This window comes from Ovis canadensis, chromosome 1 (assembly GCF_042477335.2).
Source record: "Ovis canadensis isolate MfBH-ARS-UI-01 breed Bighorn chromosome 1, ARS-UI_OviCan_v2, whole genome shotgun sequence".
Classification (NCBI taxonomy): domain Eukaryota; kingdom Metazoa; phylum Chordata; class Mammalia; order Artiodactyla; family Bovidae; genus Ovis; species Ovis canadensis.
Window position 1 is genome coordinate 132,576,778 of NC_091245.1, and position 243,793 is coordinate 132,820,570.

Genomic DNA, 243,793 nt, shown 5'->3' on the forward strand with positions numbered 1-243,793 from the left:
GTATCTTGGATGAGGGATGAAACAGTGAGTGTAGATAAGAGAGGATTTCTCTGGTGGTGGGAGGGTTGGATGGAGTCATGGCTAAGATGACAGGGGACTGGAGGAGGGGAAGGGACAGGGCTATCTCCTTTGCCTTCTGGTCTGTGGCATTGTTATATAGGTTGGCATGAGACTTCCCTTTTGATGTCCCCTACAGTGGAGGATAGTGGCTTTGTTTGGTAAGAGTGCTTCCTCTAGAAGTTTGTGGATCAGGTCTGAATTAATAATGGGGGATCCCTTTTGGGTTAGGAAACCTCTTTCTCTCCATATTAGGATGTTTGAGTGAAGTATGTTATAGGCATATTTGGAGTCTGTGTGGATATTAACCCTTAGATTTTTAGCTAGAGTCAAAACTCTAGTGAGAGCTATCAGTTCTGCCTGTTGGGGGGTGGTATAAGGTGATAGAGGTGAAGCTTCAATTGTCTGGTTTCCATGACTGTGACAAAGGTCCCCCTGGATGATGGCATATCTTGCCATAAAGGGTGGGGATTTTTGAGAGCTGCCATCAATGAACCAATGTGGGGTGTCTGGGTCTAGAATGGGCTGATCTGTTCAATGTCGGAAGGGGTTTTGGGTAAGATCTACTTACCAGGCTGCAGCTATGGAGGAGGGAGTCGGTCGTAGAGGACGTGAGTAACAAGCTGGCCGGGTTAAGGGGGGAGCAGGGGGAGAATGAGAGCTGAGGGTCGAGGAGAAAGGCATGCAGGACCTGTACCCTGAAAGGGGGAAGGGAGAGGAAAGCCCGATGTGATAGTGAGTCTCGGAAGGGATGTGGAGAAGAGACTGGTAAAGGGGCATGTCTGGAGAGTTTATTTGCTTTGGGTATGAGTGCTGCGATAGCAGCCATGGCCTGTAAACAGGGAGGCCACCCCTTGCTCACCATGTCCAGCTGTTTCGACAGATAGGCTGTGGGAGCCCAGATGTCCCTGGCCCGCTGACATAGAAGTCCCAGGGCCTGTCCTTGGTTGGAATGGGCAAAGAGAAAGAATGGTCTGGTGTGATCTGGCAGGTGGAGTGTTGGCACTCGGAGGAGGCTCTGGGTGAGCTGGCGAAGAGGATTGGCCAGTGAGGAGGGTTTAAAGAGGGGCTCATCCAGACATCTTTTAGTTGCCTCATAGAGCGGCTTTGCATCAGGGAAAAGTTAGGAATCCAGATACAGAAAAAGTTGAGGAGGCCAAAGATAGACAGGAGCTCCCTTTTCGTTTTGGAAGTGGACAGTTAATTAAGGCCTGAATTCTATCTGGGGCATGAGTTCTTTGTTGGTGGGATATGGAGAGCCCCAGGCAGGTGACATTTGTCTGGGCTACTTGGGCCTTAGTTTGGGATACCCGATAACCCCAGGATCCCAGGGTCCCGGGGAGTTTGGCAGTATGTTGGAGGCAGAATTTTCGGGTTGGGCTACAAAAGAGGAGGTCATCTACGTATTGGAGGAGATGACTCGGGGCTAGGTCGAGTGTCTGTAGGTCCTTTTGTAAAGCCTGTCCAAAAATGTGGGGGCTGTCTCTAAACCTCTGGGGGAGAACTGTCCATGTTAGAGTTGGCAAACACAAGTCTCAGGGTCTTGCCAAGTGAAGGTGAAAAGGAGTTGGGAGAGGCGGTCGAGGGGGATGGTGAAAAAGGCATCTTGGAGATCTAATACGGTGAAGCGGGTTGCAGTCAGGGGTATGGCGGACAGAAGGGTGTAAGGGTTAGGGACTGCTGGGAATGTCGGTGTGATGGCCTCATTGGTTTTTCACAGATCCTGGACCAATCTCCAAGAGTTTGGTCCCCTCCTTACTGCCAGAATAGGGGTGTTGTGTAGTGAACAGGTAGGAATTAAGATGGAGGCTTGAAGAAGATGGTCTACGATAGGCTTAAGTCCCATGTGGGTCTCCGGGGTGAGAGAGTACTGGTGTTGGGTGATTATAGTTGAGGGGTCTTTTAGGGTAATGTGGACTGGGGGATGATGTTTGGCTACGGATGGGTGATCAGTGTCCCAGACTTGGGAGTCTAAGGCAAGTAGATACAAGGGAAGGTCAGGGGTGAGGGAGAGGAACAGTCCAGGAGCCATCTGCATGCAGAATAGAGAGTGTATCGAGGGAAGGTATGGTAATAAAGACCCCCAATTTGGATAACAAATCTCTCCCTAGGTGTGCCATTGGGCACTGAGGCATTATGAGGAATGAGTGTATGAGGGTTGATTTTCCAAATTGACAGAGTAATGGAGGACTGAATTTTGACCTTAAGGGAACTCTAGAGACCCCCTTTGATTGTGAGTTCTGACTCTTGAGTTGGGCCAGAGCAGGAAGTTAAGAGAGAGAAAACGGCTCTAGTGTCCACTATAAAGGAGGTCTTTTTCCCGGTCACTACCCTGTCTACCCCTAAGTTCTGAGCTCGTGTCCAGGACACGGACTGGGAGGCTGGAACCCAGGTGACATCATTGGAACAACTCTTGTAGGGTTGGGCTGGGGTTCTGGGGAGAAGTGAGGATCTCTCCAGAGGTGCCAGGGCATCCCTGTGAACATTCCACTCTCCAGGTCTGGAAGGTGGGGACCTCCCCAGGGATGCCCTGGCACCCCTGGGGACAGTCCATCTTCCAGTTTCCCCACTGACCACAGATTGGGCACGCTTTTGTAGCGGGCTGTGGGATCAGGCATGCCTTTGCCCAGTGTCCTGTTTGGTTGCATCAGAAGCAGGGTGAGGGGGTGGGGGAGCAGTCTTAAGCCCTGGTCTGGGATGACTTGGACCAGGCTGATCTCTTCCCTTAATCACTGCCACCAAAAAGGCATATTTAGCTTTCCTCTCACAGTCTTTTTCTCTCTTAGCCTCCTCCTCTCTACTATTGAACACTTTGAAGTCTACTTCTAGAAGGTCTCTTTGGGGGGTCTCAGGGCCTTTCTCTAGTTGTTGAAGCTTGCGTCTAATATCAGGGGTGGCCTAGCTGATGAACATGAAGGTAGAGTAATCCAGCAGGGGTGGTGATATCTAGGTTGGTCTACTTCTGGACTGCCTCTATGGGGTGTGCCAAGAATGAGGCTGGATTTCTGTCTGCCCCTTGGGTGATTTCCCTGACTTTATCATAATTGACATGGATATGAGTATTTTTTCTGCATTCCTTCTAGAAGGCAGGTAATCATATGATTGAGTCTCCTCATACCTGGGTCACCAGGGTGGTATGTCCAGTGGCGATCTAATTGAGACACCGCCTCATCAGCAACTGGACTGTCCTGCTCATGGTTATGTAAGTGATTGGCGTGCGCTTTTGCTGCTTGCCAGATATGGTCTTTTTCATTTGGGGTGAGAGTGGCATTTAAGATAAAATATACTTCACTCTATGTGAGGTTACAGGCCTGGGAGAGTCTCAGGGATTCTCTTCTGTATCTGGTAGGATTTTCAGAAAATGATCCTAACTTTTCTTCTATCTGGCTCATGTCTGACAATGAAAATGGCACGTGGACTCAGGTGGGGCCCTCTGGTCCTGCCACCTCTCTCAGGGGAAACATGTGTTGGGTAGGTGACCGTGTGGCAGGGGGCAGGGGAAAGGGCAGGGGGAGTCCGGGAGATGAGGTAGTGGGGTGGAAGGGGAGTTAGGAGAGGTTTTGGGGCCAGGAGGCGAGTTCGATGAGGGGGAAGGAGAGGGTTGGCGGTGTGGCTGGTAGGGTCGAACTCCAGGGAAGCGGAAGGTCATGATTGGTGGTTAGTTGAAGAAGAGCCTTTTTGCTTGGGAGGCAAGGTGCATAGAAGGATCTCATGGGTGGACAGGCCTTGCACAGAGAGGGCCTGCTCCAAAGGGCCCAAAAGGCTTGGGCATATGGGACCTCCGACCACTTGCCATTCCACTTAAGGAAGTAGGTAAGATTTTGAAGAATGTTCAAGTCAAATGTGCCGAACTCAGGCCAGTGGTCTTGATTGTCCAATTGGTATTGAGGCCAGATCTGTATACACAGTTGTTTTAAGCAGCTAGCTTTGAGTTCAGTGAGTAAGAGTGGGTTGAGATTTTTAAGAACACAGGCCACAGGTGGCAGGACCAGAGGACCCCACCTTTGGCACATATTGGCCAAACCCCATAATCAAAAGGCAAGCAGAGGCTCCTATTGGGAGTTCAATTCATCACCCGTAGTCACAATAGGAGTTATGAGAAGAGAGCTCTGTGTCGAGGTGGAGTGTCCCCCACCATCGCTTACAGGGTGGCCTTAGGCTGGGGGTCCCCGGGATCTGGAGAGGACTGTTCTAGGGCACCTCTAGAACACCATCCGGATCTTACCTTAATCTAGGGGCTGGCTTGAGTGGAGTGTAGCACATAGAGCGGTCAAATGGCAAGAGTTCCCTATTCAGGAGGTCATCAGAGAGAGGGAAAGGGGGTAGAGCCAGAGGCCTGGGGGTTCGCAAAGCATCAATAAAGCCTTAGCACAAGGCTTGCACCGCTCACGAAGGCACTAGGCATCCCAGATTCCAGGCAAAGGGAAAATAATGAGAGGGAGAGAGAGCGAGAGTGAGAGCGAGTGTCTCGCCCTCTCCCGGGTTTTGGCACCAAGAAGGAAAGGTATAATTCATGCCGAGGCAGAAAAGCAGGAGAGACGACCTCAACGGAGGTAGGTCACCTTTATTTAGGCAAGGAGGGGCGACAGTCAGCCTAACGACCAGGCTGAGCTCTAGAGAAGGCTTCATATTGAAAGGGAGGTTTGTGGAAGCGATAAGGGAAACGTTAGTCAGGCGGAACGTTTTGGGTAATCTTTAGTTGAGATGGCATTTGTAGTTGAACTGGGGGTGATAAGTCCCCTGGTCAGGGGGCGATAAGTGATGGACAGATGTAGGGGGTGAGAGGTTTCTGGGCAGAGGGTGATAAGTCCCAGGTAGATGTAACCGGCCCGGAGCATCAGGGCAGGACTTAAAGCTCGGTTTTATTTTCCCCAAGGTTAGATGATTCAGCAAGGGCCTTTGAGACCATTGTTTTCTTTTCTAGGCCCAAGAACTCCTTCACAGAGGAGCCTGGAGTGCTGCAGTCTGTGGGGTTGCAAAGACTCGGAAATGACTTAGTGATTGAAAAACAGCAACATAACTTTAAAAGCAGAGAAGGCAGTGGCACCCCAACTCCAGTGCTTCTGCCTGGAAAATCCCATGGACGGAGGAGCCTGGTAGGCTACAGTCCATGGGGTCGAGAAGAGTCGGACACGACTGAGCGACTTCACTTTCACTTTTCACTTTTATGCATTGGAGAAGGAAATGGCAACCCGCTCCAGTGTTGTTGCCTGGAGAATCCCAGGGATGGGGGAGCTTAGTGGGCTGCCGTCTATGGGGTCGCACAGAGTTAGACACGACTGAAGCGCCTTAGCAGCAGCAGCGGCAGCAACTTTAAAAGATCTCATATACTATACACAAAGACTTTTAATTGAAAAAACAAAACCACCAAAATCCTACAGATTTGAACACATAGTTCACAGAAAGATGAAAAATTATAGCTTATGAGTAGATGTTCAATTTCATGATAAGAGAAATGCAAGAGATACTTCCTGTCCCATCAAATTGACAGGGCTTCCCTCCTAGCTCAGTTGGTAAAAAATCTGCCTGCAATTATGCAAGAGACCCAGGTTCAATCCCTGGGTTGGGACTATCCCACAGAGAAGGAAATGGCAACCCATCCCAGTATTCTTGTCCGAGAACCCCATGGACAGAGGAGCCTGGCAGGCTACAGTCCATGAGGTCTCAAGAGCTGACTCTCATGACTTAGTAACTAAACTACCACCATCAAATTGACAAAACAGATAAAAATAATACTTGACAATATGTTTTGTTGGTAGAGATGTGGGAAACAGGCATTAATGCACTTCTGGTGGGAGTCCAAAGTGGTTATTCCTTTTATAAGAGAATTTGACAGTATTTAACAACCTAGCAATTTCACTTCTTCTAATTTACCCTGAAAATACAGTGCCAGCAATACATATTCTCAGTCTATCACCCCAGATTTCTCCCTTTCCATTTCCAATCCAACAGTCCTATAATACATCTAAAATTTCTTTGCCCACTACAAAAAAGAAACTGCTCCTCTTTGCAAACAAAAGGAAACACTCAAGAGACAAACTAGGGAAAAATGAAGCTGGCTCCATTCAAGGCATGGGGAGACTGGGATGAAAGGCATGTGGGAAGGATCAACCTTCTCTGAATATGTCTTTCTATTTGTTTTTGACTTCGAGAAGCTCTACATATTCAAAAATCAAAATTAAATCAACAAAGATGGGGGTGCAAAACAACAGGGACAACAGTAACAACCTCAAAAAACTAACACTGGAAATAAGTGATAATAAATGAATCCAACTACACAATTAAAGTTGGGGCTGGAGAGGGAAAGTTTGACTAATTCAAGTATATTACGTGCAAAGTCGCTTCAGTTGTGTCTGATTCTGCTGAAAAGCAGGATGTTTGTAAGATTTAATGTATTCCCACAGATTGCATATTTCTAGGGAAGGAAAAAGCAGCAACTGTACAGTAGAACTTTCCAATAAATGGACCTACACAATGAAGTATTTAGGGAGAGAGAGAGATGGTGTGTGCAAATTTCAATGGTTCAGAAAAACAGTAACGCACACACATATATAGGAAAAGAGCAAATGATAAATCGGGCAAAATGTTAACAATTGGTGAATCTGGGTAAAGGGTACATGGATGTTTTTGTGCTACTCTTGCAAATTTTCTGTTTGACATTATTTCCAAATAGAAAACAAAACAAAAAATAAACTGTACACAAATGTCACTTTTCCACCATCCTCTGAGTAAATGCAAGTGCCACACATGATAAACAAAAAAAATATCCAAACAGCGATGTTTCCATCTCTCTTTGAATTGGGAGCAGATTGTTGGGTATTTTACACAAACTTAAAGAAACAATGAAACATCTGATTTAAATAGTTAAATAAAAATAGGTACATTATGTACTTAGTAGCAATATTAGTATATTTCCTCTAAAATGTGAATTTTTTACACTGCAGTCTTTTAAGAACCAAGCATTTAATGCCACACAAGATAGATTACAAGGATAAAATTACTTCCCAATGGATATACTTTAAAGACTAAATTGATATTTCAAAGCATATGGCTATTACATGAATTTCTCCCAAATTTCTTTTGAAAAGCTGGTATGGTCATATTGAGAGGGGAAAAATTCATCAAACTCAAATCTCACTTTTAATCAGAAATTCTTGTGCAGCAAGAAAATGAGACTGTTTAAAAGGTGATTTGTAGGGCTGCTAATAGTCAATCATGGTGAAAAGGAGAGGATGAGAAAGAGTAGTATCTTAAAATGGGCATGAGAGCTAGAAAACAGAAACCTGGATTTAAAGCCTGCTTCTTCCTCTTAGAAGTCACTTAAGGCAAGGGGCGAAATTCTCTAAGTTAGGATTTTCTAAACCAGTGGTTTGGTTCTCACTGTGGTACCTGACCAACACCATCCTCAGTAACCAGGAACTTGTTATAAATACAAATATTCAGGTACCACCCGTCACCTATGGAGTTGAGGCAGATCTACTGACCTGTGTTTTTAAAAGGCCCTGCAAGTTTTTCTGATACTAAACTTTCGGAACCATAAGTCTAAACTACAATAAAATCATACTAATAAAAAAAAACAATAGTAATAGAGTCCATCCTAGGATTATGACGGAGATGTATTACCCGTGAGGAAGTGATTTCTAAACTGTTACAAAAACTCTCATCATTAATGGCAGATTATTACTGTGTGACATAAAATTGTGGGAGAAAAATCTTAAAGCCAATAGTACTTTGGGCTATTATCAAACTGCCCTCTTGCAAAGCTTCAAAAAAGCTTAATTCCTTAAAACTTCCTACACTTGGTGCTAAGTCTTGCACAGAGGATTGCTCATTAAGCTTTGTTGATGCTAACTGAAATAAGTCCACTTGAAAAAGGTCATTGGCAAGTATTTTATCTCTTGTTTTTGATACAGTCAAACTGGGAATTTTAAACTTCACCAAATCAACCAAGTGATTAATTCTGAAAGACAATTTAGCTTCTGTGTTTAGAGTTATGCTTTGGAGTTATGCTGTTGGGTACCACTCACTGCTGTGTGACTTTGGCAAAGCTATTTACTCACACTGGGCCTCCTGACTTTGCCCACAGGACAAGAGTGATAATAATAATATTCACCTCATTGGGACTTTGAGAGTATTAATTAAAATTTTAAAGAACTCAGAAATGGCCTCGTACACAACATTAAAGATTCTTCCTGTACTCTGAATGCCACACTTACTTCATTCCCTTTTTACTTCATTTTTTTCCCATTCGCTTTCTTCGGAGTTTTATGCCCCTCTCCCTGAACACTTTCATTTCTTGGTTTCTGCACATTTTCTAATGAAGATGAAGACAGGCACTAATATCAATAGACACCTTAAATGTTTTTTATTTATGAATGAGTAACTATTTGAGATACATTATACTGTTCTGCCTGACCATATAGTGAAATAAATTATTTGAAGAAAGTGTGGATCAGAAGAACTCCAAGGTAATCATCCTCAAATTCAGGCCTACTGTACCATATCAGGGCTTCCCTGGTGCCTCAGACAGTAAACAATCCGCCTGCAATGCAGGAGACCCAGGTTCAATCCCTGGGTTAGGAAGATACCCTGGAGAAGGGAACAGCTACCCATTCCAGAATTCCATGAACAGAGAAGCCTAGTGGGCTACATACCATCCATGGAGTTGCAAAGAGTGGGACATGACTGAGAGAGTAACACTTTCATTTTTTTTCTACCATATCAGAGCAAAATCTAACATGTGATCTTTCAGCATGGGAACCTACCTTGCCTCTAGCTGACTTGATAATTTGGCCTTAGCTTTCTCAGCTGTGAAACTGGGAAGTTGATCTAGACAATCCATGAAGTCCTGTCCTATGCTAACCCTTTGGTCCTAAATAAAACTAAAAGGTAAAATTACTCAACTGTCATGTATTAACCATTGCTTTTATTTTTTTTAATCATTTTCAGGCATTTAAAATGTAGGTGTAGGGACTTCCTTGGTGGCCCAGTGGTTAAGAATCTGCCTTCCAATGTAGAGGATTCCTGGTCTGGGAACTAAATTCCATCCCAGCAGGTCAGCTAAGCCCATGGCCCCAATGAAAGATCCTGCATGCATCAGGATTATAACTAAAACTTGATGCAGCCAAGTAAATAAATGTTTTAAAAATAAAATGTAGATGTATACATGAACCTAAGTAGAACTATAAATACACACAACACCAAATTATACACAATGTACTCATTAATGCCCATTGATGAACATGCATCTTCAAATTTCAGAACTTAGGCTGAATTAATATACCTCCAAAAGAGAAACCATTCAATTTCAAAATGCAATAGTATTTAAAAACTTTCATATTAATTGTTGGCAAATGTCCACTTTAATTGGCATGATCAGACCAAAAGATTAAAAAAACTCATTATTCTAATTATAAAGCAATATGGCTTTTCTGTAAAATATCTGAAAAATGTATAAACAAGCATAAAGAAATACTGTGTATTTACTAAATTAGGATCTTAAATACAGTTTTACTTCCTCTTAGAGAGAACAAGAGCATTTTCCTGTATTTTAAAATATTTTCCAGACATGAGTTAATGACAGAATGATACTGCAAATGATGGACTTACTGTTGCTTTAAAACTAGGATTTATCATATTTTTAGAGCTATGTAGAGCAATATGTGAATATTTGGGGTAATTATGAAATAATCAGTAGTTAAATTTCAGTAGTCAAAAGCAGGTTTTTAAAAAGCATGTATATGCTCTTATCCCCCATTATGAAGTAGCAAAGCTTTTGAAAAACCAACTTCTCTGAGGTAAAATTTACACACTAAAACACACACATTTTAAGTGTACCACTAAGTGTGCAGTTCCATGACTTCTGCACATGTGTACACCTGTAGAAGCGCAACCATTATCAAGATACAGAAGATGTCCATCACCCCCGAAAAGTTCCCTCTTAACCTTCTGCCATCAATTTCCTCTTCCTACCCCCAGGCAATCTTTCTGTCACTAGGGTTAATCATGCTTTTCTAGAACTTCATATAAACAAAATAAAACTGATTTATTTGTGCCTGGCTTCTTTGCTCAGCATATTCTTAACAGACATTTATCCATGTTGTTGCATATACGTCAAACTTTCCTTTGTTGCTGAGGAATATTTCATTGTATGGATGGATACAGTACAATTTGTTTATCCATGGATTACTTCCAGTTATCCTTTTAACTATAAATCTTATGGATTTTTCCCATCATTTTAAAGTTTGGCTATAACATGCACATATCCCAATTTATTTAAATGTTTTACCTCTGTTGGACAGGCAAGCATTTTACCATGTTTTAAAATAATAACAAACACTGTTATAACTATCTTCATAAACTCAAATATTAACAGAATCTGATCTGGGAATTAGATTCTTTTAATCTTTTAATGGTTTGGAAATATTTTCACTTTTTTTTTAGATTTCAAGGGTACAAATAAGAAGTTTGACGTCTGCCTGCTTCTTTTTCTTTTAAAAAATCTTTTAAAAGTATGATCTTTTAAAAATATATATAAAAATTTATATGATTTTAAATTTATGCAAGTTCAAATATGTCTCTGGGATATGTATGGGACATGATTCTTTTTTTAAAAAAAAAGGTTCTTGGAACCTGCTTACCATTGAAAACTTTTTTTATTGGAGTATAATTGCTTTATAATGTTGTGTTACTTTTTGCTGTACAATGAAGTGAATCAGCTCTATGTAAACATGTAGCCCCTCCTCTTGAACGTCCCTCCTTCCCCACCCTACTCTTCTAGTCATCACAGAGCTCACAGCTGAGCTCCCTGTTGTAGAGCAGGTTCCCACTAGCTACCTATTTTACACAGGATGGAAGTTCCTAAAAAAACTAAAAATAGAACTACCGTATGACCCAGTAAACCCACTCTTGGGCATATAGCATGAGAAAATCATAATTTAGAAAGACATGTACCCCAATGTTCATTGCAGCATTATCTACAATAGCCAGGACATAACAGCTACTTAAATGCCCACTGAGAGATGAATGGTTAAAGAAGATGTACATATACATAAGGGAATATTACTCAGCCATGAAACAGAACAAAATTGAGTCATTTGTAGAGATGTGAATGGGTGTAAAATCTGTCTTACAGTCAGAAAGAGAAAGAGAAAAACAGTGTACATTAACACACATCTCAAATATAGAAAAATGGTGTAGATGAACCAATTCGCAGGGCAGAAATAGAGATGCAGACAGAGAACAGATATGCGGACATGGGGTCAGGGAAGGGGAGCATGAGATGAACTGGGAGACTCAGTTCAGTTCAGTTCAGTCGCTCAGTCGTGTCCGACTCTTTGCGACCCCAGGAATCGCAGCACGCCAGGCCTCCCCGTCCATCACCAACTACCGGAGTTCACTCAGATTCACGTCCATAGAGTCAGTGATGCCATCCAGCCATCTCATCCTTGGTCGTCCCCTTCTCCTCCTGCCCCCAATCCCTCCCAGCATCAGAGTCTTTTCCAATGAGTCAACTCTTCACATGAGGTGGCCAAAGTACTGGAGTTTCAGTTTTAGCATCATTCCTTCCAAACAAATCCCAGGGCTGATCTCCTTCAGAATGGACTGGTTGGATCTCCTTGCAGTCCAAGAGACTCGCAAGAGTCTTCTCCAACACCACAGTTGAAAAGCATCAATTCTTCAGCGTTCAGCTTTCTTCACAGTCCCACTCACATCCATACATGACTGCTGGAAAAACCATAGCCTTGACTAGATGGACCTTTGCTGGCAAAGTAATATCTCTGCTTTTCAATATGCTATCTACGTTGGTCATAACTTTCCTTCCAAGGGGTAAGCGTCTTTTAATTTCATGGTTGCAGTCACCCTCTGCACTGATTTTGAAGCCCCCCAAATTAAAGTCTGCCACTGTTTCCACTGTTTCCCCATCTATTTCCCATGGGGTGATGGGACCGGATGCCATGATCTAAGTTTTCTGAATGTTGAGCTTTAAGCCAACTTTTTCACTCTCCTCTTTCACTTTCATCAAGAGGCTTTTTAGTTCCTCTTCACTTTCTGCCATAAGGGTGATGTCATCTGCATATCTGAAGTTATTGATATTTCTTCCGGCAGTCTTGATTCCAGCTTGTGTTTCTTCCAGTCCAGCGTTTCTCATGATGTACTCTGCATAGAAGTTAAATAAGCAGGATGACAATATACAGCCTTGACGTACTCCTTTTCCTATTTGGAACCAGTCTGTTGTTCCATGTACTGTTCTAACTGTTGCTTCCTGACCTGCATACAGATTTCTCAAGAGGCAGGTCAGGTGGTCTGGTATTCCCATCCCTTTCAGAATTTTCCACAGTTTATTGTGATCCACACAGTCAAAGGCTTTGGCATAGTCAATAAAGCAGAAATAGATGTTTTTCTGGAACTCTCTTACATATATACACTGTCCATTTTAAATCTGAAAATTCAAATATGATAGATCAGAATTTTTAAAAAAATCTCTTTACTGTTTTTTTCTTCTAAAACTGCTTTGAGCCTGCATATTATTCTCATATTGGACTTCCTCGATGTGCCTTAATATTTTTAAATATTTTTATTCATGATTTCCATACCTTTGTATTCATTCTTTATACTACCAATATGCTCTCTATTGATTGAATGGTCTACACTGTTTTTGAAAGTGAGCATTTTATAATTTTTATGTGGTTTAAAAAAAAAATCTCAAGCCAAATTTCCAGGAACTCTTCTATGCCCTCCAGTGCCATGCTCTTAAGGTTTCTTATTTCATATAAATTTGTGTATCCATATATATATATGTGTGTGTGTGTGTGTATATATATATATATATATATATATATATATATATACATGTATCAACTTTTAAAGTTTTTCCTTCAAATCCTTTTTTAAAGCTACTACATGTCTTTAAATGGCTTGATATCACTCTTTATCTTTGAATGTTAATTGAGTAGGTCCTCCTAAGCACCTGAATATTTTAAGGCAGAATTTCTTTTGCAGTAGTGAACCAGTAGGCAAGCATTATTTGGGCAGTTGGTTGAACTGTATGAGGAGAAAGCTCTTTCTTCTCAAAAGTAAACTGGGAAAGGCTATTCTGACCCTCTGGCTGCAATGCAAAACCAGCCCTTTCCAGAGCTGTATGCAACAACCAGGCAGGAGTAGGTGCCTCGTCCATCACCAGCTGCCCATTCGTATTCCAGAGCTCTGGGTCCAGCCTCATCTGCAGAATTAAGCATCTTTCAATTCCAAGAATCCTTCATACCATCTCCAACTCTGCAAGCACTGACATACACCTGTATCTTGTTTTATTAGAACTCGACACCCTGTCTATCTGGGATTTCCTCTAGACTACAACCATTCACCCAGTTATTTAAACATTGTGCTCTTTGGCAGAATATTGAGACCAGGTAGACCCCTATTGGACCAAGAGATGAAGTTTCTCAAAAACCAGGGATTAAATGTTTGGATTTTAACTTAAGGGCAACAGGAATCCACTGAATTTTAAACAGGTGAATGAATGTGATTAAATCTGTAGTTTAAGAAGAAATAATCTAGCTTCAGTCTGCTCATATCCCTGGGGGCAGGAAGAGTGGCAATGGAGACTATAAGAGCCTAGATTAGGGCAGAAATGGAGGCTTAAATACAAATACAGCTGAGTGGAGATTTAGGTGTACAATCAGTGGTACCTGGTGGTAGACTGGTTATTGGGGCTGACGGAAAAGGAGACGTTGACCAGGTTTTTTGGTGAACCTGGTGGATGATTAACTCTGCAATGATGCATAAAACACAGTGGAACATATTTATTTTGGAAATGATGTATCCTTGCATCATCTAATACCCATGTAGCAGTATATTTATAAATTCCTAGAGAAGGACTGACTAAAGAGTGTGAGCAATTGAATTTTGATACATATGGCTACAGTGTTCTTTAAAACTGATTTGGGGGTGGGGGTTAACTAACACATGAAAAATGTCTTGCTGTCGGTTTGATTTTTACTTTTTAAAAAAATGTTTGAGAGTAAGAATGAACCTCTTCTAAATGTTTGGAAGACTAGAAGACAGTTATCTATTAATCTCCCTGCTCAGTTTTCTATTGGTGATTTTCTTTTCCTTATAATTTTTAAAAGCTTTTTATCTAGTGAGGAGATCAGGTCTCTGTGGCCAAACCATTGCAAATATTTTTATCAGTTATCTACAGAATGTTTTGTTATCTACAGAATGTTTTAATTCTTATGTAATCAAATTGCTCAATTTTTTCTTCTATGATTTCCTAGTTTTCAAATAATGCTTAGGAAATCTTTCTCTATTCCATAGTTATTTAAATGTCATCCTCTCATTCTTTTACCTAGTATTTTCATAGTTGTATCTTTAAACTTATTTAATTCTTATATAACTGATTTTGATGAAAGGAGATAAGACTTCACAGATGCCTACTCATGACCCTAAAACATTCACTGAATAACCCATAAGTTCCTCCTTTATTATTTTAAAATAATACTTTTTTAAAGCCATGAATTACATTTCTGCATGTATATCTCTATTTTTGAAATCTCCATTCTGATCCATTGAACCTATCTATTTTGGTGTTGATCAAAACTGTTTCAGTTACTGTGATGTTATATTTATTATCCATTGAGGCTTATTCTATTCACCACTCTTGAGAAACCTATATGCAGGTCAGGAAGCAACAGTTAGAACAGTACATGGAACAACAGACTGGTGCCAAATAGGAAAAGGAATACGTCAAGGCTGTATATTATCACCCTGCTTATTTAACTTATATGCAGAATACATCATGAGAAACACTGGGCTGGAAGAACCACAAGCTGGAATCAAGATTGCCGGGAGAAATATCAATAACTTCAGATATGCAAATGCCACCACCCTTATGGCAGAAAGTGAAGAGGAACTAAAAAGCCTCTTGATGAAAGTGAAAGAGGAGAGTGAGAAAGTTGGCTTAAAGCTCAACATTCAAAAACTAAGATCATGGCATCTGGTCCCATCACTTCCTGCCAGATAGATGGGGAAACAGTGGAAACAGTGGAAATAGTGTCAGACTTTATTTTTTTGGGCTCCAAAATCAGTGCAGATGATGACTGTAGCCATGAAATTAAAAGATGCTTACTCCTTGGAAGGAAAGTTATGACCAACGTAGATAGCACATTGAAAAGCAGAGATATTACTTTGCCAACAAAGGTCCGTTTAGTCAAGGCTATGGTATTTCCAGTAGTCATGTATGGATGTGAGAGTTGGACTGTGAAAAAAGCTGAGTGCTGAAGAATGGATGCTTTTGAGCTGTGGTGTTGGAGAAGACCCTTGCGAGTCTCTTGGACTGCAAGGAGATCCAACCAGTCCATCCTAAAGGAGATTAGTCCTGGGTGTTCATTGGAAGGACTGATGCTGAAGCTGAAACTCCAATACTTTGGCCACCTCATGTGAAGAGTTGACTCATTGGAAAAGACTCTGATGCTGGGAGGAATTTGGGGGCACAAGAAGAAAGGGACGACAGAGGATGAGATGGCTGGATGGCATCACTGACTGGATGGATGTGAGTCTGAGTGAACTCTGGGAGTTGGTGATGGACAGGGAGGCCTGGTGTGTTGTGATTCATGGGGTTGCAGAGAGTCAGACACGACTGAGCGACTGAACTGACTGAACTCTTTTTTTTTTAACTGATAGTCTTACTTGGTTATTTTCTAAATAGACTATAACTAGACTGTTTTGAAAAAAAAATTGATGTTTATATTAAGTTAAAGTGAAAGTTGCTCAGTCCTGTCCAGCTCCTTGGGACCCTATGGACTATATAGTCCATGGAATTTTCCAGGCCAGAATACTGGAGTGGGTAGCCAGTTTCCTTCTCCAGGGGATCTTCCCAACCCAGGGATCTGATCCAGATCTCCCACATTGTAAGCAGATTCTTTACCACCTGAACCACCAGTTTAATTTCCAGATTAATAGATTAATTTGGGGGGAAATTCTAACCTTTATTATGTTTAATTTTCTTAGTCAAGAGAATCTCTATTCACTTATTTGTGTCTTTTCTTCTCCTTTGTGTATAAAATTGATAACGTTCTGATTTTTATTTGCATGAGAAAAAACTATTGATTGTTTAGTCACCTCTAGTTAAGAGCTTTATAGGTGACTGTCTTTGACTTTCCACATATAAAAGCATATCATTTGCAAATGATAATTTTCTTTCCAATTTTTAGGATTTTTTTCCTCTTTCTCTTATCTAATTGCATAGGCCAGTAACTCCAGAACAGTATCAAATAATAGTGATGACAGTATGCAGTCTTGTTTTGTTTTCTGTGACTTTACTGGAAATGTTTTAGGTGTTTAACAAATAAAGCTTTACCAGCTTTCGGAAGAAAAAAACCATACACTGTTTCTGTACTTTCCAGTTGTCCTAGGTTTTCCCCGTTAGCTTTCGTCTAAAATCTTCAAAGTTGGAAACTCCGTCCATTCGTGTAAAGATAAATTACAAAGTTTGGGCAGTATCCATTACTCCAAAGGAAAAACTGTGGAGTGCAGACAGTCAGAGCAAAAGGTTAGAAGTTCCTTTAGGACAGGGCCAAGCTCTGAGAGTCACTCTATAGAAGGAAGAACCGGAGCGTGGGGAGGAGTCGGGGCCACCCCCGCCCCCAGCCTCGCGTAGGTGCCACCCGCGGAGATGAAATGTGAGCCCGGGTGGCCGAAGACGCTGGATCCGCTGCTCAGCCTGCCGCCAGACCGCCCCAGGGACAGACAAAGAGACCTCGGCCACAACGCTGCCCCGCGCGGCCGCCCGGGCTCCCCGCGAAAGCTCCCAGCGCGATGGCCGGGTCACCGCGCCACTCCGCTTTCCAGAGCGCCACCCGCTCCATCTGAGCGCCCTCCGGCGCCCCCATCCTCTCCCGGTGCTGGGCTCGCCCTTGGCTCCCAGCCTTCTCTACAGACCGGTTCTGCTTGTCCTGTCCTGGCGCGCCACCTCCGGCCACCGGTTTGGATGGACGCGCGGAGGGTGCCCGGGTGTCCAGGGGTCTTGCTTCCGAAGTTGGTCCTACTCTTTGTCTGCGCAGGTCGGTGACCTAGGGCGGCGGGAGCGGGGGGACTGGGGCTCCGGGCGGCGCTGGGGTCACTGTCCCGGCAGCGCGGGTTGAGCGGGACGCGGTGGGAGGTCAGAGGCTGGGTGGTCCCTGCCGGCGGGAGAGAACCCCGCGCGCGCCCGCCCGGGGCTCGACCTCCACGCGGTTCTGTTTTGTCCCTTTCCTTCCACGCGTCCTTTTCTCTCTCTCTCTCTCTCTCTCTCTCTCTCTCTCTCTCTCTCTCTCTCTCTCTCTCTCTTTTCCTTTCTCTCCGTGGAACAACTATTAATAACCTCAACCCCACATTTAAGCGATTTTCTTTTTATTTTCTGGATAGGGTGAGCGGTGGAAGGAAAGCTTTTTTTTTTTCTTTAAGCACCTGAAGTTCAGAGATATCACTAAGATTTTCAGATAAACTGAAGACTTTTCAGTAAAGGCTACCGCTGCCTTATTCCACCTTCACATGCTGAATAGTCCAGATTTTTCTTTTCAGAAACCAACCCCAAAAAGCCATAGACTGGTGTTTTCATTCTTTAGAGGATGATTATCAAGTGTGGTGAACAGGGCAACTGGAAGCTTTGAGTTGAAATATACGGTTTTCAAGAGGCATAAATTTACCCAGCGTCTAATTTGTTTTTGCTGAGCTTGTTAAGCCCTTGTTTATAGATGAAGAGTATCTCATTTCCTTCATCCTAATTTTTCTTGGCTAGAATTGCTAGCTAATATTTGATGTACCGAAGCGGTTTTCTTTTTTTTTTGCGACTGATGTGAAGCCTAAAATGGTCTTTCCTTAGTTATTAACTTAGTATAAAGTTAATTGCACATGCAGTTTTCCATCTGCTTCATATTTTTATATGAACAGGATAAAACAGGATAAAAGCAGAGTTTTTGTAAAATTTTTCATGTCTCTGACTTCCTATAATAAAAGCCACAGACTTACCTATGACCTTGCAATACTAAATTTATATATAGTACTGTGATTTACCTTTTGATATTTGCAAAAATAATGGCACCCGAAATGAAGAGGGTCTTCAGTATTCTTACCTGAACATCAACAGAATTGAATTTCTCATTCAGCCTTGGGAAAAATGAGTCACAATGGTAACTCCTATAGAAATTTACACTCTATTTTTAAAAATGTAAAGTAGTGGCCATCTGTGAGTTGTTTCAAAGATATTTTATTATAAGGAAAATGCTGACCTTCAAATACAAAATGCATAAAATAGGGAAAGTACTTTCTATTTAGTGAGAGTCCACATCGTAATGTGTTTCCAGCACTTACTTCTTTTACTTAAGTCCTATAAAGTCTGCAGAATTTGAGAGTCTAACAGAATCAATTGCATCAATATCCATTTTATATTAAAATCTTTTCATTAAGTGCTTCGGAGCAGTGACAATTCTTTTCACTTCCACTGTTTACCAAAAGAAAACAAAAATGAGAAAATGGAATACAGCTAAGTGAAATTTTAATACCTTCACTCATCTTCAACCACATCATTGAACAATTTTTTCTTGTTCTTTTGTCTATTTCATTCTCTTTGGTGAGCTGAAGCTTCTGATTTTCCTTCCCTTCTTCCTGTTGCCCCAGTGTTAAGTGCACACCCCACCCCACCCCCAAACCCCAGGATTCAGGGAACCCAAGCACCCGGCCAGCAGGGAGCTTGATCAGTGTAGAAGTTTTTACTCCATTCATTCCTTCTCTCCATCTGCATCCCTCCTCAGTACATTACAAAGTCATAACTCACCAGTGCTAGGTCAGCTTATCACCTTTGATAAGAAATGATTAGCTAATGCATTTTTGATATTAATTCCTGAGCTCTTTACTTCAGAGGCTTCTTTATGCTTGCAGCATTTACTCAGCTACTGTTTATTGAGTGAAGTATGCTGAGTGATGCCTAGGACAGAGGTCATACTTTGAGTCTTGTCTAGAAGATAAACTGTGCCCGTTACGCGACATTATAGAAAGCTGTATGATGGAAGAGAGACAGTGGTATACTTTAGGTATTCAAAGGAGGAGACTTTACTGCTGACTTAAGAGTATATGCTCCGTAAAAATGATGTCTGTTTCACTTAGCATAATATTCTCAGAGACTAACAAAATGCCTGGCCCATAAGAGGAGTGCAATAAATATTTGCTCAGAGAATTTAAATTGAGGAGGCTTTGGGGTTTTTAGGCCTAAACCTTTGCAGAATAGGGAAGCTTTGGACATAAGAAGATGAAGTAGGATAATGTGTCAACAAAGGCAGAAATCATGAGAAGTGTAAAAACAGACAATACAGTTGGATTGGAACTAAGAGATAAGGCTGGAAGTGAGGATTGGGATGAGATGGGGGAACACTACAGAAATAGAATTAATCCAGAAGTAAAGTGAAGTCAAGTCGCTCAGTCGTGTCTGACTCTGGGACCCCATAGACTGTAACCTACCAAGCTCCTCTGTCCATGGCATTTTCCAGGCAAGAATACTGGAGTGGGTTGCTATTTCCTTCTCCAGGGGATCTTCCCGACACAGGGACTGAACCCCGGTCTCCCGTATTGTAGGCAGACACTTTACTGTCTGAGCCACCAGGGAAGTCCAGAATTAATCCAGACACCCCGTTAAATGGGTTGTCAGCTTTAATGGGACAAAAACCTGTCGATGCATTGTCCGTGTGTGTGTGTGTGTGTGTGTGTGCGCGCGCACGCGTGCACACATACTCAGTCATGTCTACCTCTTTGCGACTCCATGGACTGTGTAGCCCGCCAGGCTCCACTGTCCATAGAGTTTTCCAGATAAGAAAACTGGAACAGGTTGCCGTTTCCTTCTCCAGGGGATCTTCCCGGCCCAGGAATCAGACCCACGTCTCTTAAGTCTCTGACATTGGCACGGGGATTCTTTATTGCTGAGCCACCTGGGAAGCAGTCGGTAACCTGAATTATTTTCCCCAAAGAAAATATATTAATACGGGATCCATTTGTTAGCAAAATAAAAGCAAGGTTTCTATACCTGAAGCATTGTGTTTGACTTTGGAGTCACTTTTGGAAAGAAATCCAACGGAGTGTTTATATTATTATCTAACTCCCACTGCAGGCTACAAAGACAGGATTTGGCCAAGGTTTTAACCTTCCTGGCCTGTGCCAGTGATTTCTGTCCCCTCCCTTTCCTTCCTTTCTGATCCTTAGCTGTAGATTACAAGAGCCAATTCTGAGCAAGTGCTTGGAGCCAGATGCTTTCCTGTTCTACACATTCCTTGAGAAGGGAGTTGGGAGGCTTCTTCCAGATCCTGCCTTAAAGTCACTGAAGAAAATTGGAGCTGGCTAATTTTCAGGAATATTAACTTGAATATTAGTAGTAATATTATTCATCTTCTGAGGGCCATTGGGATGTTCCATGCTTTCGCAAGTGAGAAGTTGTCTCCGTTTTGTCCAAACTGTGATCTTTATGGGAGTATTTTCAAATGAACCGGAGAAAGCAACTAACCTCTCAAAAGAAGTTTGAGGTGTGATTGACTTCCAGGTTTGGAAATGTGATTGTGAGTGTATTTGTCATGCTAGTAAAACTTCCATTTTCAGTTATTTCAGATCCCTGGGTCGGGAGGATCCCTGGAGAAGGAAATGGCATCCCATTCCAGTATTCTTGCCTGGAGAATTCCATGGACAGGAGAGCCTGGCGGGCTACAGTCCATGGGGTCGCAAAGAGTCAGACACGACTGAGCAATTAACACACACTTTCAGTTGTTTAATTCTGGGAAGCAGTCAAAAGTGCTGGAAAATGCCATAAAAATAATAAACAGTGTGTGACAGGATCTAAGTATTTGCTGCAGGTATAATCCAGCTTCTTGGCAACAAGACTTGGGGCTTGGTTTCCTGAAACGTTGGCTCAAAATATTTTGATAACACTGTGTCCTTATAATAATAGTAATTAAATCTTTGATAATCATGGAGAGCTTAATAAGATGTCACTGTCTTGGGTGTCGTTCAAAAAGGAAGCTACTGAAACATTACTTGTCCTGCTCCACCAGAGTAAGGTGGTGTGTCAGCTCTCCCACTCTCTGAATGGGTTTTAAGTGCACAAAGCAGAACATCCCAGCTAAGTGCTTGAGATAACTGAGCAGTCTAAATATTTGAATTAAATAATACTAAAAATGAGAGCTATGGAAATTCCCTGGGAAAATGGTAAAATAAATTGTAAAAGCATACACAGCATATTAATGCGAAAAGCATTAATGTCAATAAATCATTAGATCATGTTTCTGTCTTCAAAATTTTAAAGTGGATTTAAGTAGAGTTACTGAATCTTACAAAGGTAATTATTTTCCCCTTTCATGCCTTCTTACCACATCCTTGAAGAAAACATTAAGGTTTTTTCATTTGTGAGGTAGAAATAAAATTGAGGGAAAGAAAACATGAACTTTTCACTTGTTCCACAAAGGTCATACATTATTGATAGAGGTGAATGAACTTTGCTAGTTTTATGATCACATCAATTTGTAGGGAGGTGATTTAAAAGCCAAATCTATATTTTCCTCTCTAGACAAATCAATTACATGGACCTGCAGGCATAAATATAACATTTACACTTTTATATTATGACTTTGACAGGAAAACAAAAGTCTTATATAATTTTGATAAGAATTATTGCCCTCAGAGATTGAGTTGGAAATGACCAATTTTGTGATTCTTCAATGTGTAACTCAAATTATCAGACTATACTTACACGTTTTCTTACATGTACCTGAAACTCACATATCCATTATAATTTATACCACTGATTATAACTGATTGTAACTAAAAGATAGGGCTTCCCAGGTGGTGCTAGTGGTCAAGAACCCACTTGCCAATGCAGGAGACATAAGAGACTCAGTATTGATTCCTGGGTCGGGAAATCCCCTGGAGAAGGAAATGGCAACCCACTCCAGTATTCTTGCCTGGAGAATCCCATGGGCAGAGAAGCCTGGTGGGCTACAGTCCATGGAGTTGCAAAGAGTTGGACATAACTAAAAGATAGCCTTCACTTGTTAAACAAATCATTTAGATGAAATATAGAAATTTTTTGACAGGTAGAGTGACTTTTATTCAACATTTGGTATAATTTTCCTTGCCAAAAACAGAAAAAAAGACAATAATTTGGTTTTGTCAGCTCCAGTATGTCCCTTTTTAATCAGAAAATTCTTTCTCCCGTCACATAGTGCTGTTTCATAGCTTGTTGATGCTTAAATCTGACATTAAATAAACCCTTAATTATTCACCAGTTAATTATCTATAGGAACTTTTTCCCACAGCTGATTCCAAATGGATTGATAGGCTATGCAGACTCATATGTGTTACCTTATGTATGCATGCTGTAATTATGGAGACAAAAATGGTAGAGAAAAGCATATAATGCACTGTCATGAAAAACATTCATTATTTAAAAATGATTTCCAGTTGTTACTATTCATGTCAACATTTTCCGTCAAATATATTTAGGATTAACACTCTGAAGTCAAAAGACTTTATCATTTAAAATTTATCGTAAGAACTCTGTTGACAAATTGAATGTCTGATTGTTTGGATCATTCATTCCTCCCTTCCTTGTCTCTTTCAACCCACTCTGACTACCCATTATGGTGCTTGAGGCAGGAGATTCCAAGAATGGTCTTTGCCTTTTCTATATTTATGTTTGATAAAGAAGAACAGAGCTTCCCAGGTGACTCAGTGGTAAAAAAAAATCTACCCGCCAGTACAGGAGACTTGGGTTTGATCCCTGAGTCAGGAAGATCCTCTGGAGAAGGAAATGGCAACCTCCTCCAGTATTCTTGCCTGGGGAATCCCAGGGACAGAGGAGCCTGGCAGGCTCCAGTCCATGGGGTCACAAAGACTCAGACATGACTTAGCAACTAAAGAACAACAAGGAAGCAAGACTAGTTCAAATGTTTACAAATGTTTTAGAATTCTGAGCACTTTGAAAATCTAAATGTACCAAAGAGTGGTCATCGATCAATTAAGATGTAAAATAAAGTAATTTTTTTGTAAAGCTGCGATTTTAGAATAGTAACTATGTGGATGTGGTTTTTATTTTGTAGAGGATTGCCTTGCTCAATGTGGCAAAGACTGCAAATCTTACTGCTGTGATGGAACCACACCTTACTGTTGCTCCTACTATGCCTATATTGGGAATATTCTTTCGTGAGTATTAATCACATTTGGCAATATTGATACTCTTTCCTTTGCCCAGTTATGTCTTCAAAAAGTGCTAAGTTATAGTTTTGAGTAGGAAATTTTAAGATTGGTTGTTGATATAAAATCCTTACCAGAGATTCTAAACACGCATGACAGTCTAATGTGTCATTTTTTTTCATTAAATGTGTAAATTAATATACAACATAAATTGCTTTTATTAGAAATTTAAAAGATATTCTTTTATTGCTTAGTTTGTATTTATGATAATAGTAATAATAATGTCCTAAGTAGACCATATTCATAATATCGATCCCTTTTTTAATGTTGTAAATGATATATTTTTATCTGCTTTGTTAAAAGATTAGAATTTGTCATTTAATGATAGCCAGTTTATTTTGCCACCCATGTGTTTGTCAGACTCATCCAGTAGACATCAGGGGAAAGAAACTTTATAAATAAAAAACAATTGAGACATGAAAGGTCAGTTTTTACCTAAGCAACTTCAGGCAACAAGATTAGAGCCTAAGAAAAGCTAGGTGGCAACAATGTAACCTGATAACCAACTACAAAATCAGTGAAACATAACACAGAGAATATATTAAGCGTTTGTGTATAACTAAGTAAGAATTTGTTTTAGAGATGCTTCTAGGTAAGGGAAATGGACAAGCAGAAGCTGCCTGCAGGGCTGTATGTCTGAGAACTCTGCAACTCTGTCCTACACACACCTTCAAGTTGAGAAATAGAAGTCAGAGAATTAAGAACATATGAATTTCACCCATGGGTGACCATCACTCAAGGCTTTCAGGAGTCTGCTTCTGTCCTCCTTACTTTGTATTTTTCACGTGACAATCAGGATGATTTGAAACTGTTTTGTTGTGGCTTAGTCTGTGTTCTATGAAGGCTTAAGTAGAGCCAGGAAAGATCCCTCACTGAGTGATACATGCCTAACCATTTTAGGCATCTGTCCATTGAGAAGGTCTGTAAATCATCCTGTTTCCTGAGAACAGAAAACCTGGCGTAGCATACACTTTCTAGACGCAAAGTGGGGTTGATCTTAGAGGTTATGTCTCGCTGAATAAGGCCAGAAAGAATCAGAGTTCAGGATATTTTTGAAGATTGTCATGGTGATGGAAGAAATGTCAGGTTGTCATAAATACTGATGAATAGAATTTTAACATTCTTTGAGATACATATAAATTCTAAATAAAATGGTTTTCCTCATTGAAGACTTGGTAGAAAAACGTTAAGTCCCCTTACATTTAGAGAACGGTAAGAATCAGTTACCTTTGCCAACAAAGGTCCGTCTAGTCAAGGCTATGGTTTTTCCTGTGATCACGTATGGATGTGAGAGTTGGACTGTGAAGAAGGCTGAGCGCTGAAGAATTGATGCTTTTGAACTGTGGTGTTGGAGAAGACTCTTGAGAATCCCTGGGACTGCAAGAAGATCCAACCAGTCCATTCTGAAGGAGATTGGCCCTGGGATTTCTTTGGAAGGAATGATGCTAAAGCTGAAACTCCAGTACTTTGGCCACCTCATGCGAAGAGTTGACTCATTGGAAAAGACTCTGATGGTGGGAGGGATTGGGGGCAGGAGGAGAAGGGGACGACTGAGGATGAGATGGCTGGGTGGCATCACTGACTGGATGGATGTGAGTCTGAGTGAACTCTGGGAGTTGGTGATGGACAGGGAGGCCTGGCGTGCTGCGATTCCTGGGGTCACAAAGAGTCGGACACGACTGAGCGACTGAACTGAACTGAAGAATACCTTAAGCAAAAAGACAAATAATGATGTTTCACATTTGTATATCATTTCATGCTTTTTAAATAAAGTACTTGATTACTAAATTCAAATTTTATTTGTGGGTGGTCTTCACACTCCCGAGGCTGCTTGTTCCAGGCAGATGTGTGAGTGGGCCTCATAGGTGGTATAAGTTTGAGCAACCTGGGATCAGAATGCCTCTGCGACTCTTTGGTTCTCTGGCACCTGGCCCAGGTCTCTGCCCACTAACTGCATCATGGCATGCATTGTGCTCCTATTTCTCACCTCTTAGATACCTCCATCCTGATCAATATATATAGAAGACATAAATACTTATAATCAAAGTGCTTAAATATTTTTAAATTTACCATTGGGCTTTACATGTTTTATATCTACAATCAGATTTTTCTTTTCTTTTCTTTTTTGAATGATACCTGTCCTTTGAACTGATTTCATCACTTGGTTAAGAATTCATTGAGTTATATATTTATCTAGGTTTTTAGGGCCATGTACTTGTTATGTTTAAAAAACAGAATTGTGTTCTGTGGATGGCGGAAATAAACACAGATGGCATAATATTTCAGGCAGTTAAACTGAATTTTCTCTTTAAAATAGAAGCCACCAAGTAATTCCCTTGCTAAACAATTCTTAGAGAAAAAAAGAGCTTTAAAGTGTTTTCCCCACTGGATAAAAAATACATTTTCAGGATTTCCAGTTATTGTTTAAGATTTGAAAAAGTTGACTCCACCCAAAGCTTTCCTTTTTTTTTTTTTTTTTTGAATTAGGGTGAGGGGAATAGAAAAAGAGCAAATAATTCCGAGAATGCTTACAGAAGTTCTTTCATGCACATGTTTTCAAATATTACTATTTTGGAACTCATAAACTCTGCTTCCTCTCTTGCAAGCATCTAGGCACACTCTTCTTTTTTTTTAATTTAAATTTATTTATTTTAATTGGAGGCTAATTACTTTACAATATTGTGTTGGTTTTGCCATACATCAATGTGAATCCACCACGTGTTCCCAATCCTGAACCCCCCTCCCATCTCCCTCCCCATACCATCCCTCTGGGTCATCCCAGTAGGCACACTCTTGGTAAAATCATTTTAATCATCCTAACAGAAAATTTAATCTTCATGGTCATCAGTAAGTTAATAGGGAAGAAAGCAGTAAACATACTGGAATGTTATGTATCCTAAATGAATAATTCTACAAATTGGTTTTAATTTGGTTTCTAGTCTTATTTATTTTTAAAATAAAAAATGTCTTGGCTTAGTTTAAAATGAGCTAAAAAGAATATAAACTACAATTTGGGTCATTGCAGACTCTGTATAAATTGGTCAGGTCAGGCACACTTGATCCTTCTTGCTGAGACCTCTCTTCAAAATAATCAGAGTAGAGATATTTAGCCCTTAATTCTGTTTATTTCAGCTACCCTTTCTAAACTTTTAAAAATTAACCATTAAGAATTGGTTTCAAATAGATCCCAAAAGCTAGCATTCAATTTACCTTTTAGTTTGAAAGTATTATTTGACTCAGATCTCTCCCTTTTACATATTTTATATTCTAAATATGAGTTAATTTTGACAAATAAATTCAGATCTACCCCCTTTTTCAGTTAGAAAATTTTAAATTCACATCTTGTGAAAACAATTTAAAAATTAAACTTTAAAAAATACTTTTAACAATCAAGATATAATTGATATGTAACATATTGATTTCAGATGTACAACATAATGATTTAATATTTGTATATACTGCAGAATGATCACTACAATAAGTCTATTTGACGTAAATCTATTTAAAATGGCATGCCTACTTTTGCTCATTATGGTCACAGATATTCACTTCCATATAGAAAAGTAACAATATTAGCTTTTAGAATTTAAGGATAATTTTTCCAAAAGTCAACATTACTATGCAATCAATTATTTACAAATATATATTGTGTCTGTTACCATGGCAGCATAGGATCCAAAGATGAATAAATGATGTTGCCTGACCTTTATGATCTCTCAATCTAATAAGAGAAAAAGATGTAGACAAATAATTCTAATTCAGTGAATTAATCTATGAAGTGTTATTGAAGGGCTGAGAAGAGAGAAAGCAATTAAGTGTGTGTATGTGTGTGTGTCTAGAAAGAGATGAGGCTTTAGAAAAAGCCTCATAAATATGAAATTTGAACAGTTTTAAAGAAAGTAGATTTTTACATAAGTGAACAGTGAAGAAAAGGAAGTGGATTCCAGACAGAGTCTCTGCTATAAACGCAGAGATTTAATGAAGGAAATGATCAGTTTGGGAAAAACCTTGGTCAGTGTTGCTAGAAAAGGAAGGTTAAACTTTAGGTAAGACAAAAGGTAGATACTTACTTTTATAGACTTTTATTGGTAGATTACATAATCTTATTGGTCATGTCTAACAAAACTAAAATAAAATAATTCAATGTTTTTCTGGAAATAAGATAGCTGGTTTCATGTAGAAAGGACACATTCTTAGATCTCACTAAGTGAAAGTGTTAGTTGCTCAGTTGTGTCTGACTCTTTGTGACCCCATGGACTGTAGCCCACAGGGCTCCTCTGTCCACAGAGTTTTCCAGGCAAGAATACCGGAGTGAGTTGCAATTGCCTTCTCCAGGGGATCTTCATGACTCAGGGATTGAACCCGGGTTTCCAGCATTGCAAGAAGATTCTTTACCATCTGAGCCACCAGGGAAGCCCCTTAGATACCAGGAAGATGAGGGACAAAGGTGAGAAGCCGCCAAATGAAGATTATTTTTATTTATTCCATAGAGAAAAGATTTAGAGTGAACACTTTGAGATATTATACTTTTCATTACCATTTATGATGGAATGTATGACTTGGGAACTATTGGTCCATTTTTGACATTTTTTTAAAATTTATTTATTTTTCATTGAAGGATAATTGCTTTATAGAACTTTGTTGTTTCCTGTCAAACCTCAGCATGAATCAGCCATCAGTTCAGCTTGGTCATGTCCAACTCTTTGCGACCTCATGAATTGCAGCACGCCAGGCCTCCCTGTTCATCACCATCTCCCAGAGTTCACTCAGACTCACGTCCGTCAAGTCCGTGATGCCATCCAGCCATCTCATCCTCTGTCGTCCCCTTCTCCTCCTTCTCCCAATCCCTCCCAGCATCAGAGTCTTTTCCAATGAGTCAAGTCTTCGCATGAGGTGGCCAAAGTACTGGAGCTTCAGCTTTAGCATCATTCCTTCCAAAGAAATCCCAGGGACTTCCCTGATGGTCTAGTGGTGAGGGCTCTGTGCTCCCAATGCAGGAGCCCTGGGTTCGATCCCAGGTCAGGGAACTAGAACCCACACACCACAACTAAACATCCCACATACTGCAGCTAGGAGCTGGTGTAGCCAAATGAATTTAAAAAAAAAGAAAAGAAATCCCAGGGCTGATCTCCCTCAGAATGGACTGGTTGGATCTCCTTTCAGTCCAAGGGACTCTCAAGAGTCTTCTCCAACACCACAGTTCAAAAGCATCAATTCTTCGGCGCTCAGCCTTCTTCATAGTTCAACTCTCACATCCATACATGACCACAGGAAAAACCATAGCCTTGACTAGACAGAATCAGCCATAGGTATATAGATATCCCGTCCCTTTTGAACTTCCCTCCCATCTCCCTCCCCACCCCACCCCTCTAGGTTGATACAGAGCCCCTGTTTGAGTTTCCTGAGCCATACAGCAAATTCCCGTTGGCTACCTGTTCTACATATGGTAATGTAAGTTTCTATGTTACTCTTTCCATGCATCTCACCCTCTCCTCCCCTCTCCCCATGTCCATAAGTCTGTACTCTATGTCTATTTCTCCATTGTTGCCCTGCAAATAAATTCTTCAGTACCATTTTTCTAGATTCTGTATATGTGGATTATAATACAATATTTATCTTTCTCTTTCTAATTTACTTCACTCTATATAATAGGTTCTAGGTTCATCCACCTCATTAGAACTGACTCAAATGTGTCCCTTTTTATGACTGAGTAATATTCCATTGTGTATATGTACCACAACTTCTTTATCCTTTCATCTGTTGATGGACATCTAGGTTGCTTCCATGTTCTAGCTATTGTAAATAGTACTGCAATGAACAGTGGGATACATGTGTCCCTTTCAATTTTAGTTTCCTCAGGGGATATGCCTAGGAGTCAGATTGCTGGGTCATATGGTGGTTTTATCCCTAGTTTTTTAAGGAATTGCCATACCATCTTCCATAGTGGCTGTGTCAATTTATATTCCCACAAACAGTGCAAAAGCATTCCCTTTTCTCCACACCCTCTCCAGCATGTATTGTTTGTAGAGTTTTTGATGATGGCCATTCTGATCGGTGTGAGGTGATATCCCATTATAGTTTTGACTTAATTTCTCTAATAATGAGTGATGTTGAGTATCTTTTCATGTGTTTGTTAGCCATCTGTATGTCTTCTTTGGAGAAATGTCTGTTTAGGTCCTTTTCCCACTTTTTGATTGAGGTGTTTGTTTTTCTGGTATTCAGTTGTATGAGCTACTCGTATATTTTGGAAATTAATCTTTTGTCAGTTGATTCATTTGCTATTATTTGCTCCCATTCTGAGGACTGTCTTTTCACCTTGCTTATAGTGTCCTTTGCTGTGCAAAAGCCTTAAAGTTTAATCAGGTTACACTTGTTTACTTTTGTTTTTATTTCCATTACTTTAGGAGGTAGGTCATAGAGGGTCTTTCTTTGATTTACGTCATTGAGTGTTCTGCCTATGCTTTCCTCTAAGAGTTTTATAGTTTCTGGTCTTACATTTAGGTCTTTAATTCATTTTGAGTTTATCTTTGTGTATGGTGTTAGGAAGTGTTCTAATTTCATCCTTTTATGTGTAGCTGTCCAGTTTTCCCAGCACCATTTATTGAAGAGGCTATCTTTGGCCCATTGTATATTCTTTCCTCCTTTGTCAAAAATAAGGTACCTATAGGGGCATGGGTTTATTTCTGGGATTTCTATCTTGTTCCATTGGTCTATATTTCTGTTTTTGTGGCAGTACCATACTGTATTGATGACTGTAGCTTTGTAGTATAGTCTGAAGTCAGAAAGGTTGATTCTTCCAGTTCCATTCTTCTTTCTCAAGACTGCTTTGTCTACTCAGGGTCTTTTTGTGTTTCCATATGAATTGTGAATTTTTTGTTCTGGTTCTGTGAAAAATGCCATTGGTAATTTGATAGGGATCGCATTGAATCTGTAGATTGCCTTTGGTAGTATAGTCATTTTCAAAATATTGATTCTCCCTACCCAGGAACATGGACCATCTCTCCATCTGTTTATGTCATCTTTGATTTCTTTCATTAGTGTCTTATAATTTTCTATGTACAGTTCTTTTGCCTCCATAGGTAAGTTTTTTCCTAGATATTTTTGTTGCGATGGTAAATGGGATTGATTCCTTAATTTCTCTTTCTGATTTTTCATTGTTAGTACATAGAAATGCAAGTGATTTCTGTGTATTGATTTTGTATGCTGCAACTTTGCTAAATTCACTGATTAGCTCTAGTAACTTTCTGATACTATCTTTAGGCTTTTCTATGTACAGTATCATGTCATCTGCAAACTGAGAGCTTTACTTCTTCTTTTCTAATCTGAATTCATTTTATTTCTGTAGCTAGGACTTCCAGAACTATGTTGAACAACAGTGGTAAGAGTGGACACCCTTGTCTTATTCCTAATCTTAGGGGGAATGCTTTCAGTTTTCACCATTGAGAGTAATGTTTGCTCTAGGCCATGTCGAGGCAGGTTCCTTTGATGTCCATTTTTTAAAGTTTTAATCATAAATGGGTGCTGAATTTTGTCAAAGGCTTTTTCTGCATCTATTGAGATTATCATATGGTTTTTATCTTTAAATTTGTTAATACGGTGTATCACATTGATTGATTTGTGTATATTGAAGAATCCTTGCATCCCTGGAATAAACCTAACTTAATCATAGTGTTTGAGCCTTTTGACGTGTTGCTGAATTCTGTTTGCTAAAATTTTGTTGAGGATTTTTGCATCTATGTTCATCAGTGATATTGGCCTGTAGTTTTCTTTTTTTGTGTGTTGTCTTTGTCTGGTTTTGGTATCGGGTTACAGTGGCTTTATAGAATGAGTTTGGAAGTGTTCCTTCCTCTGCAATTTTTTGAAAAAGTTTTAGAAGGATAGGCATTAGCTCTTCTCTAAATGTTCGATTGAATTCTCTTGTGAAGCCATCTGGTCCTGGGTTTTTGTTTTTGGGGACATTTTTGATCACAGCTTCAATTTCAGTGCTTGTAATTGGGTTGTTCATGATTTCTAGTTCTTCCTGGTTCAGTCTTGGAAGAATGAACTTTTCTAAGAATCTGTCCATTTCTTTCAGATTATCTATTTTATTGCCATATAGTCGTTCATAATAGTCTGCTATAATCCTTTGTATTTCTGCATTGTCTATTATAACCTCTCCTTTTTCATTTCTGATTTTGTTGATTTGTTTCTTCTGTCTTTCTTTCTTGATGAGTCTGGCTAAATGTTTGTCAATTTTGTTTGTCTTCTCAAAGAACCAGCTTATAGTTTTATTAATTTTTACTATTGTTTCTTTCATTTCTTTTCCATTTATTTCTGCTCGGATCTTTATAATTTATTTCCTTCTACTAATTTTGTGGGTTTTTTTTTTCCTTTTTCCAGTTGTTTTAGGTATAAAGTTAGGTTGTCTATTTGATGTTTTTCTTGTTTCTTGATATATGATTGTATTGCTATAAACTTCCCTCTTAGGAGTCCTTTTGCTGTATCCCATAAGTTCTGAGTTATTGTGTTTCATTGTTATTTGTTTCTAGAATTTTTTTAATTTTTCTTTTGATTTCTTCAGTGACCTGTTGGCTCTTTGGAAAGGTGTTGTTTGATCTCCATGTGTTTGTGTTTCTTACAGTTTTTTTTCTTGTAATTGATATCTAGTCTCATAACATTGTGATTGGAGAGGATGCTTGAAACAATTTCAATTTTCTTAAATTTACTGAGGTTTGATTTGTGACCCAAGATGTGGTTTGTCCTGGAGAATGTTCCATGTGCACTCTAGAAGAAGGTGTATTATTCTTCATCTGGATGGAGTGTCCTGAAGATATCAATGAGATCCATCTCATCTAATGTATCATTTAAGACTTGTGTTTCCTTATTAATTTTCTGTTTTGATGATCTGTCCATTGGTGTGTGTGGGGTGTTAAAGTCTCCTACTATTACTGTGCTGCTGTCAATTTCTCCTTTTATGTCTGTTAGTGTTTGTCTTATGTATTGAAGTGCTCCTATGTTGGGTGTCTAGATATTTACAATTGTTATGTCTTCCTCTTGGTAATCCATTGCTCATTATGTAGTGTGCTTCTTTATCTCATGTAATCTTCTTTATTTTAACATCTGTTTTGTCTGATACTAGGATTGCTACTACGGTTTTCTTTTGCTTCCCATTTGCATGGAATGTATTTTTCCATCCTCTCACTTTCAGTCTATATGTGTCTTTAGGTCTGAAGTGGGTTTCTTGTAGACAACATATATATGGCTCTTCTTTTTGTATCCATTCAGCCAATCTGTGTCTTTTGGTTGGAGCATTTAATCCATTTACATTTAAAGTAATTATCAATATATATATATATATGTTCCCTTTGCCATTTTCTTAATTGTTTGGGGTTGATTTTGTAGATCCTTCTTCTCTTGTATTTCTTGACTATATAAGTCCCTTTAACATTTGTTGTAAAGCTGGTTTTGTGGTACTGAATTCTCTTAAATTTTGTTTGTCTGAAAAGCTGTTTATTTCTCCATCAGTTTTGAATGAGATCCTTGCTGGGTACAGTAATCTTGGTTGTAGATTTTTCCCTTTCAGTACTTTAAATATATCCTGCCATTCCCTTCTGGCCTGCAGAGTTTCTGCTAAAAGATCAGCTGTTAAGCATATGGGGTTTCTCTTGTATCTGTGTTTAGTCTTTGTTTGTTCAGTATATGTCTTGGCATGTTTCTCCTTGAGTTTATCCTGTATGGGACTCTCTGTGCCTCTTGGACTTGATTGACTATTTCTTTTTCCATATTGGGGAAATTTTCAACTATAATCTCTTCAAAAATTTTCTCATACCCTTTATTTTTCTCTTCTTCTTCTGAGACCCCTATAATTCAAATATTGGTGTGTCTGATATTGTCCCAGCGGTCTCTGAGCCTGTCCTCAGTTCTTTTCATTCTTTTTACTTTATTCTGCTCTTCAGAAGTTATTTCCACCATTTTATCTTCCAGCCCACTGATTCGTTCTTCTGCTTCAGATATTCTGCTATTGATTCCTTCTAGAGTATTTTTAATCTCAGTAATTATGTTGTTTGTCTCTGTATGTTTATTCTTTCATTCTTCTAAGTCTTTGTTAATTGAGTCTTGCATTTTCTCCATTTTGTTTTCAAGGTTTTTGATCATCGTTACTATCATTATTCTGAATTCTGTTTTAAATAGTTTGCCTATTTCCTCTTCATTTATTTGGACTTCTGTGTTTCTAGTTTGTTCCTTCATTTGTGTAATATTTTTCTGCTTTTTCATTTTTTTTTCTTTTTTTTACTTATTGTGTTTGAGGTCTCCTTTTCCCAGGCTTCAGGGAAAGTTGAATTCTTTCCTTGAAGAAGGTTGATTTCTTTCTTCCTTTTGGTTTCTGCCCTTATTAGGTTGGTCCAGTGGTTTGTGTAAGCTTCACACAAGGGTGAGATTTATGCTGAGTTTGTGTTTGTTTGTTTTTCCTCTGATGGGCAAGGCCAAGTGAGGTGGTAATCCTGTCTGCTGATGATTGAGTTTGTATTTTTGCTCTGTTTGTTGTTTAGATGAGGCACCTACACAGGGTACTACTGGTGGTTGGGTGATGCCAGGTCTTGTATTCAGGTGGTGTCCTTTGTGTGAGTTCTCACCATTTGATACTCCCTAGGCTTAGTTCTCTGGTAGTCTAGGGTCTTGGAGTCAGTGCTCTCACTCCAAAGGAGCAGGGCTTGATCTCCTGGACAGGAATGCTGGTCCACTGGAAGGTGCAGTGGCTGGGAGCTGGAGTTTAGCAATTGTGGAGCAATCCCAGGGCAAGCACTGCTGTTGACGATTTTTGCATGGTTCTATATATTCTTTTCCATTAGTCAGGTCCTCCTGTCCACTCTCAGCTGGTGTTCTGCATGGACTTCTGTACCTGAGGTGTATTCCTGATGTCTCCATGGAGAGAGATGGACTCCACATTCACCTACTCCTCCACCATCTTGTTCTCTCATTCCTACCTCCATTTTTGATCAGGGAGTTAAGTACTTGACAATTAAAAAGCTCACTTTGTTTCAAAAGGAGAACTGGCCCAATCTGCAAAGTAAACGATTTCTCATCATACTTGACTCTCAAACATTTCATCCAGCCACTTTTCTCCATGGAAAATAAACATTCTGTGATGAATATGGAAAGCAGTGTTTCAGTTTTGCTGCTGATGAAATTGGACTGACATTTCCTGCAGATAGAATCCAACATAAAGATGTTGTTTATTGAGTGTTCCTTAGAATTAGTAGAATTTGTAGGATCAGAGGATGCAAGTGAGTACCTAATTACTGTTAATAATGAGGCCGACTAAAAGCAGGACTGTATTGAAAATAAAGGAAAACTGCTATGTAAGTAAGATGATAACTGTATGATATTGAACATAAACCAAACGACTGGGTTAGACAATGGTTTGGACATAGTGAGCCAGGTGATAAAAGATGGAGGAAGAACTAATAATGGAGATCCTGGTGGGATTCAGTTTCTTTTCTTCTCGAAATGTGAAAGATATATTGCCCCAAGTTTTGCAAAGACAGCTAATAAATATCAAAGCTGTGGTGTTAGAGCCATGTTATGCATGAAAGCAAAACTGAGTTAAAAGATAGAGGTTTCACATTTCCAAACGGCATTTGAGGTCCTGTACTCATGAAGTAGCTGAGCATCCTGAAAAAAAAAAAAAAAAAGTGAGGCTGTTCAAATAAGGACAGAAACATAATACAGCTTGAAACCCCTTTGTCATTGGCAAGAACATCATTTGAATTAAATGAATTCAAATGTTCTGAGCACTTAGATATGAAAAAAAAAACCACCTATGAAAGGTACATACTGATCACAAAGTCCGTAGGAGTCTTGTTTTTGTTTTAATAATGATAGAAAGCTAAATAACTAATATAATGTTAAAATAAATATAAACTTGATTTTAATGTTAACGAGGTGACTTTTGGAAAACACTTGAAGGTGGGGGCTGGTTGTCAGGGAAACCAACCCTCTGATTAGGGAGTTGGAACTTTGAGTCCCAAACTCTGAACTTGTGAGGAAGGACGAGGGAATGGAGACTGAGCTCAGTATCAATGACCAGTGATTTAATCAATCATGCCTTTCTAATGAAACTTCCATGAGAATGCAAAAGAACAGGCTTTGGAGAGCTGCCAGGTCAGTGAACACGTGGAGATTTGCAGAGAATGTCATGTTAAAAAACCAGGTTTTTTTTTGTTTGTTTGTTTGTTTAGTTTAAGTAATTGGATTTTTTTTAATGTAGTAACAAATTATGTTTGGCTTTCCCAGGTGACACAGTAGTAAAGAATCTGCCTGCCAATGCAGGAAAACCAGGTTCAATCCCTTGGTCAGGAAGATCCCCTGGGGGAGGAAATGGCAACCCACTCCAGTATTCTTGCCTGGAAAACCCCTTGGATAGAGGAGCCTGGCGAGCTACAGTCCACAGGATCTCAAAGAATCAGACAAGACTGAGTACACACACAGGAAATAATGTTTGCTATAAGAAGGTAGCCATTGTTTCTCAGAAGGCATGTGTTATATGTTTTACGTAAGCATATTTTATGTATTATTAAGAGCAAATATAAATATGTAGATATCTAAAACTTTTTTGAGTCAACTCTATTCAATCATAATTGCCTATGTAAATTAAGCTTCATTGTGAAAAACATTGTTCTTATGAAGGGCTACATGAAGTTTCTAGAACATGTTCCCAGCAATTTATTTTTATAATATGTACAGAGATATTCTGTCTTCTATACCAGGTACTAGAGGACATAGGTGTGAATCAAACACAGTTCCTGCTCCTGAATGGCTTATAAGCTACTGGGAAACGTACTTTTTACGTGTGTGCATGCTCATGTCTGACTCTTTGCGACCCCATGGACTATAGTCCATCAGGCTCCTCTGTGCATAGGATTCTCCAGGCAAGAATACTGGAGTGGGTTGCCATTTCCTCCTCCAGGGGATCTTCCCAATCCAGAGATCAAACCCATGTCTTCTGGGGCTCCTGCATTGGCAGGCAATTCTTTACGACTGTGCCACCTGGGAAGACGCTTGGAGAACATAGTTTTCAATTTAATAGGCTGTGGAAAGGACTCAACACAGTTAAATCAGAGAGGAGGAGTTTTTCGTCCAAATTTAGGGTGCTAAGAAGACTTCTTGAAGGAGAGTAATTATAAGATGATCTTTGAAGGAAACAGCAATCAATGAAATACATCACTCAGAGTTAAAAAAAACTTCAACTACAAATAGAGAGGAAAATTTCCTAACCGAATAAAGATCTTGGGAAAAAAACAAACCAACGTAAAACCCTACCTCAGACATCATACTCGATTCTATAATGTTATAACCCTTCCCTTTAAAGGCAACTGTAAGACAAGCTAACTGCAATCCCGTGGACTATAGCCTGCCAGGTTCCTCTGTCCATGGGATTCTCCAGGCAAGAATACTGGAGTGGGTTGCCATTTCCTCCTCCAGGGGATCTTCCCGACTGATGGATCAAACTCCTGTCTCCTGCAGCTCCTGCACTGGCAGACAGATTCTTTATCTCTGAGCTACTGGGAAAGCCCAAGGTAGCATCTAACACCTCTATTCAGCATTCTGCTGTCTTGGTCAACAAGATGAACGAAAAAGAGATGATACAAATTGGGAAGGAAGGACCTAAACTGTTATTATTTACAAGTGATGTGATTACCTATATTCCTCAGACCATAAAAGTGAATGAGAAAATTCATTAAGATGGCAGGATATAAGATCAATGTATAAAAATTAGTGCATCCCTGTACATCAACAACACTCAGAAAATGTGATGTGTGTGTGTGTACACAAATCTCATTTACAACACCAAAGATTGAGTATCTACTAAGAAATCCACTAATTTATGCATGGCACTTATGGAGTAACATAAATATATAAAAGTTTCAAGAGATGAAAGGGAGACCTATAGAAATTGAGATATACCAAATTGCAGATGGGAGTATAAAGATGTCAATATTCGGATATGTCAGTTCTTCATGAACTATGTATAAATTTGGTGAAATTCTAATCAAAACCCACAAAACCATGTTTTTATTGTTGTTGAGTTTGACAGATCACAGATAAACTGATAGGATATAGAGCTTAGAAATTGACTCATGTATCTGTGGGACTTGTTAGGTGACAGAGATGGCATTACAAACCAGTAGAGGTGGATGTATTATTTAATAAATAATGCTGAGAAAGTAACTATGTGGATAAACATCAAACTAGCCCATCACACTTCACCCAAAATGGACTAATTACAGAAAGACAAGAAGCAAACATTAACAACATTTAAAAAAGAGGTAGAATGTCACGATCATATCAGGACAAGAAAGATTTCTAAAGTAAAAGATGAAATGCACAAATAGTGAAAGAAGAGATATACTAAATCACTGAACTCTGTACTTTAAAATGATGAATTTTATGGTATATGAATTATATTTCAGTCTTTAAAAATGTCCTTTAGAATATGTGCATACACGCTCAGTTGTTCAGTCATGTCCGACTCTTCGAACCCCATGAACAGTAGTCCACCAGATTCCTCTGCCTAAGGAATTTTCCCAGTAAGAATACTGGAGTAGGTTACCATTTCCTACTCCAGGAGATCTTCCTGACCCAGGGATCGAACCTGCATCCCTTGTGTCTTCTGCATTAGCAGATGGAGTCTTTACCACTAGTGCCACCTGGGAAGCTGTTTTTTAATTATGCAAGGCAATAATTCCATAGGCCAATTTCCCACTTGTAGAATTGCAATTCATATGATTCACAAAAGATTAGTGTCCAGAATGCCTCACAAGGAAAATGGACGTGTCACTCAAAAGGAATAATAGAGCAGAAAACCTGAAGGGCAATACACATATGGGAGATGCTGCCCCTAGCTAGCCAAAACAGGGAAATGCAGTTTAAAACAGCGCAAGATGGTCCAGAGCTGTCAGGCTGTCAACACTCTGTAATTCTGATAGCACCGAGCATTGTGGACAGCGTGAAAGGGAACTCACACTGCTGGTGGGGAAACACAAACCACTATCAACACTTGAGGAAGAATCTGACCACATGCAGAAAAGATGAAGGTGGGCATCCTTTATGATGCAGCAATACCCCTCCTACCTATCTCCCCTGGAAAACTCCCAAATACACCCAAATACATACCAGGAGACATTTTAACACTGGTTGACACATTAATTAAAATAATAAAACATTGGGAGCAACATAAATTCCTTTCAGAGGAGAATGGATAAGTAAACTGGAGTATATTCATACAGTAGAATGGTATATAGCAATTAAATCCATGCATGTTAGTGTATCATTATAGTAAATCTCAAAATGGTAATGCTGTGTGAAAAACAGTGAACAGAAAAAGAATGTGCCAGATGTGGTACTGTTTGTGTAAAGTTAAATGCAGAGAATACTTCTGTTTAAAAGAAACATGCATATGTGGTAAATGTGTAAATATGGGGGAAGCCCAACAATACTGGAGTAGGTAGCCTATCCCTTCTACAGGGGATCTTCCCTATCCAGGAATTGAACTGGGGTCTCCTGCATTGCAGGCAGATTCCTTACCAACTGAGCTGTCAGCGAAGCCCCTGCAGAGGGGTGTTGAGAAAAGTATTAGAAGATGCTTGCTCTTGCTCCTTGGAAGAAAAGTTATGACCAACCTAGACAGCATATTAAAAAACAGAGACATTATTACTTTGCTGACAAAGGTCTGTCTAGTCAGAGCTATGGTTTTTCCAGTAGTCATGTATGGATGTGAGAGTTGGACTAGAAAGAAAGTTGAGCACCAAAGAATTGATGCTTTTGAACTGTGATGTTGGTGAAGACTCCTGAGAGTCCCTTGGACTGCAAGATCAAACCAGTCAGTCCTAAAAGAAATGTCCTGAATGTTCAATGGAAGGACTGATCCTGAGGCTGAAGCTCCAATCCTTTGGCCACCTGATAAGAACTGACTCATTTGAAAAGACCCTGATGCTGGGAAAGATTGAGGGCAGAAGGAAAAGGGAACAACAGAGGATGAGATGGTTGAATGGCATCATTGACTTGATGGACATGAGTTTGAGCAAGCTCTGGGATTTGGTGATGAACCATGCTGCAGTCCGTGGAGTCACAAAGAGTCAAACATGACTGAACAACTGAGCTGAATGGAACTGAGACAAGTACAGATGATTTTTGAGATTGCCCAGAACAGAGGGGTTTCCTGGGTATGAGACTTTCAGTGCTACAGTTGGGAAAGTCCTGGGACAAGTCAGTCACCTTAGGCAGAAGAGTAGGATGGCCTTCAACTCTAATATTTTCTCACTCTAATAAAGTATGCAATTTATTAAAAATTACAAATCTGAAATATATTATAAATTATTAACATGTAATAAGTGTATATAGTGAGTATGTAGGTTTTTTATATTAGTGTCTGTAATTCTTTTATTTTTAAAAATCTTTATGATAGGACTAAGTTTGATGAAAACAGTAAAGGATTACCTGTGCTTAGTCACTCAGTTGTGTCCAACTCTTTGCAATCCCATGGACTAGCACACCAGGCTCCTCTGTCCATGGGGATTCTCCAGAATCCTGGAAGAAAACTGAGGGGGTTGCTATGCCTTCCTCCAGAGGATCATCCCAACCCAGAAATCAAACCCAGTCTCCGACATTGCAGGTAGATTCTTTACCACCTGAGCCACCAGGAAAGCCCAAGAATTCTGGAGTAAGTAGCTGCCTGCAATTTCAAGACCATTTCCATGGTGTGGGTTTTCCAACACTACAAGCAGTTAACTCAGTTCTGACACTGTGGACCTTGGGACAGCATCAGATCCACAGGTTAAGTGTCCAGTCCTACATGACTGTTCCCCCATTCCCTAATTTTAGCCACCAACTGCAAGTCAGGGTTATCACCTGAGGTTCTGAACTGTAGATTAGAGGTTCCAATGACTCTTGGGTTTGATTAGTTTTCTGCAGTACTCAGAGAACTCAGAGAAACATTTTACCTACTGGAATTAAACAGTGTAACTCAGAAGTGGGCTTCCCAGGTGGCTTAGTAGTAAAGAATCTGCTGCAATGCAGGAGACTCTGGTTCGATCCCTGTGTTAGAAAGATCCCTTGGAGAAGGAAATGGCGACCCAACCCTCTCCAGTATTCTTGCCCGGAAAATCTCATGGGCAGAGGAAGCCTGGGGGCTATAGTTCATGGAGTTGCAAAGAGTCGAACATGACAACACAACTGGGATGATTGAACTCAACCTCCAGCTCCTCTCCCCTCCCATGAGAAAGAGAACAGTAAACCAACCCATGAAAATTCAGGAATACACTGTATTTCTCCCCTTTTACATTCCATTAGCCTCCTGAAAAGCATTCTACATCTATTTCAGGTTCCCTAAAAGTGTTCTTCATCCCTTCAAAACTCCTTCACTACCAGAATTGATCTGTCCTTCATTAACCTGAATTCACCTTCCATGGTGGTGGGACAGTGAATACCTTAATTTTCTTTTATGTTCTTTTTGTGTTTTATATTATGTAAAAGATAGGATCTGTGATATCTCAGTTCATCCCGAATTGAATATATTGCCATAACAAAGCAGTTTATGTGAGGATGCATCTTTATTTTTTCATCCATGGGAATGTGCCGAAAATAAATCACAGCTGGTCATATATTCCAAGTAGGGGCCACTTTCACTAGATAGAAATCACAGTTGTATTTTATAAGAGAGTGTTTTGTGGTGGGAGAAATTACTAGAGTGAAAGGAACTGTCATTTATTTAATGCAATCTCTGTCCCAGAAGCTTAAAATATATTAGTTTATTAGTCTTCAGAATAGCCCTCATGACCTGGGTTCCTGTCTATACAGATGAAGGTGTTGAGGCTCGGAGTTAAGTAATTTATCTAATTTCACACAGCTAGCTGGCATTTAAAACTACCTGTGAGAGCATTTAAGTCTTTAATCCATTTTGAGTTTATTTTTGTGTATGGTGTTAGGAAGTGTTCTAGTTTCCTTCTTTTACATGTAGTTGTCCAGTTGAAGAGTCTCTCTTTTCTTCATTGTATATTCTTGCCTCCTCTAAGTTCCTATAGGTGTGTGTTTATCATTGGACTGTCTATCTTGTTCCATTGGTCTATATTTATGTTTTTGTACCAGTACCATCTTGTCTTGATGACTGTAGCTTTGTAGTATAGTCTGAAGTCAGGAAGGTTGATTCCTCCAGCTCCAATGATATATTAATATGTATATATGAAATCTAGAAAAATGGTACTGATGAACCTATTTGAAGGGAAGGAAGGGAGAAGAAAATGTAGAGAACAGACTTGGGGATACAGTAGGGGAAAGAGGGTGCAATGAATGGAGGAAGTAGCATTGACATATATATACTACCATGTGCAAAATAGATAGTAGATGGGAAGTTGCTGCATAACGCAAGGAACCCAACCTGGCAATCTGTGATGACCTAGAGGGGTGAAATGGGGAGAGGAAAAGGAGGCTCAAGAGGGAGGGCATTTGTATGTATGAATATGACTGATTCACAAATCCCTTACGATTATGCAGTGGAAGTGACAAATAGATTCAAGGGATTAGATCTGACAGAGTGCCTGAAGAACTATGGACAGAGGTTCGTGACATTCTACAGGAGGCAGTTATTGAGACCATTCTCAAGAAAAAGAAATGCAAAAAGACAGAATGGTTGTCTGAGGAGGCCTTACAAATAGCTGAGTAAAGAAGAGAAGCTAAAGGCAAAGGAGGAAAGGAAAGATATACCCATCTGAGTGCACAGTTCCAAAGAAGAGCAAGGAGAGCTAAGAATGCCTTCCTCAGATCAATGCAAAGAAATAGAGAAAAACAATAGAATGGGAAGGACTAGAAATCTCTTCAAGAAAATTAGAGATACCAAGGGAACATTTCATGCAAAGATGACCACAATAAAGGACAGAAATGGTATAGACCTAACAGAAGCAGAAGATACTAAGAAGAGGTGGCAAGAACACACAGAAGAACTGTACAATAAAGATCTTCATGAGCCAGATAACCACGATGGTGTGATCACTCACCTAGAGGCAGACATCTTGGAATGTGAAGTCACATGGGCCTTAGGAAGCATCACTGTGAACAAAGCTAGTGGAGGTGATGGAATTCCAGATGAGCTATTTCAAGTAATAAAAGATGATGCTGTGGAAATGCTGCACTTAATATGCCAGCAAATTTGGAAAACTCAGCAGTGGCCACAGGACTGGAAAGGGTCAGTTTTCATTCCAACCCCAAAGAAAGGCAATGCTAAAGAATGTTCAAACTACCACACAATTGACTCATCTCACGTGCTAGCAAAGTAATGCTCAAAATTCTCCAAGCCAGGCTTAAAAAGTATGTGAACTGAGAACTTCCTGATGTTCAAACTGGATTTAGAAAAGACAGAGGAACCAACCAGAGATCAAATTGCCAACATCCATTGGATCATAGAAAAAGCAAGAGAGTTCCAGAAAAACATCTATTTCTGCTTTATTGACTATGCCAAAGCCTTTGACTTTGGGGATCACAACAGACTGGAAAATTTCTTCAAGAGATAGGAATACCAGACCACCTGACCTTCCTCCTGAGAAATCTGTGTGCAGGTCAAGAAGCAACAGTTAGAACCGGACATGGAACAATGGACTGGTTCCAAATTGGGAAAGGAGCACTTCAAGGCTGTATATGGTCACCCTGCTTGTTTAACTTATATGCAGAGTACATTATGCAAAATGCCGGGCTGGATGAAACACAAGCTGGAACCAAAATTGCCGGGAGAAATATCAATAACCTTGGATACACAGATGAGACCACCTTCATGGCAGAAAGCGAAGAGAAATTGAAGAGCTTCTTGATGAAGGTGAAAGAGGAGAGTGAAAAAGCTGGCTTAAAACTCAACATTCAAAGAAACGAAGATCATGGCATCCGGTCCCATCACTTCATGGCAAATAGATGGGGAAACAATGGATACAGTGAGAGATTTTATTTCCTTGGGCTCCAAAACCACTACAGATGGTGACTGCAGCCATGAAATTAAAAGATGCTTGCTCCTTGGAAGAAAAGCTATGACAAACCTCGAGAGCATACAGACAAAGTTCCATCTAGTTAAAGCTATGGTTTTTCCAGTAGTCATGTATGGATGTGAAAGTTGGACCATAAAGAAGTTGAGCACTGAAGAATTGATGCTTTTGAACTGTGGTGTTGGAGAAGACTCTTGAAAGTCCCTTGGACTGCAAGGACATCAAACCAATCAAAGCTGAAGGAAATCAATCCTTAATATTCATTGGAAGGACTGAATTTCAGCTGAAGCTGAAACTCCAATACTTTGGCCACCTGATGTGAAGAACTGACTTGTTGGAAAATACCCTGATGCTGGGAAAGATTGAAGGCGTGAGGAGAAGGGGACAACAGAGGATGAGATGGCTGGACAGCATCACCGACTCGATGGACATGAGTTTGAGTAAGCTCCCGGAGTTGGTGATGGACAGGGAGGCCTGGCGTGCTGCAGTCCATGGGGTTGCAAATAGTCAGACTCGACTGAGTGACTGAACTGAACTGATGGAAGAAACCATCACAGCATTGTAAAGCAATTTTCCTCCAATTAAAATATATGAAAAGAACTACCTATACCTGACATTGTTCAACTACTTCCCATTGGTTGGTGCAGAATTGAGGATTTCAAAATGAAATAAATGAAAATTTCTTATTACTATGAGATCTAATGAAAATCTAAATATCATATCTTGGTGGGAGCCTTTTCCTACCCTCAATCTGGTTTAAATTCTCTCCTATATGATGGCATCATTGTATCCTTTCTTTACCCTGCTATTATTTATCACTGAATTGAAGTTCCTAAAAGAACAGTTTGCTCTTCCACACTCTAGAGTCCAAGAGGACAGGAAGTTGGCCAATTAACCACTGAAGGTACAGGGCCTTACCAACTGAATGATCTGGAGTGGATCATGAGGACACAAGTAATCCTCCACTGAAGCATGAAGAAGCTGATATTATGTGAATTCTAAATAAATATGTTTAGATAAATATTTTCTTAGAACAATCAGATCATAATTCAAATATGTTATTGATTTCAGAGAATTTCTTTCATGGAGAACAAATCAGCTGTCATTACAAAATGAAAGGAGTGATTTCTAGGGAGTTGGCCATCACTCTCTTATCACCCTGTTTATGATAAATTATTATCAGATGATAGGAATTAGAACTCAAAAGCCAATTCGATTAGAGTGATTTAACTTTTTGTCATGTTTCATTGTTCAGTTCAGTCAGTTCAGTTCAGTCACTCAGTTGTGTCTGACTCTTTGCGACCCCAGGCCTCCCTGTCCATCACCAATTCCCAGAGTTTACCCAAACCCATGTCCATCGAGTCAGTGATGCCATCCAACCATCTCATCCTCTGTCATCCCCTTCTCCTCCTGCCCTCAATCTTTCCCAGCATCAGAGTCTTTTCAAATGAGTCAGCTCTTTGCATCAGGTGGCCAAGGTCAATTGGAGTTTCAGCTTCAACATCAGTCCTTCCAATGAACACCCAGGACTGATCTCCTTTAGGATGGACTGGTTGGATCTCCTTGCAGTGCAAGGGACTCTCAAGAGTTCTCCAACACCACAGTTCAAAAGCATCAATTCTTCGGCACTCAGCTTTCTTTATAGTCCAACTCTCACATCCATACATGACTACTGGGTTTCATTGTGGAGCACACATTTTAACGTGCTCTATCAACATTCTGTGCTTCGGTGGAAAAAATTGAAAAATGGCTCCACTGCAGAATGTCTGGAACCCAAAGGTAGAAGGTGCTTTGCTCTAAATGCTGCCCAAGCATATAGTAGGAGGTCTAGCTTTGGTCCTACCTACTGCCCATCCAGATCTGCTTTGGCGCAATTCGCGTATTTGGATGTGTTCTATCTATCCATGAGACAGTATGATCTGTCAGTCTGTGACTTTAAAGGCAACAGGATCCTGTACAACTCATCACTTGCATAATTGTTGGAGACAGAATGTTTAATGATAAAATTGAGGAGGCAAGAATTATGCATACACAGTGATTTTTATTCCCTTATATTGAGAGAATTCCGGCTGGCAGCTGCTGGCCTGAGCACACTATCTTTCAGCTGGCTCTCCATTGCCAAATGTTAGGATGAACACACCCATAAGTAATGAAAATTTCAGAGACAGATGATAACCTCATAAAGTGTAATAGGATTCCAGCAGAAAGTGCCATGGGTGAAAGCCTTGGCTATTTAACCCCCAGTAACTCAGGGATAAATAGAATTTGTAGTTTAGATATTCATTCTTAAGGAAAGAGAAAAAAGAAAGTCTTACAGGTAACAAGAAGAATGCTTTTCTATGCCTTTGCACAAATCTGACCGAAATAGAGAAAAACATGACAAATTACTTCAAACATACTCGGTAGGAATTCACACCATCAAAAAGGTAAACAGACTATCTTTTTGTGCTTCATTTTGCAAAAAGTAATTGCTACCCATGGTTGCAAAGGACCAACCATACATGTTATACAACACTTTTCCTTTAAAAACACCAGAAATAATACAAGGTCAACTTCCAACATATTGCATGTAGGGAAATATTTGAATTTATATTATCAAATACATGGTGAAGACTCTTCTTTCCAGTTTCAATCTCAAGCTGTACCCAGCCTATATTAAGTAAAGTGACTTTCTTGCCCTCTGTCAGGTGAAATTAAACAGGAAATAACTCTCTATGATTCTGTTCTTAATTAATAGTAGTTTTAAAAATAAGAGATGTAGAACAGCTGAGAAAGTTTGGATTCACCAAATTGGGTTTGAGCTCCTCTTCTTTCATGCTGTATAAATTTTATTCTTCTAATATCATTGAACCTCTGTTCATTTGTAAAGAGGGAATAATAGTAACAACTTGCCTATCTCACAGAATTAGATGGAAGGATATATTTGCGCATAAAAGTACTTAGAAGAGCTTTGAATTATGCTCCTGTCATTAATGAAAACATTGTGCTTTGAAAACACTTGGTGTGTGGGAAAAGAGGGAGAAGATGGGAAACAAAATGACTTCTCCATGGTCGTTCAGTAAGCCCGTGGCTGAGTTGCAGAGGAACCCTTCAGGTGTGAGGCTATCTTCCTGGTCCTCTCGGCTAAAACATGGGTGTCTCTCCTCAGGAGAGCTTTGTCAGCTTTGAGTGAAATAAACAGCCTTCTTAATCAAATGTGATTGCAGTCTGATAACTGCAAAGGCAGCTAATTAAGTACTCTCTCCTGCTGCCCAGCAGTTGCTGTAAACAACAGACAGCCCCAAAGTCATGTGCCTTAAGTAGCGAATCTGCCACATTACCCCAGGCTGACCTGAGAATTAGAGAAGCTGACCCAAAACAGGGTGATCAGGTTTAAATAAAAATATATAAATCAGGTTTATGAAAATGCCATATATGTAATGTCAAAATCAGAGGACAATGATTTTGCTCTACAAAAGGATTCATTACAGAGTTCCAGTTAATTTCCTTTGCATAATTTATTTTATTGGGATGGGTGAAAAGTGTTAGTTGCTCAGTCCTGTCCGACTCGTCACGAACAACCCCATGGACTGTAGCACACCAGACTCCTTTGCCCATGGGATTTCTCAGGTAAGACTACTAGAGTGGGTAGCCATTTCCTTCTCCAAGGGATCTTCCTGACCCAGGGATCGAACCTGAGTCTCCTGCATTGCAGGCAGATTCTTTATTATCTGAACCACCAGGAAAGCCCCATTTTATTCATAACTTTTCAGAAATATATATTGCACATGTGGCTGTCTCATCTCTATTGTTGTTGTTGTTCAGTCTAAGTCACCTTCAACTCTGCAATCCCATGCACTGCAGCACGCCAAGATTCCCTGTCTTTCACTGTCTCCCTGAGTTTGCGCAAACTCTTGTCCATTGAGTCAGTGATGCCACCCAACCATCTCATCGTCTGTCATCCCCTTCTCTTTCCCTCAATCTTTCTCAGCATCAGGGTCTTTCCCCATCATCTCTATTGATAACATGTCAATAGTTAATGCACAAAACAGCCATTTCAGTGGACTGATCAGTGGTCTCTAGATTTGAGAATACCTTTGCATGTAAAACGGAGAAGGAAATGGCAGCCTGCTCCAGTAATCTTGCCTGGGAAATTTCATAGAGGAGCCTGGTGGGCTACAGTCCCTAGTTTCACAAAGAGTCGGACATGACTGAGCGACCAACAACAATATCACTTGCAAAAGTTTACCCTTGCCCTGATTAGACTTTTTTTTAAATTGTTAATCAGCAAGTCTGTCAACATGTCAATGCTTATGAAACATATAAGAATGAAAAGGGCAATAACTTATCTCTAATGGTATTGTACATAACCTACATTTTGTAACAATTGCCAGACTGAAAGTATTTTCAGTGCTAGCAAATAAATGCCAGATGGCATGCTGAATACAAAGTCATTGATCATAGCAAGGATCAGCTGAGGTCTATCAGTTCTAAAATGAGTTTCCTTTTATTCAGCTTGTTGGCTTTAAACAACTTAAGCTTATTATACATTTGCTCTGTGTTCATGGTAAAATTGTTTTTGTCTCATTACCTTTCACTGGGAACAATGGTTCCAGTTCTGGTCCACACAGAGAGCACACTCCACTCTCTGCCTCCCACTGAATGCAGCTCTAGAACTTATATATAATATATGGAAAAGGTATTTCAGGAAGATGAAGAATAGCATACAAAGTTTAAGGAACAAAACCAAAATTCAAAGTGATACCAAATTAGCTAAGAGTTTACCAGGTTGTTCCCCCGCTCCCCCTCATGTAGTCTGGCTTCCCTGGTGGCTCAGCAGTAAAGAACCCACCTGCCAATGCAGGGGACACAGGTTCGTCCCCTGGGTCAGGAAGATCCCCTGGAGAAGGAAATGGTAACCCACTCCAATATTCTTCCCTGGGAAATCCCATAGACAGAGGGGCCTGGAGGGCTACAGTCTGTGGGGTTGCAAAGAGTCAGACACGACTGAACAACTAAAGAACAGCAGCAAACATAGCCCAGAGTACATAGGTAGGCTTCAAGACATGGACAGAGAGAGATACAAGGAATCTCTCTAGTTCTAGCAAAAGAAGCTAGGTCTCTGTGGTCACAGATGGTGGCGGAAATCTCTCAGTGCTTTTCTTTGTTCTCTTGAGCAGTTTCTAAGTGATCTGGTTGCTGCAACAATGGCAGCAATAGGACCTGACAGGAGCCTGCAACTCTAAGAATAGAAGGCTTCCTTCCTGATCAGAATGAAGTAACACCAGGAGGATAGGGTGAATCCCCATTGCTTTTTTTTTCTTTCCCTTCCTACTGTTCAACCCTGGAAATGAGCCCATTTGTGTCAGTATGCAAAAAAGCAAAGTAAATAAAGTCCATCTTTCGGACCAGAGGACTGCAAAATATGGCCCCAGGGAACCAGATAGTACTAGGGAGATCATCAAGATAGAAGAACTCAAGGACATGACCCCTAAAGTTGCTTGTGAACTCCTGGGCTCATCTCAGATTGCACATGAATGGAGCTGATCCTAAACAGTACACCACTGACCTTAAGAATCGAATACAGGATATACAGCCACCCAAGACCTAGATTGACAGTCAAGGGGTGTACACGTGGAACAGGTCCAGACATGCCCACAGAGGCTTTGGAAATGAAATTTGCATTGAAACCACAGCCCACAGAAGGCATAAAAATCAAAAGGAGAGATTAAAAAGTTTGATACTTGTTTTTTCTAAGTAGCAATTAAAAAAAAAAAAAACTAATTTTCTTTGTTGAAACTAACCTCCAAAAGGGAAAAATAACAATATGTGTACAATTGATTTACATGGATGGTTAAGTGAAATTATTTACATTTTCTTTTTGTTCATTTTTCATTATGAGTCATGTCAGTGAATTACAGACAATAGCTTGGAAGCTTATATTTACTCTATTCTAATTTTAGACCAATCTGGAACTTGACAGTCCGTGGCACTTTTATGTGTAAACACCTCAGCTAGGAAATGAGATCTTTAAGGAAATGGCCCACACAAATGGCACCAAAAAGCCACTGCGGGGATGGTAGAAATATTCATTTAACTTGCAGGAAGGAGAATGTGCCCTGTAGGTGACAGAGAATAAAGACAAAGTCAGGAGCAACAGAAAATTTGTAGAGAATTAAATTTTGTGATGAAAATTACTAAAATAATTAATCTCGACTTAGATTTATTAAGACAAATACATTGTCTTATGAAATGGGGAAGAGAATTTGGAAAGGGAAAGGAATGTAATATTAAACTTGAGACCTTTTCATCACTGGCAGGCTTTCTCAACTGTGTTCATACATTTAAAAAAATTCATTAAGGTTTTTAAAAGAATGATCCTGGCTTTTTTCTTCTAATCTAAATATTTATAAGAAGGGAGCACTTATTCAGAATGCAAGACCCTAAAATTCGCTCCTTTCTGGGTGCAGATAGGAAGGGAACTAGCAGGAGATGCTAGAACAAACTAGTATTTTGTTCACAAGGGAAAAGAGCTTATCCTGAAATGATTAATCCAAAGCCAGTAAAATCTGTTCTGCTTTTCAGATTATGTTTTTAAGAAGACTAACCTCCCAGGTGTTTCAATTAATCGATGATCTGATTTAAAGATCTGCTAAATCTTGCAGTTTTTTTTTCTCCCTGTACTGCATCACTTCTTTCAAATACCACTTTTAAGCCTACATTAGCATACAAGAAACAAAAACATATTTATTCATTTCTTAAATCACATTCAAACTTTTAAATATCTTGTAACTATAAATATCAGACATTAGTTATGTCTGTTCACTGGAAAGTAGAGATTTCACAGCATTTCAATTACTTTAAATTGGGGTTTCCAAACTTTATATGCATTATAATCACCCAGGAGTGCTTGCCAAAAATCCATTTTCTCAGAATGTAATCTACAAATTCAAGTACAGTTGTTCCAAATAGGTAAACATTTTTTTAACCACCTCCCACTAGGAAGTTCTAGAATAAATGGCCCTTGGACCACACTAGTCTAAATAAACCATGCCCCCAAAAAAATCCATTTCATTTTTGAACTCTTATTATTCTATTTTCGCGTGTGCTAAGTTGCTTCAGTCATGTCCAACACTTTGCAGCCCTATGGACTGTAGCCCGCCAGGCTCCTCTGTCCATGAGATTCTCCAGGCAAGAATACTGGAGTGGGTTGCCATGACTTCCTCCAGGGAATTTTTCTGACCCATGGATCGAACCTGCCTCTGTTATGTCTCCTGCATTAGCAGGCGGGTTCTTTACTGCTAGTGCCACCTGGAAAGCCTCACCTATTATCCTGTTTAGTAATCAAATTAAGGGATATAACTGTAATTTCATAAAGTATAAATTTTTCACACATGCATAGACATATAAAGGGTTATTTCAAATGACTGGTGAATATATTCAGGAGTCTTAAAGTCCTATAAAATTTACGTTTGATCAAAGTAATTGAATATGGGGGGAGATCAATGAGTTCCCAGTGAGCCATAGACGGTCAAATTTACAAAGCTTTTAGCACAACCAAAATAGAGTGGTAAAAGGATGAGACCGTTAGAATCTGTCCCATAAGTAGTTACAGAAAATAAATTAGTTAATATTAGGAACCACTTTAGAACAATAGCTGGTGCTCAGTAGTTACTGCATGTGTGCATGCGAGCTCAGTCACTAAATTGTGTCTGACTCTTTGTGACCCTATGTAACCCACCAGGCTCCTCTGGCCATGGGATTTTCCGGGCAAGAATACTGGAGTGGTTTGCCATGCCCTTCTCCAGCGGATCTTCTCCACCCAGGGATCAAACTGGCATCTCCTGCTAGGCAAGCAGATTCTTTTCCACTGAGCCACCAGGGAAGCAAACCCCCAGTAGTTACTGGCTACCATCTACCCTTCTCCAGTGTGTGCTTCCATTACATCAATTATCTCATATGTTTTAGGCAAATCAGGCATGGTATTAGTGCAACAGGGAAGCTATGTTGGTTGACACATGATTTTTTCATTGGCAGAGGGAGTCCAAAAAAAGTCAGAATAGAATTACAGTCTTCAACCGGAAAGGATAAGACCCTTAGTTTAAATGCTGCACAGGCTGGATCCTTTCTTGTGCTATTTTAAGAAAAATAAAAAAGAGTGCTCACATTTGAGGCTCCTTAACCCCCAAAATTGCACCCTCAGCCCTACTCAGCTTTTGACGCCTGACAGATTACCCTACTGTCTGCCTTGTCTCCACGCTGGGAAGCTGGCATTTCCACTAGATTGTGTTTGTGGCTTTTTAATATCCTCTGAGACAGCCTCAGGCCACAATGAGCTTCCTCCTGGAGCTGAACAAGTTATTTCCTGAGAACTCATCCATAATTGTTGCTGGACTACTCTGCACCCAGTAGAATCTATTGTGATGTTAATGAAGCTTTCTCCTCTGGACTCTTATCTTGCAGGGCCCCTACATTGTATCTAAGAGGTACACTCACATGGTCCTGCTCTTTTGTAACACAAAGTATGATATTTTGACTGCCTCTTTTAAAACCACAATCTCTTTCCCCTTCAGTTTCTTCACCATCAGGGGCTTTGAAACAGCTATACCATTTGAGGGGTCCAGATTGGAGAAATGGAACTGAGGATGCGTTTAGTCTAAGTTTAGTATATATTTTAGGTGATTCCTAGTGGTGTCCATGTGTAGCTAAATTATTGCAAGCCAATGTCTTTCTCTCACTTATTTCTCTAAGCAGAATACCCTCTAAGTCCATCCATGCTGTTGCAAATGGCAAAATTCTTTTTTATGGCTGAGTAATATTCCAGGATTTATAGTAGAGAAATTTTGTTATTTAACATGTTCTGGGACATTTAACCTGTTCTGAAATGGTTTTGGTGTTTAAATTATTTTTTATGTTATTTTAAAAGTACAATTTATCTTATTCTCTAAATATTCAAATTCAAAAGCATTCACATCTCTGTAAAATAAAAAAATGTAGATAGAATTTTGTGTTTTAATTATAGAAGTATCCTTTAAATTTATTTACATAAAAAATGCATGTAAATAATGTTAAACAATTTTAATAAAAGTATCTTTCTGATATCATTAATCAGTGTGTCCTAAGCATCACCAGCGTACCTCACAATGTCTACTCACCAAAACTATCATTAGAGAAGGACCACGGGCTTCCCTGGCGGCTCAGATGGCAAAGAATCTGCCTGCAATGTGGGTTCGATGCCCGGCTGGGGACGATTCCCTGGAGAAGGGAATAGCTACCCACTCCAGTATCCTGGCCTCGAGAATTCCGTGGACAGAGGAGCCTGGCAGGCTACAGTCCAGGGAATCACAAAGAGTCAGACATGGCTGAGCAACTTTCACTTTGATGGCAAAAAAAGAGTTTATAAAATTTAGTTTTGTAAGTCAGGAAAGAGATTTATAAACATGGCATTACTACGATAGACGTTTGCTAATAAATCCTAAATAAGTCTTGATTTATAAATTCTTTTATTGCCGTTAGGATTCAAGTGACTGATTTATGAGTCAGTATGCTAAAATCTACTGTTTGATCAGGCACAAATCTTATTTCTGTTTTGACATGTAATTCCTAAATCCTGGTCAGTGTAGGTTTTTAGTTTTCTAAGTGCTCTGCATTTAGCAGTGGGTCTTGTAAGTATATATTTTTGGATGTCAATTAATGATTGATAATTTGTACATAACTTAGTTAAAACCTGCAGCTAAGGAGAACTTTGTCTGAACTCTAGCGGGTGCATTGGTAGACGTGATCTCTACACTTATTTCAAACTTGCTACTGCTGCTGCTGCTAAGTTGCTTCAGTTGTATCCGACTCTGTGCGACCCCATAGACGGCAGCCCACCAGGCTCCCCCGTCCCTGGGATTCTCCAGGCAGGAACACTGGAATGGGTTGCCATTGCCTTCTCCAGTGCGTGAAAGTGAAGTCGCTCAGTCGTGTCCGACTTCGCGACCCCATGGACTGCAGCCCACCAGGCTCCTCCATCCATGGGATTTTCCAGGCAAGAGTACTGGAGTGGGGTGCCGTTGCCTTCTCCGATTTCAAACTTTAAGAACAGTAAAAAGAAGTTTTCCTCTGGTTTCTTGGACTAAAAGCAGCCTCTGAAGGAGGAATCACTCTTTTCTCAATTTGAAGCAACATCAACTGTATAAAAAGTGTACTCCTTGGCCAGATCAAGAGGGCATCTCCCAAGCTGGTTCTGTGAACATCAGGAACTTTCAAACATGATACAGGTACCTCTGCTGGCCGGGAGACTAAGCCAGCTGTGGGAGAACAGAAGCAGTGAACAGCAGCTTGACTAGCTGGGGCCAGTGGTAAGAGGAGGCTTGAGTGGCTGTGCTTTCATCAGGAAAGAGCAGAGGGAACAGAAATAGCTCAGAAGTCGAGCAGAGGGAACTTAATGTGGCCCTTCAGACACCCTGGGTGGGGGGTGGGGGCTTCCCTGGTGGCCCAGTGGTAAAGAATCCACCTGTCAATGCAGGGGACAGAGGTTCAATCCCTGGCTGGGGAAGACCCCCCCCTCCATACCCCCTGCAACTAGTCCAGTGCGCCACAGTTATTGTGCCTGTTTGCTAGAGCCCAGGGAACCCCGGGAACCGCAGCCACTGCCTGCACTCCACGACAAGAGACGTCACCGCAATGGGAAGCCCACGTACCACAGGGAAGGGTAGCCCCCGCTCCCGGCAAGTGGAGAAAGCCAGTGCCCAGCAAGGAAGACCCAGTGCAACCAAATAAATACATAAGTAAACAATTTAAAAAAAAAAAAAGGAAAAAGACATACTGGGAACCAACAAATGAGCTGGTTATAAATCTAATGCAGAGTGAAGCAAGTCAGAATGAGAAAAATGAATATCGTGTGTTAACACATACATGTGGAATCTGAAAAAATTGTCATGGATGATCTTGTTCAGAATGCAGAAACAGAGACACGGACTTAGAGAACAAATGTATGGATACCAGTGTGGAAAGGGGTTGATGATGGGATGAATGGGGAGACTGGGGTGGACATATATATACTACTGATACTGTGTATAAAATAGGTTTCAAATAGATAACTAGTGAGAAGTGACTGTATAGCACAGGGAATTCTATTCAGTGTTCTGTGGTGACCTAAATGGGAAGGCAATCCAAAAAGAGAGAATATATGTATCTGTACAGTCGATTCACTTTGCTGTACAGTAGAAACTAACACAACATTGTAAAGAAACTCTACTCCAATAAAAATTTTAAAAATAATACTAATGCTTCTCTTTTTAATAAAAGTTTAATCTGTCTTGAAAAAAAGAAGAGTGAAATATTGTCATTGCAATGATTATTGACGGTTGCTGCCAGCTTGGGACTGGGTACATCAAAACCCTCTAGCTGTCTTCTAATATCCAATCTGTCTTTTGCTATAATAATAAAAATTATTATTTAATTTTCATGGAGCACCATGTCTGCCCAAGATAAACACTACGTTTGGCAGCCTTCCTTGCAGCTGTGTGACCATGTCACTAACACAGCTCATGGTGTGTGAGCACAGGCTAGAAGCATGACCTCAGTACATAGGCTCTGGCTGCGATGCGTAAGTAGCTTAGTTCCAGCGGGGGAAGAAAGGAGTATGACTTTTGACATGAGGGTACCATCCTTTGATCTCTGATGAACTTATACCATGACAGATAGATTAGGGAGAAAACAACTTCTCATATTTAAGATGTCAGTTTAAATCTCTGTTATAGCAGACAAACGTTCTTTCATTTTTCAACAAATTTTTATTAAATGTGTTCCTTGGCAGGAACTCTGCTAGTTGCTGTGGAAACAGAGGTAAACGTGATTCAGTTCTTGCCTTTGTTAAATGCATTCTTAAGTAGTCGTTTGTTTCTTAACGCTTGAATACATAAGAATTGTTTTTAATTTTGTTTTCTGTTTGCAGCTAGTATATAAATATAATTGGTATTGTGTATAAATCCTTGTGCAATCTTGCTAATTCACTTAGTACTCCTATTAATTATTTCATACATTAGTTAGGATTTTCTGGGTAAAAAATTGTCATCTTCAAATAGAATTATACTTCTTCCTTTCTGATCTGTGTGCCTTTTATTTCTTTTTCTTACCTTATTTCCCTGTAAATATTGAATATGAGTAATTAAAGTAGACATCTTTGCCTCATTCTGAAACTTATGAGTAAAAATATTCCATTAAGCTATCATAAACATGATTTATTTGATTGATACTCTTTGTCAGAATGAGAAAGTTCTGCACTGTTCCTAATGATTGGGGATTGAATGTCATCAAACACCTTTTTTTTAACATCTATTAAAATGATCATATGTTTAATTCTCTTGTAACATGAATTATAGTGACTAATTTTCCCATTTTATGCTACCCTTGAAGTCTTGGAAGAATTCCTACTTAGTAAATGATGTTTTAATTTCTAAAATATATTTCTGAATTTAATTTGGTAAGATTTTATTATGGATTTTTACATTTATGTTCGTGAGGGATCTTGGTCTGTAATTTTACTTCCTTGTAAATGTTTTTAATTTTGTTCTCAGTTACACTAACTTCATACAACAGCCAATGAAGTGCTCTTTTTCCCTCTCTTTTCTGAAAGAAAATGTGAAATTGATTTTTTTCTTCCTTAAATGCTGGTTGAAATTCATCAGTGAAGTCTTCTGGGTTTGGAGTCCTTTTGAGGGAAATATTTTTGATAATGATTTTAATTTTAAATAGGTATGAAACTATTTAGATTTTCTATTCCTACTTCTATATTTTTCAAAAAATTTTTTCATTCCACCTATGTCTTCAAACTTAATTTTCCCAAGTTCACAATATTCCCTTATTATTCTTTAATATCCTAGGATCTATAGTGATAAATCCTCTTTTATTCACAATATTGCTAATTTGTATTCTTGTTCATTCATCCTCCCTTTCTTTTTTAATGTCTACCTTATCTAGAGGTTTCTTGATTTTATTAATAGTTTCAAAGAAGCAACTTTGGGCTTTGTTGATGTTATCTATTGTTTTGTAAGTCACTGATACCTATCTGTTCTTTGTTATTTCCTCCTATTTATTTTATATTTGCACTATTCTTCTTGTCCTCTGCTTAAAATAGAAGCTTAGATCATTCAACGTCAGATCTTCTCGAATATAATCATTTAAAGGTGTAAGTTTTCCTGTAAGCCATGTATAGTTACATCCCACAAATACTGCTATGAACTTTCATAATCATTGACATGAAAATCTATTCTGATTTCTTTATGATTCCTTTTTTGATTCATCATTTCATTTATTTAGAAGTATGTTTCTTAAATTTCAACTATTTGGATATTTGGAGTTTTACTCAGTATCTTAGTATTATTGAGTTCTAATTTAGTTCTGTTTTGGTAGAAGAACATACTCCAGAATATTTCAAATTTTGGACTTTAATGAGATTTGTGTTTGGCCTAACATATGGCCTGTTTGGTGACTATATGGGTACACGTGAAAAGAATGTGCCTTCTGTGTTCCTTAGGTGTAGTGTTTGATATATGTCAGGTACACAAGGTGGTTGACAGTGTTGTTCAAATGGTCTTTATCCTGACTTTATATGTTGCTATATTAATTGCCAAGAGAGGTTGTTAAAATTCCAACCATAACTGCGTATTTGTTACTTCATCTCTATAATTCTACCAATTTTTGTCTCATGGATTTTGAAACTCTTTTTGTTCCTAAGTACAAACGCATTTGTGAATGTTAAGTCTTCCTGTTGAATTGACCTTTAACATTATGGAAATACTTACGTATTTTCTTTACAGCCTTTCAGTGAGTCTTTGAATTCGGAATGAATCTACCTAAATTTTTGTATTTAAAGTATCTCCCATGTAGACAGCATATATTTCATGCTTTTTAGCCTCTTCTGACCATCCCTGCCTTTTTATTGGAGTGTTTACTCTCCATCTGACTTTAAGTATTGATGTAGTTGAATTTAGGTTTATCAGCTTTCTTTCTGTTTTCTATTTGTCCTTCTTTTTTGTGTGTGTTCCTCTATCCTTTTCTCCTGTCATTTTGAGTTAATTGAAATTACTTTTAGAATTTGTTTATATTGTTATCTCTTTTTATTATTATTTTAGTGGTATTCTAAAGATTAAAATATACATCTTTGATTTTCAGTCTGCTGGGAGTTAAATATAATAACTGCAATCTTTTAGGGGTTTTTTTTTAAGTGCAATCTTATGGGTTTTTTACTGTCTATAATTTGTGCTATAGATTTCATGTTTGTTACATAAGATGCAATACATGCATCATTTCACTTTAAAAGATCATGAATAGTTTAGAGAAGTTAAATCTGAATTTTTACTTGGAATCATTTCCCTTTGACAACGAATTTCCTTTAGCTCTTCTTTTAAGGAAGGTCTGCTGGAGAATTATCTTTGTTTTATTCATTTGAAAGTGCCTTTATTTCACCTTTATCCCTCAAAGTTATTTTTGCTACAGAAAGAATTCTGGGTTGACAATTTGTTTTCATTTGGCACTTTAAAGATGCTATATCATTGTATTCTGTCCTCCAACCTTTCTGCTGAGATGTCACGGGTAACTTGTATTTGGTTTCTGTGTATATAGTGTGTTTTTTTCCTCTGGATGCTTTTAAGATTGTTTTTCACAATTCCAAGGTGGATTTTTTTCCCTAGTTATACTATGTAGAATTCCCTGAATTTTTTTAATATGTAAAATTTTGCCCATCCTCTCTTCAGATGTTGGGTCTACTCAGTTCTGTCTCTCATTTTCTTAAACTCTGTGTATATTTGACCTTTTGATATAGCCTTGCATATCACTGAGAATCTATTTTCTCCCTGACTTTCTTTTTCCCCACATTATATAGTTTCGACTGGGTTATCTTCAAGTCACTGATTTTCTTTCACTTGCAATACACTATTAAGCTCATCCAGTGAATTTTTTGTTTTGAATATTGTAGTTTTTTGTTTGTTTGTTTCTAGAATTTCTATTTGGTTCTTTTTTAATTTATTTTTATTTTTTAAATTTTAAAATCTTTAATTCTTACATGTGTTCCCAAACACGACCCCCCCTCCCACCTCCCTCCCCACAACATCTCTCTGGGTCATCCCCATGCACCAGCCCCAAGCATGCTGCACCCTACGTCAGACATGGACTGGCGATTTAATTCTTACATGATAGTATACGTGTTAGAATTCCCATTCTCCCAAATCATCCCACCCTCTCCCTCTCCCTCTGAGTCCAAAAGTCCGTTATACACATCTGTGTCTTTTTTCCTGTCTTGCATACAGGGTCGTCATTGCCATCTTCCTAAATTCCATATATATGTGTTAGTATACTGTATTGGTGTTTTTCTTTCTGGCTTACTTCCCTCTGTATAATTGGCTCCAGTTTCATCCATCTCATCAGAACTGATTCAAATGAATTCTTTTTAATGGCTGAGTAATACTCCATTGTGTATATGTAAAACACATCTCACTCTGCTGAGATTTTCTGTTTATTCATTCATTACAAATATATTTTCCTTTGTATCCTCCTTGGTCATAGTTAACATTAAAATCCTTGTTAGCTGATTCTAGCATTTGGGTCATCTGAGGATTAATGTCTTTAATTGTCTTTCTTCTTAACTTATGTATCTAGTCATCTGAGATGTATCTGGAACATTGTGAAAAATACATGGTGGAAATTGGATTCTGTTATTTCCTTGTGCTGATTTTTGTTTGTTTGTTTTGTTTATTTGTTTTATCAGATAGTTAATATGGCAAGACTTAAGTCTCAGTCTTTGTCACCAATGCACTGGGTAGCTGCTATCATCTCTGCTCAGTTCTTTTAGCTGTGGCTGGACTGCTGTTGGTATGAACCATGCGTGCGTGATTTAGATATGATCCTGAGATTTTCTCACAGCTTATGTGCAAAATTTAATGTCTTTGTTACCCCAATAGTTTCTCCTTTCCCTGATTTCTCCCTCACTTTCCATCTACTTTGATAGTACTAAACTCTGTGTTCTGGTTCTTCAAATCAGTACACTACAAGGGTTTCTATCTAAAAAATAGCTCATTTGCTTAATCTGATTGGGGCATGCCCTTGAACAAAAGGTCTTATCCACAGGAAACACCCAACCCCATTTCCTTCTTGCAAGTTTTGACTGTCTTCCAACTTTTGCCTGTGTTTGGTTTCTCTCTAGTGACTTCAGGAAGTTGCTTTTTGTATTCTGTTAAGAATTCATAGCTGTTATCTGTTGTAAGGTTGGACCCATAGGAAACACTCCACTTGACCGTTCTACTGGAAGCAGAAACTCTCCACTCCCTGGTTGTTGACTTTGAGGAGTTCATATTTCTGCTCTTAGCAGAAAGGCTAAGAGCATCTGGAGAGAGTCTAAGAAAATGTCTTTAAAGAAATGATTTTCTTAAAACACAGAGGAGATATCTTCTTAAAGTGGCATTGCATATCAACCTTGTTTTCTCACTTACTTTTGTATTAAATCGGAAAGAAGGAGATACGCTCTTATGAGAGGGGAAAAAAAAGATGTGGATCCCAGACAAAATAAAATGCCATTTATGAATGCATCAAAGGTTCTGATAATACAGCGTTGAATGCAAATGTCTATTTCCTCCTGAAGCCTCACAAAGCAATGACAGTAAAGAAATTAAGAAGGAAAAAAAAAAACCTCACAAGGACAAAAAGAAGACAGCAGACAACAAAGTAACATTTTTGAAATCTGGGGAATTGTCTAACCACTGATAACTGCTTATACTAGAGAAAGCAATGATCTGAATCTGTTGAGGCAGAAAGCCAAAAGCCAGTCATTTCCACACAAAACTACAGAAATCCTCAGGGATTGGAAACAACTAGTGCTTGTAAGGCAGGTGTGCAAAAAATAGAGAGAGACAGAAAACTGGAGAGTGGAGTGAATATCTTTAAAAGAGAAGATTGATCCTCATATCCCGTCTCCACCCCTGCTTCAACAGGAGGAAACCTGGGGTCAGTTTTTGGAGAGGTTTCATCTGCAGTCACTGGGTTGGGGGAAAACCAGTATAGTTGAGACTGGAGGATGAGTTACTGTGCTGCAACAGAAGGATTATGGGAAAATCTTCCCACTGCAGAGAGATTTGTTCTTCACCTGGCTCCTGAAAAGCATACTACCAGGTCTGCATACTTGATTTATAAACTCTTCTTCTTCAAAACAGTGATACCAAAATAAACACCTCCTGTAAGAATTTTTAACCAGAGGATCTATGAACATGAATGAGAACAGTAATTTATTTTTGCTTTCCCCAACCTCTGAGAGTTAGCATTTCTGTCATTTCTGAGTGTGGCCAAGAAACCCTTGGAGTATTAGCAGCACCTGTGACTTCATCACAAACAGGAATCACAGTTATTTTCTTATCACATAATTCACTGCATATATCTTGAAAGAGTATTTACACCCATCATTATTTCAACAGTTACTAGACATAACTCTAAAGCTTTTTGCATGCTGCATTAATAAAGAAGCACATAGTACTGTATCAAGTACATGCCATTCTATCTGATGAACTCTCCCTAGATCTTTTCCTGTACTCCTCACTTAACTAGTTAACTGTGTTCACCCATCCCAATTCTCTCCAACATCATTTCCCATGAAAACATGTCCAAATCCAGATACTATGTGAGGTCCCCAAGCTTTATGCTCCTACACGTTGTATTTTTCCCTTACAATATTTACAATGAATCTGAGCTTACAGTTACATTTTTTTTTCTTTTTTGTGATTTTGCCACACTGGGTGTTAAGTTGCAGCATGTGGGATCTTCATTGCACCCTGTGGGATATTTGGTTGCATCATGTGAAATCTAGTTCCCTCCCCAGGAGTCGAACACAGGCCCCCTGCCTTGGGAGTGCAGAGTCTTAACCATTGGATCCTCAGGGAAGTCCCTACTGTTACAAATTATTGGCTCTTTTGCTTGACTTCATAAGTGCAGCGTCTTTATCTGGGTCTAGCACATAATAGGTGCTCAGTAGAATGAGGAAGCACATTTAAGTAGCATCCAGAAATCTGGGAATACGTCTGCAGAATACAGAAATTATGTGGTGTGGGGAAAATGCAGAAATAAAGATCAAGGCGCAGATGAAAATAGAACCAGTTCAAGGCCTACAGTTGAGTGGTGCCCTGGTGACATCAAGAAGAAGATCCATTTCCATTCTGGTCTCAGGGCTGCTAGTGTTATAAAAATAGTGGCAAAAAATCAAAGGGAAAAAGTTATCATTTTCTTTCTACCTAAGTACTGAATTTTAAAAGCAAAGCTTCAGGCCCTTTCTAGTCACATTAGAGTGACTCCTGCCATGCTTTTCTGAAATGAAAATCTCTGAAGTATGGAGAAAATGGTGCTTAAAATGTACTAAGGTGACTTACACTTCCCAAAAAAAGTCTTAAGTTCCTGTCATACCCAATTTCAAAATGTTATAATTTGACATTCCCTCCTTTTGATAATGTACATGATTTCTTAATTCACAAAGACTATACATATACCCATTTGTTAGAAGCATAATAGCCAAGCAGGGCTTAATACCCACAGTGCTTTCAAGAATATATCACTTCTGCCTTTTTCTTCATGTTCCTGTGCTAACTGAAGTCTTGTGTGGCAAAAGAGATATACCAACACACCAGTGGTCTACTGGACAAGCAGGTTACAAATATGCTGCTCAGTGAAGGTGCCTCCGTGCTCACTCGACTCTTGAGCCTGATGGAGAAACTGAGGCAGCCCTTGGTGGGCAGGATCTGAGAGTGGCTACTAACTCACCATGGCAGCACACGCAGAGAAAAGAACCCTCGCACCACAGCCACTGTGGACAAAACAAATGAAGTTATGAGCATCTCCTGGATTTTAGAGACAGCTGTAACAAAACCTAGCTGGAAACTCACTGACCTCCCTCCACAGCCATCGAGCGAGGTACTAGTACTAGAAGTTTCACAAGTCTGTCCCCTCTCCATCCAAATGAATAGAAGGAACAAAACCTCCACAGAACTGATCTTTAGCAAAATTACTCTGACCTGAAATACCTCTTTTCCTCTCATAGCTTCCCTCCTCCCTCTTTTTGTCCCCACTCAGCGAAGAGCCCCTTTCAACTGTCTTATTCATTTATCCAGCAGAGACAGCCCCTCTGGGCCAGGCTGTCTCTGGGCTCCCCTGCTGTGACAGGCGCTACACCTCAGCAGTTGCTTTGTCAGCAGATAAACTTCCCATGATTTATTGGGAAACAAAAAAGGAATGGATGAAAGAAATAAAACTTACAGATGGGATGTGTTTCTCTTACAGCTATTTTGTAAAATGGGAATAGTCTCAGTTTCTTTGCAAGTGTGTGGAATAAAATTAATTACTTAAGACTTATATGGTTTTTCCATTAGTCATGTGTGGATGTGAGAGTTGGACTATAAAGAAAGCTGAGCACCGAAGAATTGATGCTTTTGAACTGTGGCATTGGAGAAGACTCTTGAGAGTCCCTTGGACTGCAAGGAGATCCAACCAGTCAGTCCTAAATGAAATCAGTCCTGAATATTCATTGGAAGGACTGATGCTGAAGCTGAAACTCCAATACTTTGGGCCACCTGATGCAAAGAACTGACTCATTGGAAAAGACCCTGATGCTGGGAAAGATTGAAGGCAGGAGGAGAAGGGGACAACAGAGGATGAGATGGTTGGATGGCATCACCAACTCAAAGGACAAGAATTTGAGTAAACTTTGGGAGTTGGTGATGGACAGCGAGGCCTGGCATGCTGCAGTCCATGGGGTGGCAAAGAATTGGACACAACTGAGCAACGGACCTGAACTGAACCGATGCAAGCAGCTGGTACCAGACAAGTTCCCAGAAGAAGACAAATAGCACACGCAAACTGGAAACTGGAGAGAGTTTAATAGAAATATCTTCTGTAAAGGTGCAGGGAAGGACTGGAGAAACCAAGAAAAGTTGGTTCAGGATTCTGGACTGTCAACAGCAGAGAGCCTGTACCATCCCTAAGCAGAAATGGGCAGAGGAGGGAGCAGTTAGCAAAATCCAGAGAGGGTCGCTCCCACCAGAACTATGGCTGTCTATGGAAGGCAACCAACTGGTAACTGACTAGATGAGAAGCCAGAACATCGTGGCTCTTATCCTCACTCTCCTCTTAGCCTCCAGGCTCCTGCATCAGGCTTCCATTGGCCAAACCCAAACAGAAGGCAGAGGGCACATTGGTCGCCTATGCAGTTACTGTGGGCTGCACTGTGGGTCTGCCTTCCTGATTACTGAGCAGGGTGGAAGAGGGTGGCGGGATGGCTCAGAGACACATGAAGATAGTATCTGGCACATTGACACACGGTAAAGACTCAGTGTATGGCCCCTGATGCTGGGGCTGAGAAGTGAGAATCGATTCACGCATATCACATTAACCCTTTATGAAGACCTTATGTAAAGGAAGGCCTCTAATTCCTGTGAATACAAAGAAATAAGATAGCACTTCCACCTTGAAAGAGTGTAATGGACAGATCCGATATGTAAATGGGCAAATGACAGTACATCATGGTGATATTGGTGAAATTATTGGCAAAGTCTTCTTCAAAGGTCATTATTTTGAGATTCTGGTTGCTAGTTGGTTAAACTGATTGGAAATAAACACTGACACAGTGCCAGAAATACTGGTGAAGGGCATGCCGTGTGTGCTTGTATGGCAGTTAGAGGTTGATCCTGAATTGTATATCATTAGAATCGACCTTAAAGCAAATACATCTTAACAAAAGCTTCTAGGCCTTTTGCCATGAAAAAATAAGTGGTCTTGGCTGGCTATGGTATGTATAGCAGGGTTCGCTGACATTCACTTTTACAAATCTTTTCATTCTCAGAACCACAACCAAGCACTGAACACACACACACACACACACGCACCGCACCACCACGAACAGCGACAATGGTAATAGCAACAGCCTAGTCGATAGTGCTGCTGATAGTGTGGCCAAAATAAGAGTCTACTCAACTTTTGTGTGCCCAGTGCGTGCTCAGTCACTCAGTTGTATCTGACTCTTTGTGATCCCATGAACTTCAGTCTGCCAGGAATATAATATTGTATTATTGTATATGTATCATATATATATATATAATATGTATATTATATATCTATTTTGTAGCATTATTTTATGTTTTATTATATATTTATATTACATATTTATTTCTATTATCCATTTTAAGCTATTCTGTAAAATGAGAATAGTCTTATTTTCTTTGTAAGTGTGTGGAATAAAATTAATTATGTAAGATCTATGCAAGCAGCTGGTACCTGATAAGTTCCCAGAAGGAGACAGACACCACTTTCAAACTGGAAATTGGAGAGAGTTTAATAGAAGGACCTTCTTCTGTCCATGGAATTTTCCAGGCTAGAATACTGGAGTAGGTAGCCATTCCATTCTCCAGGGGATCTTCTCAATCCAGGGATCAAACCCATGTTTCTTGCATTGGCGGCTGGATTCTTTACCACTGTGCAACCTGGGAAGCCCACTCAACTTTTAGACACCAGTAAAATTTCTCCATTAAGAAAACATATAATATATTATTGTGAAATAAGCATGCAGGCTGCTTTGACCTGCTGGATTCCAAAAGCAGTTCTCCAGCTTCAGTGACTTCCATAACACACATATAGAGGCAAACTGTCTAACACATCTGAGCGTCACAGCCCATCCCAAATCCTAGAGTTTGGGTTTACTCTAGTCTCTGATGGAAGAACTGATTATTTATTTACCACAGCTATGGCCTTGCTCACTGACATTAACAAGTCAGCATTCCTTTTGATAAATATTAGTGTTGCTTGAAAATGTGGACACGATAATATAAAATTGTTAGCAAGCTTTTAAAGATCCTTTGTTTCCTTTATTTTAATGATCTGCTATTAGCAAATGTCTAACAGCTAACTCCTTAGCTACTCCAGATACAGCTTTGCCCCTCAATCATTCGAGCAACCAAATTAAAATGCTTAGTAAGACAAAATCCAATACTGTTGAACCACAGTGACCTCGATCAAAAACAAGCTACCTACAGCTGAGAATTTTAAATTCAGCGAAATAGAGACTAATGATATTGTCTATGACTGTGCAGCCCACATTCCCCCGTGCCTTCAGGATCTGTGTGTGGATGTGCAGGACTATTGTTCTTTCCATCCTCCAAGTCTGCAGTCCTGTGCCCTTATTCCCAAATCATGCTAACTGCTGCTGTTAGCTCCAGCAAAACCGTGTTTTATATAAATTTAGTCCATTTTAGGCAAAGTCAAGAGGGACTGTTTGTATTTAAAATACATGTTTTGCTGTGATTTTGTTCAGCTACATTCTTGTATCATGTCCATTTGTGATGTAATGGACTGAAGCACGCCAGGCTTCCCTGTCCTTTGCCATCTCTCAGAGCTTGCTCAAACTCATGTCCATTGAGTCAGTGATGCCATACAACCATCTCATCCTCTGTCATCCCCTTCTCCTCCTGTCTTCAATATTTCCCAACATCAGGGTCTTTTCCAATGAGTCAGCTCGTCACAGCAGGTGGCCAAAGGATTGGAGCTTCAGCTTCAGCATCAGTTCTTCCAATGAATATTCAAGGTTGATTTCCTTTAGTTTGATCTCCTTGAAGTCCAAGGGAGTCTCAGGAATCTTCTCCAACACCACAGTTCAAAAGCATCAATTCTTCAGCAGTTAGCTTTCTTTACAGTCCAACTCTTACCTCCATACATGACCACTGGAAAAACCATAGCCTTAACTATAGCCTTAACGGACCTTTGTTGGCAAAGTAACGTCTCTGCTTTTTAATATGCTGTCTAGGTTGGTCATAACTTTCCTTCCAAGGAGTAACTGTCTTTTAATGTCATGGCTGCAGTCACCATCTGCAGTGATTTTGAAGCCCCCCAAAATAAAGTCAGCCACTGTTTCCACTGTTTCCCCATCTATTTGCCATGAAGTGATGGGACCGGATCCCACGATCTTAGTTTTCTGAATATTGAGCTTTAAGCCAACTTTTTCACTCTCCTCTTTCACTTTCATCAAGAGGCTCTTTAGTTCTTCTTCACTTTCTGCCATAAGGGTGGTGTCATCTGCCTATCTGAGGTTATTGACATTTCTCCCGGCAATCTTGATTCCAGCCTGTGCTTCATCCAGCCCAGCATTTTGCATGTTGTATTCTGCATATAAGTTAAATAAGCTGGGTGGCAATATGCCTTGAAGTGCTACTTTCCCAATTTGGAACCAGTCCATTGTTCCATGTCCGGTTCTAACTGTTGCTTCTTGACGTGCAGACAGATTTTTCAGGACGCAGATAAAATGATCTGGTACTCCCATCCTTTGAGGAAATTTTCCACAATTTGTTGTGATCCACACAGTCAAAGGCTTTGGCATAGTCAGTGAGGCAGAAGTAGATGTTTTGTTTGGAATTCTCTTGCTTTTTTCGATGATCCAACAGATGCTGGCAGTTTGATCTCTGCCTTTTCTAAATCCAGATGGAACATCTGGGAGTTCTCAGTTCATGTACTGTTGAAGCCTAGCTTGGAGAATTGTTAAATACATATTTTAAACACAAATAATATTTAACCCATATAAGTTAATATATGGGTTTCCCCAGTGACTCAGCAGGTAAAAAGTCCACCTATAATGTAGAAGACACCGGAGATGCAGGTTCAGCCCTGGGATCAAAAAGATCCCCTGGAGAAGGAAATGGCAACCCTCTCCTGTTTTCTTACCTGGGAAATTCCATAACAGAGGAGCCTGATTGGCCACAGTCCATGGGATCACAAAAGAGTCAGACATGACTGAGCACACATACACACTTTTTATAAAGGTAATTTACATTCAGTTTATTAGAAACTCAATTATTTCATCAAACTCAGTATATCTTGTTAAAAATATGCAAAGATAAACATATGTAAGAAAATCTAATATGATAGACACATGATCAGTTTTGGATTAAGCCAATAGAATTTGAATATTTCCATTCAAATTGGCAAAAAAATTATTGCAACCTCTGCCACTTATTAGCTAGATGACTTTGGGCAAGTTAATAAGTCTCTCTGAGCCTTATTTTGGGGTTGTGATAATTACAATACACATCTATTGGATAGTTGTGAGAAATATGTAATATATGTGAAATTTTGTCTTTGTAAAGTGTCTTTGAGAAAGGCATAATAATTGATAATTTCACCCATGAGCCTGTGCTTGCTCTTAATGACGAACAAGGTGTGTGTGAAATAGATACTAAACCAGTGAAACTCTACAGTGTTATCCTGCCTGCTCCAGAAATCCTTTGTTCAAAAAGCTCATCAGAGACTCATTTGAATGTTCCTTTTTCTCTTGCACATTTCCTCCTCCGATGGCCACATGTAATCAGTAACCGAGCACCTCAATAACTGTAGGTCAAATTGATTTCCGATCAGGAAATTACTTCTCTCTGAGTATATAAATAATGGTACCATCCCAACAGAATGAACTGAATCTTAAGATTTTACTTTCACTTTTTCCTTCGTTTTAAGTTCTTTCCAAAATTGCATCAACAAACTTTTGGAAAATATTATTTAAAAAGAAGGTCTGGAAAAAAAAAAAAAGGTTTTTCAATGTCAACCTTTTACTCTAAAAGCAGAGATTTAGCTATTAATCAAAATGATAGTTTTTTGGCATAAAATATTCCTATTTCTATTATATCAAAATTTTTTTCTGTAATGATATTTATTTCTTTTTGATTGACAGTTGACTGTATTTTTAACACAGCATTTCTAAATTTTTACTCACTTTAAGTGTTGCTGAATTTTTTCCTTTATCCTTTCTTTACAGAATTGCTAGAGTTTATCTCTTGAACATTCTATGTGCTGTTTTTATAAAACAGTTCTCTCTTTAATTTGAGCTTTATTTTTTTTAAAGAAGATAATAATGCCTTAAGCTTCATTACTTCTGATTTAGTTGAGTATCATATTTCTGGAGGCCCAGTAGGTGAACAGAACTTCTGATCACTGGGCTATTATATTATTTGAACAAAATATTCTCCTGGGACCTATAAAGGATTCTGATACCTCAAACCTGAATTTAGCTTTGAAGTTGGCAGCAGAACTCTTTGTAAAATAGCAGTATTCTGAAGGAGCTGAGCTTTCTTTGTATATTATTCATCTGGCCATATTCATGCAAAATAAAAGAAATGTACAGAATCAGTAATCAAACAGAGTGTGCTCATTCCAGCATAGGCCATTTTTACTGGATGATGAAAACAGATCTATTCAACAATCCAGTGATTATTATAGAATGAAAGATTCCTAAATTTAGGGAGAATATTAAAAGCTACTTATTAGATCTTCTTTTGCAGTTGGCTTTCTAAACTTCGAGGTTTATACGCCATTCACTGAGAAAAAGTAGAAGTGATTTGACTTTATGTGGTTGTGTAAGTTGGATTATTTTACATAATTAAAATATGCTGAGGTTACAGAATTTCATGCCTGCAAAATCAAAAAGGGAAAGCCATAATATTTCACAAATTTGGTTAATTCTAAATTCTAAACCCTGGTTTGATGACAGGACTAGTATGGTAGCATTTTGGCCTATGGAGAAGGAAAAGAGAAAAACCAGCAGTGTTTCTGCCCTTTACTCTGGCTCTAATTTGCTCCAAATGTCCATATGTCCTATGATACGTTTCCTGGACAGAAGAGAGTTCAGAGCAGCCATGCGCTGACACTGATCCTTCATGTTATGAACACCCTGGTATATTTACAAGGAAAAAACTAGAAGAGTCCAAAGCCTCTTCACCATTAGGATCAACTTAATTTATTGTCTAATTCATTATGAGTAATTGACCTGAACCCTTGGTTTCTTTTATACAGGGATAAGAATTCTTTATCTCAGGCAGATTTTGAGAATTAGCAAAGCTATAGTGTTTGGAAAACACATGATATATTGTTAAGTGGGGTTCCTGGATTTTAAAATGTGTTCACTTTTCTTGTTTCCTTTAATACCTAGAACTCTGAAGTAAGAACTGGAAGTATTCTACTCCATCAAATATAAAAACAAATAAAAACCAAGAATTTAGGAGGTAAAGAGCCTTACATAGGATTTACATAGTCCCTTAGCTAATAGAAAGTTATGAAAGTGAAAGTTGCTCAGTCATGTCCGACTTTTTGTGACCTCATGGAATATACAGTCCGTGGAATTCTCCAGGTCAAAATACTGGAGTGGGTAGCCATTCTCTTCTCCAGGGGAATCTTCCTGACCCAGGGATTGAATTCAGGTCTCCTGCATTATAGGTGGATTCTTTACCAGCTGAGCCACAAGGGAAGCCCAAGAATACTGGAGTGGGTAGCCTATCCCTTCTCCAGAAGATCTTCCTGACCCAGGAATCAAACTCGGATCTCCTGCATTGCAGGCAGATGCTTTACTAGCTGAGCTACATGAAGCCCAATAGGAGGCTACAGTAGTGTTCAAAAATAAGATAAATATCTCCGTGGACAAAAAAAGGGATACATGTTCATAGGTATTAGTCAGGGCTGAAGCTGCTGGAAAGGGAGCAGGCAAGGATAGCTAGATTGCTGATCTGAGATGGAAACTTAGTTTTCTGAACTTTACACTAGGAATCCAAGGTGGCATATATGTTCATGGAATCCTGAAGTTGGAACTGGAATTTTTTTAAAATTTGAGATATTTGTAAATTATTTCAAATATAATCAGAACTATCATATTCATCAAATAATTTATAAATTAAAAATGACTGTCCTGATATTAACATGGAGGTAGCTTCTACATTACAATAAGAGGTTCAAATGTAACTTTTGTAAAACAGTTTACCAGTTAACTAGCTACTGCCTATACTTAACTTTTAGCAAGCTAAAAAATACCTATAAAGTTAGCAAAGTAAAGTGGTTTTAAAATATAGGCAATGATTATAGAGACTAATGGGGGGTCAGACAGCTTAGAATAGCTTTAATGAATAAGTAGATCTCTTTAAGAAAAAATGTTTCCACCTAATATATTGCTATAAATTCACTCATTAGATGGTTCATATACACATTAGAATAACATTTTTTTAATTTAAATGTTGTTATGGGCTCAGAAACAGAATAAATAGCTCTATGGATAAAAAATTAATAGAAGCACACAGATGTTAGTCAGGGCTGGAAACTTTCAGGAGAGAAGCAGGCAAGGATGTCTGGGAATTTCTTTTACTGAAATTCTGCATGCATTGTGGAGGTTACAGGACTGGAGTCTGAAACCACTCACTGCTTAAACCTGCAGGTGCTGATGGGGTTGAAGTAAGCTTACCCACCTTTCAAAGAGGCTGAAATAGTTGCAATAAAATAACATGACAGAGCCATTGAAAATAGTTCAGAATAAATGTTTCTTAGAGTCTCAATAATATAAAGGAAGAAGGCCATTAAAAATTTTGGAAGAGCAACAAAGAAAAACAAACAAGGAGAAAAAAATGTGAGGAAGGTGAAAAAGGAGGAGAAAGAGGAAGAGACCCTGGTGGGTAGGGGAAAGAAGAAATACTTGAAATCCTGCAAGTTAAAAATGTGGCATTGAGATTAAAGGAAAATTTCACAGAATAAGATCTGTGTATGGTTGAAGAGAGATTTAGTTAAGTGGAAGATTGTTTTGAGAAAGTTATAAGGGACATCAGAAAGGAGATGACAGATGGAATATTCTAAAATGTTCCCATGTCAGTTATCAATTTATTGCCTCTCAGCTCCAGATTTACCCTTCGGCATATTCCCTGAGAAGACAGATGGAATTCCATTAAACTTTGCTCTTATATAATGAGCATGATGCTAAGCTTTCTCAGTAGAGGGCACTGAAGTGTACAAGGAGGTACAAGGAAGTGGGAGAAGGTCAGCAGTGTGGATGTGAAGACACCAGGTGGAGCTCTGCTCCAGCCACCCACCCAGAGCACAAGATCACAGTAACTTTGCAGCTTTGGCCTGACAATCACCTTTCTCTGGGACCCTTTAATCATGGAATCCAGAGCCCTGCGAGCTTTCTGCCTCACCAAGGGGAACCTCAACTAGAAAATGGAGTACAAATGTGTGTGCTTTTACTTATCTTCCTGTCAAATCTGGACCTTAGACCTAAGATCCGAACACACAAAGTTTTTGCCAACATTCACTGCTTTGAGTCCCTGCTAATCAAAACGACAAATGGTAATGAAAACTTTGTGTGTTCGTATCTTAATCAGCTTGAGCTTTGATAACAAAATATCATAGCTCAGTCACTTAAACAACAAACATTATTTCTCACAGTTCTGAAGGTTGGAAATCCAGCGTCAAGGCGCTAAGCAGATCTGGTTCTTGGTGAGGACACTCTTTCTGTTTTGCAGAGGGCTGCCTTCCCATTGTATCCTCACTTGACAGAGAGAGCATCTCTGCTGTCTCTTCCTCTTCTTATAGGGACACTAATTCCATCATGAAGGCCCCACCCTCCTGGCCTCATCTAAACCTAATTACTTCCCAAAGTCCTTCCGCCAAATACCATTGCACTGGAGGTTAGGGTTTCGGCATATAAACTTTGGAACCTGAGCATTCAGTCCCTAATGATTGGATATTTTTGTGTGAAAAGTGATTATACTAGAATCTTAGAGAGTTTTTCTTTTTATTTGAGTAAGATACAGGGTTTTAATTAGTCTTTGTAAAATGAGTGGCCACTTACAATGCAGTCAAGTTGAGGAGGTGGTAGTGCTCTGCATTTCCCATCAAAAGTGTGTTCATTCCACACATATTTACCAGCTCTTTTTGCAATGGCGGAAATGTTCTGTTCTGCTCTGTCCAATATGATAACCACATGTGGCTCTTGAGCACTTGAAATGCTGCTAGTGCAGATGAGGGACCGAACTTTTAATTGTGTCTAATTTTAATTAATTTAAACTCATAGTTGAGTCGCCACAGATAGCTGATGATTGCTGGATTGGACAGCACCGTGCTAGACGTGCGGCAAGAAACAGAGCACGAAACAACTCAGTCAAGATACCCTGCTTGTTATGGAGCATGCATGGGAGGGGGCAACAAGGGGAGAAAGGTAGAGATATCAAACATGCGAACAATATATTGTTGTTGCCTTGTTGCGTGGGTTTGTGTGCTCAGTCCTGTCAGAGTCTTTGCCTACCAGGCGCCTCTGTCCATGGAATTTCCCAGACAACGATCCTGGAGTAGGTTGCCATTTCCTACTCCAGGGTGTCTTCCTGGACCCAGGGATCAAACCTGAATCTCCTGAATTGGCAGGCAGATTCTCTTCCAGTTGCACCACCTGGGAATCCCCCGCACGTGATACACAATACATCTATTAAAGGCGGAATGCAGTGATGAGACTGGCAGCTTCCTTAGAATGAGGAGTCAGCCGGGCTTTTCTGACAAGGGACTGTTTGGTCTGGAACGTGGAAAGTGAGCCATGGGGGAAAGGAGAAGAGCATTTCAGGCAGAGAAGAATGTGGAGTGGTCCTGGAATGGGAAGAACATGGCTGTGGCTGCAGCATCCTTACCCAGTGCAAGGCCTGGGGACTGAGAAGGAGATCCAGAGCCCGTGGACCCAATCACACGGGGCCTGGAAGACCACAGTCAGACGCTTAGATGTGACTCCTCAGCAGAGTGGGCGTTTTCAACACGGGAATTAAATGATTTGATCTGTATTTTATTTTAAAGGTCATTCGCTGCCGTGTGGAGAATTGTGAGGGACAAGAGAGAGCAGAAACATAAACTTGGAGCTATGTCGGGATCAGGAGAGAGAGAACTGGGGCTTCTCCTCAGCTGATGACCTGCGAATAAAGAGAAGGGGGCAGATTCTGAATATGTTTTAGAGGTAGAATCAATGTAATTGAATGGAGGAAGTTAGAAAAACAAAACTTCTAGACCACAGGTTTTTCTGGGCTTCTGAAAAAAAGAGGAACAACTGTATTTTTTTAAATTAATGTAACAAATTATCTTTTATTTCTAGCAGCTTCCTATTTTCTTTTCACTTTTATTTATTAAACTATAATTGACTTACAGTAGTTAGTTTCAGGTCTACAGCTTCAGATTCTTTTCCATTTTAGGTTCTTATAAGATATTAAGAATAGTTCCAAAACCACTACAATACTGTAAAGTAATAGCCTCCAATTAAAATAAATAAGTTAATTAAAAAAAATAGTTCCACGTTATATACTAAATTCTTATTGTTTATCTATTTTATATATAGTGCTGTGTATCTATTCATCTCATATTCCTAATTTAACCCTTTCCCACACTTTTGTTTTCTTTGTCTGTGAGTCTGTTCTAGGGCTGTTTCCCTTTCTTGAAGTAGTTGATTGGTGAGGAAGTACATTGAACCATTGGCTTATGTACTGGTAGGCTAAGCTTTAGGCAGATATCCCTCTGGGAGTGTCATGAAGTATGAAGTTACAAGGAATAAAGTAGTATAATCTCTGCAGAGATGAAAACAGTAGGTTCAAGAAGTTAGTGTCCTGGACAACAGTGTCGGGAGTCTAAGTTTGGATCTCAGGTGGTTGCAGGCACTTAGGTGCTGATTTCTGCTTTCATGACCCAGAGCCTGTCTTGGCATTGTCCTCCCAACATTTGAGGCCAACCCTTCCTTTTTAAGGATCAGTGTCTTCATCATGGCTGTGTAGGTACTGAGACACAAAGATCTGGTGATATTGTTACCCAAAACCTCAAAGCCAAGTGAGAGGAACACTGATGCACCTTCAGGTCATGGTCTGTTCAGGCTGCTATAGCAGCCATAGACTGGGTGGCTAACACAACCATTTATTTCACACATTTCTAGAAACTGGGAAGTCAAAGACAGCATGGTTGGGCACTTAGTGAGGACTCTCTTCCTGGCTTACAGACTGCTGCTTTCTTGCTGGCATGATGAAGGAGGAGGCAGAGAGCAAACCAGCTCTCTGGCCTCTTTTTGAAAAGGGTACTAAACCCATCTTCACCCTCCTGACCTCATCTAAACCTGATTACTTACCAAAGGGCCCAACTGCAAATAGCATCACATTGGGATTAGGGGTTCAACATCTGAAGACTTCCCTGGTGGCTCAGACAGTAAAGCATCTGTCTACAATGTGGGAGACCCGAGTTTGATCCCTGGGTTGGGAAGATCCCCTGGAGAAGGAAATGGCAATCAACTCCAGTACTATTGCCTGGAAAATCCCATGGACAGAGGAGCCTGGTAGGCTACAGTCCATGAGGGTCGCAAAGAGTCGGACACGACTGAGCGACTTCACTCTGAATCTTCAGTTCAGTCACTCAATCATGTCCGACTCTGTGACCCCATGAATCACAGCACGCCAGGCCTCCCTGTCCATCACCAACTCCCGGAGTTCACTCAGACTCACTTCCATCAAGTCAGTGATGCCATCCGGCCATCTCATCCTCTGTCGTCCCCTTCTCCTCCTGCCCCCAATCCCTCCCAGCATCAGAGTCTTTTCCAATGAGTCAACTCTTCACATGAGGTGGCCAGAGTACTGGAGCTTCAGCTTTAGCATCATTCCTTCCAAAGAAATCCCAGGGCTGATCTCCTTCAGAATGGACTGGTTGGATCTCCTTGCAGTCCAAGGGACTCTCAAGAGGCTTCTCCAATACCACAGTTCAAACGCATCAATTTTTCGGCGCTCAGCCTTCTTCACAGTCCGACTCTCACATCCATACATGACCATTGGAAAAACCATAGCCTTGACTAGACAGACCTTAGTCGACAAAGTAATGTCTCTGCTTTTGAATATGCTATCTAGGTTGGTCATAACTTTTCTTCCAAGGAGTAAGTGTTTTTTAATTTCATGGCTGCAATCACCATCTGCAGTGATTTTGGAGCACAAAAAAATAAAGTCTGACACTGTTTCCACTGTTTCCCCATCTATTTGCCATGAAGTGATGGGACCAGATGCCATGATCTTCGTTTTCTGAATGTTGAGCTTTAAGCCAACTTTTTCACTCTTCTCTTTCACTTTCATCAAGAGGTTCTTTAGTTCCTCTTCACTTTCTGCCATAAGGGTAGTGTCATCTGCATATCTGAGGTTATTGATATTTCTCCCACCAATCTTGATTCCAGCTTGTGCTTCCTCCAGCCCAGAGTTTCTCATGATGTACTCTGCATAGAAGTTAAATAAGCAGGGGACAATATACAGCCTTGACGTACTCCTTTTCCTATTTGGAACCAGTCTGTTGTTCCATGTCCAGTTCTACGTGTTGCTTCCTGATCTGCATACAGATTTCTCAAGAGGTAGGTCAGGTGGTCTGTTATTCCCATCTCTCTCAGAATTTTCCTCAGTTTATTGTGACAAACTATGGAATGAGGTTCATGACATTGTACAGGAGACAGGGATCAAGACCATCCCCATGGAAAAGAAATGCAGAAAAGCAAAATGGCTGTCTGGGAAGGCCTTACAAATAGCTGTGAAAAGAAGAGAAGTAAAAAGCAAAGGAGAAAAGGAAAGATATAAGCATCTGAATGCAGAGTTCCAAAGAATACCAAGAAGAGATAAGAAAGCCTTCTTCAGTGATCAATGCAAAGAAATAGAGGAAAAGAACAGATTGGGAAAGACTAGAGATCTCTTCAAGAAAATTAGAGATACCAAGGGAACATTTCATGCAAAGATGGGCTCGATAAAGGACAGAAATGGTATGGGCCTAACAGAAGGAGAAGATATTAAGAAGAGGTGGCAAGAATACACAGAAGAACTGTACCAAAAAGATCTTCATGATCCAGATAATCACGAAGGTTTGATCACTCATCTAGATCCAGACATCCTGGAATGTGAAGTTAAGTGGGCCTTAGGAAGCATCACTACGAACGAAGCTAGTGGAGGTGATGGAATTCCAGTTGAGCTGTTTCAAATCCTGAAAGATGATGCTGTGAAAGTGCTGCACTCAATATGCCAGCAAATTTGGAAAACTCAGCAGTGGCCACAGGACTGGAAAAGGTCAGTTTTCATTCTAATCCCAAAGAAAGGCAATGCCAAAGAATGCTCAAACTACCACACAATTGCACTCATCTCACATGCTAGTAAAGTAATGCTCAAAATTCTCCAAGCCAGGCTTCAGCAATACGTGAACCATGAACTTCCTGATGTTCAAGCTGGTTTTAGAAAAGGCAGAGGAACCAGAGATCAAATTGCCAACATCCACTGGATCATGGAAAAAAAGCAAGAGAGTTTGAGAAAAACATCTATTTCTGCTTTATTGACTATGCCAAAGCCTTTGACTGTGTGGATCACAATAAACTCTGAATCTTAAGGGGGCACAAATATTTGTCCACATGCAGTCCCCAAGAAATACCTGTGTGTACTTGTTTGGAAATATTCTGCGGTCTCCTAGATGTTTAATGAAGAATTGCCTGGACTCCCCTCTCCCCACACCCCCGACCTTCTACCTCTGCCAATATACCCTATTCCTCATCTGAATCTTCTCATTTTAAACAAAAGAATAAAAGGAAAAATATTTTATATAACTAAATATACTTCATGGATGAATACATTTTCTGCTACATTTTTCTTCCAGTTACAAGCCACTTCTTCAAAATAATTAGGTTTATCTGACAGCAGTACTTGGAAGATTAGAACTAATACCGTGTTAAAGCTGCATATAATAACATGATAAGCAAAAAAAAAAAATTCTAGAAGAAATAGGTTCAGATAATCCTAGTACAGGGTATTCTATTTCTTCCTTATAATTCGCTTTATTGATAGGTACATATTTTTAGCCTTGATCATAGTCAAAATTATAATTGGATAGATTATCCTAGTGAGTTCTTAAATCTTGGCTAAACATTTCTTTTATTATTCCCTACAATCCTTTCATTACTTACTTGTTGAATAGTTTTAACAGTAAGTTAAGCAAAAAATTTTGAAGCAAATATTCCCTTGAATATATAACATATTCTAGAGGCCAGTATGTGGCTTTATAGTTAACCATTATCATACATAATATACATAGCTCCTATTGTCTATTTGCATAGATAATTAAAACTAATTATACCTAAGGAAGCCTCTATAAACCTACAAAAGACTAGAGAACTCATTATCCAGCAGTATATTAGTTTGGTATTCTACCAGCAATATTTTTAAGATGCAGTTTTCAGAAGAATGCATTACATACTCTTGGCCTCAGTAATGGTGAATTTTCTTGTAGTCACTGTAAATTCAAGATTATTTCTTCATAATTTAGCACCCTTTGGTTATCCATTAATAAATGCACTGTGTGTGCTTAGTCGCTCAGTCGTCTCTGACTCTTTGCAATCCCTTAGACTATAGCCTGCCAGGCTCCTCTGTCCATGGGATTTTTTTCAGCAAGAATGCTGGAGTGGGTTGCCATTTCATCCTCCAGGGGATCTTCCCAACCCAAGGATCGAAGTCAGAGTCTCTTGCATTGCAGGCAGATTCTTTACCACTGAGTCACTAGGGAAGCCCTAAAATAAATGCCCTAATATTTATCAAATGAGATGAACATGCCCTAAGTATGAGTTTTGCCCTCTAATCCAACTGGCTGTCAAAAGGCCCTTGTGAGCTATCAGTATGTCACAATGATGTAAATTATGTAATAAAAGAAATTATGCAGTTATTTACGTAGAACTTCTTGGAAGAATATGTGATTGTAAGATACAAATCAATCTATTTCATTAAAGACTTTGAAAAACAGATTGTATACCAATAAGCCTGTACATACTATTGGTAGTAGAAAGTATTTTTAGATTCATATCCTCACATTGACTTTGCAAGTGGTATAAAACAAAGTCTACTATAAAGCCATAGTTTACTTTCAATACTAACTTTTATGTCCATTTCATACAACTGCTCATCGTACAGAATTCCAGTGACCAGAAAGATTGTATTAGCTGGAAAGAACCAAGTCAAAAATAAGGGGGCAAAGGAAAGTTCTGAGAGGAATATCGCTGACACAGAGGAGCCTAAGAATGTGAAGTTTCATTTACACATTATTCTTTAGTACTTATATATTTTTAAACACCTCTTTTGTATAACTGACACTATCAGGCAATGTGAGGGATAAAAAGATTTTATCAACTCTGATAAAATCTACTATAAGTTCATAGAATTTATAGTAGGCACACAAGTATTATTTCAAATAAAATTAGAATGATGTAAATGGTATAGATGGAAATGCTTTAAAAGTAGGGGAGAGAGTGTGAGAGACCATTTCTGAATAAAGAGATCAAGGCAGGTTTTATCAGGGAGATAACTTTTAACATAGAGCGCACAAGGTGTGCAATGGTTGATTGGAAGACAGTAGGTAACCCAGGAGGATTGAGCAAAATATAATAATCCTGGAAAGGAAATTTATACTAGTCTGTGAAAGGCCAGAAATCCAGAGCAACCAGAAACCTAGAGCAATCAATATATTCTTAAATTCATTTAAGTGTTCGTTATGGTACGTGGGACACAGAATCCATGAGTTGTGAGTTCAGTGGACTAGCAATAAAAGAGATAAAAGCTGCCTAAACTACCAGGAAAAGAAATAAGAAAAAATGGGGGAAAAGATTAGTACTATCACACTTACTACATTGAATTGTAAAAAAAAAAAAAAAAAGACTGTCCTTTCATAATTTTTCTATCTTCACTGTACATTTAGTAAATATTTATTTGAGAGGCATGATGTAGTGGTGGGGACCAAGGGAAACTGATTTGGTTTCATTTAGACCGGCCTTCAGATCTCAGGAGCACTAATTGCTTATTGTCTTTCTGAACAGTTTCCTCATCTGTAAAATTGGGATAATGCTGCTTCCTTGCAGAGCTCCTGTGTATGCCAAAGGAGGTATTATAAGTAAAAGACTTACTGTCACAGGATCAAGGGTGGACTTACTGCTCAAGAGAAGTTCTCTCCGACTGGGTCTTTTCCAGGGCTCTGATCCTTCTGTTTCGGTGTTTCTTGTCTTCCCCCATAGCTAGGGCCACTTCATCCTTCTGTATAGGCTTTTCTGCTCTCTAAACCTAAGCAAGAATCATGGAAAGTATATTTGGGACTCCTACCATCCTGTTGGTAGGAGTTCAGCTCCGATCTTGAGTGTTTCTATGTCTTTGACCTTTGGCCCAGTCCCCTCTTCAGAACCTCAGTCTTTCTAAGACCCAGTCTATTTTCTTGCCAAATTCCACAGCCTCCACTGTATTCCCTTTTCTGTTGGCTCTCTTGTCTCTTGTTCTGGTTAACTGAATCTTGCTACTTACCACGTTTCCCACCCATGTTTAGGGCCTGACTTGTCTTCAGCTTGAGATCATCTGGTTCTGCGTTGAGTCCTAGGCTTGTGCCCTTCAAAGCACTTGTTTGTTTTTTATGGAACTGAGCCACCCCTCCCCGCAGAAGCTTTATTAGAGAACTGATCTGGGTCTTTTGCCATACCACTGGAATTTCCCTGGCACCCTGCCACCGTGAGGAAGTATGTGATTGCATGTGTGTGGTTCCTGGCACTAGTCCCTCGGTCTACAGGGATCAGTACCAGGCCCGTTAACATCCGCAGTGTTCTTCAGGGTACAAGGATGAGTACAACAAGTCCCATCCTTAAGGATCACATAACAAACTAGAGGAAATGAGGCAAGTGCTTGACTAAGCACATGATACTTAGAACATGGTAAGCGTGTCAGAGAAGCAAGAATTCTTAGAAGAAATCACATTGGGTTGGCCCATTTCTGAACTGCCTTGTTGAAAACGACATTTGAGGTGGGCTCTGAGTGTTGGGCTTCCCAGGTGGATCAGCAGTAAAGAACCTGCCTGCCTATGCAGGGGATGTGGATTTGAAGGCTGGGTCAGGAAGATCCCCTGGAGAAGGAAATGGCAACCTACTCCAATATTCTTGCTTATGGAATCCCATGGACAGAAGAGTCTGGTGGGCTAAAGTCCATGAAGTCACAAAGAGTCAAACAAGACTTAGTGACTGGAAAACAAAACAAAAACATTGAGTGTTAGATATCAGATGACAGATAAAGAGGAACACACAGCTAGAAGCAACATAGACAGAAACAGGGTACCAAGGAAAGAGTAAGTAGTGATGTGAATGTGAGAGAGAACCTGGTTTAGGCTACATTATGGGAACTCTTGAGCGCCTGGTCAGGGAAAAAGCACTTAATATGATGAGTAGTAGAAATCAGGGCTGAAGTACACAGCCATGTCAGCTATTCACTGCTTAGCTCCTCGAGATCCAATTCTTACATGTGGCGAGTTGACAAACATTTTCTATTTTATCTGGCCAGATAGGAGAGTTTATAGGCTTTGCAGGCCATGGAGTCTTTATTGTAACTGCTCAACTCTGCCTTCATTACTCAAGAAGTCACAGATGATATGTAAACAAATGAGCACGGATGTGTTTTTATAAAAGTTCATTTATGGATATTGAAATTTGAATGTCACAAGATTATTCTTTTGAATAAATGTAAAAAAAAATTCTTAGTTAATAGGCTATACAAAAATATACAGCAGACCAGATTTGGCCCTCAGCATATAGTTTGCCAACTCTGAGATTCAATGTGAAGAATACTCCTGGGACAGTAAGACAAATGTTTTTTTTTAGATTCCATGTATATGTTTTAATATACCATATTTATTTTTCTCTGTCTGACTGACTTTGCTCTGTATGACAGGCTCTAGGTCCATCTACATCACTACGGATGATCCAATTTCATTTCTTTTTATGGCTGAGTAATCAATATTCCATTATATATATGTGCATATATATGTATTCACTCACATATTCTCTATCCATTCATTTATTAGCGCACATTTAGCTGCTTCTGTTCACAGACAGTTGTCAATAGTTCTAGAAAAGTGGTACAGAAAACCTATTTGCAGGTCAAGAATAGAGACAGACTTAGAGAACAGACATGTGACCCAGAGGGGAAGAGGGAGTGAGATGAGAGTAGAATTTACATATATACACTGCCATGTGTAAGATAGATAACCGGTGGGAAGCTGCTGTGTAACACAGGGAGCTTAGCTTGGTGCTCTATGACGACGTGGAAGGGTGGAATGTGGAGTGGGCGGGACTCTCTCGGGGGAGGGGATATATGTATACATATGGAAAATGGAAGGAGGAAAGCAATGACATTTTATTTTCTCGGGCTCCAAAATCATTGCAGACAGTGACTGCTGTCATGAAATTAAAAGATGCTTGTTCCTTGGAAGGAAAGCTATGACAAAGCTAGAGAGCATGTTAAAATGAAGAGACATCACTTTGTCAACATAGCTATAGTCAAAGCTATGGTTTTTCCGACAGTAGTGTACAAATGTGAGAATTAGACCATAAAGAAGGCTGAGCACCAAAGAATTGAGGCTTTCCAACTGTGGTGCTGGAGAAGACTCTTGAGAGTCACTTGGACTTCAAGGTGATCAGGCCAGTCACTCCTAAAGGAAATCAACCCTGAATATTCAATGGAAGGACTGATGCTGAAGCTGAAGCCTCAATACTTTGGCCACCTGATGCGAAGAGCCAGCTCATTGGAAAAGACCCTCAGGCTGGGAAAGACTGAAGGCTAGAGGAATAAGGGATGACAGAGGATGAGGTGTTTAGATAGCATTACTGACTCAGTGGACATGAATTTGAGCAAACTCCAGGAGATAGTGGAAGACAGAGGAGCCTTGTGAGCTACAGTCCATGGGGTCTCAGAGTCTGACATGACGTAGTGACAGAACAACAATAGCTAATTCACTTTGTTACAGCAGAAACTAACACAACATGGTAAAGCAATTATCAGTTCAGTTCAGTTCAGTTCAGTTCAGTTCAGTCGCTCAGTCGTGTCAGACTCTTTGCAACTCCGTGAATCACAGCACGCCAGGCCCACCTGTCCATCACCAACTTTTGGAGTTCACCCAAACTCATGTCCATCGAGTCATTGATGCCATCCAGCTATCTCATCCTCTGTTGTCCCCTTCTCCTCCTGCCCCCAATCGCTCCCAGCATCAGGGTCTTTTCCAATGAGTCAACTCTTCCCATGAGGTGGCCAAAGTACTGGAGTTTCAGCTTCATCATCAGTCCTTCCAGTGAACACCCAGGACTGATCTCCTTTAGGATGGACTGGTTGGATCGCCTTGCAGTCCAAGGGACTCTCAAGAGTCTTCTCCAACATCACAGTTCAAAAGCATCAAGTCAATGTATGGCAAAACCAATACAGTATTGTAAAGTAAAATAAAGTAAAAATTAAAATTTAAAAAAAAAAACCAAAACATCAGTTCTTCGGTGCTCAGCCTTCTTCACAGTCCAGCTCTCACATCCATACATGACTACTGGAAAAACCATAGCCTTGACTAGACAGACCTTTGTTGGCAAAATAATGTCTCTGCTTTTGAATGTGCTGTCTAGGTTACTCATAACTTTCCTTCCAAGGAGTAAGCGTCTTTTAATTTCATGGCTGCAGTCACCATCTGCAGTGATTTTGGAGCCCAGAGAAATAAAGTCTGACACTGTTTCCACTGTTTCTCCATCTCTTTCCCATGAAGTGATGGGACCAGATGCCATGATCTTAGTTTTTTGAATGTTGAGCTTTAAGCCAACTTTTTCACTCTCCTCTTTCAGTTTCATCAAGAGGCTTTTTATTTCCTCTTCACTTTCTGCCATAAGGGTGGTGTCATCTGCATATCTGAGGTTAGTGATATTTCTCCCGGCAATCTTAACTCCAGCTTGTGTTTCTTCCAGCCCAGCGTTTCTCATGATGTACTCTGCATATAAGTTAAATAAGCAATTATACTCCACCCCTAAAAAAAGACATGGATGATATTGTCAAAGCTAGGTAAGAAATAGAATCATGGCAAAGAGATGTAAGATAGGAGGCCAATTCTTTCTTTTCTTCTTCCTTTTTTTTTTTTTTTTTTGAGAGGGCCAGTTCTGAGGCTCCTGTCATAATTCCAGCTGTGTGTATGTGTGTATGCACGCACGTGCACTATTTTTGACACGTTTTTGAACTGCCATGTGGAAAGCGACATTTGACCTAGACTTTCTTCTTCTGCACTCTCTATTCCAAAGCGACTCATACAGTGTGTGACCATCAACCTGACACTGTGATGAGCTCCCTGAATGTCTTTTATAAAAGAATAGCAGAAGTGTCTAAAGAGAATAAGAAAAGCGGTCATACTCAAGGCTGTAACAGCAGGGGAGGAGGGCACCCAAACCCTTGATTCAAAGCAGTTGAATAAGCTGACAGCCGGAAGAAACAAAGGAGCATTCAGCTTTAACGATAGCCTGGTTCTGTTTTATCCCGACATCACAAAAACCATGTTACAAAATTCACTGCTTTCTGTTGCTGTCCATTTGAAAAGCAAGCACTTGGTTGCTTTTTTTTTTTTTTCAGAATTCTTGGTTTAGTTACCTTCTGCTTCAGAAAGCTTTATCTCATTGTGGATGTGCTGTCGGCATTCTAGCACGTGGTTATTGATATCTATTTGTGGCCGGCCTTATTGGATCCATCTTCTGTTGGTTATCACAGCAGAGTTATGTGGGCCAGTCACTAGGGCAGGAAAGCTCCATGACGAGGTTCAATTAGGACATTGTCCTAGCGATGGTTTTTAATGTTAATTACAAAAATCACTGCAGATGGTGATTGCAGCCATGAAATTAAAAGATGCTTACTCCTTGGAAGGAAAGTTATGACCAACCTAGATAGCATATTAAAAAGCAGAGACATTACTTTGCCAACAAAGGTCCGTCTAGACAAGACTATGGTTTTTCCAGTAGTCATGTATGGATGTGAGAGTTGAACTATAAAGAAAACTGAGTCTAGAAGAATTGATGCTTTTGAACTGTGGTGTTGGAGAAGACTCTTGAGAGTCCCTTGGACTGCAAGGAGATCCAACCAGTCCATCATAAAGGAGATCAGCCTTGGGTGTTCATTGGAAGGACTGATGTTGAAGCTGAAACTCCAATACTTTGGCCACCTGATGCGACGAGCTGACTCATTTGAAAAGACCCTGATGCTGGGAAAGATTGAGGGCAGGAGAAGAAGAGGACGACAGAGGATGAGATGATTGGATGGCATCACCGACTCAATGGACATAAGTTTGTGTAAACTCTGTGAGTTGGTGATGGACAGGGAGAACTGGTGTGCTGCGGTTCATGGGGTCACAAAGAGTCAGACACAACTGAACGACCGAACTGAACTGAACTGAACCCCAATACTGACTGGTTTATGGTCTTTAATATTTCAGACTAGCAGTCTATGATAATTAAAAAATAGTAAAGATGTTTCTAATGTTTAGTATCTGTGTGTGCAGTCCTGTTACTAACAGCAGTAATGGATGGAGGTCAAACCTAAGCAAATATTTGATTACTATGGGACATACTTTTCTATCAGAGATATATACAAATGGAATGAACCTTCTTGTAGAAAGTAAATAAGATGCTAAGTTAATAAGAAGTTCTCCTTACAGACAATTTGGTAGGATACTGAAATACTTGACTTGGACTCCTCCTATCCTAATGTTGTAGGATTCCACTAAGTTTTCCAGAGAACGCAAAGCATATTTTAATAGTAGAACCCACATCTTTGAGAATTTTGCATTTAATGTGTTTAAAAGATGACAGTTGCTATTTTCAACATTTCTTTGAATATAAGAAATGGACAAATAGAATATCATGATTAACATTATGAACATTTTATCATCAACAACAATCTTGAGGTACTAGCAAAATAATTGTGTATAAATGCAGTATCTTTGAAGTCTGAGAATACATGTACTCATTAAGCACCCAAATCTATAAAAATCTACTAAAAGATTTTGATAAATCCTTAAGTACATTCTAGGGAGATTTTTCAAATAGCTAATAGTTAGTCAGTATTTCACCTTCTCCTAAATATGCATCAACCCTTGGAGCCTAGACTTGATGTTGTCACTCTGTAACTGAACCAAGAGAACACCTTCTGGGAACAGAGCATAAGACACCACACAAGCTGCCAATTTGGATTAATTCACTCTTGATGACACAAAAGTGATAACACAAAGGCATCTTCAGGCTCCACTAACTCATGCTTTTGTAATCTTTAATATTTGATATATATCTGAATTTCTTTGGCATTTTCTGCATACCCCCTCAATGCTAATATACAAACAGCTCCTTACTTCACTGCTGAGATGTCACAGCTGTTAAACCAGAAGGTCTGGAAATGATACCATTCTCTATGGCTTTAACTGTGGGATAACTTTATCAATGTTGATGTGAAATAGCATAATTCATTTTATCTCACCCAGGCAGGTTTTCTGTGTTTCATACTGTATTATTTATGTACACTACTTGCATTTGAATGGTAACCTAAATTTGGCAAGTCTCTTTGCAGACGTTTAAGTTAGTGAGTCACAAACCCCTCTGAAATAAGCAAGATATGTATTATTTACCTTGTTTTGTGGATCTGAAAACAGAGTCCCAGAGATGGCATCTGACTTAGTCCAAATGGTTCAACCGTGGCTTCTGCTCAGCCCTGATGAATCCTACTCCCACATTGTCTCCATCACATCACCCTGCTTCTTAAGCTCATTCCAAAGTCAGCTACTGTGGCAACTCTAAGGAGTGCCCACCAATATCCTGCTTATCTGTCCTCCCAGAGCCCTTAGAAGACGACACTCCCCTGACAGCCCTCTTGTAGTCAGTGAACTTCGGAACGGCTCTGATCACTGGACCGTGAATAGAAATGTGTGTCGCTTTTGTATGGCTTTATTGAAGCTTCGATAGGCCCTTCCAACTGTCTCTCCTCCCCTTTGGCAGCAAGCATGGAGGCCACACATGGGGCCAGTGGTGCCAGAAGATACTGAGAGCCTGAATTACTTAGTCACTCACTGCATGGAGGAGAGCTGTCTTGCTGAGTCATCTGACTTAAGCAGACTTCCACTGAGAAACACATTACCTTTGTCATTTAAGCCACTGAAATTGGGGGCTTGTTTGCCACAATAGCATGAGCTCAGCATATCCTAACATACTCATCTAGATCTTTTCTGCGGCTCATCCCCATATGCCATGATCTCCAATTAAGATGTTTAAAGAAGGTACAAAAACTCCTGTTGGTTGCTATGGAGACAACAAGGCAAGAGAAGGTGACAGGGATTAATTCAGAACCCAGTGCCTTTAGATGTTACATTGAGTTGGTCACGGAAGGACTCACTTAAGAAATAAAATTTGACCAATGATTTGAAGCCGTGTAGAAATCTTCTGAAAATTGCACTCTCAGCAACAAGAGACTATTCAGTCATCTGATGTTTTAAGACAACAGTCCCCAACCTACCTGGCATCAGGGACTGCTTTCATGGACTACAGTTTTAACCTGGGCTGGGCAAAGATGGGGGTTTGCAATGGTGCAGATGGTAATGCAAGCAGTGGAAAGCGATGTGAGGCAGCAGAGAAGCTTCGCTCACTCACCTTCTACTCATCTCCTGCTGATCTGCAGCCCCAGGGGTTGGGGACCCCTGTTTTAGGAGAAGCAAAGAGGCCAATGTAGCTGAAATTCAGTGACCAGAGGAGGAGAGTAATGAGAAATGAAATTAGAGGGGAAAAGAGAGAAAAACACATTATACAGGACATCGTGGGCTGTTATAAAGACTTTGGTTCTTACTCTTAGTGAAACTGGAAGCCATTGGAAACTGTGGTGCAGTGTAGTGACATGATTTGGTTTATATTTATCAAGAATTGTCTTCTAAAAGTGTGTTTATGACACTAAAACGTTATTTACAATGGATGCAGTTATTGCAATATAACCCTGGCTTCACTCGTGGGCCATTATCATCCTGGAATAATTCTCACCAATCCAATAATGATTGTGTTCACATACAGTGCAAACTATATCGATGACGATCAGACTTCCCTCTTAGGTTCCCGATAATACACTAAGCTGCAGCACCCCAATTTGAATCACTGCCATAAAGCTATCAAAGAAATCTTTGCAAGAGTCTGTAATCTCCTGAATCTCCACTGTAAATTGTCAAAAAGAGTTGGATATCATTTCATAACATATGAAACCAGCACTTGGAATATCCTAGATAGTGAATATGTTGACCCCACAAACTATTTTGTCAATTCCAACTGGATCGCCAAAAGAAATCTTTGACTCAAAAACAAACAAACAAACCCAAAAAACAAAAACCTATTGCCACATAGCTCAAGTTAGAAACCTAAAGATTGATAACTCTTTCTAAAACTTCTTTCTCCCATACATGTTTCAAATCCACCCTTTTACCTTTCTTCCTCAGTTCAGTTCAGTTGCTTAGTCATGTCCAACTCTGCAACCTCATGGACTGCAGCACGCCAGGCTTCCCTGTCCATCACCAGCTCCTGGAGCTTGCTCAAACTCATGTCCATCAAGTCAGTGATGCCATTCAACCGTCTCATTCTTTGTTGTCCCCTTCTCCTGCCTTCAATCTTTCCCAGAATCACCGTCTTTTCCAGTGAGTCAATTCTTCGCATCAGATGGCCAAAGTATTCTTCCTTAGACACACCTTCACATCTAGCCCTCAGTCCTTCTCATGTGAACTGCTGAATCAGCTCCTAATGCATCTCTCAGGCTCCATCCTCTCATTGCACATTGCTAAGCATCTTTCTAAAACACAAATCCAGTTGTGGCACCATTCTCCATGTGAAGAATGAACTAAACTGGGATTTTTCCCTGACAGTCCAGTGGTTGGGATTTTACCTTCCAATTCAGGAGGAGCAAGTTCAATCCCTGGTTAGGGAGTTGAGATTCCACATGTCTTGAGGCCAAAAAGCAAAACATAAAATAGAAGCAATATTCTAACAAATTCAATTGAAGACTTAAAATGGTCCACATCAAAAAAAACAAATCTTAAAAAAAATAAAGTAAAGAATGAGCTAAACCCCTTTGGACTTAAAAGATTCCTGGACATCAAGTTTCTGCCTGCATTTTTGGCTACATTTCTTGTCAGATCTAGATTGCAGTTTTTGCAGCAGCCATACAAATCTGCTTGTTGTTTTCCAGTCATCTGTGACTTTGCATATGCCCTCTGCTGGAATATTTCTTCACCTTGTCTAACTGCAGAATTGTTCCTGCTTTCAGCCTCTGCTTATATGCTATACCGTTTGTGAAATCTTTCCTGATCTCCCCTCCAGGGCCTCTCATATGTAACTTTATCTCAATGGTGACTTTGCGCTTACATCTGTCACACCCACAAGACAACTCTGTGCCTGCCAAGCCCCTAAGACAGAGGCAGAGTAGACACATAGTAGGTGCTCAGTCCAAGCTGAGTGAATTAATACTCCAAAATGCCAGTCCAGCTCTACTGCCTGGCATCAACATAATGAAGAGAATGTCATGTCTTTATCCCAATATCCTATGATGTTCAGTGGGTAGAAGGGCTTCCCTGGTGGCTCAGATGGTAAAGAATCCACCTGCAATGCAAGAGACCCAGGTTCTATCCCTGCATCAGGAAGATCCCCTGGAGAAAGAAATGGGCTACCCACTCCAAAATTCTTGCTGGGAGAATTCCATGGACAGTGGAGCCTGGTGGACTGCAGTCCATGGGTCACAGAGTCAGACACTTCAATGGGTAGAAAGTGGCGTTATGTTTTTACATTCTTTGAGGAAAATATGGTAATTTCTTTCAGCAGTTTGTTGGGTAAGTTGCACACAAATGACGTTTTAAAATTGAACCTGTCCTTACTTAAGGTTTTCTTTTTTCCCCTGGCATTTTATTGTTTCAAACTGATTTGTCTTTGTAAATTTCTGGCTTGCAGCCACCGTTATTAAATGATTACCATTCTTCTTGGGGCTGACCTCATTTTCTTGTTCACTGGATACTTTGGCTATGAAAGGGAAACCTGTTGAGAAAAATCAGCCTCTGGTTTCTTGGTTCATATGCAGATCTGAATTCTGAAATTTGTGTAAAAATAGATTTTATTTAAGAGCAACTATTCACCAGACTTCCCTGGTGACTGAGACAGTAAAGCGTCTGCCTACAATGTGGGAGACCTGGGTTCAGTCCCGGGGTTGGGAAGATCCCCTGGAGAAGGAAATGGCAGACCACTCCAGTACTATTGCCTGGAAAATCCCATGGACGGAGGAGCCTGGTAGGCTACAGTCCATGGGGTCGCAAAGAGTCGGACACGACTGAGCGACTTCATTTTCACTTTCATTCTAAAATTAATCAAATAATGGAAAATTTAAAGATGCCTGATTTTTTAAAGAAAGTACATTTCAGTGATACAGCATTGTTTAATATTTGTATTTGGCTCTTATTTTTTCTTATTACAAAGCAGCATATATTCTGAGTTGGGACATTGCTGTTTTTGCCTTACCATCTTGAAACCCCTCTCTCGTCAGCCTAACTCATGTTTGGTTGAATACCGCAATAATATGCCATTATAACTGGTGACTGAATCATTGGTTTTTATAGGATTGCTACTGTAAAGAGCTGAGTCATATGTCTTGTATCAAAATTGATGTGAGTTTTAAAGCTAAAAGTAAAATGAACCCTTGAACATACTCAAGTGAAAAATCACAGCAACCTGTGGGCTGAAGGCTTTCATAGCTACTATTCAATTTTTTTTTCCAAGCTGCATCATTATACTCTGTATTGTCATGCAGCAAGTGGAAAAATCCAAGCTCAGAGCTCACTATTCTTGTTATGAAAAGGATGATACTGGAAATGATGCTAGTTTCTCTGTGATCAGCTCTAAATCTTGACCATCGGCTTATCACGAGCTTCATTTGCTTGAAGTTTCCAGTGGCTAAGTGCTCAAATGAGGAACCAGGGTCATTTTAGCATGTAGGCAACCACTGAGTTAGGGTAGCGAGCCCTAGAGGTCTCAGAACTTTTTTTTTTTTCACATAAATATCCAGAAGTGGAATTGCTGGATCATATGGTACTTCTAGGGCTTCCCAGGTAATCTTGTGATAAAGAATCCACCTGCCAGTGCAGGAGACATAAGAGACATGGATTCAGTCCCTGGGTCGGGAAGATCCCCTGGAGGAGGGCATGGCAACCTACTCCAGTGTTCTTGCCTGGAGAAGCCCATGGACAAAGGAGCCTGGCTATAGTCCATAGGGGTTGCAGAGAGTCGGACATGACTGAAGTGACTTAACACACACACGCACACACATGCACACATAGTAGTTCTATTTTTAATTTTTTAAGATGCCTCATACTGTTTTCCATAGTGGCTGCACCAATTTATAATCTTACCAATCACACACAAGTGTTCCCCTTCCTCTACATTTTCATGAGCTTTTGTTATCTCCTCTTTTTGATGCCAGCCATTCTAACAGACATGAGATGATATGTCATTATAGTTTTGATTTGTGTTTCCTTGATGATTTAGAATGTTGCACATCTTTTCTGTGGTGGTGGTGGGGGTTTAGTCATTAAGTCCTGTTCGACTCTTGTGACTCCATGGACTATAGTCCACCAAGCTCTTGTGTCCATGGGCTTTGGAGAAGCCTATATATATATATATATATATATATATATATATATATATATAGGAGTGGGTTGCCATGCCCTTCTCCAGGGTGTCTTCCCAACCCAGGTATCAAAACCAGGTCTCCCACATTGCAGGTGGATTCTTTGTAAACTGAGCCACCAGGGAAATCCAAGAACACTGGAATGGGTGGCCTATCCCTTCTCCAGGGTATCTTCCCATTCCAGGAATTGAACCGGGTTCTTCTGCTTTGCAGGCAGATTCTTTACCAGCTGAGTTCCCAGGGAAGCCCATATATATGTACATATATATAGCTATTGAGTTATTTGAGTACTTTATATATTTTGGACATTAACCTGTTATCAGATAAATGATTTGCAAATATTTTTGTCTGATTCCATAGGTTTTCTTTTCATTTTGTTGATTTTTTTGTTGATATGGAATTCTTATAGCTGCATTTAGTGTTTCCATTATTGTTAACTTTTTTCACAGTTGTCCTTATGCCATTTCATTGAACTTGCTATTTAAAAGTCCTTTGGGCTAAAGAGAATGTTTGTTTAAAGACAAACAAAGCTTAAAATACAGATATTAGAGCCTTTTAGAATAATTTTGAAAATTAAAATGGGTAAGCAATGATGGGGGAGAGCCTGAAAGGCTCTCTTTTAAAAAAAATTTGAAGATTTACTTTTTTTGTCCCACCTGCCTTTGGCATGGATTTGTAAAATTTAGAATTTTCCCAAGGGTTTTTTTTTTTCCCCTACTTTGCACTCTATACTTTTACTTTTATGACCACATGAATGGGTAATATCCAGACAAATGTTTGTTGTGACCTTAAAAAAAATGTCATTTGATAGGGAGCAAGCTAAAGATTTCTGTCAGCTTCTCATTAGAAGTCTTAAATCTCCAAGAGGCCAGGGCAGTGAATGTTCTTCAAGAGCGGTCTCCAGGCAACAGGATTCCAAGCAGATACTTCAGAGGACACAAAAGTGAACAGAAATAAGATGAGACACTGAGTTTGGAAAAAGGAAGAATTCACAAAAAATGTAGATGCATTTGAGAGATACATGTCAGAACATTCTAATGTCTTGGAGAGAGGAGTTAAAAGGTGGCATTTTAACCCATAATTAATTTCTTAGAATATGGGATTTTAAAATTATTTATTCAGGACTTTAAGAACATTTGAATTTTTGTCAATAGAATGGAAAGCTTATTGCTGTTGTTGTTCAGTTGCTCAATCATGTCTGACTCTTTGTGACCCCATGGACTGCAGCGCACCAGGCTTCCTCATCCTTCACAATCTCTCAGAATTTGCTCAAACTCATGTCCATTGAGTAGGTGATGCCATCCAACCATCTCATCCTCTGTCACCTCCCTCTCCTCCTGCCCTCAATCTTTGCCACCATCAGGGCCTATTCCAAAGTCAGCTCTTTGCATCAGGTGGCCAAAGTGAAAGCTTAACATACTCTTAAATAATTTTCACTCAGTTTTGATCACAGACCTCAAATTACTATTTTCTTTTTTAAAGAATGAAATCAGTGATTAGGAAAGCAGGACTTAAATATTTAAAGTGTATCTCACCACTCAGGAAGATACTCTAAATTATCTCACTAATATCCTAAATAAATGAGGCCCCTGAATATTTTTTTCATTATAATAGTACCTCCCAGTACTTTTAATGGTGATGAAATTACCCTACTGAAATTAGAGTTAATATCATAGAGACTGTTTTGTGGACTCCAGTGCAGCTCTAAAATTGAACTTTGTGATAAAAATAAAAAGCAGAGTCTATTATGTGTTCCACCTACTCTTATTTTCCTTGTCCCACCTGCCTCCAGAATCAAGTATAAAACAGACATTGTTGACTTCAGCATATACACTGAGACCATATCACTAGGGAAGAATATGAACATTTGGGCAAAAATAAACAAGCACCTGGGAATAAGGAATAAAAAGGAAAAAGTCATCATCAAAAATATTCATCTATAGGAACAGAGCACCACCTGTTTCACACATGTTTTTAAAGACAAGAAATTAAATAAAACATCTTAGCTTTAACATTAACAGCTCACTGGTGTATTACAACATAACAATATGAAATAGAAAATATATTTGGAGTGAAATATATTATAAATAGACTTAGACACCTGTTTTATGTATACAAGGAATCAACAGAGCCTTCTAAAAGAAAAAGCAGACACTAATATAATACCTTGTCCTTGTAAATACAAAGACCAAGAGAAAGTGAAAAGGCCAAGATAATGTAACTATTCTCTATATTCTGGAAGGTTTATGGCCTGAAATAATTACTATACAGGAAGGAAACAGTGACTTTAACTTTCTTTTAAAATGTTTAAATTCATAAATAACTTGTTCTCTTATTGCTTTACAAATGTTTCCTACCTTTCTTGTCAAACTTGCTATGCGTTTTCATTGGCTCCCTGAATATCCTCCAAAGCAGGCCACATTCATATATCCTTTTCATCTCTTTTTGCAAGACTGGAAAAAAAAATGCAGTTATCAAATTTATACACAGCAAATGAATTCTGCCCATGCTGCATTTTGAATTGGGGAGGAACGTGTTCTTGATCGCATTGCCTTGGCTTGATTTCTGAACATTTCTGTCCTTTGTCCTTTGACTCTCTATACAGACTAAATTTCCAAGACATGTTGCTTGGTTTCATTATATCCTGGATGCATACATCAGTGCTTTATTTTTAAAATCCAGCTGGATTTCTTAGGATGCAAAGCACATTTTATTGTGAATGGGTTTATGGTCTTGGAATGTCAGGTTTTGTTATTGCTTTTATTTTTCTGCTCAGAAGTTTTGCATATTCCTTTCTACCCTAAGGCATTGAAGTATTAGGGCAGGTAAGCCAAGATCCTTTGATGGGTGTTTTTTTTTTTTTTCACATTCATTAAAATATACTTATCGGTTGACACTTTTAATAGTACTCATCAGCTTTCTCTCAGGATGTGCTGTTCATCTTCAATACATTTTCCCAGCCATCATTAATTCTTAAACACTTCAGAGAGGCACATAGGTGAGCATCACTCGTCGGATTTTCATTCAGTCTAACTGTGGGAAACCTTCCATCAAGATAACAAAATGACATTGGGATCCATTATCTCTACTGTACAGATGAAGAAAATGAGCACAGAAGATGAAGTGGTGGAGCAAGGGAACAGAAAGAGAGGCTGTGTGAACAGAGTGCAAACACTTTTCCAATCCCAGCTCTCAAACCCTGGCTTGTTTCTATTTGATCTTGTTACAGATCTCTCTCGACTGCAGAAAAAGAGACCAAACTGGATGGAATGCTTTAGAAACTTCTGAATAAAACTTTCCCTAAGAATTATTAAGTGATACCATTAAAGAAAGGCTTTCCAGGTGGCGCTAACAGTAAAGAACCCGCCTGCCAATGCAGTTAGACGTAAGAGACACAGGTTCGATCCCTGGGTGGGGAAGATCCCCTGTAAGAGGGCTTGGCAACCCACTCCACTATTCTTCCTGGAGAATCCCTTGGACAAAGGAACCTGGCCGGCTGCAGTCCATAGGGTCACAAAGAGTCAGACACGACTGAAGCGACTTAGCATGCATTCATGCAGCACATAGTTAAAGAAAAACCAATAATCACACCATGGTTTGTGATCCTCAGTTGGGCACTAGGCAATTAGGTAGCATCTGTTCAGAATGGGGCCTTGCCACCTGACTGATTTGGTTCTGAGGGAAAAATCATTTACTAGGATTTCTCTGGGGCTTCCCGGGTGGCTCGGTGGTAAAGGATCCACCTGCCTAGTTAGTAGGAGACTCGGGTTTGATCCCTGGGTCAGAAAGACCCCCTGGAGGAGGGCATGGTGACCCACTCCAGTATTCTTGCCTGGGAAATCCCATGGACAGAGGACTTGGTGGGCTACCGTCCATCGGGTTGCAGAGTCAGACATGATTTAGCGACAACTAGAGGTATAGTCACTAGAGCTTTCTCTCTCTGCCACATGAAAAGGTAGTCATCCGGAAGACAGGAAGAGGGCACCTTGTTCTTGGACTTGCAAGCCTCCAGAGTTGTTTGCTGTGTTGTTTAAGTCACCCAGTCTATGGTATTTCTTATAGCAGCCTGAGCTAAGACACTGCCTTGTGTTTGGCTGGGATATAAGTTCCCCAGACCCATCCCTTTAACTCTCCTTCCCTGTATTGCCATAGACCTCTCCTCTGGCCAGAAAATATTGCTTTCTGTCCATTTTTCCTCCCTTTCCAATTTTCCTTCAAATTACTCAAGACCATAATTCCTCCCCTTCAGCCTCTCTGGTATATTTACTGATACTTGGCATGCCGTGTGCATCCAGACCCAGCAGTTTTTCACTAATACAACCTCCTGACTGTCTGCCCAACTTCATTTCCAGTTTCACTCATGATTGCCCTTAGTTTCTGCTCCCAAGCACCCTGTGTTCTCTCCCTCCTCCTGTATCTGTTTCTTGCTTTGCTATGTTCATTTTTAGTAGCTGCCATAACAAATTACCAAAAACTGTAGTTTAAACAATAGAAATTTGTTCCATACTTCTTTCTGGCAGTCAGAAGTCCCAAATCGAGGTGTCAGCAGGGCTATGTTCCCTCTGGAGGCCCTAGAGAAGAAATTCTTCTCACCTTGTCCAGTGCCCAGTGTTTGCTGACGTTCCTTGGCTTGTGCTCAGACTTCGGCCTCTGTTGCACTGCATTCTGCTCTTCTGTCAAACTCTCCAGTGTGCCCTTCATAAGATACTTGACACTGCAGTTAGAGTCTACCCAGGTAATCTAACCCAGTTAGTGTCCACCAGGGGCTTCCTTGGTGGCCAAGATGGTAACAAGTATGCCTGGAATGCAGAAGACCCAGGCTCGGTCCCTGGAGAAGAGAATGGCAACCCACTCCAATTCTTGCCTGGAGAATCCCCGGACAGACGAAGCTAGTGGGCTACAGTCCATGAGACTGCAAAGATTCAGACATGACTGAGCAGCTAACACTCTCACTTTCACACTTTCCTGGGTAATCTAGGATGATCTCTTGATCTCAGGATCAAAGAGATCTTTTGAGATCATTTCATTTACAAATGAAACATTTTCATTACATTATATCTGCAAAGATCCTTTCCAAATAAGGTAATGTCCACAGGATCGGGGAATTAGAACATGGATATGTCTGTTGGAGAAATGCCATTGAACCCACTATGCTTGGCAGTGCCTTTTCTTACCTCTCAGTCGGTATCCCTGTCTACACTCTTGTCTCAGGCAATCTCTTTTGTCATTATATCCACATCACCCTGAAACACAATTGTCTTCTTGTTACTTACACCCTTACTTTATGCTCTTTTCATTCATTTCAACCTTATTGCTAGTTAGCGCGTCAAGCCCACCTGCAACTATTAGTCAAATACCTTCCTGCCATCAGAGCTGTATACAGCACTTGCTTTACTCATCTTTTTCTTTTAAAATATTCCTTCTCTCATCCGATTTCCCATAGGTTGTTTTCTCTTGCCGAATCCTTTGTTTCCTTCCTTGACTAATTCATCTTCAAATCTCATTTTAATCACAATTTCTTAATATTTCTAAATATTATCTAGTATGCTCTAACTTATTATCTGTCTTTCTTCCATGGTAGAGGTCAAGGCAGATGCTTTCTGGATCACTGTTGTGTCCTCAGCTCCTAAGCAAACACCTGAAGAGGTGTTTCATCACAACTGTTGAGTATATGAAGACATGTGTTCTTCACTCTCTTTTCAACATCTTATCAAGTACAAGAAATGGAAATCTTCTCAAACTGATGCCAAATTTAGCTGCTTGGAGCTTAAAACCAAATGAAAATATATGATATGGATAAAATGGGAGCTCAATTGAGATCCAGTTTTTGTCTGTGTGTGCTTATTTGCTCACTTGTGTCTGACTCTTTGGGGCCCCATGGACTGAAGACCACGAGACTCCTCTGTCCATGGGGATTCTCCAGGCAAGAAAGCTGGAGTGGGTTGCCATGCCCTCCTCCAGGGGATCTTCCCAACCCAGGGATCAAACCCAGGTCTCCCACATTGCAGGTGGATTCTTTACCAATTGAGCTACCAGGGAAGCCCAAGATCCAGTTTAGATATGTTAATTCATGGTGTGTGTGCTCTGTCGCTCAGTCGTGTCTGACTCCTTGTGACCCTTTGAACTGAGCCTGACAGGTCCTTCTGTCCATGGGATTTTTCAGGCAAGAATACTGGAGTGGGTTGCCATTTCCTCCTCCCAGGGATCTTCCTGACCCAAGGATCTAACCCACATCTCTTATATCTCCTGAATTACAGGTGGATTCTTTACCACTAAGCCATCAGAGAAGCCCTTTTAATTCAGTGGACAGCATAAAATCAGTATTTACATATGGGTTTCCTAAAAGACTCATGTTTTGATTGTCTTTCAGTGTAGAAAAAAAAAATGTGTGTTTCTAAGGTATTTTGAAGCATAACATTTAGGAGCCTTGATTTTAAATTGATTTCCCACAAAGCAATTAGTTTCACATTATCCCAGTATTGTCAGAGACAGGATATATGATGTTTTCTGAGGTTGGACACTTCACTGAGTTCATGGCGTTTTAATAACTTGAGCTTAAAATAGTAAAACACCAAATTGTATTTCTTAGCCCCATGTGATGCTAGGACTTCCTTTAGGGAATGTTATAAGAAGCAAATTAGTAGCAGAAGGGAAAAATAAAAGTCAAGATTTATAGAATAGAACCCAAAGGTTCTGTGACCATTTTTCTTTATAGGTATGCTTCTCATAGCCCTCTTGCTAGCTGATTTTCTTTTAAAAAATGACCTTGTCTTTTCTATAAAATCAAATCCAGATTCTTGGTAAAGGGCCTATTTTATGTTCTTTGGCCTGAGTAATACAAGATTGATGAAACAGTCTTTGAACTCATGAACTGCTGAATTGATTGACATAATCCCAAACTGTGTACATAAAATGTTATTGGTGTTGTTCACTGGAATTTTTATGATTTTAGATTTCCTGATATGGGTGGATTGGTGGGAAAGGGCTCATTTACAAAATGTGGTTGATATTGTTCAGTTGCTAAGTCACATTTGACTCTTTTTGATCCCATGAACTGCAGCACACCAGGCTCCCTCGTCCTCCACTGTCTCCCAGATTTATGCTCAAATTCATGTTCCTTGAGTCAGCGATGCTATTTAACCATCTCATCTTCTGCCACCCCCTTCTCCTTTTGCCTTCAATCTTTCATGATTTGCAAATTAAATCTGAGCAAATGTGAGAATGTTTTAAGGACCAGTCAAAATTATTAAGATTGTTGGCTTTGATTTCAAATAAAGAATAACAAAAAATAAACCTTGATGCCAGTGACACTTAGTGAACCTAAATTGAGTACTTTTAGTAACCTTCCTACATCATTAAAACCAAGTAATTAATATGTTAGTGTCCAATAAATGCCTTTCATTACTAGTAGATGCTTTCAAGTTTGTCAAAAACAGCTAAAAGAAATTTGACGAATAGCTAAAAATGACTAAAGGAAATTAACATACACATTTCCATTAAGAGTCCCTCACATCCACTAGGTAATTGATCTTTCTTGCTGAATGTGGGTTAGGTCAGCCATAGAACAGTACATTGGATGAATAAGGATCTGTACAAATTGGCAGTTTCTGAACGAATAGTTGCTGAACTAAATTTCCTTCCTATTTCAGAAACACTGATATGCCTATTTTCATGGAGCCAAACATATCAGTTATTCAGTTTCTTTACGTCTGTAACATTTTGTTAATGTTTGCTAGTTTTTTTATATTACGCCTCAGAAACATTTTTCTATGTTGAATATTCACAGCTGAATAGTCACTGTGTACACCATGGTATCTTCCCATATCTTAAATGCATTTAGTAGTTTAAGAATATGAAATAGAATGAGGACTGAACAGAAAATAACAGTAATATTCATAATAATATTTATCCCTTTCTGTAATTTCTGTAAATAGAAATGTTTTGACTTAAATTGTTATCTTTTTTTTGTTGAGTAATTGTTTCCACATATCTGAGTCCACTTGGTGTTTCTTTCCTGAGCCCCATCCTTCACCTCCTGAACCAATTTCAACTGAGACTGAAAACTTTTAGGCAGCTTTAGATCTCTTTGTCACTCCAACTCATTGATTCCTAACTCTCGCTCTATATTAGCACCATCAGGGTAATTTTAAAAATATAATAACATCTGCATATCATCCCCAGAGGTTCTGGCTTCATTTAGTTGTATTTTGGACCCAGGTATCAATATTTGTAACCACAGTTAGTCCAACTTGAGTGAAATGCCTGTCCTCAGATCCGTTCCACTTAACACACGGGGGAAATATCACCGTTCTTGTTTAGTTGCTTAGTCATGTCCGATTCTTTGCAACCCCATGGACTGTAGCCCGCCAGGCCCCTCTGTCCAGACAAGAATACTGGAATGGGTTGCCTTTTCCCCCTCCAGGGAATGTTCCCAACCCAGGGATCAGCTTGAGTCTCCTGAATTGGCAGGTGGATTCTTTACCATGCCACCCGGGTGTGACTGAATTTAAATCTAACATGAAGACAGATCTGAGGACCAGTCTTCTCTCTGAGGCAAAATGGGATTGGGTCTCATATTCTTTACCAAATCAGGCACCCTATGGGGCCTGATAGAAGTTTCATCTTGGAAGCTTCATCAGGTTTTAGGACGTAATATTTCCAGGGGCACACACCAGCTGGACTTAAATTCTGCTTCCTGAGTTGAAACCACTTATGACATCTCATCCTGATAACAGAATTCTTGCCCCAAACTGAAGCTCAGAGACATGAAGTCACAGAGCTCATTAGTGGTGTAAATCAGATTTACACACTGGTGTGTTGAATCCACATCCTGTGCTCTGAGTCATAGCACTGATGCATTAGACAGGACGGCTAGGCTGTGCTACAGAAACAGATAAACCCTGAAATCTCAGTGTGTCAACCCAATGCCATATTAGTTCTTGATCATATCAGCAGCTCACTTGTGTGGCTCTCCTTGAAGCCATGATCAGGGACCCCACTTCCTTCCATATAGTGGGCTCACCATCCCAGAATCCTTTGCTTCCATCCACCTAGGCTGGGCTAGTGTTAATGAAGTTCATGTTCATGGGCACAAGGAGGCCAAACAAACTAAAATTTCATGGAGTTTGGAGCAAAGGAAGGTTTATGGCAAAGCCTTGCAAGGAAACAATGTGACTTAAGCCCTAAAATGCCTCAAGCTCCCTTAAGTTTCAGCATTTTTAAAATCCAGGTGAGGGAGGGGGATGTCGTAGGGTACCTGGTCAGACCTGCACAATTCTTGTATTGATAGGAGGGAACAGGGTGGTGTCCGAGAGGTTAACATGAACTGTCCTTAGGTTCCCGGATGCGCAGGGCTATGTGCTTATTGCCATCAAGTTACTTATATTGCATTTGGTGGGGGGGGGGTTTCATGTCTGCAAAACAACTCAGGCAATTTCCATCCAATACTGTTATTGGTCCATCTAGTCAAAGCTATGGTTTTTCCAGTAGTCATGTATGGATGTGAGAGTTGTACTGTAAAGAAAGCTGAGTACCGAAGAATTGGTGCTTTTGAACTGTGGTGTTGGAGAAGACTCCTTGGAGAGTAAGGAGAGCCAACCAGCCCATCCTAAAGGAAATCAGTGCTGAATATTCATTGGAAGGACTGATGCTGAAGCTGAAACTCCAATACTTTGGCCACCTGATGTGAAGACCTGACTCATTTGAAAAGACCCTGATGCTGGGAATGACTGAAGGCGGGAGGAGAAGGGGATGACAGAGGATGAGATGGTTGGATGGCATCACCAACTCAATGGACATGAGTTTGAGTAAACTTCGGGAGTTGGTGATAGACAGAGAGGCCTGTTGTGGTCATGGGGTCGCAAAGAGTCAGACACGACTGAGCGACTGAACTGACCAACTGTTATCTAGGTGCTTCAGAGAGAAGCTAAAGCAGATGGATATTGAGGAAGGCCTGACCCCAGAAGGCCCCATAGGATCCAGCTTGGTTACAGTAATAAAAGGTGGTAAGGAAGGAACACCAGCTATCAGCTGATCTTGACAGGAGGCAATGCGTCTTTTCCTTTAATATTCTGTTGGGGAGAATCAGTCACATAGCCCCTCCCTTCCCAGATGCAAGGAAAGCTGGGAAATATAGAGGAGGAGCAGGTAACTCTTACTATCGCCATAGCAACCTGCTGCCAGCACTCATCTGCCCTAGATGGATCTGCAGAACTAAAGATTGGTGTAGTGGGTTAGTCGCTAAGTCCTGTCTGGCTCTTGAGACCCCCATGGACTGTGGCCCTCTAGGCTTCTCTGTCCATGGAATTTTCCAGGCAAGAATTCTGGAGCCGGTTGCTGTTCCCAACCCAGGGATGGAACCAACGCCTCCTGCATTGCAGGCAGCCTCTGCGTTGGCAGGTGGATTCTTTAACTGCTGAGCCACCAGGGGTTCTCTATTGCTGTGTTTCTTCTTGTTGGACCCACCTCTCTGCTCAACCTGCATTGAATTGATCAGAAGAATCTTTGTGTTTTGTTGACTCATTACTTGCTGTTCTTCCCATCCACAGAGGCAATATAAGTTACTTAAATAACCTACTGTTTGCCTCATCTTGCTAGACTAGATAGCTGATGTTGGCTAACTGTTTTTTCCCCAGTAACAGAGCTGTTATTTTGGGGGGGCTACTCTTCCAATTTGATTGTGCTACTAGATAGAAAAGGATGAAATCTGCCTAGTTTAAGAGACATACAAATAAGAGACAAGACTGATGTTATACCACTCTGGTGGTTCAAATCAGGCAAAATGCCCTCCCTGTATGTTGCGTGGTTGTCAGAGTAGAATCCTAGCCCATTGAAATGTCAGAGAATACAGTGAGACATCCAAGCACATTATAATAGCTGCTCCTAAAATTGCACTGAATCCATCTGATTTTTAAATCTTTTATTCTCTCTATTTAAAAAAAATCATGTCAAGTGTCTTCTACACCAACTGTTGTATTATAGTATGGCTATTTTTGACAAGATCTTTGAAGTAAAACTGACTTTCCAAAGTAGAAATAATAAAGAGCTGCCTTGATTCTATGCATGAGTACATACAGTTATAATTACTTATGTAAAATACTGAATACTACCTTGATGATTTTTACATCTTCACAGACTTGAGGCTGTTGCTCATATTGACGATAAATGAGATAAGATTACTGAGAAGAGATAGTCTCTTTCCATCTTAGAAATGGAGATGATGTTTGGAAGAGATTTGTGTGCCTAAATAGAGCTTAAATTACAATGAGCCAATATTCATTTTCTTGGACTGTAATTAATTATCACACTGAAGTTTAACTCTCTTCTAATCTTTCTTCCATGTTCATTAGGTTGCGATTTCCACCTCTGTTCTGGTTTCCTTTCTTGACCTGCAGCAGCTGTATAATTAAAGTGGAATTTCTGCTAATTAGTTGTGGTACTGGGGAGTTAGAGGGGACCTGGGGCATCATCTGATCCAGTTAGATTCTAACTGCACAAAGACTTGGATCAGAAGATCAGACTGCAGAAACAATCTAAGAATAACTCAAAGACTACTATTTTAAATTTATGTTTTACAGAGGTTTAAGAACATTGGTTTCAGAGAAGGGCAATTAAGAGTTCACTGATTATACAAATAAAGGAAACTTCCTATCCATGCATGCTCAGTATGCTAAAAGTTTATATAATACAATATTAAAGGGTACATATGCTTTTGCATAAACATACACGTCTCTGGAAAACACACTTGGTTGAAATGAGACCAGCGGGCAGCAAGGGTGAGCAGTTTATCTCCTGCTCTCTGACATCTGATTCTGACACTTCTCTTCTTTCCTATGAAAACTCCAAGCTTTCTCTCTGCAGAGGTCCCTTCTGTGAGAGAGATAAGAGATCTGGTGAACTAAATCTACTGAAGTGTCACATACTAACAAGGAATTATTCACTAAGGAAAAGGATGCCTCTGGATATTGTGACTTTCAAGAGCTGGGAGCGTCCAAAGGCTTTGGGGGCCTAGGGATAGCACAAAGTTAAACAGTCCTTTAGGAGTTAGAATTAGATGACCTGAAGACGCTGATAACTTCACTTTCTATGTTCTATTGTCTGTGTTTTTGAACTCCCTCCTCCCCACCTCCGCCCCATTTTCATGGTCAAGTTCAGTCTTTCACCATGTTTTGCCCAGAGAATGACAATGGCCTTTCATTAGGACTTCTTGGGTACAGCCTGGTACCCATCAAATCCACTCTTCACATTACTCTTAGATTGATCCATGCTGTAGCTTTTCACTTGTTTTTCCGGTATCCTCAATACAAAAGGTCAAGTTCTTTACAGTGTTATTGAAGACCCTCCTAATATTCCCCCCAAACCCCTGCTTATTCTTCTGTCTTATCTCCCTCTTTTCTGTTTCAGCAGCTCTCAACTTTTCATGGTCCCTTAACCACGTCACAGCATCCTCCATCCCTATGACACTTATATTTTGCTTTTCTGATCTCAGATGTGCTTCTGCTCTAATCCCCTCAATCCTCTTTTATTAATTCCTCATCTTCCTTTAAGATTCAGGAGGGGTTACCTCCTTCGGGAATCTATCCATCCTCAAGAACCGCCCTCCAAAAACATGCATATACACCTCCATCTTCTTTCGGTGATAAACCTTCTCTCACACACCCCGTCTCCACACCCACACACACTCACACATTTGCTGTCCTCTGCTGTTGTAGAACCTTCTCCATGCTTACCCTATTTGCAGTCAGTGCCGTGTGTTGTAATTACATGCATGCGAACGTGTCTTCCTCAGGCTGTCTTCCTTGAAACTCCCAACATATGTTGGGAATGCACAAATATGATTACAGTTATATAATTTAAGATTCTTCAGGGACCTCCCTCATGACCCAGTGGCTAATACTCCATGCTCCCAAGGCAGGAAGCCTGGGTTCAATCCCTGATTGAGGAACTAGTCCCACATGCAACCAAAAAAAAAAAAAAAATCCTATGTGCTGCAACTAAGATCCGATGCAGACAAATAAATAAATAAATAACTCAGAAAATATTCTTTGAAATATGGTCTTTTAAGACAGATGGCCACTAGAAAGCCTTGTAGTCTCACACCTCTGTATTTGTCTGAAGTTATCTTTCTGGTTTTGTGGTACCACATATATATTTAGAGGAAGGATGAACAGAACTGAGATTTGGAGGCATTTGTTTCTGTCTGTCCTTCATTTTTTTTATGATCCTAGCTTACATCCATGAACTTGGGCTTGGAATCCTAATGTCAACTCTACAAAGTTATTGTGTCTGTGAATTGTCTCTGTTATTGTCTGCCAAACTCCTGTCACTGCTTCTGAATTAACCATCTCTGTAAAGAATCTGCCTGCGATGCAGGAGAGGCAGATTCGTTCCCTGGGTCAGGAAGATCCCCTGGAGAAGGAAATGGCAACCCACTCTAGTATTCTTGCCTGGGGAATCCCATGGACAGAGGAGACTGGTGGGGTTGCAAAGAGTTGGACATGACTGACCAACTAAACGAGTACAGCAATGTCTCCCCGGTGTGTTTCTGCATTGGTTACATGGAACAGATCTGAGGACAGGCATTTCACTCAAGCTGGCCTTACTGTGGTATTCCAGGCCTTGGATCACCTGAGCCAGTCACATTCCTCCTCCTCTGGGACCGAATCTCCTGTACAGTAAGTCCCCCACATGTGAATGAGTTCCGTTCTGAGAGTGCATTTTAAGTCCAGATTGTTCATAAGTCCAACAAAGTTAGCCTGGGTACCCAATTAACACAACCGACTATGCAGTACTATACTAAGTTTATAATACTTTTCACGCAAATAATAAATAAAAGCAAACACAAAAAATAGAGAAAACATTATAATCTTGCACTACAGTTCCTTGACAATTACAGTAGAACAGTGTAACAGGGCTTCCGATGCAGGAGACACAGGTTCAATCCCTAGGTCAAGAAGATACCCTGGAGAAGGTAATGGCAACTCACTCCAGTATTCTTGCCTGGAAAGTCATGGGATTGCAGTCTTGCCTGGAAAGTCTTGCCTTGCAGTCCATGGGATTGCAAAGAGTCAGACACAAGTGAGCAACTAACACACAACAGCTCTCATACAGGGACTGGCATCGAATGAAAAGGCAGGAAGAGTTACATGTCTAGGCATCTCATGATCCATCCACATCTTTGAAAGTTCACAACTTGAAGGTTCTTATGTAGTAGATTTACTTTAATGAGACATGGTTGAAATCAGTTTTCCTCTCATGGCATAAGACTCAAACTGTATGGAGCTATGTAGAGGCAGCCATCTACATTGAGAGAGAATACCACTGATGCTGTGATGAGGATGTATTCTTTGTGCATGATCTTAAGAATCATTTAAGTGAGTATGAGGCTAGATCCTTTAAAGAAGCAAATTGGGACAGCTCTGATCTACCACATTAGGCTGGTGCAGGTGAGATTGTGAACAAGATTTCCAGAGAGGTGAGAGCAGGCAGCCCTTGCTGTGGGAGCTGTGTGCAGATAATAAATGTCAGAACTGAGCAAATCGCTGGCAGGCCTAGAATGGAGACCACCCCAGCAGATGGTGCTCAGTCACAGGTTTGTCTCAGCCGAGGATGAGGACTTGCTAGGGTCTGCAAAGAGGACCACAGGTGTTTGGGTGGGCTGGGTGCCTTGTAATGTGTATAGTCTAGCAGTTGGCAGAGCCACCTGTGAAAATACTGCATTTGGTGGCACATGGGCTCATGGCCCAGTGGTCCATTACATCATCAAGCTCTGTTAGGTTTAGAAGGCAGAAGGCAAGGAAACCTGTGTGCAGTGGCTGTCTACTTAAATCTGGTTTATGGCTGCATGTCCTATACATTCTTCACTTCAAGACATCTTTATGAAGTGTATGCGGTACAGCAAGGGGCAGCCATCCGCATGGGAAGTGCTCCACATTCTTGTCCCTCATGTACCACCTGATTCAATCCGTCATCGGGCTTCCCTGGTGGCTCAGACGGTAAAGAATCTGCCTGCAGTGCAGGAGACCCAGGTTCGATCCCCAGGTCAGGAAGATCTCCTGGAAAAGGAAATGGCAACCCACTCCAGTATTCTTGCCTGGGGACGGAGGATCCTGGCGGGTCGCAAAGGGTCACAAAGAGTCGGACATGACTGAGACAATGCTCAATCAATCATCAGGTCTCAGGGCTTCCATTTACCAGATATTCCAGGAATCTCTTCTCCCCTCTTCTTTGCTTCCTAAGGAGACTTTGTTCCTCTTCATCTGTCTATTGTTCATGCGAGTATCTGGCACAGCAGAGAGACTCCATAAACGTGTGGGGAGTGGTTGAAAGAACAAGAGCAAGGCAGTCCGCTGCCATATAAAGAGCTCTGGGATGGAAATTAGGGCTGCTTGGCTTTGTTCCTTACAGCAAAACTAGCTAGAAGGTAGTTACTTTCGACTCTCAAGGATTTGATTTTGTCATCTGAAAAAAAGTGAGTTGGCTTTTATCTCACAAAAGCACCCTCTGGGTCAAAAAAACTGTTACATGCAACTAAGAAGTAGTAAGAAATCATTACTATTCTCTTGAGTTGATTGTATTCATTTTAAAAAAAAGAACAGTTCTCTTTTGCTGAGTATGATCAAATTCTTTGATTATTTTATTGTCTTTAGTCTTCTATGCCTGGAGATAGTTGACCTTCAAAATCTCTCTTTTTTAAATTAATTTTGATTGGAGTACATTGCTTTACAATGTTGTGTGAGTTTCTGCTATATAGCAAAGTGAATCATCCCCTCTTTTTTTGGATTTCCTTCTCATTTAGATCACCACAGAGCACTGAGTAGAGTTACCTTAGCCATACAGTAGGTTTTCATCAAAATATCTCTTTTTGTTTACTATCCCATAGTGCTTCTAAATCCTTGGAGGCAGATACCACGTATCTGCACTCAATTTTGCATCCTGGCACCCATAATAGTGCCCAGCACATGGTGATAACCTATATATATATATATATATTTCCTTTTTTTTGGGGGGGGAACTCTTGCTTTTTTAAAAATAAATTTATTTATTTTAATTGGAGGCTAATTACTTTACAATATTGTATTGGTTTTGCCAAACATCAACATGAATCCACCACAGGTATACACGTGTTCCCCATCCTGAACCCCCCCTTTCTCCTCCCTCCCCGTATATTTCCTCAATAAAGCAATGACTGCTCATTATGTAGCAATTGCACTCAAAATTACATGGGCACTTACCTGGTGCCAGAGTGGATAATAATCACTTGCCAATGCAGGGGATAGGGGCTTGATCCCTGGTCTCGGAAGATTCCCCATGCCAGGGGAGCAACTAAGTCTTTGTGCCACAGCTACTGAGCTCTAGAGCCTGAAAGCCGCAACTATTGGAACCCGCGCACCTAGAGGCTGAGCTCTGCAACAGGAGGAGCCACCGAAATGAGAAACCTGTGCCCTGCCCCCACTCACTGCAACTAGAGACAGCCCAGGCAAACCAATTAAGATCCAGTGCAGGCAAAATAAATAACACTTAAAAGTAATACATTAGTTGATTTGAGAGAATAGCATTGAAACTTGTATATTACCCTATGTGAAACAGATCACCAGTCCAAGTTCGACGCATGAAACAGGGCAGTCAAAGCGGGTGCACTGGGAAACCCTGAGGGATGGGATGGGGAGGGAGGTGGGAGGGGGGTTCAGGATGGGGGACACATGTACACCCATGGCTGATTCATGTCAATGAATAGCAAAAACCACTACAATATTGTAAAGTAATTAGCCTCCAATTAAAATAAATTCATCATTTTTTAAGTAATACATTAAAGAAAACATTTCATATCTATAAATAAAATAAAATTGCAGGCATGACTGAGGAATAAATCAAACATTTCACGACCATGACTGGAAATTTCAACCAACTTGAAATTCTATTTTTTTCAATTCTATTTTTCCAAATATTATTGCTAAATAAACAATGAAATGAATCACACTTGTGAATATTGCACAGACGTGCTCTGGAAACGTCTGTAATTATGAATGACTGTATTTAAATTTTGACTTACAATGTGTTATGCTGTGCTGTCTCAGAGCTAGACTGATCATGGCATTTGGAATGTACATGATATACAGAATATGTCAAGTAATGTAGTTCTTCACTCACATTCCTATTTTTCTAAATTCATGTGTTCATATGCTCAGTCATGTCTGACTCTTTTGTAATCCCATGGACTCTAGCCCACCAGGCTCCTCTGTCCTTGGGATTCTCCTGGCGAGAATACTGGAGTGGGTTGCCATTTCCTCCTCCGGGAATCTTTCCAACCTAGGGGTCAAACCTGAGTCTCCTGCATTGCAGGCGGATTCTTTACCACTAGCGCCACCTGGGAAGCCCAATATGTTCATATACGATCATATATATGTGGTCAAATAATTAATTGATATTATTAATATTATTTTATTATGTGGATTTGGTCTTCACTGGACTCACTTTACAAATCGAACATAGGAATTGGGCACTTGTTCAGAAAATTTGATCAGTGGAGATAAACGCAAACCAAGCAATTCTCAAAGGGTACTGTTTGATCTGAGTTATTCTTGCTTTCCTCATCAATCAAATCAAGAGATCATGCAGGTCACCCTACCATTCACAACACATCCAAGACCATTTTTTATTCTCATTGTGTATATATCTTTGATGTGTAGTCAATGAAGGGATTCTAAAAGTTTAATTCTACATAAGACGGAAGATGAATAATCTCATTTTAGTGGAAGGGAATGCAGGCTCATGCGTTCTTGGTTCTGGTGTGGTTTTATGGAACATTTTCCTAGTGATCTCAGAGTGCCTGTGTGCTCCTAGGAACTGCTATTTATTTGCACATTATGTATTTCTTTTTGTTTACCCGATGAGCTTATTGTGGCAAAGGAGTAGTATTAGGTAAGATTAGGTCAAGTAGTATATCTCTCTCACACACACACACTCTTTAAAATAAGAGAGGTTTTAATAAATGTTTTTAAATAGTTTGCTTCTGTCTCATGTAAGGGAAATCTAGAGATAGGCAATTGGGAGTGATATAACATCTTCGTGTAGTTATTAGAGATGCCTACTTCATCAAGTTCATACCTCCCCTATCTCTAGGTGAACTAGCCTCATGGTCCTACGTGGAGGCTAGAACTCAGCCGTCACACCCACATTACAGAAAACAAGATAAGGAAGAAGGGGCAAAAAAACCAACCTAGCCATCTCTAAGGAGGTTTCTTGTGTGATTTCACAAAATTACAACGTTTTTCCAGAACTTTACCACATAAAAAGAGTATTTTTAAGAGTATCTAGGGAAAAAAAAGTATTTACTTCAGCATGTACCCAGTTAACTTACATCAAGAGTTCTTTTACCAAGGAAAATGTAGAGAATAAATATTGAAGTAGGCAACTGTCTACCACAGGGGCTGAGACACTAAATGAAGTGAATTTAAACATTTAAGGGAAAAAATTAGTTTCTAATTTTATTATTCTGAGGACAACAGAGAAATTACCTGTAAAACCCCAAGAAAGAGGATTAGTTGAATGATGTTATTAGAGAGAGGGATTACAGTGGGGAAAAAAAGGCAACATAAATATCTTTGTCATGTCTGAATTTTACAGGATTTTTTTTTTGCAAGTAATATGGACTTATTGGGAAAATCATATAGATTGATGTTTCTGCTCTTCATAAGCATTTTATACATTGAACTATAACACTATTTAGCAGTAACTTACTGAAATTGTGGTCATCTTATTTTACATATATATGTATATGTAGATAAATAGATACAGATATATTTAGTTCTGGAGTCTTATTGTTTTTAATAAAAGGGACAGAACTAAATACTCTTCATATTGAAAACCATACTCAATTGAGCTTGTTTTTCTATTCTTACTTTTCTATATTATCAAAGCAACGCAACAAGGAAGAAAATGTACATTTTTAAATTAAGCAAGTTTTGCTGAAGTTATATGCCTTACAAACTGCAGATAGGTGTAAAATAAAATATGAGTTTTGAAGATTTTGAGCCTGAAAATGTTGTATTACATATTTTAATGCACTGGCCCAAAGAGTAACTATCAAGCAAATAAATGAGTCAGAAGAAAAGTTTTACCAAGTTTTATCCTTCTCATGCATGCTTTTTACTTTCAGCCCAGGAGTTGGAATGATTTTTTTTTCATAATTTAATTAATCACTTTGTGCATTAGTTCCCTGGTGGCTCAGTGCTAAAGAATCCACCTGCCATTGCAGGAGATACTGGTTTGACCCCTGAGTCAGGAAGATAGCCCAGAGAAAGGAATGGCAACTTGCTCCAATATTCTCGCCTGGGAAATCCCGTGGACAGAGAAGCCTTGTGGGCTATAGCCCATATGGTGGCAAAGAGTCAGACATGACTTAGTAACTAAAAAAACAAAAAGCAAATTAATCACTTATGAAGTATTATAAATAAACAGGATTGTTTAATATTTCCTTCTTTAATAGAAAGATAAAATGCTTTTCCTGCATCTATGACTTATTTTTCATTATAATAGGAAATTCACTCAAGTTTATTCTTTTGAAATTGTAGTTATTCCAGAAAAATCTCTTCTAAAAGTTTTCTCTCTCACTTAACATACTTCTTAAAATCTCTTAGGTTCATTTGAAAAGTTTCTCCTAATAGAAATATTCTATAATCTGCCTGCATCTTTTACAGGCATCAAATATCTCTGTGGCTTTTTTTTTCTTTTTCTTTTTCTTTTTCTATTTAATAGGATGTGACACAAGTTAGTTGGTTTCCCTGGTGGCTCAGACGATAAAGAATCTGCCTGCAATGCAGGAAACCCGGATTTGATCCCTAGTTTGGGAAAACCTGTGGAGATGGGAATGGCAACCCACTCCAGTAATCCTTGCCTGGAGAATTCCGTGGTCAGAGAAGGCTAGCGGGCTGCAGTCAATAGGATCGCAAAGAGTGGACACAATTGAGAGACTGGTCCGCCCAGTCGTGTCCTGTAGCCCGCATTGCATGGAACCCGGGTCTCCCGCACTGCAAGCAGATTCTTTACCATCTGAGCCACCAGGGAAGTGAAAGTGAAGGTGAAAGTTGCTCAGTACTGTCCGACTCTCTGTGACCCCATGGACTACAGTCCATGGAATTCTCCAGGCCAGAATACTGGAGTGGGTAGCCTTTCCCTTCTCCAGGGGATCTGCCCAATCCAGGGATTGAACCCAGGTCTTCTGCACTGAAGGCGGATTCTTTACCAGCTGAGCCACTAGGGAAGCCCAAGAATACTAGAATGGGTAGCCTATCCCTTCTCCAGCAGATCTTCCCGACCCAGGAATTGAACCAGGGTCTCTTGCATCACAGGCCGATTCTTTACCAACTGAGCTATCAGGAAAGCTCCAAGTCACCAGGGAAGCCCCTATTTAATTAAATTATGTAATTAAATTATTGATGTAATTAAATTATTGTGTGGAATATTCATAAGTCTTTTACATTTTGCTATTTTATAAAATGAATTTGTAAATTGGTCATGTCAGAGAAAGAAGAGAAATGATCTAATGGCATTCTTTTCATATTTACTATTTGCCTTAAACATTAATAGTAAAACCACGTCAAGATATATGTATTTTTAAGTTGCTGTGTAGTGGTATTGAGGTTTAAATGTGTTGTAAATATTATTGTAACAATCACAACATTATCAGTATCCTTTTTACTTATGAAAAGCTATCTGTGGAATAAAATATATTAACTCTGAGCCTTGTTATAAACTCCCATCTCCCAGTACTTCAGAGCCACTACAAGTACATTTAATATCTTGATTATAAAGTCTCATTTTGGTACACATTTCAATCAATAATTTTCTTCAAAAATTTTCCATTGTCAGCAAAGGGTCAAAAATTATCCATGGAGCTAAACAATACACACTGATACTTATATGCATCTGCAAAGATTTTTGGAGAACAGAGAAGAAAGCTTGTGGGATGTCTTTCCTCTTGACACCAACTAATACTCATATTAACTTGGGGGGGGGAGTGGTCTTACAATTCTATTTAATTCTGACACACACCACCCAGCAGTCTCATCAGTTTGCCCTCCTTGCAGATGTCAATCGAAAGTGTTGAGTTCCCCAAGTTACTCACACTTCCACCCAACTTGACTACAAAGTCAGGGATCCCCACAGCCCCCTCCTTCAGATTTGACTGTTAGAACAAGTCATAGGACTTAGGAAAATGTGTTACTTGCCTTTTATTACCAGTTGATGATAAAGGATACAACTCATGAACAGTCAAAGGGCAGGATGCATAGAGCAAAGCACTGGGAGAGGGGAAGTAGACTCGCAGAGCTGCTGTGCCCTCTTCAGGCCCACCGCCACCCCAGCACCATGATGTGTTCACCAACCTGGAAGCTCTCTGAACCCCCATGAAAAAGGGGGTTTTAATGGAGGTTTCCTTTGTGGGCATGATTGATGACGTTGTTGTTGTTCAGTCACTCAGTCCTATTAGACTCTTTGCAATCCCATGGACTGCATGCAGCACGCCAGGCTTCCCTGTCCTTCACTATCGCCTGGAGTTTGCTCAGACTCATTTCCATGGAGTCAATGATGCCATCCAACTGTCTCATCCTCTGTCCCCTTCTCCTCTTGCCCTCAGTCTTTCACAGCATCAGGGTCTTTTCGATGTGTTGGCTTTCGAATCAGGTGGCCAGAGTATTGGAGCTTCAGCTTCAGCATCAGTCCTTCCATTGAATATTGAGGGTTGCTTTCCTTTAAGATGGACTGGTTTGATCTCCTTGAAGTCCAAGGACTCTCAAGGGTCTTCTCCAGTCATTTGTAGAGACGTGGATGGACCTAGAGAGTGTCATACAGAGTGAAGTAAGTCAGAAAAACAAATGTTGGGTACTAATGCATATATGTGGAATCTAGAAAATGGTATAGATGATCCTATTTGAAAAAGAGAAATAGAGACACAGACATGGAGAACAAGCATATAGGTACCAAGAGGGAAAGAGAGGGTGGAAGGAATTGAGAGACTGGGATCAACACATATACACTATTGATACTATTTTAAAAATAGATAACTGATGTATAGCACAGGAAACTCGACTTAGTTCACTGTGGTGACCTGGACTGTAAGTCCAAAAGGGAGGGGATACATGTATATGTATAGCTGATTAATTTTGCTTTACAGAAGAAATTAACACAACATTGTAAAGCAGCTATGCTCCAATAAAAATTAATTCAAAAAGAAAAAAACATTATTTACCACTGGTGATTAACTCAATCTCTAACTGTCATCCCTTCTCTGGAGGTCAGAAGTGGGACTGAAAGTTCCAACCCTCTAATTATGCTTTGGTCTTTCTGGAGACCAGACCCCCTGTTTAAGGTTTCTAGGGGCCACCAGGCATCTCTTTAGCACACACAAGACACTTTAGTCACTTCAGAGATTCTAAAGGTTTTAAAAACTGTGTGTCAAGAGCCTGGGACAAAGACCAAATGTTTATTTTTTATTTATTACACCACAGTGTTAGTCGTCACCACTCACGCTCTGTGGTGAAATGAGGCTTCCCTGGTGGCTCAGACAGTAAAGAATCTGCCTGTAATGGGAAAGACTCAGGTTCAATCCCTGGGTTGGGAAGATCCCCTGGAGAAGGGAATGGCAACCCACTCCAGTATTCTTGCCTGGAGAATTCCATGGACAGAGGAGCCTGGCGGGCTACAGTACATGGGGTCGAAAAGAGTCTAACACTTTCACTTTTCAGTACAAATTGTCTTGGCTATGTTGGTGCTTGCTTTGCTACCATTTTGTTACTGGCATATTTCAGAAAACATCATCTAGGGAAAGGCAGCATCAATTTATTCACAAGTGAATTAAATCAGAGCTCAGTACACTTATTCTATAAAGCACAGGATGGTAAATATTTTAGGCTTTGTGCCCATGTGGTCTCTGTCACAACTGCTCTGCTTTGCCATTCTAGCATCAAAACAGTCAAACAACAGGTCAACAAATGATTTGGCTTTGTTTCAATCAAACTTTATTTACTGAAGCAACCAGTGGGCCCCATTTGGTCCATGGCCATAGTTCACCTTCCCATAGACTAAATTGAGTAAAGAAGTCATTTGCTATAATAAATAACTATAATGAATGTTTAAAAGAATTTGTTCGCAAACCTTTCATATTTTGCCTGCTGAACTGAATGCTTTTGTTTAGTACCGAGCTCGTGTGAAATTATGAAAAGCACGAAAGCATAATTACTTGTGAACTTGCAAAATTCATAAAAGGTGTTGCAGTAGTCCCCTGAAAATAGAAATTTCTCTTTGCATATATAAATATTTAGATGAATTATGCTTTATAATCCAAAAAGTCATCAATTAAAAAGAACAACACCAAAAAGAAGTTGTATTTCTTTCTTTTCCCAAGAAAAATGCCCTTTTAGGTCTGATCTGAATAAGGGATTAACAGGTTAGGAAATACTTTCATTACAGAGAAAGGATTTTGTGGATTAGTCCCTAATAGTTTAACAAGTGTGGGTAAGGTTAGGGGCTTCCCTTATGGCTCAGCAGGTAAAGAATCTGCCTGCAATGCAAGAGACACAGGAGACAAGGGTTTGATCCCTGGGTCAGGAAGATCCCCTGGAGGAAGAAATGGCACCCCACTCCAGTATTCTTGCGTGGAGAATCCTATGGACAGAGGAGACTTGGAATGCTGCAGTCAAAGGGTCGAAAAGCGTCAAATGTGACTCAGTGACCAAGCGCAAAAGTTTAGCTTAATTTGTGTATTAAAGATTTCAGACCAGTTTTAATATGTATAGGAAAAGCTCAAAATCATAGGATATAAAATGACACAGTTTTTCCCTAAAAACCCAAGTAATATTGAAAACTATGTTTTTAAGGATATTCATCTAATTTTAATCTCTTCTATAAGGATGTTTTTATATTGTACTTTAAAAATCACTTTACAGTTTTAAACAATACCATATATTGCAATATTTTGTTTTTTTTTTTTTTAAGTAGATGCACATTTCCTTACTCCTCCCTCTGAGTACTTTAAAACCCTTGATGTTACATATAAAACAAACAAGAAAATTCTGAAAGGTGAAGAAAAGAAGGCAGAGCAGCCAGGAACCCCATGGGCTGAAGACCAACACAATAGTGAGCTCCCTGGGTTTTCTTTTTGCCTCATTTCTCCCAGGTTTATAGGTAAAGAACCTGACAGCCCATAGATACCAATGAAAGCAGATAATAAAAACCCCAACAAAAGCCTGATCTCTTCAGTCAGAGGACCCAGAAAGAAACAGTCTAGCAAAACAGGAAATTCTTAGACAGTAACAACTGGACTAATTTAACTATAGCCAAACACCATAAGGGAAAAAAAAAAAAAAACACTCCACCCAAGTGCATATCAGGAAAGGTCAAGTGTGAAGTCTAGACAGAACAGAAAAGCTGCAAAATGTATGGAGCAAAACACATAAAAGAAACACAGAAACCCAAAATTATAGTTGGAAACTTCTACATCCTTCACCAACAATTAGTAGAACTAGACAGAAACAAGGATATAGAATTGATTAACAAGGATATAGAAGAACTGAACAATATCATCAACCAACAAAATCGAATCAACATTTATAAAACACCCAAACACAGCAGCAAGAAAATATACAGAGCCCAAAAACACACCCAAAGAGCGAGGCCAACTGATTTTTGACAAAGGTGCAAAAGCAGTACAATGGAAGAAGAATAGTGTCTTCAATAAATGTGCCAGAGTAGTTGGATATCAATGGGCAAAATAAATGAAGCTCAATCTAAATCTGATACCACATACAAAATTAAGTCAAAATAGATCATAGATTTAAACATCAAACATAAAACTATCATGAAACCTAAGAGAAAATCTTCAGAAACTAGGGCTTGAAGAAGAGTTCTTAGACATGACAATAAAACATAAAACACAGTTCATAAAAGAAAAAAACTTGATAAATTGGACTTCATTCAAATGAAAAACTCTCACTTTTGCCAAAGACTCTATAAAGAGGATGAAAATACAAGCTGCAAGCTGGGAGAAACTACTTACAATTTACTTATCTGAGAAGGGACTCATATCCAGAATATCCAAAGAACTCTCAAAAATTCAACAGTCAAAACATAAACAATCCAATAAGAACATGAACAAAAGATAGGAAACATTTCACTGAAGAAGATATATAAATGGCACAACTGTTCATTAAAAAATGTTCAGCTTCTCTAACTAAAGGGAAATGTAAATTAAGGTCACAATGAGATACCACAGCACACCTGTTAAAATAGCTAAAATAAAAAATAATGGCAATGCCAAATGCTGGCAAGGATGTATAGAAACTGGATCTCTCCTACACTGCTAGTGGGAATGTAAAATAGTACTGTCACTCTGGAAAATAGTTTGGCAGTTTCTTTTAAAATAGAATATATGCTTGTATATCCTAGCAGTCCTACTTGTGAGCATTTATTCTGGAGAAATGAATACTTATGTCCATATAAAAACTAGTACGTAATTGTTCATAGCAGTTTGATAAATGGAAAAGGTAAAACTAGAAATAACCAAACTGTCCTATAATAAGTAATGGTTTAATGAACTGGCTTAAAGGTATACTACAGAATATTACACAGTAATAAAAACGAATGTATTGCTATACATGAAAGTCAAGATGGCTTCCAAGGACATCACGCTCAGTGAAGAAAAGACCATTTAGAAAGTCACATGCTATGTGATTCCATTTGTATAACACTCTTGAAATGGCCAAATTATAGAAACAGAGAACAGATTAGTGGTAGGGGTTATTGATGGTGGTAGGTGTGTGTATGCCTATAAAGAAGGAGCACAAAGAAGTATTTTGCAGTAATGGAAGAGTACCTTACTTACTGAATTGGTTGCATAAATCTATGCATGTATTAAAATGATATAGAACCAACCATGAAAGTGAAAGTCACTCAGTCATGTTCAACTCTTTGTGACCCCATGGATTATACAGTCCATGGAATTCTCCAGGCCAGAATACTGGAGTGGGTAGCTGTTCCCTTCTCTAGGGGATCTTTCCAACCCAGGGATCTAATCCAGGTCTCCCACATTGCAGGCAGATTCTTTACCAGCTGAGCCACCAGGGAAGCCCAAGAATACTGGAGTGGGTAGCCTATCCCTTCTCCAGGGGATCTTCCCAAACCAGGAATTGAACCAGGATCTCCTGTATTGCAGGCAGATTCTTTACCAGCTGAGCTACCAGGAAAGCCCTACCCACACTTTATACCAATTGCAATTTTCTAGTTTTAATGTTGTACTTTGGCTATCTAGGGCTTCCCTGGTGGCTCAGAGGGTAAAGAATCCCCCTGCAATGCCGGAGACTTGAGTTTGATCCCTGGGTTGGGAAGATCCCCTGGAGAAGGGAATGGTGACCCACTCCAGTATTCTGTCCTGGTGAATTCCATGGATAGAAAAGCCTGGTGGGCTACACAACTAAGCGACTTGCACTTTTCACTTTGACTACCTAAGATGTAACCTTTGGGGAAAACTAGGTGAAGGATACACATGACCTCTCTGCATGACTTTTGCAACTTCCTGGGAATCTATAATTATTTCAAATTAGAGGTTTAGAAAAGAAAAAATATGCAAACCCTGTAATGCTTTCTTTCAAAAAAATACATTCCCTAAATTTTTTCAAGGATTTTATGATGTCAAATTTCTCAACTTAATAAACTCTCTTTCCAAAAGATGACTAAACCAAATATTTTATATACTGGAAGGTTACTGTTTATTTTTTTAATTAATAACTGAGTAAATAATGCTATAAATTGTATGCTCACCATGTTTTAAATAACTAATTTATAATTGCTAATGGGTATCAAAGTATCAAGGACATGAAAATCATGATTTAATCAAAAAACCTCTTAACACATTAATTGCAACCTCATTATTGACCTTAAGAGCAGACACTTTTGCTGGAGCTGCTGACAAGAAAATAAAATGTGACTGATTTTCTACTTTTTTTCTATTGAAAGAGGAATTAATGAATATAAATATGCCTTGATTTGATGTCTTAGCTTCCATAGCACACACTTTAGAAACTCTACGCCTAAATAATTGGGCCATTGATTATTTCTAGGACATGAATTAAGCCCTCCAATTTAATCTTATTTAGACCTAAAAATCACAGTGAAAAAGAGGTTTCCAGATCACTTTTGTTAAAATTTCATGTTATCTCCTTTGATAAATCTTTTTCCTTGAAAGGATTTATTTACTGAACTGCTAGACTCTGTCATTCTTTAATTGCTAATAGCCCATCCAAATATCTCATGTTCTACTTTCATAATTTACTAACAAAGTTAAAATTATGTAAGAATACTTTTCAGTTTGTTTTTTTTTAAGTGAGTGGGGGAAAGTCATAAAGAGACGATTTCTACTGCAAAGCATACAGACAGATAGGTCCACAGTTCCTTATCTGCAATTCTGAAATCCTTAAAAGAAAAAAAGAACCTGAAAAGTAAAGGTTTTATACAATGCAACTGGTGTCAAGCCTGGACCTGAATGAACCTGGGATTTTTTTATAGCTTCCATGGAATCCAAGTGTTAATATTCAGAAATGTTCATGTGTTATGCCCCAGATGCTGGCTGTGGGAGTATCATACAATATACAGTATATGTATATTCCCTTTCCAAAATCTGAACATTCCTGGCTTATGAACACATCTAGTCCCAAGGACTTGGGATGGGAGATCATGGACCTGTCTTAGAAAAGTACAGGATAGCTGTTTATATAGCACTTGAGAATAGGACTTTATTGATATGACCAATGAGTCCAGGAGCACAATTATTTCATGACATTGAATTTGAGAGGAGAGTCAGAAAAGCACCAAGCTGACCTTTATTTCATTAATAAGCAAACTGAGGCATTGAGCAGCTTGCCCAAGGTTACCCAAAGCTACAGTTGGAACCATGGCAGTCTGGCTTTAGAAGTCATGCTTTTAAAACACAAGATTTTGTTTCTGAAGATCTATCCTGAAAGCCTTCCCCATCACAGCAGAATGAGACCGAGTCTCTGAGATGAAAGCCTGAGGATTTTTTTAAATTTCATACTCTTATGGATAAAACTCTAGGCTCCAGGAAACTGGCAGCCAGCCCAGTTCATGTTCCCCAAATATGAAACTGGAGGATCCTTTTAAAGAGTAAAATCTACAAACCAGAAGAAAAACAAAACATGAGAACTGACCTCAGTTGATCCCCTACTGTGGGGTTCATCTGTCCAGTACTGACTTTGCACGCTGAACTTCCAACCCACAAATTTTAACATAGGAGTAGATTCAGGAGTCATTGAGCAAGCTCTGGCAGATATTGGAGGACAGAAGAGCCTGGCGTGCTGCAGTCCATGGGGTTCCAAACAGTCAGACACAACTTAGTGACTGAACAACAACCACAGTAGACATTTAAGGAAAATGTCAAACGCAAACAGATCAAAGTGAACAATCAATAAAAAGGAGCCTAGACAGGACAGAGGAAATAGGAAAAAATAGTCTCAAGGAATATATTATCATGAGTACATTAGAGATTAATAGAAGAAATTGCATCCATAAAAGCAAAAAAGGACACTATGTAAAAAAGGAAGTGACGTAGAGGATAAGATAGAGCACCTGGAAAATAAAAATATGATTGCTGAAATTCTAGAATTCAGTAAGATTTTAGAAGATAAAGTCCTGAAATTCCCCACAAAGTAGTTTAAGAAAATAGGGATAAGAAAAATTAGAGAAGTGATCCAGGAGACTAAGAGGCTTATTTCAGAACAGGTTTCCAGAAAGAGAAGCAGAGAAAATGCTAGAAAGGAAATTATTAATTTATGGAATGATTTTAAGAACTGAAAAACTTGAGTTTTTTTTTTTAACATTATTCTTAAGAACGTTTCTAAAAGGGCACTTGTCGTATAGTCATGGAACTGTATTTGAAAGGCTGAGGAATCCTTATAATCCCTATGAGTCTTTTAAAAAAATGTAATTCTGCTTCTCTTTTTTAGGGGCACAGCAATTGCTGGCATAGTATTTGGAATCGTGTTCATCATGGGGGTCATTGCTGGAATTGCCATATGTATCTGCATGTGCATGAAAAACAACCGTGGGACCCGGGTGGGTGTCATCAGGACCACCCACATCAATGCCATCTCCTCTTACCCTGGTAAGCAATACTGCTTACTCATTCTGAAGGAGGAGTCAGATTTGTTAGTTATGCTCTGGTTCTGGGAGAGAAGAATCATTAAAGATTCTCACTGGAATAATCCCCAAGTATGTAGGATGTTTCTTAGTTAATGTAGATCGAAGCTTTAACTTTCCGTGGAGGTCACTTATATCTGCATTATAATATCTACCTCCTATTTGAAATATTCGTATGTTCAATGGTTGCCTTATTGACTACAATTGCCAACCTGCCGTAGTTAAGAGAAATAGACAGTTCACACCTGCTGTGTCTATCTACCAGTGAGTAAGTATTGAAGAAAGTTTTTATGTGTCCTCTTTATGCAAGAAAATGGTTTTAACATAACACTAAAATTATCAACAAAGAGAAAACATAATTTTTAGTAATTTGCAAGTATTTGTTGAGAATCTTCCAGAAATTCCATATATGAATATATTGTACGCATATGAATCCATAAACAAAGTGCTGTGTTTCCCTTTGATTTTTAAGTCAATATAGTATTTTTAAGTCTATATGTAGATAGCTCAGCTGGTAAAGAATCTGCCTGCAATGTAGGAGACCCCAGTTTGATCCCTGAGTTGGGAAGATGCCCTGGACAAGGGATAGGCTACCCGCTCCAGTATTCTTGCCTGGAGAATTCCATGGACAGAGGAGACTGACGGGCCCCAGTCCATAGGGCCCAAAGAGTCAAACATAACTGAGTGACTTTCACTTAAATATATATACATATATATATTTAGACATATATATATATACACACACACACACGCATATAGGGATTCCCTAGTGGCTTAGATGGTAAAGAGTCTGCCCTCAATGTGGGAGACCTGGGTTCAATCCCTGGGTCAGGAAGATCCCCTGGAGAAGGAAATGGCAGACCACTCCAGTACTATTGCCTGGAAAATCCCATGAATGGAGGACCCTGGTGGGCTACAGTCCATGCGGTCTGAGTCTGACATGACTGAGCGACTTCACTTTCACTTTTCATACACTCATGTCCTCTCTCTACCCCTTACAGCAAAGGAAGAAGGTAGTTTCTACGTCTGGTCTGCCCCGTGTATCAATTCCCTGATAATGTCTCTCCTTCCTTAATCTTTTACCTATCACAGTCACCTTGAGGGAGCACATTTCAGATGAACGTCAGCATGATCGTTTCCTCTGTCGTCTTTTGTTGGTTCTCCCCCTTCTCCAATATCTCCGTGTTAGAGTGCCTCGAGTCTCACCCTTGTGTCTTCTGTCCTGTATCCAGACTTACTTCTTAAGTTGTATCAATTGGCCTCATGGTATTAAGGACCATTTATATGTTAAATGCCTCCCAGAGTTATGTATCTCCATTCTAAACCACCTTCCTGAATTTCACACTCATTTGATCCCACTGCCTATTGAACCTATCCACTTGGATGTCTAACAGACAGATCTCAAACGTAACATGTCTGAATCTGTACTTCCGATCATCCCCCCACCAGAGACTCCTCCACTCACCCTTTACCATCTTAACTGATGGCACGGCCAACCGTCAAGCGGTTCAGGCCAAAAACCTTGGCGTCATCCTGGACTTCTCTCTTTCCCTGACATCTGCATGCAGTCTACCAGGAAAACTTCTCAGCTCCACCTTCAGGATGTAAACAGTATATATGACTACTTCTCACCATACCTTCTCTGGTGGGAGCCACCATCAACTCTCGTTTCCATGACTGTGATATCCTAGCTGCTCTCCCAGCAGCCATTCGAGCCCTGTAGGGGTCTATTCTAAACACAGTAGCAGACTGAACCCATTTAAGATGATTAAATGTCAGATCGTATCAGACTTCTTTGCTCAGAATCTTTCAGTGGCTCCCCATGTCCCCAGAGGAAGAGTCAAAGTCAGTGGTTTCTCATTTTATCCAAAAAGTCGATTCGTTACCAGGGCCCTCGAGGCAGTGCCTGAACTGGCTCCTCTCTTATTTCTCTGACTTCACTTCCTTCTCCCTCTCGCCACCTGGCTCCACTCACACTTTTTCTTGCTGTTCTGTGAACACACAGGGCACACTCTTATCTTAGGGTTGAACTTACTTAATTCAGTTCAGTTCCTCAGTCATGTCCAACTCTGTGATCCCGTGGACCATAGCACGCCAGGCCTCCCTGTCCATCACCAACTCCCAGAGTTTACTCAAACTCATGTCTGTTGAGTCGGTGATACCATCTAACTATCTCATCCTCTGTCATCCCCTTCTCCTTCCACCTTCAATCTTTCCTAGCATCAGGTCTTTTCAAATGAGTCAGTTCTTCGCATCAGGTGGCCAAAGTATTGGACCTTCAGCATCAGTCCTTCCAATGAATATTCAGGACTAATTTCCTTTAGAATGGACTGGTTGGATCTCCTTGCTATCCAAGAGACCCTTAAGAGTCTTCTCCAACACCACAGTTCAAAAGCATCAATGCTTTACTTAATTCAAGTCTTTGTTAAAGGTCATTTTATGAATGAGGTCTTCCTCAGTCACCTTCCTTAAGATTGTAAGGTTTCTCACCTCCCACATGAACCCATCCTTTTACTCTACTTGTCCAGAGGGCTTCATTTAACCTTCTAAGATAGCATATGGTTCACCTAATGGTTATGTTTATTTTTTATTGTTCATCCCCTCTTTCTAGAACATTAGCTCCGTGAGGCAGGCCTTGTTGTCGATTTTATTTGCGTCTCAATCCCAAGCATACAAGACCAGAACTGGCATGTAACAGGCACTCAGTAAATATGGCTGAATGAATGAATATCATGACCAAATCTGATTTAATTGTATTAATACCTAAACAGTTAACCTTAAATTCCACCCTGGAATATACTATACCTTTTACTCACTACAAAAGCAATTCACAATTCTGAAACTTTCTAATTTATTGAGATTATGGTTAGGGTTAATATGACAATGTTAAGACTATGGTATAAAAAAAAATAGGGGGGATTTTTTTTTCAAATCTCCCCATTTTTACTGGTCAACCCATAACCCAAGAGAGGAGGAGAGCCTGACAGAGACATTAAACCAAGAGAAGATGAGGAGAAACACCCTGTAGATAATATTCCAGATTTGCTTTCCTTGATACAAAAAAAAGTGTCATTAAAATTAATTTTTAAAATATTTAAAAATATTCTTTATAAAATTAGACTAGAAAAAGTAAAATATTTTAATGTGATGTTTTGCATTCTTGGGTCTGAGATTTCTCTTCTACCCATGGAAATGTGTTTTTAAACACTTTATTCTAGTGGCATTATTTATACTGGTAGATCACAGCACCATGTTGCCTGTTCAGCAAATGGCGTTGTTCTGGGAACTGAATAATGCAGAAAACATAATAAGCCTTATGGTGGACGCATTTTCACTGTTAAAAGACTAGGCCTTCAAAAACATAATTTGCTTGATTACTTCTCATTTCCTTCATAAAGTCACTAATTAAGCTTTCACTTAAAGGATCAGGAAACAACACAGAGTAGTATTGAATGCTTTTCAAAAATCTCTCATTCAGTGGATATATAAAATGATTTCGCCCACAGTAATTAATTAACCCCGTGGTAATTGAATAACCACTCAAGTTATGACATAGTCCTACAGCTGGGAGGCCCCATAAATGAGTAGAAAATAATTTAGCCAAGGTTAGTGTATCTCTTGTTGAAAGTACTTAGTGGGGAACCCTACAGTGAACATTATTACTCTGCACTGGGAGGAGATTACCAAGGAAAGGCGATCTGCCACATCGAACCCTTTGTTGCACAGTGACCTTTTGCAATAGTTTTGTATTCCTGCCACCTTGAGTACCCTGAGCCTTGTTTAATTACAACTATTTTTAAAACCATCATTGTGAAAATAAGAATTATTTATCAAGTCTTAAATTTCCATGACTTTTCTAAACCTCGGTATATATAAAAAAAAAAAAGTGATTATGTTAACCTCCTTTTAAACAGGAGGTTTGGATGATACATATATGAAAAGAAATCATATGGATAAAACACAAGAAAAAGGCTTGTCAAAGATATAAAAATTAAATGCCAATGAAAGAAAAACTAGGGATTATAGTGCTATCAAGAAAATGGAGATTTAGTGTCAATACATTTTAGAGTCCCTAATGGTAGTTAGGTAGGTAGATTATTGATTCACTGATTGATTGATACCTGGTAGATAGACAGATGGATGATGATGCTGATGATGAAGTTAGATAGGTAGATAGATAAACAATTTTTTTCATTGTGACTCATGTATTCAACAAAGGATTTGGTGATATGAGGATGGTCTCTTCCAATTGTATCTATTGTATCTTCCAATTGTATCTATCTAGTGAAATAAGAAGTAAGTTTCATGCTGAGAGTGAATTTGAGGAGTTTGTAATTAAGGAGAAAGAAAAAAAATCATGAAAAAGTAGTCTCGGAGAATGGAGGGGTGGTGAGATGCCTAATGCACAATTTCAGAGCAATGCCAAGGGCCTCCACACTTAAATATAGTCATGCATTTAAAGTGAGATCAGTTGGCACAATTGTGCATTTTTCTCTAAGCATATTAAGCTCCTAGATACAGATCTAGGATAGCCAAAATGTTGGGTTGGAGTTTTATCAGGCAGTGGGGAAAGAAAGAGATAAATTTGATGATAGATGCACAGAGATCATTTTATTGATGGACCATAAATCTAAGCTGAATGAAGAAAGACATGAAGACAGGAAAGCAGTGATGTCAGTTTAAATAAATCTGCTTAAGGCCATCAGTAAATCAGAAATCCAGGTGAAAGTGAAAGTCGCTCAGTCGTGTCTGATTCTTTGCAACCTCATGGACTGTACAGTCCATGGAATTCTCCAGGCCAGAATACTGGAGTGGGTAGCCTTTCCCTTCCCCAAGCGATCTTCCCAACCCAGGATTGAACCCAGGTCTCCCACATTGCAGGCAATTCTTTACCAGCTGAGCCACAAGGGAAGTCCAAGATATATTGGGATGTATATTCTAGAAAGATAAGAAGTGTTGGTTAGATTACAATATGGTACCATCATTAGTTACAATAAAAGTGAGAAAAAGACCTTTGAAGACAAAAGACCCAAAGCACTGAGAAGCAGGATTGTTGTTGTTCAGTGGCCAAGTCATGTCAGACTCTTTACAACCCCATGGACTGCAATACACCAGGCTTCCCTGTTCCTCACCATCTCCCAGAGTTTGCCCGAGTTCGTGTCCATTGAATTGGTGATTCCATCCTTATATTAAAAACTGATTAAAGAAGACAATCTAGGTGATAACTTTATTTAACACTTCATGAATTGGAAGGTTTTCATGGGTAGAACAGTAAAATGGAAGAAAGGTAAGAAGCTTTTGTAGGATGAAGAATAAGAACAAAGAAAAATAGAAACAATCTGATTGGTTGGGGCCACACAGTCAGCCTTGTTTGGGTGAAAAGGAACCAGGAATGTTGAGTATAGAGCCCAGAGTGGGCTTGGTGTTTGGGGATTTTATGACTGGATATACTGAGTTTCTGATATACCGAGGTTTACTAGGACATGGATATAAGTTTCAGTTTGCTGATATGGGAGCTTGAGTAGGAGTGGTTAGAAACCCAGTGGTTTCTGGGGCTAGAAATTTATTTCAACAAAGGGGTGTTGAAATCACCGAGAGAATGATACTATTAATAGAAGCTGTGATGCAAAGAAAGGCAATGAGCCTGATACTAAATCTTCAATAGATGAGATTTTGGAGTAGAGAGGACCACAGACATGGATGACAAGGAGGAGTAGAAAGTAGTATAATCTCTTAGAATGTGCTACAAAAGAGCTCAGGTTCTTAAAGACAGCTGTTTAAAAATGGCTCTGAGAGGAATGGATTGAGATGCAGTGCATATATAAATGAAATAATTGCTCAGCCGTATAAAGGAATGAAATAGTGCCATTTGCAGAGACCTGGATGGACCTAGAGGCTGTCATATGAAGTGAAGTAACCCAGAAAGAGAAGAACAAATGTAATATTGCTTATATGTGGAGTCTAGAAAAATAGTACAGATGAACTTATTTACAAAGCAGAAATAGAGTCCCAGACATAGAGAACAAATGTATGGTTAGCAACGGGTGAAGGTGGGTGGGATGAACTGGGAGGTTGGGATTGACATATATATACTCATGCATACGTGTTCAGTGGCTCAGTTGTGTCCAACTCTGTGATCCCATGGACTGTAGCCCACCAGGCTTCTCTGTTCACAGAATTCTCCAGGCAAGAATACTGTAGTGGGTTGCCACGCCCTCCTCCAGGGGATCTTCCCAAGCCAGGGATTGAACCCAAGTCTTCTGCACTAGCAGGCAGATTCTTTACCACTGAGCCACCAGGGAAGCCCCCATCAATCTTTTTAACAGCCTTCTTTTTAAATTAATTTAGCAGGTGATAATCATGTTGCAATATATAAATTTATCAAATCAACACATTGTATACCTTGAACTTACACAATGTTAAGTCAATTATATCTCAATTGAAAATATTAATTTTTAAAAAATAAGCAACGAAGCTTCATCTATCCTACCAGATATTAATACCATTTAGAATCAATAATAACTAAAATTGGGTATTTGTGATTAAAAAATGATATGCCTTGGTCATTGAGACAGAATAAATAGATTAAGATGTCTATGTGAAATTGCTATTAAAATTTCTACATGCAAGTCTCTCAGTCGTGTCTGACTCTTTGTGACCCCATGGACTGTACAGTCCATGGAATTTTCCAGGCCAGAATACTGGAGTGGGTAGCCTTTCCCTTCTCCAGGGGATCTTCCCAACCCAGGGATCAAACCCAGGTCTTCCACATTGTAGGCAGATTCTTTACCAGCTGAGCCACACAAAGGAAGCACAAGAATACTCGAGTGGGTATTCTATCCCTTCTCCAGCAGTTCTTCCCAACTGAGGAACTAAACCAAGGTATCCTGAATTGCAGGTGGATTCTTTACCTACTGAGCTACCAGGGAAGCCCACAAACTCTATAGAAAAGATAACAAAACAATGTGGAAAGCAGGGATTAAGAAGCCACTTTTCAATGACTTGATTTAATCAAAATTTTAAATAGAAAAAATGAGCACTGATGCACAATACATGAAATAATGGAAGTAAGGAAGCATCAAATATATTAATTAACATGGAAGAATTCAGAAGTAGATTGATTATGAATCAGATATATGAAAAGACAAATTTTTAAGCTTGGAAACAATATAAAAGAAAGATGAAGAACCATATATTTTGTTAGATATGTTTTAAACTTCAGTAAGTCAATAAGTTATGACCAACCTAGATAGCATATTGAAAAGCAGAGACATTACTTTGCCAGCAAAGGTCCGTCTAGTCAAGGCTATGGTTTTTCCTGTGGTCATGTATGGATGTGAGAGTTGGACTGTGAAGAAAGCTGAGTGCCACAGAATTGATGCTTTTGAACTGTGGTGTTGGAGAAGACTCTTGAGAGTCCCTTGGACTGCAAGGAGATCCAACCAGTCCATCCTAAAGGAGATCAGTCCTGGGTGTTCTTTGGAAGGAATGATGCTAAAGCTGAAACTCCAATACTTTGGCCACCTCATGCAAAGAGTTGACTCATTGGAAAAGACTCTGATGCTGGGATGGATTGGGAGCAGGAGGAGAAGGGGATGACAGAGGATGAGATGGATGGATGGCATCACCAACTCGATGGACGTGAGTCTGAGTGAACTCCGGGAGTTGGTGATGGAGAAGGAGGCCTGGCGTGCTGCGATTCATGGAGTCGCAGAGAGTTGGACATGACTGAGCGACTGAACTGAACTGAACTGAAGTCAATAAGGTAAAAATAACATAACTTAACATTTTGACAAACACTTATTTTAAAAAAGGCATGGAAAAAATAAATAACTTTGTACACTTATTTATATCTTGTTATCATTGAGTTGGTGATATTTGGGTGGCATCACCGACTCAATGGACTTGAGTTCAAGCAAACTCTGGGAGATGGTGAAGGACAGGGAAGCCTTCTGTGTGAGAAGATATTTTCACTCCATTATTTATAATAATTAAAAAATTGCTAATAAAAAATAAGTAAATGGTCAGTGGAACAATGTGAAGTGTTAACAATAAAGTTAATGGAAAATATGTAACATAATGAAAAAGACTCGTTTACAATACAAAGTGAAAAGGCCTAACACTATTTTTATATAAATACACAAGTGACTAAAAGAAAGGATATAAAGACACATGCTCTGTTGCTCAGTTCTGTCCAACTCTTTGCAACCCCATGGACTGCAGCCCACCAGGCTCCTCTGTCCATGGGATTTTCCAGGCAAGAATACTGGAGTGGGCTGCCATTTCCTTCTCCAGGGTATCTTCCCAACCCAGGGATCAAACCTGTGTCTCCTACATCTTTTGCATTGGCAGGCAGATTATTTATTAAACTTTGGTGACAAAATCATGGATGATTTTACTCTGTTTCCAATTTTCTAAAGTAATGTACAATTTTGATAACACCTTGCATCTTTCATTACATTTGCTTTAGAGATGTTGTCCTGGGTGGATTTAAAAAAAAAATTAACTTTCTGCTATGAATTTCTTAGCATCCCTGAATTTTGTAAAATTCTAGACAACTATACTGACATACATGATTAGTGGCATATTTTCACTTTTTAGAGAATTGGAATGATTGGTTATGAAGGAATTTCAAAAGTGCATTTCCAGCGACATCCATATATCTTTTAAAGATGATTTGACTTTAAGAGAAAGAAAAAAAAAACCTATTAGAGTTCATCAGGAATTCTAAAATTGATACCCTGAAAAGTTTATTTCCCAGTGAAACCTTTCTATTTGTAAGAAAGAAAGATAGCACAGTTCACAGTTACACCAGTATTATTTCACAATGCCTTCCCATAGGCGGTCCTGTAAAAGATGTTCCATGTTTATTTCATGATGGATATGATCTTCAAAATCCTCAAAATACCGTTCTTCAGCATTATATTATCACTTTATCAAATTCAAAACCTATATGAATGAAAGAACATGGCTTCATATCTTAGATTTTCCTGTTCAACATGAATCTGTATAAACCAGAGGGAATCTCACTGAAATGTTCTCCAGCAGTGTTTTTGCAGATGGCAAAATATAAATGCTTTGTTACCGAAGCATAAAGGCACACCACGGCTTCATGACCAAGAAGGATGCAGAGTCAATCTGTAGATTCACCTGGTGTGTGCCCCTCAGGTGGGCGGCAGGGAAAAGCTTCAGCACATAAACAACTTAGAACCACGTACTTACATGAAACAGTTCAGTGGGAATCCAGCTGCAACTTTCTGTTTTACGTGGAGGGTGCATTGCTTGGCTTGGAGGAATTTTATCATACATCTCTCTGCCTCAGTCCTCCTGGGTATAATGAAGCAAAGGAGTGGTTGTATGCAGAGGGAAGGTGTGTTTAGACTCAATGGGGGTTACTCCATTTTGTTGTAGAAAACACAGCTTGGAACAGCCCCGCCTCTGAGGGCCTAAAGCAGCCTTCTCCACAGAACTGTGTCCTCTGCTGTGAGCCCTGGCCTGCTCGGCCCACAGGAGAGTTTCAGCGTCTTTCCTTACCAGGGTGTCTCGCAGAGGACAGCCCACTCACTTCTGTGTCTCCATCTTTTTCTGTGTTAGGTGACTCAGTTCTTTGCTAAGCACAGGTAGATCAGTAAATGATTAGAATCACCAGGCTCCTGGTAAAGCGAGCCAAGCTAGAGAGATGGAGATGGGAAACGAGTCTTTAAAAGAAGTGAGGATACGAATAACTGGGGCTTACCCAAATGGCTCAGTGGTAAAGAATCTGCCTGCCAACGCAGGAGACGCAAGAGACGCGGGTTCAATCCTTGGATCAGGAAGATCCCCTAGATAAGGAAATGGCAACCCACTCCAGGCTTCTTGCATGGAAAACCTCATGGAGAGAGGAATCTGGGGGGCTAAAGTTCATTCAGAAGCAAAGAATTGGACATGACTGAGCGAGTGAACACAAGATATGTATAACTGATTCACTTTGCTGTACCGCAGAAACCAACACAACACTGTAAATCAACTATACTCCAATAGAAATTAATCTAAAATGTTTCAAATACAAAATAAAGAGATGCTAAAAAACAGTTTGTGTTTGCATATAGGGTAAAGCCCTCTGTTTATATTATTAATTCATGCTTATTGACCAGAATACTATCATAGTCTTATCAGTAAGAGTATAACTGAGAAGACCTGTTGAGGTTTGTTGAAATGTTGCTTGTTCTTCTCTGCCATCTAAAAGTGAAAGCTTGGCTGTTTATTCACATTATTATAGCACTAGTCTGTGGTTTAGGTTGCATTTACAGGAAGCAATTAAGACATATGAATTTCCAACTAGAATCGTGATCTTGATGATAAATCAAAACTACTGGCAAATCACCAGAAGGGTTGCTCAGATGTTTCCAAGGGATTTGGTTCTTGAAGACATGGAGTGCTCAAGGAGTACCTCTTTTCCAACCCTGTAGATGGGGTGGAGAGCACTACAAAATAGATGTCCATACATAATCATAACAAATGTGATTTTGTTATATTAAATGTAATTTTAAAACACACTGACGTATATTACAGTAAGTAAATTAAAGAAACTTTTTCTAATGAGATTTGAAAAAGTTTCTCCATCCTCATTTGCAAACCTGTTTCTCTTCCCTTTTGTTTGTTTCTTGTTTCTATAATGACTCCATGACCCTCCAAGTTACAGGAGCCCAGTACCAGGCACCCAATACTTCCATACCGTCTTGCTCTCTACCTGTTTTCCACACACCCAGTCATCACTGAAGCTCTCAAATGCTCAAGAGCTCCTAATAATCCCCACCACCAACTTCCATGAGTCCGTTATAATCCCTCACATATGCTACTACATCAACTCACCTTTTCTTTGGTCCACCTGAATGCATATTGCTGACAGTCACCTTCCTAAAAGCATACTCCCTAGCATATTCAAAAAATCTCTAAAAGCCGCATATAACACACGCCTTTTGTGATAGTCCAAGCCCACCATAATGGTGATACAATTCGATTCCTCAGTATCCTTTCCCATTTCTCTTTTCTGTGTAGTTTTTGCTTTGAATAAAAGCTTTCTCCTCTTTCAGAACTTTTGTGCATCTTGAATTATCCTTTAGTGCTTTCTCTGTCACTTGAACATCATCTTTCCAAGAAATTTGCCTTAAGCCACCAATTCTAAATACTTTGGTCAGTAGCACCAATTTTTATAGCACTTGACTTTTCATACATGTGTGTCCTCAGCCTGATAAAACTGACTATTGAAGGCAAAAATTATGTCGTTGTTGTTGTTCAGTCCTAAGTTGTGTCCAGCTCTTTGTGACCTCATGGACTGCAGCATGCCAGGCTCCCCTGTCCTTCACTATCTCCCAGAGTTTTCTCAAATTCATGTCTATTGAGTTGGTGATGCTATCTAACCATCATATCCTCTGCCGCCCTCTTCTCCTTTGGCCTTCAGTCTTTCCCAGGATCAGGGTCTTTTCCAGTGAGTCAACTCTTTGAATCAGGCCAAAGTATTGGAACTTCAGCTTCAGCCTCAGTCCTTCCAATGAATATTCAAGGTTGAGTTCCTTTAGAATTGATTGTTTTGATCTCGTTGCTGTCCAAGAGATTCTCAAGAGTCTTCTCTAGCACCACAGTTCAAAAGCATCAATCCTTCGGCGCCCAGCCTTCTTTATGGCCCAACTCTCACCTCCATACATGACTACTGCAAAAACCATAGTTTTGACTTTAGGAAACTTTGTAAAAATTGTGTCCTCCCCCGAAGTACCCAGCTGAGTGTCTCAAGTATAATAGACACTCTATCATTGCTAAATGCCTGATGCCCTTCTCCTTTTGTTTTGTTTTTTTGTTGTTGTTGTTGTTTTTCAGTGGCACCACCCCCCTATAATTATGACCATGAGATGGAATACTGTGCAGACTTGCCTCCTCCATACTCCCCAACCCCAGCCCAGCGTTCTCCACCCCCTCCGTATCCTGGAAATTCGAGGAAGTAATCCTTCTCCTGGAACAGAGTATGTGCCAATCAGCAATCTTGCCTAGAATAAAATGCCTCTACTCAGAAACAGACAGGAAAAGATTGCCCTAAGGAACACCCTTTTGGGTTGGACAATATGTCAAGTGGAATGTCCAGGCTAAGAGAAAAGACACAGGATTTCTGCCCTACTCAGAGCTGATCCCATCTGGGGTATTATTTTGGATTCACGGGAACCACATTTGAAGAGGTCTGCTGATCAACAGAAGCACACTCAGAAAAGAGTAGTTCAGTTCATTCAGTTCAGTCGCTCAGTCTGAATGAATGTCTAACTGACACAAAGTGTCTGACTCTTTGAGACCCCATGAACCTCAGCATGCCAGGCCTCCCTGTCCATCGTCAACTCCCGGAGTCCATCCAAATTCATGTCATTGAGTCGGTGATGCCATCCAACCATCTCATCCTCTGTCATCCCCTTCTCCTCCTGCCCTCAATCTTACCCAGCATCAGGGTCTTTTCAAATGAGTCAGCTCTTCTCATCAGAAAAGAGTAACGTGTAGACAAAACATCAGAAATTCGTGTCGCTTAAGGAACAGATGAAGGAAATTGCAGTGTTCACCCTGAAAAAGAGAAGATTTATGTGAGATAACGAGGCTATCCTGGACTCCATAAGGAAACAACTGTCTTCTGTTGCTTTACGAGTCAGAACTATAACTCTTCAGTCTTTTTGTTCATCCACAAATGCAGATCAAGTGCCTGAAAGCCTACTCTGTGCCTTACACTGTTGGAAACACTGGATGGAATTTGCAGGAAGAGAACTCAGGTTTCAGTGTAAGAAAGGGCAGTTGGGGTTTTCTTATTGACTAGATTGCTTTGTGAAGCTCCCTGTCTCCAAGACTCCCAACAGACCCTGGCTGACTACCCAGTAGAGACATGCTCAAGAAGGGAGAGCTAAGTCAAATGGTAGATGGGTTCAGTGGGGCCCCAAAGCTCTGCTCATGTTTTAGATAGAAGTGAGGTGAATTTCTATATCACCAAGAATGAAAACAACAGGGGTAGTTGAATCTATATAATTTGAGACTTGAAACATTATCCAAAGGACTCAACAGCCGCTTAAAGCCAAGAACTCTTCACTCTAGCTGTCGCCACCTAAAAATCATCTGACTTTACGTAGTATGTGATCATAATGGTAATTCCCACTGTGAAAAAAAATTCGTATCAAGTTCCACAAGCAACAAATACTTCAGATTAAAAGATGAGAAGCCAGAATCCCATGGGATTTTATATCAGGGAGTAAAATTTAGAACTTGACCAGGAAGCTATATAGCAGTTTACAAAAAGAAGAGGGGAAAATGAAGCTTGAATTCTGTTTTGTGTAACTTCACTCACATGCAACTTGGACACATTTCTATGTCTCTCATGATGTTTTAATAATCTAGTCTCTTGAAAAGTTATGCAGTTAACGGAAAAGTAAGATATTGATGTCAAACAGTTGCCTTTTGCCAAAACCCAGATTTTATAAAGTGCCTACCTTTAGGTGTAAAAGTTTGTAATAAATAATTCTAAGGTGCCATATTCATTGCTGCAGATGATCTTAACATTTCTATTGTCATGTATTTAAAGTTGTACATTGAGAAAATATTGAGAATAATGAAATTTGTTTGTCACTTTGCAATTAAATCTAAAATGTTTAAGCCAACATTATCAGCATAATTTAGTGAAATCCCAAAATGATGCTAAGAGTTTTGCTGAATAAAACAATCAAAAGAAATGTCTTAAAGTAAAAATCATAGTTAGGAAACTCAGTAACTCATATAACTAGCATATTTTGCTTTCAAAGACATTGACTGAACTGAAATACAGTCTAACTGCCAGTGAGATCTGAAAGCTAGATTTGTTTTGAATGACTAGCTTAATTTTCAGGCACTGTGACTTTCTTGCTTATGAAGATGGAAACCATTCAAGCATTCCAGCCTGGCCTACCTAGTAACTGAGATTTTAGCACAGTTTTAACAGTACATATGCTTTAATTTCTCTCTCTTCTGCAAGTGTGATCAGACCCAATTACACAGTAGCTACACAATTCAAAGTGTCAGAGCCTCTGGGACATTCAGAGTGATATTTCCCAATGCACCATATATTCCTTAAGAAAAAATGGAGAGGGCAAGTACAGCAGTAATTGAATTCTCATCGTCTTTGCTGTCAATAAATGTTTACTGCATACCACCTATGTTCTGCCAACATTACTCGCATAGGAGCTATTACAATCTACACCATCTCTCTTCTCTGAGTCGTTTTAAGGCCTCCCTTAAGGCATATCACAAACCCATAGACCTCCAATAGATGAGCATTTTTACTATTTGTATTTAGGGTCACAATAGCGTAAATGTGCACAATATCAGTATAGACTTTTGGAGTTCACTGATTATTTTCATAGATGACACATCTTGGGGGGAAATAGCATATGATGTGAAAGCTTTGAATTACAGTTATTTAAAAACTAATGTATTTGCTGTGGCCAAAGTGTTTACAATAAGCAATAAAATGAAATAACCCATTATAACAAGAGTTATATTTTAAATCATCTTGCGTTTATTCTGCTTCATCCTCCATTTCTGCAGATTTAGCCTCATTCATCTATACAGGAGACACAGGACCGGAGCCAGATAAACTTTATTTTGAATTCTGTCTCTTGCCTGAATGATTTGAGGTGTGTGTGTGTGCTAAGTCACTTCAATCACATCCGACTCTTTGCGACCCTATGGACTGTAGCCAGCCAGGCTCTTCTGTCCCTGAGATTCTCCAGGCAAGAATACTGGAGTGGGTTGCCAATCCCTTCTCCAGGGGATCTTCCCAACCCAGGGATCAAACCCATGTCTCTTACGTCTCCTACATTGGCAGGCAGGTTCTTTACCAGTAGCGGCACCTGGGCAGGCCACTTCATCTCTCTAAAATTCCAGTTTCTGCTCTGGAAAATGTATAATAGAATCGACTTCATCAGGTTTTGTGAAAATTGGATGAATGCACACAACATTCTATATATTGTGCCTGGCATGTAGAAAATGGTTTAGAAATATTACCCAAAAATAAATTAACAAAAGGATGACATAAGGACAACAGCTTCTAGCTGTGAGACCAACACAATAGCCACCAGCTACATATGATTATTTCAGTTTAAATGAATGTTTACATTAAACTAAATGGGGGTCTTCCTTGAGCCCCAGTGGTTAGGATTCACCTTCCAATGCAGGGGGTGTAGGTTTGATCCCTTGTTGAGGAGCTAGGACCTCACATGCCTCACAACCAATGAATGAAAATATAAAACAGAAGCAATGTTGGAAGACATTCAGTAAAGACTTAAATCCTAAATGAAAAATGGAATCCCTCAGTCTCACCAGCCACATTTCAAATGCTCCAGAGTCTCATGTGGCCAACAGCTGCCTTATTGGGCAGTGCTGCTCTAGAAAAATCCTTTCTGCAAAATGCAAAGAGGCAGCAGAAAGGAGCTGAAGTAAGAAAAAGCTGCTACAGTCATCTTATCCAGGAGAAACTGTAGGGTTTGTCAGTTAATTGTACTGTCCTTCACAACTATGTCAGGCAGTTGCCATGGACGTAAGGCTGTGATCTACAGGAGACCCATGAACAATGAGAGTCCCAGTGATGCTTTCATCAGGACCAGGGCTGATGGTGGAGGAGAGCCCCTGGACCTGGTCCAGGAGTTGATGACACAGGGCCATGGCCTGTTGGAGTCTAATCCATTCTGCAGCTGCCTTGCTCAGCTCTAGCAGCCATTACAGGGATCTCCAGGGCCACACACATGTAGATAGATACAGTACTGAAGTGGGTTCCTTCATTACTACATCATCTTCTCACCACCGAATAAAAGCTGCACTCGCCACGCATCCCCTTCTTCCCAACTTGTCCTTGTTTAGCCAAACCCATTTTGCCAATTTGGGGCTGTAGGTGAGAGAGGATCTGCCATATCAGACAAGCTTGAGACCATCAAATAATGGAATTCTGGGTGCTGTTCTTTTACTTTTTAACTTAGCTTAAACCATCCAATACCAGCATGCTAAAACCGCGTGATCACTTTACTCATCACTGCAGAGGCACCTAAGGACTACTGGATCTTCAATCAGAACCTACCTGAAATGTACAAGTTTTATTTTCTACTTGTTAGTCCAAGTCACAAAGAATGAGGCTGTACTTGTATAAGTTCAGTGCTCTTATGGTGCAGCCCCGCAGTGTGGTATAGTCTGGCCCAAACTGTGTGGGAAAGGAAAGTAACATAACTAGCTTGAAAAAAAGATCTAGAGGTGATTCTGATTTCCACCCTAATCCCAACCCTACCACTGCCTCTTATGACTGGCTAGTGTGAAAGAACTAAGACTTCAGAGTACGATTTTAGTTTCTCTCATCTCTGTTACCTTCTAAGCCATGTGTCTGAGCCAAACAATTGAGTTTCCATAACCTAAGTTTTGTCCAAGACATGCCCACGCCACCCTTGCCAGGATGTTGTTTTTATATACTATCTACATAAAAACAGTATATAAAATATCTGTCATAAATATTCGATCTGGTTGGTGACTCAGAAAGACACAAATTTATGTACCTACTCCCTTTCCAATCTTTGTTCCTACTTCCAAACCTTACCACTTCTGTGTGTGTGTGTGTGTTAAGTCACTTCAGTTGTGTCGAGCTCTTCGCAGCTCCAAGGACTGTAGCCCGCCAGGCTCCTCTGTCCATGGGATTCTCCAGGCAAGGATACTGGAGCAAGTTGCCATCCCCTCCTCCAGGGGATTTTCCCAAACCAGGGATCAAATGCATATCTCTCATGTCTCCACTTGCAAGCAGGTTCTTTACCACTGGTGCTACCTTCTATAAGCAAGTGAAATAGTTATCCATCTCTGTGTAACAAATTACTTCAAAATTTGGTGCCTTGAAACAGCATCAATTATTATCTCAGTTTCTATAGGTCCAGAATCTGGGTGTAGTTTAGCTGGTCCTCCAGCTTGGGGATTCTCACAGGCTACAGTCATCTTAACGTGCAACAGACCAAAAGATCTGCCTCCAAGCTCAGTCACTCACATGGTCACTGACAGGAGTCTGTTCTTTGCAGGCTTTTGGACTGAGGGCTTCATTCACTCACTCGGTTATCCCACTTCCTTACCATATGGGCCTCTCCATAGGGCAATTCAAAATATGTCAGCTTTGTTCCCCCAGTGCAAGCCAGCAAGAAGAGCCAGGGAGTAAAAGAACCTGCTAGCAAATCATAGTGCTAGCCAGAGGGAAGTCACACACTTAAAACCTAATCTCAGAAGTGATATCCCATCCCTTTTGAAATGTCCTGTTCCTTAGAATCCATTCCCTGGGTCCACTCTGCACAAAAGAGGAGGAGGGGATTACAGGAAGATAAGAGCATTTGGGGCCGTCTCGGCCTACTAGAGCAGGGATATTTCAGCTCATTCCCTTTAAGTTGATTATTTGCAGTTTAGGCAATCTTCCCTCTGACAGGAACATGCCAACTCAACAGGCAAAAGAATACTAGCGCCATGCTTGGCTGTGATCAAGTTGCTCTTAGGGACCCGGCAGGGATAGAATGGAGCCAGCAGCACTCAGAGGCCCAGGCTAACTGGCTAAGTGCTGCATTCCTGAGGAATACTGAAAGGAGACACCGCGTTTGCATTTCCATGAACTTCGTCTGTGAGCTGCGCTAAAGCCCATCACATCTGACAGGAAATGAAGTATAACGCATACCATGTACCTTGTGAACAAGTCTTAACATGGTCCCAGTTCTAACCTGTTTTAACTTTGTTCCAAAATAGTTCACCATCATCAAGAAAACACTTCCAAGACAAGTTTCCAGATGAGTGTACAGTGGATCAAGTTGCTACCTAACCTAATCCTGAGTACCTTCACTAAAAATGGAAAACAAGCCTGAAGAATGTTTGGAACTGCAGAAACATGTGTTCGGAATATTTGCCTTCTCTGGGTACATTCAGGAATCACTGGTTTAAAACAATCAACAATGAAGCACAGACTCTTTTTCAATTCTTATTTCAGCTCTGCACCCTCTCTCTCTCTTTTTTTTTTATTTGGCCACACTGTGCAGCTTGTGGGGTCTTTGTTCCCTGCCCATGCGCACTCAGTCACGTCGGTCGTATCCAACTCTTTGCGACCCCATGGACTGTAGCCCACCAGGCTCCTTTGTCCATGGGATTCTCCAGGCAAGAACACTGGAGTGGGTTGCCATTTCCCCTTCCAGGAGATTTTCCTGACTCAGCGATCAAACCTGCGTCTCCTACATTGCAGGCAGATTCTTTACCCACTGAGCCACCTGGGAAACCTGCTTTGTTCCACTGCCAAGGCTCAACCCAGGACCGTGGCAGTAAAAGTGTGAAGTCCTAAGCACTGAACCACCAGGGAATTCCCTCTGCTCCCCCTCCGCTGCCCAAGTCATGAGCAGCTTTTCAGTATGTACCACCAGCCACTCCTTAGTGAAGAAGAGACAGAGGAGTAACTTCCTGAATGAAATCTGGTAGTAAGTAGTAGGTGAATAGGAGATCTCATACTGTTTCCATGGCGTGAACGATGGATAATTTATTTTTTTTTCTGATTAAAGTCCACAGAGAACCTGAGATCTGATTTTCCTATTTTTACATCTTGTAAGTTAGTGTCTTCATTTTTCACGCATCTTATGTATTATTTTCTCTGTTGACTGGGAACAGCTTGAAAGCAGTTCAGTTGAAACAGTTGAAGTTCAATTCCTTGTGTTTTACATGTGAAAACACATTTGGGGACCCATCACCTGAACATACAAACTCTCTCACGTCGTTGCCTGGTAAAACCCCTGCTCATCTGTCCAGATGTAACCAAGGGCGTATACTTTGAGGTGAGGTCAGCTCTTTTCTCCAAGTCAGAATTAATTGATCCCCACCTCTGCTTCATTTTGTACCTATCTTCATACTCCAAGAACTGTTTCTTGGATATCTGTAATCCCCCGGTGGTGACTATATTTGAAAAAAATGACTAAAGTATTATTAAGTCAGCAAATAACACATGGCAACAAAGAAAGTTCAGATAATGTTAAGAATCAAAGGAAAAGAGTTTATATTGAGCAACATGTTCTAAGGGGCTTCCCAGGTGGCGCTGGTGGCAAAGAACCTGCCTGCTAAGGCAGGAGACATAAGAGATGTGGGTTTGATCCTTGGGTCAGGAAGATCCCCTGGACAAGGAAATGGCAGCCCACTCTAGTATTCCTGCCTGGAGAATCTTATGGACAGAGGAGCCTGGGGAGCTACAGTCACTAAGATTTCAGAGTCGGACACAACTGAAGCAACTTTAGCAGAGCATATTCCAAAAGGGGTCCATAACTCAAGATATGGCTCAGGGAACTGGACAAAAGGCTACAGTTCTGTGGTTTTTAATTGATGGTTCAAGTCAATCCAGAAACAGCTGGATTGTGTTTTTAAGCACAAGTGAACACATGTTGGCTCAAGTAATCGCACAGGCTCATCTTCACTGACTCAAAACAAGACAACACGCCAACACAGGAGAGGCACTTTCATAATTCTTCACACTAAAATTGAGCCTCTCATTTTTTTACATAAAGGAACACCTATCAAATATCAGAAAAGAATGGTCTCATAAATCACATTTTTATAGAATGCATCCTAATATAATGCTGACTTCAGAAGCAGTGTCCCAAGGATTCACTAAAGACAAGATGCCATAGTTTTGACATTACCATTCCTTCAAGGTATGTTGAAAAACCACTGAATAGTCTGAAATGAAATGAAAAGGGCCCAAACTGCTGGAAACGGGTAATACAATGGCTATCAGCTTTTGTGCTATTATTATTTAATATAGATAGAGAACAATAGAGTGTTTATCCAGATAATACCATTATGATAAAAGACTGTTTCTCAAAGGAATCTTTCCTAGAAACACCTTACATTAAATCATAATAATAATGATAGTTTGGGGTGAGTATAGGTGCCAAGCACTGTGGTAAGCACTTTATATTTAATTACATTTAATCTTTCAGTCCCACAATGTAGGTATTATTATTATTATCCCCATTTTGCATAAACTGTAGATAGAGCAATTCATAATATCTTTCAGTGAGGATTAACTTTTAATGCTGCAACAAAATATATCCATATCTATTCTTTGCTTGTAAGAACTACCCACGGCTATCTTGGAGCTGATTGTAGAAACTGCCTTTTCGTGAGTTCCAAGTGGATGTTTGAGCAATTTTGATGACTCATATCCTTCACTTTGTCCTTCTCTTGCAATTCATCACTTAGTGTCCAACAGTTCCAGCCGTTACAGTACACCATGGCTGAGATAGAGAGAGACAGGACTCTTTCGTTTCTGATATGGCACCTGGTCTCAGCAGACATCTTCACTCATTTATCTCTTACGTCATGACTCTCCACCTATACAGAAACCACTATGAATTTTCTGGGGATGCTCTGTATTCTCTTTCAACCAGGACAAAGGAATGAGTCAATGAGGCATTGAGGGAGGTTGTTATTATTGCTGTTGTTTATTCACTAAGTCATGTCCAACTCCTTTGAGACCCCATGGGCTGTGGCCCACCGGGCTCCATTGTTTATGGAACTTCCCAGGCAAAATTACTGGAGTGGGTTGCCATTTCCTTCCCCAGAGGAGATTTCAGACCCAGAGATCAGACTCACACCTACTGCATTGGTTGGTGGGTTTTTACCACTGAAACCCCAGGGAAACCCATTAAGGGAGAGGACACCTGCAAACTGATGTGAACTTCTAATTAATTTTGAAGGGATAGTCATAAATATTGGTAACAATGAATAAAAACTGTAAAAGTGGGTGTCTACATTGTACAGAGATAATATTCCTTTGGAATTGCTTCTTGATTTTCTGTTGCACAGTTTTGTTTTGTTTTGTTTTGTTTTTCAGAAACACAAGATCTCTGTAGAATTTTAAGAGAAAAAATACACTTAAGCAAGAAAATATTGAATGACATTAATAATATGTTAGCATAGTTAGGAAAAGATTTTTTAATGAGAAAAAAGCAATAATAACCTTCCAGATAATTCTGCATAGACAGAGTTCTATATTAATCAAGAAATAAAATAAGTTTTGCCCAGCACACTGCTATCTATGCCTGAATGTCAAAATTAAAATATTTATGAAGTCTGTGTTTCTCCAGGCCACAGTAATCTAATAAACTATATTTTTGCATCTTGGATCTCATTCGCCACTGTAGGACTTTCATACTCTTACAAAGTACAGCCTATAATTATATTTGGGAGTCCCCAGAGGATACGCCTTACTGCCTTTAAGTTACTAAGCTGTATCTTCCAGTTTCTGTTTCTCTAGGTTCCCTTTACTGCTGTTATTAGCTAGACATTTGCCAACCACTAGAGTGCATGAGGTCACGTGGCACTACCATGCTGTTCAAGACCCCTGTTAAGATCTGTGCATTGGTTTGCTGTGCCCAGACCCCAGGATTCCTATTATTTCAGTAGCTGCCAGGTTACAGTGTCACTGCCCACTATTGCAGTGACTGAGCTATCATGAAGAGTAACCCATGGGCTGTATCTGCCTCCAGATGCTGTTGAAGGCTGTTGGCTCCAGGGGCCATTTGAATTTGGACAGACACACACCCTGAGGCCTGGGCCACTGAAAGGACTGACGCTGAAGCTGAAGCTCCAATACTTTGGCCACCTGATGCAAAGGAAAAGACCTTCATGCTAAAAAAGATTGAAGACAGGAGGAGAAGGGGATGATAGAGGATGAGATGGTTGGATGGCTTCACCAACTCGATGGACATGAGTTTGAGCAAGCTCTGGGAGTTGGCGATGAACAGGGAAGCCTGGTGTGTTGCAGTCCATGGGGTCGGATATGACTGAGTGACTGACCTGAACTGAATAAGAGACTAATATGTCTTATAAGGGACTGATAAATTGCTATGTGGCAGCTTTTAAGATGAACAAGTTAATAAAAAGAATTGCATAGACTCAGAACTATAAGGCACCATAAGATTTTTATGTAATATCTTTATTTCTAAAGTGAGGAAATAGACATAGAAAAGAGAAGGGGGAAAAAAAAAGAAAAGAGAAGAGACCTGTTCAAAATCACTGGTGATGAGCCAACTTGGTGGTGGCAACTCATATGATCCCAAAGTCTTTGCCCTTACCCAGTGTACCATGCCACTTCTCTACACAGCAGTTGGTTCTGGTTGTTATTACTGTTCTCTTTCCAACCTCAGGGCCTTTGCACCTGCTGATCCTGTTTTTCTCATTGTTCAGATCTCAGTTTAAATATCAAACCATAATCCAAGGCTTCCCTGACAACTGGATCTGAGTAAGTCTCCAACTATCCCTTACCATTACTCTGAGTCACTATTTCCTATGTGTTACCTTCTCTACTCTCTTTCCATACTCCCTGCCTTCATGGGCATGATCCACAATGAGGGGCAGTGGAAGAGGAAGCAAGAGGCCTGAGGCTTACACCAGTTAACACAGATGAAGTAGATGAGATCTTCATCTACACATATCACAGGATCACGAAAGGGCAAAATATAGCTGTGTTGGCACTTTATCTAAGGTCAGGCTCACAGTTGACATCATTATCACCACCACCCGGACCAGGGGTCTCCAGAACAACATGCAGATGCAGTGCCTACAGAGATGCTACTGGCATTTAGTGTAGCACAGAAGACAATCCTGAAAGGAACTAAATTGGGTCATTTGTAGAGAAGTGGATGGACCTAGAGACTGTCATACAGAGTGAAGTAAGTCAGAAAGACAAATCCTGTATATCAATGCGTGTATGTGGACTTTGAAAAAATTGGTACAGACGATCTTATTTACAAAGCAGAAAAAAAGACACAGACATAGAGAACAAATATATTGATACCAAGGGGGAGAGAGGGATGGGATGAATTGGGAGACTAGAATTGACCTATTTACACTATTGATACTACATATCCCAGAGGAGGACATGGCAACCCACTCCAGTGTTCTTGCCTGGGGAATTCCCTGGATGAGGGAGCCTGGTGGGCTGCAAGTCAGTGGGGTCACAGGGACTCAGACATAACTGAAGCGACTTAGCACCCAGGCACAATACTATGTATAAAATAGATAGGGGGCTTCTCCGGTAGCTCAGCTGTAAAAAGTCTGCCTGCCAATGCAGGAGTCCCAGGTTCAATTCCTTGGATGGGAAGATCCCCTGGAAGAGGGCATGGCAACCCACTCCAGCATTCTTGCTAGGATAAATAATCCCATGGACAGAGCAGCCTAATGGGCTATGGTCCTTGAGGTCGCAGACTCGAAGTGACGGATGTGACTATGCATGCATGCGTAAAATACGTAACTAATGAGGATCTACTGTGTGCCACAAGAAACACTACTAAATGCTCTGTGGTAACCTAAATGGGGAGGAAATCCAAAAAGGGGGATATATGTATACATATAGCTGATTCATTTTGCTGTACACTAGAAACTAACAAACCTCACGTTGGAAAGCAAAACAAAGAATTGACCCACCCCAACAGCAACAGGTGCCAATGTTTTACCCCAGATTTTCTCTCCTCGAGCACTTCAGAGTCAACCCGAAAGGTAAAAATCCACAATTACCTATTGCATCATTAATTTTGAAATGTTTCCAAGAATTAATGACCACAAGACATGCCATTAGCAGTGAATTGCTCCACTGACTGTGCTGGTCTGAGGAACAAGGGAGTATTAATAAATCTTCTACCTCCATTCTCTACTTCAAAGGCATGTGGTAAACACCAAGCATATTTCAAGTAGCTTTCTGGCCTCTCTGAGTGCAGTTTTGTCTTGACAGCTGTGTTTCACTCAGGTCACGGACACATGTTGCTGCCTCTCAGCAATGGATGCAAATATCCACTGTTCAAGGCAGGATATATTTCTACCTGACAGCAAACTGCATTCCATTCAGAGCGAAGCTGCTGTGTTTTATTGTTGAAGAGGCGAGTGGGAACTTGTGGAAGTGTTTAAGTTGGAGTATGAATAATTGATGTTGGAAATAAGTCCTTTTTATGGACTCCATTCATTAGGGGAAATTCAATTAAGAAGCCCTGTTTTTATGATACCAGGCGTAAGGTAATGTCTTTGGATGCAAAAACATTAGCTTATTACATATCCTGGGCTCGGGTTTAAGTAAATCAGGTCCTGTAACCATGAGATATGATGGAAATTAAAATGTTAGAGGCCACTTTTCTACTTATATAAGGAGAACAAAACAAAATTACTAAAATGGGTCCACTGATGTAATGGTATCTCCAGGTCTAGGTTTAAAATAAAACAAAGTTGGTAGATTTCACAAGAAGGAGTGATATTTTTCTAGAAAGTTACCAAAAATCGTGGAACTGTGGTGCTGGAGAAGACTCTTCAGAGTCCCTCAGACAGCAAGGAGATCAAACCAGACAATCCTAAAGGAAATCAACCCTGAATACTCATTGGAACGACTGATGCTGAAGCTCCAGTACTTTGGCCACCTGATGCAAAGAGCCTGGATAAGAGCTTGGAAAAGACCCTGATGCTGGGAAAGATTGAAGACTGGAGGACAAGGGGACGACAGAGGATGAGATGGTTGGATGGCATCACCCACTCAGTGGACATGAATTTGAGCAAACCCGGGGAGATAGCAAAGGACAGGGAAGCCTGGCGTGCTGCAGTCTTTGGGGTGGCAGAGTTGGACACAACTTAGCAACTGAAGAACAGCAGAAGCCTGGAACATTTGTGGACACTTTCTTTAAGAACCACTTTCATTCACTCATTCATTCATGAATTTGGGTGTTTTTCTCTTTCTTTTTTTAATAATCATTTATTTATTGGGCTGGGCTGGGTCTTAGTTGCAGCATGTGTGATCTTTTATTGTGGCAGGTGAACTCCTAGTTGTCACACGTGGGATCTAGTTCCCTGACCAAAGATTGAACCCAGGCTCACTGCATTTGGCAGCATGGAGTCTTAGCCACTGGACTACCAAGGAAGTCCCTTTGGGCATTTTTTTTTCAATCAATAGGATTGTTTTTTTATAGCAAACCTATTTTGTGTCAGGCACTAAATTCTGGGTTGATAGCAGTAAAGACAATGGACAAGGTCTCTTGACTCACAGAGATTACAGCAGTTTCTATTTGCCTTACAGGAAAAATACCAGTCCTGACAAAATCCATTTATCCACTCCAAATATAGGAAGTTCTGTGAAGACAAATCAGTCCAAGATGCAACCTTAGAAGTCATTAACCTTGACTCCATTATCTCAAAGATGGGAAGGATGAAGTGCAAGGGGAAGGGGCTTAGGTGAGCCTAGACAAAGGAAGAGGCCCTCCTGAGGATCACACCAGTTAACACAGAAGTAGAAGTGATTTTCGTCTATGTAGAAGGCTAACACGGAGAAGGCGATGGCACCCCACTCCAGTACTCTTTTGCCTGGAAGATCCCATGGACGGAGGAGCCTGGTGGGCTGCAGTCCAAGGGGTAGTTAAGAGTCGGACACAATTGAGCGACTTCACTTTCACTTTTCACTTTCATGCATTGGAGAAGGAAATGGCAACCCACTCCAGTGTTCTTGCCTGGAGAATCCCAGGGACGGGGGAGCCTGGTGGGCTGCTGTCTATGGAGTCGCACAGAGTCGGACACGACTGAAGCAACTTAGCAGCAGCAGCAGCAGCAGCAGAAGGCTAACAAGACCACCAATAGGCAAAATATAGCTGTGTATGCACTTTAGCTCTAGTCAGGCTCATAACTCTTGCCATCTAAAGTCTTCCTTAAGAACATTCATCTTCTAAACCTAAGAGTTCTTTTTTTTCTTTATTGTTTTAATGTGACCAACACTTACTGCTTTTATTTAGTTTTGCTTACTATACCTACATTTGTTTGTCAGTTGATTGGTTGGTTGGCTAGCTTTAGCAAGGCTTAACTACTTCACAGGTATAATCAGCTTTTTGTATCCTCCTTGGGAGTTTGGGCTTCCCTGGTGGCTCAGCAGTAAAGAATTTGCCTGCCGATGCAGGAGATGTGAGTTTGATCCCCTGGAGAAGGAAATGACAACCTATTCCAGTGTTCTTGCCTGGGAAACCCCATGGACAGAGGAAACTGGCGGGCTACAGTCCATGGAGTCACAAAGACTCAGACATGACTTAATGACTAAACAACAAGATAAATAAAATTTTGAGAATTGGGTCACGGTCACCACTTTGGATCTTGAGGGGGCAGGGAGCAGAGTTGGGTTATTGGGTAGCAGTTGGGAGTAGCTCACAGAGAGATGGTACTGGAATAAAATTAGGATCACTTCAAAGTGGGGAGCAATGGTTCCCTGAAGTTTTTTGGATCCCTAAAATGTCCCCTAATGCTTGGAGAATACTTGTCGAGCTCTACTCAGCCCTTCTTAGCTTGCCCACCAGAGGCACATCCAGAAATAAAACTTTCAAGTACAAGATTCGATGTCAGAGTTTCATTGTCATTTGAAGAAGCCCTGAGGTCTTCAGTCTGAGATGTTCTATCACCCAATTTACAGTTTCCTGGACTGGAAAATCTGGTTGTTTGTGTGGTTCTGTCTATGCTTCTGACTGTTTACTATCTCTATGATACTACACTAAAATACACAGCCAATTTCATTCTTTTTATGGGCCATGAGTATGCACAAGAAAGGTTGTGTTGGGTAATTAGAAATATAAGCAGTAAGCCCCTGATTCTTTATAAAGTCTTATTTATTGATGGGCTGTCCTGGGTCTTTGTAGGCGTTGCTCTAGCCGCAACAAGCGGGGGCTACTGTCTAGTTGTGATGTGTGGGTTTCACATTGTGGTGGCTTCTCTTGTTGCTGACCATTGGGCTCTAGGGCACATGGGCTTCAGTCATTGAGGCATGATGGCTCAACAGTTGTGGCTTTAGAGCACAAGCTCAATAGTTGTGGCACTTGGGCTTAGTTGTTCTGTGGCTTGTGGGATCTTCCCAGACCAAGAATCGAACTTGTGTCTCCTGCATTGGCAGGCAGATTCTTTACCACTGAGCCACCAGGGAAGCCCAGTGCTTGGTTCTTACGAATGTTCTTTTGCTTTACCTTTTTTTTTTGCCAGAACTGCCATGCAACATGGGGTCTTTTACTTCCTAAAGGTATTGTAATTTAAAAAATACATTTAAAATCTTTTGTGCATGTTTTGGGCAGATAGGAAGCAAAAATGAGAAATATGATTTGACCATAAGTTCCCTCTAAAATGAATTTAAGGAAGCTGTACACTTCTGAAAGTAGAAACTTTTAGTTTATTGCTATGAATATTTAATGGTCTTTACATTTTCAATGATGAGTAATTTAGTGTGTGTCCCATGTTCATTTAAGCATTCATAATAGCAGATAGATATGGGGGTGATGGCAGAGAACCCATCATATATTTATGAATATGAATCATTTTTCATCCCCAAATTAGTCCATTACAAAATAAAATTTACAAACCATTTAAATGTTTCCTATATCAATTACCAGATTTTAATCCCTTGCCTACATAAAACATTCAAAGGACGACTTCAAATTTGAAAATAACCACAGTGGTTCTCAATCTAAGATTAGCATTTCCCTTGAGTCAATAATTCATGGCATTTTCCAGTTTTCTCTGAAAGCTATTCTTAGGAGTCAAATGAAAGAACATAAATATGGACACTTAAAGAAAACTGCTGTCTCTGCCATCAAAACTCTTTTTTTCTGAAACAATGATACTGCTTCCTAACTCAGAGCCAAAACATGACGATTTAGGGGTTGAATGGTTATATTCTAATAAAGTAATGCCATTTGATTTCCGACTTGTTTAATTTCCCATTTTATATTTCTGAGTGGGCATGAAGGAATGCACAAGCTCCTCGGTACATACAGAATAAAAATGAATCGACCTGCATATTGAAATTGCCAAAGCACTCAATGTCTTAAGAGGTAGCCGATCAAAAGCAGACTATTCTAATTTCCTTGAAAAGAGGGAAGAAGGTGAGGAATTTATAAAGCTCTAAAATGCTTTAATATGTGTGTGTATGTATCCTTTATGTATGTATATATACCTATATACATATATATATTGGGCTTCCCTGGTGGCTCAGTGGTAAAGAATCCGCCTGCCAATGCAGGAGACATGGGTTCAATCCCTGAGTTGGGAAGACCCCTTGAAGAAGGGAATGACAGCCCACTGCAGTATTCTTGCCTGGGAAGTCCCATGGACAGAGGAGCCTGGAAGGCTACAGGCCATGGTGTCGCAAAAGAATTGGACTCAACTTATTAACTAAACAGCAATAGTGAAATATACATACATATATATCCTATGGTTCTGTTTTCTGGACAACAGGGACCAATATACTACCTCACGGTGTTGTTATAAAGATGCAAGAAATTCCATATGGTGCCAGAATACTGTAGGTGTTTAATAAATCTTGGTTTCTTGCCCCTCTACTCCCCCACCCCTCCCCTCAGAAAGTTACAGCAAGTCCACACATAAGACAAGTTCGAAAACAACTTGGCTTTGTCCTCTGGGCTTTATAGGCCAATTGGGGAAGGGGGCAGAGGCAGAGAAAGTAAAGAAGGATGGTCTCTCCCACAAGGGATGTAACTGCCCAGGACCCAAAAATTCGAGTCCAGTGTGTCATTAGCTGTCTCCTGGTCCAGATCCCAGATCCAGCCCCGGACTGGGTGTCCTTCCACTGGAGGAGAATGTTCTATGCCCAGCTGGAGTCACTTTAAATGAGAGCTGTGGGCCTCATTTCTGGAAATCCTCTCACTTCAAACCCAGAACCAAACTGTGCTTCACCTGGGCTCTGGCATCTCAAAAGCAGATGGAGAAAAAGAATTCAAAAATAACTCCATCAGAAGAAGCACTATGAAATGAGGTTATGTTTTCTCTGTCACTAAATGTGTTAAAAATAATGTAATACCTTAAATACCATCACTGTTCTTTATCAGAATTTCTAAGGCAGAAACTTAAACCAAAGTCAGGTAAGTTATAAAGTTGGTACTAGTCTCATAAAGTAAACTCATAGAGTCATATCTCTCAACAACCACACATATGATTCACTTTCATCTCTCTCTGGACTCCCAGACTAACTTCTACATTGGATTGAACTGATTTCTTCTGGGAAGATGTTGAATTTTATGGCTGTTGTTCAAGTAGACAGAATCACAAACTTTCACAGTCAAGCTAAGCCAGTTCAAGACTTTAAACTTTGGGTGGTCTTCAAAATGCATTGAAAAAAACTGTTTCCAAAGATACATGTCAAACAAAGATGTGGGGTACAGGTAAACTCGTACCCTATTAGAATGTAAATTGGAAAGATCTTCCCAAAAAGCAGTCTGGCAACATACACCAAAAAGCAAAATGTGCTTATGATTTGATTTCATGTTTTCACTCTGAGGAAATAATCTAAAAGAAATAATAAGATAAACATGCAAAGATGTATACATGAAAATTATAATTACAAGGCTGATTATAAAGATAATGTGATATCAATATAATTATGATCCAAGAAGGTTAAATACATAATGATCATTCATATGGAAATATTCCACAACTACCACAAGTGAGTCATGCAGAACTAGTTTACATCTACATTATATTAGGCGGAAAAAGGAAAACTTAGAGTGTGCTGCCATGTTGCTTTTAACAAAATACTATCTGTATATAAAGTCTAAAATATTATATACAAAAAATTAAAAATTGTTGTCTCTGGATTGCTGGGTGAAAGGATAGTAATATTTTTCTTTCTTTCCTTTCACTTACAAGAGAAAAAGCCCAATACGTTTTATAATTTAAAAAAAGATAGTTATTTAAAATTTTAACTATTGAAGGTGGGAGGAGAAGGGGACGAAAGAGGAGGAGATGGTTGGATGGCATCACCAACTCAATGGACATGAGTTTGAGTAAGCTCCGGGAGTTGGGTGATGGACAGGGAGGCCTGGCTTGCTTCAGTCCATCGGGTCGCAAAGAGTCAGACATGACTGAGGCACTGAACTGAACTGAACTGAACTGAACTGAACTGATAGATAGTACAAAATTTTGCTTTCACATATTTTAAGAAAGGTTTTTAATTTTTGAAGTTTCAGAAAACTGGTCAATAATTCTTAATGTAAGGCAGAAGCAGAAGTGAATTTTTTCAGATGCAAACAAAACAATTCTTTGAAAGCCAAGGAAAATACAAGAAAATATTTAAATGCTCAGTAATCCTGCAATTAAGAATGTAGGCTGAGATCCATGGTAATTATTGAAAAAATATGTTTGTCATTGTCTCTAAATCTGTAGAGAAGCAGAGGCAGTTTGTCAATAAATGACTCAGGTATCATGAGGATGAATTCCAAGCACTGTCTGTCATTGATTCTATTATGAGCAAGCTGACAAAGCTTTTGTTACCTTCTCAGTTGGAGTAAGTTTTACATTGTAAGTTTACATGGCAATTTCTCTCTGGGTATCTCTCCACTGATTCTCAAAACAAGCTCATCTTAAAACAAAACTCTAGCCAGAATAAGGTTTAATACATGTTCAGTGATAAAGGGAGATCAATCATTTTTGAGGAGGGATGACATGCATTTGTCTATCAAAACAACAAAATAAAGGGAGTAAACTGACCTTCTGTCCAAGGACTCTGAATACAGAGGTGTTGATGAGTCCAGTTTCCTCTAAGTGCAAAAGGGGTGGCAACAAAATAAATAATAACATTAGTAAGTAATCATAGCTAACACAACTTAATAATAGAAAAGATAGGTCCTGGAGTAGAGGGGAGGTGGGAACTATGTCCTGCAGAGGAGAAAGCACAGGGTGGAAGAAGAATTTGGAGATCTAAGAACACATATTTGTTGTTCAGTCACTATGTCAAGTTCAACTCTGTGATCCCATGAACTGTAAGATGTCAGACTCCTCAGTCCTCCATTATCCTCCAGAGTTTGCTTAAATTCATGTCCACTGAGTCAGTGCATGCATGCATGCTTGCTAAGTTGCTTTGGTCATGTCCAACTCTTGGCAAGCCTATGGACTGTAGCCTGCCAGGCTCCATCTGTCCATGGGATTCTCCAGACAATAATACTGGAATGAACTGTCATGCTCTTCTCCAGGAGATCTTCCTGACCCAGGGATCAAACCTGTGTCTCTTAAATCTCCTGCAATGGCAGGCAGATTCTTTACTACAAGGGCCACCTGGGAAGACCCATTGAATTGGTGATGCAATCTAACTGTCTCATCTTCTGCCACCCGCTTCTCCATTTGCCTTCAATCTTTTCCAGCATCATGGTCTTTTCCTATGAGTCAGCTCTCTGCATCAGGTGGCTAAAGTATTGGAGCTTCAGCCTCAGTCCTTCAAATGAATTTTCAGGGTTGATTTCCTTTAGGATTGACTGGTTTGATCTCTTTGCAATCCAAGAGACTCTCAAGAGTCTTCTCCAGCACCACAATCCAAAAGCATCAATTCTTCTGTGCCCAGCCTTCTTTATGGTCCAACTCTCACATCCAAACATGACTACTGGAAAAACCATAGCTTTGACTATACGGACCTTTGCAAAGTGATGTCTTTGTTTTTTAATATGCTGTATAGATTTGTCATAGCTTTCCTTTCAAGGAGCAAGGGTAGGGGCTTTACAAATAGCTGAGGAAAGAAGAAAAGCCAAAAGCAAGGGAGAAAAAGAAAGATATATGCCTATTTAGCAACTAGTATAAAATTATTTCCATATTTCAATCATGCTGCATCCCCCTGTAATCTTTGGGTGCAGCTGGCATTGGGATTAGCTCTAGACGCGGTGCACTAAATCAGTTTCTCTACATGCACTCTCTTAAGCGAGCAGTTCTAAAAGATGGGCATTTTTGCTGCCCCCTCCCAGGACCTTTGGCTATTTCTGGGGACATTTTTAATTGTCACAGCTGGGGCAGGGAGCTACCAGCATTTAGCAGGTAGAGACTAGGAACAGTGCTAACCATTCTACAGCCCCATGATAAACAATTATCTGACCTGAAACGTCATTAGTGCCAAAGTCAAGAAACACTGCCTTAAGCATTGTATGCAAAAGCTATCATAAAGTTTTCTAATAACATTCCTTGAATGGGTTAATTTGATACTTCCAAAATTTGGCACTTCTCAAAATGATGAGTAAAGTGATGGCCATTTCAAATTATTTTTGCTCCTGTAAATTTTCAGTCATTTCTGGAATTCTATAATTTCAGACATGATATCATCTTTTAGTGATTTTCATTCTCTAGATCTGCAGAAGGCACATTCATGGAAGGACATCAAAGTCGTTTAATGCAGCAGGGGTCTAAATGAAAAATAAGGCATGAAACGGCAACTTTCAACATGAGCAAAAATTTGAAAGTGCCTACCATGCATTTCTTCTACAAAAGCTTACAAGGTCACACAACAATGTGAATGCACTTAATGTTATTGAATTGTACATTTAAAAATGATTGAAGTGGTAAACAGAAATTATAGAAAACAAACTTATGGCTACCAAAGGGGAAAAAGGAGGATAAATTAGGTGTTTGGGATTAACATATTCACATTACTATATACATAATAGATAATCAACAAGGACTAAACCATACACCTGAAATGGTAACACAACATTGTAAATCAGCTATACTTTTTTTTTTTTTTTTTCAGAAAGGGCTCTTTCTCTTACCTTCTGAGATGGCCCACACTCTATCTGTAAAGTGTGTTTCTCTCTGTGTTACTAAGTCGCTTCAGTCGTGTCTGACTCTGTGCGACCCCATAGACGGCAGCCCACCAGGCTTCCCCGTCCCTGGGATTCTCCAGGCAAGAACACTGGAGTGGGTCACCATTTCCTTCTCTCTAAGTAAATCCAATTCTTACCTATCAAAAAAAAGAAAGAAAGAAAGAAAGAAAGAAAGAAGAACCTACAGTTTCTTTCTTCTTCCTTCTCAGGAATTCTTATTCTTGGGATTTTTTGTATTACCACCACTATTAATGGTCCACGGAAATATCTCTTCTGAATTTCTGAAACATATACAAATTATTCACTGATCATTTGTGATTATACGTGTGTATGTGTGTGTCTTCAATTTTTTAATTTTTTTAAAATTTAGAGAATTCCCTAGAAGTCCAGTGGTTAAGATTCTGTGCTCCCAAATGCAGCTGGAACAAGTTTGATCCCTGGTCTAGGAACTATGGTCTTCCCAGAAAGCTCAGTTGATAAAGAATCTGCCTGCAGTACAGGAGACTCAGGTTCAGTCCCTGGATCTGGAAGATCCCCTGGAGAAGGAAATGGTAATCCACTCTAGTATTCTTGCCTGGAAAATCCCATGGACTGAGGAACCTGGTCACCTACAGTCCATGGGGTTGCAAGAGTCGGACACGATTAGCAACTAAACCACCACCATCTGGGAACTAAGATCCCACAAGCTGCACAGTATGGCCAAAAAGCAATACAACACAAAACAAAAAAAAAAGTTAAATTTTAAGTTGTGTATATTTTACCACACACAAACACAAACACCTACAAGGAAAGTCTAGTAGGACAATAAGTCCATGGAATGAAAATTCTCAATATGAGTCTCTTTCTAGAATTATGCAAATGTATTAAAGTCTGAATCCATGCTAGAATCTCAGTACCATCACCTCTCCTTAAGTCTGATGGACTGTGCATACTCATACCAAAATGGTCAGTGTGTTGGACGTCTCTAGAGCCTTTTTTCCTGTCCTCTTGGCTCTACTGTTTTACTGTGAGTTATTGCTCAGCAGCCACTTTGGGTAGGCCCTCAGCCCCTCTCCGTAGCCATGCCACCCACTTATCACTTTCTGCCCTAGGGCTTCTCTGCTGCTACTGCTACTGCCTGGGACACGGTTCTGCCTCAGCCATTCTGATGCACGCACTATGTGGAAGTATGAGGGCATTAACATCACCTGGGAAATCAGGTAACTTGAAGGCACATTCTGCATGCCTGACTAGAAGGTCCCCAGCATACAGTCTATTTATATCTAAGTCATGTCCAACTCTTTTGCAACCTCATGAACTGTAGCCCACCAGGCTTTTCTGTCCATGGGATTTTCCAGGCAAGAATACTGGAGTGGGTTGCCATTTCCTTCTCCAGGGGATCTTCCCAGCCCAGGGATCAAACCCACGTCTCCTGCATTGGTAAGTGTATTCTTTACCACTGAGCCACCTTGTATATGCAGCATAAAGTCTCTCTGGAAGAATCCCCAAAGAACTACTCATAGGGATTTTCCTACAGCGGTTAGGACTTCCCACTGTCACTGCTGAGGGCTTGGGTTAGATCCCTGGTTGGGCAACTAAGATCTCACAAGCCACATGGTACAACCAAATAAAAAATAAAAGAATGAGTGGCATTGTTGTTTTCAGGAAATGAAACTGGGTGGCTGAAGAAGGACGGGGTGAAGAGAGAATTTTCAGTGAACATTCTTTTATGCCTTTTGAATTCTGAATTGTGTAAACATAGCAGCTATTTAAGAATAAAACAGAATCTAAATTTAAATAAAATCATTAATGTGAGAACATCTTATTTGATGTAAGAATAAGAAGACCTAAATATCCAGATTGATTCCAGTCCTATAGATCGGGGGGAAAATAGATTAGCTGTGGCAAGGTTGTCACATTAAGAAATTACCTTAAAAAGTCAAGCTTGTCATAGATTATCTGCTCATAAGTGAGGCTTTTATAGAGGAAATAGCACCTTTAGTTCAGAAAGCAATCATCATATTATGTTGGTCACGTTTTAGACAGTACATGTCAGAAATGTTGGAATGAAACTTCTGGTTAGAAGATATTTCTGGTGACTTCAAATTGATTATATATCAAAAATAATGAAAAGGTGTGTACCATACATCAGACTAGGAAACTAACTGACAAAGGCATTTTACTTTTCTGTGATATTTTAGCAATAGCCTTGGTCTAGAAGCACATTCAAGTGAATCCAGACAAATTCTGTGAGATCATTTCAGAGGAAGAATTCCTTGATTTTGTCAGATTTCTCAAAATGGCCCCACCTGCTTCTAGTTATATCAAACTAAACCTTGTGTACCCTCACTAAGTCTATTATAAACACAGTGACTTCCTTTAGTGATGGTTTTTGCTCCATTTTAAACAACCATGAGAGATTAAAAAAACCTGTTTTATAGGATGATTAATCCATGACATTTCCTATAATCAGTTCACCTAGTGAATTTAACTTTCTATTCACATAAGCTGGATTTACAATGAAAACTTTCAGGAATATTTTTGTGCATAATACATAGTTATGATACCAACCAGGGTTCTTAGTCTTCCCCAAGCAATAGACATTGACTACTAGCCAGACAAGAAATTCAAGTAAGACATTATTGGGGCTACTGCACCGGCTGCAGGAGGGAGCTAAAACAACTAATAGGGTCCCTTCTCACTCCTCCTTGTTTAATCACTAACTTGTATTCAACGTTTTGTAACCACATGGATTGCAGCACACAAGGCTTCCCTGTCCTTCACTGTCTCCCAGAGATTGCTCAAATTCATGTCCACTGAGTCCGTGATGCTATCTAATCATCTCATCCTCTGTCTCCCTCTTCTTTTGCCATCGATCTTTCCAGCATCAGGGTCTTTTCCAATGAGTCAGCTCCCCACATCAGGTGGCCAAAGTATTGGAGATTCAGCTTCAGCATCAGTCCTTCCAATGAATATTCAGGGTTGATTTCCTTTAGGATTGACTGGTTTACTCCCCTTGCAGTGCAAGGGACTCTCAAGAGACTTCTCCAACACCACAGTTTGAAAGCACCACATCTTTGGCACTCAGCCTTCTTTATGGTCTAACTCTCACATCGGTGCATGACTACTTTCCCCTCTTGGTGTTTCTCATGTGGGGTGAGGAGAGGGGTGTATCCAAAAGGTCAGGCTGGAGGGGTGGTTTAGGTGGCTTGCCCACACCTTTCTGGTGTTGAGTGCAGGGGGGCAAGCACAGTACCCTGCCTTTGCTCCTACATTCAGCTTTTGATCCTGGCTCTTCAGAAATGGCAGCTGGAATTTTTTTTAAATTATTTTTTATATCTGTTGGTGCAGAATCTGCCCCAACTGTGCTTTACACAGTTATTTTTAGTCCCATACAGCCTCTTTGTATTTTGTTGTCCAGGTGCAAGCACTGAAGTGAAGCATCCCAGGTCCCAGCCTGTCTCAGTTATAGTATTTTATATTACTTTAGATAATCTTGCTAACTCAAATTCTTCCGTTTTCACACATGGGAAAACTGAGGCTAGAAGATGGATTTGGCTTGCCTTCCTCACACAGTATGACAGCACAGGAAAATACATACAGGTCCTCAACGTCTATTCTGTCTATGCAGAAACGGTGCTTCTCACTTGCACAGGGAAAAACTATGAGCTGTGTTCTCCCTACTTTCTTTCTGTGCTTCATTGACTACATAGGGATTTATTCTTCATAAGATTACAAGATCAAATATGAGTTGGATCAAACTAAGGAAAATGATAAAACTAGGTATTTTTAAGCATAAGAGCAAAGCAAAAGAACTACTATGCAATGTGACTACTTTAAAAATTATTCTGTTGGTTGCCATCCAAATGTTTACTCCCAATAATTCATGGGAATTACTATCACATGCTAGGAGAAAGTATAATTAAGGTTGCCTGCCAGCATTGCACTACATAATAATAATCTGTTTATTCAGAAGCTCCACTTTGTCTTCCAAAGGTTGATTCAGGAGCTTCTTAATCTGACAAGATATGTTTTATTATGCTTTCCTTTGTAATGAATATTGGAATAGTTAATACAGCGACTGATTCTTTATTGAAAACAATATATTACAGAGAAAAACTTTTACTCCTTCTGAGAAAGCAATCTCCCAGTTCCAGTGTGGGCATATTAACCATCTAAATTTGATCTTCTCATGAAACTTTTAATTGTCTTTAATAATACGTGCTAGGTCTTATACTAGAGAAAAAAAATAAGGTGACTATTTTAAGTTAAATACTTATTAAGTAGCAAGAGCGATGAACTTCACTTAGTTTGTATTTAATAGGCCTTATATTTACAGAAGCCTGAAACTCTGGTTATTACTACTTACATAACACTGCACTTGGTGCTTGCATAAAAACATGATAGAGGTGATATTAACCAAATTAAATAGAGAAAACTTCTCATGAGAGATTATCTATTCATCATCAAGGGATACTTTAGAACTCCCTAGAGATTTTTAATATTGAGGTTAGCTTCTGGGTAATTCAGAAAAACTTCGCTAGAATTTTGAAGATGAACCATTCAATTTTGAAACATCAATTTCCCTTCCTGTAACTGTGGTCATTATGGAAGAAAACATTTTTAGTCCCACATATGTAGCTTCTGGACCCTGGTAACAAATTTTTCTTTCTTTACCACTCAAAACATCCACAGTTTTCCTGGGAACAATAAGTGATTTGGGTTTTTTTAAATAAAAATAATATATATTTTTAAATTCCAAAGTAGTCAAGGCATTGTTTGGGCAAAAACATCAACCAGTTCAACTCAAATTAAATCAATGATAGCATGTAAACAAAAACAGAATCCTTGGTGATGATATTTAATTATTTAACCCATCATTTGGGAATACCAGACCACCTAACCTGCCTCTTAAGATATCTGTATGCAGGCTAGGAAGCAACAGTTAGAACTGGACATGGAGCAACAGACTGGTTCCAAATAGGAAAAGAAGTATGTCAAGGCTGTATATTGTCACCCTGCTTATTTAACTTCTATGCAGAGTACATCATGAGAAACGCTGGACTGGAAGAAACACAAGCTGGGAGCAAGATTGCCAGGAGAAATATCAATAACCTCAGATATGCAGATGACACCACCCTTATGGCAGAAAGTGAAGAGGAACTAAAAAGCCTCTTGATGAAAGTGAAAAAGGAGAGTGAAAAAGTTGGCTTAAAGCTCAACATTCAGAAAATGAAGATCATGGCATCTGGTCCCATCACTCCATGGGAAATAGGTGGAGAAACAGTGGAAACAGTGTCAGACTTTATTTTGGGGGGCTCCAAAATCACTGCAGATGGTGATTGCAGCCATGAAATTAAAAGACGCTTACTCCTTGGAAGAAAAGTTATGACCAACCTAGATAGCATATTCAAAATCAGAGACATTCCTTTGCTGACTAAGGTCTGTCTAGTCAAGGCTATGGTTCCTCCAGTAGTCATGTATGGATGTGAGAGTTGGACTGTGAAGAAGGCTGAGCGCCGAAGAATTGATGCTTTTGAACTGTGGTGTTGGAGAAGACTCTTGAGAGTCCCTTGGACTGCAAGGAGATCCAACCAGTCCATTCTGAAAGAGATCAACCCTGGGATTTCTTTGGAAGGAATGATGCTAAAGCTGAAGCTCCAGTACTTTGGCCACCTCATGCAAAGTGTTGACTCATTGGAAAAGACTCTGATGCTGGGAGGGATTAGGGGCAGGAGGAGAAGGGGACGACAGAGGATGAGATGGCTGGATGGTATCACTGACTCGATGAACGCGAATCTGAGTGAACTCCGGGTGTTAGTGATGGACAGGGAGGCTTGGCGTGCTGCGATTTATGGGGTTGCAAAGAGTTGGACACGACTGAGTGACTGAACTAAACCCATCATTTAATAACTTCATTGGTTTGAGAGCCAAAATATGAATCTATATTTTCAACTTGAACCCAGATCTAACTTATTCTCAATCCAACCTTGAGCAGGGCCAGATGAAATACCAAAGGGCTATTTCAAGGCTAGTCTGCTAGTGTCCATTTAAGGAGAGAAGAATCTGGACTGTTGTTTCTCCCACACTCACCTGAAGCACTTTTAAAGTATAAACACATCTTATCCATGAACTTGTTCAAAACATCCTTCTGCTTGTGCTTCTCAGCAGCAGACAATTGCCCCTGGAGCTACTCTGAACATGTTCAACACGATGGACCTGCCAATACATGGAATGAAAAATGTCAGACTGACCATCCAGTTGGAATCGATCTGTTCTTTGCAACTTTGAAGAGTTCTTAGTCATATTCACTCATTCTGCAGGTATGGAATTTTCTTGCAACAGTTTATGGGGTCGAAGCTTTGGTGGATGTGCAGTATTCGATTTCTCTTCCCACTTGCAGGCATGCAAGGCCTGAATATGACTTACAGCTCAGGCAGTAACCAGAATGACAACATGTAGGAAAGAGTAAATTGACTGACCCCGAAGCTAAGTGTCTGTCTCAGAGATTTATGGAGGGACTTTAAAGAGACACCCAGGAGCCAAGAAGTACTGCTGGATTTCTTGAACTCATGGTGTTCTTCCTTTCAACCTACCTAAGAAACTGGAATTAAATCACTGGCTCATATCCTCTTCTATTACAGAAGTGGTGCCAATGGTATTCATGCTATTAGTTCTCCACATTAATAATTGTCATAGAAACATTATACCAATATCCTTAGACTTCTATGGTACATTTTACCAGAAACTTGTGAAGAAGATTGAAGAAATCTAACTAAAAGAAGAACCACTAGCCTATGTGTGATAAAAGCTCACTTTTTTGGATCCATTTTATTGTGATAATTGACACACAGCACTGTGTAAGTTTCAGGCATATAACATAAAGATTTGACCTTCATATGTTGTGAAATGATGTCCACAAGAAATGTAGTTCACATCCATCATCTCATACAAAAAAAAAAAGAGGCAAAAAATGTTATTTTGATCATAACGAGGCCCTTTGGATCTTTTCTAAAGGCCCTTGACAAGAGGAAAAGGGAAGAATCTTTAGGTGATGCAGAAAAAAATTGATGAGGCCAAGTAAAGAATTTGGGCTCAAAAAAATTGCATGCCCTTTAGGAGCTACACAAACTTGAGTTATTCAAGTCTTTCTGGCTCTCAATTTTATCATTTACACAATAAAAATTTAAATGACATCTAATTTCCATCTCAATTTTAAAACTCAGGTTCTACAATGAGATATGTCAGTAAAAAGTGTATATTTGTTACTTCCCAAAATTATTTTTAAAATTACCACATTTCATAAAGTACTACATTAAACATTTTGCAGAAGGATTTTTTTTTTCATATTTAACCCTAAGCAACACTTGAGGAGGCGTTTGATAGATCAAACACATCTCTTCTTAGGGTGACCAGCAGTTAAAACAGGACTCTCAGTTTTGCAACTCAGAGGCCCGTGTCCCAGGAATCCCCTCGGGCACAGGTAAGACAGAAAGACTCTTCACCCTATGTCATGATCACCCTATATTAGTCCCTCTCTTCCAACCCCTCCGCAGCTCCTTCCTCCTACAAGAATCAGTTCCTTCAATTGTCAGATTCAGTCCCAACCTCTACTGATTCAGTCCCATCAAGAAAGACCTTCTATAAGGAACTGTAATTGAGAATTGTCTTGGTTCTGTTTCTCAGGCCCCATTTAATAAGCCTGGGAGAGCCTTGGCCAGCTGCTTGCCTATTAAGAACTTATTCTTGTATTGGTGGAAAATCCTGCTATAATAATCTGACCTCTCATCCACAGCCTTGACAACTTGCCATGCCCTTCTCCCACTCCCATGTAGGAGCAGTACCCGCTCCCTTGATGCAGGGATACAGTACCTGTATGCCTTGATGAAGGTCTGAGTCCTTTTTTTTGAAGTGATTTAACTTTCCACCTAAGAGCTTCCCTGATGGTTCAGTGGTAAAGAACCTGCCTGCAGTGCAGGAAACTTGGGTTTGATCCTTGCAAGATCCCCTGGAGAAGGAAATGGAAACCTACTCCACCCATTCCAGTATCCAGTATGGATGTGAGAGTTGGACTGTAAAGAAAGCTGAGCACTGAAGAACTGATGCCTTTGAACTGTGGTGTGGGAGAAGACTCTTGAGAATCCCTTGGACTGCAAGGAGATCCAACAATCAATCCAAAAAGGAAATCAGTCCTGAATATTCATTGGAAGGACTGATGCTGAAGCTGAAACTCCAATACTTTGGCCACCTGATGTGAAGAACTGACTCATTGAAAAGACCCTGATGCTGGGAAAGATTGAAGGTGGGAGGAGAAGGGGATGACAGAGGATGAAATGTTTGGATGCATCACCAACTCAATGGACATGAGTTTGATCAAGCACTGGGATTTGGTGATGGACAGGGAAGCCTGGCGTGCTGCAGTCCATGGGGTCTCAAAGAGTTAGACATGACTGAGGAACTGAACTGAACTGACCAGTATTCTTGCATGGAAAATCCCATAGAAAATCCTACTTTCTGGTAGTTGCTTGGCCTGTGGAAGCATCACTGCAAACTTCACGTGCCATTCTCCCTGCGTGCATGGGACCAAATCCCCCGTTCCATAAGGTCACCAATTACATTAGATTACGGGCTGCCTTAATGACTTCATTGTAACTTATTACCTCTGTAAAGACCTTGTCTTCAAATAAGGTCCCATTCTGAAAGACTACTAGGGTTAAGGTTTCAACGTATCTTTTTAGGGCACAATTTAATCCACAGCACATGGCTTGTACATTTGCCACAAGTCATAGAACTGTGCATTTAAAATGTGTGCCTTATACTATAAAGTCAATTGTAGAAAAGCTTGACATAGATGAAAATTTTTGTTGTTGTCATTGAGTGTTATGTTTTATTCAGTGGGAATTTGTAGGGTCTCAAACCCGGGAGGCAGCATCTCATGTAACCCTGAAGGAACTGCTTCAAGGAATTAAGGGGAACAGGAGTTTTGCAACAAAAGGCAGGGAGTCTGAACATCAAAAGATTATTGTTAATTAAAGAGCAGATATGTCAGGCTAAGGAATTTAGCACTTTTCTATACATGGCAAGATGCAAAAGTCTGGGCTCACTGAAATCATTTCTTTGATAAGCACCTCAGCTATCTGGAGTCAGTATCCTGTGTTTTCGCATTGTGAGCATCCTCAGGGGAAATCTGACATGTAAAGTGCATATTAGAGAAGATAACTCGCCCTCTGTCTCTGAATACAATAGTGCATTATAAGGCGAACCTTGATTTTGTCCTACATTTTCCCCAAGTATGTTAAACCCAGCATATTAAACTCAGCAAATAGATAATTCTTATCCCATTTTTCCTCATGCAAGAAATTAACCAACTCCTACCGAATGTTGCTTATAGCTTACATAATTCAAGTGATTTCCTAATGAAGAACTGACTTTTTAAATACAAGGATGTGAATACAGAGTGGCAAAAATTTAGGATTCCAAGTGATTTTAAAACTTGTGACTTTGGTCTCATCAGTGGAGTGCAGGTTGAAGAGTATATTTTTTCAGTGGTAGGAAATCTCACACTGTAATAAATTGATATTAACTTTATAAACCAAAGACTTGTGAAGTGAAAAACTATCATAAAGGTCAACAAGAATATCTTCTTTTTTGGAGACATGGAGAGGTTCGTGCTGTGCCCAAGATCACACAGCTAGAAACTGGAAACCACATTTCCTGACAACTCAACTCAGAACCTTTCCAAGCTCCGGCTCCGTCTACACTCAGTTCTTGCTATTTTCTGTGTGAAATGCAAAAGAGAGAAAGAAGAGTCTAACACAACTACCACAGGAAAGGGAGGACAAAATTTCATGTCCAAGAAAGTAAAGCTCTAATTGCTTTGTTCATGGCAAATAGATGGGGAAATAGTGGAAACAGTGGTTTACTTTATCTTTTGGGGCTCCAAAATCACTGCAGATGGTGACTGCAGCCATGAAATTAAAAGAGGCTTACTACTTGGAAGGAAAGTTATGACCGACCTACACAGCATATTCAAAAAGCAGAGACTTTATTTTGTCAACAAAGGTCTGTCTAGTCAAAGATATGTTTTTTCCAGTGGTCAGGTATGGATGTGAGAGTTGGACTATAAAGAAAGCTGAGTGCCGAAGAATTGATGCTTTTGACCTATTTTGTTGGAGAAGACTGTTGAGAGTCCCTTGGACTGCAACGAGATCCAACCAGTCTATCCTAAAGGACATCAATCCTGGGTGTTCATTGGAAGGACTGATGCTGAACTGAAGCTCCAATATTTTGGTCACCTGATATGAAGAGCTGACTCATCTGAAAAGACCATGATGTTGGGAAAGACTGAAAGTAGGAGGAGAGGGGGATGACAGAGGATGAGATGATTGGTTGGCATCACCGACTCAAAGGACATGAGTTTGGGTAAACTCCAGGAGTAAACAGGGAGGCCTGGCATGCTGCAGTTCATGGGGTCACAAAGAATCAGACATGACTGAGCAACTGAACTGAAATGAATTGCTTTGTATGATAAAAATGTAAGAATAAAAAAAAAACAAAATTCACTCCAAAATTCAATTAATTGTTTTATTATGTCTTTATTGTGGATATGCAGTTTTTCCTGAAATTTCTGTCATGAGGAGTTGATGTGTAAAGGCTTGAAAATTCTGTCTTAAGTGGTTCTACATCTACAATTTAAGTGTATTTGTAAGAGTTCATACATGTACGTGCATGCATGCCCAGTTGTGTCAGACTCCTTGTGACCCCATGTACTGTAATCTGACGGGCTTCTCTGTCCACAGAATTTTCCAGGCAAGAATACTGGAGTGGGTTGCCATTTCCTCCTCCAGGGAATCTTCGTGACCCAGGGATTGAACCCCTGTCTCCTGTGAGTCTCCTGCGAGTCTCCTGTGTTTCAGACAGATTTTTTACTGGACTGGTCAATTAAAATACACTCTTATTTTTCTTAGATTGATAGAAAGTTATTTTGCTTTAAACTTAGTGAAAACAGAGAGAATGTCATAATCATTTTACTACTTAAAGCAAAGTGAAATTATTTTCTTCATTAAATAATATTTTTAACCAAAGAGGCATAGTTACTGCAAAATAAATTATCTGAAGATCTAGTAATTTGAGATGTGATCTCTATGTAATTCATATATCACACACACACAGATATGTTTGTATTCATTCTTTCATTTCTTAATTCATTTATTCAACAAAAATTTGTTGAGCACTTATTATGGTCCTGTCTCTCTACCATTAGGTTTAAAACATAAAAATCCAAAATGTTCTTTCTGTTTCCTTATCATAAATAGATGGTAACAACTGTTAGAACAAGATAACTCCAGGCCATCTGTCAAATGTTTACCATTATCGAAAGTCTTCCTGGAGGGAGTTGCTACTTTGGCTCACCTTACCAGCAGTAATTTAATTTTTCCAAGTTTCAAAGTGTTCTAAATGCCTCAGACACAGCAGAGAAATAAAATAAGATCCCTGACTCTGGGAAGCTTACATGCCATTGGAAGAAACAAAAATAAACAAATAAATATATAACATAACATCAAGCAGTACAGAGTTCAAGAGAAACAATGAGTGTAGTAGAAAGATAGGGAGAATGTGGGGTGCTGGGGGGGTGGTGACTTGTGGTGGTGGTGGGGCACTGCTATTCAAATAAGATGGTCCAGAACGTCCTTTCTGAATAGATGACATTTGTACAGAGACCTGAATAAAATAAAAGCAAGGCTGTGTATATCTTGGGGGAAAGCTGTTTAGTCAAAGGAAACAGCAAAGGCAAAAATGTGATAGAAACATATTTAGTGTATTAAAGCAAGGAGACGAGTTACAGCAAGGAGACCAGTGTGGCCAGCTTTCATGAAAAGGGGGAACGTGAGAGAAAATGACTAAGAAATGTAGACCTTTGTCTTTGCATTTTAGAGTCCCTGTGATGTGAGTGTTCTGGAGGGTTCTGGAATAAGAAAGGGCACAATCTGATTGGCATTTCTAAAACACCACTTTGTTTCCTGTATGCAAATTAGGCTCTAGGAGAACAAGAGTAGGAGACGAGTTGTAAGGCTTTTTGGTGGCTGTCCAGGTGAAAGCTTGGACAAGGATGATAATGATGAAGCATGGTTGCATTTTTGACATATTTTGGAAGTGGAGCCAAAGGATTTACTAGAGTATTCTGGGTATAAGGAAAAGAAATGTGACTGTTGGGGTTGAGTAACCGAGTAAATGGTGGTGTCTGTCACTGAAGTGGGAAAAACTGGAGAGAGGAAGACATCAGGGTCCAGCTCAAGGGCATTGGTAAGTTTGAGATGCTCACTAGACATCTAAATGGAGGTGTCAAATAGTTCCAACATTGAAGTCGGGAGTTCAGGGAGAACTCACAGCTAGAAATAAAGATTCAGGAACCACCATACTGTTGACAATTTTTAAAACCGCAGGGTTGCATGAGAGCAATAGGAAAGGAGTGTCAATCGGAAAAGAGGCGGGCCAAAGACTGAATCCTCAACATTTTATGGACCTGAAAGAGGAGGAGGAGTCTGACAAGGAACAGCCAAAGGAGAATCAGGAAACCTGGAGAATGTGGGATTCAGGAAAACAGCAGAAGAAAATGTATCAAGATGGAAAAAATGATCAATTGAGTCAAAAGTGGTGAGAAAACAAGGTAAGGACTAAACGCTGATCACATGGGGATGATGGGGCTAAGACCTTGACAACTCAGCCAGTATTAGTGATCTCCATGAATACTAGCAGTGACTCCTGAATGAAGTAAGTGTGAGAGGGAATGGAACGTAATGGTAATGTAGCCAACACGTAGTAGAAGTATTTGCCAAAGGTTGCACAGGGAGGCGCCAGTAGTAAAGAACCGTCCACCAATACAAGAGACATAAGAGATGTAGGTTCGATCCCTGGGTCAGGAAGATCTCCTGGAGGAGGACATGGCAAACCACTTCAGTATTCTGGCCTGGAGAATCTCATGGAGAGAGGAGCCTGGCGAGCTACTGTCCATTGCGTTGCAAAGAGTTGAACATGACTGAAGCAACTATGCATGCATGTACGTGCAATAAAGCAGGGGTCCCCAACCTCCACGATCTAATGCCTGATGATCTGAGGTGGAGCTGATGTAACTAGTAATAGAAATAAAGTGCATAATAAATGTGATGCTCTTGAATCATCCCCAAACCATATCCAGGCCCATGGAAAAATTGTCTTGCATGAAACCGCCCTTGGTGCCAAAAATGTTGGGGACCACTGAAAGAACAGAGATCAGTGGTAGGAACTAGAGGAGAAACCATTGCATATAGTCTAGATTTTCTAGTTATAGCTGTAAAATAGTTTCTGCCCTACAAACAATTTCATGTTGCTGGGAGTTTCTACATACACAGGCCTTTTCTTAAATTATAAATTTTAATTTTCATATTGGCCATGGTAAAATAAATTTGAGTTCAGGATGCACTTTTGATATCTGCAAATGTTCAGCAGGAAAAACTGCTGAGAAATGTAAAGCAATATTTAGTTTCATTTAAGCCACCCAGCCAACTCCAGGAGTTGGTGATGGACAGGGAAGCCTGGTGTGCTGCAGTCCATGGGGTCACGAAGAGTTGGACACGACTGAGCGACCGAACTGAACTGAAAGCTACCCAGCATCTGAGAGTTCTTCTGAATTTCCCAGAGGACATAACCATTGCCATGCACACCAAAACTCAATAAGTACTAGTTAGATTGAATTTGACACCACAAAATCCAGAGAAATTAAGGGTAAAAGAAATACCAAAACAAAATATCTGAGGTTGCCTGTAGAGGAAGATTCTGCCAAGAAATCTTAAAGACCACTTTCATAAAATGTGGTACAAAGTTGAAGCAATTATGTGTGCAATGTGGATAAGCTACATCAAAATAAAATTTGGGAAAGCTAGATAAAGCTGGATAAATTAACCAAATCACCCAACTGAAAGAGCGATGGATGCGGGCAATTTCTCATATTCTTATTTTATCCCTTGTGTTTTATATAACAGAAATAAGGACTGAGCTCTTTCCAAAATGTTATATTAATTCTCCCTGTAATCATTAGAGATTTTTTTTCCCCCTGAGTTGGGCAGTATTCACAAGATCATTTCCTTTAATTAGAATGATTTTGACTGTGTGCTCTGGGTCAAACATCTCCTCACTGTGCACTCAAGACTCCATCCTCAGGAGAGGAGAGACAGCCTCATGTCTCCAGATCCCCAGAGTAAGACCACCCCTCCCTGGCCTTCATACATCATTCAGGAGCCTTGAATTATGGGCTAATTGTATGGGTCAACTCAAGAAGCTCTAACTCCTAAGTGGCCTTCATTGCCTCTAACCACCCCCATCCTGTCACATCCCTGGCTCTGTTCCAGTCCCTGACTCTGTCCTGAAACTCTTCTGCTGTGCCCTCTGGGACTCGCGCCAGACATCCTCAAAACATCCAATCACTTCAACTCTCCTCTGAGGCTTTACTGCCCTTCCTAAAGAAAGAGAAAGAAAGAAAGAGAAGTTGCTCAGTCGTGTCCGACTCTTTGACACCCCATGGACTGTAGCTGACCAGACTCCTCCACCCCTGGGATTTTCCAGACAAGAACACTGGAGTGGGTTGCCATTTCCTTTTCCAGGACTGCCCTTTCTAGTCCAACAGATAACTGGATCTCCCCAAGGGCAAGCTGCCCCTCAAATCCCCTCAAGAGGTAGTGACCTTCTCCCACCACCTCATAAAGCTTAGGAAAAGTCTTCCTGGGTTTTCGCTTCCACGCCAGTCTATTCTTCCTAAAGACCTAGATTTGCATTCCTCTTGTATCTCAAAAACTTTAGCATCCAGCTCACTGCCTTTCCCTCTCCATTTCTCTTTTTTTAAAATATTTACTCGTCTGTGTTGGTCTTAGTTACAGCATGTGGGATCTTTAGTTTCAGCATGTAGGATCTCGTGCCTTGACCAGGGATCAAACCCAGGCCACCATGCCTTAGGAGTGTGCAGTCTTAGCCACTGGACCAGTAGGGAAGTTCCAGTCCCAGTGATATCTTGATTCATATTAACAATGTTCCCAGTACCACAACTCTTCACTCATGAAATGCCTCTCTGCCATAATCTTGATCTGAACAGTTCCTCAATCAGGCTCCCCTGGTCATAACACAGACCTTGTCAAAATGAATATATGCAACTCCTCCTTAACCTCAATTTCAAAAATTCTGTTCTCTAACAAACAACTATCCTGCTGCTCAGCCCCTTTCCATTCACACTTCTCAAGTCTTCCTTTTCCCTCTGACCCAGACTTAAACACCATGTCAATCATTGTAAACCCTCCCTGGTGAACACTCTCAATCTCTTGCTCCTCTATCACTTTGTAACCCATCTTTAGCAAAACTTGAACCCTAGTCAAGCTCATCTTTCTGCCTTCCCTACACTTGATCTCTGCAACTAAATGTGGCAAGAGTAAAAAGGTTGGGGGGGACATGCTGGTTGGTGTCATTTTAATTTCATGGCTTCCAATTTCAAGTGGTCTCTGTTCCTGCCCCCAAATTATGCTACATTCCCTTAGAACACCTACTCTGTCACTTACTAAATGACCGTAACATACCTTCTCCTCTATCCTGGACTTCCTTGTTCACTCAGATGGTAAAGAAGCTGCCAGCAGTACAGGAAACCAGGGTTCAACCCCTGGGTTGGGAAGATCCCCTGGAAAAGGAAATAGCAACCTACTCTGGTATTCTTGCCTGGACAATTCCATGGCCAGAGGGCTACAGTCCATGCGGTCACAAAGAGTTGGACATGACTGAAGCACCTAACACTTTCTTTCCTCTATCCTGAATCTTTGATGACATCATTCCAACCTTTCATCACACTCTTAAATAATAAGCTTTCTTTTCACTTCACTGAGAATATTCAGATCATCAGATGAGAACTTCCTCAAGTTGACCCACCTACCTTCATTGGCCCCCACACACTATAATTTTCTCCTGTTACTATGATCAGTGATCCTGAGAGAGTGGTCCCGAGCACAGGGGCATCAGTATCACCAGGGATATTAGAAATGTAAATTCTCAGATGGACTCAGACCTACTGAATCAGAAACTCTGGAGGCGGAGCCTAGCAATCTGTATCCCACCAAGTCCTTGGAGTGACTTTGGCACATGCTAAAGCTTAAGAGCCATCTGGGAAACATTTTGCTTAAAAGTCCTCCCCCAGAAACTGTTTTTAAATTTTAGGGGATAAGAGATGGATGGCAGAAGTGTAAAAACTCCTCTAAGTGATTCTAATGGGCAGTTTTGAAAATCACTGCTATGACTCAATGGTCAACACTCATATCTAAGGACAACCTTTCAATATGATCAGTAGCTTCCTCTGCCCTTGCCTCCTCAAAGACTTTTCTCCAGCAATTTCTTCTCTCTCTCTCTCTTGCATCTTTGATTTTTTTTTCCTCTGCTAGAGCATTCTTATCTCCCTAAAACATGCTATATTACCTCTTGCTAAAAAAAATTCTCATGACTCTATCTCCAGATACTGCCCTATTTTTCTATTTGTCTTTATAGCAAAACATTTTTTAGAATGAGATCTTTTTGATATTTTTTTGATACAAAACACTCTTGAGAGACACCTCTACTAATTATTTCCAATGCATATCTTTCCATTCCCGTTCTCATTAAACTCAGTCTAATCAGCTTGTTTCCCCACCATCCTAGGAAATTTGGACTTGCCAAAAAAAATAAAGACCTCCATGTTAATCAAGCCAATGGTAAAGTTTCAATCCTCCTTGTACTTGATTTATCATTCTCTCCCACTGGAAACCCTTCCTTCATTTTGCGTTCAGGAAACCATCTCCTCTTCTTTTATCTTTTTTCTCCCTACTGTGCTGGCAACTCCTTCTCTGTCTCCTTTGTTGATTTCTCCTTAATGTTAGAGTCTCCAGACCCATCTTTGGTCCCCCTTTCCTGTCTCTCCACACTCACTCCCTTGGTGATCGCATCTCATTTAATGAATTTAAAGACCATCCAACACTAACATCTACAAAATTGCTATCTCCCAGCAAGACCTTGCTTCTAAACTCAAGACTGATAAAGCCATCTATCTATTTACCATGTCCCGATAGACACCTCAGACTCAAGTGAACTCAACCTCAGACTCAACTGAACTGAACAGACACCTCAGGCTCAGCATGTCCTAAACTGATGGCTAAACTTTCCTCCAAATGTGCTGCTCCTTCCACAGTTTTCCCCATCTCAACCAATGGTCACTTTGTCCTTCCAGCTAGGAGTCATCCTTGGTTCCTTGCCTTCCCTCTTTGGTTCACACACACATACCCTAGTCAGCCTGCCAGCAAATCCTGTTTGCTCTACTTTTCAAATGTATTTGGAAATCCAGCATTTTTTATCACCTTCCCTGCATCCATCTATATACTATCATCTTTCTTGCCTGAATTAAGCAACAGCATCCTCACTGGTCTCACGAGTCCATCCTTGTCTCACCACAGTCTATTATTAATTAGCCCAGCATCCAGAGAGATTCCTTTAGGATATCTCAGCCCTGGTCACCTTTTCACACAGAGCTCTCCAACAGTAAGAGAGAAGGACTTGACATGTCCCAGTAGAGCCATCCAGTTCACCTCTGATGTTTCTGCGTATGGAGCAGGGAGAAAGGGTCTGGGGTGGGAGTGGACTGAAGACATTTGGCATGAGCTCTGAGGCCAGATCCTGGCTGACATGAAGAGGAATAACAAGGATGTCCCAGTGATTACGGAGGAGCCTTTTTGAATACAAGGTCAACAGAACTTGAAAATCTTGCCCAGTTTAGTAATGAAATCTGTTTAGCTTTATCCAAACCCAAGTGAATCTTTAACTAGAGATTTAACTGAGTTTCACCACTGGTGACTTAAGATTCCTATTCAAACAGGTAAAGTCTAGCAAGACAGAATTGCCTTCATTATCACGCATTTAAAGTGAATGTTGTAAATGTTATACAGTCTGTAAATCATTTCAGTTGTTTAATTAGACATAAAGCCAGATCTCAGAAATGTATAGCAGAAACAGCTTTAGTCTGAGATATGTGATTAGTCAGTGTTTTCTATCTGCTGGCAGTATACTGATCCTCCATTTTGTGAGTTTGTAGGCGAAAGTAATTTTAACTCAAGTAATTTTGCATGGATGAATTCTCAGCACGTCAGTGCCCTTATTCTTGGCATGTGGAAAAGCCCAAAGCCCTGCATTTCTCTCAGCCTTTGGATCTATAATTTGCTCTATAATTTTCTTGCTCCCTTAGTTCATCTTCCCCTCATTGAAATTAGAAAATTTTATTCTTTTGTGAATGAAGCCCTCTTGACACCAACCTACCCCAAATGCAGGTAGATAACCCATAAATAATTTAAAGTTAAAAGAGCTGTCACTCTGAGGATTTCACTTGAATCTTGTTCTTAGAAGCTTCCTTTCATGTGAGGATCTGAACACTTTTTTACCAACATTATTGGATGATGATACCTGACAGTCTTCCTGCAGGTACCTAGGCCTGCTTTGAAAGTCTCTACCTCTGCCTTAAGCCTGCCAGGAGGACTCCATTGTTTCCAGAGAAATAAAACGATGCTTTGTAAAGTTTTTCCATTGTGGTGGTTGATATCTTTCCATTGACCCACTGGAATGTCTTTTATACTCTGGTAGAAATGTAGGACACAATTAAAGTAGGCAGTATCTAAAGTCGATGCCCATTTTATATACCAATATCAAGTTTACAAATATAAACTGATGTGGCAGAACAATTATTTTCTTTCAATTCACAGGAGGATCCATAATTCCTTGATTTATGATAATGAGATGTGTTTACTTGGTAGAGATCTGAATGTGACAATCTGAAACGGATATTTAATATGGACCTAATTGCTCCATAGGTAAAATTAGGTGCCATTCCCTTCTCCAGGGGATCTTCCCGACTCAGGGATCGAACCCAGGTCCCCTGCATCACAGGCAGATTCTTTACCATCTGAACCATGAGGGAAGCCCTCATAATAACTTATATTTCTTTTCTGATTAAGAGGTCAGCTTTTAAAATAATTTTTATTTTTGGCTGCACTGGATCTTCATTACTGCATGTGCTTTCTCTATTTGCAGCGAGCAGAAGCCACTCTCTAGTTGCAGTGCCTGGGCTTCACATTGCAAAAGCTTCTCTCGTTAAGAGCACGGGCTCTAGGGCACTTGAGTTTCAGGAGTTGCAACGTGTGGGCTCAACAGTTTCGGCTCAATAGTCGTGGCGACCCAGCTTAGTTGGTCGTGGCATGTGGAATCTTCCCAGATCAGGGCTCAAACCCATGTCTCTTGCATTGGCAGGCAGATTCTTTATCACTGAGCCACCAGGGAAGCCCAGTCACTTTTATTTATGGTTAGAAATGAGGAATACATATAAATGCAAACGAGTCCCACGTGGCAGTCACAGAGATGTGTCGCTCAGATGCCTGTTCGAAGAAGGAATCATTGCCCAGCTTCCAGGAACGTGGCTAGCTGACCACCTCCAAATGTTATCTCCTTTGGCAGGCATCCACCTCAGGTTCCCAGATGAAGTCCTGCTTATCTCAGGGCAGCCCCCAAACAGGAACTAAGTAAGGCTATGGTGGCCAAATTTATGGCAACCAAAGTCAAGGAAATGGTTGATACTCTACCTTCCAACACAGGGGGCATGGGTTTGATACCTGATCAGGGAACTAGATTTCACATGCTGCAACTGAAAACCCCATGAGCCACAACTAAATAAATATTTTTTAAATAATATAATTTTAAGGACTAGCCACAGATTAGCCATTTCTGCCCAAAGCCCCCCCCTTCTAATGGGCTGTCTTTGCTCCTGAACTCCTACTGGCCTGGGAGAGACTGTCTATAACACAATCTGACAGTTCCCTTGCTTAATATTCCTTCCTCCCTTTTTTTCCCCCACCACTGTTAACCCCAATAATTCATTTTTTATTTTGGTTGAAGCTGAATGATACACATAACATAAAATTTACCTTATTAGCCTTTTTAAAGTATATAGTTCAGTATCACTCACATTGTTGAGACGGAAATTCTGTACCCCTTTAACAACTTCCCATCCGACACTCCCCTGACCCTGGCAAGCACCATCCTACTTTGTGTTTCTATGAATTCGACAACTTTAGAACAGTGTCCCCAACTTTTTGGTGCCAGGGATTGGTTTCGTAGACGACAATTTTTCTATGGACCAGGGTAGGGGTGTCGCAATGGTTTTGGGATGATTCACGCAAGTTACATTTATTATGCATTTTATTTCTGTTATGCTTACATCAGCTCCACCTCAAATCATTAGGCATTAGATTCTGGAGATTGGCCACCCATGCTCTAGATGATTTCATGTAAACAGAATCACACGATATTTGTCTTTTTGACAGATCCAGAGTATAATGTCCTCAAGTTTCAAGAATGTGTCAGAATTTCAATCCTTTGTTAAGGCTGAATAACATTACATTGTATGTATTAACTGTATTTTGTTCGTCTTTCATTTGTTCATCCAACTCGGGTTGCTTCCACCTTTTGCCTATTATAAATAAGATTGCTGTAAGGGACTTCCCCCAGTGGTCCAGTGGTTGACCCTCTGCCTTGCAATACAGGGGGCATGGGTTTGATACCTGATCAGGGAACTAGATTTCACATGCTGCAACTAAAGATCCCATGAGCCACTACTAAATTAATATTTTTAAAATAATATAATTTTAAAAATAAATAAATAACACTGCTATGGAAATGGGTGTGTAAATACATCTTTGAGACATTGCTTTCAATTCTTTTGGACATATACCTGGAAATGGAATAGCAAGATCATGTGGGAAAGATATTTTTAGGTTTCTGAGGAAATACCATATTGTTTTGCATTTCCCATGGCAAATGTTAAAGGTTTTACTTCCTCCACATCCTCATCAACACTTGTTACCTGTTAATTTTATTTTTTGATAGCAGCCATCCTAATGGATTCAAGGTAGTATCATGCTGTGATTTTGATTTGCACTTCCTTAATGATTTGTGATGTTGAGTACCTTTTCACACGCTTATTGGCCATTTGTACATCTTCTTGACAGAAGTGTCTATTTAAGTCCTTTGTCCATTTTTTTTTTAGTTGGATTATTTGGGGGGTTTTATGGTTGAGTTGTAGTTGTTTATATATTCTAGATATAAACCTCTTTTCAAATATAGAGTTGGGAAATATTTCCTCCCATTTCATTGGTTATCTTTTCACTCTGTTGACTGTGTCCTTTGATGCACACATGTTTTTGATTTTGATGCAGTCCAATTTATCTATTTTCATTTTTGTTGGCTGTGCTTTTGGTGTCGTATCCAGGAAACCATTGTCAAATCTGACGTTATCAAGATTTTTCTCTTTTTTATTCTAAGAGTTTCATAGTTTTAAGTCTTATATTCAGGTCTTTGATCATTTTGAGTTTAACCTTTTAGTGTATGGTATGAGATAAGGGTCTAACTTCACTCTTTTGCATGTGGATATGCAGTATTCCTAACACCATTTGTTAAAATACTAATAGTCGTTTTGCATTCCCAGCTTTGTCACCATGTCTGCTTCCCAGATAACCCGATTAGCACATCCCTGAATCGCAGGTAGTGACTGCTAAGGTTCTGTATCTGTCCTCCCAGTCCTTCACTACCTCTCCTCTCTCTCCCTCCCTACCAGGCGCGCACACACACACACCCTCTTCATATTGCTGTATATACTGCTCTTTAAACACAATGATATGTACATATTTCTGTTTTCATTAGATATTTTCAGCACCATTAAGCTTAAAAATTCTGTAGTGACTCATTGTGTGGAGGCACCATTATATGCTTAAAGAAAGTGAAGTCACTCAGTCGTGTCCGACTCTTTGTGACCCCATGGACGGTAGCTTACCAGGCTCCTCCTTTCATGGGATTTTCCAGGCAAGAGTACTGGAGTGGGTTGCCATTCCTTCTCCAGGGAATCTTCCCGACCCAGGAATCGAACTCAGGTCTCCCGCATTGTAGGCAGACACTTTAGCTTCTGAGCTACCAGGGAAGTCCTTATCTGCTTAAGCAATACATCATTTTAATGATCATATTTTAAAAGATTGCTTCTTTTTTTTGAAAACATCGTGTTTTCTTTAAAAGATTGACCTGTGAAAAAGTATATGCTTGAATTCTAGAAAGAAAACTGTTCAAAACATATGACTGTTTCAATTATTCTCATTTTCTTTCTTCCTTTACAGACTTTTGTGTAAAATCCATAAAAATGAATATCTAGGCTTCCATACCTTAACTAAAAATAGAATTCACTAGAACCTTCATATTGTAAACCAGGAGATCTAAACATGAACTTCATCCAGTCTGGTTGGAACTGATAGGATTTTAATTCTTTGAGGCACAAGATGCCCTGAGATGGCAAAGCTACTTAGTGCTTCTTTTATTCTGTTTGACCTCAAGTCTGACCAATGCTAAGATACCCACTCTCCAGCAGTCTCCAAGCTCTCTTTGTCTTGGATCTCCTTGGTCTAACTCCAAGAGTCTACTGACTTCACTGGCTGCTAAAACTCTGTTCCTATTAATAACAATAGGGCAGGAGTAACTACTGGCAGAGCAACACCACACAAGACAGGAAACCAAGTTGCCTTCTGGCCTTGCACTGGCTCTGTAACTCTAGTTACATCACTAACACATTCTGAGCTGTGTTTTCCCCATCTCTAAGTTAGCAATAGTAATCACCTTCTCAAAATTGTTATGAGCTGCAAATAAGGTAATAAGGGAAATAACTTATAGAGGACATGATAAAAAATTTTAGTTGTTTTTCTTAATAATTAACGAGTGTGGTGCAAGTATGTAAGTAACCAACAAGGTCGGTTCCCTGGGCTTCTTGAGGAAACAGGAGGGCAGGCAAATCTCAGTGTTCACAGGTAACAAGCAACTTCACTCATCACAGCTTGCTACATGTTTGTCAAGCTGAGTCAAGGCATCCAAACACTACTCACTGATGGACTGATCTGCGGGTTTCAGTCAACCGCAGCTTTCTAACCACCACCGAGTATCTGTAACAATCAGCAATGAAGATTTTGTTGAGTCCTCCAACATTGAGCAGTGCCCCGCAGGTCTAAGTCCTTCTCACTGAAACAAATAAAGGTTCCAGGGTGGGTTGGCAATACTCTGGAGGAACAAGAAAATTCCATTTGTTCCAGGCCATTTGATACTGTCTAAGGGTGAAGTCACTGAAACTCAGAAGTGAAGGAAGTGCAGACTGCCTTCGTGACTCTCGGGAAAAGTTAAATCCTCCATAAAAGTACCAAAGGGCAAGCCAACCTGGAATTCTACATCCTCCAGCATTCTCAGTCTCTGAGGTATAAAAAACAACTCCATCTGAGGAAGTTTCCACATCCATCTTACTTCTCTTCACTCCCTCCCCCACCCACCTCCATTTCAATCAAATGCTTCTGAAATCAATGGACTCCAACGGATTTTGAATACAGAGACGAAGAGAACGTTCACCGTGGTCCCTCTCTGTGATTATAAGTGCCCTTGACTCTACTTTAGCCAAGAAAGGAAGAAGCTGTTTTCTGCTTCTTGTATTGAAACACCTGAAATATGACCCTGTTTAATCTTTCAATCAAAAGGAACTAAAACTGGAATCAAGGATTCAGTCTGCTTCTGAGGGAAGGAGCAAGACTTCAGCAAATAGAAAAATCGGTTTGACATTGTTGAGAATTCAGGATACATCCCTGTGTTAAGCAGGCACCCTAATTCAGTTCAGAATCTTCCCCTGGCAGCATGGTGGCAGGGATTGTTCACACGGGCTCACTGAAAGAAAAACATTTACCGGTGGTGAATTAAAATCAGAATTTCTGTTCCCTAAGCTCCTGTGCTTCAGCAGGTAGAGAGAAAGAGGCAAAAAGGGAATAAAAAGAGAAATAATATTTTATACTTAAAAGAGTTAACAGTATCCATGTAGGTTGCATGTCTGGATAAAACTAGAAGGGGATATACAAATAGCATCTATCCTCACACGCATATTTGAAAGAAGTCAAAAGTCTACAAGTCTCTCAGAATAATTCTTCAGGAATAATCGTTCCACTATCATATGTAAAGTAGGTAGGTGGTGGGAAGCTGCTGTATGGCACAGGGAGCTCAGATTGGTGCTCTGTGAGGATCTAGAGGGGTGGGATGGGGATGGGCTGGAAAGGAGGCTCAAGAGGAAGGGGAATATATGTATTCAGTTCAGTTCAGTTGCTCAGTTGTGTCCAACTCTGCGACCTCATGAACTCCAGCATGCCAGGCCTACCTGTCCATCACCAACTCCTGGAGACCACCCAAACCCATGTCCATTGAGTTGGGGATGCCATCCAGCCATCTCATCCTCTGTTGTCCCCTTCTCCTCCTGCCCTCAATCTTTCCCAGCATCAGGGTCTTTTCAAATGAGTCAGCTCTTCCCATCAGGTGGCCAAAGGATTGGAGTTTCAGCTTCAACATCAGTCCTTCCAATGAACACCCAGGGCTGATCTCCTTTAGGATGGACTGGTTGGATCTCCTTGCAGTCCAAGGGACTCTCGAGAGTCTTCTCCAACACCACAGTTCAAAAGCATCAATTCTTTGGCGCTCAGCTTTCTGTATAGTCTAACTTTCACATCCATACATGACTATTGGAAAAACCATAGCCTTGACTAGATGGACCTTTGTTGACAAAGTAATGTCTCTGCTTTTTAATATGCTGTTTAGGTTGGTCATAACTTTCCCTCCAAAGAGTAAGCATCTTAATTTCATGACTGCATCACCATCTGCAGTGATTTTGGAGCCCAAAAAATAGCTTATTCACACTGTTGCACAGCAGAAGCCAACACAGTATTGTAAAGCTACCAGGGAAGTTGTAAAGCTATTACCCCCAAATTAAAAATGTATTTTAGTTTAAAAAAATGTTCCAACATTTCCATGGAGTCAGTCCCCTCTCCCAAATCCTTCCCATCTAGCTCTAGCCAGCATCCTATACCTCCTTCAGCCTCTACCTTGGCTGCTCCAATCCAATGGAAAAGTTCTCTAAATTTCCATTTTCTTAACTCTAAGATGAGGCTAATTATACTTTTGTTGGAGGATTGTGCAGAGAATTGAGTGAAATACTATGTAAGTAGCTCTTGAACAATGCTTGGCACATAAAATGTCCTCATTAAATAAACTATTAATGTTAATTTATCATTAAAAAATTCAGATTAACTTTCCTGTTTATAATCCTAAAATTACATTCCAGAGCACCCAGAATAAGTTCAGACTTCTAAGTTTAGCTTCTATGAACTTCATAATCTGCCTACTTTTAGCTTCATCTCCTTAATCATCCCAAATGCCACATCTTCCCTAGACATGTGGGACAACTGTGGTTTTCAGCACATACCATGCTAGACCCTCAGCATATCCACATGGCTGTCATCTCCTGAGTTCCTTTATTCTTTTTATAAGCTAGAAGATTCCTATGCATCCTTTAAAACACAGATCACATCTCAGAGTCGGATGGGAAATGTCCTCTTTCCCCACAATTGTACCTACATCTTTGAGTAAGGACATCAAAGCTTTTGTCATCTTGTTCTATTTGTGCTTCTTAACTTGATTCTCTATACCTACCCCCTCAGTCCAGTGCAATAACTTCTATCGGGACAAGGGTCTTGTCTATGTCTTCGCATCTTCCTATGCCTGTGTTCAATGCAGATAGATGAAGGAAGGACAGAAGGAAAGAAAGGAGGGAGGGAGGGGTAAGAGAGGAGCAAACAGGAGGATAAAAGTAAATGGATGAAAAAGGGGAAACCAACTCTATTTCTTACTATGCTTGAGTTCCCTGGTATTAGTTGTTCAGCTCCCGAAAGCTCACAGACCTGCATCAGGAGATGTTATAATCCCCTATATGGACAGTGCTGGTCTTTGTCTTCCTGCAGACAGTCTCCCAGGTGGCTTTTGTTCTGCACTCTCTATTCCACCAAATCCTTGCCACCAGCCTTTTTTTTTTTTTTAACCCACTGTGATCTGCTGATCTTCATCCTAACAAATGATCTTTTATTAATTCTGGAGAGATTTATCCTTTTGACATTTTACAGTGCCCTTTCAATGATGGGAACAAACGGACAGCCTGTGACAAAAGCTGGAGGGAGAAGTTTGTGCTTTCCTATTATTACTTCCCAGTAACTCGGGGATTCACTGGACAAAGATATATTTGAGCACCTGCTCTTTGTCTGATAGTGCATGATGCACAATACAAAAGTTGATAAGTGATGGTCCTAGTTTGGCAAGAGCTCCCAGATGAATGAATTCTGTCAGCTGACATTGTTTTGAGTCCCTCCTGTGTATCAGACACTGTACTTGCTGCTGGGGAAACAACAGTGAACGACAGAAAAAGTCCCTCTTTTCAAGGCAGTGACACCCTAGAAAGGAAAGCAGACAATAAACACTCAGGATGCCCTGAGGATAAATGAATGAAGAGGAACAAAGGTGAGCACTGGGAGATCAATTATCCACTCGAAGTTGACCAATCAAGAGGTGACTGTACACTTCTTAGAGTAGGGTGGTAATGGTGGTTAAAAACAAACAAACAAAAACTACTAAATTCTGTACAGCCAACTGATTCTGCTGACAGATTGTTTTATTTCTTTTTCTTTTTAAAAATTCTGGCTGTGCTGGGTCTTCATTGTGGCACATGGGCTCTAAAACTTGTGAGCTCAGTAGTTGCAGTGCAAGGACTTAGTTGCCCCACAGCATGCAGATCTCAGTTCCTTGACCAGGGATCAAACCCATGTTCCACTGGACTACCAGGGAAGTTCCCATGCTGATAGATTAAACACAAGTTATTAAAGAGAAACATGAGTCTCCCTAATGTAGGTATTTTGGATTATATATCTGAGAGAAAAAGAGCTGTCTTTACTTGAGCTGGAAAAGTCAGCAAGATGAGTAGGTTTTTTCAGTGAAACAGGAAGCAAGATCATGATCAGAGAGTAACGAACGGAGAGGAAATGTGGAGAAGAGAGGCGAACTGGTTGTCTGGGAGAGTATTTAATTGCCTATTCCCTCTGAGGTTTAGAGGAAGATGAATGATAAAATGTTTAACGTTATGCAGTATGCTTAAGATGCCTAGAAAGAATAACAGTATTTATATATAATCACTATGAGATGTAATCACGAAAAGACATACGGTATACATTTCAGTCAGGATGTGTTGTGTTGGTGGAACTGTAATAGTGATATAACTTATCACAATAGGGCTTCAGGCCATCATTCTCCTGTATTAGAGTTAAGACGGGAGCATTTTGTATTTTAGGAAAGAACTGTTTTATTCTTTGTGAATTAGGATAAAGGACCACCAGTCCTTTAAGAATAAGATGCTTCTTTACGGCAGGAGAACTTATAGATCATGAGTAATGGCTTATGCTACAGAAATAAATGAATATTCACCAACAGCAGAGAAGAGCATGGTTAACTCCTCTCTGCAAGGACATTAACTTCTTGCATGTCCGGCTTTATTAAATATTTAGCTGCAGTTGAAAACTTGTGAAACCTTCAGTCCATACATTAGAAGAATTAGAATGCATCTCAAAGTTTATCATCTGTATTTTGACCAAGGAACATTGGGTGGATTTTGCTAGTGCTTTATGTAGGATGTATTGAGTTCTTAAATTTCAATAAATAGAATTTATCCCCTGTTTACATGATAAAAATGTGTTTTAAGATGGAATAAATGATGAAGGGTGGCAAATTTTTCTGTTGGTCAAAATAAAATGAAGGCTGAGGTTTACCTTTGAAGTTTACCATTTTAGAGTCATTCGTGACCATGGCAAGAGCAGATTTTGAGAAGTAGAGGGGAAGAGAGCCTGATAAGAGGAGGTCTCAAAGAGGATAAAAGGAGAATAACTGGAAATATGAATATAAATAAACACCTCCTTGCTGGGGTCCAGCCCCAGTGGATCCAGGGTAGTTCAAAGCAGGGGTGAAGTCGGCGAGAAAAGACTTATTTATTCAGAAATATAAATAGAGATTAGGAAAGAACAGTGTAGTAGGAAAATTAGTGGAGAAAAGATGTTGAATAACTTGGTTTACGGGGAAAACCAATAAAACTCCAAGACAAGGAGTTTGCACAGTCTACGTAGGCCACTGGCACCCACTTGAATAGCGGAGGGTGCCCCGCCTTGGGCTCCCTCTTGCGTGGGTCTTAGAAGCCAGAGCAAATAAATAGACACGGTGAGCCTCCAAGCTCCAGATGGGAATTCAGCAAGAAAAGGGAGAAAAGAAAGACATGGGGGAGCCAAGCATCGGTGCCAGATCCACAACTTTATTTTCAAAAGCAGCTTACATACCCCAAGTTGTACATAAAGAAATAATGGAATATGCAGAGTTATGCAGGGGCAGCAGTCCTGACCCTTATTGAGACCAGGCTTTCTTTTTGCATACCCTCCCATATCCAAAAGGTCTTGGGTGGTTTTACATCATCTTATGGCCAGGGGGCCTGTTAACATTTTTATGGCTCTCTTCCTAGATAAATGTCTATCAACCAGAAAACTTTTTTTCCCTTGAAGTGTTTTTTCTTTAACCTGCATCACCCTCAAAGTACTAAATAAAGTTACATTCCTGTAGAACAAAGGTGCAATGGGTTATAACAAATAAAGTACTTAACTCAAAGATCTAATGTTGCTAATGCCAGGGCTACTACCTGTTTTTTCTATATACCAACTATATCAACAAGTAAAAGATATGAAAACTTGGCGGCAAGTATTGGCTCAACAAATGAAACCCTTAATCAGTCCTATTCTAATGATTTTGACTCCTCGGAAGCCCCTACATTCCTAGGATGTTTTAAGCTTCCTGTGCCTCTCACGGTTGGGAGGCCACAAAAAATCACATGCACAGCTGTAAGTCTGGCAGGCAGGCTAGAAAGCCATCAGAAGGGGTTTTGGACTGAAACACTTTTATTATGCCCAGGAGATTTCTTATCTAAAAGCTCTAAATTAACCTTTTCCAGAAAAAAGTGGTAGGAGGACAGCCCCCTGTTAATGTCAGAAGAGTAGGTGGAAAGCATAACACAGTAAAGCAGGCAGGCTCTGGTTTGGGGGCAGATGCATGAGCAGATCCAGTGAGGTTCCCTTAAGGCCCAACTCACCTTTGCCTGTCGGGCCCCTTAACCTCATGACCTTTGCCACGGGCGGGACTCCCCGTGCTGGCTCCCGGCACCTCCTCTAAAGGGTTCCCTCCAAGAAGAACAGAAAGATAGAGTCAGAGCTGCAAGAGCATATAGGACAAGGGTGGGTTGTTTACATGGAAGATCCCATGGTTCCTTTGAACGCTAACAAGAATGACACAGTGTAAGTAGAGGTGATAGTGCAGGAAGAGAGAAGGCATTGAAAAGTAGAGGGAAAATGGAAACTAATGATGAAATAGAGGAATTGGCTCTAGATAAAATGAGGGAGAGCAGATCAACCATAGTCACTGGAGATTAAGGCAGAGAAAAGATGTATTAGATTTACTAAGGGAACATATCAAGTTCTTTTTTGGATTGTTTTTTATTTTTCAGGGAAATACAAAGCACAGTTGAGACTGAGAAATGGGGAGATAGTGGAGGTTTGGGATAAAGCAGAGGTATAAACTAGCTAGTCACCTGGGACAGTTTTTAATTGTCTGTCCTCTCTGTGGAATGTTTCTGGCAGAAACCCCCTGTCAAATCCATGAGAGCCTTTGTCATGGCTACAGACGGTGATGGAGAGAGGAGCTCGCATTCTAAATCTGGTTAATTCCATCTTCTCTAAGACCTCAACCTTCTGGATAAGCCTAGGAATGAGGACCTCACACAAGATGGATGAATACTGATTCCTTCCATGGGAGTTTTGGCCCTGGAGATGAATGAGTCCATCTCCTTCTGGAAAGTCTTGATTGGTGGAAATGCAAATCCTTATTTCATGTCATGGGAAAATGAGAAGCACATCTGTGGGGGTGTGGCTGGGGAAAAATAAAGCATATGTGCATAAATACAAAGTGAGAGAATCCTGAGTGCCTTGTTAACCCTAATTCTAGGCATTCCTGAATCCTAGACCTTCAATTTCAAGAGAATCCTTAATAGCTCTTGTTATTGTTCAGTTACTAAGTTGTGTCTGACTCTTTTGAGACCCTATGGACTATAGCCCTCCAGGCTCCTCTATCCATGGGATTTCCCAGGCAAGAATAATGGAGTGGGTTGCCATTTTCTTCTCCAGGGGCTCTTCTCAACCCAAGGATAGAACCTGAGTCTCCTTCATTGGCAGGTCGATTCTTTACCACTGAGCCATGAAGAAGCCCTTTTAATAGCTTACCATACCCCTTTTGGCTTGACATACTTTGACTTTGGTTTCTATCACATGCAACTAGAAGATTCCAAAGTAAGCCATGCTCCACCATGGCCAAACTTGTGAATAAGCAGAATAGGCACTAAGGGTACACAGTGTGAGAGACTCAGGAACGTGAAACTTCTTTAGCAAAGCATCTTCCCCCAACTCACCAACCGTGATTTACGAAATTCCACAATGAGGGTGAAAGGCAATTACCATTTACAGAGCATTTCCGGAATCCAACCCTAAGCTAGGTATCTTAAAAATATTATCTCACTAAGACATTAATATTATCTCATTAATCCTTTAGCACTTGAGAAAAGCTTATTCTTCCAGAACCTATGGAAGAAATATCTCTTCCTAAAATACATACATATGTGTCTAAAATATTATTGCATATGCTATTGTTCTAACTTAAGGTGAGAGTACATTGTGATACTTATAAATATTGTTTTTATTGTTCAGTCACTAAATCATGTCCAATTCTTTGTGACCCCATGGACTTCAGCATGCCAGGCTTCCCTGTCCTTCACCATCTCCCAGAGTTTGCTCAAACTCATGTCCATTGAGTTGATGATGCCATCCAACCATCTCATCCTTTGTCCCCTCCCTTCTCCTCCTGACTTCAATCTTTCCTAGCATCAGAGTCTTTGCATCAGGTGGCCAAAGTATTGGAGGACTTTAGCATCAGTCCTTCCAATGAGAATTCAGGGTTGATTTTCTTTAGGATTGACTGGTTTGATCTCCTTGCAGTCCAAGGCACTCTCAAGAGCCTTCTCCAGCAGTTCAAAAGAATCAATTATTTGGTGCTCAGCCTTCTTTATGGTCCAACTCTCACATCTGTACAAGACTGCTGCTGCTAAGTCACTTCAGTCGTGTCCGACTCTGTGTGATCCCATAGACAGAAGCCCACCAGGCTCCCCCATCCCTGGGATTCTCCAGGCTACTGGAAAAAAAAACACAGTTTTGACTATGTGGACCTTTGTTGGCAAAGTGATATCTCTGCTTTTTAATATTCTGTCCAGGTTTGTCATAGTTTTTCTTCCAAATTTTAAAATTATGATTAAATGATAAGAATCAGAGAGGTAAGAAAATGTGAATTCTTGAGCTAGAGACCAAGACATTGAAAATAAGATTACAGTAGACAGGGCTGGAAGTGTAGTGGCAGCCATAAAGAATACAAGAGCAGACAGAGGTAAATCAAGCATAAAATGAAAAGCTGTAGGCAGTTGCTGAAAGAAACACGTCCAGATGTATAAAAAAGTATCTGGGAAGGAGAGAGCCTGGTGTGTGGCAATGCCTATTACTGGAATCAGTTATTGCTCAGTATGTCAGTTGAGTTTTCTCCACTGGATTATAAGGTTGGAAGGGATTACACAAAAAGGAATGTCCTTAGTTATCATAAGTTCAAAAGAGAAATATTCGCCTGGATTCAGACTGAAAGCCAGCCATGGAAGAAGTATGTGATATTAAAAAATAAATGCCCATAAAAGCCAACTCTATCTCATGGAAAGCTTTTTATTTGCAGTTAGAATAAATAACAGGATGTTGTACTTATTGAAATTTAGCCACCAAACAGAAAGATATCCAATGTATATACATTTATATAATATATACATGAGATAGATATTGGATATCTCTTTGATTTGGTAGCAAAATTAAAATGTACAAATATGAATATAAATAAATATGTATATTTATGTGTAATACTTTATAAATATTATTATAATTATTATTAAGGAAGAATTCCTGGGAAGGATTCAATGTCTAAGGGGCAAGGCTGTCATTGAGATGGATAAATTCTTTAGCAATGAGTTCCCTGCAGAGAAAAAGGTCAATAGTAAAATCCTTCCCAGGTTTGGAACTAGGAAATCTACCCATTTAAACTACTTATTGGATAGTTTAAATCTTTGTTCTAGAATTTTGCTTTTCCCAGCATTCAGGCTATGCTGAAGGAGAGCTGTTTACAATCTGAGAATGTGTGGCTAAGTCACTTCAGTCCTGTCTGACTGTTTGTGATCCCATGGACTGAAGCCCACCAGGCTCCTCTGACCATGGGATTCTCCAGGTAAGAATACTGGAGTGGGTTGCCATGCCCTCCCCCAGGGGATCTTGCCAACCCAGATACTGAACCTGCAACTACATCTCCTGCATTGGCAGGCAGGTCCTTTACCACTAGCACCACCTGGGAAGCCATAGTCTGGGAAGGGTTCATCCAATTATTTGAGGCTCAGTTCTCCCTTCCCAATTTTCTTTTCCCATCTGAGTCTCATTTGAGAGACTTGTCCTTAAGCAATTCTCTAATCAAGGTGTAGAAAAAATACTTCTGAACAAAAGGAATTATAATGCTTTTCAAAATGGCATACTCAAATGTGATTTGAAAGGAATAATCCAAAAAGTTAACATTTTGCCCATTATCACAGAGACAGAGAATGCTAGATCCAAAAAGGAATTTAGGAACCACTTCATACAAAATGCTTATTTCATTCATAGGTAAACTAAGGCCCAGCTAGCCAAAAAGACAGGGCCGTTGTTCACAGTGACCCGACCAAACAGTTAGAAGGAGATCAGAGATGTTCCACTCACAGCACCAATTTCTTCTGAAACACACCTTCTAGGACTTTTTAAGAACTTTCATAAACTCCTGATACCATTTGAATCTACACATTAACAGCTAACATAGAAAAGATCACTAAAAAGATGATTAATTAAAAAATCTCAACAGCACATACCCTTTGTGAATGAAACTAAGCAATTCATTAAAATTGGAAGTGGGCAAACTGTATATCATAAAAGTAATGCTCTATAGTTAAATTTATCCATGTACTACATAGACAATCACCAAAGTTACCCCCCAAAACCTATTTATTATAGAGTGACCAAAAATGGCTCTGGGAAAAAAAAAATAGCAGTACCCTAGATGGAGTGATTACAAACAAAGAATATCCAACTGATGGTCTTTTTTCCATCAAGAGCGTTGGCAGCAGAGCACAACAACAGATCTTCATCCAAGAAGATAGCTGAGAAAATATAGACTACCTGGACAGGAACAGCAGAACCAGGAATTTGATTAAATTCAGGAACTGTTCTGAACAGAAAATGTTTGTTAAAACATAAGAATGAAGGCACTGATTAAATAGTCAAATAGTCTAGATTTTGCTGAAGTGTTCCCTTCCCTGAGATGGGGCGGGCAGAATGCAGAGACGAAAGATGTCAACCAACTAGACAGGGGTCCAGAAACTCAGACAAGGTCTTTTTCAGGGCAGTTAAGGAAGGATGGAAAGAGAGGAACCTCAGGAAGAAAGGTAAGAGATGAACTCTTCAAAAATGTGAGGAATACAGGAATAAAGTTGAGGCAGGCACCAACAGAGAGTCCATCAAGAACGCAGATTGGGTGAGTGTGTTACTGGGTCATGATCAGACCCACCCAGTGGACAAGAGACACTGTCAGGTTCAGCTGGCCAGCTTATTCTGTCTTAACAGACCCTTTGATGAGACAACCTGGGGCCTCAGCCTAAACCAGTGACCATGAATCATGTGCTTCAACACTAAACCATTTTAACATAATGCCAAATGGAAGTGAAGAAAATAGGGTGCCTGCCCAAAGGAGCAGAAATAATGGGCCAGCTCTCCCTTTGGTGCATTAACCTTCAGGGGAGAAAATAGCTTTAAGGACAGAGGATACAGCAGCTTCTCAGGCATTAAGAAGATTAAGGGAAATAGTATTGGACTGAAGCAGAGAGGAAATGGTTTGCCCATCTTGGAGAGGACATTTCTGTTGCTATTACTCCTATAAACCATCTTCACCCTCGGTTCCAAATCGGGCCAGGCCAACGGGATTTGTTGAGCCAATATATCAAATTAGTCCTGCTGAGGAGACTCTGGAGGGAGGCCTGGAGCCAAGGAGTGCTGTGAAATTTACCTAAGTGACAGGACACTTATAGGTGAAAATGGAGTTTCTAGCTGCCACTGTACACAACAAAGCTAAAATGATGCTAATTAGAAAGCCTACACCTTTAGCTCCAGGAAGAAAGGAAGATTCAGAGAGCAGACCAATGTCCACCTAAAGTCTTTATTACCAGGCTGGAACTTGAGTGAAAATGTCTTGAACACAATCAGAAAATTCAGAGATTTCCAGCACCATTAGGAGGACATGAGGACTACAATAATGCACTCCTTCCACATTCACTGGATTAAGAATGATCAAGGTCATACAAATATTGCAAAAGCAAATAAATTGTCTACTTAGCTCTAAGGCAAGAGGATGTGGGAAGATATTCAGCAGCTGAGTAAACCCTGAGAGGCCCTGAGGGGCCCCCTTCAGCATGGAAAGCTTCCCGTCCATCATCCTCAGGATGTTGGAGGCATAAATTGTGCTTAGCAAAGCCATAGGAGTCATCCAAACTTCTCACTGTAATGTGGTCACCTTCAACAGACCACAGCCAAACACATTCTACTGATTTATGCTCTTGAGGGTTCACAGCAAGTTCATCTTCTTCAAGTGGACCAGCTAAGCCCTCCCTCTCCCCAACCAAATTTCTCTGTCTCAAGTAGGGTTTCTCAGGAAGTAGGCTCTAAAAATTTAATGTGCAGAATGTTTACCTAGGAGAGGCTTACGTTTCAACACTGGGGCAAAGAAGGAAAAGAAGCAAGTTTTGGCCGAAGTTGAGCCATGACGCAGATCTGTGACAGCCTCAGTCAATGTCATGGCAGTTCTGATGTAAGATGTGTCTTCAGAGTTGTCCTGAGCTGGGCCAAGATGGCCAGAACTTTAAACCCTGCCTGATCAGTCACTGGATGTGGGCTACTCCACACAACAAGGGTGCAATCAACAGACAGGGCAGCTTATTGTGGCTCAGCAGTCTCTGAGGAGCTGACAGCTGAAGGCTGGTATTGACAGCACCCCAGTAGCTAGAGCAGTAGATTCTTCCTTAAAGGCAGATCTGGATATGGCACAACACATTGTCCATCATATGCTGTCCACGTGTTTCCTAAATTCCCACACAACTCCAGGAAGCAAACATGGAATTGAAGTTTGAACCTCCCCAACCTTTTTCAAAGCAGAAACCATAGGAGGAAAAGAAAAAATGCCAAGCATGAAAAATGTTTTGATGCTAAGCACCTTGAAGAATTAGAGTAACAGCCTCTGGTGTTGCAATTATGAGACAAAGATTGAAAGGTGGCTTTGCTTTAAAACAATGATGGCATCACCAATGAGAGGGACATGAGTTTGAGTAGGCTCCAGGAGTTGGTGATGGACAGGGAAGCTGGTCCCATTGCTGTAGTCCATGGGGTCTCAAAGAGCAGACAAGGCTGAGCAACTGGACTGAACTGAACTGAATGTCTTCCCTTTGTCCCCCTTCTGTGAAATGTTCACAAGTTTCACTCAATCAGTGACTTCCTGTTGAGGGTCTGTTATGTGATCAGCATTGCACTAGATCCAGCTGTGGGAGATGCTAGAGAAACACTCAACAGGATCTCTAACTTTGAGGACGTTTTGGTCTATACAGGAAGGGAGCATAAATACACAAGGGCATAGGAGAACATCTTTTTGCTCAACTACAAGCTCTTGGCAGGTTGAGAGAGCATACTATAACGTGGTATAGCAAATTTTTACTTAATTACAGTATGAACTTGGTCACATTATTGATGTGACATTGATCAAGGCAGTTACATCTCTAAGGGCCAGTTTCCTTTTTTATATTGAAGTATGGTTGATGCATAATATACAAATTATAGGTGTACAATGTAATGATTCACATTTTTAAAAGGTTGTACTCCATTATAGTTATTTTAGAATATTGGATATATTCCCTAATGTTATACAGTATATCCTTGTAGCTTATTTTATACCTAATAGCTTGTACCTTTTTTCCTCCTACCCCTACACTTCAGCCTCCACCACCCATCTAGCGTACTTAGCTTACCAGTGTGTTGTAAAAATTAAATAATTCAAAGGTTGTAAGCATGCTTTGTAAATTATGAGAGACAATGCAGACATTTGCTGCTCCTTTCATACCCCACTCTTAGTGGTCAGACAAGGAAGAGAACACCGCTGGGCTGGAGAAGTTAGATTTCAGAGGAGAGTTGAACATTCGAGCAAGAGCTGCAAACTGGCTGTTTCTGTGATGTATTCTGGGTGATGTTAGTCTTGTCTTTTCTAAACACTTTTAGAAGGGGTAAATCATTCTAAACATGTTCCAGGTTCAAACCAGCACATCCTTCCCACTGTCTATAAAGCCCACTAATGAAGAAGCCCTGGGAACAGAGCGGGGTCAAAGTGTTTGTTACCGAACTTATTGCGGCAGCACAGAGCGCACGTGACAGGAACTTCCTACGGAAGTGGCCTGTGTGGGCAGAGTCTGAGGAAGACGGAACCAGGAACCTGGGGTGGGCTGGCGGCTGTCGAGAGGTGGGTATCTTCATGGCTGATTAGCTTATTACGCTTTATCGAGGAGGCGGGAGGGTTAAATTGAGGTTTAGAGTTGTCATGGGTAAACAGTAGAGTGGGGAGGGGAGGAGGCTTAGTCATTCTTGTATGGGTAGCATGGCCCTGTCTTGTCCCAAATGTGGTCACAGTGCAGCTCTGTCTGAACACTGTATCTATTCTGTGAACAGGTTTATGATCCTCCAGAAAGGTCACAGCCTTGCTGGCAGCAAAGCTATTTTCTTTATTTCTCATATCTTCCATACCACCACATGTACACATCTGCATAACTCTCTGGGTTTCTTTAGATGCCTGAATTTGCTACTCTTATGGGCAGAATTGTGTCCCCCCAAAATGCATATGTTGAAGCCCTAATCAAAGTATGTTAGACTGACTGTATTTGGAGATGGGGCCTTTAGAGAGGTGATCATATTAAATGAAGCTATTAGGGTGGACTTTAATCCATTCTGACTGCATCCTTATAAGAAGAGGAGAGAAGAACACATGGAGAGACATCATTGATGGACCACACAGAGGAAGGACCTCGTGAGGACACAGGAAGAAGATAGTCATCTGCATGCCAAGTAGAGAGGCCTCAGAAGAAACCAAGCCTGCCAGCACTTTGATCTTAAACTTCCAGCCTCCAGAACTGTGAGAAAAAAATTTCTGTTGTTTAAGCCCTTCAGTCTGTGGTACTTTATTATGGCAGCCCTAGAAAATGAATACAGTTACCCTCCCTTCATTGAAATAGGACATCTTGTGAGTGACAGTCCAGGCTGAGAGAAAACTAACTCTGCCAGGAGAAAGCTTTAGAGGAACTGATATGAAGAATGGTTTTGCTCCTGGGAAGAAAAGCTATGATAAATCCAGACAGCATATCAAAACGCAGAGATATCGCTTTGCTAGCAAAGATCCTTATAGTCAAAGCTATGGTTTTTCCAGTAGTCAGATACGGATGTGAAAGTTGGACCATAAAGAATACTGAGCACCAAAGAACTGATGCTTTCATATTGTGCTAGAGAAGACGCTCAAGAATTCATTGGACTGCAAGGAGATCAAACCAGGCAATCCTAAAGGAAATTAACCCTGAATATTCATTGGAAGGACTGATGCTGAAGCTGAATTTCCAATACTTTGGCTATTTGATGTGGAGAGCTGACTCATTGGAAAAGACCCTAATGCTGAGAAAGATTGAGGCCAGGAGGAGAAGGAGATGACAGAGGATGAGATGGTTAGATAACACAACTGCCTCAAAGGATATGAATTGAGCAAACTCCAGGAGATAGTAAAGGATAGGGAAGCTAGGCGTGCTGCAGTCCATGGGGTCACAAAGAGTTGGACACGACTTGGCGACTGGAAAACAACAACTTGAAGCATGAATTAGAATGTGGCCAGCAGAGAATGAGGAAAGAGAAGGAGGAAAGGCAGAGAATCTGAAAGTGTGTGGTCCCTACACCAGTAGCATCAACCTCATGTGGGAACTTGTTAAAAATGCAAATTCTCACACATACACACACACACACACACACACACACACACACCTGTCTTAAACAGACTAAATCAGAATCTCTGGGGTAGGGCTCAACTATCTGTATTCAACAAGCACTCCAAGTGATGCTGTTGCTGGCCAGGGTTTAAAAACCACAGCCCTACGGTAGACGAGAAGGCTCCCAGATGCAATCATGAGTAGTTCAGTGTAGCTAATAAATACTAGCATGACTCAGAAAGGTTTAAAGAGAGAAGTGGGCATTGACTGAGGCCTTGAAAGAGGTAGAAGGTGGGTGGTATGAGGATGAGAAGAGGCAGTCAGGGATACAGAAATAAGGAGTAGAAGCTCCTGCCTCTGGGTTAATCCTTAGCTTAGGACTTGAGGTCTAAACACTGCAGTGCCCTAAGGTAAATATGACCCTAAAATTAAGATGCTTAGGACCAAGGGCACATTATTCTAGATTTTCTACCATGACAAAGACTTAATGAAAAAGTTCTTCAACATTCATCTGAAGTGAAAACCACTTAGAATAGTCTATCCAGAAAGTTTAAAGTTCTCAGGCTGAGAATTATGGTCATTGGAAGAGATATTTTAAAGCCAAATTGAAGAGGATGTAAAAGTTTCATTAATCGTCCAGAAAGCATCCTTTGTGTGGAATGCAACCTCGGCTTATAGGCTTTTAGTGAAATTAAATCTCTTCACACCTTGCCAAACTTGTGACTTTCCCGTATGAGGGAATTGGAGCCCACCTTCCGGAAAAGGGTTGCCGCAGTGCTCATCTGCCAATGTTTTACTGGCGAGGGGTGGGGATGGGGTAATTGATGCAGCAGCCGAAGGACAAAAACCATGAGCCCAGTGGAGGAAAAACAATCTCCATCACGATACTTTGGACTTAATGAAATTTGTTGTTAGCAAATTGAGTCCTTCAAATCTAAGATTGGAAAGTTGTAGTCAGTCTTTCATTCAGGCTGGGTTGTTTCTGTTCTTTTGTGTTTACAGAATCGATCTGAGTTGCTTTTGCTTTCCCATGCCACATGAATGCCTCTGACCAATTATTCATCCTTTTTGCCCTCCTGACAGGGATGAGTTTGTGTGCTGTAAATCATCGTCCCATTCAGTGTATTTGCCTGGGACTTGGTTTTCTGTGTTGACAGTGAGTGACTAATTTGCATGCTTCTGTCTCCTCCCTTGCTCCATACCTTGCACAGATGTGATCATTTAGGCTTTAGCTTTTCTGCATCCCTTTATAGCATGAACCCGTTTCTTCATGTTCATTTAACTGCACCCTGAGAAATTATCTATCCAAATACTTGGTGGCAAAAGGCGAGAGCAGATGGCTCCAAAACTGAAATGGGAGTTCTTCTGAAAACTCAAAGGGAAAGATTGTGTTCAGGGACTGGATTATGTGTATTTTGCATTTTTTAGTTCCCATAAAAAAGTTGACTTCCTCAAATCAGATATAGATTTGACAAAACCATTTATTCAGCAATGGCTTTTTTGCCCTTCTTTAACAGTGACATAAAATATTTGAGCATTTTCTTTCCTCACTGATAACAAAACTATTCAAATGCACTGCTATAATATTTATTTAATTAGTTTGCTGAAATCTCTCTATGGAGAAACAAATTCAACTTACCCTTTCTTTTTTAGACATAAAATGAAGCTGACTTCTAGCGCTACAATATTTCACTGTGATCTGAGCCTCCCAAAGATGAAACCTGGAAAATACAAATTTAAAAGGCACCTCATATAAACTGTACTGTTATTTTAATCAGCACTTCTATTCACTTTCTTTTTCTTTTTTTATTTACCAGCTTTCCTTCTGATTGTATCATAATAACTGTCTAGACACTGTTCCCAACTGTGATGGATTTTAAGAGACTGTACAAATGAGGCCAGAAAAAAATAAATTAGCAGTACTGTGCACTAAAGTGCCTCCGTTTAAAGCACTATGAATAGAAAAAGCACTGACCACTTACATATCAGCTAAGATAGCCTACTATCTATTTATTTTCTTCAAGGTTGTGATTAGAAAGTTCTTATCCAACTTGCTGTCCAAAGGTATAATAAATAATGACTTACAACAGTATGTTTCTAGGTTCTCATTTAACTTTGTTTTATACTAGATGCATGGGAATCTAGATTTGAAGGTTAAGTTACAACTTCAGTTATAAGGGTCTTAGAGATTTGTCTTAAGAGTTTCTGACTTCTTCAGTCACTTGCAGGACTGTCGTCAGACTCAAAGCCACAGTTACTAAGGTTTTACTTGAAGCAACACAACAATAACAATGACAATAAATAAAGTCAGAAACAATTCTCCCAGTTGATGCTTAATCAGTAGGAACTGGTAGAATCATAATGAAAGATTTTTCAGCAGGTTGAAAATCAGTTTATACCTTAGGCATCCCCTAATCCACGGTCTTACCACTCCTCTTCTGGAGCCTCAGTCCCTTCTCTTAATGACCTGACACCTAAAGTTTAACACCTGGCCCAGTAGGGCAACTCCATTCATGGTACATTCTGGTTGGCTATTACTGATTGATAAGCAAATATGCTATAAGTATTTTGCATGTCATTCCTGATTAAACTTTATCATTTACCATCTCAGCTAACGTTAGTATCCAGTACAGTTCAGAGATGAAAAGTGATCTCAGAACAATTCCAACATGTGTGAAACAAAAAGCTAGAAATCTTGAAGGGGGAATAAAAGAGGATGCATTGGGAGAGGATTTCTGTTGTAAAGGCAGTGACAACCTACTCCAGTACTCTTGCCTGGAAAACCCCATGGACGGAGGAACCTGGTGGGCTGCAGTCCATAGGGTCGCGAAGCAAGTCTCTATTTTAGCATTCTCTTTCAGGTCAACTTATCTTTGCCTGATTGCTCTATACGATTTTCTCAGAGATAGGATGACTTGCTGTGTTCTGCAGTATGTTACAAGATATATTAAGTCCCCAAGGTTAGAATTTGGGAATATTCGTAGGTGGGTAAGATTCTACCTACAAGCTTATATGGAATCAGTAGATGGTCCCCTAACCGGACCTCCTTTACTGAGCCAGGGCACCCATCCCCCAGCATCTGGTGTTAGTTTCTTCTAGTGGTTCACAGATGCCCCCTCTTATTTTATTTCTGTGTGTGTGTGTGTGAGCCATGGAGAACACCCTTGCCTGGAGATGCCTAGGACATGTTCTTCCACCACCACCAGAATATCTTGCTCCCAAGGACAGATTCTGGGCATCCCAGGTGGCTCAACAGGTTAAAAAACCCACCTGCAATGCAGGAGATGCAAGTTTGATCTCCAGGTTGGGAAGATTCCCTGGAAGAGGGCATGGCAACCCACTCCAGTATGCTTGCCTGGAGAATTCCATGGACAGAGGAGCCTGGTGAGCTATAGTCCAGAGGGTTGCAAAGAGTCAGACACTACTGAAGTGACTGAACACACACAAGGATAGATTCTCCCCTTGTAGGAGAATTCTGTGGTGCCATTATGCGCCAGAGCCCATCATGCAATCAGGCTGAGCTAGATACCATGTTTTCATTTAGCTTCTTCTCCTGCACTACCCTGCTGTCTTTGTGGCCTTGAAGACTTGTCCTAAATCACTCTCTGAAAGAATCCCTGTGTCAGTCGACAACCCAATACAACTCTTTTTCTTGGAGGCAGAATTAAAGACTTTTTTCCTAAATATAAATGACAAATATATATATATTTAGACTTTTACCAAGTCTAATTTTTAGATTTTTATCAAATTTGAGGGACATTAATAATGTTTAATATTGATTTTCTACCAATTATACTATGACAAATCTAAAATAGAACATAGTTCTGGGCTTTATTCTGTTGCAATACTTTTTTTCTTTTTGTGAGACTTTCATATTTGAAACTCATGTTTTCCCTGTTTCTGATTATCCTGCATATTCAGACATAAAGGAAAGTGTCAATACTTTGTAGATTACAGTTAGCACCTCAGCTAGTAGAAAAGGCATCTGGGTGGTTTTGGCTTGCATCCCCACATCCACTCTCCACCCTTCTCCATCCAGCTGTGAGCCCCAAGACTTTAACTTCTGACGACTTCATCATTAGCCTTCTTTGCCCTCCAACTTTCAGTTCAGCCAATGGGAGACATTTGTCAAGAAATTGAAGGATTAGTGAAGAATGAAAAAAAGCATCTTTATTCCAATAGCAATCTTCCTGCCAGGTCATTACAGGCAGACTCTGACCCTCTACCCAAGGCCCCACTTTCTACAGGGCAGCCCTTTTCATTGAGCTATTGTTTGTTCCTGTAACTTAACTGCTCCCCACCCAGACCCGTCAAAACCCTTGCTTTTGCTGGCCCTAATGATTGCCCTATCCTTTGTTGCTTAACCCTGCCCACTTCACTGTACATGCTCTCTTCATTAAACTCCCTTCAATGGTCCCTTTGAGAGCATGATATTATGCCTGGGCACTGGGTGAAGCAATTGAATAGCCTAACTTGGCTAACACTGGAATGGAAAATATTTCTTACTAGGGGAAAAAAATGAATCTGGTAAAAATATGGAAGTCATTCCTAGGGTATCTGATTACTCAGGAACTCCAATACTCATTGTTACCGATTGATGTTTTGGGTTATAGTCATTCAGTCATTCCTGTTTTCATTTATTCCATAACCAGTTATTGATCACCAACTAAGATTGATGCTCTGTGAGCTACGGTAACCACGCAAGGCACAGAACCATAGTGTCAGGCACAACATCATAAATTTCTCCCTGTGAATGATGCCCAGGTTACCTTTGAACAGTGACTGTAGGTGAAAGAAAATGCTAAAGAATGGAAACAAACATTCTGACCCTTGTTTGGTACTGAAATGAGAAAGCCCAGGGATTAAAGGAATGAACGTGATTTGTAAAACAATTGTTTTTACAATAAGCAACTGGAGTACCGCTCTGGAGAGGTTTCAACAGATGAAGAGGTGATCAACCCTTTGTATGGAAAAGTCAGCGCCCTAGAAAATGCCTGGTGGCTAAGTGAATAATCTTCAAGCTGTACTGAAAATTGGGGTGAAAAAAAGCTGTGAGTCCCAAATGCTTCGGAAACAATTTCCCAGGCTGTCTTACCTAAGGGGCACATCATTCAACAGGGACTAAACAGTCAATTTAGTCAAAGTCAGCCAAATAAAATGTTTGATATTCTCAGGACTAAAAAACCAATTGTGTGACTGAGGTTTTCATTTCTCAAGGCAGTCATTGTAGGAAGGATGTAAATTTTTCAGGTGATTGCTTTTAGAATAACACTGATGTTTAATCTCTGAGTTGTTCTTTCCATTACAGACATCTTGAAACAGAGGAAATAAATGCTGCAGAGTCAAAAACAAGTCTTCAGGGCAAAAACCTGGCTAAGGGTATCACTTAAAAAACATCTCTGCATTTTGCTGCATGTTCTATATTGCTGAATCATAGCTAAATATTTCTCCCCCAAAATGTGTTTCTTTAAATGAAAAGAGCTAGAGAAATGTTGATATAATCAAGAAAAGGTATTGAATTTAACAAAAGTAGAGAGGGTGGCCTTCATTCTTAACCCCTACCATTTGATCCAGTTTCTGGCACTTCTGATTATGCCAAGCAGGTTGTTATATGACTAAAAACAACAGAAGTTACTTGTAGATGACAATAATTCCATCTATGTATAAGAAGATGAAGAGGTATCTGACAAATATATTGACCAGTGTAGCAGATATTTGAGAGCCGGCCAGTCCATGTCATGTAAATGTACTTGAAATTATATTACATGTAGATATCTAAGTCCATGTTGAAATATAAAGATTTGCTGATATTTTTGTGAAATACAGTCATTTCTAGTCTACACATATTCATCACACACGCTATATGTATTCTGAAGACATTGATGGAGAATGGAAAGCATTATATGCCCAGATACAAACTGATCTTCAAGAAGAGTGGGACTAATTAATCAACACTCTTTTGGCTAAAACAGTCAACTATGGCACACTGTTGGTTGGCTGATCACTGTCAAATACAAGGGTTCCCTCATATGATAAGAAATTTGGGAGTGAAGCAGGTTGTCAACACAGGGTTTCTGAGTGCCTTGGAAGTCGAACTGTATGCCATTTATCTTGATAGTTCAAAACCTAGGTCAGCGTTTGGTATACACAGGCAATGGCACCCCACTCAAGTACTCTTGCCTGGAAAATCCCATGGATGGAGGAGCCTGGTGGGCTGCAGTCCATGGGGTTGCTAAGAGTCGGACACGACTGAGGAACTTCACTTTCACTTTTCACTTTCATGCATTGGAGAAGGAAATGGCAACCCACTCTAGTGTTCTTGCCTGGAGAATCCCAGGGACAGGGGAGCCTGGTGGGCTGCCGTCTATGGTGTCGCACAGAGTCAAACACGACTGAAGGGACTTAGCAGCAGCAGACACAGGATATAAACACTGGTTATAAATGTTTGGGGGGTGAGTCAGTGTGTTTAGAGTTTTAGCAAAGAGTAACATTCATTGCACCTTTCCAGGGCATGAAAGTGTCAAAACAATAAATGACCTCATTTGGCCGGATAGGAAACAGATAGGCCCACAATTTGACATGGAGGAGACAGGGATCAAGACCATCCCCATGGAAAAGAAATGCAAAAAAGCAAAATGGCTGTCTGGGGAGGCCTTACAAATAGCTATGAAAAGAAGAGAAGCGAAAAGCAAAGGAGAAAAGGAAAGATATAAGCATCTGAATGCAGAGTTCCAAAGAATAGCAAGAAGAGACAAGAAAGCCTTCTTCAGCAATCAATGCAAAGAAATAGAGGAAAAGAACAGAATGGGAAAGACTACAGATCTCTTCAAGAAAATTACAGATACCAAGGGAATATTTCATGCAAAGATGGGCTCAATAAAGGACAGAAATGGTATAGACCTAACAGAAGCAGAAGATATTAAGAAGAGGTGACAAGAATACACAGAAGAACTGTACAGAAAAGATCTTCACTACCCAGATAATCATGATGATGTGATCACTCATCTAGAGCCAGACATCCTGGAATGTGAAGTCAAGTGGGCCTTAGAAAGCATCACTATGAACAAAGCTAGTGGAGGTGATGGAATTCCAGTGGAGCTATTTCAAATCCTGAAAGATGATGCTGTGAAAGTGCTGCACTCAATATGCCAGCAAATTTGGAAAACTCAGCAGTGGCCACAGGACTGGAAAAGGTCAATTTCATTCCAATTCCAAAGAAAGGCAATGCCAAAGAATGCTCAAACTACCGCACAATGGCACTTATCTCACACACTAGTAAAGTAATGCTCAAAATTCTCCAAGCCAGGCTTCAGCAATATGTGAACCGTGAACTTCCAGATGTTCAAGCTGGTTTTAGAAAAGGCAGAGGAACCAGAGATCAAATTGCCAACATCCGCTGGATCATGAAAAAAGCAAGAGAGTTCCAGAAAAACATCTATCTCTGCTTTCTTGACTATGCCAAAGCCTTTGACTGTGTGGATCACAATAAACTGTGGAAAATTTTGAGAAAGATGGGAATATCAGACCACCCGACCTGCCTCTTGAGAAATCTATATGGAGGTCAGGAAGCAACAGAACTGGACATGGAACAACAGACTGGTTCCAAATAGGAAAAGGAGTACGTCAAGGCTGTATATCGTCACTCTCCTTATTTAACTTCTATGCAGAGTACATCATGAGAAACGCTGGACTGGAAGAAACACAAGCTGGGATCAAGATTGCCGGGGGAAATATCAATAACCTCAGATATGCAGATGACACCACCCTTATGGCAGATAGTGAAGAGGAACTAAAAAGCCTCTTGATGAAAGTGAAAGAGGAAAGTGAAAAAGTTGGCCTAAAGCTCAACATTCAGAAAACAAAGATCATGGCATCCGGTCCCATCACTTCATGGGAAATAGATGGGGAAACAGTGGAAACAGTGTCAGACTTTATTTTGGGGGGCTCCAAAATCACTGCAGAGAGTGACTGCAGCCATGAAATCAAAAGATGCTTGCTCCTTGGAAGAAAAGTTATGACCAGCCTGGATAGCATATTCAAAAGCAGAGATATTACTTTGCTGACTAAGGTCTGTCTAGTTAAGGCTATGGTTTCTCCAGTAGTCATGTATGGATGTGAGAGTTGGACTGTGAAGAAGGCTGAGCGCCGAAGAATTGATGCGTTTGAACTGTGGTTTTGGAGAAGACTCTTAAGAGTCCCTTGGACTGCAAGGAGATCCAACCAGTCCATTCTGAAGGAGATCTATCTGCCTTGGGATTTCTTTGGAAGGACTGATGCTAAAGCTGAAACTCCAGTACTTTGGCCACCTCATGCGAAGAGTTGACTCATTGGAAAAGACTCTGATGCTGGAAGGGATTGGGGGCAGGAGGAGAAGGGGATGACAGAGGATGAGAAGGCTGGATGGCATCACTGGCTGGATGGCATCACTGACTCGATGGACGTGAGTCTGAGTGAACTCCGGTAGTTGGTGATGGACAGGGAGGCCTGGTGTGCTGTTATTCATGGGGTCACAAAGAGTCGGACACGACTGAGCAACTGAACTGAACTGAACTGAACTTCATGAGAGATAAACATAGTAGGCATGATGAATTTGTCTTCCTAGAAAACCAATGGTTTCCCTTTATATCCAACCCAAAGGGTTCCATTCTTTATACATAGTCCTCAGTGGCCATCTGTGGTAAAGATGAATTTGGTCCACACTAAGTGAGACAGAAATCTCATTTTTGTTTTCTTAAATCCACTTAGTTCAACTGTGACCCATCTTTGAACTCCCACCCATGCTTGACCCCGGCCTCCAGTGCCCACCCCCCTAGGTGTGCATGAACATGTGTGTGCACGCGCATATACACACACACACGGATGAGGCTCTGATAAGGCAAAAATAAGAACAAAACCAAGTTCTCATCTTTGGAAAGGTCCTTCTAAGATCCTTCAATTTACTCTCTACTTTCGAGGATGCTTAGTATGGTCCTTTGTGTCTTGTAAGCTGCCCTGGGTCACACTTAGGGTGTACGGATTTCGGTGGGCCTGCAGAAATGGAGCCCCTCATTTCTGAGGACACTTCACTCTGCTGGTGCTGTCAGACTGCAGGGCTCGAGTCCTTAACACCAGCAGCCTGTAGTCCTTTCTCCCCTTTTCATTCTGACTTAGCTGTTTCCCTGCTTCCAATCCTCTCCCTCATTCCTCACCAGCTCTGGCACTCCATTATTGCTAAAGGCTGAGATATTTTATATAGAACAAAAAAGAAGATTTGGGTTTCCTATGGCTTGTGTTTTTGGCCAGGCTAACATCATCCATGCAGCAACAAATTTCAAAGCCTGGATTCTGCCTTGAAACACAGCAAGGAAAAGGCAGGCGTAAAACAAATATGACTGAATGTCTGAAATGTTGTCTGCTGTAAAACAAAGCCAAAGTGTTTTTGGTGAAGTTTTAGGGGATGGTAGATGGATATTTGCAATAACTAAAGTCGGCTAAAAATATAGGTTCATGACAGATTAATTTTTAAACTGTATTTTAATTAGTCTTTATTATTTTGAAAGAGTTCCTTTAAATTGACATTTTTTTACTCATCTCACCTGAAATTCTAGTGGATGATCTAGTGGCAGGCTTGTGGTGGAATTGTACTCAGTGTGATTTGTGAGGTGTGCATCTGTGTGTGTTTCCTTATAAACTCTTACCTGGCAGTATAATTTTTCTCCCCTAGCAGCTTAGCTGCCTTGAAGAAATAAATTTAGAACTCAGGTGAGATACCTGCTAAATACAACCACAGAAAGCTTGGAAAACAATTTTTTCTAATATTGGAATCTATCTCCAGTTGGCAGGATTTATCATCATTCTATTTGTAACATGATCCAACCTCTCTATACATCTATACATATTTTTCACATGTGGCATGCTTTATCAAATATTTTAAACACAAAGAAAGTTTTATAAAAAACACATATATTAAATCTTTTTCCAAACTGAGATGTTGGTCTAAAGCAATGTTTAAAATTTGTCTAATTTTTATTCTTTTTACAAGATCACTAAGACTTCTCCTTGCCTTACAATAAAAAAGGACCATTTATAGTAGGTAGGAAAGTGGATGGATAGATGTATTTTACATTAGGAAAGAATAATAAATATTTAAGACCCATAGCCACATCACTGTGCTAGACTAAGTAGTTTGTGTGGAGTACATTTTCCTAAAAACTTGACCACTTTTTTTCTTGAGGGAAAAAAAAAAAATGCCCAGGTAATGTAGTCACTAAGCAATCAATTGGATAACTTGTTTTTAAGGAAAGTCACGCATATACACATATACTATGTTTGCAAGGATTTACCAAGTGTTTCCAAAACACTCTGAAACCCAAACACACTCTAGGAATTAGCACTGCTCTCAAATGCGTCAAGGGCTCTGCCGTTTCTAGTAAGAATCTGGATCACAGGCCATTGAGCATCCCCAGCTGGGCTCAACATCTGCTCTGAACATGTATTTAAGAATTCAGAGGCTAACCTAGAAGGACTAGATCAATCTGACCTTTGTTTTAATGTTCCTGTGTTTAATGTGATTTGTATTTGAACTCTTTGCTGACTCTGCACTTTTCCTTGAAGTTCCTGTCTAGTATTGAAGAGAAAAACTGTGTGAGAATCTCTTTTTAATTATTTGTCTCATTTGGTTAACAAATGCAGTTTGAGAAAGAGTAACAAGTCTTCATGGGTGACAAGGGTCTCCACTGTGGGCTCTTTTCCTGACTATAAACGTCATTACTGTTTCTAAAATGGACTCCCAAACTAGTCTAGACAAATCTACTTCACTGCATGACTGATGGAAATGTTGGCTGTCTTTGGGGCATGTATTTGGCTGGTTTGACTGGTTATTAAAACAGAAATCCCTGGGTACCCTTAGAATTATTCTAAATCCCCGTTCCCCACCATCCCTTCCACCACCTCCCCTCTAATCCAACTCTGTGACTGGGTCTGCTTTGGTTGTTTTGTGGCCATCCTAGCTTGCTGTTGGGCTTCCCTGGTGGCTCAGATGGTCAAAGAATCTGCCTGCAATGCAGGAGACCTGGGTTTGATCCCTGGGTTGGGAAGATCCCCTGGAGAAGGGAATGGCTACCCACTCCAGTATTCTGGCCTGGAGAATTTCATGGGCTGTATAGTCCATGGGGTGCAAAGAGTCAGACATTACTGAGTGATTCTCACTTATCTTGCTGGTAAATATTTTTCACTTTATCTAAGTTCTCAATTATATTTGTTCTTATGTGCTTAGAGATCATAAGCCAGAGGTTACCGGAGGGTAATCTCACTCTTTGTTGAGTGAGCTGCTTTCCATGATGAAGTGAATCTTTTAATCAAAGCAGTGCATTACTTTGAAGACCCTGGTAATGTTATCATCAGGACAGAGAGGAATTAGAAATTAGATCATTTACCTAATACTCTTCCACCCCCAGATTCCCATGATGAGCCATGGAGCCAGCACTCTCTGCTCTGGTGGGAAACGTGTATGTCTTCTTTCCGTCCCACCTTCATATTCCTCACCTTCAAATTGGTTTTCTTCATTCAGCTTGCCCTACCTAGGACACCCCATATGTCCACCTTCACAAATTCCTCCCACTATTTTATACAGTTCCTCCATCCATATGGCTCTGTGCTCGTCCTTAGGACTCTGCCTTGGGCATTCAAAGGAATTTATTAGCTAAAACCTCACTGCTGTTATGATCTTTACTACTATCATGAGAAGAAAAGGCTGGTACCTAGTAAGCTGTCTTTTGACTGTGACATTCTGGGGTCCTCACCCATCTTTATTAGCCAACCCAAAAGATAGTCTCCAATGGTGAGTCCCACAGGCCTGGGAGGGATGCTGACTCATAAGAAGCCGGCTGAACCTTGTGGAGCCACCATTACTCATGTCTCCTTCCCATCTGTGCAGTCCTTTCCCAGGAGAAGGAGCATTTTCCAAAACTGCACTGATATAGCCTGAATGCAGCAGAAGTTTTTACACCATTAGTCAGTGAGTTTAAGAGGCTGCTCACATTGCCTGCTTGCACGGGGCAAGCAAGGAAGAATGAATCAGCCTGCTTTGGTTTTTCAAAATGGTTCAGTTGGGTCCCAGATCATCAAGTTGTTACAGCACCTTCGTTTTGCTTTGGCTCTGCAGTTACTGCTGGGGAACAGTCTTTAACTCAATTACCCTTCTCTCCGATCCTCTTAAGTCCAATAAGGATAAACATTATTTAATGGAATATTACTTTTAAAAATGGGTTCAAACAACACAAACTTTAGACTCCATTTCTACTGGCACGATCCGTTAGTCACATCTCACTGCTTAGTACTTTGTGCGTGTGGGTGCATGTAAGTCACTTCAGTCGTGTCCGACTCTTTGCAAACCTATGGACCATAACCCACCAGGCTTCTCTTTCCATGGGATTCTCCAGCAAGAATACTGGAGTGGGTTGCCGTGCCCTCCTCTAGGGGATCTTCCTGACCCAGGGATCAAACCTACATCTCTTATGTCTCCTGCATCGGCAGGCGGGTTCTTTACCACTAGCACCACCCGGGAAGTCCCAGTACTTCATTCCTCAAGTAATTAAAATCTACTCACTATTTGCTCATCTCAATTCATTTAGGAACCCATCATCCCAAACAAAATTTATCTCAGCTTATGAGTTTCTCCATGAGAGAGCTCTGTATTCTGCCTATGTCTGTATTCTAGACAGGTAGTTATACAGTGCAGGGTTCCTGTTCTGAAATTTAAATAATCAGAATATACAGGTTTTCTAAAAATGACCCAAGCCACTTGAAGGGGAAACAGTAGCCAAGAGCGTGGGGGTGGAAACGGCAAAGATGTTGCTGGTTTGCAGAAATATCAAGACCATCTGCTATGTCAACAACGTTTCTGCCACAGTCAAAACCAGCTGGTAAGAATAAAGGCTGGGCAGGATGGCAGACCCCAGGATGAGAGTAGTTGGCCCTCCTGACAGGGGAAAGCTTGGTTCAGAAGGAGCTTGACGGTTAGGGGAGGCAGCCAGCCGGAAGCTGCAGGCCCTAACAAGGTCTGCGTTTGCAAACAAAGCATAGCTCATACCACACTGAGGAGGGCCACTCTGTTTTGGACTAGTCTCAAGAATGCCTTAGTCATACATACGGCATTTATAGAAGTGAGGCGCCAAGTCACTCACTGGAACGCCTCGTCCACACCTTAACTGGAGACGTTATGGAGCATCAGTAAACGTGCTTCTCTACTCTTCTTGCAGTTGTCCTGGGAGAATACAAGAAAGCAGGAAAAGAAGGCTGGCCATTGTAGGGCGAAAGGTTGTCTTACGATTATTTTGAGCCATGGTGCATTTGCCTATAGGAAGAAGTAGCAGTTCAGTTGACTCACTAGGGGAACTGAAGAATCCTCTCCATGAAAACATTCCCTAAACTATGGTCTGCACAGAAAACATTCTTATCATCATTTATTTCCTCCTGGTCCCAAATATCCATCCACTTGTCGTCAGAAGCTTGTGATTCGGGTTTAATCTAATGGCTTCATAACGAATGCCAATCATCATTTCAAGGTAGACAGAATGTGATGCGATAGAAGTTAAGACAAACATCTGCATTAGATCAGGTGTATTATTGGCGATAATGGTTGGTGATTTATGATCTGATAAAGTGGAAAAGATGCAATTCATATGTACTTTGGTTTTGACTCTGTAGAATGCTAGAATTGTTATGATCTTGCCATTTATGGGTCTTTTATATTATAATAGTAGTTACCCTTATCTTCTTTCAAATCTGGATAAAGATAATAATTACGAATATACCGTAGAGACTTTACGTGTGTGTGTGTTCACAAACACTCCTCTGGCTTTCAATCTAATTATTGACCAGAGCTGTTTTGTTGTATTGTCCTATGTCAATATTTCTCAAGAAAATTAAGCAAGTGATAATCTCCATTTAGTACATTTTAGATAATCTCCTAAAAACTGAAATGGCCTTTCCTATGTAAACACACAATGGCCTACCCTCCCAATTTGAGTTTATTTATACAGGGAATTCTCAGAATCACCACACCAGCCAGTCCCTAAAAAGCTCCCTCAAATAATCTATATGATCACTTTTACTGCAGGCCACATTTACTGTAGTCCAAATGTGAATCTTGCAAAGATATTTTTTTCATGGCAGTTCATACATATTCTATTTCCCTTTTAGCTAGACTTGTCACTAACAAAGCATTTACAGTCAACATTTGCAAGGTGGCTATCAAAACTGAATTTTGTTCCTCTGTACTAAAGACATTTATGTACTTATAAAAAAACAACTACTCAGATTCATTAAGTACCGCTATAAATCTTTCTCCTGAAATGATGATTCTGCTGTCTTCAAGTCTCTGCGGCAGCACAGTGCTCACTTTGCTACAGGAAGACTTTAGCCTGCAGGTAGACTGCTACTGAGATGGCACCGCCTGGTAGATAGAGTGTGAAAAGAATCCACCCACCTCATTCTGCCCCGAGGTCCCAGGCAACCTTGAGCAAGTCATTTGGGCTTTTCTCTGCATTTCAGAGTTTCTTTTCACAATGATGGAAAAACCTTCACATCTTCTCTCTTTGCAGGGACCATTCTAACATGGCCTTCATTTCTGCCCATTATATACATTTTTATTACTGTTTTCCTGTTTAAAATCTCTTATGATATGACCATTCAACATTCCTGGGTAACTATGTGATTATATCAGAGAATCAACTACACCCCCCAGGGAGTGCTAGTGGTAAAGAACCTGCCTGCCAATGCACGAGACACAGGAGACAGGGATCGATCCCTGGGTCGGGAAGATCCCCTGGAGGAGGGCGTGCAACCGACTGCAGTATTCCTGCCTGAAGAATCCCATGGACAGAGAAGCCTGGCAGGCTACAGTTAATGGGGTCACAAAGCGTTGGACATGACTGAAGTGACTTAGCATGCATGCATGCCCTCCTCCAGGGGATCTTCCCAACCCAGAGATCAGAACAGTGTCTCTTATGTCTCCTGCATTGGCAGGCAGATTCTGGGCCAATGATTCTCCTGGGAAACCCAAAATGTTATGTTTCAGTTTCAGTTCAATTGCTCAGTTGTGTCTGACTCTTTGCGACCCCATGGACTGCAGTACACCTGTCCATAACCGACTCCTAGAGTTTGCTCAAACTCATGTCCATTAAGTTGGTATTACCATCCAACCATCTCACCCTCTGTCATCCCCTTCTCCTCCTGCCTTCAATCTTTACCAGCATCAGGGTCTTTTCCAATGAGTCAGCTCTTTGCCTCAGGTACCAAGTATTGGAGTTTCAGCTTCAGTACTTCCAGTGAACACACAGGACTGATTTCCTTTAGGATGGACTGGTTGGATCTCTTTGCAGTCCAAGGGACTCTCAAGAGTCTTCTCCAACACCACAGTTCAAAAGCATCAATTCTTCAGCACTCAGCTTTCTTTATAGTTCAACTCTCACATCCATACGTAACTATTGGAAAAACCATAGCTTTGACTAGACAGACCTTTGTTAATGTCTCTGCTTTTTTAATGTGCTGTCTAGGTTGGTCATAGCTTTTCTTCCAAGGAGCAAGTGTCTTTTAATTTGATGGCTGCAGTCACCATCTGCAGTGATTTTTGGAGCCCCCAAATTAATTCTGTCACTGTTTCCATTGTTTCTCCATCTATTTGCCATGAAGTGATGGGACTGAATGCCATGATCTTCGTTTTCTGAATGTTGAGTTTTAAGCCAACTTTTTCACTCTCCTCTTCCACTTTCATCAAGAGGCTCTTTAGTTCTTTGCTTTCTGCCATAAGGGTAGTGTTATCTGCGTAATCTAAGGTTATTGACATTTCTCCCGGCAATCTTGATTCCAGCTTGTGCTTCATCCAGTCCAGTGTTTCTCATGATGGACTCTGCATATAAGTTAAATAAGCAGGATGACAATATACAGCCTTGACGTACCCCTTTCCCGATTCGGAACCAGTCTGATGTTCCATGTTCAGTTCTAACTGTTGCTTCTTGATCTGCATACAGATTTCTCAGGGGCGTGCTCCCATGGAAATGTCATGTACCACAAACTATATTCTCTTCACGGACTTCTTTTTTCATATCTGCTCCATGCCCTTTCCCCAGTCTTTGATACAGTCCAAATTTGTTTTTAATATTTCAAAGTTCCTAAACAAGAGAGAGGGCTACCTATTGCTGAGTTCTAGCATATGGGAGATGATTTATTCATTTAGCAAGCATGCAATCCATAACAGAGTTGAAGGACTGTTGGACAAATACAAGACAAAGGAGAGTTTCAGTGAGACAAATTTTGGTTCAGCATCAGTGCTTTTCTTCCCATGGAGACTTGCTTACATGTGAGATGTGTAGGATACAGAGCACTGCATTGCTAGAAGAAGGCTATGTGCTGAAGAGGAAAGGTATTCTGGGTACAAATACAAGCTACATACAGCTACCCTAGATGCACAGGCTGAGCCAGCAGAATTACTGGCTTCTCCAATACACTTGTCAGAACAGGAATGATGGAATCAAGAGGTGATACCAGTGGGCCCTGTTCAGCTATTGGGAAGGAGGTTCCCGGGCTATGATGTGAAGTCAGATTTCAAGGTTTCAGAACATCAGCCCATCCTCAGCAGCACCCTAAGCAGTGGCTAGAGAACCTCACTGCCACCATTGCCCTAACTTTCAGTAAAACGGAGGACTTCCCCAGTGGCCCTAGGTAAGGAATCTACCTGCCAATGCAGGAGATGCAAGAAGTGCAGGTTCAATCCCTGGGTCAGGAAGATACCCTGGAGTAGGAAATGGCAACACATTCCAGTATTCTTTCCTGGAAAATTCCATGGACAGAGGATGGGCTACAGTCCAGTTTGACTCAGTTCAGTCACTCAGTCATGTTCGACTCTTTATAACCCCGTGGACTGCAACATGCCAGGCTTCCCTGTCCATCACCAACTCCTGGAGCTTGCTCAAACTTATGTCCATCGAGTCGGTGATGCCATCCAACCATCTCATCCTCTGTCGTCCCCTTCTCCTCCCGCCTTCAATCTTTCCCAGCATCAGGGTTTTTTCCAGTGAGTCAGTTCTTTGCATCAGGTGGCCAAAATATTGGAGCTTCAGCTTCAGCATCAGTCTTTGCAATGAATATTTAGGACTGGTTTCCTTTAGGATGGACTGGTTTGATCTTCTTGCAATCCAAGGGACTCTCAGAGTCTTCTCCAACACCATAGTTCAAAAGCTTCAGTTCTTTGGTGCTCAGCTTTCTTTATGGTCCAACTCTCACATCCATACATGACTACTGGACAAACCATAGCCTGGACTAGATGGACCTTTGTTGGCAAAGTAACGTCTCTGCTTTTGAATATGCTATCTAGGTTGGTCATAACTTTCCTACCAAGGAGCAAGCGTCTTTTGATTTCATAGCTGCAGTCACCATCTGCAGTGACCATCTGCAGTGATTCAGTCCATGGGGTCACAAAAAGTCGGACATGACTGAGCACGCACAAGATCTGTAAAAAAGGTGCCTAGAAATGAGGATAGTATTTGCCCTAACATAGCTGGATTGTGGTCCTATCCTAGGTTTAGAAAGAAACTGAGATTCTGGGCAGAATAACCATGCAGACTACTGAGAAAATAAAAAGACGTAAGAAGTGGAGCCTAACATCCAGCGGGTGACCTTGCACACACAGTCAGGTCATGTTATTTTCCTACTGAACATCAACAATTTCACAGAATACCAATTTCAGACAAAGTTACTCTGAGACCAAGATAAGTGAGACAAAACAAGCCTACTTCATAATCTTGTCTAAGCACAGATATAATTGAGGTTATTCTATCACCCATAAAATACCAAACACCTTCTTTTTTGCCAAAATTAATGGCTGCCATTTATTTACTATTCTGCCATCTCTATAGATAAGATTTCTTGATAACTGATTATAAAATTCGCCCTGCTTTTTGACAGCGTCCAATCTAGAGTGAACTCTTGCTTTCTTAGATCCTCCTTCAGATGACTCAAAGCCCAGATCCTCTAAGAGGACCTTCCTAATGCCCTCTTACAGAGATAGCCCATGGTTTCCCATGGGGCGGGGGGTGTTCCCCCTCACCGAAACAAGTGAAAAACCCAACTTGTCCAATGACAGCTGTGCTCCTGGAGGTCTCTGGCTGGAGGGATTGACACTGCAAATTTGGATTAAAGACAGAAGCCCAATTCTAAGGAATCAGCAAACATTTAGACGAGGCTGCTGCTGCAGCTGCTGCTAAGTCACTTCAGTCATGTCCAACTCTGTGTGACCCCATAGACGGCAGCCCACCAGGCCCCCCCATCCCTGGGATTCTCCAGGCAAGAACACTGGAGTGGGTTGCCATTTCTTCCTCCAATGCATGAAAGTGAAAAGTGAAGTGAAGTCGCTCTTTGCGACCCCGTGGACTGCAGCCCACCAGGCCCCTCCATCCATGGGATTTTCCAGGCGAGTACTGGAGTGTGGACATTATTAAAGCTGTAACACGTTTGGAGTTACACAAGCAGCTGAGGTTGGCCTCAGGGCCCTGAATCTTGGAACTTGTTCTCACCACAAGTGAATTCCAAACCACTCCAGAAAGTAGAGCTGGTGTCACAGTCCTGGCTGGAAGTGGGCTCTTTAGGGTAACAAGAAAAACTACTTGGATCTGCAGTAGGGAGTTCAGGAAAGAAGCAGAGAGGGAAGGAAGAGGCACTTAATGAGCTGAGCTGTGTTTGTAATACTTGAAAAGCTGTGAAATGTTATAGGCCAGGGCCATTATAATCAGAACTGTCAAATCATCAACCATCCAGAGATACATTGAAGAAAAGCAAAGATAACTATAATTCCGTTGCTAGAATCTAGGAAAATCTTTTTTAAAAAGTGTAGCTATGAGGCCATTTATACCACATCCTTTTAACTTAGTTTGTGCTGCCTTTCTTTCACTCTGTCTCTTTCACACACACACACACACACATGCACGCACCTCGTTATCAATGTATCTTTATTTTTTTCCATTTTCAAGCCTTTTAAACTTACGCCCAAGGCTAAATGTTCTAACTTGTTTTATTCTCTGCTTAAAGCAGTAGCTCTTGACTTTGGTAGCTATACATTAAAATCCCCTGGGAAGCATAAAAAAAAAAAAAAAAAAACAACTTGTGTCCAAGACATACTGATTCAGTTAGAATTCAGTTAGAATTTCTGGAATAAAACTCTGATATAAGTGTGGTGTTCTGTTTTGTTGTCTTTTTCCTTATGGACAGTGAAAGTGAAGTCACTCAGTCGAGTCTGACTCTTTGTGACCCCATGGACTGTAGCCCACCAGGCTCCTCCGTCCATGGGATTTTCCAGGCAAGAATACTGGAGTGGGTTGCCATTTCCTTCTCCAGGAGATCTTCCCAACCCAGGGACTGAACCTGGGTCTCCCACATTTTAGGCAGATGCTTTACCATCTGAGCCAGCAGGGAAGTACTATGGACAAGCGACTCCAGTGTGCCAAGATTGAGACCTAGTCTTGAGTTTCTGGTTGACAGTTTCTGCCTTAGTTTGCTAAAAGTCTCATTTTTTAATTGGTGAGTTTCTTTCCAATGAATACACTATATCTTCAGCCGTATTCCTCTAGCACAACTGTTCTTGACCTGCCTAGATCCCAGCTATGCGGTTAAATTGAGAGTGTAGGCTCGGGCTTGCAAATCTATGCTGGAGACATAAAAAATGTGGGTTCAATCCTTGGATTGGTAAGATCCCCTGGAGGTGGGCATGGCAACCTACTCCAGTATTCTTGTCTGGAGAATCCCATGGACAGAAGAGCCTGGTGGACTACAGTCCATAAAGTGGCAAAGAGTCCGATACGACTGAAGCGACTTAGTACTCAGGCATGCAGGACTGGCTCAGTCACCTGTTTTGATTCTAAAGAATCATGGAAATTTGACAACCATGGAACTTGCACCAGTTGCACGGGTGGAGAGGGGATATTTAAAATGAGTTCACATGAACCACTCAGAATAGGCAATGGCAGTTGTGCTGGACAGTGTGGCGGGGCGGGGGGGGGGGGGGGCGGGGGGAGGTCTGTGGGAAGAGAGTCAAAGAGTTCTCCAAATGTGCCAGATATCATCTTAATTGCTGGATGAAGGTGGGGCACAAGGGATCCTAAGAAGGGGTCTGGGCAGTAAAATGTCATTTATGGAAACTGCAACTGTGAACATCTATCGGTAAAGAGGTATTTTCATGCCTCGGGGGCAGGCTTTCCTGTGAGTACCACCAGAACATCAGCCTCCATGAGCTGCAGCTAGACCAGCACCCATCCCTCTTGTGTAGTAATATCATATGCTTAATAGATTCCTGATGAATGAATAAATGAACTTTATCTAATGCAGGAAGTCCTTTCATTCTTTCTTACAATCCTTAAAAATATTTTTTTTTCTTTTAGACCATAGCCACCATCTTAGTGTCTTTATAATTGTAAGTGAGTGAGTGAGTGAAGTTGCTCAGTCATGTCTGACTCTTTGCGACCCCATAGACTGTAGCCTACCAGGCTCCTCCCTCCATGGGGTTGTCCAGGCAAGAGTACTGGAGTGGGTTGCCATTCCCTTCTCCCAGGGATTGCCATTCCCTTCTCCAGGGGATCTTCCTGACCCAGGGATCGAACCCGGGTCTCCTGCATTCCAGGCAGACACTTTAACCTCTGAGCCACCAGGGAAGCCCTGTAAAGACCATGAAAATTTCATTATTGCCTTTTTCAATATTGAGCATAGTGTGCTCTAAACATGGTTTGGGTATTATGAGGGGCTTCCCAGGTGGTGACAGTGGTAGATGCAGGAGACCTAAGAGATGCAGGTTTGATCCCTGGGTCGAGAAGATCCCCTGGAGAAGGGAATGGCAACCCACTGCAGTACTCTTGCCTGGAAAATCCCATGGACAGAGGAGCTTGGTGGGCTACAGTCCAGGGGGCTGCAAAGAGCTAGACAGGACTGAGAGACACAGCACAAAGTGTAAGATGAGATTTCTGAATTCCAGGTGCTTATGGATACCAGGTTGTACTCTGGGGACATTTCATCCATGATCCTACCAGGTCCTATGGAATCATCACCTAGAGGGAGTATCTATAATGACAGCGTCTTAGGTCCCATGTCTGGCTAGTGGGAAAGGACACTAGGAGCATGTAGGTTTTTCTTTTACCCTATTCCTTATAAATAACTTCTATTCATCGACACAAGAGATGAAATTCCTCGATTTATATAAGCTATATGTTGCTTGATATACATTGTTTTAAGAGACACTTCTTGATCCAATTACTTAAAATAACAATGGAAGCCACAGTCAAAATATTCAACCATTCTAACTCCAGAAGGTCATTAGTTTATGTTATTTTTCACATCTCCCTCTTGAAGAATATTAAACCAAAGCCACCAGGCAAAAGGTAAAAAATCAAAAATAACTAAATTTTATTCTATAGACAGAGTTCATAGTGAGCATGTATTTATATAATGAACATACATCATTTTAGCATTTTAGAAGTCTTAAAGTGGTTTATTGATTCTAAAAATGTCCTAACTTCAAACAAATTTTAATAGTACTTTATTTGATTTGGTTTAAATATATGACATCTCCACAATGATTCATATGACACACACATTTTAATCAGTTTTGAGAACTAACAATGATTATGATCATACTTGTTACTATGAGATATCCACCCAAAGATGCTCTCATTGGCATACAGTGTCCAAAACAAGTGTGATCCTTGACTAGGACCCTAACTTTAAGGATCACTTTCCTGGTCTTTCTACAAACAGTGGCTCCATAGATAGAATGATTTTGGTGCAGGGCATTTTCTCTTTATCTTGGAGTGTTTCTTTGCTATAGTGGCATTAAAATTATTTTACAATAACTTACTATTCAGTACAGATCCATGAAGATAAATACTGGTCTGTCCTATCAATGAGCAAAATAAATTAGTTTTCTACTGCATAGGAATAGTGTGTTTTCATGTTGGTGTCAGGAAATACACTGAATGACAATAATTTAATCATACCACTACAATGTATTCTTGTATGAAGCTCTTATCATTCAGGGACTTAACTTGATGGTTGGCATTCTTTATGATAAACCTCTGCATAATTCTAGGTTTTGCTCCAATTATTTGAATACCCAATGGAAGCCTGATGTATTATTAAGGTCAATTTTCTGAAAATTAGCTGTGAGTTAAAATTTGTTTAATGTATTCTATCTTTGTATCTCTTTGGCTTTCAGTTTTGTGACCACATGTTTCCACAGGACACAGCTGTATGAATTTGCAGCTGGAATGAATTTGCAACTGGGATAATACATAAGCAGGAAAATATGCAGAGAATTCATATGAAGAGATAAAGCTTTGAAGGAAAGGCCCAGCTAGCGCTGAAGCAGTTGAAGTTGAAAAATCATACTCACAGAAGAAGAACTGACTCCATGCAGGAGAAAAGCCTTTATATGTAAATAGGATGTAAATAGTATGGAGAGTAAACTCAAGCCCATTCCTGGCCAGCTCCACTGTTGAAAGGATGTGAACTGAGGAAGTAGGATGGAATGAGGCACAGGGACTTGTCTGCAATGCTACCAACAAAAGTTAGTATACATGTACTTGTCTTCAAGGAAGTGGTGGAGCAACTGCTGATCTTCTGCAGAGGTTTGTCCATGTTTTATAAAGATTAGATGTGATGGTATATACTGGGGAAAAAAAATCCCCTCAACGTGGATAGGGAAAAGTTCAATAGTCTGCAGAAAATGTTACAATCTGCTTAGAAGTCCTTTTATTACCCATCTACTATCTTCAAATATGTATAACTTCTTTCTTCTAAAGATTTATATATGTATCTTCAAACTCCCCTGTTATACTAATCTCACTGAGCTATGAAATTATGATTCTCAGCAAGATCATCAGAATTCACTGCAGCTTCCCTGCCAAGATCAATACTCTCTTTCACCTGCCATTGACCAGAAGGCTTTCACCCACATGACTGTGTGAAGCTCTGTCAATTTAATTACCCTCATTTTACCGTCATCTCTTCCAAATTACAGAGACTTCTCTGCTGTCCTTTAAAACACTTCTTATTGTATACTGTGTTTAGTCACTCAGTTGTGCCCAACTCTTTGTGACCTCATGGACTGTAGCCCTCCAGGCTCCTCTGTCCATGGGGATTCTTCAGGCAAAAATACTGGAGTGGGTTGCCATGCCCCCCTCCAGGGGATCTTTCCAACCCAGGGATTGAACCTCCTACATTGCCGGTGGATTCTTTACCATCTGAGCCACCAGGGAAGCCCATTATTGTATATTATGGTCAACCATTTAGGTGTCTGTTTCCCAACTAAACAACATGTTCTTCAAGAGCAAATATCAGGTCTTATTTATAACAAAAAGAATCTTGCCAAGGGCCAAACACCTACAATAAGTTGCATAACAAATTCTTAAGTGGAAAAGCTATTAATATATGAAGTTATTTAATTTTGTGTGCATGCTAATGAAAAAAAAAACTGACTATTTAGTTCTACCTTCAAGTAGAAGGTAAGTAAATAGGATAAAATTCTATTTTAGAAATTTTTAAAAGAGACCAACAACCAAAAATATTTCATTGCATAAACAGAGATGCAATCACAAACATGTGAATCAGTCCTCTAAAAGGGGCTTTGGAAGCCAGGCTTTGACATTATTGGCTAAACTTCATTGCCACCAAGAATAGCACAAGAGATCAAAAGGTGCCAAAAAAGCACAATGTGTAATTCATTTTTGATTCACTATTCTTAAAGTCAAAACGTTTCTCTTCTAGTTTACCAAACAGATATGTATGCTACATACATATGGTACACACACACACACACACACACACACACACACACACACATATACTTTCCTAAATCCAAGTCTAGCCTTCACATTAATTACAAAAATTAAACCCAACTATCCCAAGTCACTTTGGGAAGAAAAATAATTGACTACATTGGTGAAAAAACTCACCATTTTAATAGCCATCTGAATCTGGTCAATTTGTTAAGAACCAGTGGTCAATTATAGGCATATATTGGAAATATTGGAGGTTCTATTCCAGACCACCTCAATAAAGCAAATATAGCAATAAAGCCAGTCACACAGATTTTTTCTTTGCTTTCATAGCACATATAACTCTGTGTGTGTGTGTGTGTGTGCGTGTGTATGCGTGCACGCTCAATAGCACAGTCATTTCAGACTCTTTGCAACCCCATGGACTGCAACCTGCCAGACTCTTCTGTCCATGGGATTTCTCAGGCAAGAATACTGGAGTGGGTTGCCATGCCCTCCTCAAGGGGATCTTCCCCACCCAGGGAATGCACCCACATCTCTTGAGTCTCCTGTGACACTGCAGGATTCTTGACTGCTGAGTCACCAGGGAAGCCTTGTTTACACTATACTGGAGTCCACTATAGCATAATGTCTAAAAAATGTACATACCTTAATTTTAAAATATTTTATTGCTAAAAAATGCTAACCATTATCTGAGCACCAGCCAGTCATCAGCTTTTTGCTGGTGAAGGGTTCTGCCTCCATGTTGATGGTTGTTGACTGAGCAGGGTGGTGGTTGCTAAAGTTTGGAGTGGTTGTGGCCATTTTTAAAAATAAGACAAATTTGCTGCATTGATGACTCTTCAGGAACAATATCTCTGTAACATGCAATGCTGTTTGGCAGCATTTTACACACAGAACTTCTTTCAAAATTGAACTGAATCTCTTCAAACCCTGCTGTTGCCTTATCAGTCACATTATCTAATTGTCTAAATCTTTTATTGTCATTTCAATGAACCAGCAGTAGTTTCCATCTCAAGAAACCATTTTTTTATAAGAAACAACTCTTCATCCATTAAGTTTTATTTTGAGATTGCAGCAATTCAGTCACATTTTCCCGTTCTACTGCTAATCCTAGTTCTCTTGCTATTTCCACCACATCTGCAGTTACTTCCTCCACCAAAGTCTTGAACTCCTCAAAGTCATCCACGAGGGAGAAATCAACTTCTTCCAAACTCCTCATACTGTTGGTATTTTGACCTCTTCGCATGAATCACAAAATGTTCTTAATGAAATCTAGAATAACGAATCCTTCCCAGAAGAGTTTAAATTGATTTTTCCCAGATCCACCAAAGGAATCAGTATCTATGGCAACTATAGCCTTATGAGGAGAAGGCAATGGCACCCCACTCCAGCACTCATGCCTGGCAAATCCCATGGACTGAGGAGCCTGATAGGCTGCAGTCCATGAGGTCGCTAGGAGTCGGACAAGACTGAGCGACTTCACTTTCGCTTTTCACTTTCATGCACTGGAGAAGGAAATGGCAAGCCACTGCAGTGTTCTTGCCTGGAGAATCCCAGAGATGGGGAGCCTGATGGGCTGCCATCTCTGGAGTCGCACAGAGTCGGACACAACTGAAGCGACTTAGCAGCAGCAGCATAGCCTTATGAAACGTAGTTCCATTTTTTATTAGTGACATATAATTGATGTTCAATAAAATGTATTATGTACTGATTTGACATTTGCATACATTATGAAATGATTATCACAATAAGTCTAGTAAACATGTTACCATGCAGAATTATTGCAATATATACATTCTTTATGTTGTATGCTGCTGCTGCTAAGTCGCTTCAATTGTGTCCGACTCTGTGTGACCCCATAGATGGCAGCCCACCAGGCTCCCCCGTCCCTGGGATTCTCCAGGCAAGAACACTGGAGTGAGTTGCCATGTCCTTCTCCAATGCATGAAAGTGAAAAGTGAAAGTAAAGTCGTTCAGTCGTGTCTGACTCTTAGCGACTCCATGGACTGCAGCCTACCAGGCTCCTCTGATATTATACCCCAATTACTTATTTATTTCATAACTGAAGATTTGTACCATTCACTTATCTTATCTCCCCACCCCCTTCCTCTGGCAACTACCTGTTTGATTTTGTATCTATGAGTCTGTTTTCATTTTGGTTTTCATTTTGGTTTGTAGATTCCACATATAAGTGAGATCATATATGATATTTGTCTGATATTTCATTTAACATAATAGCTTCTAGATCCATCCATATTATCTAAAAAGGTAAGCTTTTTCTTTTGGCTTAATAATATTCCACTTATTGGTTGTCCAATAATATATATATATCACATCTTTATCCATTATATACATATGTATATTGCATCTTTATCCATTCATATCATGAGGATGGTATATCTTTCTGTTTGTTTGTGTAGCTTGTATTAACTCTCTTTAAATGTTTGGTAGAATTCTCTGTAAAGGCATTTGGTCCTTGACTTCTGTTGATGGGAGTTTTGGGTTTTATTACAAATTCAACTTCACTTCTAGTGATTGGTCTGTTCAAATTGTCTGTTTCTTCTAAGTCTTGGTCAGTCAGTCAGTTCAGTTCAGTTGCTCAGTCGTGTCTGACTCTTTGTGACCCCGTGAATCACAGCATGCCAGGCCTCCCTGTCCATCACCAACTCCCGGAGTTCACCCAAACTCATGTCCATCGAGTCGGTGATGCCATCCAGCCATCTCATCCTCTGTCTTCCCCTTCTCCTCCTGTCCCCAATCCCTCCCAGCATCAGGGTCTTTTCCAATGAGTCAACTCTTCACATGAGGTGGCCAAAGTATTGGAGTTTCAGCCTCAGCATCATTCCTTTCAATGAACACCCAGGACCGATCTCCTTCAGGATGGACTGGTTGGATCTCCTTGCAGTCCAAGGGACTCACAAGAGTCTTCTCCAGCACCATAGTTCAAAAGCATCAATTCTTCGGCACTCAGCTTTCTTCATAGTCCAACTCTCACATCCATACCTGACCACTGGAAAAACCATGGGCTTGACTAGACAGACTTGGTAAGCTGTATGTTTCTAAAAATTTGTCCATTTCTTCTAGGTTGTCCAATTTGTAGGCATATAATGGCTTGCAGTAATCTCTTATGATCCTTCACATCTCTGTGGTGTTGACTGTAATTTTTTTTGTTTCTGATTTATTTCTTTGGTCCCTCCTTTTTTTCTTGATGAACCTGCCTAAAAGTTTATCATTTTGTTTAGCTTTCAAAGAAACTCGTTGTATTGTCATTGATCTTTTCTATTATTTTTTCAGTCTCCCCTTCATTTATTTCTAGTCAGGCTGTTATTTCCTTCCTCCTACTAATTTTAGGCTGTTATTTTTTTTTCTAGTTCCTTTAGGTGTAAAGGTCTCTTGCATTGCAGGTGAATTCTTTACCATCTGAACCACCAGGGAACAAATCTGAAGTGAGTCTCATAGGACAGCATATTTATGGATTTTTTTTTTCTATACCATCATTCTATGTCTTCTGATTTGGGCATTTAGTCTACTTACATTAAAATAATTAATGATTATTAATTGCTAACATGTTGTAAATTGTTTCCTGATTGTGTAGTTCTTTTGTTTTCTTTTTTCTTTTCTTTTGTTCTCTTCCCTTGTGATTTGATTATTTTATTTAGTGTCACATTTGTACAATTTTCTCTTTCTATTTTATAGATCTATTACAGATTTTTTGATCTGAGGTTAGCATAAGTTTCATATATAGCAGTCTATGTGTATAGCAGTCTATTTTATGTTGAAAATCACTTAAGTTTGAGCACTTTCTAAAAACACTACATTTTTCTCCCCCCAACATTTTGTTTTTGATGTCATATTTTATATCTTTTTATTTGTATATTACTTAATTAATTATTTTAAACATATATTATTTTACTACTTTTGACCTTTAACTTTCATACTAGCTTTAAAGTGGCTGACCCTTTACCTTTACTATGTGTTTACTTTTACCAGTGAGATTTTTTTCTTTCAAAATTTTGTTTCTAGTTATATCTTTTTCTTTTCCATTAAAAGAAATTCCTTTAATATTTCTTGCATGAACACGTTAATAGTGATGAACTCCTTTAGTTTTTGCTTGTCTGAGAAACATTTTATTTTTCCTTCAGTTTGAAACGATAACCTTGCTGTGTATTCTTGGCTGTAAGTTTTTTTCCTTTTAACACTTTGAGTGTATTGAGTCAATCTTTTCTGTCCTGTACACTTTGTGCTGAGAAATTAGCTAATAGTTTTATAAAGGTTCCCTTGTACACAGTTATCTCTTTTCCTCTTATCTTTAAAGATTCTTTCTTTAAAAAAAAAAACTTTTGACATTTGAATTATGTGTATTGATGTGAATATTTTGGAGTTCATGTTGTCTGCAACTCTCTGCACTTTCTGGACTTCTACGTCTGTTTTCTTCACCAAGTTAGGAAAGTTTTCAGCCACTATTTCTTCAAATAGATTTTCCGTCCTTTTCTCTCTCTCTTCTCCTTCTGAGACTCCTTTAATGAAAATGTTAGCATGCGTAATTTACCAGAGGTCTTTTAAAGTACGCTTATTTTTTTTTTCTTATTGCTCTTCCATTAGGTGATTTCTACTACCCTGTCTTCCAACATGCTGATCTGTTCTTCTGCATCCTCTAATCTCCTGTAGATGACCTCCAGTGTGTTTTTCATTTCAATTATTGTCTTCTTCAGTTCTGATTGATTTTTCCCCCCATCTCTTTGTTGAAGTTCTCACTGAGTATGTTTTTTCTTCTCCTGAGTACAATGATCTTTATGACCATTACTTGAAACTCTTTGTCTGGTAAATTGCCTATCTCTGTTTTGTTTAGTTCTTTCTGGGGTTTTGTCTTGGTTTTTTGTTTAGAAGGTGTTCTCTGTCTTCTCATTTTGCCTGACACATTGTGTTTGTTTCATGTATTAGATATATCAGCTTCATCTCCCAGTGTTAAAAGAGTGGCCTTATGTAGAAGATGTTCTGTGGGGCCCAGGAGTGTAAACTCTTGGTCATGAGAGCTAGGTGCTCCAGGGGTATCACCTGTGTGGGCTGTCATGCACCCTCCTGTTGTGTCTGGGTTCTGATTGCCATGGGCTTGCAGGTGTGAGGGCTTGGCCCCCAGAAGCAGAAGTAGCTTTGGGGAGGTACCAGTACGAGCGGGGGCTTCCCACCAGGTGCAGTAGTATGAAATGGGTGGAACTTAATTTAATTAATAAATGGCATACTTAAGTTACAAATAGAAATATAAAGTACTCTTTATGAATATTACAATTTTAAAAGATACATGTATAAAATGTAACTGTTTATGGAGATGACCTAGTTAAATATATTCTCCTATAAGGTAGGCTCAGTCATGTCCAACACGACTGAGTGACGTCACTTTCACTTTTCACTTTCATGCACTGGAGAAGGCAGTGGCAACCCACTCCAGTGTTCTTGCCTGCAGAATCCCAGGGACAGGGGAGCCTGGTGGTCTGCCATCTATGGGGTCACACAGAGTTGGACACGACTGAGGCAACTTAGCAGCAGCAGCAGCAGCAAAGCCCAGCTAGATAATCTAAGAAGGACATATTCTAAAATGTTCATGTATATTAAATACAAAAATAAGCTTGACCAATGGAAAAAAACTGAAACCAGAATATAACTATTCATAACCTAGAAGAAGGTCACTTCAGGCAGACAGATTTTATATAAAAGCAGATATTTTAAGACATATCATGAGACTTTGAAATACATTATAAGAGAAAATTAAATTCTTTTCCAGCGTTAAGGGTGTTCTCAGTCAGGTACAAGATAGCTTTCCCTATTTTCAAAGAATTACTAATATGTATGTGCATTTGGGTCCTCATGTAGAACTTTCATGTTGAATGTTTTTCCTCTTTTATAGTCTACTTAGCAAAACTTGAACTGGGGGTAGTTCCACCTCCTGACTTGTTTTTCTCTCCCATAGCTCTTGCTGGACTGAATCACTGAAGCAGTAGAAAGCTTCTGTCTTGGTATTTGGGCTCCTTCATATGATTATGACCAATTCCATTGCTTTTGGACTGATATTCTTGCTTCTCTTTTTTTAAAGGAATGAATATGTTCAGTGCATTCTTTTGGTAGAGACTTTCCCTCCCCAGAACACTTCATTTCCAACAACTTTTCTGGGAGCTTGAGAATTCATAAGAAGTAGGCTTTCTTAGTAGCCTAATCACAGCTTGGAAAGAAATATACTAATGTTTTTACCATTCTTCATCAGTTTCACACATCAGTATACAGACTGATTTTTAGGATGAAAATAACCCCCCAAATGGAGTTGGAAATGGAGTTAGGAAAACAAGTAGGTTTCTCTTCACTCCCTAATGGCTTCACGGGTATGATCCAGCCAAATAAAAAAGAAGATGTAGAAGAAACAGTAAATTTCTCTTTATACTTAGCGAATACACCTGGTTTGAAACAATTCTAGTATTCACACTTTAGAATTGTTGTTAATAATTAATAGCATTATATCTTGCCTTCACCAAGTACATTGTATTATTTCAACTTAATATCTTGATAGATTCTCTCTACATCCTACTGAAAAGACTAAGTGAAATATTTCTATTTATGTTTATAAATTAGAAGTTGAAACAACAATTTGAGTTCATTCAAGTTCTTATTAGAATAGAACTAGAATCTGAGCCATGTTCCTTGAAATATTTATTCTACACTGCAAAGATTCATTGTTATTTAGACAAATATTCAACTTATATTAACTTATCATCTTCAGAGAAAACCAAAGAATATGCAGTAGCTGTAAACAAAGAGTATTTTGAAAATATGCATGTTCATACAGTTATTCTTTTGTGAGACCTTTAAAGTCTTGGAGATTCATTTCTCTCTTATGACATAAAACTCACCAAAAAGCCATACAGATGGTAAACATACATTTTTTGAAGATTGCACAAGGCTTCATGAAAATATTATCGTACATAATAATTCAGTTCAGTTCAGTCGCTCAGTTTTGTCCAACTCTTTGCGACCATATGGACTGCAGCACGCCAGGCCTCCCTGTCCATCACCAACTCCCGGAGTCCACACAAACCTATGTCCATCGAGTTGGTGATGCCATCCAACAATCTCATCCTCTGTTGTCCCCTTCTCCTCCTGCCCTCAACCTTTCCCAGCATCAGGGTCTTTTCAAATGAGACAGCTCTTCGCATCAGGTGGCCAAAGTATTGCAGTTTCAGCTTCAACATCAGTCCTTCCAATGAACACCCAGGACTGATCTCCTTCAGAACGGACTAGTTGGATCTCGTAGCAGTCCAAGGGACTCTCAAGAGTTTTCTCCAACACCACAGTTCAAAAGCATCAATTCTTCGGCACTCAGCTTTCTTCACAGTCCAACTCTCACATCATACATGACCACTAGAAAAACCATAGCCTTGACTAGACGGATCTTTGCTGGCAAAGTAATGTCTCTGCTTTTTAATATGCTATCTAGGTTGGTCATAACTTTCCTTCCAAAGAGTAAGTGTCTTTTAATTTCATGGCTGCAATCACCATCTGCAGTGATTTTGGAGCCCAGAAAAATAAACTCAGCCATTGTTTCTACTGTTTCCTCATCTATTTGCCATGAAGTGATGGGACCAGATGCCATGATCTTTGTTTTTAGAATGTTGAGCTTTAAGCAAACTTTTTCACTCTCCTCTTTCACTTTCATCAAGAGGCTTTTGAGTTCCTCTTCACTTTCTGCCATAAGGGTGGTGCCATCTGCATATCTGAGGTTATTGATATTTCTCCCGGCAATCTTGATTCCAGCTTGCGCTTCTTCCAGCCCAGCGTTTCTCATGATGTACTCTGCATATAAGTTAAATAAGCAGGGTGACAAAGTACAGCCTTGATGTACTCCTTTTCCTATTTGGAACCAGTCTGTTGTTCCATGTCCAGTTCTAACTGTTACTTCCTGACCTGCATACAGGTTTCTCAAGAGGCAGGTCAGGTGGTCTGGTGTTCCCATCTCTCTCAGAATTTTCCACAGTTCATTGTGATCCACACAGTCAAAGGCTTTGGCATAGTCAATAAAGCAGAGATAGATGTTTTTCTGGAACTCTCTTGCTTTTTCCATGATCCAGCAGATGTTGGCAATTTGATCTCTGGTTCCTCTGCCTTTTCTAAAAACCAGCTTGAACATCTGGAAGTTCACGGTTCACATATTGCTGAAGCCTGGCTTGGAGAATTTTGAGCATCACTTTACTAGCATGTGAGATGATTGCAGTTGTGTGGTAGTTTGAGCATTCTTTTGCATTGCCTTTCTTTGGGATTGGGATGAAAACTGACCTTTTCCAGTCCTGTGGCCACTGCTGAGTTTTCCAAATTTGCTGGCATATTGAGTGCAGCACTTTCACAGCATCATCTTTCAGGATTTGAAATAGCTCAACTGGAATTCCATCACCTCCACTAGCTTTGTTCATAATGATGCTTCCTAAGGCCCACTTGACTTCACCTTCCAGGATGTCTGGCTCTAGGTGATTGATCACACCATCGTGATTATCTGGGTTGTGAAGATCTTTTTTGTATAGTTCTTCTGTGTATTCTTGCCATCTCTTCTTAATATTTTCTGCTTCTGTTAGGTCCCTACCATTTCTGGCCTTTGTTGAGCCCATCTTTGCATGAAATATTCCCTTGGTATCTCTATTTTTCTTGAAGAGAACTCTAATCTTTCCCATTCTATTGTTTTCCTCTATTTCTTTGCATTGATTGCTGAGGAAGGCTTTCTTATCTCTCCTTGCTATTCTTTGGAACTCTGCATTCAAATGGGTATATCTTTCCTTTTCTCCTTTCCTTTTCGCTTCCCTTCTTTTCACAGCTATTTGTAATGCCTCCCCAGACAGCCATTTTGCTTGTTTGCATTTCTTTTTCTTGGGGATGGTCTTGATTCCTGTCCCCTGTACAATGTCATGAACCTCCATCCATAGTTCATCAGGCACTCTGTCTATCAGATCTAGTCCTTTAAAATATATAACACTTATTCAAGAGAAGAAATTCAGAGAAATGTATTACATTAAATCTAATGGTAAAGCTAATAGTAGAATTTGAATTAGAGGGAAATAAGGAAGAAAGAGGAAGGAGAGAAGGAGGATATCTAATCTACTGGACTTTTTCTAAATCCTACACGTAGAGAAAGTTGAATTCTGAATTCAACTCAGTCTGGAATGGGTGAACAGAAGATTATACTGGTTAAAAGCATACACTGTGAATAGCAAAAAATGAAAAATTATTGCTGTTTAAGTAATTCATTTTCATCTCACAGGAAAAAAAAATCCAAAAGGACATGGTCCAGGGCTAGTGTATTTGTTAAACAATGTTGTCAAGGAACTAGGCTCCTTCTGTATGTCAGCTCTGCCATCTTTAGCATGTGGCTGTATTCTTCAGGGTCACAAAGTGATTTCTGGACCTACAATATCATTTGCACATTCCAAGGAGGAAGAGGATGGGGAAGAGAAGGCAAACCACTTCTCTTAGCGGGACTTTCTTCTTTGGTTCATTGGTCCCCACTCTATCACATGGTCACTTATAGCTGCAGGGGAAAGAGGGTGTGTAAGTATTCTTCTCTGAGGTCTCTATATACAAAAATGTAGGGGGAGAGCGAGTGTGTTGAGCACCCAAAGTGTCTGCTACAAAAAACTAGACTTGAGGGTCTTCAAGGTCTTTCTAGAAGAAAAGAGCCTTAAATCCTGAAAAATAAATCCAGAATGCAGTGAGAGAAGGGAAGTCAAAACAGAGAAAAGAACAAATTGAAAATTCTGCAGGGTGAGTGTTATTTTTCTTTCTGACATGGTAAAGCATTATAAGTGAAAATGTACCCCAGTGATATTCAAAGGCAGGAAGTTTCTAACAAACTCATCTGAGTGCATATTGTGTCCTTGATAAATAAATGGATGAATTGTAGCCTTGCTTCTACTTCTGCAAATGTCGATTGCTTATTGAATCTAAGACTTTTGTTATAGTATTCATGTTTGAAAGTAAATTCTTGGACTCCAGCTCACTACAGTGAAAGGTAAAAGCTTGACATTGTCACATTGCTGATCGCTAGAATATAAGGCCTTAGTTTTAGCATTTGAAGTCTGGGGAGAAATACATTACTTGCTTGTTTTACTCCCTGATGAAACATTTCTAGAAAATATTTTGCCACAAAATCTCCATTGCTTTCATCATGCTCCTTACTTTTAAACTCCTTTAAAATAAACAAAACAGTAATTTAATAATGTATCAAATAAAAAAGCAAGATTGAGATTCACTCATTTCACAGGAAAAAATTACAGATTTTGATTCAAGTAATAATCAGAACAAGATGGAAAATTTTCTTAAGATGGAAAAAATAAGATAAAGAAATTCTGAGTACATAGTAAGATTTAGTTCTCAACACGAAGAAAATACCAACCAACTACATAATGTTCTCTATGCCAAGAAACTATTGTCCCAGAAGACAGATTTTGAATGCTGAACAGGAAAATATAATGATTAAATTCCATGCAGTGTGCGTCTCTTGGGTCTCCACTTTGTGGCTACAAATTTTCATAGGCCCAGAGGAAAAAAGACATGAAACTCCATGGCCTCTGTCTTTACATGATTTATAATCTCATGAGGAAGGCAGATATAAACAACAAACATACAAACTGCAGAATACTATAATGGCTTTTCACGGAGGCACTGAAAGAATAAACATATTGTCTTTTACCTAGGAGAGATGAGAGAAGATCACAGAAAATTTGATGGCTCCAACCATCTGGCATTCTTGATCTTTTCTAAGAGGGTAGGTTTTAAGTTTCCTCAGCACAAAAAGAAAGAGAGAGTGAGATAGAGAAATGGAGGGAGGGAGGGAGGGAGAAAGGGAAAGAGGGAGGAACGGAGGAAGGAAATGGTCACTATGTGAGGTTACAGTAACAGCTTGGTCATAGTGGTCATTTCACAGTAAATAAATATATCAAAACATCAAGCTGTACTCCGTAAATATACACAGCTCCTGCATCTCAATGATACCTCAGTTAAGGTGTAAACAATACTATGTTCTTAAGACCAACCTGTGTGTTAGGATAGAGTTCCCTGCCCACATCAATCTTACAGTTTAGTAAGGTAAAGTCAATTTATAGAAGAATGGGATCAAATAGAAAATGTAGAATAACCTATGTAAAACAGGGAAACCTTTTGGTATACACAGTTGAGATCCAGTCTGGAGATTTACCACTGAACCAAAGGCTGAATGATGTTGATAATAACAGATACTTATTGAAGGTTTACTACTGTTGCAAGTAATGAAAGTATCCATAACCACCAGTTACTGTGTAGAATATTTGGTTTAGCACAAGGAAACTCTTTCCTCAAGGATATTTTTAGAGGCACTATAAAACAATTATATCACCTCACTTTTCTCTTCCACAGAGATTCTCAGGGAAAATTCCCTCTCTAAAGGGAAGCTATGATTTTTGTCACCTTCCCACTGGGAATTCTCAGCATCCTTATTTGTATTTCACAAGATGTTTTAAGTTACCAGGTGGAAAAGTGTTGTGAAATTACTATTATTATTCAGCTTCTGTTTTCATCTGTACTTATTTCTCTGTTAAGTCCTATTCATGGTTTCTGTAAAACCCAATCACAAAATGTTACCTTGGGGTGTTGATGGGCCATTAAAAATCACCTAGAATTGCTTCTGAAGTGAAAGTAAAGTAGAGCAAAAAGATAAAAACCACTGAAAAAGAGTTAGAATGAATACACTGATTATGGAAGGATAGACATTCTTTTAACTGTCCCCCAAGATGTTCTTAAATAATGGACTAATGACCTAATTAATCACCTTGATGGTGAGGCTCTATCAAAACCCGCTTTATTTTGGTCACACCAGTTTTGTACAGCAAATATGAATAGAGTCAGCACTAGCCCCCTGAGGTACCTGGATCTCAGCAGCAAGGTTTATTATCAGTGTAAGTTCCTCGCTGGCTCCTCCACTCAACCACACACTGTTTGCACACCTTAGTATAGCGCTTATAATTTTGCATTGTGATTGACTATGTTCTTTTCTGTTTTACTGGCTTTTCTTAAATTTATCCAAATAATTAACTACATTTTATTCATTTTAAATCACTACTGTCCCTAGCAGAGAAGCAAATGGTCTTATGCTAAATGACTCAACTGATCAATTGTATCCGAAGATCAGAGCAATTGCTTAACAAAAGGCAGCTTTTTCATTTAAAGCCAGCTTTCTAAACTGTGAAGGCAAAAGTCAAAATTAAGGGAAGAAATGCTAAGCAGAAAACAGGCTGAGAGAGTAGTCCCTTGAATATATTAAAGGGAACCTGAAACCCACTGGTGGGTCACAAGCTCCCTCCTGAAATTACCTCCATGTCAGTACAGTCCATGTTACATCAAATATGTTCATTTGTGAGGCAGTATATTAAAATTTTCTTATGCTTTATTCATCTTTGTACCCCCAGTGCCAAGCACAGTGCCTGGTATAAGGTAAATGTCAAAAAAATTTTAAACTATTAAAATGTTGAGTCCTGAGTCTTAACTTGCTGGGAAAAAAATAAAGCTCTTAACATTAAAATGGATATTGACATATTTTGACTCATCTTTAAAGAATTAACTTTCTTTCTCCACTCCTCTTGAGCATAATAAACTCATTCAACATTCTATTCAATTCTCACCTGACCCCAAAACGTTTTCCCTTGACTACGTGATCTGAAGTAACTCCCCCTTGGTACCTCTCTACACTTTCCCTGTATTTCTACCTTTTTGTTGAATTGAGCATTAAATGAATCTATCATGGTTGTGAATTTGTCTAAGCTATTTGTTTATGGTCCTCCTTTTTCACTCCAGAACATGTTTCCTTATCATCTTCCTGGTTTGCCCTGTATCTGGTATCTAGAAGAATGCTCAGACTTGCTCTACATTAGAAACACACAGGGAGATTTTAAACAGATAGATGCCCAGGTCCAATCCAGGACAATTAAACCAGACTCTCTGGAGCAAGAAAATCATGCATCGCTATTTCACCTTGTTTTAAGATTAACAAGTAAATGCAATTGGCAGTCAAGTAAAGAACCACTGACCTAGAACATAATGGATGATTACTAAGCACAAATGAATGAACTGACCAGAACTCGGTACTCATTGTTCAGTATCAGATATTTATATAGGATAGGCCCCTTTGCTCTGTTTTAAAGTCACAGCTGGAACTCTAAATAGCTCTCGTGGATATAACGGCTTTTAATTTAAGCATCCTCTCTTTACGGCAACTGGAAAAGCTACTTGTAATGAGTCAGTAGCAGCTTCTCTGTTTATTAAAAGCAGTGCATTATGGAACAAGAATAAGTAAATGGAACCCTCAAAAATTCTAAGGATAAACAATCCTGTACATGACAAATGGATAGAGGTGATGAGAGAATTTATTAGCACAAACCAAGCCATACACAGATTTTGAAAAATGGGAGATGTCAGCCATCTAGACAAAGCAAGTACACAAAATCCAAAACCACTACAATGTGAATTCATTTAAAAATATTCTTGAAAATATTTGTCTTATTCTGCCTTCTCCCAATCATTAAACACTTCATTCTGTCTGCAGAGGAGGAAACAGTCATGATTATATATTGCACATTGGTGAGCTTCTTGGACTAGATGGCTTTATTTCTGCATTTTGTATGTTATTCCATCACCCATTCTTACTCTGCTTCAGTCAATAGTAGAGAAAACATTTAAAATCCTATCAACTGCGACACTCTAAAAGACAGTGATGATTATCATTTTAGCCTTTCTTTAGCCTTTCCTGTCAACCATGGAATAGCCAAAACAATAAGCTGGCTGAAAAATTTTACCTAGCATACCAGAGGGAAAACTTATTTTCTTCACAAAATTCTTGCTCCCTCCATCCTGGCTACAAGTGCCATATGGAATTTGACAAGGATCAAATTATCTGATTCTAATTTAAAATGCTGCAAGTGACAACTAGGGACATAGTTATTAATATTTTATAGAACCAATAATTCTTCACGTGGATACAGGCATAGAATTGCCTTTGGGTAAATATCATTGGTTAAACTGCTTCTCAAGTGAGGATGATTTATTTGACTCTAGATAATAAGAAAATAAAGAAGACAGGAAATCTATATTTTAAGAGATACCAACCATTTGCACTGTATGTATCTTATTTAGGACCCAATTAAAATAAAGGGAAAAATAAGTTTAATTTCTATAAGACAGTTGAGCAAATGTGAACACTGAAAACAGATGCGATGATATCAAAGAAATATCAAATGTTTATAATGGTATTATAAATGTATTAGATTTAAAAATCCTTTCCTTATAGAGAAAAATACTGAAATATTTACAATAAGACTTATCAGTCTGGGAATTGCTTTCAAACAATTTAGAAGTGGGAATGGATGGGAGTATTGATGAAACAGAATGGCCAAATATTATTATAATAAGTGCTGAAACTATATAATTAGCATATATGGTTTATTTTACTCCTCTTTCTTCGTATAGATATATATGTGTATATGTGTGTATACGTATATAAATACACATATATATGTATACCTTTTTATTATGGGAATTTTCAAATTCCCATAATAAAATATATATGTGTGTATGTATACTAAATATGTACATATATATTTGAAAAGTTCCATAATAAAAAGTTATTTTAATGGAATTTTTATGGAAATTATGGAAAATTTCAAATATATATACATATATATTTGAAAGTATATGTATATATTTGAATACCTATGTTGTTGTTCAGTTGCTAAGTTGTGTCTGACTCTTTGTGACCCCATGGACTGCAGCACAGTAGGATCCTCTGTCCTCCCAGAGTTTGCTCAAATTTATGCCCATTGAGTTGGCGATACTAACTAACCATCTCATCCTCTGCTGCACCCATCTCCTTTCACCTTCAGTCCTTCCCAGCATCAGGGTCTTTTCCAAGATTTAGCGCTTCATAGCAGGGGCCAAAACAATGGAGTTTCAGCTTCAGCAGCAGTCCTTACACTGAATATTCAGGGTTGATTTCCTTTAGGATTGACTAGTTTGATCTCCATGCAGTCCAAGGGACTCTCAAGAGGATTCTCTAGCACCACAATCCTAAAGCATCAATTCTGTGGCACTCATTAATGTTTATGGACTAGCACTCACATCCATACATGACTACTGGAAAAACCCTAGCTTTGACTATATGGACCATTGTCTGCAAAGTTATATATATATATGATATAAAATATCATATATATGATATAATATATATATCATATATATGATAATATATGTGTATATGTACACATACATATATTTGAAAACTCCCAAAACAAAAAGGTAAACAACTAAAAATAATTTAGACAATAGTAAGGGCAATGATTACAACAATCTGATATTTCTTGGTGTGATAATGCCAAAAAATAATAAATAGAAAAATGTGTGAACAATCTTTGATATACTTGGGCCCCCTTTTCATATAATTGAATGAAGAACAGATTTCAGTTCTAGAACTCAATCCAAACTCTTTTAATTATGATAGTAAAAAAAGTCTTACTATATTAGTAAGTCCTCCACATGGATTATAGAGTAAGACAAGTAGTCTAAGAAACTCTATTTAAATCTTATGCTGTCCTATTTAAGTAGACTGTTCTTTACCATTTATTTCTTCAATAAATGTTCTCCATCATAGGCTATGTCCTTGGGACTGTTCCAAGTACTGGGGAAACAGTGATGAACTATATGGTCTCTGTCCTGAAAGAGTTTACTGGTTATGGGATAAAAGCTATTGAATAAATAATCCAATATACAATCGGATTTGTGATAAGCACTGTAAAATAAAAATTACAAGATAATTATTTTAGAGATATTTGTTATATGTAAACATATAACAAGGCCACCTGATCTTCTCTGGGGGGTGGTGATGAGTAGCAAGAATTTATAGGGAAAGACTTTCCCAAGTCTTGCTTCTAAAAGAAATGGGAAGCCTATGCAGGGTTTTAAGTAGATATGATAATGATCAGTTTTTCATTTTTATAAATAACTAAAGTATGCCAGTAGAACATAGACGATAAGTACAGAAGTCCCAATTTTGCCACTTACTAGCTGTCATCTTCCGTGTTCACATCTTTGAAGTCCTAAAACTGTAATTCTGTCTCTGAGGGTTGTATTGATATTAAAAATTAAATGAGATAATCCATAGCAAATTCTCAGAACTATTGCCAAGTTTTAACACAACAGAAAGAAGATGGGAACTTGGACCAATCAGTCAAACTCCAAGGGTTTGATTTGATGGTGAAAAAAAAACACATTTTCTTTCTACTAAGTATGCCCTTTTTAAAATCAATAGTTAGCTTTAGAGGTCTTTAAAATTATAGTCAATTTTTCAAAATAAAAATAGTCAATTTCCAAACTGGTGATTAATGTAAAATACTCTCATGTTAAAAGATTAATAACATTTCTGTAAAACCTATTTTATGTTCATATGCTATGCTCATTTCTCATTTACAAGAATATCAATTCATCTTAAAGTGCATTAATAACATCAAAGTATTCAACCACAGCAACATTTTCCTAGCTTTATCATTAGGTTCTGTCATATCCATAGTCATGAAAATTATAGCTTGGCCAAGTTAGGAATTAGCTGTGTTTTGACTCCTACTTAAATATCTCATTGTGTAACATTTGAATAATTACAGATTTTTTCTAAATCTCCAGATTTTTTAAATTCTATCCTCATTACCATTGTAGAAAATAAAGACCCACAAGTTTACTATTCTTTGTTCATCAGTTTTAGCTACTGTGAACTTCATGACATGATAAAGAATTATGGTACTTTGTTTTTTTAAAAAAAAGTTTGACAAAGGATAAAATTGCCCTTCTCATAGATATGTTTAGAATTTTGTTTCCTGTATTTTGCTTTTCTCTTGCAACAGGTTTCAGTGTTGGTCTGTTCACACACATCTAAACTCCAGAGCAAAGATGAACTGTCTGGTCACTACGCCAGCCACTTTCACGGATATGCATCACCTCAGCAGCAGAGGAAAGAACACTTCCCAGAAGTGAAGGAAGTTGACTTCGGGGGCCAGACTCTGCAACTGATAGTTGTGTGACTTTGGTAAACCTTTCAAGATGGGACTCTGACCCAATTATTGAAGGAGCCTGACTAGATTAGGGGTAACAAATTTGACACCTACGGACAGGTTTCATTGCAAGACAAATCCATTGTGTTTTGTCAGCCTTCAAAATGCCAGATAGGCAGAACATTCACTTTCTAGTATATCATAGCCCTACTCCTTCATCAGAAAACAGCAAAATTCTGTAAAGCAATTATCCTTCAATAAAAATAATAAATTAAAAAAAGAAAAGAATATCTTTTCTAAATTCATAGACATCATTTTTGAATAGTCTTGTATTTACTGAAAAATTGACCAGATACCAGGAATAGATTAGATCTATTCCTGTAGGTCTAATCTTCATGTTCTGTGGCCTGTACTTAGTCATGTTGGCTCTGCACCTTTTGTTAATATATATATATATATATATATATATATATATATATATTGCCTATAGCCTGAAATATACAGAATAGCCCATTCTCAAGGCTATGACCTTTAAAAGTATAACACTTTTCCATTTATATAGAGATAAAAGGCTGCAGAATGGAGAATAACATTTGTCTTGCCAGAGGTTTATGGCACATTGTGACCAAACATAGATCCAAGAACCTAGGTGCAAGAACAAACGATTCCTGCACCCAGAAATTTGCAACAGTCAGCCACACCCCCTCCCCTTTTAATATAAAAAAGCCTTAATTCTAATTCAGGCAAGATGGTTCTTTGGGACACTACTTCACCATCTTCTTGGTCTTCTGTTTTTCCAAATAAAGTCACTACCCCCTGCCCCAACAACTCATCCCTCAGTGTATTGGCTTATTGGGCTGTGAGCAGTACAAGTTTAGACTCAGTAAGACTTCTGTTCTGGGATCCTGTCCATGATACTACATTTCATTTAGTCATCATGTCTCCTGGGCTGTAACATTTTTGCATACTTTTCCTTGTTTTTGATGACTATGACAGGTTTGAGGAATTCTGGCAGGGTATTTTGTAGGATGCTAATCTATAGAAATTTGTTTGATGTTTCTCTCATAAATAGACTAGGGTTGTAAGTTTGGAGGAGGAAGATAGTAAAGCACCATTCTCATGACATCATCTCAACAGTACCTATCAACAGTACCTACTGTCAACATGATTTATGACTGCTGATATTGATCTGATCACCTGGCTGAAGCAGTGTTTGTTAGGCTATTCCACTGTAAAGGTACTTTTTCTTCCTTTCCACGCTATATACTTTAGAAGGAAGTAACTATATGTAGAAAGCTGAGTGCCGAAGAATGGATGCTTTTGAACTGTGGTGTTGGAGAAGATTCTCGAGAGTTCCTTGGACTGCTAGGAGATCCAACCAGTCCATTCTAAAGGAGATCAGCCCTGGGTGTGGAAGGAATGATGCTAAAGCTGAAACTCCAGTACTTTGGCTACCTCATGCGAAGAGTTGACTCATTGGAAAAGACTCTGATACTGAGAGGGATTGCAGGCAGGAGGAAAAGAGGACGACAGACGATGAGATGGCTGGATGGCATCACTGATTGGATGGACATGAGTCTGAGTGAACTCCGGGAGTTGGTGATGGACAGGGAGGCCTGGCATGCTGCGATTCATGGGGTCACAAAGAGTTGGGCACGACTGAGTGACTGAACTGAACTGAACTGAAATATGTGCAACCCACATTTAAGGAGTGGCGAGTTATGCTCTTGCCCCTTCACGTGAAATATCTCTACAAATTACTTGGATTTTTTTCTGTATGGGAGATTTGTGTTTTTTCTCCTTTTAAAATTTATTCTATCACTTATTCCAATATGAACTCATGGATATTTATTTTATACTTTGTGGATTGTCCTAGCATTTATTTTCTAAAGCTTTTTCAGTTGGATTCTATTCTTTGCCTCACTCTTATCAACATGAGTTTGAACCTTTTTTCAACCTCTTTCTTACTTTCTGATACTATAAGATGCTCAAGATTCATGGTTTACATTTTCTTCCCCAGTCCTAGAATCATCCATTTCTCCAGGAGCCTTGGTTCCTTTTATTAGAGAAAGGTATTAAAAACCAAGATCTGGGTGGTAGGTATACTCATTGCTGCTAGGGCGTTGTTTCTTTTGGGTCCTCTCAGCTCACAGAGCCTCCTTTTAATTTTACACCTGACCTAAGTCAGATATTTGATTACTAGTCTGGGTATTGAAGATATATGAGTTTTCTTGACCTGAGATCTAAATTACCTCTAAGTCTCCTTCCAATTGTTATAGCACTGTTAGTATTCCCTCAGTTAAGAAAAAATTGCCAGTTTGGGGCCCGAATTGAAATGTAAGGTATGAAAATGGAAAAATTTCAGAACAAACTTTTTATGGGCTCTACTGTACCAGACACACACTCACATGGGCTCATTGTTCGCAGTGACTCTAACATATGCTGATTCTTTTACTTACACTTCACCCTTGTCCAAATCTACCTCATTTCCACTGAACTTTCCAATGCCAGGTTTCTCAAACTTAACGCTACTGACAATCAGAGCTGGATCGTTGTTTTGGACTTCCCTGGGGGCTCAGACACCAATGTCTGCAATGCCTGCCATGTGGGAGACCTGGGTTCGATCCCTGGGTTAGGAAGATCCCTGGAGAAGGGAATGGCTACCCACTCCAGTATTCTTGCCTGAAGAATCCCATGGACAGAGGAGCCTGGTGGGCTACAGTCCATGGGATCACAAAGAGTTGAACAAGACTGAAGCGACTTAGCACAACGCGTGACACAGTGTTTGTTGTGAGGGGCTGTCTCGTGCACTGTAGGATGTGTACCCATGGTGTCTACCTACTAAATACCAATAGTACCTCCTCCCATTTTGGTGTGACAACCAATAATTTCCTGACACTGCCAAATCTTCCTGAGGAGGCCAAATTACCCTGAGTTGGGAACCACTGTCCTAGTATGGAAACTTAAATTTTCAGAACCTGCTGCTAAAGCCTTCTGACATCACAGTTCATCTACCTGCCTGGACAGACATGTTCCTTTGGGAATGGAGCCTGTACTACAATGAGTGCTATACTAAACTTACCCCAGTTGTCTGCCTTGCCCCTGAGATCTCAGCGCTCTCATTTTCTTACACTATCTCAGCCAACTATTTTAAGAGCCCTGGCTATGAACAACTCATTGTCTCTATCCATTTGGTATTTGCTATTATCTCTTCATGTGAATGTGTCGATCTCTACTTTTAACCTGCAAATACTTCAAAGTCAATGACTGTAATTTGAGCTCCTCTTTATCTCAGACATGTCTAGAAGTGGCTACAATGTATCATTGTTGGTTCATTGATCATTTTTCAACTCACTACATTAAGGAATGTCAGTGTATCAAAAGAATTTTTGAAAAAAAAATCAATACTAATTGGGAACCAGAGTAAAGCAAGTTTAAGTTATCTTCCTTGCCAAGTTAACAATATAACTTTAATGGAGCAATAAGCTTTTATCGTTCTGGATTTCTATTCGAAGGCTTATAAGAAGCACTGAGGGAATTATTTTTCCCCAAAATTTATTTTTGTGCTCTCTGCAGTCCCTTTACTGTGGCAAAGATTTTTGTGTAACTATGGGACTTGGGGAAAGTTAAATGAAGATGGGAAAGTTCACCTTTCTTATTTTTCTTTGTATCATGACCTACTCCCTTTCAGTGACTTCATTTCTGTACACAGTGGGCATGTTTTCTGGTCTTCCCTGCACCTGTACCTACTTCTATCAACACTGTCTCCTGCCTTCCTTGAGGTAAACACACTTTCCCCACTTAAGACATGATTATGGTCAAGCTAGAATCTCAGTATCCTACTTTTAACCATGTAGAGTGGATATTTGAGTAGGGTCAATCAGTCACGTTATTGTTAAATACAAGTTCCTTCTAGCAAATCCGCTCACCAGGGATGCTCAGAACTACTTCCTGGAGAGAAGTCCTTCTGTTTGTTCCTAACAAGGAGAATGGAAACGCAGGACTGCTGTTTACTTCATCCTACTTTCCATAGTTGGAGAAGGCAATGGCACCCCACTCCAGTACTCCTGCCTGGAAGGAGGGTCGGACACGACTGAGTGACTTCACTTTCACTTTTCACTTTCATGCATTGGAGAAGGAAATGGCAACCCACTCCAGTGTTTTTGCCTGGAGAATCCCAGGGACGGGGGAGCCTGCTAGGCTGCTGTCTATGGGGTTGCACAGAGTCGGACACAACTGAAGCGACTTAGCAACGGTACTTTTCGTAGCTGGAAGAAGCAGAGATGGTTACAGTTGTGCCCCTAGTTCTAGGTGTGTATCCGTCTTCAATGATTAATCTCAATATCTGTTGAGATTTTAGTACTGTTCACAATGATATGTGGCCCTCTCTGAAAGAGGACTCTATGTCCCTTGCTTGGTCGTATCACTTGCTCTGTCTCCCTGTAGGTGATATTTCTCTCACCCTTTGTCATCAGCCTTGGCCACTTGGCTTGCTTTAACTGACAGAATATATGCAAACGGAATATGATACATACAAGCAAAAATATTAAGAACCATAACTTGGTTCTACAATTATTTCAGGGGTGCTTCTTCAGCCCAGTTCCCAGAAGGAGAATGTATGTGTACCAGAGACACAATCAGAATATAACATGAACAAGAAATAAAGCTTTGCTCCAGGAGTTGGTGATGGACAGGGAGGCCTGGCGTGCTGCAATTCATGGGGTCGCAGAGAGTCAGACACGACTGAGCGACTGAACTGAACTGAACTGAAGTGTACAACAAAAACTCCTTTTAATATATCAATCTTTCTCCCTCTCTCTCTCACTCTCTGTCTCTCCCAGAAGATGATTCCACCAGGTTTCTATCTTATAACTGGAAGAATTCTGACTAATTATCTTGTGACTAATATATATTCTTATTCCATTACTAATGCATACAATTTAGCAACACATTTACAAAGCAAATTACCAAGATCCCAACATGCATGAACAAGTATACATTTAACCAGTCTGTCCTAGAAATGGCTATTTTAATGTCAAAGAAGAAATTATCTTCAACATTAAACATATGCTCAGAGATGCTAAACAAGTTTTCAGAGTAGCACTAATTTGTTCTCTCTAATGCTCATATTTACATTATAGTTAATGTTTAAGTCTCTTATCAAATACAAAAGTTATAATTTCAACCTCTTTTAATAATTCTTTCAATGTATTTTTCACTTTTTTAATATTTAAATTTTATTTAAGTAGTGCTTTTTATACTTTGAAATTTTAATTAGTTTTTAAGAGTCATTAAATTTACTTTGAACATGGAATATTGTTTCATGTTGAAATTAAAACATACTAACATTTTCATATATGTTTAGACATATGAAATATAGTAAAATTTTGGAATTTCTCTGTTTCCATTAGCTAATGTATTACAGAAATGAGCTTCCCAGGTGGCGCAGTGGTAAAGAATCTGCCTGCCAATGCAAGAAACACATTTTCAATCTCTGGTCCAGGAAGTTCCCCTAGAAAAGAAAATGGCAACCCACTCCAATATTCTTACCTGGAGAACCCCATGAACACAGGAGCCTGGTGGGCTGCCATCTATGGGGTCACACAGAATTGGACACGACTGAAGCAACTTAACAGCAGCAGCAGCAGCAGCAGCAGTGCGTATCCACATCTGATTCTCCTTTCTTTCTTATGAACACAAGAAGACCATTTTTCTCAACAATCTTGCAGTTAGAGCTAAATGACTAGTTCTAGTTGAGTGCTTTTCAATTGAGAGTAATTTTCCCCCTCACCTCTCCACCCCACTCCACTGGGGGAGATTTAGTAATGTCTGGAGACATGTTTGGTTATCACAGCTGTAGAAGGTGCTCTTGACATCTAGTATAAAGAGCCCAGGGATGCTGCTGCACACCCTACCAAGTACAAGACATTCTGACAACAATGGATCATTCAGCCCCAATGCCGATAGGGCCAAGGTTGACAATCCCTGTTCTAGGAAATGAAACTGAAGTGGAAGTAACTTAGGTCACTTCCAAACTATGGCTTTCAAAAGCCTCTCTTCTGTTTAAGAAGCAACCTTGGAGGCCATGTGTTGAAATGGAAGAACCAGACTGGGTTCCTGAGTCATCACACAGTCATCACACAGAAAGAAGCTGCCCTGGAGAGTTTCCTGAGCCTCAAGAGTCTGTGTAATCATTACATAAATCTCTTTTTGTATCTAACCTTTATTGTGTGTTTTAAGCAAGATTTCAGAGCTAATTTGTTACTGCAGCATAATTCATCCTATCCTTACTAACACCACTGTTGTTGATCAGTCGCTAATCTTTGCGACCCCATGGACTGCAGCACGCCAGGCTTCCCTGTCCTTCACTATCTCCCAGAGTTTGCTCAAACTCATGTTCATTGATTCAGTGAAGCCATCCAACCACCACATTTTCTGTCAGCCCCTTCTCCTCCTGTCCTCAATCTTTCCCAGCATCAGGGTCTTTGCCAATGAGTCTGCTCTTCACATCAGGTGGCCAAAGTATTGGAGCTTCAGCTTCATCATCAGTCTTCCTAATGAGTATTCAGGGTTGATTTCCTTTGCTGCTGCTGCTAAGTCGTTTCAGTCGTGTCCGACTCTGTGCGATCCCATAGACCGCAGCCCACCAGGCTCCCCTGCCCCTGGGATTCTCCAGGCAAGAACACTGGAGTAGGTTGCCATTTCCTTCTCCAATGCATGAAAGTGAAAAGTGAAAATGAAGTCGCTCAGTCATGTCCAACTCTTAGCGACCCCATGGACTGCAGCCTACCAGGCTCCTCCACCCATGGGATTTTCCAGGCAGGAGTATTGGAGTGGAGTGCCATTGCCTTCCTTTAGGATTGACTGATTTGATCTTGCTGCCCATGGGCTCTCAAGAGTCTTCTCCAGGACCACAGTTCAAAGACATCAATTCTTCAGTGCTCAGCCTTCTTTATGCTCCAACTTTCACATCCATACATGACTACTGGAAAAACCATAGCTTTGATTAGTAGTACCTTTGTCTACAAAGTAATGTCTCTGCTTTTTAATATGCTGTCTAGGTTTCTCATACCTTTTCTTCCAAGTAGCAAGCATCTTAATTTCATCACTGCAGTCACCATCTGCAGTGATTCTGGAGCCCAATAAAATAAAATCTGTCACTGTTTCCACATTTTACCCATCTATTTGCCATGAAGTGAGGGGACCAGATGCCCTTATCTTAGTTTTTTTTATTATAGCTAGCTTCACAAAATTTCACTTATGTGAATATCAATATACTACATTTTTTAAATGCCAGCTTATATCATATGCACTGCTTCAAGTAACATTCAATTATTATATAACTCATTTTTAGGCAAATATCTTTCATTATTTCAGCTATGAACACATGCTGAAGATGACATTATTCAAGCATGAGCAAGATTTGAAGAATCTATTTGAAAGACCAGTTGGCAGTACACTCAATAATCTTCAGAATGTAGAACATAATTGTGTGAGTGTGAAAAGAATAGACCATGATAATGAAACTGAGAAACTCTAACTTCTACAGAGTGAAGAATGTTCTTGTGCACAAGTCATAAGAATATAAGATAAGAGATTTGAAAATGAAATTTTTCCTCAGCAGAGTAGATACCATGCTGCATTTCTCAGCTGCCTAGCTATGGCAAGTGATGTATGTTCATAACACTGTGGATGGTGGCTTAGGAAGAGAATCCAATAAAATCTGTCCTGGAGCCAAGAATACAATCCAAGGAAAATGCCTCTTGTTAATCATCATAATCACTCCCTCTGTATGCCAGAGAAGGGCTCACTTTCTAACTCAGTCTTACTATATATTATTTAAATTAGCCAAGAGCAGAGGTACAAAGCTAAGGCTCCCAAAATCTTTACTCAAAGGCAAGAGTTACCTGGTTTTTCATACTTTCTACTTTTTTTTTTCTTTCTCAGTGAAAGGCATAATAATAATTTGTAAAGCTTTCAATTCATGCTTCCAAGTCCTTAACAGCAATCTTATTATGAGACATAAAGTTGTTTGAAAAGGAACAAAAAAGGAATAAGAAATGTGTGCCCTGCTGTGATGACACCAATGTGCAAAATAAAACCCAGTTCCAAAATGGTGATATTTGCAGAAACTGTATATTTAATCAGATTTTTCTGATAGAAACATTTTATTGCCATTGCCAAAGAAGCAATAAAAATCAGAATTCATATGCATCTTTTTTAATAAAAAATTAATTCTATATGAGCATATCTCATGGGTAGCTAAAGACCATTTTGATATAATCAAGGAAAAACTGGCTTTGCCTAATAACTTTTTTCTTGATAAACAATTTTGACCCTGTGATGGTGCTTGTCTTTCTAATATAATCTTATGGAAGTGACACTGTACAATGTTCTGGAAGGTGGACCTAGCTGGTACTTTGGGGATTCAAATTCTGATACTAAAGAATTTCCAAAATTCTGCAAAATATTGCTGAGGCTCAGACAGTTTCCACCACAAAATACTAGGACTTCCCTTAAAGAGGGGAAGAGGGAAACTTCACATTTGAGACTACTGAATACTCAGCTTTGTGTAGGAGTAACTAAGTACCCCCCAAATTAATATATTTTGTTCAAGGTCACTTTGAGAAATCAGCTTGGTTCACACAGGCATGACTGCTCAGGAAGGTCCAATCCAAAGGGTGGAATGAACTAACAGGAGTAAAAGTGACAAGATTAATTATTTTCTGATGATGCTTGGAGAAGGATGCCAACCAAGTAGCTGATAGTACAAGAAGGATGATACAGCGCCACGTGAGAAACACCAGGGCTTTGGCCTCATAGACTGGAATTCCAGTTGGGTCACAAGCAAAACACTATAGGAAAGAGGAGCTAAAGACATAGAGGTAAACCCAAGTCCATGACCCAAGTCCAGCTGTTACCTCTGCAGTGGAATGCCCACCCTATCCAAGCAAAAAAAATGACCAGGACTGTATCTATAAAATGATATCACCTACTACTTCCTGGTGGAACTAAAAACTCCCAATTTAACCCCTGTCCTAGTCAGAACTAGTGTTAAGACCAGAAAGGGTGTGTGTTGCTACTCACTCTAGAGTCGGGGAAAGGCATTGGCTGAGAAAATACAAAGAAGGACTAAATTTAGCTCCTGAGATTTCTTTCATCTTACATTTTAAAATTGCTTCTGTACTCTCCTTGGAAGTACAAATGTCATCTCATATTCCAAATGCTATTCGGTATATAAGCACTCTAGCACCGAACATAAATGGCATCAGTATTGCAATTTCCCATCAATGGTATATAAGAAATTAGAAATTCAAGAGTAAATACTCAGTTTTTGAGAGTATTTGTCACATAGTTAGAAACCAAAATAAGTACTGAAATCAGTTTACTCGATGTATAATATAAACATTGTATGAACATGTTAAATTGCGTGACTTTTCTTTTCTGAATGCACTTAAATTGTATCCATTGATGCTAGACTAAGATGGATAATTCTATCTTTATAACTCTTCCAGTTTCATGACTCATAGTAGGTACTCCTTTGATTAATGATCTTCAAAGCAATATGTGCAAACCATGGCTATGACATCAGCTTTATGACCACAACTTTAATATTAGGTTTGCTGTACTGAAACTGTAGCTGTTCTACCCATATGGTTCATCAATAAAGCAAAAATAATTTTAACAAGTACAAAACTCCCTGGGGTTTCATGAATTCAGTTCTAATTTTGTCCATAGGAAAAGTGATGATGATTGTAGCTCTAAAATGCAATTATTTATTAAATTGCAATGATAGACCTTTATGCAGTTGATTAGAGCTCCAGCTGCTGCTGCGAAGTTGCTTCAATCATGTTCGACTCTGTGCGACCCCACAGACGGCAGCCCACCAGGCTCCTCCGTCCCTGGGATTCTCCAGGCAAAAACACTGGAGTGGTTTGCCATTTCCTTCTCCAATGCATGAAAATGAAAAGTGAAAGTGAAGTCACTGAGTCGTGTCCAACTCTCAGCGACCCCATGGACTGCAGCACACCAGGTTCCTCCATCCATGGGATTTTCCAGGCAAGAGTACTGGAGTGGGGTGCCATTGCCTTCTCCTGATTAGAGCTAGGTATTAATAATGGTATGGACCTAAAAGAAGCAAAAGATATTAAGAAGAGGTGGCAAGGATACACAGAAGAACTATACAAAAATGATCTTCATGACCCAGATAAACATGATGGTGTCATCACTCACCTAGAGCCAAACATCCTGGAATGCAAAGTTAAGTGGGTCTTAGGAAGCATCACTGTGAACAAAGCTAGTGGACGTGATGGAATTCCAGTTGAGCTATTTCAAATCCTGAAAGATGATGCTGTGAAAGTGCTGCACTCAATATGCCAGCAGATTCGGGAAACTCTCCAGTGGCCACAGGACTGGAAAGGTCAGTTTTCATTCCAATTCCAAAGAGAGGCAATACCAAAGAATGTTCAAATTACCGCACAATTGCACTCATCTCTCATGCTAACAAAGTAATGCTCAAAATTCTCCAAGCCAGGCTTCAACAGTACATGAACCGTGAACTTCCAGATATTCAAGCTGGACTTAGAAAAGGCAGAGGAACCAGAGATCAAATTGCCAACATCCACTGGACCATCGAAAAATCAAGAGAGTTCCAGAAAAACATCTACTTCTGCATTATTGACTATGCCAAAACCTTTGACTGTGCAGATCACAACAAACTGTAGAAAATTCTTAAAGATATGGGAATACCAGACCACCTGACCTCTCTCTTGAGAAATCTGTATGCAGGTCAAGAAACAACAGTTAGAGCTGGATATGAAACAACAGACTGGTTCCCAATTGGGAAAAGTGTACGTCAGGCTGTGTATTGTCATTCTGCTTATTTAACTTCTATGCAGAGTACATCATGAGAAATGCTGGGTTGGATAAGCACAAGCTGGAATCAAGATTGCTGGGAGAAATATCAGCAACCTTAGATATGCAGATGACACCACACTTACGGCAGAAAGTGAAGAAGAACTAAAGAGCCTCTTGATGAAAGTGAAAGAGGAGAGTGAAAAAGTTGGCTTAAAACTCAACATTTAGAAAACTAAGATCATGGCATCTGGTCCCATCACTTCATGGCAAATAGATGGGGAAACAATGGAAAGAGTGAGAGATTTTATTTTTGGGGGCTCCAAAATCACTGCAGATGGTGACTGCAGGCATGAAATTAAAAGACACTTGCTCCTTGGAAGAAAAGCTATGACCAAACTAGACAGCATATTAAAAAGCAGAGACATTACTTTGCCATCAAAGGTCCATCTAGTCAAAGCTTTGATTTTTCCAGTGGTCATGTATGGATGTGAGAGGTAGACTACAGATGAAAGCTGAATGCAGAAGAATTGATGCTTTTCAACTGTGGTGTTGGAGAAGACACTTGATAGTCCCTTGGACTGCAAGGAGATCCAACCAGTCCATCCTAAAGGAAATCAGTCCTGAATATTCATTGGAAGGACTGATGCTGAAGCTGAAACTCCAACACTTTGGCCACCTAATGCGAAGAACTGACTCATTTGAAAAGAGCCTGATGCTGGGAAAGATTGAAGGTGGGAGGAGAAAGGGAAGACAGAAGATGAGAGGGTTGGATGGCATCACTGACTCAATGGACATGAGTTTGACTAAGCTCTGGAAGTTGGTGATAGACTGGGAAGCCTGGTGACTCCATGGGGTCGCAAAGAGTTGGACACAACCAAGGGACTGAACTGAACTGAATTGGGGTATTAACAATAATTACCCCTTTAACCAAGCACAAATACTCTGGTTTCTCGTAGTTACAGCCACTTCTTGACTCTGAGGTCTGTGCTATTTGTTATATGTCACTCAGTTTGAGTTGTTAAACTCAGCCCACCCAATCCCTGTAGGCATTTGAGTTTGCCCCTGCTATTTAGCCTTGACCAAAAGAAGATCCTGCATTATCTGATAGGTGTCCTCACCTGCTCTTCATCTCTCTCGTATCTCTTGCAAAGCTGGGAAAAGACCCATGGAAATACAATGAAAGCAGAAGGCACTCACATTGACAACCAGACCAACAGCCTCAATCCATGATATCAATGGGAACAACTATTATACTTAAGATCATTCTTTCTTTCTGGCAAATATGCAAATATCCATGGGGTCAATATGCTACTTTT

General features: G+C 40.0%; 1 protein-coding gene, 2 long non-coding RNA genes and 2 other non-coding genes across 24 annotated transcripts; 3 read left to right on the forward strand and 2 right to left on the reverse strand.

The window, feature by feature from the left end:
- The first annotated feature begins 16,276 nt into the window (after positions 1-16,276).
- On the forward strand, positions 16,277-231,905 carry CYYR1 (cysteine and tyrosine rich 1). Of its 20 annotated transcripts, none has more exons than XR_011248511.1 (7): positions 16,277-17,117; positions 23,166-23,268; positions 119,668-119,825; positions 153,609-153,716; positions 163,296-163,381; positions 164,940-165,163; positions 182,172-182,496. XR_011248511.1 is itself a non-coding variant. In XM_069549617.1 (6 exons), coding segments are annotated over exons 1-6 (840 nt in total). In that variant the 5' UTR covers positions 16,277-16,729; the 3' UTR covers positions 182,173-182,496. The 20 variants fall into 20 exon arrangements, 16 of the variants coding, with proteins under 16 accessions (XP_069405718.1, XP_069405697.1, XP_069405670.1 ...); XR_011248531.1 differs by lacking the exon at positions 153,609-153,716 and adding an exon at positions 158,665-158,819; XR_011248534.1 differs by lacking the exons at positions 163,296-163,381; positions 164,940-165,163; positions 182,172-182,496 and adding exons at positions 212,970-213,381; positions 231,474-231,905.
- LOC138418407 (uncharacterized) lies at positions 27,583-28,434 on the forward strand. The gene is made up of 2 exons (XR_011248545.1): positions 27,583-27,766; positions 27,938-28,434. It is a non-coding gene; the product is annotated as an uncharacterized lncRNA (long non-coding RNA).
- Positions 28,274-28,346, forward strand: TRNAG-CCC (transfer RNA glycine (anticodon CCC)). The gene has a single exon. It is a non-coding gene; the product is annotated as a tRNA-Gly (tRNA).
- On the reverse strand, positions 72,260-85,852 carry LOC138418402 (uncharacterized). Its single transcript, XR_011248543.1, has 3 exons — positions 85,593-85,852; positions 79,060-79,213; positions 72,260-73,045 (listed from the first exon to the last, which is right to left on the reverse strand). It is a non-coding gene; the product is annotated as an uncharacterized lncRNA (long non-coding RNA).
- Positions 211,344-211,416, reverse strand: TRNAS-GGA (transfer RNA serine (anticodon GGA)). The gene has a single exon. It is a non-coding gene; the product is annotated as a tRNA-Ser (tRNA).
- Positions 231,906-243,793: the final 11,888 nt, after the last annotated feature.

Excerpts from the sequence above, each read along its gene's own strand:
- CYYR1 (XM_069549555.1), top strand. The coding sequence starts at position 16,730 with ATGAAATGTGAGCCCGGGTGGCCGAAGACGCTGGATCCGCTGCTCAGC. Across the intron at positions 17,118-23,165 it reads CCTACTCTTTGTCTGCGCAG|AGGATTGCCTTGCTCAATGT; the intron begins GTCGGTGACCTA and ends TTTATTTTGTAG. Across the intron at positions 119,826-153,608 it reads TGCCATCTCCTCTTACCCTG|GGCTTCTCTGCTGCTACTGC; the intron begins GTAAGCAATACT and ends TTTCTGCCCTAG.